Source organism: Mesoplodon densirostris, chromosome X (assembly GCF_025265405.1).
Source record: "Mesoplodon densirostris isolate mMesDen1 chromosome X, mMesDen1 primary haplotype, whole genome shotgun sequence".
In the NCBI taxonomy this organism is placed as follows: Eukaryota; Metazoa; Chordata; class Mammalia; order Artiodactyla; family Ziphiidae; genus Mesoplodon; species Mesoplodon densirostris.
Window position 1 is genome coordinate 33,917,280 of NC_082681.1, and position 251,285 is coordinate 34,168,564.

General features: G+C 38.5%; 1 protein-coding gene and 1 long non-coding RNA gene across 3 annotated transcripts; one reads left to right on the plus strand and one right to left on the minus strand.

The window, feature by feature from the left end:
- Positions 1–1,761: 1,761 nt before the first annotated feature.
- On the minus strand, positions 1,762–85,966 carry WDR44 (WD repeat domain 44). The gene is made up of 20 exons (XM_060087361.1): positions 85,523–85,966; positions 61,961–61,994; positions 56,786–56,860; positions 51,843–52,473; positions 51,224–51,354; positions 49,502–49,597; positions 47,744–47,880; positions 46,543–46,626; positions 40,341–40,447; positions 39,433–39,584; positions 36,253–36,391; positions 34,917–34,981; positions 23,624–23,737; positions 15,039–15,161; positions 12,038–12,229; positions 11,735–11,836; positions 11,403–11,518; positions 10,419–10,546; positions 6,082–6,216; positions 1,762–2,868 (listed from the first exon to the last, which is right to left on the minus strand). Exons 1-20 carry the CDS (start codon positions 85,597–85,599, stop codon positions 2,774–2,776), a joined length of 2,733 nt encoding a protein of 910 aa, XP_059943344.1. The 5' UTR covers positions 85,600–85,966; the 3' UTR covers positions 1,762–2,773.
- Positions 85,967–88,162: 2,196 nt separating this feature from the next.
- Positions 88,163–166,309, plus strand: LOC132482699 (uncharacterized). 2 transcript variants are annotated; one of them, XR_009530939.1, is made up of 4 exons: positions 88,163–88,291; positions 91,164–91,326; positions 130,015–130,100; positions 165,981–166,309. It is a non-coding gene; the product is annotated as an uncharacterized LOC132482699 (long non-coding RNA). The 2 variants fall into 2 exon arrangements; XR_009530938.1 differs by lacking the exon at positions 130,015–130,100.
- Positions 166,310–251,285: the final 84,976 nt, after the last annotated feature.

Sequence of the window (251,285 nt, forward strand, 5' to 3'; positions counted from 1 at the left end):
AAGGTAATATGGTTACTTTTTTCAAAAGCTAGGTTTATTCACTTTAGACTGTTTGTTGCTCTAAGATAAGATTGTGCTTGACTTTTCTTAGTGACTTTTTTAGTATTAAAATGTTCTCTCTTTTATGATGAGGTGATAGTAGATGGTGGCAGTTTTTAAAAGTGTTGAGTTGGCAGAAAAAGGCTGGTGCCCTATGTCAATCCCTAAAATACTATTTGTCCATGAAATCTCAATATCTAGAAAGCACTTCCACATCTTTTTTTTTTTGGTCTAGGAGGGTACTCAGGGATTCGGGAGAGGCAGTGAGAAATGTGTGTTTGTTGAGTACACCTACTGGCTAGGTACCAAGCTTTATACATACATGATTTCTCAGTAAATCTTTACAATTTCCATTAGATATTCTTGTATTACAGATAAGGACATGGAAATTAATACAGAATAACTTGCTCAAGGAAGGTGCTAACAGAGGAAACCAAATCTAAGTTTATCTAATTCTAGAATCTGTGCTCCTTCCTATAACACCACACAACTTATTACAGTGAGTTTCTAATATTCATTTTAGGGAAAAATATTGTTCAATTTTTCTTTGTATACATCTTCATCTACCTTTTCAAACTCACTTTCTGACTTGTAACTTTGCAGTGTATTTATATAGTGATAGCCAACAATTTTTAAAACGAAATTTAGAAGTGTCAGTATTGTTCTCTTAAGCTTGCATCCCAACTATTTTTGCCTTTTTGTTCAAGAAACCACATAAAACCTATCAGGAAATATTCACATGGCAACACCCTGATTATCTGCAGTTGAAACATCCAGCACCACAGCAGACTACAAGGCCTCAGGCAGAAGTCAGTGAAAGCCAAGAGGGTTGAAGACACTGAATTCTTTGACACACCAGACCAATCACACTGCCATCCAGACCCTGAGACTATGAAAGTGACTGGTTAAAAAGCCAATGGCATAAAAACTCGGTCTGTCAGGTAGAGTACAGAAAAGTGAGCAGAAGTGGGGAGAGAAGTGTGAGGAAGGTGAGAGGAGGGGAAGGAGAAAGCAAAGCACTGGCAAGAGGAAGAAAGCAGCATAGGGGTAAAACCAAGGCAAATCATATGCAATGAACTAGAAAATCCACGACACCTCAAGACCATGCTGATGGGCTTCCCTGGTGGCTCAGTGGTTAAGAATCCGCCTGCCAATGCAGGGGACACGGGTTCGAGCCCTGGTCCGGGAAGATCCCACATGCCGCGGAGCAACTAAGCCCATGCGCCACAACTACTGAGCCTGTGCTCTAGAGCCTGTGAGCCACAACTACTGAAGCCTGTGCACCTAGAGCCCATGCTCTGCAATAAGAGAAGCCACCACAACGAGAAGCCCACACACCACAGCCAAAAGTAGCCCCCACTCACCGCAACTAGAGAAAGCCCATGTGCAGTAACGAAGACCCAACGCAGCCAAAAATAAATAAATAAATTTTAAACAAAGACCATGCTGATTAATAAGGATGTGATCACGGCTCCCCAGCTTCTCACCTATATACTGAAAACAAATGCAGTAAAGAACATATAAGCATACAGATGAACTGTTAGCAGTGTTCATTTTAGAACTAGAAGTAAAAACTTTTTTCTTAAAGGTATGTAGCTAATGCATTATAATTTAGGGGTCCAAAATTTGATCTCTGCTTGCTAAAAATCAAATTATGAAACAAGATTTTGGTTTTTTTACATTTCTCAATTTACCGAAGTCATCTGAAAATAAAGTCATATGTTTAACAAGTTTTGGCCACCAACTTTTAATAATACATATTTAATTTTCAGAAACATATGCTAACCATCAACAACATTATCAGGGTTCCATCACCCCAGATGTTATTTCATTGGTACATTATATCAATATTTACAAAGGCTTTCAAATTCAACAACACAAAACAAAACAGCTTAATTTTTAAAACTACAATGCTTTAAAAAATGTAAACTGTCCATTTTTACATTATTGTAAAAAAGAAGACTCACTCCTTAATGTGGCTTAATTTTTTTAAGTGAGCAAAGCCTGGTGCTCATGGATAAAGAATGAAAAGAATTCTTTACATAGGAAACATTGTGCTCCAGTGTGGCAAAAAAAAAAAATAATATATATATGTATATATATATATATATATATATATATACACACACACACATACAAAGAAAAGAATCTTAAGTCCACAATTTAGACCACACACAAAAAAAGTCCCCAAATTGAGAAATTTATAAAAACCATTTACACATGGTTGTTGACCTATTGAAAACCTATATAACATTTTAAAAATAGTAACTCAGTCAAAAGATACTACTTCTCTTAAAAATGAAATTTTGTGCAAAAGAAATTATTTAAGCTAGAAACAAGACACTCCTCCTCAGTAAGAGGCCAAAAGAGCCACTGAAATAATTTAACTCTGTTAGATTTAGTGCATGTAACCAAAAGGCACACACATGTGATTAATATATTAATATATTTTCATGCAGAAACCTGTGCATGTTCACAATTATATAACAAAAACACAAACATAACAAAACGTAAAGCCTAATGTTTGGCAATGCTATCCTAGCTACATTCCTTTCTACTCTATCAGTCCCGGGTTTACTAGATCATTAACGTTGCCTCTCAAAAAATATATTATATTTGAACAACTTCCAATAAAAATTAAAAAAAGGATATTGGCCTGAAACACTATAACTTTTTTTCAGTTCTGATACATATAGAAACTTACTGATATGTTTATTTTAAATGTCATTTCAAATTAAGATACATTTTTCCTTTTGTTAATAAACACTTTGATTGCTCCAGTGAAGTCAGCAGAGAGAAGAACTTCTGTGTTATCTGTCTTCATAATACCTTAAGAGCATAAAAGAAAGTTTTTAGTTGATTTCAAAGGAATATGAAGCCTGCTGCCACAATTGTCACATGCCCATGACCCTCTACCTCTGGGGCGGAAGAACCTCTTCCAGCCTTTTCAGTCTCTCTTTTCTGGCTTGCTCCTGTGATCCTTTCATCCTCCTGTACCTCTCCTCTCTGAGGCTCACTTCCACTTACCTTGTCTTAGCTGCTCTTTTCCTGGCAGCTAAGGAGAGATTATGGTCCCTTGGGGCCAGGATGCCTGGATTTACTCCCAGGCAGCCAAGGCCTCTAAGTTGTCTAATTCTTCATTTTGCGACAAGAGGCTAGCGTGTTATTCAGCCCCAGGACTGGAATGTTGGCAGGATGGGATCAGCTGGGCAAGTCTTTTGCCAACAGGGTTCACTAATGAGGTTGACAGTAAGGTTTACTGTACAGTAGACATACTGGAACTGCCATGAAATAAAGTACACATGATCACTCTGTGAATGCTGAGAGAACCTTTTGCCTTTCCAGTCCATACTGAAGAACCATGTAGCTCCTACGCTGAATGGCAAAAACGCTTACCACTTACATTTGTTGGTAAAAACATTTAACAAACAAAATTCAGTGTTAACTATTATGCATAGGCAAAAATTGTGGATTTAAGAAGGACTGATTAGTAAGGAAGAAAATGATCCAAACTGGGAAGTTGTGTACAGGATGAGTTAGACAAAATGGTTTCAGTTAGATTTGCTAAAAACATATCCTAAGCTGCTGAACATTCCTAACCACACTTTTGGTATATCTCAAAGTAGTGCTATGCAGCAGAAGCAGCAGCAAACAACTGAGGGATACCAGAAAGGCTAGAGAAGAAAATAATTCATCATATATATATATATATATATATATATATATATATATGCCTTATAAGATACAATATAATGAAGATGATAATGTCTATTACATGCCAAGCATTTTGCTAGACACCTTACATGTGTTATCTTTAATTCTTCTCACAACCTTGTTTTGTCTTTTTTTTCTTTAGTTTTCAGCTGTATCTTTTTTTTAATTGAAGTATAGTTGATTTAAAATATTGTGTTAATTTCAGGTGTACAGCAAAGTGATTCGGAGATACTCCTAATTTATCCCTCCCCGCTTCCTCACTGGTAGCCATAAGTTTGTTTTCTATGTCTGTGAGTCTGTTTCTGTTTTGTAAATAAGTTCATGTGTACTATTTTTTAGATTCCACATATAAGTGATATATTTGTCTTTCTCTGACTTACTTCACTTAATATGATAATCGCTAGGTCCATCCACATTGCTGCAAATGACATTATTTCATTCGTTTTTATGGTTGAGTAATATTCCAGTGTGTGTGTGTGTGTGTGTGTACACTGTAGTTTTGATTTGCATTTCTCTAATAATTAGCGATGTGGAGCATCTTTTCATGTGCCTGTTGGCCATCTGTAGGTCTTCTTTGGAGAAATGTCTATTGAGGTCTTCTGCCCATATCACAACCTTTTAAATGAGGTATTATCACCATTTTAAACATGAGGAAAACTGAAGCTTAAGTTGCCAAATACGTTAGAATAAAGAGGAGGGCAATCAGATATATTTTATGATCTCATACCCCGAGTTTAAGAGTTTATTCTTAGAGTATACCTACACAGGTACAAAACAGCAAACACAAATCTAAGTATGATCCAAAGCTGTGCCTCTTTAAAAAGGACCCAGTGAAGTAATAACTGAACCATGTTAATATGGTGCAGTTTTGAGAAGTTTAAAAAAGGTACTTTTCATTTTTCCTCAAATGGTTTAAAAAGCTAGAATTTTCTGTTCAATGTGTAGGGGAAATGTGCGGAGTGTAAAAAGGTATTGGGGAAAAAGAAAAGGAAAAAAACCCAACCAAATGACCTAATTTAGAAGAGAGAAGTAGGATTTGACTGTGAGAAAAAAAGAAAAAGAAAATGAAAAGAAATATTTCCAAACAGGCATTTAGTAAAGGTGTAATAATTCTGAATTGGCTGATTTTTAAGTCTGGTAATTGAAAGAAGTGCTAGGGACTTCCCTGGTGGCACAGTGGATAAGACTCCACGCTCCCAATGCAGGTGGTCTGGGTTCGATCCCTGGTCAGGGAACTAGATCCCACATGCCACAACTAAGGAGCCTGCCTGCCACAAGTAAGATCCAGTGTAACCAAATGAATAAATAAATAAATATTTAAATAAAAAAAAGAAAGAAGTGCTAGACTGAAGTTCATCTTTGCTATCAAAATTTTTCTTCACAGACAGAAGAAATAGTGTATTTAGTATAGTGTATAGTGCAAATAATACCACAAGGGAAATTACTTGATATTAAATGAGATAAAAATGCTTGAGAACTTTTTAGTATTCAAATACTTTTAGAAGCACTCTTACTACATTGTATCTATTGTTGTGACTTTATAACTCTCTACAAGGCCTGGGTATAGTCTCTAAAGTGAGAAAACACATTTAATAAAATATTCTGCAATAGATTTTAACAATACAAACTTGTTTTCATTAACAACTGGTCCAAGTTTACATGGTTTTATCTTACTCTTAAGAATTAACAGGGAACATTTTTATATAATTGGCACTCAATACTACTTGATGGTTTCTTTTCACTTCCTAATCTGAGCATTTTATATAATTGAAAGTACTATTCATTCTCAAAGTATTTGCTGCAAAGGACAAGAATTACTGGCTTGTAAATAGCTACCTATTAGAAGCTGTAAATTTGTGGCAATTAGAAAAGAACACTGCTTTAATTTTGGTTTAATTCACTTATTTCGTAAATGTTTATTAAGCACCTACTATATGCAGGCAAGCACTGTGCTAGGCACTGGCCCTACAACAATAAATAAAACACATAAAGTCTTTGCCCTCACAGAGATTATAGTGCAGTAGAGACAGATAATTTATCTCATATATATTTATGTCTGGTTTGCATTTCTCTAAAGACAATAGTTGTCCATAAAAAAAATTACCAACTTTCAAAATTTTCAGTTTTAATTCCCAGGTGAATTTAAAAGAAATAAAACTTGCAAGAACTATATTACCAAAATGTTCAGAAATGAATATCTGACAACCATTATGTTGCATAAAAGAAATATTCTTCATACTCATGAAGACCTCATAATACTCACAGGTCAATGAGCCTACTAAAGGCTGACTAGAGAAAATGAAGGACAAATAAAATATGAATACCTACCAGAGGGCATGTTATCCAAAACTTCAGCATCTTCACCTTTATCGTTCCCTTCTGATTTTTCAGATGGCACATCCAAAGACAACATCAAACTTGGGTTTGGAGCAAAGATGGCTGATGTAACAACTGCATTATGTGCTAGGAAAAAAAATTTACTTCAAGACAACTAATAAACTTGATTCTAAACATCAAGACAAAAAGTATAATAGTGTATGTTAAAACATACATAATAGTGTATGTTATACACTAGCATAATAGTGTATGTTATATGCAAGTACCTTTAAAAACTAACATATAAGTAAGTAAGAACTATTTAAAACCCCAAAATATTTTCTTAAAAAAACCCAAATCCATCATAGTAGGGGACTTTAACCCCCCACTTTCACCAGTGGACAAATCATCCAAAATGAAAATAAATAAGGAAACACAAGCTTTACATGATACATTAAGCAAGATGGACTTGATTGATATTTATAGGACATTCCATCCAAAAACAACAGAATACACTTTCTTCTCAAGTGCTCATGGAACATTTTCCAGGATAGACCATATCTTGGGTCACAAATCAAACCATGGTAAATTTAAGAAAACTGAAATCGTATTAAGTATCTTTTCCGACCACGACGCTATGAGACTACATATCAATTACAGGAAAAAATCTGTAAAAAATACAAACCCATGGAAGCTAAACAATACACTACTAAATAACCAAGAGGTCACTGAAGAAACCAAAGAGGAAATAAAAAAATAACTAGAAACAAATGACAATGAAAACACCACGACCCAAAACCTATGGGATGCAGCAAAAGCAGTTCTAAGAGGGAAGTTTATAACAATACAATCCTACCAAAAGAAACAAGAAACATCTCAAATAAACAACCTAATCTTACACCTAAAGCAATTAGAGAAAGAAGAGCAAAAACCCCCAAAGTTAGCAGAAGGAAAGAAATCATAAAGATCAGAGCAGAAATAAATGAAAAAGAAATGAAGGAAACAATAGCTAAGATCAATAAAACTAAACGCTGGTTCTCTAAGAAGACAAACAAAACTGATAAACCCTTAGCCAGACTCATCAAGAAAGAAAAGAAGACTCAAATCAACAGAATTAGAAATGAAAAAGGAGAAGTAACAACTGACACTGCAGAAATACAAAGGATCATGAGGGATTACTACAAGCAACTCTATGCCAATAAAATGGACAACCTGGAAGAAATGGACAAATTCGTAGAAAAGAACAACCTTCCGAGACTGAACCAGGAAGAAACAGAAAATATAAACAGACCAATCACAAGCACTGAAATTGAGACTGTGATTAAAAATCTTCCAACAAACAAAAGCCCAGGACCAGATGGCTTCACAGGCGAATTCTATCAAACATTTAAAGAAGAGCTAACACATAAACTTCTCAAGCTCTTCCAAAATATAGCAGAGGGAGGAACACTCCCAAACTCATTCTACGAGGCCACCATCACCTTGATACCAAAACCAGACAAGGATGTCACAAAGAAAGAAAACTACAGGCCAATATCACTGATGAACATAGATGCAAAAATCCTCAACAAAATACTAGCAAACAGAATCTAATAGCACATTAAAAGGATCATATACCATGATCAAGTGGGGTTTATCCCAGGAATGCAAGGATTCTTCAATATACACAAATCAATCAATGTGATACACCATATTAACAAACTGAAGGAGAAAAGCCATATGATCATCTCAATAGATGCAGAAAAATCTGTCGACAAAATTCAACACCCACTTATGATAAAAATCCTCCAGAAAGTAGGCATAGAGGGAACTTACCTCAACAAAATAAAGGCCATATGTGACAAACCCACGGGCAATATCGTTCTCAATGGTGAAAAACTGAAACCATTTCCTCTAAGATCAGGAACAAGACAAGGTTGTCCACTCTCACCACTATTATTCAACATAGTTTTGGAAGTTTTAGCCACAGCAATCAGAGAAGAAAAAGAAAGAAAAGGAATCCAAATCGGAAAAGAAGAAGTAAAGCTGTCACTGTCTGCAGATGACATGATACTATACATAGAGAATCCTAAAGACTCTACCAGAAAACTACTAGAGCTAATCAATGAATTTGGTAAAGTAGCAGGATAAAAAATTAATGCACAGAAATCTCTTGCACTCCTATACACTAATGAAGAGAAATCTGAAAGAGAAATTAAGGAAACACTCCCATTTACCACTGCAACAAAAAGAATAAAATACCTAGGAATAAACCTACCTAAGGAGACAAAGACCTGTATGCAGAAAACTATAAGACACTGATGAAAGAAATTAAAGATGATACAAAACAGATGGAGAGATATAGCATGTTCTTGGTTGGAAGAATCAACATTGTGAAAATGACTATACTACCCAAAGCAATCTGCAGATTCAGTGCAATCCCTGTCAAACTACCAGTGGCATTTTTCACAGAACTAGAACAAAAAAGTTCACAATTTGTATGGAAACACAAAAGTCCCCGAACGGCCAAAGCACTCTTGAGAAAGAAAAACAGAGCTGGAGGAATCAGGCTCCCAGACTTCAGACTATACTACAAAACTACAATCATCAAGACAGTATGGTACTGGCACAAAAACAGAAATATAGATCAATGGAACAGGATAGAAAGCCTAGAGATAAACCCACACACATATTGTCACCTTACTTTTGATAAAGGAGGCAAAAATATACAATGGAGAAAAGACAGCCTCTTCAATATGTGGTGCTGGGAAAACTGGACAGCTACATGTAAAAGAATGAAATTAGAACACTCCCTAATACCATACACAAAAATAAACTCAAAATGGATTAAAGACCTAAATGTAAGGCCAGACACTATCAAACTCTTAGAGGAAAACATAGGCAGAATGCTTTATGACATAAATCACAGCAAGATCCTTTTTGACCCACCTCCTAGAGAAATGGAAATAAAAACAAAAATAAACAAATGGGACCTAATGAAGCTTCAAAGCTTTTGCACAGCAAAGGAAACCATAAACAAGACGAAAAGACAACCCTCAGAATGGGAGAAAATATTTGCAAATGAAGCAACTGACAAAGGACTATTCTCCAAAATTCACAAGCAGCTCATGTAGCTCAATATCAAAAAAACAAAAAACCCAATCCAAAATTGGGCAGAAGACCTAAATAGGCATTTCTCCAAAGAAGATATACAGATTGCCAACAAACACGTGAAAGGATGCTCAACATCACTAATCATTAGAGAAATGCAAATCAAAACTACAGTGAGGTATCACCTCACACCAGTCAGAATGGCCATCATCAAAAAGTCTACAAACAATAAATGCTGGAGAGGGTGTGAAGAAAAGGGAACCCTCTTTCACTGTTGATGGGAATGTAAATTGATACAGCTACTATGGAGAACAGTATGGAGGTTTCTTAAAAAACTAAAAATAGAACTACCATATGACCCAGCAATCCCACTACTGGGCATATACCCTGAGAAAACCATAATTCAAAAAGTGTCATGTACCACAATGTTCATTGCAGCTCTATTTACAATAGCCAGGACATGGAAGCAACCTAAGTGTCCATCGACAGATGAATGGATAAAGAAGACGTGGCACGTATATACAATGGAATATTACTCAGCCATAGAAAGGAATGAAATTGAGTTATTTGTAGTGAGGAGGATGGACCCAGAGTCTGTCATACAGAGTGAAGTAAGTCAGAAAGAGAAAAACAAATACCGTATGCTAACACATATATATGGAATCTAAAAACTTTAAAAAATGGTTCTGAAGAGCCTAGGGAAAGGACAGGAATCAAGATGCAGACGTAGAGAATGGGCTTGAGGACACGGAGACGGGGAAGGGTAAGCTGGGACGAAGTGAGAGAGCGGCATGGACATATATACTCCACCAAATGTAAAACAGATAGCTAGTGGGAAGCAGCCGCATAGCACAGGGAGATCAGCTTGGTGCTCTGTGACCACCTAGAGGGGTGGGACAGGGAGGGTGGGAGGGAGACACAAGAGGGAGGAGATATGGGGATATATGTATATGTATAGCTGATTCACTTTGTTATAAAGCAACAAGTAACACACCATTGTAAAGCAATTATACTCCAATAAAGAGGTTAAAAAAAATACCAAAACCACATATAAGTTCTGAGATTCCATGACTTCTCAAATTTTAGACAAGTATAAGTTCTTCCTTGGTATAGGAAAATCAAACAAAGCCAATACAACGCGAAAGCAGTTAAAACTGCCAAACTGTCTCTGAAATAAAGCCTATACAAATTTACTTATAATACATCTCCATTTTAACTTTATTCACTTACAAGACACATAAAAGTAGGCATTTACTTACCTTTAATACCTTCCCAAAAGTCATTACGATCTCTCCTCACTGAAGTAAACTTGCTTAAGTCATGGTAAGTACTCCAGATATAAACATACTTATCTTCTGAGCCACTAACGAGGTAACTAAAATCATGGCTACATTTAGGGAAGAAAGAAAAAAAATCAAAGTTGTGGGTTTTTTGAGGTTTCCCTCTATCAGAGCTTCCTAGTTTGGAATACCTAAGAAAACAGCCAAGAGAACTTGTTGAAATACAGACTCCTACTCTCACTCCAGAGGTTCTGAACGTGTAGGTTTGACATGGGTGGCCAGTGGCATTAGTATTTTCATCGAAGCTCTAGGTAACTGCTGCTGGGTTAACCCACACTGGGATGAGTGCCTACTTAAGAGATAAAAGAGAGAAGCAGAATACTTTACCAAATAAATTACTGGGTAATTCAAGAAGAAAGGAGAACTGGTAAGAAAAGAGCTGAAATAAGGAGGGCTATAAAGGAAGAAAAGGTAGGTATTTCAGGAGAGCCTGCAGATCCCAAACTAACAGTTCAAATAATAATGATATGCAAAGGTGTAAGTACAGGACACTGTACTTTAGGGTCTCAAAATGCTTTATTAGCTTCTGTATCTAAAAGGATCAAGACCATGGGTGGGGTGGGCGGTGGTGGGGTAAATTTCCTCTTAGAAAGCATACATGAAAGTACAAAAGCACAAATTCTGGAGCTGGGTCTTCTAATCCTGGTTCTGCAACTACCAGTGTGACTTTAGGCAAATTACTTAATTTTCTGGGTGTTGGTTTCTTCATCCGCAGAGCAGGGGCAATTCGAACTCTACCAAACAGCTGGATAATGTAAGTATGCCTGATAATATGAGACACCAGTTGTAAAACTGCAAAGTAACTAACAGAACCATATAAACATAAGCCATAGATCAATGGAAAAATGGGAGTAGGAGAGAAATGTTCTGATCTCTTCTGGGAATTCCTCATTGCCAATTTACCTGAAACTTGCTTTGATCTGGCTGCTGCTGTTGACATAACCCTTATACTTCATGGACAGTGACAAATCTCTAAGATCATATAGTCTGATTCTGGAGTCATTTGAAGTTACCAGTATCTAAAAACAAATCAAAGGAAAAGTTAAAAATACCATCTTTTAATCTGTGCTAAGGTACAACGAAAAAAAGGTGTTAGACACATACAGAATATATCTCAAAACTAGAAAAAGCAATATTCCATAGGAAAGGAAATATATTCTTAGCTGAGATATGAAGGACTTACTTTCAGGAGTCTATATATAGTGTGGAGACAGATGGTTTTGAATACCTAGTACCTTATTTTCTCCAGGTAAAGGCTCAATGCCAGTAATTTTTCTTCCAACCTTGTTGCGCCCTCTGGTAGATCGGACATGTATCTGTGTGTGGTATTTCAAATGCTAAAAAAAAAAATCACAATTTAAAAAGATCAGAATTAGAAAGAAACTCAAAGATCATCTGAGCCAACTCACAGACAAACATGGTATTATTTGTCCCAATTTACAGATAAGGCAGTTAAAGCCCAGAGAGGATACACCAACTTATTCCAAACCACAAAAGTATCTAAGTATTCAAGTATGTAATTTATACAAGTCATTTACCTCTGTATCATAGAAAATACACCTGCCATCATATGTCCCAATCACTGCATATTTGCCATTCTGACAGAAATTTGCAGCTGTGATCAATTTTGTTTGACCATCTACTTCATTCCACAAAGCCACTTTTTTGTCAGGTATGTTCCAAAGGCGGAGCTTTCCATCCAATGACCCACTTAGAAAATACCTGTCATCCTAAAAATGTGACGAAAGAGGAAGCTTTCATTTTATCACATGAAGAAAAACTCATTAGCAAATCAATACATTAAGTCTATTAGAAATAATGTTAAAATATATAGATTTCATTTTAAAAGTATTAAAGTAAGCATTACTTCAGTCACTAAAAATAACAACAATTAGAAACCTCAGTATTCATTTTGGAGAAATGACATTCTAATCACTTTATCATATCCTTAAACTGCTTTTCCCAAGGTATAGATGTTAATAGATAATGTGTTTGAGTATACATTGTGTAGGAGAAGGGTTCTGTGGTCAAATAAGTTTGAGAAATTCTGGGTTACAGAAAGTTAAACAGGATTCTCAGTTAACACGCACTCTGAATCTTTAACGGGCGACTTTTTTGGGGGTCAGGTAGGGACATCTAGCAGGGCTAGCAATTCAAGGAACATGCTTTGGGAAACACTAACATAAAATGGTATATTTGCCCATACCTTCCTTGGGATACATGTAACAGACGGATAAAAGAGTAATTAATGCCAGTTAGCCCACAGAACCAGTCAATTTTTGGACCTCTGACACCCTGTCAGCAGAGAATTGCTTCACTATTTAAATTCTCAATCTCAAACCAGGGGTTCTCAGCTGGGGGCAACCTGGCCCCACAGGAGACATCTAGCAATGTCTGGAGACAGTTTGGATTGTCACAATTTAGAGGGTGGGGCGCTACTGACATCTAGTGGGTAGAGGCCAGGAATGCTGCTAAACAGCCTACAATGCACAGGACAGCCTTTCCTCTCTCTACGAAAAAGAATTATCCAACCCCAAATGCCATTAGTGCCAAGGTTTAGAAACCCTGTTCTAAACTAAACCAAGCCTACCATGAAGCTGCTCTAATTTTTGGTAACATAAGAATTAAAAATAAAATAAAATAATTGGGATGCCAAAACAAGAAACAGATTTTCTTCTCCACTCAAGCTTATTATTCTTACCGACTTCTCAAGCCCGTCAAGGATAACCTTCATAGAATAGGCATTTTTATGGCTATGGTACAGTAGGCTCAACTCAATGTCTACCAGCAGAAGTGCTGAACAAATAAAAATACTTCATCTTGGTCTTACAATTCAGAATTTTATTTACATACATATATACACGTGTGTATGTATCTCCATTTTGCTATTTCTTTTATAACTCTGCTTGCTTTCTTCTAGGTAACATTATTTGATAGAGTCATATTTCCTAGGAAAATGTCAACACCACCCCATTCTTCCCTAGCCCCTCTCATAAATTCTCCAGGTCAGTAGAATTTTTAGAAATAAGGCTTTTCAGTTTCCAAAAGAAAACCAAATAAAAGTATAGGAAAATTACTGACTAAACAGAAACCTTAATAATAAAGTACTACATAGATAACTATTACCGCCTAATACCCCTCTCCTTCCATCTTGATACATTATAGTTAAAATAGAGGTGGGAGGATTTTGCTCACAGGTGCTGACAGGGGTAAAATCTATCCTTTTGTTGCACCCTTAGGTGACAGGATGGGGGTATTATTTAGAAAGAAGCCTCGAAAGCTTGATGGTCAAAACTTATACAGTATTAACATAGATTAAGCATTTTTCTTTTTGCAGTACGTGGGCCTCTCACTGTTGTGGCCTCTCCCGCTGCGGAGCACAGGCTCCAGATGCGCAGGCTCAGTGGCCATGGCTCAGGGGCCCAGCCGCTCCGCGGCATGTGGGATCTTCCCAGACCGGGGCACGAACCCGTGTCCCCTGCATTGGCAGGCGGACCCCCAACCACTGCGCCACCAGGGAAGCCCAGATTAAGCATTTTTAATTTTCAAAAGTTCTTAATAAAATCTTCTCTAAGGGTTCAGAATTATTACTGCCCATGTTATAAGCCTGCCCAGGGAGGGAAATTATATTGAGAAAAAAAAAGTCATTCTTCTCCCTTAATTTGGGGAAGGAGAGAAAGAAATGTCAATATAATTGAAAGGTTGCATTAAAAAGACAATGGGTACTAAACACATAGAGATGAGGACATGATTGGAAATGTAAATACACAAATGTAGTGGAGGGAAAGTCAACGAGGGTCAGCTCAAGCCCTCCACTTATTTCAACCTAGCTAGTGAAGCAGCGCCAACACGTGACATCCCTTGTGCTTACAGCTGCAAAGAACTAAAACTATTCTAGCCTCATGCATTTGGTGGCTCTATCCTATAAGGGCATAAGATAGGTCTGGAGTCCATGACGGTAGATTTTTCTCATTTAGTTGAAATCATATGAAATTCTTTCTAGAGGAAAGATATTAAAGGATTTTCTACATTGAAAATGAGTATGAAGGGATCTCAAGTTTAACAATGTTTTCAGACCTGAAATAGGAATTCAGTCTATCTTGTAATGAATTTTGGTCTTTGCCTGAATTTCAACCTTTTCCTCTTTGTCTCTTCCCTTCCTGACCCTCCTACAACTATTCCTGCCTATATGCTTCCCTTTCTCATTTATTTACCTGCCGTCTTTTCTTCTTCCACTGTCTCCAACCTCTCTCCTCTTTAATAGGATATGTTATTTCTTTATTTATACCCTGCAGGTCTTATTAAAGATTTCGGATGACTTTTCACTGTCATATTTAGACTATAATATTTCCAGCTCTTCAAATGAAGATTAGCACAATATTTCCTTTCTTATTTTTAAAGCAGAATGAAACACTAAATTAAGTTGCTCTTAACTATGTGGATATTAATAATTTTTCTCCTGTAGTCCAATTACCCTCCAGAGAAACCTGGTTCCCTCACCTTCCTCGTAGTGTAACAGAAAAACATGTAAATACTTACTCTTGGATGGAAAGCTATGGCAGTGACAAAATCTATATGCTGAAAACAGCAAAGGCATTCTCTTCTGGAAATGTGCCATAACCTGACTGTTTTATCCATTGAAGAAGAAAGCAGAAAGTAGTTCTACGGAGAAATTGACATTGATTATTTTATCACCATATGAAAAAAAGTACTTACACCATAAAAGTGAACTTTTAGTTTTAGGTATCTCAATAGTTTTGTCATTAATATTGTTACATGCAGCATCAGAAAGCACAAAGATATCCAATTCACTTGGACAATCCCATTTTTTTCCAAATAGTTAAATACCATATTTCTTTGATTCTAAGACTTTTTCACATTACCTATTCTGAAATGAGGATGAATCTTATGACTTTTGTTGAAAGAAATCTGCCAGATGCCAACAGAGGACTAAGGTGTGCCTTGGTTGTTGGAGCCTGCATATACTAGAAGTTAGTTATGAATGTAACTCATCTGTTCACTTAATCGTCACTTCAGTTATTTTCACATTGATAACACTGGTGAATTTTAACTCACATGAATTCCCTAACTGTCATTTAAAATGCCTTCAAAAAGATTATGCTATAATGCAGCATGGAAATGAAAAGCTATTGTGCACCTGTCACACCTTAGGCAAGAAAATTAGAGAATAGAAATTGTCAAATGTCTCAGAATAGATCATAGAATTTTCAAAGCTAGAAGAGGGTAGTGTAACTGATTTAGGCATTATGATGGCCCATCACCCATAAACCAAACATCTATCTGTCAAAAGCTTCCAGATTGATACATAAGGGGATAGGATGACCAGGCGCTCGGCCCTGCCGGGTACCAAACGTGCCATTGCGCAGGGGTGCGAGACCAGATTTTGTAGGTCACTCCCTCTTGCGAGAACACCGGAATCACAACTAACTGCTGAACAATCATCGAAAGGAAGACGCTGGAACTCACCAAAAAAGATATCCCACATCCAAAGACAAAGGAGAAGTCACAATGAGACAGTAGGAGGGGTGCAATCACAATAAAATCAGGGGCTTCCCTGGTGGCGCAGTGGTTGGTAGTCTGCCTGCTGATGCGGGGGACGCGGGTTTGTGCCCCGGTCCAGGAGGATCCCACATGCCGCGGAGCGGCTGGGCCTGTGAGCCATGGCCGCTGAGCCTGTGCGTCCGGAGCCTGTGCTCCGCAGCGGGGTGGGCCGCAGCAGTGAGAGGCCCATGTACCGCAAAAAAAAAAAAAAAAAAACCAATAAAATCAAATCCCATAACTACTGGGTGGGTGACTCACAAACTGGAGAAATCTTATACCACAGAAGTCCACCCACTGGAGTGAAGGCTCTGAGCCCCATGTCAGGCTTCTGAAGCTGGGGGTCCAGCAACGGGAGGTGGATTTCCTAGAGAATCAGACTTTGAAAGCTAGCGGGATTTGATTGCAGGACTTTGACAGGACTGGGACAAACAGAGACTCCACTCTTGGAGGGCCCCCACAAAATACTGTGCACATCAGGACCAAGGGGAAGGAGCAGTGATCCCATAGCAGACTAAACCAGACCTACCTGCTAGTGTTGGAGGGTCACCTGCAAAGGCAGGGGGTGGCTGTGTCTCACCGTGAGGACAATGACACTGGCAGCAGAAGTTCTGGGGAGACCTCCTTGGCGTGAGCCCTCCCAGAGTCTGCCATTAGCCCCACCAAAGACCCCAGTGTTGGGTGGCCTCAGGCCAAACAACCAACAGGGAGGGAACCCAGCCCCACCCATCAGCAGACAAGCCGATTAAAGTTTTACTGAGCTCTGCCCACCAGAGAAACAGCCAGCTCTACCCACCACCAGTCCCTCCCATCAGGAAACTTACACAAGCCTCTCAGATAACCTAATCCACCAGAGGGCAGACAGCAGAAGCAAGAACTACAATCGTGCAGCCTGTGGAACAAAAACCACATTCATAGAAAGTTAGACAAGATGAAAAGGCAGAGGGCTATGTACCAGATGAAGGAACAAGATAAAACCCCAGAAAAACAACTAAATGAAGTGGAGATAGGCAATCTTCCAGAAAAAGAATTCAGAATAATGATAGTGAAGATGATCCAGGACCTCAGAAAAAGAATGGAGGCAAAGATTGAGAAGATGCAAGAAATGTTTAAGAAAGACCTAGAAAAATTAAAGAACAAACAAACAGAGAGGAACAATACAATAACTGAAATGAAAAGTACACTAGAAGGAATCAATAGCAGAATAACTGAGGCAGAAGAACGGGTAAGTGACCTGGAAGACAGAATGGTGGAATTCACTGCTGCGGAACAGAATAAAGAAAAAAGAATGAAAAGAAATGGAAACAGCCTAAGAGACATCTGGGACAACATTAAATGCAACAACATTTGTATTATACGGGTCCCAGAAGGAGAAGAGAGAGAGAAAGGACCAGAGATAATATTTGAAGAGATTATAGTCGAAAACTTCTCTAACAGGCAAAGGAAATAGCCACCCAAGTCCAGGAAGTGCAGAGAGTCCCATATAGGATAAACCCAAGGAGAAACACGCCAAGACACATAGTAATCAAATAGGCAAAAATTAAAGACAAAGAAAAATTATTGAAAGCAGCAAGGGAAAAATGACAAATAACATACAAGGGAAGTCCCATAAGGTAAACAGCTGATTTTTCAGCAGAAACTCTACAAGCCAGAAGGGGGTGGCATGACATATTTAAAGTGATGAAAGGGAAGAAACTACAGCCAAGATTACTCTAACCAGCAAGGATCTCATTCAGACTCGATGGAGAAATCAAAAGCTTTACAGATAAGCAAAAGCTAAGAGAATTCAGCACCACCAAATCAGCCCTACAACAAATGCTAAAGGAACTTCTCTAAGTGGGAAACACAAGAGAAGAAAAGGACCTACAAAAACAAACCCAAAACAATTAAGAAAATGGTAATAGAAACATACATATCGATAATCACCTTAAACGTGAATGGATTAAATGCTCCAACCAAAAGACACAGGCTCACTGAATGGATACAAAAACAAGACCCATATATATGCTGTCTACAAGAGACCCACTTCAGACCTAGGGACACATACAGACTGAAAGTCAGGGGATGGAAAAAGATATTCCATGCAAATGGAAATCAAAAGAAAGCTGGAGTAGCTATCCTCATATCAGATAAAATAGACTTTAAAATAAAGAACGTTACAAAAGACAGGGGAGGACACTACATAATGATCAAGGGATCAATCCAAGAAGAAGATATAACAATTATAAATATACATGGGGCTTCCCTGGTGGCGCAGTGGTTGAGAGTCTGCCTGCTGATGCAGGGGACACGGATTCGTGCACCGGTCCAGGAAGATCCCACACGCCGCGGAGCGGCTAGGCCCGTGAGCCGTGGCTGCTGAGCCTGCGCGTCCGGAGCCTGTGTTCTGCAACGGGAGAGGCCACAACAGTGAGAGGCCTGCGTGCCACACACACAAAAAAATACATGCACCCAACATAGGAGCACCTCAATACATAAAGCAACCGCTAACAGCTATAAAAGAAGAAATCGACAGTAACACAGTAATAGTGGGGGACTGTAACACCACACTTACACCAATCGACAGATCATCCAAACATTCCATCCAAAAACAGCAGATTACACTTTCTTCTCAAGTGTGCATGGAACATTCTCCAGGATTGATCACATCGTGGGTCACAAATCAAGCCTCACTAAATTTAAGAAAACTGAAATCATATCAAGCATCTTCTCTCGCCACCACGATATGAGACTAGAAATCAATTACAGGGAAAAAAGCGTAAAAAAGACAAACACATGGAGGCTAAACAACACGTTACTAAATAACCAAGAGATCACTGAAGAAATCAAAGAGGATATAAAAAAATACCTAGAGACAAATGACAGTGAAAACACGACTATCCAATACCTATGGCATGCAGCAAAAGCAGTTCTAAGAGGGAATTTATAGCAATACAATCCTACCTAAAGAAACAACAAACATCTCAAATGAACAATCTAACCTTACCCTAAACAAACTAGAGAAAGAAGAACAAACAAAACCCAAAGTTAGTAGAAGGAAAGAAATCATAAAGATCATAGCAGAAATAGATGAAATAGAAACGAAGAAAACAATAGGAAAGATCAATAAAATGAAAAGCTGGTTCTTTGAGAAGATAAACAAAATTGATAAACCATTAGCCAGACTCATCAAGAAAAAGAGAGAGAGGACTCAAATCATTAAAATTAGAAATGAAAAAGGAGAAGTTACAACAGACACTGCATAAATACAAAGCATCCTAAGAGACTACTACAAGCAACTCTATGCCAATAAAATGGACAACCTGGAAGAAATGGACAAATTCTTAGAAAGGTATAACCTTCCAAGATTGAACCAGGAAGAAATAGAAAATATGAACAGACCAATCACAAGTAATGAAATTGAAACTGTGATAAAAAAATCTTCCAACAAACAAAAGTCCAGGACCAGATGGCTTCACAGGTGAATTCTATCAAACATTTAGAGAAGAGCTAACAGCCATCCTTCTCAAACTCTTCCAAAAAGTTGCAGAGGAAGGAACACTCCCAAACTCATTCTATGAGGCCATCATCACCCTGATAACAAAACCAGGCAAAGATACTACAAAAAAAGAAAATGACAGACCAATATCACTGATGAATATAGATGCAAAAATCCTCAACAAAATACTAGCAAACAGAATCCAACAACACATTAAAAGGATCATATACCATGACCAAGTGCGATTTATCCCAGGGATGCAAGGATTCTTCAATATATGCAAAGCAATCAATGTGATACACCATATTAACAAATTGAAGAATAAAAACCATACGATCATTTCAATAGATGCAGAAAAAGCTTTTGACAAAATTCAACACCCATTTATGATAAAAACTCCAGAAAGTGGGCATAGAGGGAACCTACCTCAACATAATAAAGGCCATATACGATAAACCCACAGCAAACATCATTCTCAATGGTGAAAAACTGAAACCATTTCCTCTATGATCGGGAACAAGACAAGGATATCCACTCTCCCCACTATTATTGAACATAGTTTTGGAAGTCCTAGCCATGGCAATCAGAGAAGAAAAAGAAACAAAAGGAATACAAATTGGAAAAGAAGAAGTAAAACTGTCACTGTCTACAGATGACATGATACTATACATAGAGAATCCTAAAGATGCCACCAGAAAACTACTAGAGCTAATCAATGAATTTGGTAAAGTAGCAGGATACAAAATTAATGCACAGAAATCTCTGGCATTCCTATACACTAATGATGAAAAATCTAAAAGAGAAATTAAGGCAATACTCCCATTTACCATTGCAACAAAAAGAATAAAATACCTAGGAATAAACCTACCTAGGGAGACAAAAGACCTATATGCAGAAAAGTATAAGACACTGATGAAAGAAATTAAAGATGTTAACAACAGATGGAGAGATATTCCATGTTCTTGGATTGGAAGAATCAATATTGTGAAAATGACTATACTACCCAAAGCAATCTACAGATTCAGTGCAATCCCTATCAAATTACCAATGGCATTTTTCACAGAACTAAAAAAAAAAAAAATTTCACCATTTGTGTGGAAACACAAAAGACCCCAAATAGCCAAAGCAATCTTGAGAAAGAAAACGGAGCTGGATGAATCAGGCTCCCAGACTTCAGACTATACTACAAAGCTACAGTCATCAAGACAGTATGGTACTGGCACAAAAAAAAGAAACATAGATCAATGCAACAGGATAGAAAGCCCAGAGAGAAACCCACACACATATGGTCACCTTATCTTGGATAAAGGATGCAAGAATACACAGTGGAGAAAAGACAGCCTCTTCAATAAGTGGTGCTGGGAAAACTGGACATCTACATGTAAAAGAATGAAATTAGAACACTCCCTAACACCATACACAAGAATAAACTCAAAATGGATTAAAGACCTAAATGTAAGGCCAGACACTATAAAACTCTTAGAGGAAAACATAGGAAGAACACTCTTTGACATAAATCACAGCAAGATCTTTTTTGATCTACCTCCTAGAGAAATGAAAATAAAAACTAAACTAAACAAATGGGACCTAATGAAACTTAAAAGATTTTGCACAGCAAAGGCAAGTACAAGCAAGATGAAAAGACGACCCTCAGAATCGGAGGAAATATTTGCAAATGAATCAACAGATGAAGGATTAATCTCCAAAATATATAAACAGCTCATGCAGCTCAATATTAAAAAAACAAACAACCCAATCCAAAAATAAATATTTATTAAATAATTGAAATTAAATAGCTTTTTTGAACCAAGCATGATCTTACAAGTCAAAAAAATTAGATTCAGATCTAAGTTCTACCCATAACTAGTTTTTTGATCTTGGATGGGTCAGAGGCCCAGTCTTCTAATCCACAGTATGGAATATCAACTACCTCACAGCATTGTTATTTTCAGTATTAACAAGGTAATTCTTATTACGTGGCACAAAACAAGTCTTCAACAAACAGAAAACCCACTATAAACATCAACTGTGCTAGATACTCAAGAGAAACAACAGTGAAGTAAGAGCTGATCCCTACTCTTGAGGGGCTTAGAATCTTGTTGCCAATAAGACGTAGAAATGTACATAGATAAACAGTTATGTAAAAAAGAAAGTTTAAGAAAAGAGTACACAGACAGATGAAGGCGTTAAGAACAAAAACTGAGGTTTCCTGGAGAAGAAATTCTGCCTTAAGAGTCCAGCATGAATGTACAACAAGGTGACTAGAGTTAACAATGCTGTATTATATACTTGCAAGTTGCTAAGAGAGTAGATCTCAAATGTTCTCACCACAAAAAAAAAGGTAACTATTTTTGGTGATGAATGTGTTAATTACCCTTATTGTAGTAATCATTTCCCAATATGTAAGTATATCAAATCATCACTGTGTACACCTTAAACTTATACAATGTTTTAATTACATCTCGATAAAGCTGGGAAAAAAAAACAAAAAAAACCTTCAGCATGACTCCGGCTGAGTTTTCAATGCCTGCCCTACAAATTTCAAATTTGCCTGCCCCCACAACTGTGTGAGCCAATTCCTTAAAATAAACCTCCTATGTATGTATTTCCTCTTGGTTCTGTTACTCTGGAGAACACTGACCGATACAGTCATCAATGGAGAATTAATATCTTCAGTTGGTGTTACATTTCACAAAAAAGATTGGTTTGCTTTAAGAAAGTAAAATGAGTGCAGGGTTCCCAATAACGTGCTTTGTACTTTTTATTTGAGATGAATACGATTATCAGATTAAGGACACTTTAAATTTCCATCTTCCGACAACTCAGATTTCACACAGGGTGGGGAGAGAGTACAAAGATACAACTGGGGCTCAATTTAAAACCAGACTACCAGGTGAGGCCCAAGCTTGTTCCAGGAGGTTAGAGAAAAATGTTATGAAATGCATCCATAACACATCTAAACAAATATGATAGGAGCATAATTCATAAATGGAGTGATTCAAAGCTGGAGCTCAGGGAAAGGCTGACTTGCCAATATATACCAGTGATATCTTTGTGATATAGTTAAAATATATGGGCATCACCAGTATCCTTGCTAGTATTTTGTTAACTCAGATGACTTTTCTCAATTTAAAGCTTTTAAATATTACTTTCCCCCACAAATTCTTAATATATTTTAGATTTTGATTACTGACAAATTTTAATACAAAGAAAGTGTAAGGAATCATGCAAAAATTCTAAAAACTACTTTATGCTTCAAACACCTTAAATAAAATTTAAAATATCTCTTAAAAATTTTGCAAACTGCTAAGATATTTGATCGGTGGCAAAATAGCCCCTCTACTTCTAAAATTTTGCTCTAAGGAAAAAAAATTACAAAATGAAGACTTACCATTGATCTGCAGAATATAATTATTAAACCTAAATTAATAATTTCATGAATGTAGCAGATTATCCCCAAAACAGTCTTGATTAGATAGGTCAGACTTCACCTTTGTAGCTGAAGTCATATCCATTTTGCTGAGGATAGTTACTTTGCAAAACTATTTTATAAAAGAAGCAAATACAAGTGTATAGACAGATCCAGATAGAAGCTGTTAAGTAATATAAACATTTTCTTAGTAGCCTAATCTGACATTTCTCTTTTTTAACTTTGATTAATTTGTAACTACCACAAAGTATATACAAACATTCAAACACCTGACTGTGACAATCATACAAATAAAACATTTGCTTTTATCCTAAAATAGTTACATAGAATACAAAATTCAAATAAGAATTTCCTACTTTAGGACTTCTATGATGGCGCAGTGGTTAAGAATCCACCTGCCAATGCAGGGGACATGTGTTCGATCCCTGGTCCGGGAAGATCCCACATGCCGTCGAGCAACTAAGCCTGTGTGCCACAACTACTAAGCCCACATGCTGCAACTACTGAAGCCTGTGCACCTAGAGCCTGTGCTCTGCAACAAGAGAGGCCCATGCACCGCAACAAAGAGTAGCCCCTGCTCGCCGCAACTAGAGAAAGCCCGTGCACAGAAACGAAGACCCAACGCAGCCAAAAAAAAAAAAAAAAAGAATTTCTTACTTTAGACCATGAAAGATCAAGGAGATCAGCAGTATGTCCTTTATATTTGCAAAATGGCCGTTGTCGAAATGGTGCATTTTTATCATCTGGGTCTTCATCAGCTCCACTGCATACCTATTTAGACATGAAAACAAATGTTAAAACTAGAAAAACAAAAGCTTCATACTCTTCCCACCCCATTTGTTCTCTTATTTTATATGATGCCTGATTGAAATCGTGATCCACTAAAAGCTGACTCCCCTTTATGCTGAATCTACTACTTATTACTTCCTCACCTCCTTGTCTTAATAAACCAGGATCATCCCTGAAGACATCATGCTATCACAATCTTTCCCTCCCTAACAGAGCCCCTACTTTGTCCTTTTTTGAGCATCTCTTCCTTTAGGAGAGGTGGGAGCCAGCACCAGGGGGTGATCATGATTGGTCTAAGCTAATTAAGATGAGCTCACTCCGCTTTCCAGTGATGACTGGTTTAGGCATGGGCATATGTTATAATTTTCATCAAGCGACATGAGGGCAAGTACATCTGGGGGATGAGGTGATAGGGGAGGCTTCTAGAAAGATTTCCTCACTCTTAAAAAGGGGTATACTAAAGGGACCTTCCTCTTTCCTGCTTCTGAACATTGTTGTCTGCATGTGACACCTAAGACAGCAGTAGTCATCTTACTACCATGAGGGGACCAAGCCCAGGAGAACAACAGAGGAAGAACAGCAAAGCAAGAGGATGGAAGGACCTTGTGTTCCTGATGACACTACTGAGCTGCTGAATTAACCAACCCTAGAGCCGCCTTACCTCCAGACTGGCTTCCTCATTGTTAAGCCATTTTCAGTTGGATTTCTATTATTTGAAGTCAAAAGCATCCTGACAGGTAGAGGTAGGTAGAAAATAATGCCATACACGTGTGCCGTGCATTTAGTTTACAACATGCTTTTGTACTCATTATCTGAATGAATCCTAACAACCCTGTGAGGTAGGTATTACCATTATGAGGATGAAGAAATTAAGCAAAAAACCTGAGAATCAAAGAGGTCAAAATAACATATTAAAAGTCAAGCAGCCACCTGTAAACAGCAGAACCAAAGCAAAGGTACAAGTCATCTAACTGTAAGTCCAGAGGTTGTTCCTCAAATGTTTTAAGGGATGTCACTTGAGCAGAAATATGGAATGTTAGCTAAGCCTTGCATATTTAGGGAAGGGTAGGTAAGATGATGAGGATGGAGAAAAACGTATATGGAGATAAAGCAGGGGATTAGGGTAGAAAGGTACTTTGAGACCAGATCATAAAGAGCCTTGGATTTGTGGCTTAAAAATTCAGACATTCTAAGGTGATGGAGAGCCAACACAGGTTTCTGAAAAGCAAAAATAACACAATCTGACTGGGGCTTTAGAAAGAGAATGCTGGGCAATAATGTAAAAGATGGTTTGGAAAGAGAGTCGGGGCAGGAAAAGCAGTCAGTAAGTTTAAGTAAGAATAACGAGGGCTTAAATAGGACAGTGGCCATGGGGATAGATAAAAACTACCACTGCTATCTGTTAACAACTTTACAGTTTATAAAAACATCTTCACATTCACTGTGGAGGTAGACCAGCAACACAGATGCCCTGACCCTTTGCCAAACACTCCTAATCCTAAAATGATTACAGCTACTTCCCCTAATTTTACTGCTAGATTAGTGAGTACTGCTGGAAGACAAAACTAAACAGGCTTCTTTCCCTGTTACATAAAATTCAACTTTTTGTTTAATAATCATTTTCATTTTATTAACTACTCAGCATATTTCCCCTATCTGTGATCCCAGATCTTTTTTTTTCCTCCTTAATCATCCATTTTCTTTTCATTGTACTCTACATATTTTCAAAATACTTAAATAATGTATTTTTGATTATAAAGTAATATACATGCTCAGTATAGACAATTCAGAAAACATAGAAAGTAGAAAAACTAAAATTAAAACCACCTATAATCTGCTAAAATTTTGGCCATCTTCAATCTTTCATTTTTTAAAAACATAATTGAAATCACATTGTACACATGATTCAGTATCTTCCTTTTTATTTTACATGAGCACTTTCTGTATTTCACTCTTTGGAAACATTTACTAGCTGCATATGGATGCACCATAATTTAATCATTTCCAATTTGTTGGTAATTTAGACATTTCCAATTTTTTGCTAAATAGCAATTCAACAAACATCCTGGAGCATGAACTTTTATCCCTATTTTATTATTTGTTTATCCTAATAGAAGGGTCAAAGGCTTAAACCATAGACTTTTATAGTATCTTCTGTTGTTTGTCTTAATAAAATCAGGTAAATTTATTAAAGAAAATTTTAGAAATACAGAGAAGTATAAAGAGTCAAATAAAAAAATGAGCTAAAACCCTACCAGCTAGTGACAACTACTAGCTATAATTTAGTGTATTTCTTTAAAATTTTAAAATCTATATTTATAGATATTTTTAGTCAAGATTAGGATAATATTATATCTACTTTTTCATTCTGCTATTTTCACTTTACAATTTATTTAGAATATTTTAAATGTCATCAAGTAGCCTTTGAAAAGAATTTAAGGACTGCATAGTATTATACTGTATGGATTATACCATAGTTTTTATTTTCCAACTATTAAAAATTTAGTTTGTTTAAATTTTAGCTACTGTGAGAATATTAATATGAAAATCCTCTTAACATCTTCGGGCATACATGATCATTTCTTTATGATAGATTTTTAAAGGTAGAATTACCAAGTGAAATGTTATATATTTTATCTATATCTCTCTGGATATCTATATGTAGAGAGATATTTATATCTCTATGTAAATATAATGTATATATAAAACTTTATTATGAACATTTCAAATATACACAGAAGTAGACAGTATAATGAAACCCATGCATCCATCACCTGTTTTAATGATTATCAACATTTTATTCACCTTGTTTTTTCAATCCTCCCACTTTTATGTATTTGCTTATTTTTGCTGGAGCAGTTAAAGCAAAATCTAAACATCATTCATTTTATCAGTAAATATTCTATATGTATCTCTAACTAGTAATCTTTTAAATTTAACTACCATTACATTACCATACCTAAAAAAATACCATCTGTATCATCAAATATCAAATCCATATCCAAATATCCAGATTATCTAAAAATGTCATTTAAAGTTGGATTGCTTTGAAAACTTGTAAGCCTTTTGATATTTATTAACACTTACTATATACCAGATATGGTACGCTACTTGAAATACCGAAATAAATATTTCTTATCTGTTTATAATCTATTCTCAGTATTTAAAAGCCAGAATAAAATATGTCAGATTGTCATCCTCTGTTCAAAAACCCTCCATTGGCTTCTTTCTCAGAGCAAAAGCCAAAGTCCTTGCAGTGTCCTACATCTTATGACTGGCCCATCTACACCTCCGTGACTTCATTTTCTACTACTCATCTCCTTGCTCACTGGCTCCAGCTACCCAGGCCTCAGTGCTATTTCCTGAACATACCAGGACTCCTGCCTTATCAGTTTCACCTGCCTCCACCTGGAATGTTATTCTCCTCCAGATAGCCAGATGATCCCTCTCTCACCTCCTTCAGATTCTCCTCAAATGACTTCTCAGTGAAGCTTTGCTTGTCCACCATATTTAGCTCCTGTCACCCCGCTTTATCTGCTTTTTCTCCACGAAATTTATCACCTTCTAATATATTACAAAATTTACTTGTTTTGTTTCTCTGTCTCCCACCACTAGAATAAGCTTCATAACAATATATTTTTGTTTCTTCTGTTCACTACTATATCCCCAACTCTTAGAACAATGATAAGTACACAGTAGACACTCAATAAATATTTGTGGACTAAATGAAGACATAGTGCCAGACCTTCAGATGCCAACTAGCGGAGCATAATAGTTAAGAGCATAAGCTCTAAAGACAGATCAGAGCTGGGTTCTAATTCTCTTGCTGTATCTACCAACTGTGTGAAACTGGTGTGTTACTCAGTATCTCTAAGCATTTTCTTCATCTGTAAAATAGGGTTTCTTAATAGTACTTCACAACACTACCAGGGCTGTTGTGAGGTGAAGACATAAAATGTACTTAGCAAAGTACATGGCACATCGTAAGGGCTCATAAAATGTTAGCTGTTGTTACATAAATTGATATAGTATACAGTAAGTGCTTTTAACAGAACTATGGGCAAAGTACCATGGGAACAGTGAGGGAGCACATGAGTAAATTACTAGGTGAAGCAAGGAATGCTTCAGTGAGGGGACGAGTCTTAAATGAATTTGCCAGGCAAAGGGGAACTGCACATGTATTGTTAAGTACAGGCATCAACAAAGGGTCTGACATTTTTGTTGGGGCATGAACAACCAAGTGGCTCAGAACATAAGGTCTGAGAGAGGGAAGGGTGGGAAATAACAATGAGAGCTGAGGTCAGGCTGATCTCTGAAAGACTGAGTCATCTAAGGAATTTAGACTTAATTCTATAGGAAAAAAGAGAGCCAAAAGGAGTGCTTAAAACAGGAGAGTAACATGATGAGATTTGTTTTACAGAAAAGTAATTCTGCTGGCATAATTTTATCCATAATTCTGTGGATAAAAGACTGGAATCTGAGAGAACAGCTATAGTGGTCCAGGTAGGAGATAAAGGCCTGGATTGTAATAGTGGAAATGAAAGAAATGGCCAGATTCCAAAGACATTTCTGAGATCAAGCGGGCAGGATCTGGTAAATGAACAGACACTGAAGGGAGAGGAGAGAGTGAAAAGTGATCACAGTTTCTAACTCAGGAGATGGTATGGGTGCTAAATAATGAACTGATATCAAGTATGCATACCATCAAAAGAGTGGTTTTCTCAGGAAAATGATACTTAATTCTGTTTTGGGCATATATTATCAGGTTGGCCAGAAGGTTCATTTGCTTTTTTCCATAAGATGGCTCTAGTAGCACTTAATTGTCTTTAACTTCATTTGAAACAATTTTATTAGATTGTATGTGACAGCTGTCATATCAGCGTGCATTTAAAAAAAGACTTATCAAAATTGGTGAATTTTTGTGTAGCCATTTTAATATTGAAGGTGGAAGAAAAAAGTAACATTTTTGGCATATTATGTTTTATTATTTCAAGAAAGGTAAAAACACAACTGAAACGCCAAAAAGGATTTGTGCAGTGTATGGAGAAGGTGCTGTGACTGATCGAATGTGTCAAGAGTGGTTTGCAAAGTTTTGTGCTAGAGATTTCTCGCTGGTCGATGCTCCAAGGTTGGCTAGACCAGTTGAAGTTGATAGCGATCAAATCAAGACATTTATTGAGAACACTCAACGTTATACCACGCGGGAGATAGCTGACATACTCAAAATATCCAAATCAAGCGTTGAAAATCATTTGCACCAGTTTGATTATGTTCATCGCTTTGACGTTTGGGTTCCACGTAAGTTAAGCAGAAAAAAAACCTCTTGACAGTATTTCTGCATGCAATTCTCTAGTTAAACGTAATGAAAACGTTTTGTTTTTAAAACAAGTTGTGACAGGCGATGAAAAGTGGATACTGTACAATAATGTGGAATGGAAGAGATGGTGGGGCAAGTGAAATGAACCACCACCAACCACACTAAAGGCCAGTCTTCATCCAAACAAGGTGATATTGTGTATATGGTGGGATTGGAAGGGAGTCCTCTATTATGAGCTCCTTCTGGAAAACCAAACGATTAATTCCAACAAGTACTGCTCCCAATTAGACCAACTGAAAGCAGCACTCGACGAAAAGCGTCCAGAATTAGTCAACAGAAAACACATAATCTTCCATCAGGATAACGCAAGACTGTATGTTTCTTTGATGACCAAGCAAAAACTGTTACGGCTTGGCTGGGAAGTTCTGATTCATCCACCATATTCACCAGACATTGTGCCTTTGGATTTCCTTTTATTTAGGTCTTTACAAAATTCTGTTAAATTAAAAAATTTCAATTTCCTGGAAGACTGTAAAAGGCACCTGGAACAGTTCTTTGCTCAAAAAGATAAAAAGTTTTGGGAAGACAGAATTATGAAGTTGCCTGAAAAATGGCAGAAGGTAGTGGAACAAAAGGGTGAATACGTTGTTCAATAAAGTCCTTGGTAAAAATGAAAAGTGTCTTTTATTTTTACTTAAAAACTGAAGGCACTTTTTGGCCAGTGCAATATCATTGTTGATGTCTGTCTTCTCCCATGCATTGCTCATTGGTATGAATTATCCACTGCATCTTTATATTTTCAGTGCCTAACACACTGTAGATGTTTAAAAATTGCTTGTTGATTGAACCAAATCTAAATCAGTGCATATTTTTAATAAATACCGTATATGTACAATTTCATAAAAATTCCCTCTCATTCCCTTACAGTTAAGGCCTTTCATCCATTTTAGACTCTAATGATTTTGAAGGGGATCAGAATATGTCACCCCCAAATATGCCCCTTTGCCTAAGGATTATTTTGAGCTGAATGCAACTAAGAGGAAACAGACACAAGAAAAAGTCTCTGCCCTCCCCCTTTCTACCTGAAAGCAGAGCATAAAATGCCCTTTGTAAAGGTGTCTCCCCCTCACCTCTCCCTTACCAGGAAGGAGAGAATCAATCTTAACTGCCTAAACAGAACCTTACTAAATTACCCTTATCTTCCATTAGTTTCCCCCAGTAGATTTACCTTCCCACAATTTACCACCCCTAAAAGCCTAAACTTCTTTTTCTTTATCTTGTCACTTTTCCACAAATTTCTTGCTCTTTGTTAAAATGATATATAAGCGCCTAAGTCTAACAGCTTCTTTGGGTCTTCACTATTCCTCTAGGAAGGGCTCCATATGCATACGTAATAAACCGTTTCTCCTCTTAATCTGTCTTTTGTTAGGTTATTTCGTAGTTCCCAGCCACAGAACCTAAGAGGGTAGAGGAAATTTTTTTCCTCCCCTACAATCTACTCTCAAAAATTCTAAGCAGAAGTTAAATGCTGTAACACCCATATTGATATTCCACTAATCAGGTGTACCAAACAGATTTATCCAAGGAAAACATTAAGTTTTAGGTAGATAGCATATTTACGACTTCTAGTGTCAAGAAGAAATGTTACAAGTCTGTAGCATAATGGAGCAAACTAAATACGCTGCTCTTCCTTACATTTACTGAGCTACTTTTGGAAATCAATAGAAACAGAGGGCATAAGAGCCAGAATTCTAGGCTTGGCCTGACCAACGAGTAGGTGAGTGGTCTTGGGTGTGTCACTTTGTATGCCCAACTGTACAATAGGTACTTTTATGTATTCTATTTTTCATGGATGCTAAGAAGGCAAGAGTAAAAACATATCAAAAGATATATATATATATATATATATATATATATATATATATATATATAAGATATCACTATCATGAGAAAAAAGGAAAAAAGAACACACATATCAGGGAAATAAACTCCACTGTGCTTACTGTGCCTCACTGCAGCGAGTACTAGGTTAAAGACAAAGGCATATGAAACAGAGGCTTCTTTTAACTGTCCCCATATAGAATGACAGAAGTGAAAGGAACCCCAAAGTATCTTTTCCTGAAAACAATAGATATAAATGATACTCAACTACTCCAGAAAAAAGCCTCAGTACTCCAGGGGCTCAGTACTTTTTGGGTCAAAGAACTACTACACACATTTTTTTTTTTTTGTGGCCGCACCACGGGGCATGGGGGATCTCAGTTGCCCGACCAGGGATAGAAGCCATGCCCTCTGCGTTGGAAGCACGGAGTCTTAACCCACTGGACCTCCAGGGAAGTCCCTATGCTCCTAATTTAAAGGTCTTCTAATGGACATATATACACTACCAAACGTAAGGGAGATAGATAGTGGGAAGCAGCTGCAGAGCACAGGGAGATCAGCTCGGTGCTTTGTGACCGCCTGGAGGGGTGGGATGGGGAGGGTGGGAGGGAGGGAGATGCATGAGGGAAGGGATGTGGGAACAGATGTATATGTATGACTGATTCACTTTGTTATAAAGCAGAAACTAATAAAAAAAATAAAGGTCTTCTATTCAAACAAGATTGGGAGTTACTTAGGGTTTTGGGGGGGGGGCGAGGATGGAAGTAGTTAAGAATCTGTAAGTAGGATTGTTAAAATAAGCATAATATAAGATAGTACAAATAGTCTCTGTTTCTAATAGTAATCAAGGCCTGGAAACTTTATGGTAAATTAAACTAATAAAAGCAAATCCTTTTCCCCTAAAGCAAAGTGGTTAAAATTTTCACTGCTACATTAGTCAGTGAAGGCTTTATGGAGGAAGTGGGCCTTCGAGAATGGGCAAGTTTTAAGTAGAAAAAAAGGGAGACCGCAGGCATCCAGATAAGGGGAATAGGAATGAATGAAAGGCACAGAAGCAGGAATTCAACACTGATTTAGGTCTACCACAGTCAGGCATGGGGTTAGGTTCCAAGGATATTAAGATCTGTGAAGTACAGTTCTTTGCCTTAAATCAGCCCTGAGCCTAGCCAGAGGGACAAACTGCCAAGGAAGGCATGGTAAATAATATCAATGTCAAAGTACATATGATGTACTGTCAGAACACAAGTGAGGAACAACTCTGTCTGCTTGATTCAGGGAAAATAATAAGAGAAGATAAGATATTTGAGCTGAATCTTGAAGGATGAGTAGGGCTTTGCCCTGGAAGAAAAGGGGACAAGGAGGGAATTCCTGACAAAGCAAACAACATGAACAAAGACATGAAAGTGAAAGAGTGTTTAGGATACAGACCTATATCTGGCATGGCAAGTTAGGATGCACAGGTACTAGGGAATTAGAACTGAGTTAAAAAGGTAAGATGACGTAATATCAGGAAGAATGGTGACAAGGAGCCACCATAAGACTTTAAATCACAAAATGACACAGATTTGTATTTTTTTATTTTTATTTTTTGCTGTACGTGGGCCTCTCACTGTTGTGGCCTCTCCCGTTGTGGAGCACAGGCTCCGGACGCGCAGGCTCAGCGGCCATGGCTCACGGGCCCAGCCGCTCCGCGGCATGCGGGATCCTCCCGGACTGGGGCACGAACCCGTGTCCCCTGCATCGGCAGGTGGACTCTCAACCACTGCGCCACCAGGGAAGCCCCCAGATCTGTATTTTGACAAAAAAAAGGGGGAATCCCCTGGAGGTCCAGTGGTTAGGACTCCATGCTTTCACTGCAGGGGGCACAGGTTTGATCCCGCAAGCCATGTGGTGTAGCCAAAAAAAAAAAAAAAAAGCTGGTGGCAGTAGAGACCAGCGACAGAAAAACCAACTAGGAGGCTACAGCAAGCATTTAAATGAGTGTCAAAGACCTAGACGAGGTGAGTAATGAGGGGTCAGATTCCATGGGCATTTGTAGGAGGAGGTAGAGTGGATAGAATTTTTAACTAATTTGGTATGTGGGTAAGGAAGAAAAAGTAATAGAGTGTTTCTGAGTTAAAAAGGTAACTTATGGATGTTGATGCCATTAAAGAAGGCTCAAAACAGGAGAAGCAGGGCTGTGGGTAGATAATAATAAAACTATTTCCGTGAATGACCATTAATTTCTAGCCAGTTGCTCAAGCTGGACACCTGGGAATCATCCTAGGCTACTCACTTACTACCCCAGGTAGTCCAGTCATCAAGTCCTTCTTTTATATTTCTCAAATTCAGCTCCTCTTTATGGTTTCTAGACTCACTGCTATCATAATCTACCATAATTGAAGTACCCATTTCTCTCTGGGGTTGAGAGCCTCTTAAGTGGTTTCCCTGTCTCTAGCCAGGAGCCCCCATCCAATCTATCTTTTACACTGCTATGAGAATGCTCATTCCAAAACAAAAATCTGAACATTTTAATTCAGCTTCTGACCCAAACCCCTCAAAGCCCATCTTCCCCTAGTACCTTGAGGATAAAGTTCATATGTTTTGGTTTAACACAAAAAGCCACTGAAAATACCAATCCTGCCTACCTTTCCTACAACTCTCACACACGCACCCTTTGCTCCAGCCAGGCAGTACCTTTAACATGCCATGTCGTTTCAGCCTCCATGCCTTTGCACTTACTATTTGCTCTGATACGCCCCTTCCGTCCCTCACATAGTTGATTCCTCGTTCAAAGCCTCCAGGGAGCTTTTCCTGACACCCTGATTCATAAAGCTAACTTGTATACTTGTGTAGTATCTTCTATAGAGTATTACTATACTATACTATACTATACTACTATAATTGCAGATATATCTATTTCACTAGTTAGCAAGGTCCCTGAGGCCAGAAAATAAGTCTCATTTGATTCTGCAGAATCTAGCAGTGTCTGGCACATGTAACAGGCACTCAGAAAACATTTGTTGAGGGAGTTTAGTTTCAGACCTATTAATTGATGTGCTTAAAGAACGTGTAGGTGGAGAGAGCCTATATATATTATTATGTGAAAAGGGCAGCATGCACAATAAGATTTCATTGTTGTTTAAAAAACATAAAGCTATTGAAAGGAAACAAGAATTATGGAGCTAAAGCCAGTTCAGGATTGGAGGTAGCGAGTGAATATGTCAACTGAGAATAGCCAAAGGACAAAACCCAGAGAAACAGCAACATTTTAGGGGGTGGAAGAGGAAGAGACAGCAGGGATATAGGAAGAAAACAAGGAAAAACAGAACCATGGAAAGCTGAGAGGAGTATGTTTAGAGTAGGGAAAAATTAGTGTCAAATACTATAGAGCCAATGAAATCCCAGGAAAATACTGTTGAGCAGGTGGACATTTTAGGTTCTCTTTGTTTACATCACCCTTGCCTTGCTAAATATACAAGAAGCACAGGGACAGCTTACAATAATATTTTGCATTCCACTTTTTAGGTTTAAAACTAGTTATATTTAACCTTCCAGCTCTGAAACCAAATGAAAATCATTAAGATATTTTAAACTACCTGACACTGGGATAAAACATTTATTAAACCAAGAAGATGAAAAAATGAAAATATTTCAATATCTTTTTTCTTTCCTTAATTATCTTTAATTCAGGTGTCCGTTACTATTATTATTTTTTAAATATCTAACATGGATTTGAGGGGAGGGAATTTTTTAATTTAAGTTTACATTAGTATAGTACCTTGAGTAACATTAGTTACTGTCTGACACTCTTTAAACATCACAATTTTTCACTTACCAATTCTAATAGAAAAAAACTCTCATTTCTAATGCATCTCAATTTTAAATGTTTTCATGTACCTGTAATATCTGATAAACAATAAGGTACTTTATGGTAAAAAATCATAGTATGTAACAATAGTAACCATAAAATAATAAACATACCCCTGTATCTGTATCAGATTTTGATGAATTTAGACTTTCCTGAGAAGGTGATGGGGACACACGTCCTAAAACAACATAATAATTGTAAAAAGGCACGTATATATACAAGTGTACACACACACACACACACACACATCAATCAGAAATAATAATACAGTAACACCTAATTAAAAGTCATAGAATACATCATTCTGGAAAAATACATTTTTCTAAACAAGCGAAGTGTTAACTCTTAGGTACCAAAATATTTATTTTTATCATTTTTATATAAAATATTTATAAAATGGCTTAACCATTTCCCCAATTAAAAAAATACTGTCAAGTCCTCATCATTCATCGTGAAGACATTCTTGCCAATCGTAACAGTTAGGAAGATGAATACAGGGACAGGAAGGGTCTGGGCTGGGGTAAGTCTCAATGGCCACTGAAAATAGTCTTTCTGCTCCAGGCAGGGCAATAAATGTATAATAAACATAGTTTTACTTTTTGTCAACTCATCATCATCTTGAATTATGTATTATAACATACTGCAAACAACCCCAAGGGGCTACTAGAGTGTATGGGCCTCGCTGGCCAGTTTAGTGGCTCTCCCTAGATTTCTATGTTCCTCAAACTGCTGCTTCAACTACACTCTATACTCCTGCCCATACTACCTCTATTCTCCTTTCTCCCATCCCTTAACTTCTTGTGTTCAGCCTTGGATGACTGGGTGGTGAGGGGTTTGTGGAGAAAATGTACTGCAGTTAAATAATGACAATAATTACAAGAAAAGAATCCCATAAACTTAAAGCTCCTATTTACATCAATTTTACACACTTTGCTGATAATAGGATACAGAAATATCTTACATAGTTGTAATCGTTGCGTATACACATCATGTTCTGGGGTTTCTCTTTTCCATTTAACCTAGTTTCATATACCCTTTGATGTACTGACAAGTCACATTTACTTTCCATGGCTATGTTTCCTTAATCATTCTTTACTTACTGGATGTAAACATTATTCTCATTCTTTTTCTAGATTAATCAGATATTTCATTTTAACCTAAGATAGAACTGAAAGTTACCAGGGGAAACCAAATAACTTTGTTCTCAGTAGCTGATGAATTTAACTCTGAAGTACACCTAAAAAGAGATAAAGTCAAAAACTTTGTGGTAGCTTTTTTTACTGGGTTTAGATGCTTTTTGCTGTTGACTTCTGTTTTAAGTTTGCGGCTTTTATGGAAAGTAGTGCTTGCTGCAAATGATTGCCAGATAAGAGGGTATAATTATACCTAAAATGTAAAAATGCCAGATGTCTCCAGATTTTTTAAAACCCACCAATAAATGAAAAGTACCTTCAGTATTGTATTTCATCCGCATATTGTTGAAATAGTCGAAAGCATTTTTTAAAGCCCATATTCTTACTACATTGTCTTGTCCAGCTGAGGCAAGTAATCTGCCACAGTGAGAAAATTTCATGGTCCAAACAGCTCCCTGTGAAAACAAAGGAAGGTTCAAAGTTATTACTTTAAAAGTTGAGACACTGTTTTTAAGCCAAAGAAAAAAATTATGCCAAATTACACATACAGTAAATCCCCTACATATATGAACAAGTTCCATTCCGAGAGTGCGTTTGTAAAATGTCAGCCTAGGTACCCAACTAACACAATCAACCATACAGTACTGTACTGTAATAGGTTTATAATACTTTTCACACAAATAATACAAAAACAATAAACACAAAAAATAAAGAAAACACTTAAAATCTTACAGTACAGTACACCTTGAAAAGCATAGTACAGTACCAGCTACATCACAGCTACTTTTACGCCTGTTTCCGGACATCATGGGCTTGAAATAAAGATACTGTACTACTGTACTCTATACAGTACTGTACAGTAAAGTACACAAAAACACAACCACTTGTAGAGGATGCACACACGTGACAATGTACGCCAGACAGGTGAACTAACTTATGTGACTAGACATGTGAACGCACGTTTGCATCTTTGAAAGTTCGCAACTTCAAGGGTTGTATGTAGGGGACTTACTATACACTAAGATAATGCTCACATAACTAACACCACTTAAGGCCAATAGTCCAATGATGCTATAATACCACAAAAAGGGACTTTTAGAAGAGAGGGAAGACAGTTGCAGTTTGCATAATCTAAACTAACAACTTCAGGCTTCCCTGGTGGCACAGTGGTTAGGAATCCACCTGCCAATGCAAGGGACATGGGTTCGAGCCCTGGTCCAGGAGGACCCCGCATGCCACGGAGCAGCTAAGCCCGTGCACCACAACTACTGAGCCTGCACTCTAGAGCCGGTGAGCCACAACTACTGAAGCCTGTGTGCCTAGAGCCTGGGCACCGCAACAGGAGAAGCCACTGCAATGAGAAGCCCGTGCACTCAACGAAGAGTAGTCCCCGCTTGCTGCAACTGGAGAGGGCACATGCGCAGCAGCGAAGGCCGAATGCAGCCAAAAATAAAACAAAAAAATAAATAAATTTATAAAAAAATAAAAATTAACTACTTCAAGACCCAAAACCTTGTCCACATATTAATGGAAATGGGAGATCTAAGGTGGCCAGAAACGTTCATTGCAAAAGAACAAATCCTAGTCTGGGGTCTCAGTCTCCTAGCTGAACATGAGGGCGAGTGGGATAGGAGGGGGCACAGACCTCAGAATAGCAATAACAACTCCTGACCAGGGCTGAGGGAAGAATAAGGCCCAGCTTAGCAGTGACCCTCACAGCACTGGTCATTTAGAAGTGTTGGGATGGTGTGGTCTCATTCTATTTTCCTCCCCAGAAAAAAGGTTTTGCAGCATATGGCTAAAATTCCCAGATAGACAGTGCTAAAAACAGTGTGTGTGTGTGTGTGTGTGTGTGTGGGGGTGGGTGTGTGTGTGTGTGTGTGTGTGTGTGTGTGTGGGTGGAGGGGGGTCGGCAGGCATGGTAAAGAATGTGAACGCTTAAATTGGAAAGGCCAAATCCTATTACAATAAATATTGTTATAACCACTATTATAACACACATCTATGCAGGTCAAAAAGATCATCCAAGTTAGAGGTAACAGTTTATTTACTGGAATAGCATTCATTTCTACAAAATTCAAGTATGTTAAGAAACTTGTCATTTGGAGCCTACTGCAATGAGATTTACTTAAAACTGGAAATAATAGGGCTTCCCTGGTGGCGCAGTGGTTGAGAGTCCACCTGCCGATGCAGGGGACGCGGGTTCGTGCCCCAGTCCGGGAAGATCCCACATGCTGTGGAGCGGCTGGGCCCGTGAGCCATGGCCGCTGAGCCTGCGCGTCCGGAGCCTGTGCTCCGCAACGGGAGAGGCCACAACAGTGAGAGGCCCGCGTACCACAAAAAAAAAAAAAAAAAAAAACAAAAAAACTGGAAATAATGAAAAAGAATCAATACAGTACAAGGAAATTCATCAGATTCCTTAAGGAAGTTACTATAATCAATTGAAACTTTTTTTTTTTTTTTTTTGCAGTACGCGGGACTCTCACTGTTGTGCCTTCTCCCATTGCGGAGCACAGGCTCTGGACACGCAGGCTCAGCGGCCATGGCTCACGGGCCCAGCCGCTCTGCGGCATGTAGGATCTTCCTAGACTGGGGCACAAACCCGCGTCCCCTGCATCGGCAGGCGGACTCTCAACCACTGTGCCACCAGGGAAGCCCTCAATTGAAACTTTTTAAAAAATTTATTTTATTGAAGTATAGTTGATTTACAATGTTGTGTTAATTTCTGCTGTACAGCACAGTGATTCAGTTATACATATACATTCTTTTTCATATTCTTTCCCATTATAGTTTATCACAGGATATTGAATATAGTTCCCTGTGCTATACAACTCAAACGTTTTATGTGTAGATTATAAGCACCAAAGTAAATTCAAATCTGGCTGCCAACTGATATGTGTAAGCCAACTTTTAGATTTAAAATCTAAATAGATAAGTAGATTCCCTGATCAAAGACCAACAGTATCACTTACCCAGTTCTGAGTTTATTACTGCCTTCCCTGCGTTCCTAGCATTTTCAGAGGGTAACTGTAATGTATTTGTGAAATTTATATCTACTTTGGTACATTTTAACTCTGATAGACAACTTGTACCTCTACCTCTCTCCTTGTTCTAACTGTCACTTTACAAAATATATTGAGCTTCTGAAATATTTGTATAAATTATTTAAAATATACTAGGGAGCATTTTAAACATTGTTCAAAGTGACAGATCACCATTAACTGCTTTAAAGTTTGGTACCTTTCTCTGGTAAAAGAAAGTTTGCATAGCTTTCTTAATAATACAGGCCTAGAGTTTACTTATTCAATAAGTCACTTCTTGAACAATGATTCGAGACACTTTTCATTGCCTATTCATTAAATCATATTATTATCAATTCACTTTTCATGGCTCAGGCTAGTGAAATTATATACATAAGACATCAGCTTTATAGAAACCAAAGTATTTCTCTCAATGAAAACAGAATCAATCCTGAAAAATAAAAAAGGTTGCTTACCATATGTTCACCACTAAGATCTTGTACCACTTTGATCTGATCAAAATCATAAGGTCCTTTGAAGCCATGTGCTGCTTTGAATTTAACTGGTCTTGTGTATGGCATTCCTTCATCATCACTTGATGAAGGATCATCTTGATCAGTATGAAACACTGAATAGAAAAGCAATAGAAATCATCACTAGCTAATATAGATATTGCTACTGTCATATTTTCATATCTACTGCTTACCAAGAAAATTCATTAATTGGAAAAGCAAAATCTGTCTATTACTAAATAGCATGTTGGTTAGCAGCATGGAGTCTGGTACCAGATTGCCTGGGTCCAAATCCAGCTCTGCCATTTATTATCTGTGTGACTATGGGCAAGGTATTTGACCTTTCTGTGCCTCAGTTTTCTCACCTATAAAATGGGGATAATAATGGTACTTACCTCATAGAGTTTTTAAGAGGATTAAATGAGTTAACACAGGTGAAAGTGCTTGGAACAGTGTCTGGCACAGAATAAATACTATATAAGTGTTTATTAAATAAAACAAATGAGCACAATTATAACAAAGGCATAGGAAGTTAAGGGGTGGAAATTCTGAAAATTTACCTAATTTTGAGAATATTTATAAACACTAAATAGCCTTACAAAACGAATTTACAACTGATTACTGAACACTCAACTCTTCCAGGTTCCTAGTCACAAAGTATGTACAAATTCATGTTTAAGATGCATAAATTCATTTTTCTTCCCACTCATAAAATTGATAGTGAGAGTAACATGATTTATTGAAATGCTAAGATATTAGCTATTAAGGTTTATTACTTTCAATAAAATAGAATGCTTCTTACAAACTACAGGCTAAATTTAAATGATTACAAATCAATTAAGTATTCAGTTGAAATGTTCTATTTCACTTACCTTCGTCTCTAACACTTTTAACTTTATTTACAGCACGTTCGCCGTATTCCTCAGCAAGGTGCTTTGCTCTCTTTACTGATTTTCCTAGGAACTTCTTTAGTTGAGTCCTTAACAAAAATACCAAAAAAAAAAACCCAAAAAACCCAACCCAAATTACTTCTTATTAACTCAACTAATTGTAAAAGTTCAACAATTCACAGATAATCTCATGAGCTGTGACTGGTAAAGTGTATCATTTTGAAATAACTCCTTTTTTATATACATAGTAGGTCTTTGAGTTCCCAAATCCCTTGTTCTATGGAATCAATATACTCAAATCAATATGGCTACAAAGGAAATATAGGCAGTTCCCCCCAATGTACAGTATCATATCCTCTAGAGCACTAGTTTTCAGTGGTGGATAATAATCACTTGGTGGGAATGGAGTGGGAGGGGAGTGTTTTAAAGTGCAGATACCTGGGCCCCATCCCCAGACCATGTGATTTAGAGGGTCTGGGGGTGAGGCCATGAATCTGCAAGAGAATTGCTTTGAGAAGACTGCTCTAGGGAGTCATGCTTAAGAACATATTTTACCAATACAAAGAAACTGTAAAGAGGTATTTACTTATAAAATAAAATGCTTTGGTAGCCTAAGATGCCCCTTGTCCCTTCCCTTTCCATTTGGGTATTAGCATGCAATATAGTTAGGCTGAGTTTTCCAGTAGGTATTCCCAAACACAATGTAATGCAAGTATGCATCTCAGGCTTCCATAAATAGGACTTATTTATTGCTTTTTCAATTATCTAAGTCTCAAATTTCATATATTAAAATTATAAAAAACAAAGCACCACACATGATATTTAAAACCGAACAAAATTTACAAACCAGGGGTAAATTTTTTACCAATTCACGGGAGCTCATGAAATTTAGGATAGTATTAGAAAAAGTTGCCAAGCATATATACAAAGATGTTCACTGCAATATTGTTTAGAATAGATAAAAAGTAGAGATAAACTGAATTGTCATTAACAGAGGAATGGATAAATAAGTTATGGTATATCCTTACAATGGAACGCAGTAAAATAAATGAGACTAACCTCAGTTCTTTTTTTAAAAAATTATTTATTTATTTATTTATTTATTTTTGGCTGTTTTGGTTCTTCGTTGCTGGGCGCGGCTTTCTCTAGTTGCGGCGAGCGGGGTCTCCTCTTTGTTGCGGTGCACAGGCTTCTCATTGTGGTGGTTTATCTTGTTGTGGAGCACGGGTTCTAGGCGTGCGGGTTTCAGTAGTTGTGACACGTGGGCTCAGTAGTTGTGGCTCGCGGGCTCTAGAGTGCAGGCTCAGTCGTTGTGGCGCACGGGCTTAGTTGCTCCGCGGCATGTGGGATCTTCCCAGACCAGGGCTCGAACCCATGTCCCCTGCATTGGCAGGCGGATTCTTAACCACTGTGCCACCAGGGAAGCCCTAACCTCAGTTCTTGAAATGTACCAAGGTTTTAGTCACCTCAAGGCCTTTGAATGGGTGGTTATTTCTGTCTGGAACACTTCTGCCTTGGCTAATTTCTACTCACCTTTTAGGTCTCAGAACAAATAGCTCTCTTTTAAAAAAGCCCTCCTTGACTCTTTAGAACACATTTTCCTGTTATACACTCCCATAGCACCCCATATATTCTTTTATAGTAATTACTACAAACATAGTTAGATTTACCTGTGTAATTACATGTTTAGTGTCTGTTTCTCTTATTTAACTGGAAGCTCTGTGAGGGCAGAGGCTACAATTGTCTTCCTAACTATTTTATCTGCAGCACCAAACTCCCATGTCTAACTGAAAGACTATACAATATGTTACAACTGGTACTGATATGAAGAAATGTCCATTACATAATAGGTATTTTTTTAAAAAAGTCAATAAACTATAGACACAGTATAACTTCACTTTTGTGAGAAAAAAATTCTATGGTGGGGACTTCCCTGGTGGCACAGTGGTTAAGAATCCACGTGCCAATGCAGGGGACACGGGTTTGATCCCTGGTCCGCGAAGATCCCACATGCCATGGAGCAACTAAGCCCATGCGCCACAACGACTGAGCCTGCACTCTAGAGCCCACGAGCCACAACTACTGAGCCCGCGTGCCACAACTAGTAAAGTCCACGCGCCTAGAGCCTGTGCTCCGCAACAAGAGAAGCCACCGCAATGAGAAGCCCATGCACGGCAAAGAAGAGTAGCCCCCGCTCGCCGCAACTAGAGAAAGCCTGCGCACAGCAATGAAGACCCAATGCAGCCCAAAATAAGTAAGTTAAAAAAAAATCTATGGTGAACATACCTAAAGATTATTTCTGGGGGTGAGAGTATGAGAGACTTTCATTTTCTTTTTTACCCATTTCTGTATTACTTTTGATAATCATAAAACACAGATGATAAACCTTTTTCTTTTGGCCACACCACGCAGCTTGTGGGATCTTAGTTCCCTAACCAGGGATCGAACCTGGGCCCTCGGCAGTGAAAGTGTGGAGTGCTAACCACTGGACCGCCAGGGAATTCCCAGGTAAACCTTTTTTTTGAGGTATAGTTGATTTATAATATTATATTAGTTTCAGGTGTATAATGTAGTGATTCAAACTTTTTATAGATTATACTCCACCTACGGTCAATTAATCTATGACAAAGGAGGCAAGAATATACACTGGAGAAACGACAGTCTCTTCAATAAGTGGTGCTGGGAAAACTGGACAGCTACATGTAAAAGAATGAAATTAGAACATTTTCTAACACCATACACAAAAATAAACTCAGAATGGATTAAAGACCTCAATGTAAGACCAGATACTACAAAACTCTTAGAGGAAAACATAGGCAGAACACTCTGACATAAATCGCAGCAAGATCTTTTTGGATCCACCTCCTGCAGTAATGAAAATAAAAACAAAAATAAACAAATGGGACCCAATTAAACTTAAAAGCTTTTGCACAGCAAAGGAAACCATAAACAAAGAAAGCCCACAGAATGGGAGAAAATATTTGCAAACAAAGTGACCGACAAGGGATTCATTTCCAGAATATACAAAACAGCTCATGCAGCTCAATATCAAAAAAACCAAACAACCCAATCAAAAAATGGGCAGAAGATCTAAATAGACATTTCTCCAAAGAAGACATATAGATGGCCAAAAAGCACTCGAAAAGATGCTCAACATCACTAATTATTAGAGAAATACAAATCAAAACTACAATGAGGTATCACCTCACACCAGTCAGAATGGCCATCATCAGAAAGTCTACAAACAATAAATGCTGGAGAGGGTGTGGAAAAAAGGGAACCCTCCTGCACTGTTGGTGGGAATGTAAATTGGTACAGCCACTATGGACAACAGTATGGAGGTTCCTTAAAAAACTAAAAGAACTACCATATGATCCAGCAATCCCACTTCTCTGGGCATACATCTGGAGAAAACCATACTTTGAAAAGATACATGCACCCCAATGTTCATACCAGCACTACTCACAATAGCCAAGACACGGAAGCAACCTAAATGTCCATCAACAGAGGAATGGATAAAGAAGATGTGGTACATATATACAATGGAATATTACTCAGTCATAAAAAAGGAATGAAATACTGCCATTTGCAGCGACATGGATGGACCTAGAGGTTATCATACTAAGTGAAGTAAGTCAGACAGGGAAAGACAAATATCACATGATATCACTTACATGTGGAATCTAAAAACAAGGATACAAATGAACTTATTTACAAAAGAGAAACATACTCACAGACTTCGAAAACAAACCTATGGTTACCAAAGGGGAAAGGTGGTCGCGGGGAGGGATAAATTAGGAGTTTGGCATTATCATATACACACTACTATATATAAAATAGAGAATCAACAAGGACCTACTGTGTAGCACAGGGAACTCTACTCAATATTGAGTAATAACCTATATGGGAAAAGAATCTGAAAAAGAATGGATATATGTATAACTGAATCACTTTGCTGTACACCTGTAAAACTAACATGCTATTGTAAATCAACTATACTCCAATATAAAATAAAAATTAAATTAAAGTTATTATAAAATAGTTGCTATATTCCCTATGCTGTACAATATATCCTTGTAGCTTATTTATTTTACACATTGTAGTTTGTACCTCTTAATTCCTTACCCCTATCTTGCCTCTCCCCCCTTCCCTCTCCCCACTGGTAACCATTAATTTGTTCTCTATATCTGTGCTACAGAGATTAAATACAGATATAGAGATTAAAAACAGATAAACCATTTTTAAAATCACAATAAGGTCTCTGCTACCTATAACTCTGAAGTTATATTTTCTGGTTAACTATAGGGTTAGTACTACTTTAAGCAAGAAAACAGATATTTTAATCATTTTGGATGAGAACATTTCTAAAATACATACTTTTGTGCCTTCTTTAATGGCACTTAATGCTCGATAAGTTTCTTTCTTTAATAAATAGGGTCAGTTACCATCTTTACTATTCTTTAATACATTCAAGGCTTTTCAAATAGTTTGCAAGTGAGCCATAATATTGGTTTCCCTCTCAGCCTTCAAGGCAACAGGGTAGGGCCCAGAGAAACCAGAACCCTGGGCCAGTCTCTTTTGGCTATCAGCTGCCTCATCAGTTTGCCCACCCCAGGGTTCAGTGCAAATAATACCATGTTCTGTATGTCACAACATGAGAAGAAGTTGAAAGCACTGCCATGTGAAATGGTTGTGCAATGTGTGAGTCCTTTTTTATCATTTTCCTGATTCCTCTCTTGCAATCAGAGTATTATCTGACATTCTTATGTGCTGATTTACATGTCAGTTTGCTGCTTCTATTTTGCTCTGAGATCAGATACCAGATGACCAGATTTTTAGAAATTATGTAAGAAGTAAGTATAAAGGCTTTGAATAAACCTGAGGAGCTTTTCTTTTAAAAAAATAATGAGCTTTAGTTCATGGAGCAAGTGACATCTTTCCTGGATGTCTGTATGTCTCCTGAATAATTCTAATTCTCCGGTTCCCGATAGTTGCCATTGCTAGAAGGCCGAGGTCCAAATAGCTAAGGTGTTATCATATACCTCCACTGTGGGCATACCTGCTCTAAAAAATCTCAATGCTTTCTTTGCTATACTTGCCACACTAGGAAAAGATCAGACGAGTGGAGAACTCATTTTAGGCCTTAGACTGAATTATTGCCAATTAAGTGACTTGTGTATAATCAAGCAAAACATACATGTCCGCTACTGTGCTAGATTTTTATAGGGGAAAAAGAAGAATGGTGTGATCAAAATCCTTTTGCAACATATGGTCTAGTTGTTTAACATGTATTTATCTTATTTTTTAAAATCAGAAAACAGTTTAAGATAATATAAAATATAACAGCAAATGTAAGTTATGTAGACAATAGGTGTCATTGAAATTGAGAACAGGAAAAACTTTACTATGTACTGGAGTAGTCAGGAAGAATCTCACGTAGTTGGGTTTAGAAGGACAAATAGAATTTGGAGAGATGAGAAATGGAAAAAAACAACTTCAAGGACAATCATGTTCTTCTACCAGCACTTCTGGCGCCTACCATCAGAAAAATACAAGCATGATGCAAAATGTATTGATCATTTACTGTAATGTCAGATGCTATAAAAATGACCAAGAAAGCCTCAAGGAACTCATAATCCATTGCCCGAGGGCAGGGAGTGGTAGTGGCGGATGGACATATAAACTGGACAGAGTATAGATTTAAAATATGGCAGCTCTCATATATATATATATATATATATATATATATATATATATATATTTTTTTTTGCTTATTATCACTTAGAATTTTTATTTCATCCTATTGAAAGAATTCTTGATTTAATTAAACATATAGATATTTAATATCACATATTCACATCATACCTATATAAAAGGATAAATATACATGAAATAAATTGGTTATGTATTCATAAAACTTCTTTGCATATTTACAATTCAACTTTTCTGAATCTCTTTTCAAATTAGAGTCATTGGCATTCATGTTTTTTCCCATAAAATAATGTCCTCTGGGCCATCAAGAAAGTCAGTGATGCAGCATTTCTTTAAAATGTGTACCACTATTACCTACATTCTGTGAGTTTTGATGCTGGCACTTCCTTGATCTTACCAGAAGTTTTCAACAGAATATATATATTTTTAAATAAAAGTCTAAAATGAAGAAAAGGGATGTATTGTAACTCACGTTTTCTGTTTTAACCTTCCACCATCAGTATCTGTTTGCTGAGACTGTAACTTCTCTTCATCATCTGACTGTGCTGCGTCATTACTACAAGAAGAAGTAGTCATTTTATAAGAAGCCATTTCCCCTACACTTCTCAAAAATCTCTGTGTGTACTTAGTATACAATTAGCTAATCAGTGTAAGAAAAAAATGTTAACATGCTTTATATAAGTTTAATTTAAATGATGACCCTGAGAATTTAAAGACTTGAAAGATCATAGAGTAGAATCTTTAAGCAAGGTGCAATGTACAAAATGCAAACGAATGCAATTTAGGAATTTATGAAAACCTAACACAAACAAGGCTTTTTGCTGGGCAAAACATGCTGCACAGAAATGACACATTAACTTATAAATATCTCCCTCCTTACTTACCAGGCACATCATGTGAAAGCTTTGCTTTCACAGAAATTACTTCTTAGTTCTACATACATCTCACAGTAAAGTCAATCACCTCACTCTAAAGACACTTTCTGACCCTAAAAAGACAATACAATTATTTATAAAATTTCTGATCCTTAAAGCAAGGTTTCAGAAGACCAGGTGTTTATCCCACATGGCTTTTTAGCTTCATGTGTTCTAATATTGTCTCTAGTATAATATTGGGTTGGCTGAAAAGTTTGTTCGGGTTTTCTGTAAGATGTCATAGCAAAACCCAAACAAACTTTTTGGCCAACCCAATATAAATCATTTTAAAAGAAGACAAACTAAATACTATGAGATTTAAGATATATATATTTTTTTTCCCCAAGTAATTGTACAATCTTGAAGAACAAAGCTGAATAAAGAAAATGTCACACACACACACACACACACACACTCACAGAAGAATATTATTCAGCCATAAAAAGGAAGGAAATCCAGCCATTTGTGACAACATGGATGGACCTTGGGAGCATTAAGCTAAATGAAATAAATCAGACAGAGAAAGACAAATACTTTATGATATCACTTATATGTGGAATCTTAAAAAAAAAGCTCATTTTAAAAAAGAGAGAGAAAAAAGTTTAAGAATACATACATTAACTCTAATTTTAATTCTAACTTTAAAAAAAAGAAGACTGAATGAAACCAAATTAGGGACTCTCATAGTTCATAAACAGAGAACTTTTCACCACTCTGAATGAAATACTACAAATGATAAGTAATAACATTAGGCCATACCTTACATATTCCTTAGTCCTTCTCATGATGTGTAGAGTGAGAGGATTAATACCTGTTGGCAGTTTCTCTTCTGCAAGACTCAAAGGTATTTCTTCTCCAGTATCCAGATTCTTAATCATTACACTGGCTAAAATTTCCTGAAGTGAAAAATAACACCGAGAGTACCTATAATTTAATTATCTTTTTGAATCTACAAAATCCTCAAAAATTCAAGCTAAGAACTTTCTAGATACATTCAGTACAATGTACAATAATTTTTTTAACATTTTTAGTGAGATACAATTTCCACACCACAAAATGCACTCATTTAAAGCATATAATTCAATGGTTCTGAGTACATTCACAGAGTCGTGCAATTATCACCATTATCTAAGTTTAGAACTTTTCTACCTCCCCCAAAAGAAACCATATACCCATTAGCTGTCATGCCATATTCCCCTCTCCTTCCAGTCCCTGGCAACCACGAATCTACTTTTTTTCTCTATGGATTTGCCTATTCTGGACATTTCATATAAATTAAATCATATAGTATGTAGTCTTTTGTGAATGGCTTCTTTCACTTAGCATCATGCTGTCAAGGTTCATCCATATTGCAGCATGTATCTCTTTCCTTTTAATTGCCAAAAAATAGTCCACATGGATGGATATACTACATTTTATTTATCCATTCATCAGTGTTGGACATTTGTGTCGTTTCCACACTTTCGCTAGTATGAACACCTATGTATATTTTTTGTGTGGATGTATGTTTTCCTTTCTCTTTGGTGTATACATAGGATTGGTATTGCTGGGTCATGGTAACTCGATGCTTAATATTTTGAGGAACTATCAAACCATTTTCCAAAGTACAATAATTTTTTTAATGTACTGTTTAAAAGAAACAAAGATTAAGATTTTGCTTCAAAACTTCATTCTGAATAAATTGGCCAATAGATGTATACTAAATTTTAAGGTAAGAATTAAACATTGAGTCTGTATACACTGTACATAATCTAATATGTATAAAAACATATACCTATAATATCAAGTTTTTTTTAAGCCCACTTTCTATAAAACATAGGCCTTGCTTTCAATACACTTATTCCACCATATAATTATGTGAAAGGGCAAGTGTAAGTCAGAGGTCAAACTCCAGCATATTAAAAAAAAAAAACTAAGACAATCTTCAATTTTCATTTTTTCCTCTACATTATGATTTTTTTGCCTAATAGCAATAAAGCTAATTTTTTTTAAATCATTGTGGGGCTTCCCTGGTGGTGCAGTGGTTGGGAATCCGCCTGCCAAGGCAGGGGGCACGGGTTCGAGCCCTGGTCCGGGGGGATCCCACATGCCGTGGAGCAACTGGGCCCATAAGCCACGACTACTGAGCCTGCGCTCTGGAGCCTGTGAGCCATAACTGCTGGGCCCGTGTGCCACAACTACTGAGGCTTGTGTGCCTGGAGCCCGTGCTCCGCAGCGGGAGAGGCCACCTCAGTGAGAAGCCCACGCCCTGCAACCAAGAGTAGCCCCTGCTCGCAGTAACTAGAGAAAGCCCACGTGCAGCAACGAGGACCCAATGCAGCCAAAAAAAAAAAAATTGTAAAATATATATAATACAAAATTTACCATTTTAACCGCTTTTAATTGTATAGTTCAGTGGCATCAAGTACATTTACACTGTCGTGCAACCATCATCACCATTCATCTCTAGAATTTTTTCATCTTCTCATCATGACCTTTATATTTTATGTTTTCAAGAACAAAAAAATCTAATTATACCTCATCAGTAAGCTCTCTCCCAGAGTTGGATCTAGGTCTCTGAGGACCCATCACTTCACCTGCTATTGTCTGCCCATCAGGTGCTTTTCCATTTTCCTGAAATTATAATTTTATAAACAGAAAGTAGACTGAATCAATTTCTATAAATATTCAATTATTCATTACCACACACAGTTCTAAAGAATTCCAGAATACAGATAATGGAGCCTACTGAAAATTTAAATGGAGCACTCCATTTCAGTCTTTTATTATTCCCAGCATGCTGAAAAACATTAGGTACCAAAAGTGTTGCTGCTCATGAAATAATGTCTGAATGGTCTTGAAAGCAAATAAATGTTCTATTTGAACCTGGCCCAAAAGCAGTTCTCTACCAGTAAAATGCCAGCACTAATATTGCCATTAATCAGAACTATACACATGGATATCTTGAGGGTAGGGGTTGGCAAACTTTTTCTGTAGAGCCAGATAGTAAATATTTTAAGCCTTTTGCTTCATATATAGTGTCTGTTGCATATTCTTTTTTTAAAAAACAACCCTTTAAAAATATAAAGACCATTTTTAGCTTGGGGACCCTACAAAATCAGGCCACTGTTGACCTCTGCTCTAAGGTTCTGAAAAGACTATAGTGTCTTTTTGTGTGTGTATGTGCTTTGAATTTTATTCCAAGTTCCATTGGCCACAGAATCCTTGATTTTTTTAAAAAAATTTATTTTATATTGAAGTATAGTTGATTAACAATGTTGTATTAGTTTCAGGTGTACAGCAAAGTGATTCAGTTATACATATACATGTATCAATTCTTTTTCAAGTTCTTTTCCCTTTTAGGTTATTACAGTATATTGAGCAGAGTTCCCTGTGCTGTACAGTAGGTCCTTGTTGATTATCTATTTTATATATAGTAGTGTGTATATGTTAATCCCAACCTCCTAATTTATCCCTCCCCCCACCTTTCCCCTTTGGTAACCATAAGTTTGTTTTCCAAGTCTGTATATTTCTGTTTTGTAAATAAGTTCATTTGTATCTTTTTTTTAGATATCATATGATATCCGATATCATATGATATTTGTCTTTCTCTGTCTGACTTACTTCACTTAGTATGATAGTATCTCCCAGTCGGCTAACCTGCCCTAACCACAGCTACCACATAAGTAACCCCCTTGAATCCCAGAATTTGATGGTGGTAGAAATTCATGTAATCAAGTCCTTTCTATTGCCTCATATATGGATACATAGCCTAGTGTATGAAGGTTTTTTTTCATGATTAGGAAAAGGAAATTATAAAAAATAAAAGTCCCCAATTTTGACCACTATAGGTCAGACAAATGAAGATTATAGTTGGTATTTATTAATAAATATTACATATAGCAGCATCTATCACTTTTTGAATACCTACTACATGCCAGGTACTTGGCATACTCTAGCTCATTTCAACCTTGCAAGAAACCTTCAAGGAAGGTTTTCCCCTCATTTCATCAATGAGCCATCTCAGACTCAGATGTTAAATAGCTTGCCAGAATCAGTCAGCTACTTAAGTAGCAGAGCTAGACAAGGGATGTAAGGTAGCCAGGTTTTGGGGACAAGGAAATATTTGGCCTGGAGAAGAAAGAAGGTTCAACAATCAACAAACCAAAACCAAAACCAAAACCAAAACCAAAATCAACAAACCAGCCAGTTGCAGAAAGTTGAGAAAGTCTGTATCAAATATAACACAAATTCACCAACCTGGGCAGTAACTATTTTATCTCCACTGGTAGCACTTGCCAAATCAAGAGAAGGCTGAGAATCTTTGACTGTATTCTCTGAAGCCATGTTTGTAGTTAGGAGAGTATCAGATGTAATATTCTCTTTGGGAACTGCAATAACAACAACAACAACAACAACTAATATTTATATAAGACCTTATACATAGCTTGAAAAGTGCTTTAACCTTTATCTGGCTGATGCTTAGAACAATCCTCTGAGAAAAGTGGTTTTATTACTCTCGTTTTATATATGGGAAAACCAGGGTTCAAATATGTTGAATTCTTCAAGGCTACACAACTTACACATGAAGAGAACTAGGACTTGAATTCAAATCTTAAGTCTCCAAATCCTATGCTCTTTTCACTATGCCACACTGGCTCTCCAATGGTAACAGATTTGAAAGTCTCCTGAAATGTTTAATTACAGTAATGTAACAACACCAATGTAAACATTTTGACTTTCTATTACTAAAGTAAGTTTTATAACTTGGTCATCAATGTGGTTGTCTACAGCATAAACTGAAAAAAAAAATCAGAAAGTTCAAGTTTCAACTCCAAGAACTCCCCACAAAAATAGCTATTTCTCAATTAATACTTGCCATCTAGATCAGGTGTCTTAAGAGCCTCAAACTCCAATTCGCTTTTCTTTTTTCTTGGTGGTGGAGCAGGTCGAGATGGAGGTGGGGGTCTAGGAGGTGGGAAATTAGTTGGAGGAGGTGGGCGTGCTGGAACAGGCTTCTTTGTACTAGCTACTATATCAGGTTCTGGAGTAAGCTGTCTTGGTGGTTTGGCAGGAGCAACTTCTTCCACAACAGCAAAATCTTTAGTAGATAAGGAGTGTGAGGATGCAGGTTCTAGAACATCACTTTCTTTGACTTCCACTGCTTCCTTGTTCAACACTTCTGTTTCAGTTTCAGGCACATTAAGCTGTTGTTCAGTTAAACTTATTTCAGTTAACTTAGTGGTTTCATCTACTGGCTTGTCACATGTGTCATCAGAAGGAAAACATTTTTTTGATTCTAATTTAGTTTCTTCAGATACATCCTGACTTTCTGCCTTTTGGGAATCTTCCTGCAGTACTTGATCTACGGCTAACAATCCAGGTATATCTGTTCCAGCCATGATAGGACTGGCAGTAGCCTGATCAGACTGTCCTTTTCCTTTGGAATCCAAAGAGTCATCTTCAAGCTGTAGTACTTTCTGACTCTCTTCAATAATACTTTCAATAATCTGATGAAAGGTTAAAAAGCAGTTGAAAAAAAAACAATGAAGCTATTTACAAGAACAAAATAACAGCTAATCATTTATGTAGTACTTACTATGTGCCAGGCAATGTTCTTAACACTTTACATATTTTAATCTTTACAACAACTTTGTAAGATAGCACTCTTACTATCATCATTATACAAATGGGGGAACTAAGGCACAGAGGGACCAAGTGATTTGTCCAAGGTCACAAAGCTAGTAAGTGATGAAGCTGGCATAAACGTAGGGAGTTTGGTTCCAGACACTGTACGCTTAACCATTATATAGGGAATCTGTGTTAGTATGTGTAATCACAAAAATTCAATCAACCCTGTAAAAGAAAGTTTAAACCTAAATTTACATTCAGATGCTTCATGTCATAGTTCATTTACATATTTATGCCAAGTTAGTTGCCTGCTGGTTTGAGCCTAGTTAACAAAACTATGAGAATCAAAACCACCTTGTACAAGATTTTAAGTTGTTCAGCTCTGAACTCAAGCCTGACATGGAAAGCCAGCAGATGCAGGGAGATTAATGTTCTTAAACAGGCTACATCTAATCCCCTGCTCTGCAGAGAGATGGCAGGACCATGAAAAGAGTTCAAATACCCAGCTCATCTTGCCTTTTTTCCCTTTTATTTCTTATCTACAGTTGAAAACTACAGGCAGGCTTTCTGCGTCTCCTACCAACATTTAGAAGAAAATATATTTTCTACCCAGTCCTGTCATTATTAACACAATAAATCTCCCAGCCCACTCACTTATCTTCCCACCACGGAGACATGGATGACTTCTGCTTTCTCAATTCTTTGGCTCCAGAAAGTTAACAGAATGTGCTATGGAACTATCTTGATGTGGTTTACTACAAATTCATGCCAAGTTGAACTGGATATTAAGCCGTTCAATAATATTCATCCCTGATTTCCCAGCATATTCTACATATTAATTTTTCTCAATCTTCTAATTTTTATCCTAGACCTACCTTACTTTTACCAGAGAAATATTAACTAGAGTCCACCTAATTTGTCAATTAGGTAGTTTCTGAGCTCTGAGTACTTTAGCAATAACAGAAGCCAGATTACAGTAAATTTACGAATGAATAAGAGGTGAAGACATAGGAACAGCCAGCACACTCTATGTTCTCAAAAAGCTTGGCTATACATGGAAGAGGGTGCAAGAAAATGATCCAGCATTTTTATAAGCAGAGGGGAAGGAGCCAATGGGAAGGAAGATAAAAAGTTCTGGAGAAGAAAGGAAAGAGGGTCTGCTGTGTATTAGACCCAGTACACACATTTGCCATTTAATCTTTACACAGGACTTGTGAGGGAGCTAGATTATCTCCCTTCTACCAAAGCAGGAATCTGAGGTAAAGGCATTAAGTATTTCGCCTAAGGTCCCACAGCTAGTAAACTACAAAGTCAAAACTGAAATCCGGGTTTTTCTCCAAAAAATCCAGTGTTCTTTATATTATATCATTCTACTTTGGACAGAAAAAAAAAGAATACTAAATTCTCAGGAATGGCATGAAAAAGAGGTAAAAGATGAAAACAAGTTTGCAGGTGAGGGAAGTGAGAGATGATGAAAAGGACTGAATTCAGGCTTCTAAGCCTCTAACACCTACATGCAGTGTGGGAAGCAAGGTTATTTGATGAAAGTAAGCAGATGCAGGTGGGCACAGTGAGCATGAGGTGAATGTAAAGGTTTCAAATAATCACTATGCAGAGTGAAAAGGCCTATGCCATCAGAGGGGTTAAAACAAGGTTGAAAATCTTAAACCTTCTTTAATCCCTTAACTGAGGACAATCTCTTCCTCTTCTGAACTCCTAACACTCTTACTGTTCATTATAATATGAACTAGAATATAAATACAGCGTAGTACATGAGCTAGCTCTATATAAATATTTTCTCCACACCTGGAAAACAAGGCCCATGTTTTCTACCTCTTGATATGCCCCCATAGCACCTATTTACAGTACCTAGACCTGTTTCCCCACCCCCGTTCCCTGCCGGGTTTCAGGAGGTAGCAAATGGGGAAAGAACAAGAGAACAGTGAGAATCAAGACTAACATAGAAATGATCATGCTAAAGCAACTGTTTCCTATCACCTCCCTGCTTCAAAAAAATCATTGCTTTCACAGCGACTGTAAAATAAAAACCAGATGTTTTAGTATGACATAAGAGGCATTCCCATAATCTGGCCCTAACTTTGGTCTCTAGACTCATCGACAAACATTCTGCACATTCCTCATCTCCACGCCTTTGGTTATGCCTTTCCTCTTCCACCTCTGCCTGCCCAAATCTTTTTTTTTTTTTTTTTTTTTTTGCGGTACGTGGGCCTCTCACTGTTGTGGCCTCTCCCGTTGCGGAGCACAGGCTCAGCGGTCATGGCTCATGGGCCTAGCCGCTCCGCGGCATGTGGGATCTTCCCGGACTGGGGCACGAACCCGTGTCCCCTGCATCAGCAGGCGGACTCTCAACCACTGTGCCACCAGGGAAGCCCCCTGCCCAAATCTTATCCATTCATGAAGAACCAGTTCAGATGCTACTTCCTCCTTCCCCATTCCTATCCTCAAAGAGAAAGTAAAGCCTCCCTTTGTGCTCTTATAAAGTTTGCAAGTCTATTTGAACACTTATTACACTCAGTTTTGTGTTTATCCAATTTTCTCTACTAAAATGTAAGTTACTGGGAACAGGGATTGTGTTCTGATCCAGGGTATAACTCCACAGCCTTTATAATTAATGTTGGATACTTAATTCACTTGAAAAGGCTAGAACTTAAAAAGTAATACCTAGAGTCTTAAGACTCACTCTATGGCTCCATAGTGTTTACTATTTTTTCAGCTTCTAAACTCTCCTTAAAAATCACTTTTTTTTGGCTACTAACTATACTTACCCATTTGTAATTTATCCCAAGAAAAAAAATCTTTAAAAGGGAAAGAAAAGCTCTAGTGGAAAAACAGAAACTTTTCAAGTTTTCAACAATAAAAATGGCTAGATACATAATAATCCATTTGCTTGATGGAAGCTAATAGACCAAATGAAAACTGAGTATTAAAATCATGTAGAAATATGATAAAAATCAAAAAATGTTAAGAGGAAAAGGTAGAATATAAAATTCTGTCAGAAACAAAACAACACCATCACCAACAAAATTCTATCTACACTACAAATAGGCCAAAAAAAAAAAAAAAAGCAAATGAGTGAGAACCAGAAGGGAATGCCAAAAAAATCAAGACAGCTGTTTGTTTGTGTAGAATTGTGGGAAATTTCTGATTAAAAAAAAAAAGGTACCACTCTTGTTATCTCATTCATGCTGATACACAAAACCATTTTTCCCAAAAAGGAAATTTTTCTTTTTAAAGGAAAAAGTATTATCAATATTAAAATATGTAGTCCATTAATTTCTAAATTCCATAAGGGTAGAACAATGAATCTACATTGGTGGTGATTTTGCCCAGTGTCATTCCCCCAGACATTCAGTGATGTCTGGAGACATTTTTGGTTGTCAAGATGGGGTAGGGGTTGGTGGGGGGGGGAGGCGGACGTTGACATCTAGTGAGTCAAAGCCAGGAATGCTGCTAAACATTTTACCATGTACAAAACAGTCTCTCCTTCCCCCCACAACAAAGAATTATTCACCCCAAAGGTGTTGCTGTTGAGAAACTCTGGGATAGAGGATGTGTCGTTGCATTGGTCTCTGGAAATCCACTCTCTAAACAGTGCCTGGGGCACAGAAAACACTCCAAACTGGTATAAATGAACAGACACACCATTCTTTCTCCTTGGGTTTTATCCTGATACTGTGAACAACCCATTGCCAAAATTTTTATCTTACGCTCAGTCTCTTCCAGTAAACCAAACCCTGAAGCTTCATATGATCAATTCCTTAAAAGTTATCAAAGGTACTAGAAGAGTAATGACTTCTTGTAACCTCTAACTCCTCAAGACATTAGAATTTGCTGCACTGAGTTTTTCAGTACCTTTACCTCTTGGTACTAACCTCAAGAGTAGCTATAGCTTACTCTAATAAAAATACAAGTATAAAAAGTAAAAACACATTACAAAACATTTTTCAAAATACTGATTCAAGGATAAATTACCAATTAGTTCGATTACAAAATGCCTTCTAAAAAGCCTGATGCGCCTTCAATCACAAATTCAACAGATTCAGGAACATTTACTGAACATCCACCACGTACAGGGCACTATACTAAAAGAATATAAAAATTTTTCCACTTTAAATATACCATAAAAATATGACAACTGCTAAACTAATATTGACATTTTATCTTACAAACCTTTTTAGACACATCTTGCTTCAATTCTTGTACAGGGGACTCATTTCCAACTTTGTATGCAGAGTTCTCTGCTTCCTATTTTAAAAAGAAAAGAAACAAAGACCAAATATCTTTTCTTTAAAACTTTGTTTAAAATGGGTATAAATTAGAAATTATAGCATTAATAAATCAAAGGCCCATAAAGAGCTTAGATGTTTATATACTGATAGATGCCCAGAGATTTTTATGCCAATTGGGACAATTTAATTTGCATAGGAAGGTTACCAATCAGCAATTTTCGATTTTTCTATTGTAATAGGATATTTTCCTTTACATGTACCCAACTTTTTAACATTAAAAAACTGTGCAGGAAGATAAGAACTACTAAGTACCTTTGTAGCTTAAAAAGATTAAGGACTTAAGCAAAGGGTTGAATTAGAATTGTTATTTTTCCCAAAGTATCCCTTCATAAATATGAATAAACACAAAAGTACATAATGAGGAAGACCATATTCAGAGAATCATTGCCTTAAAAACTTTATACACTTTAGATAAAAGGAATCAAGATTTAACCAGTATTAAATGAAGTCCCCAAAACAGTAACAGATGAAAAAAATTAAACCCACCAAAAATACATATATATCTACGTATACATTCATATACACATACGTACATATATATATATATTTGGGAGGTTAGAGAAGGTAAAATGGATGCTGCATTTCTGTTGGAAAAAAAATTCGGGTAAATTAAGATAATCATACATTTGCAAATCTTAACACAATATTCTTTTCCACTTAAGTTTTCTTTACATTTATAGAAGTACAGTAATTTGAATGCTACTACTAATACTGAGAAAAAAACTTTTCATAATTCTTAGTGTACATCACAGAGCTTGTCAGAAAGTCACTATAACCATTTTTGACAGATAAGTGACCTAAGATACATAAGGATGTATGTATGTATTAAGGTAGCAATTATACAAGCATCAGGATAGGCTCCAATAATCTCTCTACTCCAGAGATTATTATAATGCTAAAGACTTAATGTGCTAGAGAAATTTCTGCAGGACTTCCAATATCTTCAAGCTGAAAAGTCGTTTCATTGAGTTCCTCCCAGCATTTGGGAAATACTACCAATTCTTATATAGATTCTTCTAGAGAAAAGTTGTTTCATGGAATTTGAAGTATTAGATAAAATCTAAACTCTACCACAGCCCATGAGCACCTAACATGATATGGCTCCTGCCTACATCTTTGACATCTATATTTCTCACCTCCCTCTCCCATCACAACCACACAATTATACTTTGGCCAACTGGATGGTTCCTTACCATCCTTAGGGTCATAGCTCAGGCATTATTACATCAGAAAAGCCTTCCCTGACCACCCTGAAATAGCCATCTTGACAAGATGAGAGAGAATTCTTGAAAGCTGATGATAATTAAGAACGGTTAATGCATATTAAAGAAACGCCTTCAACTGTCCTACAAATTAACTGTATTTACCCAATTACCCTCCAATAACTGTTCATTAGTAGGGAAATCAGAAGCACTGTACAACCTTAATTCCATGGATATTTTCCCCAAGTTAACCTAAGAAAAATACATACTAATAATTCCTGTACCTCAATTTAATTTGTTTTAATACTTACAAAGATCACAGACCAAAACTGCCAAGCAATGATTAGGCTTCTATTTTATTTGGCTTTAACAAAACTCTCTTAGACTTTGAACTTTTGAAAGATATCAACTCCTATAAGGTAAACTGCTGTTAAGTCCTAGTTTTAAGGAGTGATATGGCACCTACCAGAGGATCTGATCTCTAGAGAGGTTAATTGGAAGATTTCTTAGTAAAACCTGATTTAGTATATATAGTCATCTATGATTCTCTCCTTAGTGAGGTTTAAGGTCCAGGTCCTTCCCCTAGCACCTCTAACAGGCTTTGAGGACAAAGCAATGGAAGCCAAGCATGTACCTACAGACAACCAACACCAACTTAGCTAGACTTGAGACAGTCCTCAATTATTACCTTTTTCTGGAGATGGGCTGCCCCATTACTGTAGCACAGTACCTACTAAATCCCAGCTTCCCACCATTAGGCCATTTCTCTAACTCCTACCTATCACAACCTCAGATACATGCTTTCTTAAAAGGTATGATAGAGCGTTCAATTTCTAGCAATTCACACCACTGTTTCCCTCCATCTGTATTGGATATTGGAGAGCTGTTTGTACCCACCTCATAGTATTCAGTTATAAGAATTGAGCTTTTTAATTTTAATAAGCACATCCAACAAAAGACCCAGTTTCACAAATCATTTGTACAAAAGTGATCTACACTCAAAGAAATCTTCATTATTATCTACTAAAGAACATTAAGCTAAAAATGTTAGTTATTAAAAAATTCAGGTCACTTCTGGTTTTTAGTAATGAGGAAGTAACTGTGTAATGAGTAATTAACTGTGACGAAAGTGAAATTTTTAAAAATGTTTGAGATGTGACCGCCACTCTTTTTTGCTGAGGAGAGAAAAAAAACAATAAACAAAAACCAGGAAACAACTCTTAAATAGTTGTCATATGCATCCATCCATTCCTATCAACACCATCCCTCTGTTGGAGTCTCATGTCTTGACATTCTAATCTCTTAGTATCTCTCTCTGCACTTAGTCTCTTCCCCCCGAACTTTCTTCCACCCTTCTACCACTTATCTTTTGTTAATTCCCCAGCAAAAAATCTTGTAAGACATATAAAAATTGACTTTAAATATCTTGCTTCAAAATTTTAAAGCCCAGATTTCTTAACCTGACATTCAAGGCTCATGGAAATCTGGCCCCAATTTACTTTACCAACATTCCACCACTGAAATGTTTACATTAGTAAGACACCAGTCTTTCAATGCGCCCAGCAAATTCTCTGCCGTTGCATATTAATTAGTTCATACTATTACCTAACATACAATGCTTTCCCAATTTTTCTCTATCCACCTATGCAAATCTCTCCCAATTTTCAAAGCTTAACACAAGTTCTACCTCCTCCCGAAAAATTTTCTCTCCTATTCCAGGCAACAGAGCTCTCACGATTGCTCTATGTCCCCTTTCCTCCTCCAAACTCCCTGTAGTTCTTAAGGTCTATTCTAGTCTACAAACATCAATACCACATGTATCATCCCTTCTTATATATATGTATCTTTTCTGTGAGGTTGTAAAGTCATCAAAAATAGGAACTATATCAAACTTTTCTTTGGATTGCTTAAGGTATCAATAGATATGCTGTTATATACAATAAGCACTCAATAACCCATGTACATCCACATCATAGAATATTACTTAACAACAAAAAGGAATAAACCATTGACACATGCAACAACTTGGATGGATCTCAATCATTTGAGCCAATCTCAAAAGGTCACACACTATATGATTCCATTTATAGGACATTCTCAAGTGACAAAATTATTGAGATGGAAAACAGATTAGTGGCTGGCTGCCTAGGGTTAGGGATGATGTGGGGAGGTGGCGGGTGTGACTTTATAAAGGAAGCTCTCTGTGGTGATAAACTAGATCTCATCTGGATTGTGGTGGTGGTTATACAAATATACACATGTAATAAAATGACACAGAACTATATACTCACACTGTACCACCATCAAATTCTTGGTTTTGACATTGTACTATAATTAAGACATAACCACTGGGGAAAGTGGGTGAAGGATAACAGGACTTCTCTGTACTATCTTTGCAGCTTTCTGTGACTCTGTAATTATTTCAAAATAAAAAGTAAAAAAGAACTATATCCAACTTCATATTTATTTACTAAATATGTATATTTTCTATCTAATTTTATTCAAGTTAAGGACAATCTATAATTACTGGGATAAAATAAATTCCCCAAACCTATTTGTTATAACCTAAAAATATCTTAAGACCTAAGTGGCTTTTAAAATCTACAAGCATAAACAGCAATAGTCTCTGGATAGGAGGACTGGGAAGTGGAAGGTGAAGAATGGGAGGGAAGCTACATTTTCAACCATCTACTTTTCACACTGAGTGAATTTTAACCATGTCCATGAGTTGTTTTTTAAAATGGTTTTATTAAATAGTTAATATAAAAGAATTTTCATAAAATATAAGGAATAAAGAATTATGATATAACCTTTCTTAAGTACTCAGTTTAAGAAAAAGAACAGTATTACTATTAGCTTTCAAGTCTCTTGTATGTCCTTCTCCATTTCCATTCCATTCTTTCCCCCTCAGAGATGACTGATATCCTAAACTTTGTGTTTATCATTCCCTTGCTGTCCTTTATAGCTTTACTATGCTTGTATCTCTGAACAATATATTCTCTAGTTTTGCATGCTTTTGGACTTAATATAAATGGAATCTTACTACATGTATTTTCCTGTGACTTGTTTTATTTCCCCCACTCAACACCATGGTGCTGAAATTCATCCATGTTATTACGTATAACTAATTCATTCATAGCCACTGCTACAGAATATTCCATATGAATACACCACAATTTATCAAACAGATCAATATCCAATGTGTATAAGTAGAAGGTAGGGACACTGAAACTGAAAAAAAAAATACAGCATGTTTGAGATTATACATACATATGTACAGACGTACACACAAACACAACCATACACAAACATACACATATAGTATATATTCTATTTGATGTAAATAGTTGTTTCGTGATATTCTTGTATTTAAGATGGTTCTCATTGGCATAATGTCTCAATATCAAACTTCTTTGCTTGAATATAAGGCTAGGATTGATTTTTACATATAATTATGATACCAATACATGTGCCCATAAGAAGTATACAAGTGTTTTGGTTACTCCATATTTCTGTCATGCAAGTATTACTTTTTCAATTAAACACACACACACACACACACAAATACAAGTATTTTATAGTGTTCTTTTATTCTAAAAATTGTAAACCAAATAAAAATTAGCAGAAATCTAAAAAATACTTATAGTCCCTTCCTTACAGTACAATATTTAATTAGGTATTTCTAGAGTACCTAATCACACCTAGAGTAAGATACAATGATAATATTACTTAGCAAAAAATAAGAAATAGAAAGCCAAAGCAGAGAATGAAGAATTACATAAAAGAGAAAAATGAATGAAAATTGTATACAATTTGTAGAAATATACTTATCACTTTCAGAAAGCACAACTCACCTTTAATGTTGAAATCACCACCTTTCCTGGAGACCTGTTCAGAAATAAAAGCAAGAAAGTGTCGAATAGTGGAGATGAGAAGGGAAATACTTCTACACACTCATTAAAGACAAGCCCATATTTTATTTTATTTATTTTATTTTATTTTTTTTGCGGTATGCGGGCCTCTCACTGTTGTGGCCTCCCCCGTTGCGGAGCACAGGCTCCGGACGCGCAGGCTCCGGACGCGCAGGCTCAGCGGCCATGGCTCACGGGCCCAGCCGCTCCGCGGCATATGGGATCCTCCCAGACCGGGGCACGAACCCGTATCCCCTGCATCGGCAGGCGGACTCTCAACCACTTGCGCCACCAGGGAGGCCCGACAAGCCCATATTTTAAAAAACATTTACAGAAGATGTAGAAACCATAAAAAAAGTAAAGAAGAAAATTAAAGTGACCCATAGTCTTACAACCAAGAGATTTGAGTTTGTATCTTTTGTCTTCCTAGATATATAACACTATAATTAGCATTAATGTGAATAAAATTTTGTATTCTTCCATGATAAATTTCTTTAAAATAAATTTCTCTAGAAGTGGAATTGCAGGTCAAAAGTATACACACTTCTCAGCATTTTGAGAAACTCTCAAATTGCCCTCCAGAACAGTTGTACCAATTTAAATACACTCCCATTGCTCTGAGTCCCTGTTTTTTTAATACCCTTGCCAAAAATGAGTGTTATTTTTAAATGTTTACAAGTTTGATAGGAAAATATATATTATTGCTGTCTTAATTTGTGCTTCTTTGATTTACAGTATGGATGAAAAGTTTCATATGCATAGACATTTACGTTACTTTTAAAGAGAGATAACCTATTTTTGTTTGCAGCTCTTTTTTTTTTTTAACTGGAGCAAAACTCTATTCTTAAATACAGAGTGCTCTAGATATAATAATTTTAAAAAGTAACTTTTCACCAATTATTTTCACACCCCCCCTTACATTTTTCTTCAAATAGGAACAATTTCATATCTGCTTCAAAGCACAAAGGAGAGACATACCCTTACAGCCGCTTATCAGGGTTATGCAGTAAGAAGCTTTTAAATGATTCATATGCCATTCCTAAATTTTTTAAATGCAGTGATCACAGATGATACAACTTTGTGTTGAAAGGCGCCTTCAAGATCATCTAGTCATAGCGCCTCTTTTTACAGATAAAGAAACCAAGGTGCTGAGAGGTTAAGTGACTTTCCCCAAAGTCACAAATTAAGTTAGGGGCAGAACCAAGAGAAGCATCGAGTCCTACTACCATGTTCTTCATGTGCCAAATTGAGTAATCCTTGACCTCTAATCAAAACAGTGTGATAAAAAAATTACTTTTGGGCTTCCCTGGTGGTGCAGTGGTTGGGGGTCCGCCTGCCGATGGAGGGGACGCTGGTTCGTGCCCCGGTTTGGGAAGATCCCACATGCCGCAGAGCGGCTGGGCCCGTGGGCCATGGCCACTGAGCCTGCGCGTCCGGAGCCTGTGCTCCGCAGCGGGAGAGGCCACAGCAGTGAGAGGCCCGCGTACCGCAAAAAAAAAAAAAAAAATTACTTTTGCCATTCAACAGAAAATCAACCCCTTTGTTAAACAAACATTTATGGAACATCTACTATGTACCAGGGACTAGAGATAGGAAGATGATTAAGACACAACCCCAGTTTAGGGTTTTTTTAAAGCTTGTTTAAAAAACAAAAAAGATAGCTGTATAAAATAGTGCCTGCCCACTTAATTGCAGTGCCTGGACGATATAATTTCATGTTAATAAAGGACAATTTCCAGGAATGAAAATTTTTATATCCCCAATTACTTGGTTTCCCTGGCAAACATATACTGCTCTGTAACAAAATCCTGTTTATCCGGAGGTGATTAGGACCAAGGTTATTCCAATTTTTAAAAAAGGAATAAATATTTCACAAAAAGGATGTGTAAAATAATACAAGTGCAATCAAAACAATAACAAAAATTTAATAAACAAAAACAAAAAAGCCTTGAAGAGGCTCAAATTTCCGTGTGGCACATATTCTGAATGTCAATCAAGAAAAAAAAATCACCTGCCACAGAGGTGTACTGACAAGAGGAAATAAGATTTTTTTCAAAAAACTTAAGCCCCATATGAGGTAGAGAAGGCAAGAAAAAGAAAATCTGCCTTCCCCATGACTCCCACTTTGAGAAATCTGATCAGGTTTTTTAGCTGTCCAAGAAACAGAATAGGGCGCCACATTTATCTCTTGTATGTAACTGGTTTCATAAAGAGCTGATTATTCACAGGATCTAAGTTATAGACCAACTGTTGACACACATGGAAATAGTCCAGATTGGTTCTGGTGGGGCTTTACATACAGCTGTGTACAAACTATAAAGAGTAATTTATTACTTCCTTTTGAGAGCCAAGGGAATGCAGTGAAAAGAATATGTGCAGATAGACCTTGCTTGAATACCGTTTCTGCCATTTACCATGTGTGTGATCTTGATCAATTCATTTAATTTACCCAAGCCTCAATCTCCTCCTTTGGAAAAGGGGTAAAAACATCTACACTTCATAGGACTACTATAAGGATTAAGTGAGAGAGCACATGGGGCATACACAATAAGCTGTAGTTTCCTCAGCAGCTTTGAACTGCTCCATTGAAACTCACAAATAATGAGTGCACCAAGTTTCTCCAAGGGACTTAGTCAGTAGTGGGAAGCCTGAGACCAATTTCTGGATACAGGAAAGATACCCTACAGCCTGTAAAGCTCCAGGCTATTTAACAACAGGGAACAAGAAAAACACCAGATTATACTGAGCTGGTGATTAAAATGGGATCCTGCTTGCATTTTGTGATATCATTAAACAAAAAACTAATAACAAAAGCCACTCATGTTCAAAACATAATTTAAATGTTACAAAGTTGTTAAGGTCTTGGTAGGCAGTAAAACATTTCATAGCTTCCTCCAGTCTGATTAAGCCTAAAATTGTCTTTAACAGGGTAGTCTGTAAGACTGGAATTTTTTGTGATACATTTTTTCATCCATTTATAGGACATTAGCATCTAGTAAAAAGTGAAAGCATATTTATAATTTGCAAAGTTGGCTAAAACGATTTGTATCATGTGCCAAAATGAGAAAACAACAATTCATTTCACTATAATAAACAGTAAATCATTATTTAGTATTCCCACAGGAAATGTTCTTAAGAGGGGCCTTGTAATAATAATTATACAATGGCCATCATTTATTAATAAACATGTGCCAAAAATGTGCTAAGACTTGACTTGCTTTTGCTTCTTTAGTCCTCACAACTTTCCAATGAGGTAGTTATATTACCTTCCCTATTTTACACACAAAAAAACTTGAGGCTTGGGTCAGATGAGGTAATTTAAATTGCACTGCTAGTGAATAACTGGGCCAGAATTTGACCCTAGGCAGTCTGGCTCTAGGGTCCACTCTCTCAACTACATTGCAATATTGCCTCTTTTCTGTGTAAGGTCTTAAAAGATGACGGTTATGAGAATATTCTAAGCGGTGCTATGAATGAACACCAAAGTAAAGGTAATTAGCGCTGCTTCTTGGGTTGTACTAAACTAATTAAGTCAAAGGCTTGAATCCTGATCTGCCTTTAACAACTACAATTAATGCCTAATTGATTTGGCACTGCTAGGAAATAAAATAATGAAATGTTCCATATATAAAACTGCCAGAGAGATGAAGCTTCTCTTTGAGTGCCAAACTTCTGAAAGTGTTCTAAGTACTTTTGAATTTCAAATTTCAAAAGCAGCTTGTAAATAAGTACATTATAGGCTAAGCCTTGCCGTTTCAGTAATCTTTCCCTTGAAAATACCTTCTTAAACAAAGGATATACAATTTTCCCTTTCTTACTCAGAGTAATTATCATGCTCAAATACTACACTATATTTTAATACAGTAATGCCCTCCACGGACCCTAAGGTACAGGGGATTTATTTGCCTTCACACTACCGGACCCTAGGCTACTATGCTTGGAATGTCTGTGTTTTATAGTTTTGCATCTCCCTCCTCAATAGAAGTGGTCACTTCTTACAGCTGGCCATGTGCCTGCCTTTAAAAGCTTTCTTCCCCCTTCCCTTCTAATTTTTGCTTCTAGTCTGCACCAAGCTGGGAAATCCGGTTTTTAAAACTGGAATTGTATGGTAAAGGAAGAATCCAGAGCTTCTGAGGGTCTCCCCAGACAACCACTCAACTCTTCTCCGTAACTCAGTCTCTAACTTCATAGTAGAGATAATAACATACTATTTCAGTGATTATGTGCCTAAAGAAAATAGCTATTCATGTTGGAGTTTGGGGACAGGAGAAATAGGGGACTAGGTCAAGAAAATTAAGTTCTACTCTTGGCTTTCCCAACCAACTAGGGGCAAGACCTTTAAGCAAGGGTTTTCAGAGTTTCTGTAATTTTAGGAAAGTTTATTTTAAGACCCTTCATTAGTTTGGGAGTGAAGATGTAATTTTTCTACCATGATTAATGATCTAAATTTTATACCTCTGACTTCCCTTAAATTTGAGATATATTATAGGAAACATGGACATAATCCAGTACACACACACACATCCAGAAATGTCCGGTAATACTCTGATACATCTAGTTTACTAGAAAAATATTCTTTCAAAATTTTCTGTAGATACTAAATACTAGATTCCTCCTGTTCAAAGGTTAAGGTCAGTAATTTTTCCCATAAAAAGCCCAAATTTTTCCCATAAAAAGCACATAAAATAACTTTTATCACACCCCACACAAGTGAGAGATCTATAAGAAAACTGAAGTTAACAGGTAGATATATTTAAGTATTGGTAGTTTATCTCACTTTAACAAAACCTTTACAAACCAAAATGAGAACTTCAAAAGTTCAATTTTCATTTCAAAAGTTTTTATTATAGGATATTTTTAAATCAAATATTTTTGACACATTTAAATATATGATTAACAAAGCTTCATTGAAATAAGAAATGTGCTTCTTACAAAGCTGAACAAAAATATAATTTTAATGGGAGAAACTTCCTTCATCACCTAATAGCATAAAAAAAGTTTCAACATTATTCATACTAATTAAAAATGCAGTAAATCTTTGATTTTGCAGCATAGTTTCTGAAATTGAAGACAATGTCTATCAACGGTATTATTAAACTTAAACATGAAAAACAATTTCTGAAACAGCTCCATAAAGTCTAAGTTAAACAAGTATTGGTATTCTACTAACAAACAAACAAACAAACAAACAAATAAAAACCCACATGGCTTATAGATCAAATATTTATCTTTAGTGTGGCACTCAGGTTTTGAATATAAAAGCGATTTTAAGGTTAGTATTTCAGCAACTTATACAGATAGAATATTTTAATTCATTATATCCTGTTTTCTGTAAGAAAGTTATTTTCATGCACTCGCTATGTTGAGTTTATACTAAGGAACCTCATCGTTGAGTATAAAATAATGTGTGGCTGAAGCTTTCTCTGGTCCCTGTCCATTTAGCATTTTAATTATAGTAGTTTTCCTTTTGCATCTAGGGTATTTGTGTTCAGTACCAATGCACTTTAGTATCTACACAACATTCATTATTTTTAAAATGTTACATGGCATCAAAACATTGCTCTGGTCACTTTGCAGGGCAGTATAGGAATTATTTTTTCTTTTATAAACTCTGACCTGATCCAGTGTGATAACTTTCATACACCTAAGGTAAAATTTCATTAGAATAATAAGGTCATTACTTCCAAAGGTAGGTGCTAATCACTGGGATTTGGATCTGATGACAATAATTACAGCTTATCCAAAAGTTGCTCACTAAGTTTCTGGAGTAAGCAAAATGTCAAATCCTTTATAATCTCTGACATAATAATACTGCATTCAATACAATTTCAGTGAAAGGTAAAAATATGCAAGCGATGCAACATTTTATTAATAACCCTCTTAGCTTGAGTTTGGAACTTGCTAAACCTGACTCTCTAATTTAGTAATGTTGAGAACAGTATTCATTTACTTAATAGAAATAAAATCAATCCAAAAGAAGATGCATAGCAGTAGGCTATTTTTAAGAGGTTTTTTTTTTTTTTTTTTTTTTTTTGCGGTATGCGGGCCTCTCACTGTTGTGGCCTCCCCCGTTGCGGAGCACAGGCTCCGGACGCGCAGGCTCCGGACGCGCAGGCTCAGCGGCCATGGCTCACGGGCCCAGCCGCTCCGCGGCATATGGGATCCTCCCAGACCGGGGCACGAACCCGTATCCCCTGCATCGGCAGGCGGACTCTCAACCACTTGCGCCACCAGGGAGGCCCTTAAGAGGTTTTGATGCAACATAACTGTGGGTTTTCTGTCACGGGTGTTAGAAGTGAGCATTCCACATAATGATGTTACCTAGTGTTAAAAAGAAATTTACAGTAATTCTTTACAAAGTCCTAAAAGGATTTTTAAAAACTCAGTAGGAAGGGAATATGTATTTTTTTCATGTTTGAAGGAAGTAAGAATCATTTAGACCAACTATCTCATTTTACATGTGAGGAAAATAAGGCCAAAGAAGGTTAAATTAATCCATTCATTCAACATTTACTTACTGCTTACCTCGTACCAGCACCGCGCTAGGCACTGGGTGTAAAGTAGTGAACAAAGCAGACATGGGCACTGATCTCCTAGAGCTTATGTGAAGATCAAGGGCCTAATAATAATTAGGCATAGGACCCAAGTCTCTTTGCTGATTCTAACACATGCAGCCTGTCAATTTACCCTAATAAGTCTAATATTCTTTCCTGGTTTCACATGGGTAGGTAGCCGGTCAAATGAAACTGGCCATTTATTAAAGCCTTACTTATCTAGGAGTGCCACCACAAATTCCCCAGGGAAGGCTTGGGGAGGGGGTCCCAAAGACTGAAAGGGCACCATGACACCAATCTCGAAGTAGAAGGGCTGTAAGTTTAGCTACATAGTAAAAGAACATGAGCTGGAATCAGGAGACCTGAGTTTTAGTTCTGAATCTGCTAGTAACAATGTATGTGACCATAAAAAATATTTTGGGGGACTTTTTCCAACTTTTAATTATGGCTATTTCAAACATGTACAAAATTGGGAGAATAATATTATGAACCCACATGCATAACATGTTGACCATGGTCAATAGTGATCAATATCAATATCCCTCCCTCCACTCCCCTGCCAGATTATTTTGAAGCAAATCTCAGGAACTATTTCATTTTTACCCATAAAAATTTCAGTACATATCTAAAACATAACCACAACACTATTATCAAATTTAACAATTCCCTATTATACACAGTCAACATTAATATTTCCCAGATTGTCTCAATTTTTTTTTACAGTTGGTCCATTTCAATCAATATCCAAATAAGGTCCATGTGCTATAATCAGTTGATATGTCTCTTTCAATCAGTAGGTTTCCTTTCATTTTTTTTTATTTCTTGCAGCTCATGTATTGAGGAACTAGGCTGTTCATTCTGAAGAGGATTTTTTAGGGCAGTGAAACTACTGTGTATGATACTATAATGATGGATACATGCCATTAGGCAGTTGTCCAAAACCATAGAATCTACAACACCAAAAGTGAACCCTAAGGTAAACTATGGACTTTGGGTGATTATGGATGTGTCAATGTAGGTTCATCAATTGTAACAAATGTATCACTCTGGTGGGGGATGTTGATAATGGGGGAGGCTATACATGTGTGTGGGGAAGGGGTATATGGGAAATCTCTGTACCTTCCTCTCAATTTTGCTGTGAACCTAAAACTGCTCTTTAAAAAAAGTCTTAAACAAAGACACTAGGTTGTTCATCCCGTAGAATTTCTCATTGTCTGAATTTCGTTGATTGCATCTCCATGGTGACATGTCAAAAGAAGTATTTTAAAGGAGAACATGCAGAAGAGATTGGAGGGATGGAATGGGCACACATCCAAGGAAAAGTACAAAAACCTATAGGAACAGTATCAGAAAAGACTGGTGCTCAAAATGTGCGAGGATTTAAAAAAATACCAGAGACAGAGTTTTTCATTATTTTAATTTATATTCAGAACAACAAAAAGAAACTGCAGTCGGCCTATATGTGGATGAATATAAAGTAAAAGCCTGCATCAATTCTTTTTTTTTCCAATTACGATTACTGATAGTTAAACCAGAAAGGGAAAAACAAATTACAGAATGAGGAAATTGAATCCCAGAGCATTCAAGGAGATAAAAGTACCTAGCTACTGTAAATGATTTCAGTTCTCCTGTCCCAAATTATATCCCAGCATACTCTGAGAACTTATAGAGTTCAATCTCTAAAACCTCTGAAGAATCAGAGATGGAAGAGGATGTTAAGGAAAACTCTGGTAGTCAACACTGGAAAGTAGTAGATGCTACAAACTATAAACAGATTCACTTGATGTCAATGTCAAGCAAAATTCTTAAACACATTGTGAAATGGTTTAAGGGCCCTAGGCGTGGGGAAAAGATACTCATTTAAGAATCAGTAAGCACTCACAGAAAGCCAAACATGCAAGATTAACCTAATTTCCTTTTTTGATAGGGTTACTGGCCTAGAATATAAAGGGAATACTGTACACACAGAGAAAAATCTGGATTTAAGCACTAAATTTTATAATTCTCTTGTGATGTCCTTTTAGACAACAAAGAAATGTAGGCTAGAATACACTTAGGTGGGTTTGTAACTGGCTGAACATTACTCAAGGTGTGATTAATGGATCAATGAAAAACCATAAGGAAATATTAAATAATTTTTATTGTACTCTATCCTACGTGATGTTCTGTCCCACTTGACATTCGAATGTCTTGAATAAGGAAACTGATGGTATATCTACCAAATTTACAGTTGGCACAAAATTGGAGGGATAAGGAATATACTGGCTGACAGTATCCAAAAATATTTCAACAAGTTAGAAGGATGGGCCAAATCTTAACAGAATGTAATGTAATAGGGATAAATATAAAATGCATGATTGGGGAGATACGACTTAACAAATCATGTGAAAACATTTAGGTATTTTTGTTGATTGCTCAGACAGAGTAAAGGCTGTGATATGACTACTGAAAGAGCTAGTGTGATCTTAGGCTGAATTAACAGAACCATTATGTCCAGGGCAAGGGGAGTGGTAAATTCTACTCTACTTCCCACTGATAGATAAGAGCACGCTTTATCGTGTATCATTGGGATACATTTTAAAAGAAACACTGAAAAAACAGAACATATCCAAAAGACAGAAACCAATTTGGTGAATGTTCCAGAAACTGAGTAGAATGATATAAAGAACTAAGGATGGCTAACCCAGAGAAGAGAGAAATGAACGTCTCTTTACCTTTTGGATTTATTTTGGAAAGTACAAGCAGTGAAACTTTGCATATAGGCTAATATTCTTACTGAAGCCTATGTTTTAACTTTTAAACTGTTATTGTATATTTGATATGTACAAGAGTATAATGTAGCATATACATGTAATTATGAAGCACAACAAATAAAATGAACTGTGACTCACTAGGTCACCTGAGAATGAGAAGAGCATCAAGACCAGGGCAGTTACTGTCTGCCCTATTCTGCTGCTTTTGCCTTAGAGGGAACCACTAGCCCAGATTTGACTTATTGTTCCCTTACTTTTTTATTTTTAAAATGCCATGTATCTCTAAACAACATATCATTAAGTTTTGTTATTTCTGAACTTTGTTTTCAGGAATGCACTTACAAAGAAAAAAAGAGTTGGGCTCTTAAAATTAACATTGCACTCAAAAATCTCAGTATTCCCGTCAGAGTAAAAGGCGATCCTTGTCACTGCATACTCAGTTGTATTTAAGTCTCACAACTGTGCCCATACCTACTAGTCTTCTTTTGCTTCTCCCCCACCTAGGGTTGCCAGATTTAGCAAACATAAATATAGGCTGCTCAGTTAAATTCCAATTTCAGATAAACAACAAATCTATTTTTAGTATGTTTATCTGAAATTGGGATTTAACTGGGAGTCCTGTATTTTATCTGGCAACTCTACCCTACCCCTAAAATAATTAGGTGGACAATTAATTCTATGATCTGTTCGTGTGTGATAAAGGGACAAAGTGGGAGGAATTGTATGGCCAATGTCATTGTATAAATATTAATCTAAGTATTCAACAGCATTCACTGACTGGGGAAAAAAACTGCACATGTGTGAATTTAGTCAAAGCTTTTCCAGGCAATGCATTCAGTGGATATGCCCAAATGCAAATACTGTATATATGCTATTATGTATACTTTTCAAAAACACTCAGTGAAACAGAGTAGTAAGGTCTATTAACAGCTTCATTATTTTGGCTTAGATTGAACCCCTCAAAAAAACAAAAAGAAGATGGCTACTGTAACAAACTGATAAATCTCTAGATATGTAAACTGACTTATAACCATTATTTATAAAGACGTTTACTTCATTTGTCTTCGTGTTAAAAATGAAGTTAACCTATATAGGTCAAATAAAGATCAATAGCCAACTTTCTGGATAAATATCAATTAAAATTACGTTGTCATTAAAAATGGATTTGGTTACTGTATTTACAAAGTCATTTTAGGACACTTCACTTTATAAAAGGGATATCAGAAATATTTCAGATACATTATTTCTTTTTCAATCAAAAAAACTGATGAGCTTTCTACAATATGAGGTAGAACTTGCTTTTCAATTGTCTCAACATCCTCCCACAACCTGAAGCACTAATGGCTCCTCAATTTGAATGGCAGTCAATACAAGTGTGTATTAAGAACCCGTACAGATTAGATTCCCCAAATAGAAGCCAGGTGCATTCCCTTGCCTGTCTTACTGCAAAACCCACATTTTGAAATCAGGTATAAACATGGCTGACTACCGTAATAGTATAACTTGGTTTTTCAGAGTTTCAGCGAGTGGTTTCTCTCCAGGCAATCATTGAATCATCTTTTCCATCTTCATCACTCATGCACTATGGCTTTAGGGTAATCAGTGCTTAAGTCTACTTTAAAAAAGAACACTGAATTTCTGTAGTTTCAAAGAGTCAGATCCCATAAGCCATCCTACCTCTAGTTTCTCACCCTTTAGCTATAGACAGATACTTCTGTCTTTTGGGTTTGGTGTTTCTCTTACCTCTTACCTGAGGGTTATCTGAAAAACAAACAAACACAATCTGTAAGCCTTCTGAGAACAGGGTGGAAGGAATGTGCAGACTAAACCTACATTTGCCACCTGCTTCACAGTCAACTAAACAACTAGGAACGCAAAGATCCACTACACAAAATATAAGAGTGATCTCACATTTAACATTTCCATTTCCAGACTACTCATTATACTGGGCGAAAAGAATATACCAAAACAATTGGGCAACACACAGAAAAATGGACTAACAAGGTCTTCTTTTCTTTTTTTTTGTCAGTAAGAGGACTCACATTTTAGGTTCTGAGGAAAAAAAGATGGTTGGCTCTGAAGAAGCCTCTTGTCAGGTTGCAAAATTCCTGACAGACTCCTAAGGAGGTAAAAAAGAGTAATGACATGGAAGGAGGAAGTATAGAGTGAGTCAGCTGGAATAAAGCTGGTGGCTTGGCAATCATTTTTCTTATAAAAGATGACTACCAAGGGTTTAACAGAGAATTGTCCTATAGCTTGATTTTGTTTTTATCCACCTCTTTTTGCCTTTGCCATCAGGAAACTATAAAAGTAAGATAAGTTTAAGCAGTACATCAACAAACTAAATCAAGCAGAGCAAAGAACAGCTTGCCTGTACAAAGGTTTGGGATTCTAAGGTCCTTGAGGTGAACAGGAGGTGAGCGCAGATAAGGCCCTAGATAGTCATTAAAATAAGCAGGTAATTAAAGGGTTTTGATTTCTAAAGCCCAGCAAACTGAAATAGGAAGATCTGATGGCAAACTAAGACCAACACAAAAGTGCTAAGTCTAAACTAGTAATCAGAAAGGTTCTGGTGCTCACAAAACACTGACATGAGGATTTCTTCCCTCACTTAGGCCAGGCAGGAAAACAACAAAAACAAAGCAAAAATCAAAAACAGAACCAAACCTCAGGTTGAAGAAAAATTAAGAACAGTTCAAATTTAGAGAATAAGATACTGTTTTATTTTTTAAATCTTGCTCTAAGTGCATAATATTTAAAAATTTGGTATGCAGCATTGTTCACTGGAATTAAAATGTATATACTGATGCATATATATCATTAATGAATGTATTTATTAATTAATTACGTTGTTACGGCAAGTTTTACTAGATTACATGCTAAGCATAAAACCCCCCACAGAAGGGGGTTTCCCTTGATACATGGCAATACTGGTTTATTAACAAGATTAACAAAAAATGGAGAATATAGTTATGACAGTTATCTAATAGGGAATTAACTGAATCCTCAAGATGTGAATTACTACTTTTATTATCCTTTGAAAGGCCATTTTAGGTTTTAAATACTATGAAAGCCAAGAAGCAGAATATGTCTAAAATACCTAATGACTATTTTACCATTGATATTAATAGAAATAGATGGAGAGAAAATTTGGCACAATGGCTCTATGTTTTCTGAATATAGGTTTTGTGACAACCTTTTTAAGTGATCTATAATGAAATCAAAGGAAACTTTATAATGAAATATAATTCTATTCATATAGAAAGTAATTACAAACTTAAAGTAGAACTTAAGCAGCTTTATCTTGTCTAAAATGACAAGCTGATATTTCCAAACTGATTTATGTAATTCATGTAGTTTTATGCCATATTCCTGAAAGAATAGCTTGATAATCTATTTATTGACAAAATAAACAGAAAAATATATCAGCTCCCTGGGCCTACTCAAGAATTCTAAACTAAAAACATTCTACCCTGCACGTTTACAATCATTCAATAAATACCCACATTCAAGCAGTAACTCCAGGGTAGGGCAGCTATATCACAATGTCCCAATTTGTCAAAGTGGGTTAGATGAAAGTCACATCTATTAATGATTTAAAATAATTTCTAGTAAAATCGCAACAGAAACAGATAACTAAATTTATGACTGTCTGGAAAAGTCAATACTAATGCAATTACGCTAAATCACTTTGTAACTTACTTTTTAAAAAGTAAACAAGATGTTGGGCTACAGGCCACTTTACAGAAGCTTTATCAAGTTAACGTGCTAATATGATTTTGTAAGTTATCTAAAACATCCAATGGTGTACTAACCTTTTTTTTAATTTTTATTTATTTATTTTTGGCTGCGTTGGATCTTTGTTGCTGCCTGTGGATGGACTCTCTCTAGTTGTGGCGAGCAGGGGCTACTCTTCGTTGTGGTACACGGGCTTCTCATTGCAGTGGCTTCTCTTGATGCGGAGCATGGGCTCTAGGCACGTGGGCTTCAGTAGTTGCAGCACACGGGCCCTAGAGCGTGCGGGATTCAGCAGTTGCAGCGTGTGGGCTCAGTAGTTGCAGCGCCCGCGCCGGCTTCAGTAGTTGTGACTCAGGGGCTCTAGAGTGCAGGCGCAGTAGTTGTGGCGCACGGGCTTAGCTGCTCCACGGCATGTGGGATCTTTCTGGACCAGGGGTTGAACCCGTGTCCCATGTGTAGGCAGGTAGGTTCTTAACCACTGTGCCACCAAGGGAGAACCTGTCACAGCCCCCCTTTCTAAAAAATTTAAATAAATCAATTCTATTATCAATGAACTGATTATTCAGACTTTGAGATTCTTTGCTTTTCTCCTTTTGAGTTCACTACTTATCACCAAAGATGGGCAGAGGAACAAAAATTCAAACTAAACCATTTATTTTGTTTTTTAAATTACAGAAAAAAAATTACTGTTATCTCTGATAAAAGGTTTGATGGGAAAGGAAGTTGTAAACTAATGACTGAACTGAGGTTTTGGTGTAACTGGTAACATTTAATTATTCATGTTCTCCCTCAATATCATGAATAATAGTAAACTGGACATATTTCAGTAATTAAGCACTTTAGGTTATAAATTCTACTTCTATGCTTTATGTATCTGAATTTCTACTTCTGCATTCTTTTTTTTTTTCTTTTTGCGGTATGTGGGCCTCTCACTGTTGTGGCCTCTCCCGTTGCGGAGCACAGGCTCCTGACGCGCAGGCCCAGCGGCCATGGCTCACGGGCCCAGCCGCTCCGCGGCATATGGGATCCTCCCAGACCGGGGCACGAACCCGCATCCCCTGCATCGGCAGGCGGACTCTTAACCACTGCGCCACCAGGGAGGCCCCCTACTTCTGCATTCTTTAACATATATTAAAAACTTCATAAATATTCTAGAAAAATCTCAGATTACCCAGAATGCTTACCTACATAAAACAATCTGTAGGCCAAGTTTATTATTAAAGAGATTATTCATCCTTATTTACATCTTAAATAGTAATAACTGAGAATGTAATTTTTCTAATTAGCTACTAGGAATGTATTTTTCCCATTAATTTGATAGCCAAAAGAGATCTGATTAGCTGGAAAATATTAAAAACTACCACATGCATTCATTGTGAATGCTAGAAAATACCTTTGAAGGGGAAGGGAAAAAAAATAAAGAAACATTGTGTTTCCAATTAGTGGCTTGTAGCCAAAAATATGAATCAGAGTTATACAGCAAAAAAAAAAGAAAGGAAAAAAAATGTGGCGTAACTAAACAACTGACAACAATCTACAAAACAATTACAGAAAAAGAAAAATCTGTGCTCAAGACTTTTTGATGAGGCACAGAAGCCCAAATCAGCAGTGTCTCACATCTTGAGGGGTTTTCCCTTAGGAACAAAGAACATACCCTTTGAAATGGAGTTAGCAGTGTCTGGGATTCCAGCTCTTTCAGTAGCAAGGTCATTTTCTGACCTAGCTACCGTACCATAATCAATTCCATCAAAGCTTAAAAAGAAAAGCATAAAAAATACTGCTTTTTGTTGTTTTCAACAGTGAATTATACATACCCAAATGGCAGGAGAGTCAGCCTCATCATTCTAATAATTCACATTTAAAATATAACATCGAAAAATGTTTATAGTTTAGAAAAGTAAAGTGGGAGGAACCTAATGTTTTACATCTCCATTCAAAACCATCATCTAATTACCACAAATTAGTGGAATTCCACTTTTGCTGGCTGACCCCCATTTATGCTGAGCTGTTTTTTAATTTGCAAAATTAGCCTAACTGCCCTACCTAGCTCAAAAAAATTCTTATCTTACAGAATTGCAGGATAAATCAGAAGAGATAATGTAAATAAAAGTACTTTGAAAATGAATGCCCAACATTAATTGAGAGTATGGCATTACCATTCTTTGCATGTTTAACAACATGCAGTACTATATTATTTCTTTCTTATTGGGAATACATTCATTCCTGGAAAAAAGAAAGTTGGTAACAAGGAATTGATATGACTGCAGGATAACTGGCAACACCTCCCAAAGCTTCACTGTTAACACTTAATATTTACTGAGTACAGGATGTCTCCAAGTGATAAAGGTCCCATAAATCCAAACCACTGTCCTTGTCTCAGCCCCCTCCATTTCTTCCCTTCACTTTTATAGGAACTGTATAGGGATGGGGGAAGGGAGTGAAGATTTGAGAGAACCAGGAAGTTCAAAAGTAGAAGAAATTGTGAAGAGAAGTGGAACACCATAGAGCATCCTATCGCCACGTAAACCTTTTGTAGCTGCTACACATCGACTGCAGACATCTCGTCTACGCTGGGAAGTAAGGCAAAGGTTAAAAGTCAACAACCAGGAGCTATGACCTGGGATAAAAATAGGCATAGTAAAGTTTTTCACTTAAAGGAAAAAAGACTGATTTCAGTCATTAGCCTTAATCTCTAAAGCCAGTCCAATAAAGATAAAATACCAATTGCAAAATATTGACAAACCCACTCACTTTCACTCACAAAGGTACTAGTTTTATCAAACTACCTATTCATTCCGCTCACCTATCTTCTGCTAATCCAATGACCTACCCCACCTGTGACACTAACCAATCCCACTTACCAATGCATCCGCTATATCCAATTTAACCTCCCACTTACCAATGCATCCACTATATCCAATTTAACCAATCTTTCCCTTATTCCTTCCCAAAGACCCACCCATTCATTATATTTCATCCATCACTGTTCCTTCTCAGTTGTAAGGAACAGCAAGTCATCATGCTGGGGAATCTCTGTACTAATGTCCTTGAGGTAAGCTAGGAAGGAGAAAGCTGGGGGTGAATGGGGTGGAATTGGGGTCAGGAGGAAACCTTCAAACCACCTGCCATTTGGGTAGATAGGTATATTTTAAAATAATGATTTTTTTAAAAACCACACAAATTGTTAATAGTACTGCTAATAACTAGAAAGATAATTTCCTCAGTCTCCCAATTTAAATAAAGACTTGCAGAAACAAATTTAAAAGAGGAATATGGATATTAAGTTCATCCATGGCTAGTCTTTCCAGTTCAAGAGCAATGCCAGAAAGAACACTCCTACCTCTTCTCTTGAGCCTACTTAGTAACCAGGATGCCTGCTTCTGAGAAAGTGGGTTTGAATACAGCTCTATATTCTATTTATTGGTCCTCTAGAGAGCTTGACCTGTGGTTCATAAGAATGCCCATGGTTCAATGAGTCTGTACTGGAATAGTCTATTACAACTAGTAGTGAGTGGTCAAGTAGGTTTTAAACAGGTATGGCTTGCTCTGTACAGGCTGCCTACTGGAAAACATTGTTAAAGTTTTCTGTCAGTAGTTTCCAAAACTTTTATGCTTCATCCTTGGCCCTTTGTGAAAAAAATTTTATCCTCCCCTCCCCCTTCTTTTTTAAAATTTTAAGGATTAGGATCCTGTGGATAAAGTAAAACCTTTTCTGCTCTTAAGCCTATTTATGCAATGAAAATAAAGTTCTCCTTGGGGCATCATCAGAATTTGGTAACCAGAGTTCCGAATAGGATAAACTAATATTAAAATGAAACCGTTCGAATATGATTTAAATAAAAATTCAAGCCAGGAAATTTTAATTTAATCATTTCACAAACTTACAAGCTCACTACATAATATTCTAATTCAGAAAGACAAACACTTTTTGAAAAGTACACACAATATCTTAAGAGAATTCTACTTTGATATTTATTTTTTTAAATGCTTAACCAAATGTGGTTTCATTTTTTATGTCTTTTAAGACTTCTATAAATCAATTTACAAATATGTAAGAACTATCCTTGCCCGAACCATGTGCTCCAGCTCGAGGTCTGGTAAAACAAAACAGACTGAGTTCCTGGCGAAACATGGCATAAAATGCAGAGAGCGGTTCCAATATCTTTTTGCCTGCCTTTTAGACTAGGATAGCCCACATAGCCCAACCCGCATCTCTCCAGCCGCCCCCACCAGGAGGCATCAGCAGCACTCCCCAAGAGAACGTCCTGTGGTGACAGAACATTCTAGATCTGTGCTGCCCAAAGCAGTAGCTGTAAAAATTACTTACGTTATAGTTGTGTACAGAAACAGATACCAATATTGGCTAAATCACTAAAAGATTAACCACCTCAGTTAAACTGAGATTAATTATGCATATTTAGAAGTTATTACTATACCATACAATTTAACAAGCATGAGCACCAAAAACAAACATTAACACAAACATTAATATATAAACTACCAGTTTATATATCCTAAATATTTCTTCAACATCCTTATTTTTAGCAAAACAAACATATTTATAACTTAAAACTATTTTAGTTGTTTGAATTCTGAGGTTTTTAAGAGATAAAAAAATAGAAGGACATAATAAAGACCCATACAACTATGCAGTCTTTACCTTTCGTTTCCCATTTATTCAAAGGCTGCAAAAGAAAGATAACCTTTCCTATTAAATTTCTAAACTGTTTTCTCAAATTAGAATGAAAGGTCCAAACATTCTTTCTACAACCTACAGAAATCATTTTTGCTAGAGGCCAGATTATTTATTTGGTAGTTGCTGATGAATCAAGGTACTTTTAAGTCACTTCACATTTGCATATATTTCTTAAATGGTCACTCTTGATCTTGAAGTTTATTCTAGCTGATATGACAAATGGATGGCCACTGGATGCCAGTGATGTAATGCATTCAATCTTCAAGACAATGACTAACAATGGAACTGAGAAAATTAGTATGAGAAAAATGTTGCCTAAACATGTTCCTGTTAAATTCTGTATGTTTAAAATGTTTGGAGGCAAAAAGGTTTTGTGGACTTAAAACCGACTGACACTAATGGAATGCCAAGCTGTAAACTGCCAGACAGCTGCGGCTGGTAATAAAATGCTAAGACCTGAAGAGCTTTAGCAGAACCTGATTATATGGTAATCCTAGTATCTGAGAAGGCAAAAGAGCTAGAAGAATAACTGATAGGTTGGTTGCTATAGTAACCAAGATAAATTTGTATACTGACTGGGGACAAACATTGGGGTTGCCATCAGGTATGAGGCCCACATTACGTCTTATGTGCTTTTTCCACAATCTTGAATCCCGAGATGACAGACTAACACAAAGACTGCTCAGTTTGAAATAAGAGAATAGATAAGGTTCCGCTCCGAAGAGTAAGAAAAGCACCCAATTAAAGGTTTAGCCTGTTAGCAGAATAATATCTGACAGCTAGGGAGGAATAAACCTTGTGAAAGTTTGTAGAAATTAGCTTAGCTCTGGGTAGAAAACAAATGTAGGTTAATTATCAATTCAGGTTAAATACCTACAATTTTTATTACTTTAAATTTTGTTTGAGGGAATTCTTGTAGGCTATTAATCTCTTACAGAAAGGGTTGTTTAATTCACTGTGTAGGCATGTACCTAAAACAATGCTAAATAGTATGATTTGTCTGGTCTCAGTTACCCATGCCCCAGAAGCAGCCTTAGAACCTGGTCTCTCTATCTTGGCTGCTGGGGCTACTTTCACCACCTACTCCATCTCCATCACCTCCTCCACCACCACCACCTCCTCCTCCTCCTCCTCCTCCTCCTCCTCCTCCTCCTCCTCCTCCTCCTCCTCCTCCACCACCACCACCACTACTCCTTTCCTCCATACCCCAGGAAGTAATTACCAGAACTGCAGGCAGAGCGTGAGGGGGAAACAAACAGCCTCTTCAAGGTGCTTGCCCGGCAAATTCACCTGACTTTGTCAAAATCAAAACAATGAACTAAAGAGAACACATGGATTGTCATGTAATGTAAAGGTTACACAAGTCTCAAATATCAACAATTAGAAGTTATTTTTTGTTCTGTAGGATCACCACTGAATGGTCAACATCCTAAAACTATTAGGTTTTTAACATTTTTAAAGATCAAATTTTATCTACCCTATTTTATGAAGTAGGTGATCAAAAGAACAGAATAAAGTTTTCAGTTTACAGGAGTTTGTACAGATTCAAATTGAGCCCCCAAATTGCAGTACTGGTTTGGACTGTCCCACCTCAATGGGTCACCAAACTGACAGTTTGAGGCCACTAAATTTAGAGCTTGAATTTACTAATCAATATGCAGAAGGTTTTTCCCCCACTTCTATATGATGCTACATGGATGTGATAAAACAGCATATGGAAATATATTTCTATCATCCACAAAGCCAATAGCAATCAAATATAATCCATGATTAAATACAATTTATGCTTAAATGCTAACCCATGAACAGCCATTTTTAAGGACTCTTTCCTTAAGTAACCCATAGCACACAAATACCTTTTTAATTGAAACTTGAATCAATTTTCAATTCAGAGAGAAATGTTTCTGATGCCTAAGTGAGAAGCTGAGTTTTCAACAAAGGCAGCTATGCAAGTTTTTATTTTTCAGACCAAACAATTCTTTGGGGCAGTTTGATCTCAGTTCTCATAACTTAAAAATCAAGATTTTGTCATTACTCCAATCTAAAATAATATACTGTGACTCCAGGGAGATCAGCTCGGTGCTCTGTGACCACCTAGAGGGGTGGGATAGGGAGGGTGGGAGGGAGGGAGACGCAAGAGGGAAGAGATATGGGGATATATGTATATGTATAGCTGATTACAAGTATAGCCAAAATACAAATATTTTGGTTGCCAACACAAAAATAAAGAATGCTCAAAATGTCACATTTAATTTTATAACATGTTTCAATGCCAGCCTTTAGTATGTGTATGTATAATCCACACAAATTAGCAGGAACATTCATTTCATATATAATTTACCCAGTAAATATTTAATTTCAAATCTATGGGTCTTGAATCATGTACCAAATACCATCCAGTCTGTTAAACTCTCCTCGAATTAAAGATGAGGAAATGAAATGACTCATAGTCCAGGGCTTTTTTCTACTATACTAAACTTCCTCCTCCCTTTCCTGCTTTATCAAAAGACAGCACGATAGCAGAAAAGAACTCTAGACTGTGAAACTGATCTGGATTCTAGTCCTAACTTTGCCATTAGTTTGCTGTGGCACCTTGGACAAGTCACTTTACTTTTTCCAGGCTTTGGCTTTCACAACATTTTACGTGAAGGAGTTTAACTAGATGTCCCTTCCAGCTGTAACATGCTATGATCTTATAACATTCCTATCTGACAAAACAAGATACACATTCTTGAAAGAAAAAGTGGGAATTTCTAGCCAAGAGAACTGAAAAGTTTGTGCTGCTAGTTCTAAATATATGCATCAGTTCAATTTAGCAAGTTAGTCCTAAAGCATTTTACTCCAGCATCTCTTGCAGGAGGTTACCCTGTATAAACACACACACACACACACACACACACACACACACACACACAGCACACACCCAGTATGGGGCAGCTATGATGTACTAGAAAAAATACTGGAGTAGGAGTCTGAAGAACTGGTTTCAAATCCCAGCTTTCACTTATAAGCTGTGTCTCCTAGGCCAATTCATTAACCTCTCTGAGTCTAAGGTTCCTCATTAAAATGGAGATAAGAATAAGGAAACCTGACTTAAAATACCAATCAAAATAAAGCATTATAAGTGACGTACACTGCAAAGCTGTACAAGTGGAGATGATCTGCCACTGTGTTATAGTAGGGTGCATTCGAATCAAGCCTTTCTATAAACAACTGGGCTTATTTTTAACTTATTAAATTTGCTTTCAAAGAGTAGAATAACAAAGCTGAAGACACCACCGGAGGGGGAAAAGAAGAAATAAATCAATTTTAGGAAATGGATTGTTTATCTGGATTCTGCTGATTAACAAAACACGAGATAACTCTCAACAGTCTGCTCAGTTTACTACAATTTGGTGAAATGGTCTGTGTACTCTAGAACGCGCAATGCAAGGAACATTTCTTAAAGTGCCCAAACTCAGTCTGTTAACCTCTTAGAGTTTGTACGGTGTGCTACTCCAAGTGTATCTCAAGGCAGAGAGGATATTTCTAATGACCAGATATCTAGTGATACCATGTGTTTCCACAAATCAAGATTTCTCACTGCATTTCTAGGTTGTTAGTTACCCAGCCAAGTCTCCTCACAGCACCTTATGCAAAATGACAAAAACCGTCACAGAGGACAGAGGAAATGCTAATGATGCCAACCTTGTGCAGTCCTCCCAGTACTGCTAGTTCTTTTCAGATGCAATTCTCCAGATGAGTCTAATTCTCTTCCAAATCCCCTCACTAACCCAGGATGGAGCTGTAAAATTCACAGACTAACAGCAGTTTTATCCACAGAGCTCAACACTCTCAATATATGGGCAGGTTAGAGTTAAAATCAGAAGGCTGGGTCCCAAGAGATGTTTTTACTTTTAACCTAGCATATCAAAGGATCAAAGTGCTTGAGAAACTATATTATCCCATGAGGGAAGAAGTGACTCTATCAATTCTATCAAAATGACTCATTCGGTTTGGATACGTTAAATAACTCCAAGTTCTGCATACTTCCTCCCAAAGTAAGCACTGTGTGAAGTTAAGTTTGCTAATTCCAAGAAAGTAAGGAGAAGGGAATGAACATTGCAGTTCTTTCTCTGTGCCAGGTACTGGACTACTAGGCAATTTACACAGGTCCTGATGTAGCTGTCCTTCAAACTTAAATTTGTTATATTCATTGAAAAGGAACAATATTCACATAGCTCTAAATTGATTAAATCATACATGTCGACGGTTATTTCCCTTCCCCCTCCACACACACACACACACACACACACACACACACACACACACACACACACACACCAACTAAAGGATTAGGTCTCTTATTTAACCTGAATTGACAGTTCATTACTTTAAAGGGAATACCACAAAGACAAAATTTAATTTCAGGGGGCTCCAATGTACTTGGAAATCCAAGTGAATTTTCTATCCTCTAACATCTAGCTATGAACTTGTTTCATATACTGAACTTGAAGGAGATACAATGCCATCTCAAGATTGGCCATTGCAGCCCCCAAATCCCATAACAGTGATTTGAAGGTTGGTGGAAACACACTCATCAGCGATCTACCAACGTAGAAAGTTCTCTTGGATTTTGTTGCTGTAACTTTTGAGGTATATATTATATATAATACATATTAGGTTTTAGAACGACTTCTAGAATGTACAGATAACATTATTTGCATTAAGATATTTCTTCCACGGGTAAGCTTGCAAATTGAAGGCAGCTGACTCCTGGAACCATATTAGTGACTTACATTAACATACAAATTTTACCGATTTTCAAGTTCTTATAGCATGAAAATGTATTTCACTGCCTCTAGTTCCACAAAAGCCCAGTAGAAGAGTTCGGTGAAATCGCTTTAAACATATTCCAACTTTGAAAAGTGGAGGAGTGGGTAAGTAGAAGTCCCAGGCAAGCGAAGCATTCCAACTACTCTACTTCCTACTCAGAATCTCCCATATTAATCACCACTAAAACATCTTGCAGAATTAGATAAAGAGCACAAAGCTGAGGCTCTCCTTCTAACCACAGATTACTCAGCATTTGTTTGTATCTCTGTAGTCCGTTGTGCACATTTATGTCCGGCTACCCTTTTAAGACCGCATTCTCCCTAATGGCAAAGGACCTTGTCTTCAATTTCCTTTGCCTCACGGCAAGGTGCTATTTTAATAAAACACCGTGGATCTAGAGTACATCACGTAGAGGACTTTCCTACGTAAACACCCAATCTTCCCCCCCCCACCCCGCGCTCCGCTCCTTTTCTTTTTGTGCAACGAAGAGAAGAAGGCAAAATAGGGAGAGGTACAGCCACCTCTGAAACGAATAGGTAAGTTAGCGGCAAAAGAAAAAAAAAACTGGGCACTGCAATTTCTCCTGTTGCTGCTCCTTTAAACTATGGCCCCCAAGGCTAAAACGGATGTTTCAAAAGTAAGCTCTGAACCCCACAAATACAAATCTCCGGCTCTCAGGTTCGTAAACTGTCCCACCTCGCAGAAAGCTGGACAAGACAAGAAAGGAACCCCTGGGGCCGTTCACCAGGTAAAAGAGGAGGGTTTGCCCGAAGTGGCCAATCGCCCTCCCCCGACTCTCTCTTAAGTGCCCGAGGGAGGCGGAGAGGAGCAGCGGTGGCAGACACAGCGGGCCCTGGGAGGGGTGTAGGGGGGAAGGCACGGGGGAAGGCACAGGGGAAGCCGGGGGACAGGGACGCCCGGCTTGTGGGCCATGGCTCCCGTTACTTACCCTACAGGGTAGCCGCCCCCTAGGTGCACATCTTCAGGGGCATCAAAGAATTCCTCGGTGTCGCTTTCCGACGCCATTTATAGGACACACCCGCGGGTGAGGCCGGCGCCGCCTGGAGGGAGGGTGACTCTCGTCTCCTCCTCGTCGTCCTCCACCCCGGCGAGGCCGTGGGGAGGTGGGTCCCGGGGGAGGATGAGGAGGGAGCAGACGATCTGAAGTGAGGAGCCGGACAGTGGCAGGGGGCCGCCGGCAGCTGCCGGACTGAGGGAATGACCAGCAGTGCGGCCCCTTGAGGAGGCGCCGGTGGGTTCAGGGACTGTTGCTGCCGCCGCTCCCGGCGATAGGTGTATGAGGAGAGCGAGAGAAGAGGCGGTTGCTCTCCTCAGTGGGGAAGGGGGGGCGCGCCGACGACAGCAGCTCCAATTTCTCCCGCAGCTGCAATTACAGCAGCTGGGAAAGCTAGTTGCCTGCAAAATACGGACGCTCACCAACCCTCGCGAGATTTCAGGAGGGACAAGTAAAGCGTAGGCGGGGCGAAGAGGAGGCGGGGGCGGTTCCTGGGAAGCAGCGCTCAGATTTCTTGTACTCGAGAAGCCTATCAAAACGGCGCAAGCGCGTTGAGGGCGTTCGGTGAGAGCCGGAAGTAGCGGGGAAGGGTGGGGATGAGCGTCCTGAGGGGAGGAGTCTAGAACCCGCGCAGGAGCGGCGAGGTGCCCCGGCATTGTGAGAGCGCGCACGACGTAGGTGGGGTCCGGCAGAGTGTCCTACCCACTAACTCTGTAGTTCCAAAGAGGCATTTTTAGAGGGGTGATTTGGGGGTCTGCTTTTTTTCTTACACGGAAATGCTGTCGGGAAAAGTTGGCATTGTGGTTTGAATTTACGTCGTTTTAATTTATCCAAGCGCGGAATATCCCACCCTAGGGAGTAGGCAGGTCCACCTCCTCTAGCGTTACGGGCATAACCCGTCCTATTTACTACAAGCTCTCTAATTGAGATCCCTAGATACGATCCTGCCGGCCAGAGGGTGGGGTCCAAGAGAGATACGTGGGGAGCGTGCCAGTTGTGTGGAGTAATGATGGATTTGTTGCTGGAGCTGAGCCACTGTAGGGCCTCCGGTTACTTTCTCCCTACAAATATGCATTTTTGCCCACACTTAATGCGAGAGAAATTCTTACATACTGGCCAAGATGTGCGTCAGTCAAATGGTAAATATATATTGAGCAGGTTCCGTTGCAAGGCTAAGAGCTAGTAACTTAATTCTAATCCTCGACTGCCCAATGTCCAGTGATGAAAATAGAAAGGTGCTTTTTAAAAGACCAAGATGTTCTTTCTTAACGCATCATGGACCATCAAAGTGATAATACTGACTTTCTATGTGATTGGGAAGCACATTTACTTTTCCCACTGCCATGACAGGAAGGTACTCTGATCCGTTTGCAGCCTCAATTGTTGCTTAAGATGGTCGCAGAAAAGACAAGTGGGACCAGGGGCATGGCCTCAGGCTGGAATGGGGCTCTAGATTCCTCCGGAAAGCAACCAGGAAAATATCTGGAGTTGTGTAAAACCAAATGTCATATATTGTGTATTCTTTAACACCCTAGAAGTTCAGGGAAAATGCTGCATAATGAAATAGGGTAATATTTTTTGCAGTAAACCATATGATTATTCATACGTGGTAAACAAATACCAGTAAATAGCCTCCTTCAGTTCAGATCAGCTACTACTGTCAAGTAAGTTTAGGTTAGAGTAATTTGACTGTCAATAAGTTACTAAAAGTACAAAACAAAAATGTTTGGTTTCCAGAGCTTTTGGGATTTAAGGATTGCACATGAGGGGTTTGTGGATCCTTGTGATGACATGACTTTTGGCACTGTCCAATAATTATTAGCTTTTTTTTTGTTTAAAAATATTTATTTAGGGCTTCCCTGGTGGCACAGTGGTTAAGAACCTGCCTGCCAACGCAGGGGACACGGGTTTGAGCCCTGGTCCGGGAAGATCCCACATGCCGCGGAGCAACTAAGCCCATGCGCCACAACTACTGAGCCTGCACTCTAGAGCTTGTGAGCCACAGCTACTGAAGCCTGTTCTCCGCAACAAGAGAAGCCACCGCAATGAGAAGCCTGCACACCTCAACCAAGAGTAGCCCCCGCTTGCCACAACTAGAGAAAGCCCAGGAGCAGCAACGAACACAGCCAAAAATAAAAATAAATAAAATAAATTTATTTAAAAAATATATTTATTTGGCTGCATCGGGTCCTAGTTGTGGCACGGGGGATCTTTTAGTTGTGGCATGTGAGCTCTTTGTTGCGGCATCCAGGATCTAGTTCCCTGACCAGGGATCGAACCCTGGCCCCCTACATTGGGAGCATGGAGTCTTAGCCACTGGACCACCAGGGAAGTCCCTAGCTTTTATGTGTTTTAAACATGTTAATTTCCTAGGTATGGAAATATATCTCAAAGTACTAACTTTTTATTTTGTTGCTCACTAGGAGAGATATGCTATTTTCCTTATGGATTATGGAAAGATACAAGTAAATAAACTACCTGAATTTATTTTCTTCCTAGCTTTGTGATAGTGAATTTACATTTGCCTTAAAAATTAAAGTTTGGTGTCATGTATTATTCTAGGTGCTGAGGATAATTCAAAGATGAAAAAGACAACTTAGTTCCTCTCTTCCAGAAGCTCACAATCTAGCAATGGAGGAAAACAGAGTCCTAATTTGGTGCTTTTTTTCACTATACCATATGACCTCTCTTGGACCTTTTAAGGTACCTTAAACATTATACTTAGAAAAAATTTAAAATGAAATAGGAAAGATTAAGCTGATAACATTTTTAGAGCTGTTAAAATTATGTAAATGCTTTTATCAATTTTATGAGAAAGTGAATTTCTGGGAACATCAAAACACATGTGTACCACCTATGATCATTTTTAAAGATGTCAGAAGATGTGTTTGTTTTGCCTGAAACATCTGTTCTTGAGTTTTAAAGCAGCAGGTTTTAGGCTTAGTCCAAGGCAGTGGTTTTGAAGCCTTTCTCCTTATTAGAAATGGAACCCTTTAATCAAACCTAATTTCATGCAAAAGTCCACATATCATAAAAATAAAAACTATTTTAGTTGAAGCAGGGATAGTTCAGGTTCCTGCCTGCTTGGCCTTCCTTGAGTCTCAAGAGACTGCTGCAAGGCTCTGTCAAAAAAAAAAAAAAAAAAGAAAGCTATTGGTCCAAAGCAGGGGTTGGCAAATTATGGTACTGGTACACTGGACAAATCTGTCCTGCTGTCTCTTTTTGTAAATATAGTTTTACTGGAACACAACCAGCCCTATTTGTTTATATATTGTGTATGTTTGCTTTCAGAGCAGAGTTGAAAAGTGGGGACAGAGACTTTATGGCCCTCAAAGCCTAAAATATTTACCCTCAGGCTCTTTGCAGAAAAATTTTGCCATCCCCTGATCCAGAGGATACTATTTTCTAGGGTAACTGAGAACTGAGATTACACTCAAATTAAATGGTTGTTTGAATTAGTTTCACAACAGAATTGTATAATGGCACAAAATTATACGTATAGATAAAAATGAGAATAAAACATTTTACCACCTGGCTCATTTCCAATGACTATAAAAACTGTACAGGTCTAAGGCCAAGGTGGGTTTAAGGAAACTTTTTATGCCTCCTTATCTGCACAGCATAAACTCTACTTAGGAGTTTCAAAGGCTAGGGTCACGGCCAGTGTATAGAACAGCTTGTCTGTGGGATACTCGCTCTCTCCTCTTGTCAAGAATAATACAAAATGGCGGTATCCTTGGAGCCAGTTTTGCTCCAACCCCAAGGATAATCACTCAAAACATCAGTAACAAAACTGTAATGCATGTAGGCTTTTGTTATAAACAAGAGCTAACATGATAACTCAGGGGAAAACTTTTTATGTACAGGGTTAGGTGATTTGAGATACAATATTGACATGAAAAGATTTAATATTGTAATCTCTGTGAGAGTTTTTGTGGATTTTGAAGTATCAGAATCCATGAAAAAAATCATTCTGAAACTGGCCACAGTTTGTCAGGGCCAAGACTAAATTCTGTAATCATCAACTTTCAATTATCTGTTTGAGAAGTCAGTTGTGTTACAGATTATAATAGTACAAATTCAAAAAATCTATTTGGCTTTGGAATTTTTATATCTTTTTCAGGTCTACTCCACCTTCTTAATGATGGTTTATGTTCATATTAAAATGAATTTTCAATCTCTGAGCACACAAGAACTGAAAGTGGAGAATGGTAGTCTAGAATGTGTCAAGAGACACAGAAAAGCCAACCTGACACTTAAAATGTGTTAGTATTGTGCAATGGAATGTTTTGTAGCCATGTATTACTATTCAGGACCCCGGAAGAAAGCTAACTGGAATGATCTTAAACAAAAAAAGGGAATTTATTCGCTAACATAGTCGAGTACAGACTGCTCTAACACTTGTCTATTCCTTTGTGACTAATATATTAGAGACAATTTAAGTGGAAGGTGAATTTTGCATTTGCTTATGTGCAGTTTTGTCAGCCAGAAACAGGTGAAAACAAAACTACACCCAGATGAATCAAGTTGCGTAGGAATACACAAAATACATGCACTCAGACCTCAGACGTCTACCAGTTACCTCACTTCATTGTGTGTTTTGAGTCACACCCATCCACATCGAGTGTTACAGCTTTCCATCTGATTTCAGATAACCCTCCTTCCACCACTTCACAATAATTCACAAGTTGCAACCCTTCTGATAACCCATTTCCACAAGCAAACTTTAGTTCTTTTTCAAAATAAAGCACCATATTTATTGTAGTATTTATGTATTTCTTAACCATTTAACATGTAAAACTGCTACCATTTTCATTAGGTTTGTATCTTTTTGTGTATGTGTCACTGACAGTTCTTGAATGTTGCACTCATAGCCCCATTTCCCCCATAAGCCCTGTGGTTTTTATTGAACAACTTTGCATAGCGCAGTAATTTTGTGGAAAAGCATATGTTGTCTTTTTAAAAAAATTATTTATTTATTTTTGGCTGCATTGGGTCTTCGTTGCTGCGCGTGGGCTTTCTCTAGTTGTGGCGGCCGGGGCTACTCTTCGTTGTGGTGCGCGGGCTTCTCATTGTGGTGGCTTCTCTTGTTGCAGAGCATGGGCTCTAGGCATGCGGGCTTAGTAGTTGTGGCGCATGGGCTTAGTAGTTGTGGCGCACGGGCTTAGTTGCTCCACGGTGTGTGGGATCTTCCTGACCAGGGCTCGAACCCATGCCCCCCGCATTGGCAGGTGGATTCTTAACCACTGTGCAACCAGGGAAGTCCCCATATGTTGTCTTATAGCAGCACAGACTATAGTCCAGATGAAGTAGCTTTAGGCGTGGCTGGATCCAGGGTCTAAGATATATCAAAACTTTCTCTTTCTGTCTGCCTCTCTTCTTTGCTTATCTCCGCTTCTTTTTGTGCTTTGGCTTCAATTTTCCTATCACAGACAGCTTCCTTTTTGTACTCAGCAAAGATGGCTGCAAGCAACTTCAGTTTATAATGTCTTAATAATTCTCAATCCCAAAGGAAGTAAAACTTTCTCTTTGTGTTGATATATTAAATCTCAGGGTCTATGTTGATTGGTCTTAGGAAACCTCTCTGGGTCAACTGATTCCCTACCACACACCATGTGGGGAGAGACTACTGTGATCATCTTCCTCACTAGGACCACATGGAGTATGCAATGGATGTTTTTTTCAAGAAAGGGTCACTGGCAGACAGGAACAATGTGCTAACCACCAGCTGTTAAGGGGTAAGTCTCTATATTCATTGACATGACAGGAGCTCATGATGCATTAAATGAAAACAGATGTCATGAAATAACTGCATGAGGAATAATCCTATTTATATAAAATTATTTATCTGTGTCTCTATATGTGTATGTAAGCATAGGGAATTCTGGAAGAATATTCATAAATGCTTGATGGTGTTTGTCTTTGGTTGCTGATTAAAATAATAATGAGGGCTTCCCTGGTGGCACAGTGTTTGAGAATCCGCCTGCCAATGCAGGGGACATGGGTTCGTGCCCCAGTCTGGGAAGATCCCACATGCCGCAGAGCGGCTAGGCCTGTGAGCCATGGCTGCTGAGCCTGCGCGTCCGGAGCCTGTGCTCCGCAACGGGAGAGGCCACAACAGTGAGAGGCCCGCGTACTGCAAAAAAAAAAAAATAATAATAATAATGAAAGTTTTGGTTATTTGTACCTTTATATAATGACTCAGTTTTCTACGGTGAATATGTATTACTTTGTAAACAAGAGGAAAATGTTAAAAGAAAATATATAAGCAATCATATACAAGGTAGACTTACACACAAAATGAAGATCTGAGATTCATTCCCAATATAGTGCATGACTGTGAGTCCTGGGCCTATTACAGGTGTCACACTTAACTTCTGGAACAGTTTAATAAGGGCCACTGAGAAAATGAACTTGGAAAAAAAAGTCATATTTTCTGCACTGCAGACTTGACACACAAAGAGAATGGTAACGGTAATTTCCAAAGCAACTGTGAAATGATGCACTGATATGGAGCTTCTAGAAGCAAAGTATAATATTAGAGGTTCACTTATAAATAATATGGACTAAGCATAATTTTGTTTTTCAAAACAATAAGCAGTATATATGACCTGATCTAAAGAGAGAAAAAGTAAGACATATGAAATTTATGCTTCAAAATTTCACTCCAGGTCAAAATCTGAGGAAGAGATCTTTTATTTTTCTTTCCGGGAAGAAAAGGAATATATACATCCATACATATATATACACATACACATATGTATTTTTTAATTGGTGAAACAATCTAGTGGCAAACATTTATATAGAAATATCAATCAGGCTAATGCATGTGTGTGTGCTGTTACCATTGGAAGGGACTTTAAAGGTCACTAATGTAAGCCTCATATCTAATGCATGAATTCTTTTTACAAACTTCCCCGATAAGTGGTCACTCAGGGACATGGAACTTACTATTTACCCAATCCATTTTTTGATAAATGTTAACAAATCTCTTCATTGTATTTAGCCCAAATCTGCATTTCTGTATTTTCCTTCCACTGGTTATAATTCTGGCTACTAAATCCATACAAAACCTTTGATCTATTTAAAGATGATTATCAGTCCTCTTTATGTTCTTCATCTTGGGAGCATACAGTTGACCCTTGAACAATGTGGGGGTTAGAGGTCAAAAAATCCACTTACAACTTTACAGTTGGCCCTCCGTATCTGTGGTTACACATCTTCGGATTCAGCCAACTTCGGTTCATGTAGTACTGTAGTACATATTTAAAAAGATCCACATATAAGTGCACCTGCACAGTTCAAATCCGTGTTGTTCAAGGGTCAACTGTATGCTGATTTGTTTATGCTGAATGTGTTCAGAGACAAAGATAAGTGGGAATTTCAACTGCACAGTTAAAGTGCTACATTAAATAAGTATGTGATAATATGTGTACATACTAAACATATTCATCTTATGTACAGGATACCTGTCTAATGGTGTGCCCTCTGTGTACCTAGTGATAATATGTTACATCAGAATCATTCTTTTTTTTTTTTTTTTTTTTTTTTTTTTTTTTTTTTTGCGGTACGCGGGCCTCTCACTGTTGTGGCCTCTCCCGTTGTGGAGCACAGGCTCCGGACGCGCAGGCTCAGCGGCCATGGCTCGCGGGCCTAGCTGCTCTGCGGCATGTGGGATCTTCCCGGACTGGGGCACGAACCCGTGTCCCCTGCATCGGCAGGCGGACTCTCAACCACTGCGCCACCAGGGAAGCCCCAGAATCATTCTTTATGCTTTCTGAGACAGTTTTACATGTCTTATGCCATTCAATGATAAAATAATAATTGCTATCATTAAATTAGTGCTAGATACTGTATTAAGTGCTTTGCACATATTATTTAACTTAATCCGTCATGCACTATATGAGGAATATACTACTATTCTCCCCGTTTTATAGGTAGGGAAACTGAAGTTTAGAAGAATTAAGTAACTTACCCAGAGTTTTACAGCTAGCATTTAGTGGTGAAGATTTAAGCCCAAGGTCACACTTTTTTTATTTTATTCTATTTAATTTTATTTAATTTTTGTTATCTTCCCAGAGTTTCCTCTAGTTTGACTAACTTATAGCAAATGAGCCATATTAATGAGTGAAGTGTCTGAAATAATAATATTATAACAAAAAAAATTAAAGCAGTTGGTTGATATTTCTTTTTTTCCCACCTTTTATGGTATTTATCTAAATAAGAACATCTCAACATTGGCGTTTATGGTAGGCAGAATTTTAAGATAGACCCTTAAGATTTCCTAGCTTCTTCTATACACACATCTCCCAGTTATTCAATTCAATGCTAATCTAGGTGCTGCTATGAAGGGATTTTGCAGATGTAATTAAAGTCCCAAATCAGTTGACTTTAAGATAGGGAGATTATACCTGTGGATCTGACCTAATCACATGAGCCCTTTAAAAGCAGAATTTTCTCTGACTGGTGGAAAAAGGAAGTCAGAGAAATACACTCTGGCAGGCTTGGAAGAAAGCAAACGTCTAAAAAAAAAAAAGAAAGCAAACATCTAAAAAGAAGAAAGCAAACATCTATGCTGTATACTGCCTTTGGGGGACAAGGGGTGTGGAATGTGGCCTCTAGGAACCAAGAGTAGCTTCCTGCTGATAGTAAGGAAAGGGGGACCTCAGTCTTCTGGCTGCAGGGATCTGAGTTCTGCCGACAACCTGAATGGGGTGGGAAGAGGATCCCAAGCTCCATATGAGAAAGCAGCCTAGCTGACATCTTGATTTCAGCCTTGTTAGACCCTGAGCAGAGAGCTCAGCCATACTACCCAGCCTTCTGATTTACAGAACTGTGAGCTAACAAATTCGTATTTTTTAGCCCACTAAAAAAGTGGTAATTTGTATGAAACAATAGAAAACGACTCCAGGGGTACATATCCTTATCTTCCCTCTGCTAGTTAAGAACCGTGAATCTAGGTAGGTCATGGCAAAACAAGTGTGATACATCAGCAGGTGCTGTTTGCTTTCTGAAGTCCTTGAGTGCACTTGGGAATAAATGTAACACTGGGAGTGAACATTAAGGTGTAATATAACAGAAGAAAAAACAGTGAGATCAGAAAAAATTACCTAACATACATTTAAGATATGAGAGAAGTATCTTGCTTCACATACACACTCACACACAGTGCACCCAAAATTCAACCCCGTTTGCAAAACATTCTCCAGAACCGCAGCAATCCTGCTACCCGTGTGGTGTTAGGGACTCTCTGGTTCCCTTGCTTCTGTGGTCTTTAACCATTGAGTGAACCTGCCTGCCTTTAGAATTTAGACTTAGTTTCACTGTTAATCTTACTACTGACCTTCCGGTATTTTTATATAGCTTCACAGTGGTTGCTTGATCATTCATTCATTCTTTCATTCATTCAACAAAGGGCTTGCTATATGCTAGGCATTGTACTAGTAGTGGGTTAACAGTGGTATAACTTAGTCCTTCTGGGCTGGGCTTTTCATCCCTGTCACCTAAACTCTTAATTTGAGCTCTGACTTGTAGCTTCAGTACTCTGTGCCTGGCATCTGACACATGTAATCCAGATCACCCTGAATAGCTAAATGCCTAGCTTTTCATTTATGGCTTTTGCCTATGTTCCTCATCTTTGAAGCCTAAACTTCTGGTCACCAGCCTTCACCAGCTTACCTTGACATCAGTCTTCCAATGTTCCCTGGCTAGTGCTAAGTTATGGACTTGAAATCTAGCTAGTCATGCCAAATATTTTCTCCTAATTCAGTCATCCTATCCATCTGGGTCACACTGGCTGGCCATTCTCGTTGGTCAGTATCTCTTCAATCTTTAGACCCAGCTTGACCATATACATCTTGAAGTTGAGAAATAGTAGACATAATTTTAGTTTTTCAAAATTTTAGCAAAGTTTTATACCTAAAATGGCCATTTTGTCAAAAGTAGACAATTTGTTTAAAAACTAATCAGGGATCTGACCTCAGTCTTGGACAAAAGTCTGAAAGTCATGACCTAAGAAGAGGGATGGGGGGATGAAAAGGGAATAATCACTTGTGCTGTACCAGTGATCTGGCTGGCTTTTTACATGTTATCTCAGTCATTCAGTTCTCAAACCTTCCCCCACTGTGTTTATTAAAAAATTTTTATATGTAGGGACCTGAAGCACAGTAGCAGGGTCAGAATTTGAACTTAGGTGCACCTGGCCCTTAAATGCGCACTTTTCCCAGTATACTGCATCAAAATGCATACTTTTCTCTCTGTTTTTCCTTTTGGAGATTGCAGAATGGTCAAGCTAGGAGTTAGAATTAATAGAGCTCACCTACCAGATACCACTTCAGACTCTGAAGGAAATGTCTGTGTTGATTATACAGAATCGCATTTCTAGTATTCTGAAAAAAACCATAAGGCTTATTCAAGCAACTGTGCTCATTGCCCTTTGCTCCTTTTGAAGATGACATGAATGGACACCCTGATTGTGGTCAATCCAGGATTCTCATGTGGGCAAATGAAAGGTTGATATTCGCCTAATAAGCTTAGTAGACAAAGTGAGCAAGCTCGCTAAATGTGGCCTGAATCTGAGGATTTGTATTTCGCTAACTGTGGAAACTTCATAGCCATTCTCTCTTATTCTCTTTGATATTTCCTTCTAGAACTTCCACTAGATGCATGTTGATCCCTCTCATTATATCCTCCATATGTATTCACCTGTCTTTCATATTTTCCCTCGTGTGTATTTTGGTATTTATTTGTGAGCACACATTTCATTGGAACTTTCTCTCTGGAGATTGAAATCTGGGTTTAAAGTGAACACTTCTAGGGGCTTCCCTGGTGGCGCAGTGCTTGAGAGTCCGCCTGCCAATGAGGGGGACACGGGTTCGTGCCCCGGTCCGGGAAGATCCCACATGCCGCGGAGCGGCTGGGCCCGTGAGTCATGGCCGCTAAGCCTGCGCGTCCGGAGCCTGTGCTCTGCAGCGGGAGAGGCCACAGCAGTGAGAGGCCCGCGTACCGCAAAAAAAAAAAAAAAAAAAAAAAAAAGTGAACACTTCTAGGGGAGAGTTGCTCCTACTACTCACCTGGGAATACTGCCAGTCCAGGACTATTTTAAGCTAAATTTCTGGTATGCGGTGTTTTGGCCATAGAGGTAATGTGATTTCTGGACCCAGACCTGCCTGGGGTTATGATGTCTAAAGGAAATTTCTCTCTCTCTCTCCTACCCAGAGCCAAAACCAGGACAAGCACCTATCTCTACCATGCGCCTCTGGGTGGTAGTTTTGCCCCCATTCATCCATGAAGAGCATCACACTTTGGGGGTCTGACTTTAAGCAGAGAAAGAAAGGGATGGTGTGTGCCTGATCGAACTTCTAACCTTGCCTGGGCCCCAGGATTTGTCTTTTTGCTCCCTTGCACTCAACTAGCCCATTAAAACTACTAGGATTTTTTTTAACTCCAGGGTTATTAGGAACCAGTAGCTATCCAAAGGTAGTTGCCACCTCCAGAGCTTCCTCTTTATTCTGGATTACTGCTGACATGTCCTTACTGGTTCTTATTTTCCCACTATCTCAACTATCAACGCTGCATTTAAAAGGATATATTCTATCTATCATACCTATCTATCATATCTATCTATCTACCTATCATTTTAAGATGTACTAAACTGGAGGTATTTCTTTGGCTGTCTCTTCTGCCATATTTCCTCAATTCAATTCTTTTTAAAAAAAATTTTAATCTGGGCTTCCCTGGTGGCGCAGTGGTTGAGAGTCCGCCTGCCGATGCAGGGGACACGGGTTCGTGCCCCGGTCTGGGAGGATCCCACATGCCGCAGAGCGGCTGGGCCCATGAGCCATGGCCACTGGGCCTGCGCGTCAGGAGCCTGTGCTCCGCAACGGGAGAGACCACAACAGTGAGAGGCCCGCGTACCGCAAAAAAAAAAAAAAAAAAATTTAATCTACTTTTTATTTCTTTTAATTTATTTTTGAATTTTTGAATTTTATTTTATTTTTTTATAAAGCAGGTTCTTATTAGTTATCCATTTTATACATATTAGTGTATACATATCAATCCCAGTCTCCCAATTCATCCCCCCACCCCCCCTCCACCCCCCACCACTTTCCCCCCTTGGTGTCCATACGTTTTTTCTCTACATTTGTCTCTCTATTTCTGCCCTGCAAACCAGTTCATTTGTACCATTTTTCTAGGTTCCACATATATGTGTTAATATATGATATTTGTCTTTCTCTTTCTGACTTACTTCACTCCGTATGACAGTCTCTAGATCCATCCACGTCTACAACTGACCCAATTTCATTCCTTTTTATGGCTGAGTAATATGCCATTGTATATATGTACCACTTCTTCTTTATCCATTCGTCTGTCGATGGGCATTTAGGTTGCTACCATGACCTGGCTATTGTAAATAGTGCTGCAGTGAACATTGGGGTGCATGTGTCTTTTTGAATTATGGTTTTCTCTGGGTATATGCCCAGTACTGGGATTGCTGGGTTGTATGGTAATTCTATTTTTAGTTTTTTAAGGAACCTGCATACTTTTCTCCATAGTGGCTGTATCAATTTACATTCCCACCATCAGTGCAAGAGGGTTCCCTTTTCTCCACACCCTCTCCAGCATTTGGTGTTTGTAGATTTTCTGATGATGTCCATGCTAACTGGTGTGAGGTGATACCTCATTGCAGTTTTGATTTGCATTTCTCTAATGATTAGTGATGTTGAGCAGGTTTTCATGTGCTTCTTGGTCATCTGTATGTCTTCTTTGGAGAAATGTCTATTTAGGTCTTCTGCCCACTTTTTGATTGGCTTCTTTGTTTTTTTTAATATTGAGCTGCATGAGCTGTTCATATATTTTGGAGATTAATCCTTTGTCCGTTGATTCGTTTGCAAATATTTTCTCCCATTCTGAGGGTTGTCTTATCGTCTTGTTTGTAGTTTCCTTTGCTGTGCAAAAGCTTTTAAGTTTCATTACGTCCCATTTGTTTATTTTTGTTTTTATTTCCATTTCTCTAGGAGGTGGGTCAAAAAGGATCTTTCTGTGATTTATGTCATAGAGTGTTCTTCCTCTGTTTTCCTCTAAGAGTTTCATACTGTCTGGCTTTACATTTAGGTCTTTAATCCATTTTGAGTTTATTTTTGTGTATGGTGTTAGGGAGTGTTCTAATTTCATTCTTTTACATATAGCTGTCCAGTTTTCCCAGCACCACTTATTGAAGAGGCTGTCTTTTCTCCATTGTATACCCTTGCCTCCTTTGTCATAGATTAGTTGACCATAGGTGCATGGGTCTATCTCTGGGCTTTCTATCCTGTTCCATTGATCTATATTTCTGTTTTTGTGCCAGTACCACATTGTCTTGATTACTGTAGTTTTGTAGTATAGTCTGAAGTCAGGGAATCTGGTTCCTCCAACTCCTTTTTTTTCCCTCAACACTGCTTTGGCTCTTCGGGGTCTCTTGTGTCTCCATGCAAATTTTAAGATTTTTGTTCTAGTTCTGTAAAAAATGCCATTGGCAATTTGATAGGGATTGCATTGTATCTGTAGATTGCTTTGGGTAGTATAGTGATTTTCACAGTATTGATTCTTCCAATCCAAGAGCATGGTATATCTCTCCATCCATTTGTATCATCTTTAATTTCTTTCATCAGTGTCTTATAGTTTTCTGCATACAGGTCTTTTGTCTCCTTAGGTAAGTTTATTCCTAGGTATTTTATTCTTTTTGTTGCAATGGTAAATAGGAGTGTTTCCTTAATTTCTCTTTCAGATTTTTCATCATTAGTGTATAGGAATGCAAGAGATTTCCGTGCATTAATTTTGTATCCTGCAACTTTACCAGATTCATTGATTAGCTCTAGTAGTTTTCTGGTGGCATGTTTAGGATTCTTTGTGTATAGTATCATGTCATCTGCAAGCAGTGACAGTTTTACTTTTTCTTTTCCAATATGGATTCCTTTTATTTCTTTTTCTTCTCTGATTGCCGTAGCTAGGACTTCCAAAATTATGTGGAATGATAGTGGCGAGAGTGGACATCCTTGTCTTGATCCTGATCTTAAAGGAAATGCTTTCAGTTTTCACCATTGAGAACGATGTTTGCTGTGGGTTTGTCATATATGTCCTTTATTATGTTGAGGTAGGTTCCTTCTATGCCCACTTTCTGGAGAGTTTTTATCATAATTGGGTGTTGAATTTTGTCAAAAGCTTTTTCTGCATCTATTGAGATGATCATATGGTTTTTCTTCTTCAGTTTGTTAATATGGTGTATCACATTGATTGATTTGCGTATACTGGAGAATCCTTGCATCCCTGGGATAAATCCCACTTGATCATGGTATATGATCCTTTTAATGTGTTGTTGGATTCTGTTTGCTAGTAGTTTGTTGAGGATTTTTGCATCTATATTCATCAGTGATATTGGTCTATAATTTTCTTTTTTTTGTAGTATCTTTGTTTGGTTTTGGTATCAGGGTGATGGTGGCCTCATAGAATGAGTTTGGGAGTGTTCCTTCCTCTGCAATTGTTTGGAAGAGTTTGAGAAGGATGGGTGTTAGCTCTTCTCTAAATGTTTGATAGAATTAACCTGTGAAGCCATCTGGTCCTGGAATTTTGTTTGTTAGAAGATTTTTGATCTCAGTTTCAATTTCAATACTTGTGATTGGTCTGTTCATGTTTTCTACTTCTTCCTGGTTCTGTCTTGGAAGGTTATACCTTTCTAAGAATTTGTCCATTTCTTCCAGGTTGTCCATTTTATTGGCATAGAGTTGCTTGTAGTAATCTCTCATGATCCTTTGTATTTCTGCAGTGTCTGTTGTAACTTCTCCTTTTTCATTTCTAATTTTAATGATTTGAGTCCTCTCCCTCTTTTTCTTGATGAGTCTGGCTAATGGTTTATCAATTTTGTTTATCTTCTCAAAGAACCAGCTTTTAGTTTTATTGATCTTTGCTGTTGTTTTCTTTGTTTCTATTTCATTTATTTCTGCTATGATATTTATGATTTCTTTCCTTCTACTAACTTTGGGTTTTGTTTGTTCTTCTTTCTCTAGTTCGTTTAGGTGTAAGTTTAGATTGTTTGTTTGAGATGTTTCTTGTTTCTTGAGGTAGGCTTGTATTACTATAAGCTTCCCTCTTAGAACTGCTTTTGCTGCATCCCATAGGTTTTGGGTTGTCGTGTTTTTGTTGTAATTTGTCTCCAGGTATTTTTTGAATTCCTCTTGGATTTCTTCCATTATCTCTTGGTTATTTATTAATGTACTGTTTAGCCTCAATGTGTCTGTGATTTTACGTTTTTTTCCCTGTAATTGATTTCTAATCTCATATCGTTGTGGTCAGAAAAGATGCTTGATATGATTTCAATTTTCTTAAATTTACTGAGGCTTGATTTGTGACCCAAGATGTGATCTATACTGGAGAATGTTCCATGTGCACTTGAGAAGAAAGTGTAATCTGCTGTTTTGGGATTGAATGTCCTATAAATATCAATTAAATCTATCTGGTCTGTTGTGTCATTTAAAGCTTGTGTTTCTTATTAATTTTCTGTTTGGATGATCTGTCCATTGTTGTAAGTTAGGTGTTACAGTCCCCCACTATTATTGTGTTACTGTCGATTTCCTCATTTATAGCTGTTAGCAGTTGGCTTATGTATTGAGGTGCTCCTATGTTGGGTGCATATATATTTATAATTGTTACATCTTCTTCTTGGATTGATCCCTGGCTCATTATGTGATGTCCTTCTTTTTCTTTTGTAATAGTATTTGTTTTAAAGTCTATTTCGTCTGATATGAGAATTGCTACTCCAGCTTTCTTTTGATTTCCATTTGCATGGAATATCTTTTTCCATCCCTGCACTTTCAGTCTGTATGTGTCCCTGGGTCTGAAGTGGGTCTCTTGTAGACAGCATATATATGGGTCTTGTTTCTGTATCCATTCAGCGAGCCTGTGTCTTTTGGTTGGAGCATTTAATCCATTTACATTTAAGGTGATTATCGATATGTATGTTCCTATTACCATTTTCTTAATTGTTATGGGTTTGATTTTGTAGGTCCTTTTCTTCTCTTGTGTTTCTCACTTAGAGAAGTTTCTTTAAGCATTTGTTGTAGAGCTGGTTTGGTGGTGCTGAATTTTCTTAGCTTTTGCTTATCTGTAAAGCTTTTGATTTCTCCATTGAATCTGAATGAGATCCTTGCTGGGTAGAGTTATCTTGGTTGTAGGTTCTTCCCTTTTGTCACTTTAAATATATCATGGCAATCCCTTCTGGCTTGTAGAATTTCTGCTGAGAAATCAGCTGTTAACCTTATGGGAGTTCCCTTGTATGTTTTTTGTCATTTTTCCCTTGCTGCTTTTGATAATTTTTCTTTGTCTTTAGTTTTTGTCAATTTTATTACTCTGTGTCTCGGCATGTTTCTTCTTGAGTTTATCCTGCCTGGGACTCTCTGTGCTTCCTGGATTTTGGTGGCTATTTCCTTTCCCATGTTAGGGAAGTTTTTGACTATAATCTCTTCAAATAGTTTCTCAGGTCCTTTGTCTCTCTCTTCTCCTCCTGGGACCCCTATAATGAGAATGTTGTTGGGTTAAATGTTGTCCCAGAGGTCTCTTAGGCTGTCTTCATTCCTTTGAATTCTTCTTTATTTATTCTGTTCCGCAGCAGTGAATTCCACCATTGTGTCTTCCAGGTCACTTATCTGTTCTTCTGCCTCAGTTATTGTGCTGTTGATTCCTTCTAGTGTATTTTTTATTTCAGTTATTGTATTTTTCATCTGTTCGTTTGTTCTTTAATTCTTGTAGGTCTTTGTTAAACATTTCTTGCATCTTCTCGATCTTTGCCTCCATTCTTTTTCCGAGGTCCTGGATCATCTTCACTATCATTATTCTGAATCCTTTTTCTGGAAGGTTGCCTATCTCCACTTCATTTAGTTGTTTTTCTGGGATTTTATCTTGTTCCTTCATCTGGTACATAGCTCTCTGCCTTTTTATCTTGTCTATCTTTCTGTGAATGTCCCTCAATTCAGTTCTATTCCACAGAAAGATGTTTGGCTAGGTGGATTAATATGTGTACAATTGTCATGGAGGCAGTCTTTTTGGCAGAAAGTAAAACTGATTATACAGAAGCTCTGCCTTTAGGTTTATATTGATTAGGCCATTGCATAGTTGTTGTGGTGGATATGTTTTACCAGATTTATCGTGTCTTTGAAAAACTAAGGATGTTTGAGGTCCTGGATCAGGTAGTGTGATATAACTACTTCTACCAGCAGCAGGTCCTGAAGCAGACACTTTCTGGCCTAGAGAATTGCAGAAAGTAGATCAAGCACTGCTTGGGTAGAAGGTGAGAATCCTTTCTTTCCATAATAGCATAAAGATATCTGGTCTGCCTAGGACATGTGGAGATTCAGTTTATTTGAAACTGAGCTACTTTCTTACTGAGGAGCCATAACCTTTTTGTGTAAGAAGGGTTCAATGATTTTTTTGAGTGGAATCTAAGTATTCCTCCTTTGGGTATACATTGGTTAGTGGACAGCTATTCGATGTCCATTATTTTGGTTGAGGGATGAAGGTCAATGGAGCTAGTGACAGAAACACATTCCCTCTGGCCATATACCGTATGTGGGAAACTCAAAATCTAAGCTGTATCTCATACCAGCCCTGGGAAAGACTGTAGATACTGTCAGTCTCTGAGGATGCCCATTGTAAATGTAAAAGTCATTCTGTAGATCAATGGATAGAAGGCAAGAAGTGATTAGGTAGTAATACCCTGAGCTGATGCTGCCCCAGGAGTAAGGGTTGGGATGGTTGTGGAGGATGTTTATGGTGTATAGAGGAATAGTTGTCTTATGGACTTGTGTAGTGAGAGAAACAGGAGAATTTGTTTTCAGCTTAGATTCAAAACCACGAGTGGCTTTTCCCAGCAAAATGTATTTAAAATGCACCTCCCATTGTCTCACCTTGAAAAATGCTGATTTAGAAAAAATAAGAGACTCCACCTGTTCCAGAGAACATAGATGCAGAATTCTGGTCAGAGCGTAATTCTCAAGCTGAATTTCCTACCCCATCCACGAGCATGAATCTTGCCAAAATCTCAGGCATCCTGGACAGAGGGCACATGTCACTTGAAAAAGCTCCTCAGTTGATTTTCATATATTACCTTCCCTCCCCACTGGCTCTCTTTTGGAACAATTCCAATTAACTAGTACAATAGGTAGTCAGCTGTTTGCAGAACATATTGGAAGGATGTAAAGCTTAACATAGAAATCATTTAATTCTCGATACTTAGAGCAAGTGCATGGTATTCCTAATAAGCACTCTGAAGCAGGAATTGGATCTCCCAGCTCAGTCAGCACGGGTTAATAACAACTTGGCAGACAGATAGTGATCCTCAGATCCTGGAAGGAAAATGTACACAGGTCACTTCCTTAGAAAGGAGGATATGGAGATTGATAACAAAACCCACCATAGACCCTTATAGTTGGTTTTATCTAAATATACGAAGTAGGTAAATAAGCAGTATGTGTGTATGTGTGTGTGTGTGTGTGTGTGTGTGTGTGTATGAGTAGGTATATGGTTCTTGTTATTAGAGTTCAGTTCAGGTTCAGTTATTTTTGCTGTCTTCATAAAGTCCCAAGTTAAAGAACTCTCCACATACTGTTATGGATGTATAATCTGATGACCACAGCCAAGAACCTAACACCTAAAGTTAGGAAAGCTATGTCAGCAACATGTCTTACTGCAGTGATTTTCAAACTATACACTCTTCTAGGGAGCCGGTTAAAATACAGATTCTAGAACTTCACCCTAGACCTATTGAATTCTTATTTCTGGGAAGCCCCTAAAATTAGCATTTTGAGAAGCTTCCCCCAAGTGACTGTGATGCAGGTGGTCCTTAGATAACACTTTAAGCAAGGTTTACTTGAGGGAGTTTCACATGATATTTTCATGCTGCCATTTGGCCATCAGATTGAGGATTCCAGCCATAAATACTCAGAGACATCTATAGAAAAAAAATGCCTTCCTTCTTCAAAGTGACTGTGAAATTGGGAAGAGGAGGTCTAAAAGTGGGACTCTTAAAATCTAAATGTAAGAATCTTAAGTATATGTAAATGTTTAATGGCAATTAGTGTGTGTGTGTGTTGGGGGGTACTTTTGAAGATGTGTATTGTTCAAGCCTGAATGGCGGAAAGATTGAACTACAGGGAGGTAAGGAAATGGAGCCCTACATAGTGGGTGGGTGATACCTAGGGGTAAACTTGTGAAAAAGAAATCCAAAATCCAAAAGTGTTTCTTTGGAAAAAAAGAGAAGAGACAGAAAACATGGGATGACCAGAGTCAGGGACGGAAAGAAGCTCAAGAGCACTGGGTGTGGAATATATGATGGAAGCCGGAAAGTACAGCAGCCAGGGAGAGTCTGGAGAGAGGCAATAGAGACAAATGGCAGACCACTCAGGATACTATAATCCTGGGGGCAGGGACCAGGAACAGCGCGGGAGCAGGGCCTCTGTCACAAGCAGGGAGGAAGAGATAGAAACAGGACATCCTGGGAGCAGCCAGAGGGAAACTAACCAAGTGGGTGATGTGAGGTGGTCAGGAAGTTAATGCCGTTTCAAGCTGAAGCCAAAACCCATGTCTGTTGAAGGCCAGATAACAAAGGACTTTATTCCTCTAAAGACCAAAAAGGAAATTAAAGCTTATATTGTAATCTGGGTCTGGAAGGTGGAAGTAGGGAAAACTAATTAGAAAAAATGGACTTCAAGGTCGGGGTCTAGTGACTGTTGTCACTCCTCTGTGTTATAGGGAATATTAGCAATGAGTACTGCAAGGACCTACTTAGTGGTTCAACCTTTGCAAAGTTGAGCAATACTTTGCCATTACCACAAATGTAAATAGCTTTTCTCCAAATTTTCCTCTCAGCGCTTTAAGTTTACTCATGTCTGGAATAGACCAAGGGAGCTGGTCAGTAGCGAAAAAATGAGGAGCCCAGCTAGAGGGTGTCCAGGTGCATTTCATCCCATCTGCAATGCTAATCGAGCTTTCAGTTAAAGGACGAAATGCTCACCCTTTAAGTCCTGAAAATAGGAAGAATGTTTGCCACTTTTATCGTTGAACAGTCCTCCTTAGACTAGAGCTGAGGCGACAGCCAGCCTCCTGGCTGCCTGTAGCTTTAGACTATGCTCCTACATGAGAGTTTGTGAATACGTGCTCCAACTAATTTCAAACCCTGGTTTTCTTGATCTGACTACCTATGTACGAAGGTACTTTTTTGCTGCCAGCCCATGGCCTATTCAGGTCCCTGTTCTTTTGGATAAGAGTAATGGTTCCGGCCCTTAAATACCCTGTATGTGTCTAGATAAATGACGTGAAAGGAGTTGAAAGAGCCTTTGACAGGACACCCCTGCCAAAGCAGGGTGCAGGTTAGAAGAATGCATGTCCCAGACCCAACTCAGGTTAGGCCTTCGTATTTCCTCATGGGCCAGAAACCTCCAAACTGTGGTTAGGCACTCCTACCTAGGACGAAGGCCCAAGTTGTCTGGTGTCTTCTTTGTTGTGGAATGACAACAGCAGCTGTCCTCTATTTCCATGGTCTCTCAACTATCTCTCTTCTAATCCCAGAAATATCTTCAAGTCTTTTGGGCTGGGCTGGATGAGCTGTCCTCAGGACTTTTTAGCTAAGCAGCTGTTGATAAGAATGTGATGGTGTAATGGAGGCATCTAGGGAAGCTGCTGTGGGGATAAATTGTCCTTGGGCATAGGATCGAGTTCTATCTAAAAAAGAAAATTTTAGGTGGCTTCATTGTACTCTGTGTCTCCTAGCGGGCCCTGGAATGCTGCTGCATGCCAATAGTAAATTTATCCCCACAAAATAGGACTAGCTAAAATTATAAACAACTTCTAAATGGTTTTATAATAAATTATTTCAGGAAGCTAAAATTATTATAGGTGTATCTTTGAGCAGGTTAAGGTAGTTGTCAATGAGGACAATCATGTTCTTTTACACTATTGGTGACAATATTTAGTCTAAATCAGCAAGACAATTCTTACGTTCCTATAAGATAATGCTCCATCATATTTTTACAGAAGAGACTTACATGTGGTTATGATATGACAAAAATATTAGTGGAAACTTGTATTTTTTATATCATTGGGAGGGTTTATTCACTCATTCATTCATTGCTTCTCCCCAGGTGCTAGGACTGTAAAATTGAATAAGACATAGTTTCTTCCCTCAAAGACCTTAGAGTTTAGAAAGGAGGACAGATATGCCTAAAACTAGTTGAAATACATTGCAGTTTTAGAGATATATGGCAGCAGTGGTTCTCAGCCTTGGTACACATCAGAATCACCTGGAGAGCTTTGAAAAATCCTGATGCCCAGGCAGCACCAGAATGGCCACCTTTGCCTGGAAAAAGAAGGAAACTCCATAGCTGAATTTTGAGAGATGAGTAGCTTAAAAAGGTTAAAAAGAGGAGGAAGGGCATTGTAGACAGAGGAAGTAACACTTGCAAAGGCACACATGGGGGAACTGCAAGTTTGTAGACATCAGATCTTAGCATGCAAGAGAAGGGGCTGTGAAACATTTTTGGAGAAGTAGGCAGGAGCCAGATCTTAAAGAGCCCTAAAGAGATATTTGTACTTTATTATGTGTAGAGCCACTGAAGGGTTTTAAGCAGGGGGCTGCCATGATCACGGTCAGCTTTTTGGTTTTGAAAGCTCATTCTGGTGGCAGTGTTAAGGAAGGAGTAGACAACCCCAAACTGGGTCAGAGATACTCTTTCGGAGGTTATTACAAAAATCCAAGTGAGAAGTTCTATGGGTCTGGACTAAGGCCATGGAAATAGGGATAAAGTGGAAGAAATAGATGTGAGAAATATTTAGGAGGCAAATCAGTGTAGAGCATGGAGGGAGGGGACATATGGGAAAAGGAAGCATGGGACTGTGGAGTTTCTTGTTAGGTGCCTGGGAAAATTAAAACGTCATGCACAGAAACAGAAGTCAGAAAGAAAAGTCAGTTTGGGGAGGCATGTGTTTGATTTTAGTGTTTAGTTAAATGTGAGGTGGCGGACAATCAGGAAGAAATCGCTAGGATCCACTTGAATATACAGGACTGGACATTTGAAAAGTGATCAGAGCAAGTGATAGAAAGCTTAGCTTTGTACTCCTCAAAATGATAGGAACTGTGGGAGTAAATGGATTCTCTGAAGTTTGACAATTTTTCTTCCTCTTTTCTTCTTTTGCTTACCTTACCTGACAGCCCTCTAGTGACAACAAGCACATACTACATTTCTCAACAGTGCCTCAACTCAGTTAATGTGATCATGAAATGTGTCTTCAGAACCCTGATTTGGTCAAAATATTATTGTATTACTATTTCAGTATCAGTATGTGGCAGCACGTCCATGTAGCAAGGGCCTCAGGGGTGTCAGATTGAGCCTAAAGTTGTCATTCGTTGTAATTCTGGGAGACTCAAGAGGACTTGAAATTGACCTACCAGGAATCTAATTTATATGAGGAATCAAGGAGGCCCCTGTGAAAGAATTTATTCCAAAGCAGCAGTTATCACATCAGAATCACCTGGGGAGCTTAAAAAAAATCCCAATGCCCTTGATGCATCTCAGACCAATTAATCAGAACCTCTGAGGGTGGGACCTGGCCAGGCATCAAACTTCCTCAGGTAATTCTTTGTGCAGCCAAAATCAAGAACTGCAGCTCCAGAGGATGAGAGCCTAGAGATACACAGGGTTGAGTCAAGAATACTGACCAGTGCAGCGGGGGAAGAGTGGTTCTGGGTGCAGCATGTTTCTATCAATCAAGTTGCCACTGGGTTCAGCCCCCAGGGAGTCATACCTGTGGTCATACCTGGATTGCCATACTTGAGACTAGGTGTAAGGAGCTGCAAAAGAGTAAAAGCTAAAATAATGGTGTCCTCTAAAACTCAGTAGGATAGTAAGAGCACAAGGGGTTAACAGCTTTGGTACTGGCAACAACACTGGCAGTATTGGTGATGGTGATTCCTTCATTCAGCAAAATTTTATTGAGAGCCTGTATTATGTGCCAGGCACTAGACTAGGTACTAAGGAAACAGTGCAAACAGGATTGACAAAGTCCTTTCTCTCTTGGATCATGGATTCTAGTACTTTTGTTGGTGAAAACGGACTAACAAAACAACATCAGGTAGTGAGAAGTGCTGTGCAGAATATTAAATGAAGTCATATGGTATAGAATGAGTGGCTTTTATTTGGATTGGTAGGTCAGGGAAGTTTGCTCTCTGCAGAGGAGACATCTAAGGTAAGGTATGAATGACAAGGAGGAGGCAAGCCATATGAAATGCTGGGAGATGAATATTCTAGGCAAGGAGAACAGCAGATATAATGACCCGAAGGCAGGAGAAGCTTGGCATGTTTGAGGAACAGAAAGGAGGCCAGTTTGATTGAGACAGTAGGACAAGATGAGATTCTAGGACTTCCCTGGTGGCACAGTGGTTAAGAATCGGCCTGCCAATGCAGGGGACACGGGTTCGAGCCCTGGTCCGGGAAGATCCCACATGCCACGGAGCCACTAAGCCTGTGTGCCACAACTACTGAGCTTGCGCTCTAGAGCCCACAAGCCACAACTACTGAAGCCCACACGCCTAGAGCCCGTGCTCCACAATAAGGGAAGCCATCGTAATGAGAAGCCCGCGCACCGTAATGAGAAGCCCATGCACCCAACGAAGAGTAGCCCCTGCTCGCTGCAACTAGAGAAAGCCCACTTGCAGCAATGAAGACCTGACACAGCCAAAAATAAATAAATAAAATAAATAAATTTTTTAAAAAAAGATGAGATTCTAGAGGTAGTCAGGGGCCAGATCATGTATTATACAATCTAGTGAGTCATGGTGAAGACTCTGAATTTTAATCTAAGTGTGATGAAGAGTCATTGAATGATTTTGAGCAGGGAAATGATAAGACCTAATTTATATTTTAAAGGATCATTCTTACTACTGTCATGGAAAATGGGTAGGATTGGTGTAAGAATGGAAACAGGGAGAGCATTTAGGGTATTTGCAATAGTGCAAGTAAATATGGTGGTAGCTTGGGCCAGGGTGTTAATAGTGGACTTGGAAGGAAGTTGGCATATTGGCGATATGCTTTAGAACTTGAATCCACTGGACTTATAGATAAATAGGACGTGGGGTTGAGGGAAAGAGTGGTATCAAGGTGATGGTGATGGTAGCAGCAACATTAGCAGTGGCATTGTTGAAGGCAGTAGTTCTGTCGGCAGTGGTACCTTCAGTGCCTCTGACAAACAGCATTGGCACCTTCAGCTCAGACATCAGCTCATGTGGCCTTCATGGACAATGTTGGCATACTAGCCACTCTTGGTGGTGAAAGGAATGGAGACATCATTACTGGAGAAAAATGGCAGGCACCACATGGCAGCAAAGCAGAATCATTTACAGAGCATATGTGAGATAGCCTCTGGGGACTTAATGCCAGAAATATTTGGGAAAATTTTAAGAAGAGTTATTTTTAACTTCTGCAGAGCAGATGGGAGTGAAGTCAGAGATATACCATTTTGTTATTATGCTTGTGAGCCCATATTATCCATAAGCTGCTTTGACAGAAGTAATCGGGATTATTTTAAAAGAAGTCCCAATCAAAGCTATACAAAATTAAACATTATCAAATATATTTTTTGTAAAAATTTCCACACCAACTATGTAAACATTAACATTTTTATATTATAATTGTGTAAAAAATCTTCAGATACATGCTTATAAAGATTCAAACAATACAGAAGTTAAATGTTATAATTGTTAGTCTTCCTCCAGCTGCTTCCCAGGTACATGACCTGACAAGAGGTAACCATAATGAATAGATTAGTAAGTTTCTTTCAATATATTTTCTATGCTTTTGCATATATATATATATATATATATATATATATATATATATATATGCTTTTATATATTATAGTTAAATTATTAAAAAGCATATAGAAAAAATATATAAGCATATAAAATATATAAGAATATATAAGAAAAAAGCATATATATGACATTTTATATGTTATTTATTTATATATAAATACACATAATATTTTTTTAATAAATAATATCATATCAGTCAATCGTATTTATCTGAATATTGCTTTTTTTTAATGTAACAATAAACCAGAGGCATCTTTCCGTGTCAGTGAATCTTGTTATTTCAGCAGATGCATATATTCGATTATATCAATATCTTGTGATGTATTTAATCAGTCCCTATTGATGGGCATTTCTTTTTATTTTTACATTTGTACTTTGTACACCTATGAAAGTATGTCTGAAGACTAGTACTCTAGAAGAGGAATTGCAAGGTTGAAAAATGCGTTTAATATTTTGTTAGATATACAACCAAATTGTCCTCTAAGAAGAATGTACTCATTTACACTCTCACGAGTAGTATTTGAGAGGCTTTCTTTCCCTACACCCTCACCAACACTGGGTATCATCAATCTTTTTTATCTTTGCCAACAAGATGGGTGAGAATTGGCATTTCATTATTGTTTAATTTGTTTTCCCCCAATACTAGTGATATCAGAAAATTTTTATATGTTTAATATTTGCCTTTTTTCTATGAATTGTCTGTTGATATTCTTTACTCAATTTTCTGATGGGTTATTTGTCTTTTTCTCATTGATTTGTAGGGACCCTTCATACATTTTAAGTATTAATCCTTTCCTCACATACTAGAAAATTTTCCTTCCTACTCTGTTACTTGTCTTTTAACTTTGTTTATGTTATCTTTTGTTGTACAGGAATTTAAAATTTTGATGTAATCAAACTTGTCAATCTTTTGAACTTGGGGTTTGGAGTCTTGCTAAAGAAGGCCCTCCCAATTGAAGATTATTTAAAAATATTCTACTGTATTTTATTTTAGTACATAATTTTTCTTTTGTGTTTTCTTTCTTTTTTCTATTTTATTATTACTTAAACATTTTAAACTATTAAATATATATTACATTAAAAAATAGCATAAGCATAGTAATAAAATAAACACCTGGATACATGTCATCTGACTTAAGAAGCAGAACATCATCAATACCTTAGAAGGCCCCTGTGTGGATCCTCCTCACTTGTGTACCCTTCCCTCACCACCAGATGTAATCCCTATCTTGCCTTTTGTTTTAAACATTTCTTTGGTTTTTTCTTACATATTAACCACCTTTGTGTAATGTATTTGGTTTAATTTTGAAAAATTGAGTAGTAAGCACTAATTTCACTGTATTAGGAAAGGGTAATATTGCCATTATTAAATAAAGGCTTTCATAGGAAGTCTCTGGGGCATAGCCTGTGTTCAGCTTTCCTGAGAGTTTATAGGAATCCTTTCTGTGGGAATTCTTGGGCAAAGTGTAAAGTGAGTACTGCTGCATTACATAGTGGTGTGCTGGAGTCGGCTTGTACTGGCTGATGATTACCTTTTCAGGAAATTGATCTCATGTTGGCAGCTTGAAATTGGCCCTAAGGGAAATATTTGTGTCATGAAAATTGACAAAAATCTAAACTCAGGGCTTTTTCTTTTGATGAAAAAATATTTTGGAAAGCCAGAAAACCAGCAAACCACTTGTCCTGAGAAACATAGGGCTCAGAACAGTCAGGGTATTTGGCAAGGCTGTTGTAGTGTGGACCAGGTTTTGAACATTCTGCAGAAAGATGACCAGAGGGAATGGGCTGCACTATATTTTAAAAGCTCACCATGGCCAAACTTCAGTATTCAAGAATAGGTCAAAGCATTCAGACTATAATACAAAGCTACAGTAATCAAAACAGTGTGGTACTGGCACAATAACAAAGATGAATGGAACAGGATAGAGAGCCCAGAAATAAACCCACACACCTGCGGTCAATTAATCTTCAACAAAGGGGGCAAGAATATACAATGGAGAAAAGACAGTCTCTTCAGCAAGTGGTGTTGGGAAAGCTGGACAGCTACATGTAAACCAATGAAGTTAGAACACTCCCTTGCACCATAAACAAAAATAAATTCAAAATGGCTTAAAGACTTAAATATAAGACATGACACCATAAAACTCCTAGAAGAGAACACACGCAAAACATTCTCTGACATAAATCATAACAATGTTTCCTTAGACAGTCACTAGCCCAAGGCAATAGAAATAAAAGCAAAAATAAACAAATGAGGGCTTCCCTGGTGGTGCAGTGGTTGGGAGTCTGCCTGCCGATGCGGAGGGCTTGGGTTCGTGCCCCGGTCCGGGAGGATCCCGGAGTGGCTGGGCCTGTGGGCCATGGCCGCTGGGCCTGCGCGTCTGGAGCCTGTGCTCCGTGGTGGAGGGGGCCGCGGCAGTGAGAGGCCCGCGTACCACAAAAAAATAAAAAAATAAACAAATGAGACCTAATCAAACTTATAAGCTTTTGCACAGCAAAGGCAGTCATGAACAAAATGAAAAGACAACCTATGGCTGGGAGAAAACACTTGCAAATGATGTAACCAACAAGGGATTAATTTCCAAAATATACAAATGGCTCATATAACTCAATAAGAGAAAAACAAACAACCTGATCAAAAACTGGGCAGAGGACCTAAATAGACATTTCTCCAAAGAAGATATACAGATGGCCAATAGGCACATGAAAAGATGCTCAACACTGTAATTTTTAGAGAAGTGCAAAACAAAACTATAATGAAGTATCATCTCACACTGGTCAGAATGGCCATCATTAAAAAGTCTATAAATAATAAATGCTGAAGAGGGTGTGGAGAAAAGGGAACCTTCCTACACTGTTGGTAGGGATGTAAATTGGTGCAGCCACTATGGAACACAGTAAGGAGGTTCCTTAACTAAAAATAGAGTTGCCATATGATCCAGCTATCCCACTCCTGAGCATATATCTGGAAAAGACAAAAGCTCTAATTTGAAAAGATACATGCACCTCAGTGTTCATAGCAGCACTATTGACAAGAGCCAAGACATGGAAGCAACGTAAGTGTCTGTCAACAGATGAATGGATAAAGAAGATGTGGTACATGGAATATTACTCAGCCATAAAAAGAATGAAATAATGCCATTTGCAGCAACATGGATGGGCCTGGAGATTATCACATGAAGTGAAGTAAGTCAGAGAAAGACAAATATTATATGATATCACTTATATGTGGAATCTAAAAAATAGTACAAATGAACTTATTTACAAAGCAGAAACAGACTCACAGACATAGAAAAAAAACTTATTATTACCAAAGGGAAAGGGGAGGGGTAGGGATAAATTGGGAGTATGGGATTAACAGATGTACATTACCATATATAAAATAGATAAACAGAGAAAACCATAATTCAAAAAGAGACATGTACCAAAATGTTCATTGCAGCTCTATTCACAATAGCCCGGAGATGGAAACAACCTAAGTGTCCATCATCGGATGAATGGATAAAGAAGATGTGGCACATATATACAATGGAATATTACTCAGCCATAAAAAGAAACGAAACTGAGCTATTTGTAATGAGGTGGATAGACCTAGAGTCTGTCATACAGAGTGAAGTAAGTCAGAAAGAGAAAGACAAATACCGTATGCTAACACATATATATGGAATTTAAGGAAAAAAATGTCATGAAGAACCTAGGGGTAAAACGGGAATAAAGACACAGACCTACTGAGAATGGACTTGAGGATATGGGGAGGGGGAAGGGTAAGCTGTGACAAAGCGAAAGAGAGTCCTGGACATATATACAGTACCAAACATAAGGTAGATAGATAGTGGGAAGCAGCCGCATAGCACAGGGAGATCAGCTCGGTGCTTTGTGACCACCTGGAGGGGTGGGATAGGGAGGGTGGGAGGGAGGGAGACGCAAGAGAGAAGGGATGTGGGAACAGATGTATATATATGACTAATTCACTTTGTTATAAAGCAGAAACTAATAAAAAAATAGATAAACAACAAGGATTTACTGTATAGCACAGGGAAATATATTCAATATCTTGTAATAAACTCTAATGGAAAAGAATAAAAAAGAATATATATATGCATATATATGTATAATGGAATCACTTTGCTGTACACATGAAATGAACACAATATTGTCAATCAACTATATTTCAAAAAAAGAATAGGTCAGAGCATAACATTGCGTGTGTGTGTTTGTGTGTGTGTTGGGGATGGGGGATGAGAATCTCGAGCATTATTTGAGATCTTACCTGTTTGAAATGTCTTTAATCTACTCTGTCACTTGATTTTTGGCTGAATGTAGAATTTTAGTTTGAAAATAATTTTCCATCACAGTTTTGAAGGCATTGCTCTATTGTCTTTGAATTGCCACTGTTACATTGAAAGGCGATCCAGTGATAGTGATTACGGGTTTAGGTTATGGCAGTGAAGTGAGAAGCTGAGGCAGCCTGGAGAAAAATATCATTGGATGTGATGGAGGTCAAGGAACTGATTGACCAGAGGGGGTTCAGTGATCATCCACATGGATATCAAAGTCACCAAGAATGACAGCAGTAGTTTTAGAGAGCAAAGTGTAAGACTGATGGCAAAATCATCAGTCTTGGGGCTAGATGACAGCAATTATTTTTAAGGAGGAATGAATTAGAAATGGCTGTGAGGACAGGGGCAACAGGAGGCCACTTTACATCCAAGTCTAGTGGTGTGACTTGTGTGGAAGAGATACAACCTCCACTTGAGAGGGCTACAGGGAAAGCAGTGTGCTCAGGGAAGTGTGAGGTTTTGGTGAGAACAAGAAGGTGAAGGGAACATTTAGGGAAGAGGTTGAGGATATGACAGACTTTAATACTGATACAAATGGAGTTCCAGAGGACACAGTTGAAGAATTAGGGAGGGTAAAGAGAGTGAGAGATTTGGTTATCTTAGAAGAGGAAGAGAGCTGTATGAGAAATAACATATAGATTATGATAAAGGAGAGGTTTGTATTGGTGTGACAGAAGGAAATAGGGTATGTAAGGCACACTATGCAATTACTGGTTGATGGAGTATATACCTGTAAAATTGTAATAGATACTTAAATATATAATTAGCATTTTTATAGATTTTAATGTAGAGCTTTAATAGACAATAACAATTTGCCTTCTGAAAAGCTTGAAGCAATTTACAATCACTCTCACCAATAGGATTTAAGAGAGTCCATTTTTCCATACCCTTATCCGTAGCATTGGATATGCATTAACAAGTATTTGATTGTTTTCCTTTTTGCCAACCTGAGTAAAAAGAAAAGATCTCATTGTTTTTATTTGCATGTTTTGATTACTAGTGAGGCTGAACATTAAAAATGTTTTATTGGAAATTTGTACTTATCTTTGAATTACCTATTTGCCTATTTTTTCCTTTGGATTCTCTTTTTCTGTTGATTTGAGGGAACTCTTTATTCTTTATGTATATTAATCCTTTAATTTATTAGTATATTTTATCCCAGTTGTACTTATTATATTTAAATAAAAACACTTGATTTTTATTTATACTTTCATTTGTTTTACAATTTTAAATTTGTATGCAGTCAGATCTATCATTTTTTCACTTTATAGCTTCTGTGTTTTGTGAGTTGCTTAGAAAGCTTTTCCTATTTCAGTATTGTCACATGAGTCTTTTGTATTTTCTTCTATTCCTCTATATTTTCTTTTTTACATTTAGATCTTCAATCCATCTGGAATTTATTTTTGTATATGGTATAAAGTAGAGATTCTGATTTTTTTTCCCAAATGAATAGAAAACTGTACTAACTTCATTTATGGAATAATCATTTTCCTCCCCACTGATTTGAAATGCCACTGTTATCACATACTGAATCCCCAGATGTATATAAATATGCTCCTAGACTGCATTCATTGTTCCTTTATGTAAATTTTGGTTTCCGGTAGAGCAAGTCCATTTTCATTATTCTTTTTCAAAAATTTCTAGGATATGTTCTTACAGAGGAATTTTAGAATTAACTTTTAACATTTCCAAAAATTTCTTTAGGTTTTTGATTAAAATTGCATTAGATTTATATATTAATTTAAAAAGAATTGTTTTATTTAGAATACTGCATCATCCCACCCAGGAACTTGGTATACTTTTCTGTTTTTAAAGATTTTCTTTTATGTGCATCAGTGAAGTTTTATGATTTTCTTCATATAGGTTTTACACATTTTTTTCTAAGTATTTTATAGCTTTGCTATTATCATGAATAGGTTTTTAAAATTGCTTTTTTTTTGTGGGGGCTGTATTGGGCCTTTGTTACTGTGCGCACGCTTTCTCTAGTTGCGGCGAGTGGAGGCGACTCTTTGTTGTGGTGCGCGGGCTTCTCACTGCGGTGGCTTCTCTTGTTGTGGAGCACAGGCTCTAGGTGCGTGGGCTCAGTAGTTGTGGCTCGTGGGCTCTAGAGTGTAGGCTCAGTAGTTGTGGTGCATGGGCTTAGCTGCTCTGTGGCATGTGGGATCTTCCTGGACCAGTGATCGAACCCGTGTCCCCTGCATTGGCAGGTGGATTCTTAACCATTGAGCCACCAGGGAAGTCCTAAAATTGCATTTTCTAATTAGTTATTTTCATTATATTGAAAGTAATTGAATTTTGTGTATTCATCTTTTATCCTGACTTCTATAACTTTATTGGCTTCTATTTTATACTTTTCCAGTTAGACCGTCATATCATAAGCAAATAATTCCAGTATTTAGCACTCACTTGTTTTTCTTTTTATTTTTTTTTTTACTAAGACCAATGTGGGGAAATAGATACCTTTTTCTTGTTACTTAATCCTGATAGCTCCAATGATAGATGAATGCTAAGCCTGTATCTTCTGCAACTTAAATTCAGATTTGGGTTTTCAATGTTGACTGGATGTTTCCTGGAACCTTGAACTCAGCATGTCTAAAATTAAATAAAGTCCTAATTGCCCACACCTGCCCAAACCTGTGCCTAGTATTCATTTCTTTATTTCTGTTATTCAGGTTTAAATGACTCAGTTATTCTAGTCACTCAGGTTCAAAACCTTAATCATCCTTGATTTTTCTCCCTACATCTTTCCTTTCTCTCACTATTTTGTTCAGAAAATTCTCTTGATTTGGTCTCTACCCCTTGTTATAACACACATCTTCTCCTCTCTATTCTTATTGTTACCCCCTTCAATCTAATTTACAGACTGTTATTTAGGGCCTTCAATTTTTAGGTACAGTACAGAGAGATGCAAATGTAAATAACACAAAGTTCCTGCTCTTGAGTTCATGAGGAGTGGATGATGGTTCTTAAATTTAACTAACTACAGTACAACATAGTAGATGCTACAAGAACTACATATATAATAGCTATGATAGCCCAGAGGAGGAAGTGATTATTTCTGCTTTATGCTGAATCAGAAAGGGTTGACATTTGAGCTGAACCCTGAAGGACAAGTGTAATTTTTTCAGGTGCAAAAGGAGCGGGAGAAGAGGCAATTTTGGTAGAGGAAATAGCATGAATATATGTCTTATATATTATTCAACTAGCATTTATTGAGTGTTGACTACGTGTCAAGCGTTGTACTGGGTGTGGAGCTTTAAGAAGCTCTTAGTCTTGTGGGAGATATGTATACCTAAACAGATAATCACAATAAGAAATTATGTAGAATATAGGTTATTCTTTATTAGAATAGTCAGTTCACTCAATGAAGATTTCCCTTTGGCCAAATACTTTGATATAGAAGCAATATATACACAATGCTAAACAGCCTTAGCCAAATTTGATAAATTTCTCAAAATGTATGTATGACTGGGTTGTACCAGATTTTTTCTTCTTCAGGGCACTACTTCATTTCTGGATTGGGGCAGGGAGATTGTTTAGCAATCAGATGATAGGACACGGTTCATTTATTTGTTAATTTAACCAGCAAGAATTTATTGAGGGCCTGTTGTGTACCACATATTGTTGGACCTTGGGGATACACAGAGAGATAAGACAGAGTCCTTCCCTAAGAGAGTGCTGCGATCAGAGGGTTCACTGGCACACAGAAATATAATTAAAATACAATGAGTGAAAAACTGTGGTAAACTTTATATTCTGTATTATAGGAGGATGTATGAAAGATGCTTAATCCAGCCTCTGGGGAGAATGTCCCAGGGAAGATTTCCTGGAGGTGATGATACCTGAGCTGCGGTTGGTTTTAATAACTTAGGAGCATGTTGGTGTAGGGTAGGCAAGGATAAAGGCAGAGGAGCTACAGCCAGGGACTAGGTAAAAGCCTGCCTTCTTCTTGAGAAGGCCTGTTAGTAGGGTTACTAGGGTGGGGGTGGAAAACTGGGGGAACTCCAGTAATTGGTTGATGTCCTTAATAACAATTCAGGGGGTTTTCCACTCCAAGATAACTGATACTTTGTCCAGCATCCTGAAGATGTCTCAGCCAAAGAGAACTTGTCCTTTGTGCTTCTAAGTTTTCTAAAATAAACATCTCTGGGTTGGCTCAGGAATGTTATGGTGACAGCTAAGATGCAGGGAGTTCTCTATCACTAGTGAAACTCTGGGTGGAAAGTTGTGAGGGATCCCAGTGATTGGTCTTAGAAAATGGTCAGGGTGTGTGACAGAGGCAGAGGGCATTATCAGATAATCTACCTCTCCTAAATACATATGGACGGTACCTTTCTATTTACCACCAACACAAGTTCAGATGAGTATTTGCCTAGGAGGTTAGAACTTTGGTTAGACCTAGGTTCCTCAGAGTTGCTGTAATGTCAGAAAATAAAGTTTATGGTGGTTACTTACAGTTACTACATTGAAGCCACAGTGTTGTGGAAAATCAAGAGCACGATATTTTTCTTCTTTACCAAGATCACCAGGACATGATGACAACTTGTTAATCATTTGGGAAATAAAGAGCCTTACCTCACATCTTGCACCAACATAAATTTCAAATATATTACATACTTAAATGAAAACAATAACACATAAAATATAGAATAAAATGTAGATATGTATTCATATAATCAGTGTGTAGAAGGTCCTTCTAAGCATGAAGGTAAAAACAGAAAACAAAAAAGGAAAAAAAAGGTAGATTTGACTTCATAAAAATTTTAAAAATTCTGAAGAGCAAAAAGTACCATAAATTAAGTGACAAATGGCAAACTTGGGTTAATATTCTTATTATATAACGATCTCTCATGAATCAATAAGAAAAATATAAAAAAATGTGTAGAATAATGGGCAAAGATCAGGAATGAGAAATTCACAAAAGAACAAATAAACATCAAAAACTGTCAATTTCACTAATACTCAAAAAAATGCAAACTAAAGGATTAGGATAACAAGATTTTGCACAGTTGGCCAAGTTTAGTGCCTACTATTGAAGGATTATGGGAAAGGACATCTCATATACTGCTATTTGGAGTTTAGATGGGTACTGTATTTTGTAGGGTAATTTGGTAGCATGTATTAAGGCCTTAAAATGTATGTGACATGGATATTTTTTGAAATACCTCTCAGTGTGTTTCCTTTTTGATAATCTGATAGCTTTCCATCGTTAAGTTCCTAGGGAATGGAGAGAGTAAATGCCACCTTGAGAAGGAAGGGACATTTTGTCTCGTCCAGATAGGAAGAAGTAAAATATAGCCCTTTCTGATTCCTAGAGGGGACTGCCTAGGAAGGAGAAGGGTGTGGTCCCAAATAAGTTTGAGAGATTATTAGAGCAGTAGAGACAGCTCTTTGTGTCCCCAGGTTCAGACTGGAAAATGGTAAATTCCCCTAGAGAAGTATTGTGTCCATTATGATGCTACCCAGATAAGAAGTTTAAAATGGCATGATGGCATAGTAAGTTGGAAAAAGGAAAAAGGCATTCCCTTGTTTCCCATGGCACTAAGATTGGCATAGCTGGGACCTGGAGAAGGCTCTGAAAAATTACTGGGATATGGGCCAGCTTGCTTCCCAAATGAAACTAGGATGAGATGACACCAAGCAGAGGCTGTGGGTGACCAACCTCTAGAGATGAGTTGTAGGGACAATAGTCATGCCTGTCATACCAATGTCCTATACCAATAACCTCTGATGGGGGTGCCACATGGTAGAACCAAGAAGGTAGACATCATTAGTTTCAAAAACCAGACCAGGTAAAGATATCAGCACCAACCCCCATGAGCTTCGCAAGGTACCCACAGACAACATGGAATAAAGGACCAGCTGAGACTCAAAGGACAGCCAGCGGCCAAGGTCCCACACTCAATTGCCATGAAGACATCTTGGGAAGGAGAAGGGAGAGAAACCTTGAAAGTCTGGGCATTTAACCAAAGGAGATTATTTGAAATAGAAAAATATTATTTTTAAAACTTGAAGAGTTAAGGATATCTTTAATTGGCAAGTTTATGTCTGTATGCCTCCTGTATCATCCAGAGGGATAGGGGTTTAAAGAAACTTTAGAAAGAAAAAAAGAAAGAAAAAAAAAGAAAAAGAAAACAATAAAGAGGCTACACATAGTTGCTCAATATGAACTGTAAAGTGTAAATTTTATGTTTATATCCTTTAATCCAGCCATTACAAATCTAGTAGTTTATTCTAAAGAAATAATTGGACAGGTCCAAACATACACACTCATATACACACATATATGTAACCGAATGTTCATCATAGTATTGTTTTAAAAATTGAAAAACTGGAAACAAGCTGAATGTTTAATCACCTGAGGAATGGTTACATTATAATAAATGTGCACAATGAGTGTTAACAACTCTTAGTTTAATAACTCTTCAGTCATTACAAATAAGAGAAGTCCGTATGTATTGGAATGGGAAAGACATCTAATTCATATTGTTAGGAGATAAAATCAGGATGAAAAGTATTATATATAGGATAATCTCATTTATGTAAAAGTATGTAGTGATCTCTATTCACATAGAAATATATCCATATTCTATAGGAAAATAAAAAAGACTATATGACTGTACACAGTGTGATCCCATATTTGTTTAAATATGTGTATATCATATAAAACGTATATGTGTGTATTTACTCACACACATGTGTGCATGCGCACACACACACACACACACACACACACAGAAGGAAGTCTCAAAGTATCTGCAGCAAATTGTTAGCAGTGATTACTTATGGATGGTGAGATTAAGTAGAAATTTCACTCTTATTTATACATTTCTCTGTTGCCTGATGTTTTCCCCCAATAAGCTAATATTATTTTTATGATTAGAAAAATTAAAATTTATTTCCTTTTGAAAATAAATATGTATATATTTAGTGGCATAAAAATGTTTTTAATATATTAATATTGTAAAAAAGCAGATTACTAAAAACTTGTGACTTAACATTTGTTTTTATAAAAATGAGTACATGTGCATATAAACAGGATATATACCAAAATATTGAGAGTGGTTATCTCTGGATCTTGGGATTAGCAATGATTTTTATGTATTTTTCTTTTTGATTAACATATTTTCTAATTTTCCTCTAATAAATATATTTTGTGAATTTAAGGGGGAAAAAAGCACAAAGTACCATAAAGTTCCAGGTTCCTTGAAGGAGAGCTAGAGTGTCTAGTTGGCAGATTTGAGGCAGTTGATGTGTCTTGCAGGGAAAATGTGGTCATGGAGGACTGGCTGCCTGATTGGCTAGGCCCATTGCAGAATGAAAATGCTTTTTTCAAAAGCAAGGAAAAAATTGCTGTTAAAGGTACTAAAATATAAAGCTGTTTTTCTTTATCCCACATACCTACTCCGCTTATGAGCATGATCTATTGTCCCATTGAACTACACTTACAAAACATAAATTCAAAGATAAAATTATTAAGGATTTCAAGATGGCAGTAGTGTAGCATTAAATCAAGCCCCTTCTGAGTGGGGGCCCTGTGTGACCGCACAAGTTGTACTCCCTTGAAGCTGGCCTTGTGATCACAAAGAGATGGGGAGCTGGTTCTGGATGTAATTGGCTAGGGACACCCATGAAACTATGGCTGTGTCTTTTCCTACCAGCTGCAGAACAATTTGGAGTGAAATGCTTTGATGGGATTCAGATCAGGCTTCTCTGGTCCAGCCTCTGCTTTGTAAAGCTAATAGTTATCTAAGTGTATATTTGGAATCCATTTCTATCTATCCTGACCTCTACTAAGGACTCATGTTTATTAGGGGTACAGCATTGACCCAACCAATTGTCCCTTTATTTGCGGGCTATGTGGTTTCCTAACAGTGACTGTGATTCTGTTTCGGACAAAGGGACCTGTCCCACCAATGTTTACTGAGAGCTTTAGCCAACTCTATCATCAACTTTTTCCTCCTCACTTTGGAGGTAGTTCCTAAGCTTTGACTTCAGCCTCATACAAAAGTCTGTTCTGAGTCTTGCTACCTTCTAACTCAGCACTCCTTACCCCAGTTCTAGAGCATTCCATGCCAGTTCCTGACAAGCAGGACTGGAAATTCCCCAGGTCCAAGCAGCTAGTGGCTTCCCTGGTCTTCAGTTCTGGCTCAATCAGATGAATGCAGGCTGAGTAGGGATGGGAGACAGAAATGACAGGGTCCTGAGTTGAGGATCCCTAGGGTGAGGATTCTATACAAAGAAGTGGGATGGGGGCAATAGACAGGTGAAGAATCAGAACATAGTTATTAGAACATAGTTTGGGGAAAGGGAAAGGTGGTTGAAAAAGAGGTGTTTGAAGAGGAGAAACATGGCCAGTTTTAATCTTCAGGATATATTAGAAAATAAATGCCAAGCAAGGGTTAAAAATTGTGGTATATTTAAAGTGTATACATTTAACAAAATGCTTTTTCTTAACATGGACAATATTGTGCAATATTATTGTTCAGAATAATTGCTGGGTTTGTACAAAATAAGGATTTGTAGTATATTAGGTAGGCAGGTATTGGAAATGAGACACAAGTTTAAAGTTATATGATGTAAGTCTTTTTAAAATTTTTAATTGTGGTAAAATATACATAACAAAAATTTACCACCTTAACCAGTGTTGTGTACAAGTTCAGCCTTGTTAAGTACATTCACATTGTGCAACCAATCTCCAGAACTCTTTTTGTCTTGCAAAACTGAAACTCTATACCCATTAAACGACAACTCCCCATTTCCCCCTCCCTACAAGCCCCTGGTTAACCACTGTCCTACTTTCTGTTTCAGTGAATTTGACTACTTTAGATACTTCATATAAGTGGAGTTGTAGAGTATTTGTCTTTTGTAACTGGCTAATTTTACTTATCATAATGTCCTTAAGGTTCTTCCATGTTGTAGCATGTGCCACAATTTCCTCCCTTTTTTTTAAAGGCTGAATAATATGCCCTTGTATGTATATATCACATTTTGTTTATTCATTTGTCCATCGATGGACATTTGGGTTGCTTCCATCTGCTGCTATGAATGTGGGTGTGAAAATATCTCTTTGAGACCCTGCTTTCAATTCTTTTGGATATATATCCAAAGTGAGATTGCTAGATCATTTGGTAGTTCTAGTTTTAAATTTTTGAGGAACTTCCATATTGTTCTCCATAGCGGTTGCACCATTTTACAATACCATAAACATTGTACTATGGTTCCAATTTCTCCACATCCTCACCAACACTTCTGTTTTTTTTTTTTTTATAGTAGCCATCCTAATGGATGTGAGGTGACGTTCGTTCCATTTTGCTGCTGAGTATTATTCCATAGTATGAATGTAACACAGTTTAACTATCCACCTATTGAAGGACGTCTGGGTTATTTCCAGTTTTTTACTATTATGAATAAAACTGCTATAAACATTCTTGTATAGGTTTTTGTGTGAACATCAGTTTTCATTTCTCTGGGATAGATGCCCAGGAGTGCAACTGCTGAGTTATATAATGGTTGCATTTTTAGTTTTTTAAGAAATTACCAAAGTGTTTTACAGAGTGGCTATACCATTTTACATCCCCACCAGCAATGTCCGAATGATAGTTTCTTTACATCCTTGCTGGTATTTGGGTGTTGTCATTATTTTTTTATTTTTGCCCTTCTGATAGCAGTAATATTTCACCATATTGATTTCCATCTCCCTAGTGGCTAATGAGTTTAAACACATTTTCATGTACTTCTTTGGCATAGGTATATCCTCTATGGTGAAATGTCTCTTCAATGTCTTTTGCCCATTTTTCTAACGGATTTTGTGTGTGTGTGTGTGTGTGTGTTTTCAGAGTTTTTTTTTTTTTAAATACATTCTGAATATTAGTCCTTTGGCATATTTGTGGTTTGCAAATATTTTCTCCCATTCTGTAGCTTGTCTTTTCATGTTCTTAATTGTATCTTTCACAGAGCAAAAGTTTTTCGTTTTCGTGAAGCCCAACTTATCAATTTTTCCTTTTATGAATCCTGCTTTTAGTGTCAAATCTCTTTGCCTACTCCAGATCCCAAAGATTTTCTCCTGTGTTTTTTCTAAAAGTTTTATAGTTTTACATTTAAATCCCTGATCCATTTTGAGTTAATATTTGTATAAATCATGAGACTTAGATTGAGTTTCATTTTTGCTGATGGATGACCAATTGCTCCAGTGTCATTTGTTGAAAAGGCTGTCTTTCTTTTATTGGATTGCTTTTGTACCTTTGTCAAAAATCAGTTGGGCGTATTTGAGTGAGTCTAATTCTGGGTTCTCTACTTTATTTCATTGATCTATGTGTCTGTCCCTCCACCAATATCACACAGTCCTGATTACTGTAGCTTTATAATAAGTTTTGAAATCACGTAGACTGATTCTTCCCACTTTATTCTTGTTCAGAATTGTTTTAGCTATTCTAGTTACTTTGTTTTTCTATATAATTTATGGAATAATCTTGTTTATATCTATAAGAAATCCTGCTTAGATTTTGATAGGAATTGCATTAAATCTGTATATCAATTTGGAAGAGAATTGACTTCTTTACTATGTTGAGTCTTCCAATCCATGAAGTTTTGTTTAGATCTTTTTTTTTTTTTTTTTTTTTTTGCAGTACGCGGGCCTCTCACTGTTGTGGCCTCTCCCGTTGTGGAGCACAGGCTCCGGATGCGCAGGCTCAGCGGCCATGGCTCACGGGCCCAGCCGCTCCGCGGCATATGGGATCCTCCCGGACCGGGGCACGAACCCGTATTCCCTGCATCGGCAGGCGGACTCTCAACCACTGCGCCACCAGGGAGGCCCTTGTTTAGATCTTTGATTTATTTTATCAGCATTTTGTAATTTTCAGCATGCAAGTCCTGTACGTGTTTTGTTAGAATTATACCTAATCATTTAATTATTTTTTGAGCGATTGTAAATGGTATTGTATTTGAATTTTGGTGTCCATGTGTTCATTACTATTATATAGAAATTCAGTAGATTTCTATGTATTTATCTTGTATACTGAAACTTTGCTGAGCTCATTTATTTGTCCTAAGAGTTCTTTGGTAGATTCCTTGGGATTTCTATGTAGACAGTCGTGTCTACAAATAGGGACAGTTTTATTTCCCCGTTTCCTAACTGTATGCCTTTTATTTCCATTTTTGCCTTATTTCACTGGCTAGAATTTCCAGCACCATGATGAATAAGAGTGGTTAAGAGCAGATATCCTTGCCTTGTTCCTAATCTTAGGAGGAAAACATCTAGTTTCTCACCATTAAGTATGATATCAGCCATAGGGTTTTTGTAGATTTCTTTATCAAGTTGAGGAAGTCCCCCTATATTCTTATTTTTTCTGAGATTTTTTTTTCATGAATGGGTGTTGGATTTTGTCAAATTCTTTTTCTGCATCTATTGATATGACCATGTGATTTTTCTTCTTTAACTTGTTTGTACGGAAGATTACATTGCTTGATTTTCAAATACTGAGTCAGCATTGCATCCCTGGAATAAATTCTGCTTGTTCACACTGTATAATTCTTTCTGTATATTATTGAATTCTATAATTCTTTCTGTATATTATTGAATTCTATATTCTTTCTGTATATTATTGAATTCTATTTGCTAACATTTTTTAGAATTTTTACATCTATAGTAATAAGAATATTGGCCTATAGTTTTCTCTTTTTGTACTATATATAGTTTTTGTATTAGGGCAATATGATTTGGGCAATGCCCCTTTCTCTTTTTTCTGGAAGAGATTCTGTAGAATTGGTGTTAATTCTTCCTTAAGTGTTTGGTAGAATAGTCTAGTGAAACCATCTGGACCTGGAGATTTCTTTTTTTGTTAATTGAAGTCTTCTAATTGCCAATGAAATTTCCTTATAGTAATAGGGTTATTCAAATGATCTACTTCATATTGGAAGAATGGTGTTAATTTTTGTTTTTCGAGGAATTGGTTCATTTCACCTAAATTAACAAATTTGTGTGTAGAATGGTTCATAATATTTCCTTGTTATCCATTTGATGTCTGTAGGGTATGTAATATAATATGTGTCTTCTCTTTTTTTGTCAGTCTTACTAGAGGTTTGCCAATTATTTTGATCTTTCTAAAAAACCAGCTCTTTGTTTCATTGATTTTTTTCTATTGTTTTCCTGTTTTCATTTCATTGCTTTCTGCTCTTATCTTTATTATTTCTTTCCTTCTACTTGCTTTGGATTTATTTTGTCCTTCTTTTGCTAGGTCCTTGAGGTGGGAACTTGGGTTACTGATTTCAGACTTTTCATTTTCTATTATTATGTGCAATTAGTGCTACAAATTTCCCTCTCAGCACTGCTTTAGCTGTGTCCCACAGATTTTGATATGTTGTGTTTTCATTTTCATTCATTTCAACATATATATATGTATATATATATATTTACAACAATCCTTTATTTTTAAAAAAATATTTATTTATTTATTTGGCTGCGCTGGGTCTTAGTCATGGCATGCATGATCTTTGATCTTCACTGTGGCATGCAGGATCTTTATTTGCGGCATGTGGGATCTAGTTCCCTGACCAGAGATCGAACCCAGGCCCCCTGCACTGAGAGCATGGAGTCTTAACCACTGGACCACAAGGGAAGTCCCTCAACATCAATATATTTTTAAATTTCCCTTGAAACTTCCCCTCTGATCCATGAATTGTTTAGAAGTATGTTGCTTAGTTTCCAAGTGTTTGGAGATTTTCTTGTTATTGTTCTGTTACTTATTTCTGGTTTGATTCCACTGCAGTTGGATAACATACTCTGTGATTTCAGTTCTTTTAAATTTGTGAAGGTTTGTTTCATGGCCTGGGATAGAGCCTATCTTGATATATGTTCCATGGGTATATGAAGAAATTGTGCATCCTGCTGTTGGGTGGAATGTTCTATGGATGTTGATTAGATCCGATTGGTTGACGGTGTTGTTGAGTTCTTCTATATCCTTGCTGATTTTCTGTCTAGTTGTTCTATCAATCACTGAGAGAGGGGTGTTGAAATTTCCAACTATAATTGTAGATTTGTCTATTTCTGCTTTTAGTTTAATAAGTTTTTGCTTCACATGTTTTGCAGCTCTATTGTTTGGTGCATCCACATTTAGGAATGCTGTATCTTGATGGATTGGCCCTTTTATCATTATATAATATCCTCTGTTTCAGTTAAATCTTTTGGATCTATTTTATATTTCACTCTGTCTATATATGTATTATTATTATTTATTTATTTATTGGTATATATTTAATTTAATATATAATATGTAAATAATAAAATTGTCTATTATATGTAATGTGTATATTGCTAATGTATATTAGCATACATATTTTCTTTATATATATTCTGATATTAATATAGCCACTCTTTCTTTCTTTTGATTAATGTTTTTGTATGATACAACTTTTTCCATCCTTCTACTTTCAACCTAATTATTATAGCTAACATGAGTTTCTTGTAAATAGCATATAGTTGGGTCATGTTTCTTTTTTTTTTTTTTTTTTTTTTTGCTGTACGCGGGCCTCTCACTGCTGTGGCCTCTCCCGTTGCGGAGCACAGGCTCCGGACACACAGGCCCCGCGGCCATGGCTCGCGGGCCCAGCCGCTCCGCGGCATGTGGGATCCTCCGGGATCAGGGCACGAACCCGTGTCCCCTGCATCGGCAGGCGGACTCTCAACCACTGCGCCACCAGGGAGGCCCTGGGTCATGTTTCTTAACTCACTCTGCCAGTTTCCCTGTTTTTTTAAATTGAGATATAATTGACATACAGCACTGTATAAATTTAAGGTGTACAGTATAATGATTTGACTTACATACATCATGAAATGATTACCAAAATAAGTTTAGTGAACATCCATTGTTTCATATAGATACAAAATAAAAGAGAAAAAAAATTTTTTCCTTGTGATGAGAACTCTTGGAATTTACTCTCTTAACAACTTACATATATAACACACAGCAGTGCTAATTATATTTATCATGTTATATGTTGCATCCCTAGTACTTATTTATCATGTAACTGGAAGTTTGTACCCCTTGACCACCTTCATCCAGTTCTCCTTCCCTCAACCTCCTGCCTCTGGTAACCACAAATTTGATCTCTTTTTCTATGAGTTTGTTGTTTGTTTGTTTTTAAAGTATAGTTAACTTGCAACACAATGTTATTTCCTGGTGTGCAACATAGTGACTTGATATTTCTGTAGATTACAAAATAATCACCGTGATAAGTTTAGTTACAATCTGTCACCATACAAAGGTCTCTGTTTTTTAATTGGTTTTTTTTTTTTTTTTTTTTCTTTTTGCGGTATGCGGGCCTCTCACTGTTGTGGCCTCTCCCGTTGCGGAGCACAGGCTCCGGACGCGCAGGCCCAGCGGCCATGGCTCACGGGCCCAGCCGCTCCGCGGCATATGGGATCCTTCCAGACCGGGGCACGAACCCGTATCCCCTGCATCAGCAGGCGGACTCTCAACCACTGCGCCACCAGGGAGGCCCCTAATTGGTATATTTATACCATTTAACTTTAATGTAATTATTGCTATTTTGGAATTAATTCTGCAATTTTAGTTTTTGTTTTCTTTCTCTCTTTTTTATTTCTTCTGATTTCTTATTTCCTGCCTTCTTGTGGGTTACTTGAACATTTTTAGAATTCCATCTTAATTTATGTATGGCTATTTTGAGTGTATCTCTTTGTGTAGCTTTTTTAGTCATTGTTCTAGGTATTATATTATATACATATAACTTATTACAGACTGTTGGTGTCTTCATTTTACCAATTCAAGTGAAGTATACAGACTTTATCTCCCTTTATGTCCTTTTACACTTCCCCATTTACACTATATTTGTCTTAGGTATTTACATATATTTAAAACTACATCACACAGGGTAATAATTTTGCTTCCACCATCCAACATAATTCAGAAGGCTCCAAAGGAGAAGTAAATTCTATTTATCCATAGTTTTCCTTACCATATTCTTTCTGATGTTCCAAGATTTCTTTAAAAAAAATCATTTCCTATTCATTTAGAGAACTTCCTTAAGCCATTCTTTAGCGAAGGGCAGCTGGGGACAAATTCTCTTAGTGTCTGTCCTTCATCTGAGAATGCCTTGATTTCCCCTTCATTTCTGGAGGATATTTTTGTTGGATATAGGATTCAGGTTGACAGTTGTTGTTTTTTTTTTTTTTCTTTCAGCCTATGAAATATATCATGCAACTTCCTTTGGCCTGCATGGCTTCAGATGAGAAATCTACTGTCATTCAAATTGTGTTTCCTTATAGGTAAGGTGTTGTTTCGCTTGCTGCTTTTAAGAACTTTGTGTTTGTTGTTAGTTTTCAGAAGTTTGACTATGATGTGTTCTGGTGTGAAATTCTTTAGAGTTTATTCTGTTTGGAGTTCACTTCTTGAATCTGTAGGTTTATATCTTTTGCCAAATTTGAGAAGTTTTCAGCCATTATTTCTTCAAGTACTTCAAGGACAAGCCTTGTCCTCTTTTTCCTCTCCTGGGATTCTCATGACATGAATGTTATAGCTTTTGTTATAGTCCTAGGAAGCTCTGTTAATTTTTCTTTCCATTTATGTTCAATTTGGGTAATTTTCATTGTTCTATCTTTGAGTTCACTGATATTTTTTCCTCTGTCTCCTTCATTCTGCTGTATAGCGCATTCATCGAATTTTTAATCTTAATTATTGTATTTTTCAGTTCCAAATATTCCATTTGGTTCTTTTTTTTAAAATTTATTTTGGCTGAGTTGGGTCTTCGTTGCTGTGTGCGGGCTTTCTCTAGTTGTGGTGAGCAGGAGCTACTCTTTGTTGCAGTGCGCGGGCTTCTCATTGCGGTGGCTTCTCTTGTGGCAGAGCACGGGCTCTAGGCACATGGGCTTCAGTAGCTGTGGCACATGGGCTCAGTGGTTGTGGCACATGGGCCCTAGAGCACAGACTCAGTAGTTGCGGTGCACGGGCTTAGTTGCTCCGCAGCATGTGGGATCTTCCCGGACCAGGGCTCAAACCCGTGTCCCCTGCATTGGCAGGCAGATTCTCAACCACTGCGCCACCAGGTAAGCCGTTCCATTTGGTTCTTTTTTATTCTTCTATTTCTTTGCTAAGGTTTTCTTTTTTTTTCATTTGTTTCAAGTCTGTTTATATTTGCTTGTAGAATCATTTTTATAATAGCTGCTTTAAACTTTTTGTTACATAAATCTAATATCTCTGTCATCTTGTTATTGGCATCTATTGATTCTGTTTTTAATTCAGCTTGATAGCTTTCTGGTTCTTGGTATGTGGAGAGATTATTTATTTATTTATTTATTTATTGAAACCTAGACATTGTTGGTATTATGTTATGAGATACTGTATCTTATTTAAACTTCCTCTTTTAGGTGGCTTTCTCTGACACCACTCTGGCAAGGGAAGAGGGGCACTGCTTTGTTACTGCCAGGTGGGTTGTAGGAGTCCAGGCTCCCCACTTGGCCTCTGTTGACAATCATGGGAGGGGAGTTTGCTCCTTGCTAGTGCTAGGTGGGTGTGGGAATTCTGGCTCCCCACTAGGTCTCTACTCATACCACATTAGCTGCTCACCACATGGTCTCCAATGACACTGTGGTAGGGGTAATGAGTGGCTTCATTACCGCTGGGCAGTGGTGAAAGTCCTGTCCCTCTGCCAAGCCTCTTGACACTACCCCAGCAAGGAGGAGGAGACATGCTTTGTTATTACCAGGCTCCCCCTATGGTCTCTACTTATACCTTTTGGGGGCTTTCTCTCATTATCACCTACCAGAAATGAAAGTCCTGCCATACTACTCAGCCTTCTCTGGTACCACCCTGGAGAGAGTATTGTGAAACTTTGTTACAGCCTGGCAAGAGGATAGAAGTCTAGGCTTGCCATTTTCCCTTTGCCAATGGGGGTGGTGATAGGGCCAGTTTTTTCTATGATGTTTGGCTGCTGCAGAGTAGTTACTGTTTAAAAGTTTTTCTGTCTTACTAGCCTGCTCCTTTCCTGGTCCTTTAGATAGAGAGAGCAATCTTTTCTTAGGGCTTTTTTGTGTTTGCACCCATTGTAGTTTTGGGGATGCTCATTTATTCAGATTTAAGCATTTTTTTCTTTTACTGTTACTCTTGAATTTTTAACATGCATCTTGACTAAACAAAATATCTTTACTAGTAAAATGAACATTTCTACCCTCTTCCAAATTGAAACAAGAACTTTAGAACGCTTTAACTCCTCTGAAACCCCATACCCCTGCAGTTGTACTTGTCCAGTATTATACCTCCACCTTATCCAAATTATATATTGTTATTATTGTTTCATACAGCCATTGCTTGTTTGGCTTTGACCACATATTTTCTAATTTCCTAACAAGTAATTTCTTCTTTAATATCAGCCCTTTCTTTTGGGTTCAGTTTTCTTCTTAAGTTTATTCATTAGAAATTTCCTTTAGTGAAGGTCTTTTGGTAAAACTTGTAATTTTCATTTGTCTGAAAATGTTTTTATTTTGCTCTTTTAAAAAATATTTATTTGTTTATTTGGTTGCACTGGGTGGTAGTTGCGGCAGGCAGGCTCCCCAGTTGCGACATGTGAACTCCCAGTTGCAGCATGCATGCGGGATCCAGCTCCCCCACCAGGGAATGAACCTGGGCCCCCTGCATCAGGAGCATGGATCCCTAACCACTGCGCCACCAGGGAAGTCCCTGCTCTTATTTTTGATAGATAGTTTTGCTGGTTACACAATTCCAAGTTGACAATGATTTTCTCTCAGCACTCTGAAGATATTATTTATTTTCTTCTGGCTTTTACTGTTGCTTTTGAGATGCCTGCTGTCAGTTTGTTATTCTTTTATAATAATCTATCTTTTCTCTCTGGCCGCTTTAAGATTTTTTTTGTTTTTGATACTTGACAGCAATATGTTTACATTTATGTGAGATAATAGAAAATATATATTGGTCTCTGTTCCGGTTCCTGTCACAGATCTCCTAAAACCCTTGCAATTTTCTAAGTGATAAAAACACTAGGAGCACCTCTTCCTCTGTCTATCTTCGACCCCATCCCTGACACAGGGCTTATAAAACCCTTGTAAATTCCTAAGTGATAAGAGCAATGAAGAACGTCTTTTGTTCTACTGAGGTGATTCTGGGTGGGCTTTTGGATGGCTCCTGGATGGGGGCTGGTCACCAGAAAGACCAAGCCATGATTAAAATCTTGGGATTTTCAGCTCCCCCCACATTCTCCAGAGAGGGGAGAGGGCCTGGAAATGGAGTTAATCATGGATCATGCCCATAATATTTATGGAAGCCTTCATAAAATCCCAATAGTAGGGGGTTCGGGGAACTTCCAGGTTGGTGAACACATCCATACCGGGAGGATGACACATTCCAATTCCACAGGGACAGAAACTCCTGCACTTGGGACCCTCCCAAACCTTGCCCTATGTATCTCTTTATCTGGCTGTTCATCTGTAGCCTTTATATTCTTTAATAAACTGGTAAATGTAAGTCAGTGTTTCCCTAAGTTCTGTGAATTGTTATAGCAAATTAATCAAGCCTGAGGAGGGGGGTCATGGGAACCTCTGATTTTAGCTAAATTGGACGGAAGTTGTGGGTAACATGGAGACTTACTACTTATAATTGGCATCTGAAGTGTGGTGAGAGCAGTCTTGTGGGACTGAGCCCTTAACCTATGGGACCTGACACTATCTCCAGGTAGATAGTGTTAGATTCAAATTAAATTATAGGACACCCAGCTGGTTTTACAGACAATTGCTTAGTGTGGGGAAAAACCTCCACATATTTGGTAACTGGAGGTGTCAGAAGTGAAGTGTTCTTTGTGAGTAAGGTGTCTGTGTAAAGGAAAGGAGAAGCAGGAGGGAAGAACTGTGTTTTTTCCCACATGGGAGGTAGACTGAACTGAGGTTTTTATCCCTACATAGGAAGGAAAAATCTTGAATTTTTCCTTTACAATTTGGAATTTCTTTATTTTATTTTATTTATTTATTTTGGCTGCATTGGGTCTTCGTTGCTGCGTGTGGGCTTCCTCTAGTTGTGGTGAGTGGGGGCTACTCTTTGTTGCAGCGCGCGGGCTTCTCATTGCAGTGGCTTCTCTTGTTGCGGACCATGGGCTCTAGGTGCGCAGGCTTCAGTGGTTGTGGCTCACAGGCTTAGTTGCTCCGTGGCATGTGGGATCTACCCGGACCAGGGCTCGAACCCGTGTCCCCTGCATTGGCAGGCGGATTCTTGTTTGTTTGTTTTTTTTTTTTTGTGGTATGCGGGCCTCTCACTGTTGTGGCCTCTCCCGTTGTGGAGCACAGGCTCCGGACGCGCAGGCTCAGCGGCCATGGCTCACGGGCCTAGCCGCTCCGCGGCATGTGGGATCTTCCCGGACCAGGGCACGAACCCATGTCCCCTGCATCGGCAGGCAGACTCTCAACCACTGCGCCACCAGGGAAGCCCGGCAGGCGGATTCTTAACCACTGTGCTACCAAGGAAGCCCTGGAATTTCTTTTTTTAAAAATTCTGTTTATGGTTTATGGTTTCAGAATTTGAGGATTATTAACTTTCATAAATTATGAAAATTTGTCTGCTAATATCTCTTTGAATGTTGGTTACCTACGAGTGCAAACACACCCAGGGCTGTTGAAGCATTAACATCTGATTACTGTTCTGCTATCAACTTCTTTGTTTTTGACCTCTGGAGATTTACTCTTTTCTCTTGCAGGATGTTTTGTTACGCATCAAAAAGATTAAAGATAAACCTACAGAATTTCTAGTTATTTTGTAGCAGGAGATTTTTAAAAGAGAGCTAGTTCTCCATATTCCTGGAAATGGAAGTTCACAAAGATCTTTCTATCCCTTTATTTGTCTCTAAAACTATATGTCTGACTTTATTGTAGGTAACATTTAAGAGTTAAACTTAAGGTAACGTTGAGAGTTACAGTTGAAGGCTACTGAGAATATTGAGCTGGAGGCCACTGGCATGCATGGTCCCGTGGAGCTGAGCTGTAGGGTTGAGGGCTTGAGAGAGGTGGTAAGGAGTAAGGTGAGCAGAGTTTGCCTTCTCTTAAGTTTTTTGATTTCCGTTGTTTTTTTTCTGACCTTTGTTAGCTGCATAAGTATTGGGCACATTTTTAAAAGGTCTTTTAGCCTCAATTTCATCATCTTCCATTGAGAATAATAGGTCCAATTTTATAGGCCTGTTGTAGAATTGAGTGAGATGCCACGTGTAAAATGTTTGGTTCAGTGCGTGGCACAAAAAAGGTGTTCAACTCCCTTTCTCTTCAGTAGCATCACTTTGTTTTTCCCATCTCCATTTGCCAACCAGCACTTAGGCAAAATGGGACTAGGACTGGGTGGAAGAGGAGATACTAGGTAGTGTTTGTCAAAGTAGCAGTGGAGGAAGGATAACCAGAAGAGGAAAGCCCTAGTGATATGGGAAAGAAAATGGAAATGTTGACTTCCACCCCGATGGGGCAGCCATTCTTACATAATTTGGGGACAGAATCAAAGAGCACCTCCCTCTGCATCACCTGCAGTAGATTTTTCATTCTTCTGTTTATAAACAATACTTCAATCTCATGCAATTGTAGCTTATCCATGATTCTTAGAAAACAGGCGTCAAAGGGAAAAAAGGAGAGGATGGGAAAGAAGAGAGTATAGACTTAAATCACAACTAAGAGAAAATAGGATATAATTCCTATTACTTAGAATAAATGGATTGTAGATTTTGATGACATAAAAGTGCTGTCTGGAATTTCATTAATTGGAAAAATATGTTTTCAAAGGTATAACTTGTCATCTGCAAATGACTGGCTTTTAGTTTAGATCAAAAGGCAGTAACCTAAGTAACAGGCAAAATAAATGAAAACAAAATATACATCTATTTAACATGGTATGTGCTGTAGTTTTAAGGTATAATACTAAGGATTCAAAGCAGAGTTTCAATCTCAATTCTTAATTTATGAGTTTTTGGGTGAGATTTTATGGTAATTTATATAGGCTTGCTTCATGGTTTAATTTTAACCATATATTACTGATCCTAATTCAAATATCAGAGTCTTAGATTAAGAACCCAAAGAGGATTTAAATTATGTGCTTCTGCTGTTTTTCACTTGCCTGATTTACCAATTGCAGTAAAGCATGGATTTTAGCCTTGCTATTCTCTGGAAGACCATGACTAATGCTAGAAGTAATAGTAATTGTTACCACCCCTAAATCAAGAGAAACAGCATAAAGGCAGTAACTGTTTGGGGATGTGGACAGGAAATTTATTTCTTTTGGAGTGAGTGTGAAAAATAGGTAATTTGCATATAGTTTAGGGGAAAAGATATAGGAATGGTTTTGTGATAATCAGTCAATTGTTATTCAAGGGAGACTTTGAGAAAAGAGAGATTATTTTGGAAACTGACAGGGTGAGGTGGGGAGCTGTGTGTAAATTCAGAGGAGGTCAGGATGCAGCTCATTTGGCTAGTTTATATCTTTTTAGTACATCACTCAAAAAAGTCAGGATCATTGTTTTAGAATCTATATTTACTATTATGACTTCTTAACTGTAAAACAATAATCTGAAATATCAGTATTAGGAGTATTAACATATTTAGTTAGAGTAGTGATCTATTGAGTATAGTATAGAATGAGGATTGTTATTCTTAGCTGTGTGAGAACTTTTAATAATTTATTATGCAAAAGAGAGTTGAATCTTAAGAGCACTGGACTAATGTGCTGCTAGTAAGTATACCTCCAGGCCTTTCCTGCCATACCCCTCAGTCAAGCCTCAGGAAAAAAAATCTTTCCCATTTCTCTTCCTAGCCCTTCTCTTAGCAATGCACTCTGTCACTTATCCTAAAGGCATCAAAGCTGCAGTATTAGGGGGGAAGGGTGGAATTCCTTTGCAATCTAATTAAAAGCCATTTATGGATACATAGACTATTGACAGAGTCCAGCCTAAGTGGGTAGGTGTCTCTCATTCATCGGTGATTGATTTAGAGAAACTCTGAAGTCAAGAAATTCATTTAGTAAGATACAAACATCAACCTCAGTTTTTAAAAAAACCAAGTTGCTTCTATTATATCTACTCCCCCCATCTATCGTCAACAGAAATGCCAAATTCCTTTCCCAGTAGTGGTTGAGTTCAGGCTCTGAAATTAGTCTGACTTCATATCACGTTCTACCATTGTTGGTTATACCATCTTTGTCAAATTACTTAGCTCCTCTGTGCCTCAGTTTCTTCTATAAAATGTGAATAACAATGCTTTGTACCTTAGGGTTGTCGTCAGCCTTAAATGTGATAATAAATGTCAAACACTTATCACAGTATCTGGTATATAGTGAATATCTGTAAAAGTTAGCTATTATTGCTCTATCCTGGAATGATAAATGACAGCAAAGAGTTAATATCTATGATCTGCATTTTGTCGATCTCAACAAATACTATTTTGATAAAATAACATAGGAGAGCAGTACCACCACTTTAACGATTAGGTTGGGAATAGTATAGTCATAATTTAAGTTACCTATCATTTTGTGGACATTAACCAGCTGCCAGTCAACTGCATATATCTAAACAGACCTACTTTGTGCATTGTTCTTCTCCTATCGAAACAATTCCTTTAACGAGCCATATAGACTTTATCTGATGAAGAGAGGTCTGAAAAGGGGATGGTACATCTAAAACAGGAAAACACTAGTAATGGTTCACAACTGAGCTTTCATAGTGGAACAATATGTGAGGCAATATTAGCTAAGTAATCCTATTACCAGAATCTCTGACATTCTACTATGTTTTTGCTTTTAATCATTCTATTCTGTGACATTTCGAGTTAAACATGTTATCTATTATTTTAGTGTTAATCACAGTTTCCTCTAAAATATAATTGAAAATTCTGTAGCATTTGTAAGTTATAATTGTTTTTTTATTTTTATTTTTTATTTATTTATTTATTTATTTATTTATTTATTTTTTTGCGGTATGCGGGCCTCTCACTGTTGTGGCCTCCCCCGTTGCGGAGCACAGGCTCCGGACGCACAGGCTCCGGACGCGCAGGCTCAGCGGCCATGGCTCACGGGCCCAGCCGCTCCGCGGCATATGGGATCCTCCCAGACCGGGGCACGAACCCGTGTCCCCTGCATCGGCAGGCGGACTCTCAACCACTTGCGCCACCAGGGAGGCCCTATAATTGTTTTTTTAAATAACCAGAGAACAAAATTTTTTTCAGGGCACTGTGGCTCCCAATTTGCTAGGGCAAGTCAATGAAAAAATGAATTCTTTGTTTATTGCTTTACAGTAAACTTTTCAGAAACTTAGCAATTGTGTTCAGTTAGGGTTACCTATGTAAACATTCAATGCCACTGTGTGATTATAGGGGAAACCAGAAAATATGTTCTTCTTCCAACACTTAGACTATATAGCTTGTGTGTTGTAGCTAGAAAAGTAAGGGGTTGTTACAGAGAGTGCTTCTTGGGAAATTCCCTGTGGTGTGCGTTTAGCTTCCTTCTCCCCAGGGCTAGAGACGTCTGTCCTTTTGCCAGCTGCTCTGTTCAGTTGTCTGGGCTATTTTGGGCAGCAGTGGGTTGATTCCATTGGGGAAACGGCTGCATATCTCTGCTTTTTAAAATGTTCTGTTCAATTGCATTATGAAAACATTGGGGGCTAGAAATCCTAGTCTTTCTGAAACAGTTTTTGTTTGAATTCTGGGGAATTGGCCAGGTTGTAAACTTTAGAAACCTGCAGAACGTAGTCAAGAAACCAATTATTTATTAATTTTAAATACCTTCTGTGCAAGTGGTTTCAGAGCAGCTTAGCAAACAAGGGAATGCTATGGACAATTTGCAGAAAACATTGGGATCTTCAGTTATCCTTATGGGCAAGGGGAAATTAGGGGGTGTGAGTGGAATGATAGTACAATCAATTGGATTGGTAGCTCATTACCCAAAGAGATCGATTAATGTGATCCTGGAGGGATCCCTAGTCTCATCAGCAGGGTTCTACTTAAGCCCTATCATGTGTTAAACATTTTCATCGACAACCTGGATGGAAACAGAAAGCATGCTTGCCAGATTTAAGTACGTCATAAAGATGAATGCAGTGGATCCAGAATCATGATACAAAAAGAGCTTGGCCGACTGGGTTAAGATGATGAAATTTGACAGGAATACATTGACAGGTCTATACTTAGGAATGGTGACGTACTATTAATTGACAGAATAGTTGTTCATATTTATATGTTATTGGTTTCTTTACTACCTATATAACTTTGGGTAAGTTACTTAACCCTGTTTTAGTCTCAGTTTCCTCATCTGTAAATATATGCTCATGGTAAAAAAACAAACAAACAAAAAATCCAGTAGCGCAAAGAGAAATACAATGAAAAGGAAGTCCTCCAGACCTCCAGACCTCCAGTTCCCCAGTCCCTTTCTCCAGATATTAAAAAAAATTCTTCCAGAAATAGCATGTGTATGTGTGTATAAAACTTCCTTTTTTTAAAAATGCATAATATGTACAGTATTTTCTCCCATGATTTTCACACTTAATTTATCTTGTAGGTAGCTCCATGTCAGCACATATATAACTACATAATTTTCTCCCTGTGATTTGCTTTATTTATCTAGCATACAGATTAAAAGCATAGACTCTGAAGCCACACTACCTGGGTTCAATTCCCAGCTCTAATACTTACTGGCTGTGTGACCTTGGGCAAGTTACATAACCTCTCTGTGCCTGCAGGAGACACAGTGCCTAGGACCTATTATACTTTTAAGAGTTTATGAAAATGTTTTAAGTTTACTTTCATTTAAAATCAGAAGAAAATAAATATAAAACTAATGAATATATAATAATGAATCCAGGCTGGATTTTATTTGTCTTTATATACCAAAGCAGTTGTAAAATATAATTGGCAACATTTTCTTATGGTGGAAGTGTCCCACAACAACCAAAGTGCTCAGGGCCCACGGAAGTCATAATGTGACCCTGTGTGCCTGGGTTTCATCATTTCTTGAAATACAGATAAAAATAGTGCCTATTGGGCCTCCCTGGTGGCGCAAGTGGTTGAGAGTCCGCCTGCCGATGCAGGGGATGCGGGTTCGTGACCCGGTCTGGGAGGATCCCATATGCCGCGGAGCGGCTGGGCCCGTGAGCCATGGCCGCTGAGCCTGCGCGTCCGGAGCCTGCGCGTCCGGAGCCTGTGCTCCGCAACGGGAGAGGCCACAACAGTGAGAGGCCCGCATACCGCAAAAAAAAAAAAAAAAAAAAAAAAAAAAAATAGTGCCTATTGCATAGGGTTGTTAATGAAAAACACCTAAGTTAATATTTGGAAAGCTGATAGTGTTTAGCACATACTGATTTCTACATGTTCACTAAAAAATAGGTAAATTATGGACATGGTAAAAAAACTCAAGGGATATTTTTAAAAGTATGATGGGGGCTTCCCTGGTGGCGCAGTGGTTGAGAGTCCGCCTGCCAATTCAGGGGACACGGGTTCGTGCCCCGGTCCGGGAAGATCCCACATGCCGCGGAGCAGCTGGGCCCGTGAGCCATGGCCGCTGGGCCTGCGTGTCCGGAGCCTGTGCTCTGCAACGGGAGAGGCCACAACAGTGAGAGGCCCGCGTACCACAAAAAAAAATAAAATAAATAAATAAATAAATAAAAGTATGATGAAAAGTAAATCTCTTTCTAATCACTGATCCCCAGTCCCTCAGTTTGCTTCCTCAGAAATAGCCACTTTTACCATTTTTCATGTATCCTATAGAGATTACTTGTATAATCATATAGATATTTTATTTATTTAAACTGTCCCCTATTTGATGGACATTTGGTTGTTTCCAACCGTTGCTATTGCGATCAGTGCTGCAATAAGTACCCCTGTACCTATGTCATTTTGCAAATGTGGGAGTATAACAGGATAAATTCTCTGAAATAAAATTGCTGTGAATTACTTTAAATTTTGATAGATATTGCTAAATTGATCTCTATGCTGATTGTACCAATTTACACTCCCATCAGAAATGTAGAGTGCATATTTTCCTGTACCTGAATCAAAAATAATGTTATCAAACTCTTGGGTCTTTGATAATTTAATAGGAGAAAATGTTATCTCATTGTAAGTGTGCATCTCTTTAATTATGAGTGAACCTCGGTAATTCTGACATTCTAAAAACTATTTCTTTTTTGTTGTTGTTGTTAACTCTTAGTCCATATCCTTTGCCTATTTTTCTATTGGTTTTTTTCCTTTCTGAGTTGTAGGAGCTCTTTATCAAGGAAACTAGGGCTGGGTCTGTGATATGAATTGCCAATAATTGTCCAGCTTGTCTTTTGACTTTGGTTGTAGTGTTTCTTCCATGCAGACCTTTTAAATTTTTATGTATTCAAGTTTGTCCATATCTTCTTTATGGCTTCTGGATTTTATGCCTTGTTTGGAAAGGCTTTTCTCTGCTTTGAGATTATTTTTTTTTTTAACTCCCACGTTATTTATTTATTTATTTATTTATTTGGTTGCCCTGGGTCTTAGTTGTGGCACGCAGGATCTTCGTTGTTGCGTGCGAGATCTATGTTGCGGCATGCAGAATCTTTTTTTTTTTTTAAGTTACTGCACACAGGACCTTTCAGTTGCAGCATGCAGGCTCTTAGTTGTGGCATGCAGAATCTAGTTCCCTGACCAGGGATGGAACCCAGGCCCCCTGCATTGGGAGCATGGAGTCTTAACCACTGGACCACCAGGGAAGTCTCACTCCTACGTTATTTTTTTATAACTTAAAAAAATGTTTAAATCTTTGATCCATTTAGAATTATTTTGAGGTAAGAAGTGTTTTTCCCTGTAGAAAATTTTAATTTTTAAATACAGTAAAATATATCAAAAATTTCTTATGGCTTTTGTTATTTTGTGTCTTGTTTAAATGGACCTTTCTTAACCCAAGGTCATAAATGTATCCAACTAATTTGTTTTCTAATATGTTTTTGTTTCTTAAAAACTAATTCTATCTGCAATTTAATTTGGTACAAGGAATGTGGTAGGGATCTAGAGTATGTCTAGCCAGTTGTTGCTACACCATTTGTTAAATACAGCCATTTCCTCTACTGATTTGAAATGTGTGTTTTATTCCTAAAGTCCTGTATATATTTGGCTCTACTTCTGGACTATATTCTGTTTTACTGCTATGTCTGTCTGTTTATGCATCAGTATCAAACTGTTTTAAATACCATAATGTTAAGCAAATATTTATCCCTAGTTTATTAAGAGTATTTTAAATCAGCAATGGATGTTGAATTTTGTCAAATACATTTTCAGCATCTATGAAAATGATCATATTATTTTTCTCCCTTGATCTGTTAATATAGTGAATTATATTGATGGAATTCCTAACATTAAAAAAAATTTCCTCCTAGAAATAAACCCACTTGGTCACTGGTGTGTTATTCTTTCAATGGGCTAATTTTATTTGTTTCTATTTTGTATAGTATTTTTGCATTGATATTCATAAGTGAGATTGAGCTCAAGCTTTCTTTGAAATTCAAAGAAGATAATTTGGATTCTTTTCTGTGCTATTAAACAGGTGAAATAACATTGGAGTTATTCAGTACTTGAAGATTTGGTAGAATTTATCTGAAATTTCTGGGCTTCATAAAACGTGGGGGTAGTGTTTAACAACATTTTCATTTTCTTTCATAGTTATTGGTTTGTTTTCATTCTCTTCGAAGAGTTAATTTTGGTGATTCAGATTTTCCTAGGAAATAGGCCATTGACCCAAGTTTTCAAATTTATCTGTATAGAGCTGAGTAAACCACTGTACAATAATTCTTTTTACTTCAACTGTCTATGGTTACTTCTGTATTTTCAATTTTGTGATTTTCCTCTTTATTTGTATAAAATGAGTTTTTAAAAATGGCTTTCATGACATAATTCATATTACAATTCATCCATTTAAAGTGTACACTTAAGTAGGTTTAGTATGTTCACAGAGATCTACACCCAGCACCACAATCCATTTTAGGACATATTCTACACTCTCAGAAGAAACCCTGTGGCCATTAGTGGTTATTTCTAATTTCACTCCAAGACCCTCAGGCCTAGGCAACCACTAAGCTCTTTCTGTCTCTATAGGTTTTCCTAATCTGGACATTTTGTATAAATGGAATCATATAGTATGTGGTCTCTCGTGACTGACTTCTTTCACTTAGCATGTTTTCAAGGGTCATCCTTGTTGTTATAAAGTAAATTTTAAAATGTAGATCTGTAGTGGTTTTTACAGTTTCTTTGTTTACCATCTGTATTAATCAGCTGGGGCTGCCATAATAAAATACAACAGATGGGGTGATATTTTATTTTATTTTATTTTTTATTTTTTTTATTTTTATTTTTTTTGTGGTATGCAGGCCTCTCACTGTTGTGGCCTCTCCCGTTGCGGAGCACAGGCTCCGGATGTGCAGGCTCAGCGGCCATGGCTCACGGGCCCAGCCGCTCCGCGGCATGTGGGATCTTCCCAGACCCGGGCATGAGCCCGTGTCCCCTGCATCGGCAGGCAGACTCTCAACCACTGCGCCACCAGGGAAGCCCTGGGTGATATTTTAAACAACAGAAATTTATTTTCTCACAAATCTGGAAGATCAAGTGTCATCAGGATTGGTTTCTTCTGAGCATCTCTTCTTGGCTTGTACATAGCACCTTCTTGCTGCATCTTAATACGGTCATTGTTCTGTGTCTATGTCCTAATCTCTTCTTATAAAGACACCAGTTATAAAGATTATGGCCCACCCTAATGACCTCATTTTAACTTAATTAGCTCTTTAAAGGACCTATCTCAAAATACAGTCACATTCTGAATTATTGGGGATTAGGGCTTCAAAATGTGAATTTTGTCGGTATACAGTTTAGTCCATAATACCATCTTAAAGAAAAAAGTCAAGCCTGTATAGCCTAGTCTGTTTCTACATCTATTTTTAATCAATTTGACCTAAGTCAGTCAAAATGCTCAGTTTGTGTGTGTGTGTATTTGTGTGTACAAAATCTGTCTCTTAAAAAATAATTTTAGGGCTTCCCTGGTGGCGCAGTGGTTGAGAGTCCACCTGCCGATGCAGGGGATGCGGGTTCGTGCCCCAGTCTGGGAAGATCCCACATGCCGTGGAGCGGCTAGGCCCGTGAGCCATGGCGGCTGAGCCTGCACGTCCGGAGCCTGTGCTCCACAACAGGAGAGGCCACAACAGTGAGAGGCCCACGTACCAAAAAAAAAAAAAAGAAAAAAAATTTAAAATCATTTTTTCTGATTATAAAATTAATGCATGTACATTATACAAGATTCAAATGCTACAGTAATGCATAAACCGAAAAGTGAAAGTCTTCTTTAGCCTCCACTATCAATAGTTTACAGCTTATTCCTCTAGTTTTTTTTCCTGACACACTGATACCAACTATGATAATGGATCATATTTAACATGGCATTTTTTACAATTTTTATTGGAGTATAGTTGCTTTACAATGTTGTGTTAGTTTCAGGTGTACAGCAAAGTGAATCAGTTATACATATACGTATATACACTGTTCTTTAGATTCTTTTCCCATGTGGGTCATCACAGTGTATTGAGCAGTTTCCTGTGCTATACAGTAGGTCCTTATTTGTTACCTATTTTATATATAGCAGGGTGCAACATAGCATTTTACAGCATACTTTTTTCACTTAGTATAGCATGTACATCTTCCCATGGTGGTACTAATGAATCTGTCATTAAAATATATATATATGTATGTTGCATTTTGTTGTGTGCATATACATGATTTATTTAAATACCTCCCTATTGATGAACATTTGGATTGGTACCAACTTTTGGCTATTGCAAAAAACCATGAACAATACTGCAATGAATATCCTTGTGCATTAATCTTTGTACTCTTATGGGATTCTGCAGAATAATTTTCTAGAAGCTGAAAAACTATATTTAAAGATTATGAATGTTTTTTCATAGCACTTTTTGACTTAGAGGCATTTACTATAGGAGGTGAAGGATGTTGTTAGAGACTACTTTTCCTCCCGGTGAATCAAAGAGGTGTTTAGAGGTCCATGGTGGACCCTCTTCTGTCCTGTCTTTTTGAGGGGCCCATTTTGGGTAATTTCCATATCCATTTTTGGGAAATTCTGATATAAAATTATGTTTTAAACTTTGGCCATTAGGCTTAAACATTTTTTAGTGAGAAGTGTACTACCCATGTTGGAAGAACCTATGTATTTAACATTGCATTGTTTGATGTAAATTCTTTTTTTTTCCTTTTGGTCTTCCCTTCTAACAACTAGCATATGACTCATTTCCATCTCAGCCATAGGATTCTGAATTATGATTATGGTAATTCTCCTTTTCCATTAAAGATAATGAACCCACTCCTGGGTACATTTTATAAAACATGTTCACAATGATGTTGCCCCATAATGCTGAAGGAGTATAATTATTCTCTATCTCTGTTATGTATGATATATTTCTGTTCAAAATATGTTCACATAGCACAAAGTTTACATCTCAGAACTATGATTTCTGTTTAAAATTAGCCTTCACACACAATATGCATGTAATCATATATTCATTCATGATCTATGCTAAGATTTTTATATTTGCAAACATACAGTATTTATATTAAATATAAACATAGTTGCAACCCAATGTACAATAAATGATACCTGCCACTGGCATAAGACACAGGCAAGAGGACTGTTCCAGTCTCTCATTACATTTTCTTTTCCTGTTACCATGCCAGCAATCTAACAGTTTTGTTGTCACTGTAAACTGCCTAGATTAGCCTTCTACTTCAAATCAACCAAGCCAGCATTATCCAATTACAGCCTAAGAATGGCCTAATCTTCCAGACCAGCTGCCGCAGGATGGCAAAGGCATATCTTTAATCAAAATTATAACATCTTATTCTTTCGTTTTTACCCATTGCAGTGATGGAAATGCTGAGCAAGAATACAAAAAAATATGTACATTTTGCATTGATTTGTTCATCGATTCTCCCAGCCTTTGGCATAGTGTAGCATAACAGTAAATTTAGAGGCGTCTTGCTTGAAAACAGCATTTTCTGCTATATTCTTTTTCTTTTAACTGTTGTTGCATTGAGTTTTCCTAGTGAAGGCTAAAATTGTGTTCAGATTCCCTTGATTACTTTTTTATTGTCCCTACTTTTAAAAAATATTTTTACTGCTTACAGTAGTAATACTTGCTCATTGTAAAACAAAACAAAATAAACAATTGCAATATATAACAGATAGTGGAAGTAGGTTTCAATCCTCTCCTCTAGAGACACTCTGAAGAGTTAGGTGTATATTTTCTGCATGTTTCTTCCAACATATATGTTATTTTAATTATTCATATAAATATATACATATACATGGGTTTTTTTTTTTTTTTTTTTTTTTGCTGTACGCGGGCCTCTCACTGCTGTGGCCTCTCCCGTTGCGGAGCACAGGCTCCGGACACACAGGCTCCGCGGCCATGGCTCGCGGGCCCAGCCGCTCCGCGGCATGTGGGATCTTCCGGGATCGGGGCACGAACCCGTGTCCCCTGCATCGGCAGGCGGACTCTCAACCACTGCGCCACCAGGGAAGCCCTACATGGGTTTTTTAATGATTTTAAAAAATTGAAGTACAGTTGATTTACAATGTTGTGTTAGCTTTAGGTGTACAGCAAAGTGATCCAGATATGTGTGTGTGTGTGTGTGTGTGTGTGTGTATACACACACACACATATATATATATATAGTGGGTTGGCCAAAAGGTTTGTTCAGTTTTTTCTGTAGGATGGCTCTAGTAGCTCTTATCTTTAACTTCATTTGAAACAACTTTGTTAGATTGTATTGTGACAGCTGTCATATCAGCATGCATTTAAAAAAAACATCAAATTTGGTGAATTTTTATACAGCCATCTTAATATTGAAGATGGAAGAAAAAAGCAACATTTTTGGCATATTATGCTTTATTATTTCAAGAAAGGTAAAAACACAACTGAAACACACACACAAAAAAAGATTTGTGCAGTGTATGGAGAAGGTGCTGCGACTGATCAAACGTGTCAAGTGGTTTGCGAAGTTTCACGCTGGAGATTGCTCGCTGGACGATGTTCCATGGTCAAGTAGACCAGTTGAAGTTGATAGCGATCAAATAGAGACATTTATTGAGAACAATCAACGTTATACCACGCGGGAGATAGCCAACATACTCAAAATATCCAAATCAAGCGTTGAAAATCATTTACACCAGCTTGGTTATGTTAACCGCTTTGATGTTTGGGTTCCACATAAATTAAGTGAAAAAAAAACTTCTTGACCGTATTTCTGCATGTGATTCTCTACTGAAACGTAATGAAAACGTTCTGCTTTTAAAACAAATTGTGACAGGTGATGAAAAGTGGACACTGTACAATAATGTGGAACAGAAGAGATCGTTGGGCAAGTGAAATGAACCACCACCAATCACACCAAAGGCCGGTCTTCATCCAAAGAAGGTAATGTGTATATGGTGGGATTGGAAGGGAGTCCTCTATTATGAGATCCTTCTGGAAAACCAAACGATTAATTCCAACAAGTACTGCTTCCAATTAGACCAAATGAAAGCAGCACTCAACGAAACTGTCCAGAATTAGTCAACAGAAAATGCATAGTCTTCTATCAGGACAACGCACGACTGCATGTTTCTTTGATGACCAGGCAAAAACTGTTACGGTTTGGCTGGGAAGTTCTGATTCATCCGCCATATTCACCAGACGTTGCACCTTCGGATTTCCATTTATTTAGGTCTTTACAAAATTGTCTTAATGGAAAAACTTTAAATTCCCTGGAATACTGTAAAAGGCGCCTGGAACAGTTCCTTGCTCAAAAAGATAAAAAGTTTGGGGAAGATGGAATTATGAAATTGCCTGAAAAATGGCAGAAGTTAGTGGAACAAAAGAGTGAATACATTGTTTAATAAAGTTCTTGGTGAAAATGAAAAATGTTTCTTTTATTTTTACTTAAAAACCTAAGACACTTTTTGGCCAACCCAATATATATACATATATATATATATATACACATATATATTTATATATATATATGTGTATATATATATATTCTTTTTCAGATCCTTTTTCATTACAGGTTACTACAAGGTACTGAATATAGTTCCCTGTGCTATACAGTAAGGTCCTTGTTGTTTATCTATTTTATATATAGTTGTGTGTATATGTTAATCCCAAACTCCTAATTTATCTCTCCCCTCCCCTTTGGTGACCATAAGTTCGTTTCCTATATACATGATTTTTTTATGCCTTGCTCTTCTTTCTTGTTAAACCTATTTTATTTTGCCTGGGTATTACCTTTAATTTTCAAAAATAAAATCTTCTGGGAGATATTTTCCATTCAAAATAGAATCCCAAGTGGTTTTACTTTTCTTTTTTAACATCTTTATTGGAGTATAATTTCTCAACAATGATGTGTTAGTTTCTGTTGTATCACAAAGTGAATCAGCTATACATATACATATCCCCATATCCCCTCCCTCTTGCGTCTCCCTCCCACCCTCCCTATCCCACCCCTCTAGGTGGTCACAGAACACCGAGCTGATCTCCCTGTGCTATGCGGCTGCTTCCCACTAGCTATCTATTTTACATTTGGTAGTGTATATATGTCCATGCCACTCTCTCACTTCGTCCCAGCTTACCCTTCCCCCTCCACGTGTCCTCAAGTCCATTCTCTATGTCTGCATCTTGATTCCTGTCCTTCCCCTAGGTTCTTCAGAACCTTTTTTTTTTTTTAGATTCCATATATATGTGTTAGCATACAGTATTTGTTTTTTCTCTTTTGGACTTACTTCACTGTGTATGACAGACTCTGAGTCCATCCACCTCACTACAAATAACTCAATTTCATTTCTTTTTATGGCTGAGTAATATTCTATTGTATGTATGTGCCACATCTTCTTTATCCATTCATCAGTCGATGGACACTTAGGTTGCTTCCATGTCCTGGCTATTGTAAATAGTGCTGCAGTGAACATTATGGTACATGACGCTTTTTGAATTACGGCTTTCTCCGGTATATGCCCAGTAGTGGGATTGCTGGGTCGTATGGTAGTTCTATTTTTAGTTTTTTAAGGAACCTCCATACTTTTCTCCATAGTGGCTGTATCAATTTACATTCCCACCAACAGTGCAAGAGGGTTCCCTTTTCTCCACACCCTCTCCAGCATTTATTGTTTGTAGATTTTTTGATGATGGCCATTCTGACTGGTGTGAGGTGATACCTCATTGTAGTTTTGATTTGCATTTCTCTAATGATTAGTGATGTTGAGCAGCTTTTCATGTGTTTGTTGGCAATCTGTATATCTTCTTCAGAGAAATGTCTCTTTAGGTCTTCTGCCCATTTTTGGATTGGGTTGTTTGTTTCTTTAATATTGAGCTGCATGAGCTGTTTGTATATTTTGGAGATTAATCCTTTGTCCGTTGATTCGTTTGCAAATATTTTCTCCCATTCTGAGAGTTGTCTTTTCATCTTGTTTATGGTTTCCTTTGCTGTGCAAGAGCTTTTAAGTTTCATTAGGTCCCATTTGTTTATTTTTGTTTTTACTTCCATTTCTCTAGGAGGTGGGTCAAAAAGGATCTTGCTGTGATTTGTGTCATAGAGTGTTCTGCTTATGTTTTCCTCTAAGAGTTTGATAGTGTCTGGCCTTACATTTAGGTCTTTAATCCATTTTGAGTTTATTTTTGTGTATGGTGTTAGGGAGTGTTCTAATTTCATTATTTTACATGTAGGTGTCCAGTTTTCCCAGTACCACTTATTGAGGAAGCTGTCTTTTCTCCATTGTATATTCTTGCCTCCTTTATCAAAGATAAGGTGACCATATATGCGAGGGTTTATCTCTAGGCTGTGTATCCTGTTCCATTGATCTATATTTCTGTTTTTGTTCCAGTACCATACTGTCTTGGTTACTGTAACTTTGCAGTGTAGTCTGAAGTCAGGGATCCTGATTCCTCCAGCTCTGTTTTCTCTCTCAATATTGCTTTGGCTATTCAGGGTCTTTTGTGTTTTTTGTTCTAGTTTTGTAAAAAATGCCATTGGTAATGTGATAGGGATTGCATTGAATCTCTACATTGCTTTGAGTAGTATAGTCATTTTCACAATGTTGATTCTTCCAATCCAAGAACATGGTATATCTCTCCATCTGTTTGTATTATCTTTAGTTTCTTTAATCAGTGTCTTATAGTTTTCTGCATACAGGTCTTTTGTCTCCCTAGGTAGGTTTCTTCTTAGGTATATTATTCTATTTATTGTGGTAGTAAATGGGAGTGTTTCCTTAATTTCTCTTTCAGATTTTTCATCCTTAGTGTATAGGAATACAAGAGATTTCTGTGCATTAGTTTTGTATCCTGCAACTTTACCAAATTCATTGATTAGCTCTAATAGTTTTCTGGTGGCATCTTTAGGATTCTCTATGTATAGTGTCATGTCATCTGTAAACAGTGACAGTTTTACTTCTTCTTTTCCAATTTGTATTCCTTTTATTTCTTTTTCTTCTCTGATTGCCATGGCTAGGACTTCCAAAACTGTTGAATAATAGTGATGAGAGTGGACATCCTTGTCTTGTTCCTGATCTTAGAGGACATGCTTTCAGTTTTTCACCATTGAGAATGATGTTTGCTGTGGGTTTGTTGTATATGGCCTTCATTATGTTGAGGTAGGTTCCCTCTATGCCCACTTTCTGGAGAATTTTTATCATAAATGGGTGTTGAATTTTGTCAAAAGCTTTTTCTGCATCTATTTAGATGATCATATGGTTTTTCTTCTTCAATTTGTTAATATGGTGTATCACATTGATTGATTTGAGTATATTGAAGAATCCTTGCATCCCTGGGATAAATCCCACTTGATCATGGTGTATGATCCTTTTAATGTGCTGTTGGATTCTGTTTGCTAATATTTTGTCGAGGATTTTTGCATCTATGTTCATCAGTGATATTGGCCTGTAGTTTTCTTTTTTGTGACATCTTTGTCTGGTTTTGGTATCAGGGTGATGCTGGCCTCGTAGAATGAGTCTGGGATTGTTCCTTCCTCTGCAATTGTTTGGAAGAGTTTGAGAAGGATGGGTGTTAGCTCTTCTCTGTATGTTTGATAGAATTCACCTGTGAAGCCATCTGGTCCTGGACTTTTGTTTGTTGGAAGATTTTTAATCCCAGTTTCAATTTCATTACTTGTGATTGGTCTGTTCATGTTTTCTATTTCTTCCTGGTTCAGTCTGGGAAGGTTATACCTTTCTAAGAATTTGTCCATTTCTTCCAGGTTGTCCATTTTATTGGCATAGAGTTGCTTGTAGTAGTCTCTTAGGATGCTTTGTATTTCTGCGGTGTCTGTTGTAACTTCTCCTTTTTCATTTCTAATTTTATTGATTTGAGTCCTCTCCCTCTTTTTCTTGATGAGTCTGGTTAATGGTTTATCAATTTTGTTTATCTTCTCAAAGAACCAGCTTTTAGTTTTATTGATCTTTGCTGTTGTTTTCTTTGTTTCTATTTCATTTATTTCTGCTATGATATTTATGATTTCTTTCCTTCTACTAACTTTGGGTTTTGTTTGTTCTTCTTTCTCTAGTTCGTTTAGGTGTAAGGTTAGATTGTTTATTTGAGATTTTTCTTGTTTCTTGTGGTAGGCTTGTATTGCTATAAACTTCCGTCTTAGAACTGCTTTTGCTGCATCCCATAGGTTTTGGTTTGTCGTGTTTTCTTTGTAATTTGTCTCTAGGTATTTTTTGATTTCCTCTTTGATTTCTTCAGTGATCCCTTGGTTATTTAGTAACGTATTTTTTAGCCTCCATGTGTTTGTGTTTTTACGTTTTTTACCCTGTAATTGATTTCTAATCTCATAGCGTTGTTATCAGAAAAGATACTTGTTATGATTTCAGTTTTATTAAATTTACCAGGGCTTAACTTGTGACCCAAGATGTGATCTATCCTGGAGAATGTTCCATGTGCCCTTGAGAAGAAAATGTAGTCTGCTGTTTTTAGATGGAATGTCCTATAAATATCAAATCTATCTGGTCTATTGTATCATTTAAAGCTTCTGTTTCCTTATTTATTTTCATTTTGGATGATCTGTCCATTGTTGTAAGTGTGGTGTTACAGTCCCACACTATTACTGTGTTACTGTTGATTTCCTCTTTTAGAGCTGTTAGCAGTTGCCTTATGTATTGAGGTGCTCCTATGTTGGGTGAATATATGTTTATAATTGTTATATCTTCTTTTTGGATTGATCCCTTGACCATTATGTAGTGTCCTTCCTTGTCTCTTGTAACATTCTTTATTTTAAAGTCTATTTTATCTGATATGAGGATAGCTACTCCAGCTTTCTTTTGATTTCCATTTGCATGGAATATCTTTTTCCATCCCCTCACTTTCAGTCTGTATGTGTCCCTAGGTCTGAAGTGGGTCTCTTGTAGACAACATATATATGGGTCTTGTTTTTGTATCCATTCAGCGAGCCTGTGTCTGTTGGTTGGAGCATTTAATCCATTCACATTTAAGGTGATTATCGATATGTATGTTTCTATTACCATTTTCTTAATTGTTATGGGTTTGTTTTTGTAGGTCCTTTTCTTCTCTTGTGTTTCCCACTTAGAGACGTTCCTTTAGCATTTGTTGTAGAGCTGATTTGGTGGTGCTGAATTCTTTAGCTTTTGCTTGTCTGTAAAGCTTTTGATTTCTCCATTGAATCTGAATGAGATCCTTGCCGGTTAGAGTAATCTTTGTTGTAGGTTCTTCCCTTACATCACTTTAAATATGTCCTGCCACTCCCTTCTGGCTTGTAGAGTTTCTGCTGAGAAATCAGCTGTTAACCTTATGGAAGTTCCCTTGTATGTTATTTGTCATTTTTCCCTTGCTGCTTTCAATAATTTTTCTTTGTCTTTAATTTTTGCCAATTTGATTACTATGTGTCTCGGCACGTTTCTCCTTGGGTTTATCCTGTATGGGACTCTCTGCGCTTCCTGGACTTGGGTGGCTATTTCCTTTCCCATGTTAGGGAAGTTTTCTACTATAATCTCTTCAAATAATTTCTCGGGTCCTTTCTCTCTCTCTTCTCCTTCTGGGACCCCTATAATGAGAATGTTGTTGCGTTTAATGTTGTCCCAGAGGTCTCTTAGGCTGTCTTCATTCCTTTTCATTCTTTTTTCTTTATTCTGTTCCACAGCAGTGAATTCCACCATTGTGTCTTCCAGGTCACTTATCCGTTCTTCTACCTCAGTTATTCTGCTGTTGATTCCTTCTAGTGTATTTTTTATTTCAGTTATTGTATTTTTCATATCTGTTTGTTTCTTCTTTAATTCTTCTAGATCTTTTAAAATATTTCTTGCATCTTCTTGATCTTTGCCTCCATTTTTTTCCCAAATTCCTGGATCATCTTCACTATTATTATTCTGAATTCTTTTTCTGGAAGGTTGCCTATCTGCCGTTCATTTAGTTGTTTTTCTGGGGTTTTATATTGTTCCTTCATCTGGTACATAGCCGTCTGCCTTTTCATCTTGTCTGTCTTGCTGTGAATGTGGTTTTTGTTCCACAAGCTGCACGATTGTAGTTCTTCTTGATTCTGCTGTCTGCCCTCTGGTGGATTAGGTTATCTAAGATGCTTGTGCAAGTGTCCCAATGGGAGGGACTGGTGTTGCGTAGAGCTGGCTGTTGCTCTGGTGCAGAGCTCCATAAAAGTTTAATCTGCTTGTCTGCTGATGGGTGGGGCTGGGTTCCCTCCCTGTGGGTTGTTTGGCCTGAGGCAACCCAACACTGGAGCCTACCCGGGCTCTTTGGTGGGCCGAATGGCGGACTCTGGGAGGGCTCATGCCAAGGAGTACTTCCCAGGACTTTTGCTGCCAGTGTCCTTGTCCTCACCGTGAGACACAGCCACCCCCCGCCTCCACAGGAGACCCCCCCAACACCAGCAGGTAGGTCTGGTTCAGTCTCCTCTGGCGTCACTGTTCCTTCCCTGGGTCCTGATGCGCACACTACTTTGTGTGTGCCCTCCAAGAGTGGAGTCTCTGTTTACCCACAGTCCTGTCAAAGTCCTGTATCAAATTGCACTAGCCTTCAAAGTCTGATTCTGTAGGAATTCCTCCTCTCGTTGCCGGACCCCCAGGTTGGGAAGCCTGACCTGGGGCTCAGAACCTTCACTCCTGTGTGTGGACTTCTGTGGTATAAATGTTCTCTAGTTTGTGAGTCACCCACCCAGCAGTTATGGGATTTGATTTTATTGTGATTGCGCCCCTCCTACCATCTCATTCTGGCTTCTCCTTTGTCTTTGGATGTGGGGTATCTTTTTTGGTGAGTTCCAGTGTCTTCTTGTCAATGATTGTTCAGCAGTGAGTTGTGATTCCAGTGCTCTCGCAAGAGGGAGTGAGAGCATGTCCTTCTACTCTGCCATCTTGAACCCTTGTATCATTGCTTGTCATGTATTTTATTTATATATAAGTACATAAGCTTTATATAATTGAATATATTGTTGCTATTATTATTTTGAACAAACTGTTATCTGTTAGATCAATTAAGAATAAGAAAATTAACGTTTTTATTTTACTTTCACTTATTCCTTCTTCAGTGCTCTTCTTTTCTTTATGTAGATCTAAGTTCTGACCTATCTTATTTTACTTATCTCTGAAGAACTTCTTTTAACATTTCTTGCAAGGCAGGTCTACTGGCAAAAAATTCCCTCCATATCTGTTTCTCTGAGTAAGTCTTTATTTCTCCTTTACTTTTGAAGGATAAGTTCACAGAGTACAAAATTTTAGGTTGGTGTTTTTGTTTCTCCCGATACTATACATATTTAACTCAACTCTTCTTGCTTGCATGGTTTCTGTGAAGTTGGATATAATTCCTATCTTTGTCCCTCTGTAGATAAGGATTTTTCCCCCTCTTGGCTTATTTCAAGATTTTTTTTCTTTATCTTTGATTTTCTGCAATTTGAATATGATAGGCCTAGGTGTAGTTTTTTGATATTTATCCTATTTGGTGTTTCAGAGGTTCCTGGATATGTAGTTTGGTGTCTGACATTAATTTGGGGAAATTCTCAGTCATTATTATTGCTTCAAATATTTCTGCTGTTCCTTTCTCTCTTTCTTCTTCTGATAGTCCCATTACACATATATTACGCCTTTTGTAGTTGTCCGACAGTTATTGGATATTCTGTTCTTTTTTTCAGCCTTTTTTCCCTTTGCTTTTCAGTTTTAGAAGTTTTTGTTGAGATATCCTCAAATTCAGAGATTCTTTCTTCATCCTTGTCCAATATAATGATGAGTCCATAAAAAAAGCATTCTTCATTTGTGTTACAATGTTTTTGATCTCTAGAATTTCCTTTTGATTCTTTCTTAAAATTTTCATCTCTCTGCTTATATTATTCACCTGTTCTTGAATGTTGTCTACTTTTTCCATTAGGGCCGTTACCATATTAATCATAGTTGTTTTAAATTCCTGATCTATTAATTCTAACATCCTTGCCATATCTGAGTCTGGTTCTGATGCTTGCTCTGCCTCTTCAAATTGTGTTTTTTTGTTTTTTGCCAGTTAGTATGCCTTATAATTTTTTTGCTGAAAGCTGGACATGATGTTTTAGGTAAAAGGATCTCTAATTAATAGGCTTTTAGTGGTGTGGTGGTAAAGTGTAGGGGGAGGGGAAGTGTTCTTTGGAACTATGATTAGGTCTCAGGCTTTTAGTGAGCCTATGTTCTGGGCTGTGAACTTCACAAGTGCTTCTCAGTTTTGTTCTCCCTTAAGTGGTACAGGATGTCTAGAGTAGGCTGGAGTTGGGTTTTTCCCTTCCCCTGGTTTGGTTAGACTCTTATTATCAAAGACTCCAATAGGTTTTGCGATGGCAAAATAGTTTATTTTGAAGGCAGACCTTGTTAAGAAGAATAGAGTTATCTGGTATATTTCAAAATGGTTACTTTTCTCCTCCTGCTGGAAGCATGAGAAGATTTTTCTCTGATATTCACTGAGAGAACCTGCTAGAGCTTCTGGAAGTAAAACTCACAAAGTGTGGGGGCTCCCCTATGCCTGGGCCCCTCTGGAGTTTTTAACTCTTAGACTAGCCTCCAGCAATTTGTCAGTTATAGTACAGGTTTTCATACCCTGGTAATGGTTCCCATGGAGGTTTCTGCTTATGGGTTCCTGCTCCAGTAAGTTGTGATTATCTGTATTTGCCTGTTAGTCTCTCTAATTCTGGGGCAGCAGTTTGGCTGCCTGTGACCTCATTTCTCTGATGGATCTAAAAGAGTCGTTGACGTTTTGGTTTAGTCAGCATTTTACTTATTAGGAGGGAGTGATGCCTTCCAAGCTCCTTATGTGCCTGACTGGAAGTGTCTCTACCCATTTTAAAATTGGGTTTTTGTCTTTTGATTATTGAGTTGGAAGAGTTATCCATATATTCTGGCTTTAAGTTCTAGTTTATTTTTTATTTTGTGGTTGTTTTAGTCCTGTAAATTTGTTTCTTTATTTTGGGGTGGTCAAATTGATTAGTCTTTTATGTAATGACTTCGTGTTTTGTGCCATGTTTAGAAAGACCTTTCCCACTCAAAAATATGAAAAATATTCACCCACATTTTCTTCTAGTACACATATGATTTCATTGTTTTTAACACTTAAATCCTGCCTGATGTTGCTGAGCTAAAGATATAAATGATTCCAATACCGAGAACATCTTTAGGAAACGTGTGTAGAATTGTTATAATTAGGCAGTAATTTGTCTGTTTTGTTTGTCTGGAAGCAGGCTGGCCTTTGGCAAAATTGTGAAGCTAGTGTGTGGCCTCCTCTCCTGCCATTAGATGCCCTTTGGTCCAATCGCCCAGTACTCTTATGCCATCATCTAGCTTTCTTAAGAGCTCTGCACAGTTGAAAACTCTCTCCCATATCTGTGTCAAGTATTCATTCTCACCCAGCTGCCTATCATGTTCAAAAAAAGCTAATTTCTATTGATAACAGCTAGTGTATTACTCCTCTAAGAGGTATTTGCTTTTTGCTTCCTAGAAATGCAGTGCCTTAAACCAGAGTAAAGATCTCTGAAGAGTCTTGGAGGTTGGTCTCCAGGGAGAATTTTTTTACATTGAGTGACCTTTCTGGTGACCCTGAAAGTACTCCGTGTCAAGTGGTCACCTACTCTCTAGGATGGCCCAATCTGAAAGATTTTGCTCCTAATGAGGGACTGATGTTGAAGTCATACTCATCCTCCTCCCAGTGACTAATCTTTCATCCTCCCTTAATGGAATGTTAATGACCTGGGTTTGTTCCTCTAATAGAGGATATTGATGTTCTCAAAGGTTTTTGTATTTTCTTTTCTTTTTTTTTCTTTTTTTTTGCGGTACGCGGGCCTCTCACTGTTGTGGCCTCTCCCGTTGCGGAGCACAGGCTCCGGATGCGCAGGCTCAGCGGCCATGGCTCACAGGCCCAGCTGCTCCGCGGCATGTGGGATCCTCCCGGACCGGGACACGAACCCACGTCCCCTGCATTGGCAGGCGGACTCTCAACCACTGCGCCACCAGGGAAGCCCGATTTTTGTATTTTCAATGGTGTGTCATGTTATTCTTCAAATGGCAGCCATCCACTTCCATCCCCGAAATCTAATGAGACTCCATACTTGTTATGACACTTATTTTGTATTGTAGTCGAAAATGGGAGAAGGGACTATGTCTTGTCCCCCTCAACTTCCTTCCAGCACTAAGCATAGTCTGACCCCTCAATACATTTTTAATTGATGAAAAATAAAGGTCAAATAATTATTAAGAAACCTCTGATCTCACTTTGTCCATGCTGACATCACCTATTCTTTTGACTTCATTTTAGTCATCCCAAAATGAAAAAGTCAAAGTCCTGAGTTTCTTTTATACAAGTATGGACACAAGCTACATGAAGAAGAAAGTTGCTTACCATGAGACACAGATATATGGTTTATCCACCACTCATATCACTTGTTATATCAGTTGGTTGACCTAAATATTTCAAGCATTAGAAACAGTGTCAACAACCTCAGATCAAAATACACCACTGACATCTTAGAGGCAGGTCAAATTTATATGCAGCTAATCTTGAAGAAATCTCAGAAAACTGATAGGAAACAGGCACTGATAAGAAACAGGCTCAATGTTCAGAGATGTGTCTTCCCTTACATTCAAGAAGAATGAAGTTTAAAATAGTTAATAGTATGCATTAGCATGGACAGAAAAATCATAGATTATGCTTTGGATTTTGATTTGCTCTTCAATTTTGTAATAATTTAATGGTTTTATGACCATCCAAGATTCCGTTTGCATAACTCTTTATTTTAAATGGCATTTGATTACAAAATTATGTTGTTGGATTGGGCACAGCCTTACTCTGTTCTGCAGTGTAGTGATCAAGGGAAATGTGCTAGCTGATCTTATTTTTTAAAATTTGAAGTGAAATTATTTCTATCCATATCCAGTTGTTATTAAACTGAATCTCATACTAATTTATTGTAGATAATGTAAAGTATCTCTGAGACTTTTAGATATCATGTATAGTATATACATCACAGCTGAAGTAAAAAAATATGTTCCATTGTCTCACAAGTACAAGACATTTTATTTTGGTGAATTATGGGTATTTCTTTCCTAATTCTAATCATCTTCTTAGTCTTAGTTTATTGAATTGGTTTTCCTGTAACTATTAAAATAAAAGCTCATAATCTTTGACTATGAGATTGTCTACCACTCTTTCTTTGCACCACTACATTTTATATTTTTATTACAGTTGCTTTGGTGGTAGGATTCAAATGAGAAGTCAGTTATATATAGGGACAAATGAGTACAATTTCTCTCCTTAATTGAGTAAGTAAAGCTAGAGTTGATCGGCCAAAGATCATTACACACAGTTTTCATATTAGTTTTTGTCAGATCTAGAGGTATCGCTAATTAACACCCTCTTTCCAGGGCTACACCTGTAAAAGCTGTGTGAGCCTTTAAAGAGAGTTTTAAAAAATAAATCTTGTAATTTGATTCTAAAATGAAAGCCTAATGAAGGGCAATTTGCAAAACAAGGAATGGGCAATCTAGGAGATAGTCATCCTTTATTATTGGCACTGCCTTAGTAAATAACCCCAAATTTTAGTGCTCAAAGCAAAGGGGACACTTCAGACACTTATGTTGAAGTGGCAAAGGACCTCTCTTTAAAAATTTAAACCATCAAAAGAGTGTCCTGTAGTGATATCAGTTTCACTACTGGTTATTGTGATGTTCTGAAATTATTCCAAATACAGCCATCTGTCCTCCAGTGTTGGCTGAGGCTTCCCCGTTTAGATTTGATCTGACAAGGGATTAAGTGTGAAGGGCTGAGGCAGGTGTGGTTGACTGGCCTGGGCTGATTACCTCATTTATGGATTCCTGAAACATACTTCTAATAGATTTCCATGCTTCCAGTTTTCCTTCTCAGTCCATTTTCACTACTACTACTCTCACTCTACCAGAATCTAAAACATGGCTTTTGTTTTCAGCCTCTTGCTTTCCTGCTTAGAAACTTCACAGACTCCCCACTTCCTACAAGTTTAAGTCCATAGTTCATAATCTGATATTCATCATCCTTCTTAATCTTGCCTAAACTCCCATTTCATCCACTTGTTTTTGAGTGTCCACCATTGGGCCAGGACAGCTAGGTCAGAATATTGCTGGACCAGAGCTGAGTTTTAACTGGAAAGTTCCAAAACCATGACCTGGGATTCAACTATGTGTATCCAGTTCCAAAACATAATACAAAGAAAGACTATTTGAAGTCTCTGTATGGAAGACTTAAGAGAGATAGAATGGGGTGGAAGGTGTGTGTCAGCCTGGGAAGGGAAGTTCAGGAATTAGTAATTGAACTAAAAATATGATAGTAATTATTGGCAACACATTTTATGCAGTGCCTAGTACCTATTGGTAGGAATAGTAGAGCACGTTAAAGGAGCCACACTGAGCAAGTCAGTATTCCTTGTCATCCTCATCTGTATCCCCCATGCCCTGTGCTGGAGAGTGTGCAGGATGTGCTCCTTTGGACTGTAGCTCTACTCTGGTCCAGATACTTCAGCTGACCTTAGTAGTGCCAGGAGGAGTTTAAGAGCTTTTTATGAACAATTGTGCTTTGGTTGATATATCCAGCTGTTTGGCAGGCATTTCCGAGATGAGTGTGGAGGGAGAGGTCTGACTGGAGATGAATTTGGTAGTTACCAGCACATAGTAATAGTTGAAATCCAGGAAATGGATGATATCCTCCATGGAGAGTGTGTGGGGGAATAGGAGAAGGGAAAAACTCTGGGGAACACCAACACTTAAGGACTGGATAGAGGCTGAGAGAAAAAGAGGCCAGCAAAAGCAGTTGGAGAAGTGGCAAATAACGGTGGTGTGGTAACTGAACTTAGAAGGAGTTTCAGTAAGGAGGGAGGGGTCCACAGGACCAAATGCTGCAGAGAAACCAAGATAGATGGGGCTAGAATTATGTCTACCAGATATGGCCATACAGAGGTCAGTGGTGGCCTCGGTGAAGGTATTTGGGTAGAACGGTGAGATCAGTCCATGTGGTGAGCAAGTAGACAGAGTAAATCTGGATTACTCATTTCAGGTATTTTGCTGAGAAGAAAAGGAAGTGGCTAGAAGCCTGTGCAAAGTAAAGAAGGATATTTAAAGGAAAGGAAAGCCCCAAGCAGGTATATTAGTAGAGGGGGAGGGATCAGAGGAGTGAGAGAGCTGAAGGTAAAAAAATCCAGGGTGGGTGGGCTGGAGGAGGTAGGAGGGATGGAAATAGGAGCACAGGGTGAGTCGGGAGGATGGGGGAGCTGGAGGGGTGGGTAATAGCCCTGAATAGGAGGAGCCACGTCCCTTCCTCTGACCAAAAGAGTGGATTACAGTTACAGGAAAGTTTGCAAAGTGAAAGGAAATCGAGGCACATTTTCTATCAGCCACCTCTTACTCACCAGTTCAGATCCTCTGGGCCTTATTGTCTCAGGGGCCTTTGGCTATTGCTTTGTCTCAACCCGTCCTCTCAACGGGCTCGGACAGACTGACAAGGTGCAAACCCCACAGCTTCTCAGTGCTGGGCTCTGCCGTTTTCCCGCGGACATTGAGGCTTGAGACAGCGTGGGACGGCCTGGGGCACCTATGCACAGCAAGCGTAGCCTGGAATAGCCTGGAAATGCAGAGGAGTTAACGCAGCCCAGGGCTGCAAACCTTTGACGAAGAAAACCTTCATATTGACTCTCTCATTCCTTCATTTCCCTCTTTTCCCTCCCTCCTGCTTCCCTGGGAGTGCACTCTAATAACATATTTAGGCTGAATCTTATGGTTTTTGTATGTCAAATGGCCGAATTTCAGCACTTTCATATGATTCAACCAAATAGCACATAAACCATTGCTCTGCCTTCTGGGGAACTCAGGCTAAGAAACACTTAATGGTCTTATCGCAGTAGGAGGTATAGTCACCTACTGAACATGAGCTATTATTAATAGCTATCATTTATTCAGCAACTGCTGGGTGTCAGGCACTGTGTTAATTGTTTTGCATACATAATCTTATTTAACATATAAAGTAGGTATTATTTTTCCCATTTTACTCATGAGGAAACTGAGGCTAAAAGAAGTTAAATAACTTGCTCAAGACCATACAGCTAGTAAATGGTGGAACCAGATATCAAACCTGAGTCTGTCTGGTTTACAAGCCTGCAATCTCTTTACAGCACTATGTTGTCTTGCCTAATATAAATGTGATAGGGAGTTAAAGGAAGACTGTTAAAAAGGATAGACTTGAAGTAGTGAGGGCCCAGCTAGATTTAAAATTATGAGTTTATAGTGGCTCAGATTTATACCAGTGGTACAGATTTCTCCAGCTGTGTTCAGCCATTTGGCTATAGGATCAGAGAAGTCTGGTAATTGAATTGATTCAGGAGTGGGTATGTGGTTTTTTTTAATATCTTTATTGGAGTATAATTGCTTTACAATGGTGTGTTAATTTCTGCTGTATAACAGAGTGAATCAGCTGTACCTATACATATATCCCCATATCCCCTCCCTCTTCCGTCTCCCTCCCACCTTCTCTATCCCACCTCTCTAGGTGGTCACAGAGCACTGAGCTGATCTCCCTGTGCTATGTGGCTGCTTCCCACTAGCTATCTGTTTTACATTTGGTAGTGTATATGTGTCAATGCCACTCTCTCACTTCGTCCCACCTTACCCTTCCCCCTCCGCGTATCCTCAAGTCCATTCTCTATGTCTGCCTCTTTATTCCTGTCCTGCCCCTAGGTTCTTCAGAACCTTTTTTTTGTTGTTAGATCCCATATATATGTGTTAGCATACAATATTTGTTTTTCTCTTTCTGACTTACTTCACTCTGTATGACAGACTCTAGGTCCATAGTGGGTATAGTTTTGATAGTCACAGATGTACAATGGAAAGAAAAGGGAGCAAGGGGATTGAGGATACAAGAGAGTACAGTGATTTACCCTGGCGTGCAGACTGGGTAGGGGAAAGTGACGCCAGGTGGAGGCAAACTAATAGGGAGAAAATGGAGGGGTTCTGAGGTCAAAGATCAGATTTATTGGGAGAGAAGAATTGGAAAGTCTGTAGGATAACAGTTGTAGTGAGAGTGGGAAATTGGTTTGAAGGTATTAAAGGTGTAATATTTCCCAAAGGAGTGGGTTGTCAAAATGCAATGGAGGTGAAAATCACTGGAACTGAGGAAGTCAAGGCACTGTGAAGCCATGGCAGTATATTGATCACCCTTATGGATTTGGAAATCATCCAGGATGATGATGGGACTAGAGGTGGACTGTGAACCAGATGCCAGAGTTCTCAATAAACGCAGCTGAACTAGGAGTTGGGTACATGACAGGAGCAAGGAGAGGTAGGATGCTGTATATATAGTTAGTGTGATTTTCAAATAAGAAGGGATTTATCTTTTTTCACACAGTGTGAAATATTAATAGTTTAGAGATTGGCAAACTACCCATGGGTCAAATCTGGTCTTGTTGCCTGTTTTCGTAAATAAAGTTTTATTGGAACACAACCATGCCCATTTGTTTGCATATTGTCAATGGTTGCTTTCAAGCTACAACAGTAGAGTCAGGTGGTTGCAAAAAAACCAGTATATCCCCACAAAGCCTAAAATATTTACTATCTGGTACTTAAAAAAAAAAGTTTGGTAACCCTGGTTTAGAAAATGCGGTGGGGGAGTAAGGTGAATGGTGACATAGCTCTCCCTAACCCTCACCTCAGCCCAACATGTAGGCTGTGGAAGAAAATACAGCCTTGGGATGGCTTTATGGCATATGGTCTTGTAGGTAGAGAACTGCCTTTCAATTAGCAACAGGAGATGGAGTGAGTATTCAGGGAAGAAGTGGACACATAGGAGTGGACTGTGTTTTCCAAGGAATATGAGTTCCAGACTGTGCAGTGGAAGTGTTGGAAGAGAGACAAGGAGTTAAGAAACTGGATAGAGAAGAGAAGAAGAGAGGATTGGCATTGAGAAAATTGTTGGATTGTTGCTGTCCAGCCAGAGTTTGCAATTTGGGTGGTGCCCAAGGATCACAGGCATAAAAAGGCAAGGAGGAATTTACCCAAGGTTCTCATTTGGGTCAGGCTGAGCTACTTCCAGATTGCCTCTAGTTTAGCAAGTAGTTCCAAATTCCAAAGGCAAGCTGCCCATGGCAGGGTGGCTTCCAGGGCAGCCCTAGGCCTCTCTAATTTCCTTGTTTTGGCAGTCTGAGAAAAATGTCATCTGGTAATTTTTGAATATAGAATACAATCCTGTTTTTCCCCCGTTGGAATATTCATGGGTTTTACTTTCTGTCAGTGAAATTATAAAGACTGTAAATTTACTTTTTGGTCACATGTGCATGCTGGTAACTCTTGTTTGAAGGTAGTACATTATTTTTAAAATATATCTTAAAAAAGTTTTAAAAATATATCTAGAAGGTATCCCTGGGTCAGAGTCATCTTCTTCTTTCTTTCTATCTTGAATAATATTCAGATCCATAAGTTCCAGCAGGGCTGGGACCATATTTGGCTTTTTCATTGTTGCGTCCTTAGAGCCTAGGAGTAGTAAAAGCTCAATAAATTTTTGGTAGATGAATAAGAAATGGTTTTTCCCTTAATGGAATATGACTTAGGTATTAATGCTGAAAGTACTGGAAAATACTATTTCAGATTTTCCAAGAAAACTAGAGCTTGCTCAAACTGGGGTGGGGGGGACCTATAGATTTTACCAACTTTTTAAAAAGTACCACAGGAGACCATTTTTTTAAAGAAATAAATGCTTTAGGAAAAATTGTGATTTGAGTTGTATTAACATTGGTGAATTTTTAGAAATATGTCATTTTTTAAAGTGTTACTGAAGTATAGTTGATTTACAATGTTGTGTTAACTTCTGCTGTACAGCAAAGTGACTCAGTTATACATATACATATTCTTTTTCATATTCTTTTCCATTATGGTTTATCACAGGATACTGAATATAGTTCCCTGTGCTCTCTGGTAGGACCTTGTTTTTTATAGAAATGTGTCATTTTCAACATGATTTTAAATAAATGATGTATGAGGGGCCTGGGGTTAAACAGGGGGAAGAGACAGCAGAAAATAAATGGTAAAGGAACACAAAATCTAAGCTCTCAGTGTTTCAGTCCTTTTGGGCTGCTATAATAGAAAAACCATAGACTGGGTGGCTTAAACAACAAACATTTATTTCTCACAGTTCTGGGGGTTGGAAAGTCCAAGATCGAGGTGCTGGCAGATTCAGTATCTGATGGGGGCTTGCTTCCTGGCCCACAGATGGCCAGCTTCTGGCTGTGTCCTCACATGGTGGAAGGGGCAAAGGTGCTCTCAAGGGTCTCTTTTATAAGTACACTAATCTGATTCATGAGGGCTCCACCCCCATGACCTAAGTACCTCACAAAGTCCCCACTTCCTAATACCATCACATGGGAGATCAGGTTTCAACATGTGAATTTTAGAGGGATGCAAACATTCAGCGTATAGCACTCCACTGCAATACTTATCCTCAAAATTACAAAGAGAATCATTGCCAAAGTAGGGAAGGAACATAGGAGGTAATCCAAAGAGTTACAAATCTGGACAGCCATGAGAGGAAAAGAAGTTGAACCAGAGAGCTTGTCTTGCGTTCATCTATTTTGAGAAAGACTGGATAAGACCATGGCTTCAAGTTGTTTATTTTGAGAGGGACCATATTGAATTTGAGCTTTAGAAAGAGGCAGTATGGCACGGTGGTTTAGAGTCTGGGCTAGTGAGTCCTGGCTCTACCACTTATTAGCTGTGTGGGCTTGAGCAATTTCTGTAACTTCTAGGCCTAGGCCTCAGTTTCTTCATCTGTAAAATGGAGTTCATAATAGTACCTACCTTATAGAGTTGTGTATTAAATTATTATATATATCTATATATGTATATATATGGACCATAATCTGGTTCATAATAAGAACTCAAGAATCAGTAGTTATGATGATGATGTTTGGTATTAAGTAAAAAAGTCTCCAGTTTTACTGATTTAGGTGTAGCTTCTTACCAGTACCCAGTCCAATAACCAAGTGAAAGGTTTTGCTTAATTTTAACTTATCCTTGGCCATTTTGGCACTTTGGGCATATCATGGAAGAGGATTTACAGTTTTTTGGAGGAGGTGGTCTGTATTTTTTAATCCTTTTTCCCCGTGAGTTTCTAGGACAATTCTAAAAATCGTGGCATTTTCTTTGGTGTACTTCAAAACAGTACCATAAGGTGGAGCTCTTCCCTTACTCTAGAATCACAAGTGGCTTGAACTTTAAGACTTGGATAGAGTAATGAAAGCAACTTAAAATTGTGGTTTTGCTACACTAAAAGTAGTCCTGTTTTTTAAAAGAATAAAGCAAAAAGTTTGAACTTTAAATATCTCGCAATAGACAAACACTTGCTTCTAGAAAAATCAAAACATCTATTTGAAGATTTTAGATTCAAATCAAAAACATGAGAAATTCTAAAAAATCAGGCAATCTAAAATGAGTTGCATAATATAAAGCACTTTACATAATGAAGCCTAGTATGTATGTATGTGTGTGTGTGTTACACATCTCAATCTCCTAAAGACTGTTAAAGGGTCTCAAATTGATGTCTGAACGTGCTTGCTCTTGGGAGGACTGGGTAAATCTAGGTCAGTTGTCTGATGTCATTTGCTTACATATTGCAGGTGTCTTCCCCAGGTGTCAAACATGGCTGTAGGCCTTCAATGCTGATGAGGATGATGGACCCACCTATACACCTTGTGACCAGCACATAATGAGAGACAGAATGCCAAATATTTTCACCCTGTTCATGACCAAGGTTCTGGATCCTCATTCTGTGCCTAGTGGACCAAATCTAATTGCAGGGAGTATCAGAGGCTGGTACAACTTGGATGGGTGGGGTTCCTCATGGCTTAATCAGGAAATCCTTAGCCGAGTCTGAAGAGGGCATCACCTGGGTGGTGGGATCATGAATAATTTTGTGTGTGTGTATATATATATATTTTATATATATTCTGATGTGAATCAAAAATCTTTTACAACCATTCTCTATTGGCTGATCTTTTTTAAAAAATTATTTACAATGAATATATAGTATTTTTGTAATCAAATTAAAATAACCCAGTCTCAGTTTTGGAAGAACAAACAAACAAAATATGCGAAGTCAAAAACTAGATGAGATCCAAACCTCTGGTCTTGGAGGGGAGCCCAGAGTATCACCAAAACTAAAATATGGGCTAAATATGGGTGTTGACATTGGGGTACGGAGCCAAGAGCCCAGGTGCTGAGTGATGAGAACAAACATAAGTTGACCGGAGAACAATGTGGATGGTGGTGGTGGGTAATTCTGAACAAGTGCTTAGAGAGAAAGGAATCCACCCCTTCAGGATGAGCAAGGCCAAGCCTTCCCAGGGTCATCTGAGTGCCTGACAATTTCTGTGGTGTGCATGAGGCGAGAAGTAAGCTCCCTGACTTGGGTTCTGGTCCACAGCCCCTGAATTGTGTATGGGAGGCCAGTAGAGTTGGCCCTCCATATCTGCAGGTTCTGCATCCTAACTGCATATTGAAAATGTTTGGGGGAAAAGTTCCAGAAAGTAGAACTTGAATTTACCGTGCACCGGCAAGTATTTACATAGCATTGACATTGTATTATACATCATAATTAACCTAGAGATGATTTAAAGTACACAGGAGGATGTATATAGGTTATATGCAAATACTGAGCCATTTTGTTTAAGGGACTTGAGCATCCATTAGGTGGTGGTGGGGTTGCTCTGGACCCAGTCTCCACACATACTGAGGGACAGCTGTACTCAGTTTCCTGGTCTAAGGTGTTGGGGTGGTTCAGGGCTGGGTCTTGTGGGCCAGATGCAGGCCCTTCCCTTTTCTTGGATTACTGGGCCATTCTTAACAGGTGACACTCTAGAGTTATACATTTATCAGCAGCATTCCTGTCCTGGCATGCAATGATGTTACATTCATGATATACAACAGATGGGAATGCTGCATAGTACTCCAGAGGGAATCTCTGGTTGGTGAAGAAGAATCACTTTGGTTAAAGGAGAATCTGAGAATATTCATCTGACACCCCAACCCCAGACAAGCTGTGAGTCCTGTTAGTCAGTTTTGCCTTAAGTAAAGCTACGTGGTCCCATCACTGCATTTTTTTCTCACAGTACTTTTGCCCCAGGAATAAGGAAAATTGTGCCTCTTCCATATTCCCCAGGTGCTTGATGGAAAGCACTGGAAAGCTGCCTAACTTGCTGGAGTTCCCCTTTGCTCTGTGTGTGTGTGTGTGTGTGTGTGAGTGTGTGTGTGTGTGTGAGAGAGAGAGAGAGAGAGAGAGAGACAGACAGAGGGAAAGAATGAGGGAAAAAACACAAAAGTCAAAGGAGCCAGCAAAATTGATATCTGGGGGACTTTCCTGGCGGTCCGGTGGTTAAGAATCTGTCCTTCCACAGCAGGGGGCACAGGTTTGATCCCTGGTTGGGGAACTAAGATCCCACATACGCTCCAGATTTGATATCTGGACCAGAAAGCCAAGATTCAAAAAATTACTATGAATGGGGCACTATGATTTATGGGATTAGAGGCAGCTATCAAGTCTGGAGTGCACATTTAGGAATCTAAAGTTAAAGAAACAAAGAAAATTGGTGGAAAACAATTTAGATGACCAGGAATCTAAAGGACAGATACTAGCAACTGATATTTTATTTTTAACTATTTCTTTATTTATTTATTTAGGTTGCGCTGGGTCTTAGTTGTAGCACACAGGATCTTTGTTGCGGATACTGACTCTTAGTTGTGGCATGCATGCGGGATCTAGTTCCCCGACCAGGGATCAAAGCTGGGACTCCTGCATTGGGAGCACGGAGTCTTACCCACTGGACCACCAGGGAAGTCCCACGACTGATATTTTAAATGTCTGTCTTTGGTGTTAGGTATGTTTTGGTCAGCATATACACCTTTTTTACTTAGGTGGATCTTTATAGCTGTGTTGTATTAGCCAATTACTTGACTTATTTGTTTCCCTAACTCTACTAAAATTTTACAAGAAATAGAGTTTCATCAGATAAAAGAATTGACAGTGACGGTAGATCCATCATTTTGCCTTTCTCACCATTGAAAAGTGCCTCTGTGTACCCATTGGAAAAGAAAGATATTAAGGTCCCAACTTGTTTTTCTGTTTAGATGAGAAATGTCATGTCTTTGTGTAATTGGCTTTATTTTGAAACACAAATTTTTTTCAGGCCAACTTTGTTTCTCTGACCCAGTTTTTCCCTCTCTTCTGTCACTTGGCTTATTTAAAATATGAAAGTGGGAATCAGGCACTTGAGGCCTCATGATGACTGTGTCACTGATTTGGTATGTGATCTTGGCCAATATGCTTAACAGATGAGGCACAGAAAGGTTAAATGGGGTTCGAAGGACTGTAAATACTGACCTGCCTCGTTAAGATATTGTTTAGGTCCAGTACATTTTTTTTTTTACCAAAAACTAAAGCAAAGCACAAAATAAACCCATTATTTTTACTCCCTGTCCCTTTCTTACTCCCTGTTCCCCTCCCTTCCCATATCTGCTGATCAAGTCCAGCCAGAGTTGAGATGGTCCCTTTTCAAGATGTCTCTCATCCCTCTTTGGGTTCTTAAACAGTCCAGCAGCATCTTTTTGCGTGTACTTTTGGGTACTTGGTCTTTGCAAATGGGGAGTTCTATTTGGGAAAACATAAAAATTTGTTTTGAATCATCTTATATGGCCCATGCAGATCAATACTGGGTATGTTGAAGGATCTAGGCCTAATCTCAGTTCCATCCATTGTTAACAGTGTGCACTCAAGCCCCTTTTGAGGGGTGACAGAAGGGAAGGCTGGGGTCACCAATCTGCTTGGGAGAAACAAGCTTGCTTGCTAGAAAGCCCAGAAGAGGACTTGGTGCTTGAAGCCGTCTGAGAAACCCTATGACCATAAACATCAATTTATTTCTGACCCTATCAATAAAATGAGTATTAAATTACTTGCCATACGTATATCATGCATATTAGATTAAAAATTGTAAGAACAGGGCTTCCCTGGTGGCGCAGTGGTTGAAAGTCCGCCTGCCAGTGCAGGGGACATGGGTTCGTGCCCCAGTCCGGGAAGATCCCACATGCCGCGGAGCGGCTGGGCCCGTGAGCCATGGCTGCTGAGCCTGCGCGTCTGGAGCCTGTGCTCCGCAACGGGAGAGGCCACAACAGTGAGAGGGCCGCGTACCACAAAAAAAAAAAAAAAAAAATTATAAGAACAGTAATATATTTGAACTTCTTGGAAATATAATTTCAAGGCATAATCATAATAAAACAGGGTTACTGTATTATAACATCTATTTGAAGGTCTGGTGATATAGATGGTGATTCCTGCTAATGCAGTCTATAATAGTCAGGACTCCAAATGGCTCTTTTCTAGTTCTAATTTATATGCATAGCTATAACCAAATCTGCTAGTAGAACTATATTAGTGTCTTCTGAGTTGTACCAAATGGGGAAACTATTTTAAAGCTCTTCCTTAAAATACACAAATCTACACTAGAGTATATTGGTTCAGTTGCAAATAAGAGAACAGTTCCTCTCCCAACCATGCAGACTAGAAAACTTGCCCTCCTTGACACCCTCTCCTTTCCTTTGCTCTCCTTCTCAATCTTATAGGTTTAGATTTCACCTTCTGTGGTGGACCCTGCCAGTTACCTCCCCAAATCCGTTCTTCCTTTTTTTTCTAAATAAGAGAAACTGGACTTTTAGCTGGGCATATTTTCACTCAGCTTTCCTTGTACGTGTCCATGTGACTAAGTTCTTGCTGATGAGATAAAAGTGGGTATATTATGTGATAATGTCAGGAAGTCTCCTTGAAAAGGTAGCGATCACACATTTCTTGTCTTCTTCCTCCAGCACATAGTCTGGAACAAGGATGCGATGGTTGGAATTCCAGCATTCATCTTCATGCCCTAAAAATGGCAGAGTATACACCTAGGAATCTGGATTCCTGAAGATTTCATGGTGCTGCCATACTAGTCCTGGCCTACCTAGTTCTGAAATTCTTATTTAAGCCACCCTTATTTTGTGGTGGTACCCACAGAAGAAATAGTTTTGAGGAGAAAGATAATAGGTTTGATTTGGGGCATGTGAAGTATGAAGCACTGGCAGGTCACTCTGGGAGGAATGTACAGAGTCTGTACAGGGCTGTGGAGAGATGGTAGGGCTGAATTAAACCACGCAACTTTCTCTGCTTCTCTTCTCCTGCTGTCTGGTGTTGTTATTAAAATCCAGAGGAAATAGAGTTAGTTTCACAGAGCTACTTTGGGAAATGTTGGCCTACAGTAGAAGGCCAGTAACCATCTAACTGGTTTTCCAGTCACTTCTAGTCCTTGCCTTTTGAAAGTATTTTATACATTGTTCCCAAGGTAACTTCTTGAAACCATTTCGATCTATGCCTACTGACTAGAGTCTGATTTTCTTATGGTGACACTCAAGGCCCTCCACAATCTGGACTGAATCTACGTTTCCAGTTTGTTTTTATTGTGTCTTCCCATGCACCCCATGCTTTAGTCAGACTGATGTAGTCTCTCTGTCCTATTTATGCTCCGCAATTTTCTCTTTTATGCCTTTGCACACACTCAGGGTCATCTCTAGCCCATTTTGGTGTGAAGTAGAAAAAGATCTCTTCCTCAAGAGATACATTACTTCCATCTGTCAGGAAATCGTTGTAATATACTGAGTGGGAGAAAATGGCATTTTCCTGCTATCTACTAGAAAATTTTTATAATAAATGTACAAGTCACTCATCTTTGGAATAACAAGAAAGTTATTAATAATGAACATTTTCAACTAATGGGGATGTCAACAATGTGGACAGTCCACCCTTAGATATGGCACTCTTTTGTAGCATACAGACTGAAGAACCATGAGTGGGGCCCTGCTCATACTGTTCCCTCTACCTGAAATTCCACCCACCACCATCTTCATATGTCCAAGGGCTACTCGAATGCCACTGTCACAAAGTTTTTCCTGATTCTTCAAGGTGAAAATAAATCTCCTCTCACCCTGAAAACTCAGTATATTTTATCTGGACCTCTCTTGGGGTATGTATCACTTTCTAATCATATTCTGTTTACAGTCGTGTCTGATCACTCTACTAGACTTAATGCTCTTCAGGGGCAGATGCATTTATGATTTACTTCTATAGCTTCATAATACTTGGCAGAGTACCTTATCCTTGGGGTTACCATATGTTTCAGTTTGCCTAGGCCAATCTGGGTTGTGCCTATTGCTCTGACATAAGTATTAATAGTGACCCCTTTCACACTCAAAATGTCCCAGTTAGAATGATAAATTGTATAGTCACTCTACCTATGTAATATTCATTCAGTAAGTAATTAATGGATGAATACATGAATAAATGATGGGGATTAAGGAGCCATCCACATAGAGAACGTAATTGAATGTGTGCAACTGGTAAGTTCATCAAAAGAGAGAATACAGAAGATGAGGGCCAAGGACCTGGCCTATGGGGAATGCTTACATTGAAGGCGTAGAGGAAAAGTGTCAGCCAAGGAGACAAATCAAAAGGAGTCAAAAAGAGAGGAGAAAAATCGGGGTCATGTCACAGAAGCCAGGGAGAGAGTTTTAAGAGGGATGAAGTGGTCAGCATTGGTAAAAGCTGCGGCTAGGTCAAGCAAGGTGATTTCTAAGAAAAAGCCAGCAAATCTGCCAATTATTAGGTCATTGCTGACTTTCAAGACAGAAGTTTCAATAAAGTGTAGTCGAGTGGTGGGGTGAAAGCTAGGTTGTGAGGAGTTAGTGGTGAGAAAGGCGTCAGTGAGCATTGACTACGTTTGTGAGAAGTTTGACTTGTGAAAGGAAGGTGACAAATAGGATGGTAATCAAAGTCAGAGGAGCCCTGAATGGGTTTATAGACCATGGGGAAGGAGCCATTAAAATAGCTGATGGAACAGTTTCTCTCCCAAGCGGAGAGGGGATGGGATCAAGTGTCCCAGTAGAGGACATAGCCTAGACAAGAAGAAGAGAGACTTGGCTTTCTTTGAGACTCAAGCATTGTGGTACAGGCAAAAGCGCCATGCGTCATGCAGTTCGAAGAAAAGGGGAACGAGGGAGCCTACATGGCCAGTCTTTGCAATGAAGTAGGAGGTGAGGTCATCTGTGAGAGGACAGACAGCTGGAGTAGGACTGAGGCCTTGAGAGCAGTGGAAACAGTTTGGATTTAGAACAACTGTTCTAAGAAATTCTCGAGGGAGTCAACAAGAGGCCTGCCAAGCTGCAGTGCAAGCCCAGCTGAGTTTCAACTTCCCATAGCGAGTGAGATAGTTATTTCCACAGAATCCAGAGAAAATGTATTTCTCAAGCTTATTATCAAAATAGTCTTTTTTTTCTTTCCACCAGGAAGAGAATAAAGGAAAACACACTGGCAATTTACAATGTGGCAGAGTTATGAGCATTTAGTCTTTCCCAAAAGTCTGTTGTTGCTCAGTCACCCGGAAGCCTTACAGCACCCTGAGTGAAAATGAACGCTCCTACAGTTTGTTTGTGGGCAGTTAAGAACAGAGACCTAAAGCCAACCATATTCTATTTTCAGAGCTACTCAGGGACAAACCTTGAGTTGCTACGCCCAGTTCCGAGCAAAGGCAAACACTGACATTTCTGTGAGATGGAGCATGAAGTTACAAATAGCCTCTGTGATAAAACCTGATTTAACCAGGCAAAACCTTTAAGCTTGCTAGTGGCCTGTTAAATCTACCAAAGACCAAATGTCAGGGGTTGCCCTTTAAAGCCCAAGTAAATGACCACAGTACTACTGGTGGCTTAAAATGAGAAAAGTTAAACAACTCACATGCCCACAGGTAATCTTTCCAAATGTTGTTTAATCATATATTCATAATTATTACAGTGTTCTTGAAGGAGGGTAACATTTGGAGACAACTGTTTAGCCAAAGTGTTAGGCGTTATTTTCTTGAAAACAGTTTGCTTCCTTTGTTTCAGTGGGGAATCAGGGTGGCATTGGTCCAACAGCACAGCTGCCCAAGTGCATAAACAAGTGACTCTAATTCTTTTTCATCCACCTCTCTAAGCAAAGTGCAGGATCTACACATATGCACTTGATTAAGGATATTTTCATGTTTGTGTTGCCAGGCTCTTCCAGTGACACACATCTGAGAGGTGAGCAGTAAAACAGAATACAGGTCTTAACACATACATGCATAAGGCACCATAAGCAATTTCGCTTAGATGCCTGTAAATTACTCATAGTTTCCCTCTTTTGTTTACTCAGTGAAAGGATTGTTTATTAAGCACCACCTGCATTAAATTATATGCGTATTCATTTCCTTTGGAAATAATAAGCTTGTTTATGCCCCATTTTCTTTAACCTCATCAATGGCTGTACCATTTCAGGGGCATTATAGAGAGGGGTAAAAAGCGCATCATTTGGGAATAGCCTTTCTCCATCTCAAGAGGAGTATGGCTCTCTCACTTCAACCTGAAAGAGTTCCCTTTACTAGCTCTGCCATGTAATTCTAATTAGCAATTGGATGGAGCTGAGAGGGGATATAGGCAACGGAATCACCCTTTTCTCCTAGAGAGCTCAGAAAACCTACTTACCTCAATAATAGGAATTATTATTATTATTACCAAGCATTTATTAAATGCCATTACTGTACAAAAGGTGGGTCTAAATGTTCTTTCTGTAACTCATGTGATTTTCACAACAGCCATGTGGGATGAATGGAAAGTTATTATTATTTTTTTAATGAGAAACCTGATAATCACAGAGATTCAATGATTTCCCTTAACATCATGCAGCCAGAAAATAAGTGAAAGAGTTGGGATTTGAACCCAGGTTTTCTGATATCTATCCCTCACCTAATATTGTCAGTGGTTAACTGGAGGAACACATTTTAAAGTTTTGGTGTTCCAAAATTGGAAGTCCCCCTAAAGGCCTATCTTTCTTCCTCATGAAAGGTTATTGGGCAAGTGTGTACCTTCTCTTGATAGAGTCTCATTTTTCCTGCCTGTGGCTAGCTGTCTTCATTTTGCACATTTTAAAATTCACTGACAAATTTGCTTTTCCTTAACTATTACTTGTTCATCTCTGAGTTCTCATAGAAGTGTAAAAGGACAAGTTTACAGTCTAAAAATATTGAGGCAGTTTACACAAAAGGCTGCTAAATTCCAGAAGAGCTCTGATTTAACCAGCTAGTAATTATAGACTTAGCTATGCCCTGGGCCCAATCACAGCCGCTGAAACATAACTTCCTACTGCATCAGCCTGATCAAAGATAATTAGATGAGAGCACAGGTGGTAAGTCTGTCGCCTGGGAGAAGAATTAGAGCTAGTTTCCACCATACAGTACCCAGAAAAATTATAAGCTGTCATGCTCCAGGCCAGATCCACAAGGGTCCCGATTCTCTTCTCTAGCTTCTAGCTGCTGCTGCCCCCGCCTTACTTTTTAATTTTAGTCCTGCCATTAACTATGCAGTGGAGGGCAGTGCTCCTCAGTGGGTTAGGGTGAGCCAGCAGGCAAAGACTCGAGGGGTACGTGACACATCCCCATCAGCTTGCTCTGTTCTCCCAGTGGCTGGCTCAGTGCCTCCAGCATGCTCCGGGTTGTTTCCAGACCCCTGGCCATGTTACTGATACAGAGGATGTATTGACGTGATCATTCCCTGTGTGCTCCTGCTGAATTGTATTTGCCCATATAGGTTATTAAGCTTTTAGATCGCTGCAGCCATTTTGTAGCTCCAAATCCTAATAGGTTTCCAATGGAATATGGACCAAATATGTAGTCCGACGTATGAAAAAAAACTTTAATGAAGGCATGAATTCTAATACCAATTCCGTGAACTCTAGACCTACATGTGATTGGCATGCATAGACCTTAAAGGGATGCAAGACCAAGAATAACAAACCAGTGCCATTTCTAGAATTATACTATTACTTACAATTTGTAGAAAATTAACAAATGTGGAGCCAAGTCATTTAAACAAAGGGCAGCCTTGAAAAACTCGCCATGGAAACAAATATTCGCAATTCTGAAGCATACATCTGGTCCTCAACTATTGAAACACAGAGCACAGGTTTCTCTTCCATCTGATTTCCCATTCACCCACTAATGATTGTTTCATTTTTTATTTTCCTCCATTGTAATGCATTAAATGAAAAGAATAACCATATTTCAAACCTATAACTAAATACCTATTTTATGTTAATTATACTGACATAAAGCCAGGCAAAGTGCAAAGACTAAAAGGGCCACTTCAAGTCTAATAATCACAATTACCTTGAAACTGAAAAGTGTCTGAATTTACATCCTTACAAATATTGAGACAACACAAATGCTGGGGCTAAGTGTAAGCATCTTAATTACAATTCAGAGTTCACAATCAAGAGAAACATTAGGAGTCCAATTCAAGTGTTTGTTCCTTTACACATAATAGAGAATACAAACATGTGCTTGGAAATGAATATGGGAGAAATTTTTTCTTTTTAAAAAAATTTTAAATTTTATTTTATTTATTTATTTTTGGCTGCGTTGGGTCTTCATTGCTGTGCGTGGGCTTTCTCTAGTTGCGTTGAGCTGGGGCTGATCTTTGTTGCGGTGCGCGGACTTCTCATTGCGGTGGCTTCTCTTCTTTGCGGAGCACGGGCTCTAGGCGCGTGGGCTTCAGTTGTTGTGGCATGTGGGCTCAGTAGTTGTGCCTCGCAGGCTCTAGAGCACAGGCTCAGTACTTGTGGTGCACGGGCTTAGTTGCTCCCCGGCATGTGGGATCTTCCTGGACTAGGGATCGAATCCATGTCCCCTGCATTGGCAGGCAGATTCTCAACCACTGCCACCACCAGGGAAGTCCAAGAGGATTTTTTTCATTCATTGATTTATGTGCTAGAGTGCAAAATTGCTATTTGACACCTGTACATCAGTTACACTTATTTTGCAAAAAGCAATGTTCACCTAGAAAATCTCATTTAGTTCTAGTTCCTTCTGTTTCTAGTTAATATGGATACTTAATTGTTGAGAAGATTGACTATTTAAACATTGGATTTAAATATTTATGGAAATACCATGTGTAACAATTTGGTTATGCTTTTCATGTATTTTATTCCCTGAGTTATAGCCCTTTTCCTATTTCTTTACATATTTTTAAAAGTTTTATTATTGGAATATTAAAGCATGTACAAAAGGAAAAATTCAAAGCAGGATTTCAAACAGATATTTGCACATCCATGTTCATTACAGTATTATTGACAATAGCCAAGAGGTGGAAGCAACCCAATGTCCATGGGTGGATGAATGGGTAAACAAAATATGGTAATACATGCAAGGGAATATTATTCAGCCTTAAAAAAGAAAGAAATCCTGTCCCATGCTACAACATGGATGGACCCTTAGGACATTATGCCAAGTGAAATGAGCCATCCTCAAAAAGGCAAGTACTGTATGAGTCCACTCACAAGATATCAAAAGTAGTCAAACTAATAGAAACAGAAGGTAGAATGATAGTTTCCAAGGGCTGAGGGGAAGGGAAAATGGGTATAGAGTTTCAGTTTTGCAAGATGGAAAGTTCTAGAGATCTGTTGCACAACAAGGTGGGTATACTTAACACTACTGAAGAGTACACTTAAAAGTGGTTAAGATGCTAAACTTTATGTTTTGTGGGGTTTTTTTTACCACAATTAAAAATTTTTTTTAATTTTTTAAATGAAGTTTTACTAGAGTAGGGTGGGCCCCTAATCCAATATGACTGTTGTCCTTACGAGAAGACGGCCATGTGGAGACACACGCACCAAGAGTCTGTGTGATGATGGATGCAGAGGCTGGGAGTTAATGCAGCTACAAGCCAAGGAACACCGGATTGCCATGCAACCACCACCAGAAGCTAGGAAGAGGCAAGAAAGGATTCCCCTATGGGTTTCAGAAGGAGCATGGCTCTGCCAACACCTTGGTTTCAGGCTTCTAGGCTTTGGAACTGTGAAAGTATAAATCTCTATTGTTTCAAGCCACCCAGTTTATGGTAGCTTGTTGCAGAAGCTCTAGGAAATTAATACAAACAGGATGATGTATTTTTGTTCACTGCTGTATGCTCAGCATCTAACCCAGGGTCTGGCACATAGTAGGTGCTCAATAAATATATTTGTTGAATTAAAAAAAAACATGTACAAAAGTAGTATAACAGTGGTGTGCTCATAAACATTTTAACATTCAGCTCTTGGGGAGGGAGCTGATTTGTAGCATGTGCTCATTTTCATGATGTAAATACTTCTACCATGGCCAGTTTCAAGATACCAGTGTGATGTCAGAATTCCTGAAGATTCAAAAATGGGCTCTCCTGAGCAGGTCCTAGCCAGTTCCAGCACACCACTGCTAGTATAATGAGCCCTCGTGTACTCATTATCTGCTTCAACAATTATCAACTCAAGGCCAATCTTGTTTCATTTCTACCCTCACCTATTTCTCCCCACCTATGTTATTTCAAGGCAAGTAATATTTTGATGAAAGAAATTTCATTATGTATCTCTAAATGATAAGGCCACGAAATCACCACAGTACTGTTATTGCACCTACAAGGTTATAGTTTCTTAATATAATCAAATATCAGATCAGTGTTCATATATCCAATTGTCTTGTAAGTACCCTTTTTCTGCATTGCTTGTTTGACTCAGGATTCAAAAAAGGACCATACAATGTGATTATTTTCTAGGTGTCTTCATTGATTTAATTTATAGGTTTCCTCTCCATCTCTTAGCTTATTGTAATTTATTTGTTGAAGAAACTGGATCCTGTGTTCTGAAGAGTTTCCCACTGTGTGATTTTGTCGATTTTTTTTTATCAGAAAGCACATAAGATCTGGTTGTCTCTTTTAGAATATTAGCCACCCACCATTGATGATCAATACCTAGGTATATTAACTCATTAAGAGTTGCAAAATGATGATGGTCTAACATCCCTTCTTCATTTATTAGCTGGAATATTTTTACAGAGAATACAAGTGCCTCATATTTCCTATTTGGTTACCCTGAGATCCAGTATATGTGGGAAAAGCAAGATAAAATATTTGATTTCTTCCCCTTATTTACCATCTTTCAAAATAATGAACTGGTTTACTAGCATCCTTCAACAATGACCAGGTTTTTTTCCCTTAGCGTAATAATGAACCCCTGGATTTAAATATATTTGATGGATTTCCATCTACTGCAGCTAATATTTTCACTGACTATAATTATCCCATCTTTGGCCATTGGGACCTTTCAGCCTGACAGGATCCTTGTAGTCTTAGCTGCCTTCCTGTCTAGTATAAGTTGTTCCATTCTCAAACTTCTATCTTGTATCTTTTTACTTTGCTTATGGGTTTTTTTTTGACATGCAAAAGTTTTAAAAAGTTTCTGTGTAATTAAATTTATCTTCCTTTTTTGCTTTTGGATTTTGAGTCATAGAAGAGATTAATAGAAGAGGAAATCGAGAGATTTCCTCGAGGAATTCACCAATATTTTCTAGTACTGATAAATGTTTGCTTGCTTGCTTGCTTGCTTTATTTAAATTTCTGATCCTGTTGGAATTTATCTTGTTTATGGCATGAAGAATAGATCCAATTTACCTTTTTTTCCTTATGGTTATCTAGTTATTCAAATACGATTTATTAGCAAGCCCATATTTTCCTCTCTGATTTGAGTTGCTACTTTTATTTTAAACTAAGTTTGCATGTGTAATTGGGTCTATCACTGGATTTTCTATTCTGTTATTGATTAGACAGATTGGTCTGTCTAATCATTCTGTTTTATTTATAGAGGCCTTATGGTATATTTTATTATCAGATGAGGCTAGTGTCCCCTCCCATGAGCTCTTATATTTCAGGGGTTTTTGCATATTTTTACTTGCTTGTTCTTCCAGATGAACTTTGTAATTACTAATTACAGTTTTTTTTTAAATAAAGTATGTTTAACCATCTTACAAGCAACCTAATGTTAGTTTTCTTTATTAGAAAAAGAAAGTAAAGTTATAACACACTTTCATCTAAGGGGGTGAGAAAGAATTAATTTTTAATAAATGCTTTTAATTTTTACATTGAAATTTCTCATCCATTTGGAATTTATCCTGGTTTGTGGTATGAGGAATGAATCCAATTTTATCTTCTGTTTGGAAGATTGAAAGGCAAGGTAAGTTATAGGAATGAGCCTTCAAACAACTGCTGGAGATATGAGTCAACAGAATCATTGTGAAATTTCATTCACAGAAAACACAATTAGACTTACCACCCCTGTACCATCCTTACACCACTGCTATTTACACTCTGTACTTCACCCTCGTTGATAGGAAACACTGCTCGACAGAAAGCCCTATATCTAGTCACTTCTCGAGGTTAAGCTGAATGTATATTACTAAGGCAGGGAATGTTGACCCAAAGACTCTCCTAGTTTATCTACTTGGAGTCAAGGTGTTGATAGTACTTTTACTGTGTGGTAATACATTGGAATCTGCTTTCTGGAGATACTGATTAATAGTTATCTGTTTGAATCTTTATTGAACAACTAAGACTATTTATACAGGATAACTGTTAATAAGCAGAATTGCACTAACAGAAATAGAACAGTTCTGGAGAACGGAGTCCTGGGGTACATACAGTTTTGACCTGGGAGGTTCCAGCTTCTCTTAACATTTTGAGCAGAATCGTCGCTCTTGCTATACAAGAAATATACATACATGCACACAAGTTGGCCCTTCCAACCAGCAGCATCAAGTGATAAGATGCATATCATGTTCCTTAATCTTCACCATCCTGGCCCCCACCTTTCTGTTAGATAAAGCACACCATCCTCCCCAAGCCCGCACGTGTTTGAGGCCCTTGCCAGAGACCTCCATCTTGAAATGGCTTCTAGTCAGCTTACGTCAAAAAATAGTTGAAGGTATTTGAGAGCTAGTCACTAAAATGTTAAGCATACACTCCCTCAGGTTCTCTAAATACACTTATTTTTAATTTAATTTAATTTTTTTATACAGCAGGTTCTTATTAGTTATCCATTTTATACATATTGGTGTATATATGTCAATCCCAATCATTTAAATGTCTAAATACATTTAGACACAGTACCTGTGACCTTTTTCTGAGAGATAGTATTAAGAAGTGGTCACATGAAGCAATTCTGCATCTTTCAGAGAATGATTTGTTGAAAATGATTGCAGTATCCATTGTCTTTTAACTAAGAACGCTTAAGAAAAATGCCATCTAGAATATAGTACCAGGCAAAAGCTTGGTACTTTGGAAGAAGTGAAGTTGAGATAGTAGGAGCTATACATTTTTTTTTTTTGGCTTGGCTTGGCTGTTCTTGGTTCTCAGGATGCTCAGAAGTCAACTGAATGCTCAATTATGGTCATTATTTCACCCCTGGTTCCTAGTAAATTCTCTTTTCCTATCTCTATTAGAGTTTTAATTTATATAATTTATATCTTTATTTTCACCATCCGTGGTGCATAAATCCTCACATTTATTTATTTAGTTTTACTATATATTATATCAAATTCTTTAGAAGCAAGTAGGCTATAACTAGTAAATAAATAAATGTAAAACAGACAAACAAACCAGACCTTTTCTAGTGTAAAGTGACGTTTACTTAACCATTTATCACATGTATTTGATACTTGGCTGTACTGCTGCTCTTAAACTCTTGACTTGGGCATCTCAATCTGCAGAAGGATATTTTTATTTTACTCAACTTTTAAAGGCTTCTAAGTCTAAAATGAAGCAAAGATTTTTCTTTTTTTTTGCGGGGGGGGGTGGTAGTTTGTTGTTGCATCTTTAAACTTGGACTCTTTCATTATCAACTCACCTTCAGTTACAGAAAATTTGTCTGATGGAAGAAGACCAGGATCGTGTCAGAGGGAATTGTTGAGTGTTGATATAAGCAGCTTGCATTATGTGTCATTCTAATGTGCCAAAGAGTTAGTGTTGCAACAGGTGATTTTAAGCATCAAGAAAAAGATAGGAAAGGTGTGAGGGAGGTGAGAGTCAGGGACGCTGGCAGTAATAGCAGATGGGAACAGATTAAGAGGAGGAGAATTGAAGGCTCTAAGCAGAATGCATAGCAGAGTGGCCCAGGTATTGGGACTGGCTCAGAGGTACATTCACCAAAGTAATCAAGTAAAATAACAAAAGAGAATTAATAAACCCTATTCACACAGAGTACTCCCACCTTTCAATGTTCCAGCTCCAAATAACCTCCTCCTGAGTTAAGCATCTCTTCCTCTCCTTCCAAAGGCAGAAATAAATTCTTCTTTGTCTGACATTGTGTAGTACCTCATTCATACTGCTTTTATGGCACTTAACACTTTTTACTGTGTTTGTGGGTTTCTGTCCTTTAGTCCTTGAGGGCAGTTTGTTCATCTTTACCACCTAGAAGCCTGGCTCTGCTCCTGGACTGTATGTAGAGTCGTTAGCAGTTTGTTGAATAATGAATGTCATGATGAATAATAGTGAAGACTGAATCCATACTACCCGTTCAGTGTTGATTGGTTTCTTACACTGATGGGCCTGACTGTTGGCCTATAAAAAAGTTGGATACTCTGAAATTACAATTCTCCCATTTAAATTGTCCCAGAACTCCAGTCCGGATAGGTCTTAAAGCCTTTTAGACTGTGTATGAACTTCAAGACTCATCAGTAGGAGATACTTAGTTTTGCTTTTCACCTTGAAATATGATCAGAAGCTTATATCATCTTTAGAAAGTATAAGAGAGAGAAAGAGAGATTCACTTTACCCAAAACTGATGCTTTGGAAAAAGTACAGTTACTGTGGTATCTGGTATCCATCCACTAGATGTCAGGAGAGACAATGTCAAGGCTCGTACTGATTGCTTCAACCTTCTATAGGGGTAGCATTCCTGATGAAACTGAAAAGCAAACAATTGCAGAAACTATGTAGTAATTGACATGTAAAATGCAGACAGGATACAATAAATATTCTAAATTATTTTTTGGAATATGTACAACAACATAGACACAGAATCTGTGTTCTCATGGTGCAAATGAGATATTGCCAGCTCTTTTAAATAGTTTGTGGTAGCTCACAGAGGGTTTTCTGGGCATTTCCCACTGGCCTGAGGCTTAACCTGTACTTTTTGCCCTTTCAAACATCACTTCACCTAGAAGGCTTCTCAGCAGCCTAGCACAAGGAAATTTTATTTATTGGTTTTGTGTAAGTTAGATCATTTTGTGGCTCTCAGTGTTCCTGTGAGAGAAGCCACTGTGTCTTCAGTAAAACTTAATTTGCTTTCTCAGAAGATTTAAGCAACTTGTCCTATATCCTGTCTGCTCTCTGTTCTCAAACTGACTAGCTTGGTTCTGACTGACTACAATTTTCTCTTTAAGTTCCACTTCTTTTGGTTTGCTCCTGGGTCGGACTGGGTGGATATAGTAGCAGAGCACAGAGGGGTTAGACTCTAATAAAGATCGTAAATAGCAGAGGTTAAAGGCACTGATGTCAGATGACTCATCAGCATGGCAATTGGGGTCAAGAGAGCAGAAGCAAAAACACCAAAAAAAGTAGAGCACTTCTTGCTAACTGTGAGGTGTGTGTATGTGTGTGTGTGCGCGCACGCGCGCGTGTGCGCATGCGCACGCGTGCACATGGGTTGGGTTGATTCCCAGGGCAAAAAAGAAGAAGTCACAGATTCTTCCATGGCCTACCTGATCACAAATCACCGAAGAACTGCCCATTGGTTATAGAAACAGCCTGGATCAATAAATTGGACCAGAGCTCCTAAGTGGATTATGTCTATGCCAAATACAAATGCTGACATTTTAAATTCCTGTTACTATATCTCAGTGTCATTAGTATCATGTGGTCTTTTCAGATAACATACCATACTTTTAGGCCTTCTTACGATATATTGACAGTATAATTTGCTAAGTTTTTTTTTCTATTCATGAATCTTGCTGAATATTTCTTACCTTGTATCTGTAAAGCTTTCTGGATTTTCTTTCTTCTTAACTTACACATGCTCTCAGATCATCTATGATAGCTTAACATTCTCTTCCTATATTCTAAAGAATCAGTGACCCTGCCCTCCATCAGCATGCTTAAGTTTTCATCCATTCATCCAAAGCTTGTCGAGACGTGGATATTTTGAGCTATTATCCTCCCCTATATCTACATTTTTTAGTTAACTTTTATTTTTATTCATTGTAAAATAATTAATTTTTGAATAAGTAGTACATGCATATGGTGAAAACTCAAACACTAAAAATACATAAATAAATACGTTTTTGAACAAACCACAAGAAGTGAAAAGTTGTCCTCCCATCATAACCCCAGCCATTCCATACCCTTTCCCAGAAGCAATAACTACTACCAATTTCTTGTCTATTCTCCAAAGGTATTCTAAGCATTTATACAATATACACAGTAACATACTTTATATACTCTTCTACACCCAACTTTTTTCATTTAACGTTATTTTGGAGGTAGTTAATATCAGTGCATATAGAAATGCTTGATTCATTGTTTGAATGAATCATAATCTGTTGATGGACATCTACATGGTCTTCAATCTTTTGCTGTTACAAACACTGTTCTAATACATATCTTTGTAAAGCCTTTTTCTTGCATATGTTGGAGTATATCTGTAACATAAATCCCAAGAAAGGGAATTGCTGGGTCAAAGGGTAGGTACACTTTTAGTTTTGACAGAAATTACTAAATTGTTTTCATTGGGATAAAAATATTAAGCCTATAAGCAATGTATGGGAGTGCCTATTTCCTCACATTCTTGCAACAGACTGTGTTATCAAAATTTTTTACCTTTCTTTATATGATATATATATATCATAGATCTATATATTCTAGATTTAGTGTGCATTTCCTTCATGTATGAGGTTAAACATATTTCATATGTTTAAGAGAAATTTGTATTACCTTTTTGTGTGAATTATCTGTTGCCCAATTGAATTGGACAATGATCAAGGTTGTTAACCTTAGTCTTATTGATTTGCAGGAACACTTTATATATTAAGAAAAGTAGCCCTTTTTTTAGTTTGTGTTGCTTTTTTCCAGTTTGTCTTTTGATTTCCTGTTAATGATTTTGTGTGTGTGTGATGCAGTATTTTTAGATTATATAGTCAAATTAATCTTTCCTTTTATGGCTTCTGCGTTATATGGCATCTTGTCTTTCCCTCCCTGGAATTATTAAAGATTTCACTCATACTTTCTTCTAGTATTTTTATGGTTCTATCATTTCAGATTTAAAAATTTAATTCATTTGGTATAAGGAATGACATAGTGATTTAATTTTCCAAATATACTTTTTAACCATAATTTCCCCCGATTATGTTAATAATAGCTGCTCATTGTAAAAAAGTTACAGATACAGAAAAGAAAAGAGAAATCACCTATCATTCCATTACCTAGAGATAACTACTGTTGACATATTTCCTTTTTCTTTTTTTCTATGTATATATAGAAATGTAGGTTTTTTTTCTTACAAAATCAGGATAATACTATATATACAGTTCAATATCTTGCTCTTTTTTTAACTTAATATTATATCATGAGAAAATTTCCCATGTCAAATATGCTCACTCTTGAAATATGAGTACTTCTGTTGTCTATCTGAGTCTGTCCCATCTACATCTATTTTGAGGCTTAGTTTTTTTTTTTTTTTTTTTTCTTTTTTTTTTTTTTCTTTTTTTTGCGGTATGTGGGCCTCTCACTGTTGTGGCCTCTCCCGTTGCGGAGCACAGGCTCCGGATGCGCAGGCCCAGCGGCCATGGCTCACGGGCCCAGCCGCTCCGCGGCATATGGGATCCTCCCAGACCGGGGCACGAACCCGCATCCCCTGCATTGGCAGGCGGACTCTTAACCACTTGCGCCACCAGGGAGGCCCGAGGCTTAGTTTAAAAGCTCTAGAGTGATAGAAACCAATTCTGTACAAACGGACGTCTCAGTTTTTTTTTTTTTTTTTTTTTTTTTTGCGGTAGGCGGGCCTCTCACTGTTGTGGCCTCTCCCCTTGCGGAGCACAGGCTCCGGACGCGCAGGCTCAGCGCCATGGCTCACGGGCCTAGCCGCTCTGCGGCATGTGGGATCTTCCCAGACCGGGGCACGAACCCGTGTCCCCTGCATCGGCAGGCGGACTCTTAACCACTGCGCCACCAGGGAAGCCCCCCGTCTCAGTTTTTGATGGATATCATTGACAATATCATGCTTTTCCTTTCATTATTCTAATTCTTGATTAAAAGCTAAGTACATAGTTAATATGGGACCAACTTCTATTCTCTGTACAGTGCTCCAAGAATGAATCACAGTGCTGTATGTCAGGTAGCTATTCAATAATATTTTGATATAATACCATTTTGATACTGAACCACACCAAGAGTTTATTTTCTGTGAACAATTTACTATTAAGTTTATGTATCACTTAATGGGGTAATCATTTAATAATTACTTCAACCAACGATGTGAAGGGAATACAGTGGGGAGAGATTTGATTTCTAATGGGTGAGTAATCAAAGTCTTTGTGGAACAAGTAGTATTTATGGGACTGGATGGAATTTGACAGGTGGAGATAGAGGTGGGAAGGGCAAGACTTTTGTGGCAGAGGAGATAAAATGTGCTAAAATCCAAAAGTGGTAATGTACCAGGTATATTCATTGAATTGTCAGTCCAGTTTGGTTGGTGCGTGGGTTACATGAGTAGGAATAGGGAGAGATTAGGTTTAAAAGTTAACTTTGCAAATGCAAAGCTTAATGGAGGCTTTGAAAGACAGACTGAGGAGTTGCTACTTCTCTAGGCATTAGAGTGATGAAAGGTTTTTGACTTTTTACTATGAAAAATGTTAATCATATACAAAAGTAAACAGAGCAATATGCTGACTCCTCATGTAGCCATCACCCTGCTGCAGCACTTGTGATCTTATAACCACTCTTGTTTCATCTACATGCCCCATTTCCACCATATTATTTTGAAGGAAATCACAGACATCCTATCATTTCATACATAAATATTTCAGTATGTGTCTCTAAAATATAAGGATTCTCTACAAAAACATAATCATGATACCAAAACATAACCACACCTAAGAGAACTGACAGTACATATATCCTTAAAATGATTTAAGAAAGGCATGCCATGACCAGCGCAGTGCTCGACCCAGAAAAAAATATGGCTGCTCCCCAAGTATAAAATATTGTGTTATTTAATTGAATGAACTTGATGTTGCGTAGAGAGTTACCTAAATGCAGATAACAGAAATGAACCATTTTTTATGAGTGGTGAATACAATAAGTCACTTCACTGACACAGAGTCATTTAGAGATTTTTTTTAAAAGCGTGCAATTATGTCAGAAGCAGAGCTTGGAAATGATGTTTCTCAGAAAGGAAAATGGCATAGTCAATTTTCATTAAAATAAAACTGACAAAATAATTTTCTCAACCTTTTAAATTCTTTCACAGAAATAATAGGGCTTTATTTCTTTCCACCTTTGGCACCTTTGCCTGGAACTGCCCAAGAAAGAGAGCGATTTTTTAAAGACTAAGGCTAAAGAGAGATAATTAAAGGAAAGGAAGAAATTAAATAGCTCAGTATCCCAATAAATTGTGTCCTCCTAAGGAAACTGCATTATATTAGAATAGATTATTATCTGGGGGGTTGGTTAGAAAAGTGCTACTATAGTGGTGGAAATGCAATTACATTGTGTTGGATGTTGATGAAGAGAAGGCCACTGAAACCCAGAAGCCTCCTTATTCCCCTGTGTGTCTTCATCCCTGTGACATTAGCCACCTGGAGCCCTGTTTGTTCAGTTGCCCATCTGATAGAATATCCAATCTCCTCATTTCCTGTGCTGTGGAAAATTATTTTATTCAGCAAGTGACTGAACCCTTCTTTGGAATGGAAATCACTGATGTATTTGAGACAATGTATTTGGCACAAAGCAAAGATGAGTCTTATATTCCTTTTTATAACAGACCTTGCCCAAAGCCTGTTGTTTTTGTTTTTTGTTTTTTTAAGACAACGGGAGGTCTGAATGGGTTTGGTAGAGCAGAGTTTGCTTTAGAAGGTAAATGGTTTCTTTATTTTAACTTTATTTTCTGAAGACTTACTCTTCTGTAACAGGATGGGAGAGGGAAAAAAAGCATTTCTTAAAACTGTTTCTACTGCTAAATTTTAGGTGTATTTCAGACCCTCTGTGAGGTCACAAAGCCATTCTAAGCTAAGGGGACAATTGGACATTATAGTGAGATGCTGATGCTTTTGCTGAATGACTTTGAATTCAAGACGGTTAGAAGTGGGATATGCGTACTTTAAAAAAATTACCCTTTCTTTGAAATACTGTAGTCCCAATGAGAAATAGAGACTTCTGAGCGTAGGAGGCAGAACTTGGCATATATTTTACTTTCCTCATTTTCTTGTTCTAACAGGGTTTGCTTTTGCTCTTTGGCTTACGGCTTGTTCTCTATTATTCTGTTGCTAACTCCATTAAGTTTATGCAAACCTAGTTCCTTTAGCTGATAAGGCTCACTTGTCCTTCTGTCTAGCATGGAGATGAGCAAAATTTCACCAGATTAGACTAGATAGATGTAAACTGTGGTAACATCCCCTTTATCTATAGTTTGGAGTTCTAGCAATCTTAACTGGCCTCTCTGGAAGATGGCCAGAACCTGGAAGGAAACAAAGAAGGCCTTTGAGAGTTGGAAAGAACTATCACAAAGGCCACGGACTTTACCCTGTAGGAGAAGAATCAGGAGAGGCAGTCAGATCCTTACTTTAATCAGTAACCTTATTTTGTACACAATTCTAATAGACTTCATTATCTGGCTTGCTGGCCCACAGCAAATTAGATGAGAGGCTATTAGCAGCAGGTCCATTGAGAGCCAGGAGAAATAATAGCCAAAAGTTTGAATGCAAGGGGGGAGTAGAATTTTAAAAGACATATACAAAAACTGAGAAAAGCTCAGCAGTCTGAGGCCATTGAATGGAGAGGCAAACAGCCATGAAGGGCCACCATAGCCTAGAGTACGTCTCCACCTTTAAGAGTAGGAACTATTTTTCCTCTCTATATGTATTCCCAGCATTTAGCCCATAAGATAGTATAAAATAGATTATATTCACTCTACTCTGATTAAGAAGGCAGGAAAAAAAAATTCCATCCTAAAAAAATGTAATTAAAAACACGTGGGTAAATACCTGAGCACAGGATTACTGGATCTTATGGTTGGTTTATGTTTAACTTTATAAGAAACTGCTAAACTTTTCCAAAGTGACTGTACCACTTTGCATTTCCATCAGCAATGTTTCAGAGTTTCTGTTGGTCTGCAGCCTCATCAGCAGTTGGTATTGTTAGGTTTTAAGCATTTTAATATTCTAATAGATACATAGTGGTATATTATTTTGGTTTTAATTTATATTTCTCTAAACTTATGAGTATCTTTTCATGCACTTATTTGCTATCTTCTTTGGTGAAGTGTCTGGTCAAATATTTTGCCTTTTTAAAAATTGGGTTACTTTTTTCTCCGTTATTGAGTTTTCAGAGTTCTTTATACATTCTGGGTACAAGCCTTTTATCAGATCAGTATTTACCTTAGTAAAGTGAAAACTTATACTCACATAAAAACCTGTATACAAATGTTTATAGTGGTTTCACTCATAATTGCTGAAAACTGGAAACAATCCAAATATCTTGCAACTGGTGAATAGTTTAAAAATGTAGTACATCTGTAAAATGGACTACTATGCAGCAATGAAAATGAACAAACACCTGATTCACACAACAATATGGATGAAACTCCAATGCCTTATGCAAAGTGAAAGAAGCCAGGTTCAAATTGCTATATACCGTATGATTCCACTTACATGATATTCTGGAAGAGGCCAAACTATAATGACAGAAAACAGATCAGTGGTTGCCAGGAGCTGGGGGATGGGGGCAGGGGTTGACCACAAAGAGGGCAGCAGGAAGGTCATTTGAAGGGTGATGAAACTATTCTTTATATTGATTTTGTTGGTGGTTTGTCAACACTCATAGACCTAACATGACAAAGGTGACTTTTACTCTATATAAATTATACCTCAGATTTTAAAAAGGAAAAAGGAAGAGTTGGGGTATCAAAAGGAAGTAAACTTCAAAGCTGTGGAAGATACACTACTATGGCTACATTTCAGGGGCTGTTCAGTAAGCTAGAGTATTCAGTTAGTCATTAGAATTCTATAAGAAGTTTAATCCTGTTTTTAGGGGAATACAAACAATTTTAATTAGTTGAACTTGAACTTGCAGGCATTATAAATGCAGCAACATCAGGCCTTTGCTTAGCAGTGAATTATTCATGTGATGGACACATAATCATGGTGGAAGAAGGGAGGAGAGAAAACCAATCGTGAAAAATGATCATCAGTTTCTCTGATTTTTCCTTAAGTTCACATGCACACACACACACACACACATGAATTACACTCCACTTTTTCCTTTTATTCCTCTCCCTCCTCATCATCGTAGGCCAGTCTATCAGTCCATCTTTCACATTGGAGACAAATCTCTTTGTGATCCAGGCACACAACCTATAGCTCAGTCTCACAGCTTTACTTATTTTGCATGAATATTCCTACCAGTGTGAATTTGGTCATATTGGTCCCTTTGCTTGATATACCCACTTTGACTCCCCTAATCTCTGATAGGCAAAATATATCTTTCAAGATCCAACTCAAAACGTGCCTCCTGTGTGATCAATCACTCCCTTTATGAGTGAATTTTCCCTCCTCGTATTTAGTAGAGTTGCAGAAAATGCTTATTGCATTAACTCCAAAGGCAGGAAGTAGAATATAAGAGCAAATATGTGCATATTACAGATGCTGGAGAAACGTTGATTGATGAGCCTTGACCATTAGCTTTGTTTGAGGCCGTATAGTGTAGCGGTTAATAGCATGGAGGCGCCACTTTACTTAGTTTTGAATACCAGCTCTGCGGTGTACTGGCTGTTAAATTGGGCAAATTATTTAACCTCGAAGCCTCAGTTTCCTTATCTGTGAAATGGCAATATTGATAGCACCTACCCGGAATTGTGGATTAATCTGTATTAAGTACCTGGCACATAGGGAGCCCCATGTAAGTGTTGGCTGTCATTATTTTGAAAGCAGCCTTAGTACTTACAGCTAATTCTAATCAGATGGGCTAAATATGTTAATTCAAAGGATATGTCGGTTTCAAGGGAATATTACCATTAGGAGACGTAGAAATATAAGATGGCATTTACATTCATCCCATCCAGGCATGTCAGAAAGATCATCAACACGGGTTCTATTATGGATTCTAACCTAACTCTGTGAAAATAAATCATTGCAGCCTTCACAATAGGACTTTAAAGGGGGCTGCATTGACGGAGGCGGGAGGAGGGGAAGTCAGCTGCTGTACTGACCTCTCTGAAGAGAGCCCTTATAGCTGGCCTGTTCCACTAGAAGCCATTTGATATTCTAGGCAGCTGCCTGACACTGAACTTTGGTGCCCCACAGTGTAATTAACAGGCACACACACAGCTGCCTTGTCAAACAATTGGCCAGACTTGGCAGTGCACGCTGCAGAGGCCGGGTGGTTGGTGGCAGGGAGCACCCAGGATATGTTCACCACCTTGGGCACTGAGCTTTCCCATCAGCTCCGTAATCACATTGCAGCTGTGCCCTGAGCACTTCTCAAAGCACTGAGCCTGCTAATTTCTTAGAGGGGACCATTCAAATTCCTCGATTCATAATGAGTTTCCATTCTCTAGCTTATACAACAACAATCCCACTAGCTTGAACTCCTCCTTGATGCTATCAGTGTCAGCTGTGACTGGTCCATTAGCTTTTTTTTTTTTTTTAATTCCCCTCTAAACCACACAAAGACTTTTCATCCCTGTTGCCACTGGCCAGATAAATCTTGCTCGGGGAAGGAAGCGTAAGAGGAAGCGTGATGTCAGGAAAAAAGCACGGGACTTAGAATCAGGAGACCTCCCTTTTTGTTCTAGCTCATTAGTTGCGTGACCTTGAGAAAGTTGTTTGTTCTCTCCAGAACTTTGCATCTTAATGTGTGCAATTAAGAAGGTTAGGTTAGAGAGGGCCTTTCTGGGCTATTTGTGGCTTTGGGTTTCTACTACTTTTAAACCATTTCAGCAACTCTGGACTTGGGTCCTGGATGCAATGGAACCCTGTGTAAGAATCTCAGAACTGTCCTTACCCTGAAATGGCTCCTTGCCAAATAAACTCTTATGCAAAATAGGATCCCTGTCTTTGAAACTTCCAGCCTACCTTGCTTTCCAGCCTTTCTTGAGGGTGCTGCATAGTCCTAACATGGGGCTGTATTCAGAATGCTCTGGCAGCTTTTGGTGAAAAGCTTAAGAATGGCAAGATCAATTCTAAGCCCAGTTTTGCTACTCCATATAGGGTATACTCCTACCTTGGTCTTGCCCATCTAGGTTATGTTTTTCACCTCTTATCTGTGTCAGCCATCAGGCTGCTAGTTTGAGAGACACTCTGTTGATTTAAGCTGGGCTCATTTAGCTCCTTTCCCCCATGGGGAAATGTTGTCTCACACCTAGGGGCCTCCCCTAGAGCCAGAGGAACTGGCCCCTGGCAGTCTCACTGAATGCCCTCTGCACATCCTTATCTATTTGAAATCAGGTTGAGGAGAACACCAGGGACAGCTCAGATGGGGTGGGGAGTGCCTAAAAGGAAGATCAACAGCCTTAGGGTGTGTGTGGTCAGAAGGCTGAGATTCCGTAGACTCCAGTACTGCTGTGCTGTTTTTGCCCTGGGGGATGAGAGATGTTTGTGCATAAGAGCCAGTTATGTGCATCTCTCCCCAACTCTGCATTCAGTGATATCGAGTTGATACCTGGACATTGGCCAGGGTGGAATTATTTTCACTATGGAAATCTGCAAACATTACAAATCAGGGATGTTTATTTTTTTATTTTTTTTTTTTTTGCGGTATGCGGGCCTCTCACTGTTGTGGCCTCCCCCGTTGCGGAGCACAGGCTCCGGACGCGCAGGCTCCGGACGCGCAGGCTCAGCGGCCATGGCTCACGGGCCCAGCCGCTCCGCGGCATATGGGATCCTCCCAGACCGGGGCACGAACCCGCATCCCCTGCATCGGCAGGCGGACTCTCAACCACTTGCGCCACCAGGGAGGCCCGGGATGTTTATTTTTTTAGTTTTTTCTTTCTTTTGTTCAGATTGGATAATTTCTGTTGATCTATCTTTAAGTTCATCGGTTCTTTCCTCTGTCATCTCCAATCTGCTATTGATCCCATGGAGTTTTTAATTTTGGTTATCGTATTTTTCAATTCTAAACTTTACATTTAGTTCTTTATATCTTCTATTTCTTTTCTGAGACTTTCCCTTTTTTCAGTTGTCCCAAGAATGTTCATGATTGCTTCCAGGAGCATCTTTATAGTAGCTGTTTTGAAGTTACTGTCAGATAATTACATCTGTGTTACTTTGACGCTGGCATCTGTTGATTGTCTATTCTCATGTGAATTGATATTTTCCTGGTTCTTTGTATGTCTAGGATTTTTGGATTGTATACTAGACATTTTGACTATTATGTTATAAGACCCTGTGTCTTGTTTAAATCCTTTGAAAGATGCTAATATTTTAGCAGACAATCAACCTGGTTAGGTTTGGGATGCAATTTCTAATCCACCTCTGTGGGCTAGTAGTTCCAATTTCAGATTGATTTTCAAAGCCTTCATATTGCTATTTGGATCTGTCCCAATTGTGTGCCACCCAGTGGTCAGTGTAGGACCTGGACAGTAATCTCTCTTGTGGTTCAGTTCTCAAAATTTTTGGCATGGTCCTTGGGTTCAGGGTGATTAGGATCAGATCCACACATGCTCAGCTTGGGGGTGAGTCCAGGAGCTTATAAACAACTTCATGGGGTCACTTTCCTGTGGTCCACCCTCTCTGTAATCTCCTCAATACTTTCTGTCTCCCAGGACTCCTTTTTTTGGTTTTCAAGCCAGAAATTAGGGACTTTACTTCCCCTGCTCTGCTACGCACTTCTGTACCTATGTCCACTTCCCAGGCCAAGCAGTGGGAGGAGAGAAGAACAACAACAAAAGAGGAATGGGGGTTTGCCCATTGGGGTCACAGCTATACTGATCAAAAAGTAAGATTTTGGGGCTTCCTTGGTGGCGCAGTGGTTGAGAGTCTGCCTGCCGAAGCAGGGGACACGGGTTCGTGCCCCGGTCCAGGAAGATCCCACATGCTGCATAGCGGCTAGGCCTGTGAGCCATGGCCGCTGAGCCTGCGTGTCCAGGGCCTGTGCTCCGCAACTGGAGAGGCCACAACAGTGAGAGGCCCGCGTACCACAAAAAAAAAAAAAAGTAAGATTTTGGCCCATGCAGGTTTGCTCTGCTACCACTGCCTCTGGGCTGCTTGGGCTCTGGGCCATGAGAGAATGGAGAGAGAGAAAAGAAAACTTCTTTGATCATTAGGAGTTTCTTTTCCCAGTCTTTGAGCCAGGACTAGAGTTTCTCCTGCAATTTTCTATGTTTATGCTGATGCCTACTTTTGGATTTTAGGCTATGTTGTGCTTAGCGTGGGGGATACCACAGGGGGAAAATGGTAAACTCACCATCAGTGGCATGATACTTCAGATTCTGGTTTTCTTCCTCAATCTGCCTGCTACTACTGACTTTTCAGTGTCTTCAGATAGCTGCTTCATGAATCTGTCCGGGTTTTATAGCTTCATTAAGTGGGAGAGACAGGGTGGATTGTGCTTAGTCTGTCTTGCCTTCCTGGAGCTGAGGGCCCGTTGTTTTTCCCCTGAGATCCAGCTGTTAAACATTAGTCAGCACACTACTGGCTGATTGTACCTTACGCAATCTCTCACATTACTTTCAGGCAGGCCTACCATTTTCTCTGTGACTCTGAACAATTAGTTACTCTGCCACTCTAGGCCTCAGTATTCTCATTTGTAACTTGAGGATAATAATAGTACATACTTCATCGGGTTGTCATAAGGCTTAAATGAAATAATGTAATACCTAGAACAGTGCCTGGCATATAGTACATGCTCAATAAATGGAAGTGATACTATTAAAAAATTAAGAAAAACTTATTGTGTTTCTGTCTCTTTCAGAAGTAGAGAGGTATGTATTTGGCCAGAAGTAAAACCTAGAGATGGAGAGGCCTTCTAGCATTGAGGTTTAGAGCTTCAGCTTTGGAGCCAGTGGACAAGTCTCCAACCAAGGTACTTATTAGCTATGTGACACTGGGCAAGTCATTTCACCTTTCTGTGCCATCAGTAAAATGAGTACAATGATAGTGTATACTTCACAGAGTTATTGGGAGGATTAAAGGAGATAATACATAAAAATGCTCATTAAATATTGACCTTATTAATATTGTATCAACTGAATTTAGTGTCTACTGTGAACTAGGCCCTGCAGGGCTATTTAATGGATAATTTATAGATAAAATGCCTGTAGATGATTTTATAAATATATATGTGTGTGTGTCTCTGTACACACATACATATATACACACAATATATCAATATTGTATTGTGTATATATACACACGAGTATACCTTATGTCATATAGTGTGTATATATGTATATATATACACACACAATCGTCTACAGACATATCCATAAAATATCCATTAAATAGCCCTGTAGGGCCTAGCTCACAGTAGACACTGCACACACACACACACACGTTCTGGGGTTGTTTTGGAACTTGCTGTCAGCCCTACCTTCTGTTCCTGACACACTGCCTAGTCACCTGGTCTCTGCAGCATTGCAGGGCCCAGAGCCACTGTCATAATCCACTTTAAAACATTTGACAGTGCTTACTGGACTATAACGAAGAGAAATTAATGAGGACACAGTTAATCTTTCCAGATTTACTAAGGGCTCTGTCACTTCCTGCTTAGATTTGTAGTCCTTAGTTCCCTTCAAGTTAAGAGCTTGTGACTCCTTGGCCTGCCCTTTCCGTGAGCTAGGCTGACTGCTCACCCGGGCTCTCCACGGGAGCAGCATGTGCATTGTTTCTGCTGCAAATGATTGCCGGAGCTAGAATTAAGAGAAGTGGTTTTGCTGATACATTATTTTGTGGTTTGTCTAACACCCTCTTTCCAGAGCATCACAGTGCCTCTAATTTGGTTTTTTGAGTGTGTGGTTGTATTTAAATTTTTCTTTTTATACAATCCTTTTGATTTTAAAATTTCTCCATGCTCTAAGGATGTTGAGATTCCATTTTACAGCTTGACAAAGGGTGATGTATTTGAGTATTTGATATTCAAAGCAGCAGCAGCAAAAGCTCTTAATGTGATAAGATACTGTTCTCTGTGTCCCCAGCATCTGCCACCTTTTGGGAGAGCATGGCATAGTAGACAGAATTCTGCACTGGCAGTCCAAAAACTGATGTCAAGTCCTGGATCTGACCTTCGCTTCCTTAGAGTCATAGGGAAAGTCACGTCACTGCTCTGGGTGTCACTTTCTGTCATCTGAATACATGCATGCTCGAGGCCGCAGCAGCAGAGCTCTGTTAAGGCCACGCGAGTGGAGCAGATGGAAACCAGCAAGAGTACATGGTGCCCCTGGGGCCCCCGCTGGGGAAAGCAAATAATTTAAGGAGCTGGTCTCTAGCCAATCCCCTCTGCTTTTCTTCCCTCAAGCTGATAAAAGTTCTGGAAAGATGAGTTCTCTTTGAAACACAGCGACTTGAGCCAGATAATTTCTGATGCCTTTTAGCTCCCAAATTTGGGGATTATCATGGGAGAGACTGGGTTAAAGGATGTGCCGGAATATTGCTGACACTGCTGCTGTTATGCTTGGGGGTCCCAAGCAGGAGGGGAAAAAACCTAGTCATTTGACCTTGCGGTTCTTGTTTCCTCATTTCTGAAATGGGGATAATAATATCTACTCTGCTTAGTGCTCAGGGCAGCTGTGAAGAGCAAAATGCTGTAAATGTGGTCCTGGTAGCACTCCTAAGCAGAAATAAGCCACGCTCAGGCTCCATGCACGAAAATCTGTTCCTTCCCTGGCCTTCCCACACTGGGCACCAAAATCTTAACTGCGTCTGCCAGGTGGCATCCGCGCAGTCCAGCCAACAGTACTTGAAGACAACAGAAAGACTTAACTGAAAAACCTCAATGTAGGCAAGGATTATATAGAATTTAGTGTAATTTAAACTGAAGCATAATTATCTATATCAAACTACAGATCCTATACTGTTGAGTTCTAATGTCAGTTTCCAGTTTCCCCTTCACTAAGGAATTGGGGGAAACATTTAGCTCAGTGTTATTTAGAAATTGTTGCTGTTCTGGGTTTCTGTACTTTTCTCTTTGTCTAAGTCGTACAGATCCTCTTCTTTGTGTGCCATGCTGTTTTTGTCTCATACTGAGCTGCTCTGGGAAAAGTGCTTTCTTTGTATTAGGACCTTCATTAATCGATGCAGGAAATTCACAGTCACTCAGCAAATATTTATTAAGTGTTGGCTCTGTGTCATGCAGTGCACTAAACTGGAGAGTGAGGATACAGAGTTTTAAAAATAGGTTACTATCCTTTAGGAACTCAGAGTTTAGCAGAGGAGCCAAACAAAGTAATGAGATAAGTGCTCGATAGTTTCATGGAGGGTGCCATGGGAGCTCCCAGCAGAGTTGGGGGTGCAAGTGGGGCTGGTTCAAGGAAGGCTGCCATCTGAACTGAGGGTGACAGGGGTAGTTGGAGCTTCCCTGGATTTTCCAGGCAGAGGAAGCAGTGCACCAAGGCACTGGGGCATAGGAGAGCACGACGTTTATAGAGAGCTGCAGTAGCTTTGTCGACTCAGGAATAGGGATTAAGGGGTGGAGTGAGGGGAGATGAGGCTGGAGAGATAAGCAGAGGCTGGATCACGAAGGACCTTGGACATCATGCTGGAAGAGAGCAGGAAACCAGTGAAGGGTTTTAAGTAGAGAATCAACCTGATCGGGTCTGTGTTTTTGAGAATACAGTATTGAAAGAGAATACAAGAGAATACTGTGGCAGAAACCCACAGTTTCCAACCAGGATATGGCAAGGCAGTTGAATATAAGGCAGTAGCAGTGGAGATAGCGATTCAAACTTGGCTCTGCTGAGGCAGTAGCAACTTGGGTCTAAGGGCGGTATTAGCTAAATGCTCTAGAGGTCAAGGCATATAAGGACTGGGAAAAGGCCCTGGATTTGTCTCAAAGGACGCCACTGGTACCAGGGTTAAGAATAAGGATAGCAGGAAGTGATGATGGCAGTGCTTACATATGCAGAGTCCAAGAAAGCTTTAGCAGGTGCGGTACATTGAGGTCAAGTGCAGGTCAGGTAATATTTTTGTGTCGCTTTGCCTGTATTAAGGAGCACAAACTGGTATGTGTGTTTTGTTTGGCCTATACAACATTCTAAGCATTTTTAAAAAAAAATATTTATTTATTTTTGGCTGTGTTGGGTCTTCGTTGCTGCACACGGGCTTTCTCTAGTTATGGTGAGCGGGGGCTACTCTTTGTTGCGGTGCACGGGCTTCTCATTGCAGTGGCTTCTCTTGTTGAGGAGCACGGGCTCTAGGTGTGTGGGCTTCAGTAGTTGTGGTGTGCAGGCTCAGTAGTTGTGGCTCGCAGGCTCTAGAGTGCAGGCTCAATAGTTGTGGTGCACTTAGTTGCACCGTGGCATGTGGGATCTTCCCGGACCAGGGCTCGAACCCATGTCCCCTGCATTGACAGGCGGATTCTTAGCCACTGCATCATCAGGGAAGTCCTGAGCCCTTTGTTCATGTGTACAGCTCTGTAGTAGGCACTGCAGGGATACCAGAGGTGAGATCCAGTTCCTTCCTCTTGCTCTTTGCCTGGTAGGGGGATTGGACACATAATCAAGGGGCTGAATATACACAAAGCAAACTATTCTGTGTTCCACAAAAGAGGATAGACAGACTGCTCCTACTATTTTTGAGGGAGGAGCACCAGGAGGTTGGAAGAATCAGAAAAGGCTTCCTGAAGGAGGTGACACCAAAGATGGCATTGAAAAGGATAAGATTTCGGTATGTAGAGATGGACAGCCTGCAGAGGCAGCTCTACTTCTGCATGAGATGTTTCCCTTGGAATTGTGCCTCGTTGTCAGAGGCCTTTTGCAAGTCTAAATAAAGTAGGCAGACTGGTTCCCCTTTTGCCAAGAGGTCTGTTTACCCTCTTTGAGAACTCTGTAGATGAATGATGCAAAAGCAAACTAAACCCCCAAAGTATGACATTAACTAGGTCATGATACCATCATATTTGAACTACTGAACCGATATTTCTTTGCTTATAGCTGAACACATCCTGCAAATACTTATTGAGCATCTGTTATACGCCAGGCACTGGCCCTGTTGCAAGATACTGGGGCATGTTAAAGTGAATATGATACAGGCTATGCCCTAAAAAAGCCTCTAATCTATTGAGTCAGATATGAAAACTATGCACTGTGGTAAGTAGTCTAAAACGGGTCTGATCAGAGTGCTATGAATGTGCAAAGGAGGGAGTAATTAACTAATTCTGTAGAGAAGGTGAGGGAAGGTGTCACAAAGGAGGTGATGTTTTTTGTGGGCCTTGAAGAATAAGTAGGATTTCTCAAGGCAGAGAAGGGGAAAGAGAATGAACTAACATTAATCAGAACCAAGAGCTTTGCACTTAACCCTCAGTGAAATTTGTGATTCAGGTATTACTGTTTCCATTTTGCAGATGAGGAAACTGAGGCCTAGACAGACTAAGTGACTCATCTGAGTCCACACAGCTAGTCAGCGTCTAGTCAGTGTCCGAGTTAGGCTTTGAATTCAAGCCTCTGTTGGCTCTACTATACCAAGCTGCCTTCATGAGGAAGAAGTAGGGGCCAGTGGGGATGTGGAAAGACATGCTAGGCAGAAGCAAAAGTTTTGCTGGAAATTGAGAGAATTTGGGTCAACAGGGTCTCACTTCAGCTGTGATGGTGATTGCCTGACTTTGGAGCAATTTAGGGATGATTATCTCCTTTTAGACCTGCTTTTGAAATGGGAGTTGTTGAGTGTCTGCTTACATCCACTATAACATTCAGTTCAGCAAGCATTTATTGACTGAATTGACTGAAGCACAAGGGATTTTGGGCTGTTTGACCATCTTCACAGTCATTCGTACAGTGATAGATTGGAACGATTCTCAGAAGACTTGCTGTAGCTCTTCAGTTAGCCAAGTCACCAGATTGATGATGCTGTTTCCTGGTCCTTACAGACAGAGAGACATGGCCTGAAAGTAAAAGCTGAAAGAACTTATTTTTCAAGAAGTAGCTCTCTTGAAAGTACAAAATGTTAGATATTTAATAGACATTTTAAATCCTTTCTTCAAAAAGAGATGGTTTAAATAAATAGGTAGGTATACAGGTAGAGGATAGAAAAAGCATATATCTATAAACTTATCTATCATGTATCATATATGTATACATGAGTAGTTAACTAATTAGAAATTTGTGTATTAGCTTAATTGATAAAAATGACCCCAAAACACAGTCTACTATAGTAGCTCCCCACCCTTCTTAACAAAAACAAAAATCCTTCCCCCTTTTCTCCTTTGGGCAAAGAAAATGTTTGACTAAGGACTGATGAGGTTCTTAGTGAAAAGAAAAATGACAGAACCCTGCCCACTTTGCTGATGGGAACAAACAGCAAATATTAGGAGGCAGAAACCTCAGTGCTACCAACAGACCACACAGCTAAAGAATTTCCCTATATCTCTCCATGGCGGGGATGTTGGCTAAAGAGTATGAAGTTTCAGTAATGCAAGATGAATGAGTTCTGGAGATTTAATGTACAGCATGGTGACTATAGTTAACAATACTGTTTGTGTAACTGATGTTTGCTAAGAAGGTAGATCTTAAGTGTTCTCACCACACATACACACACACACAAACCAATGAAAATAAAAAAGAAAATGGTTTAACTGTGAGGGGACAGGTATGTTAATTAGCTCGATTGTGGCCATGATTTCATAATGTATGAATATGTCAAAGCATCAAGTTGTACACCTTAAATGCATACAATTTTTGTCAATTATACCTCAATAAAGCTGAAAAAAAGTGAAAAAAAAAACCTCCCCATATGCCACTGGTTAAAAACTTTAAAATGGTGTGTGTGTGCACATGTATGGACCTCCAAATTGTCAAGCCTTCTCAGTCCTTTATCTGAAATAATTTTAAACTATATCCCATCCCATTATTCTCTGTTTCTAACTGGTTTCAAATCTATTCCTGCATAACTGTTCAAAAACTGAACACTGCTTTCTTCTTCCCAACTGTCTTTTATTCAATGAAAATAGATTTATTCTTTTTCTGATTAGATAACTAACACATGTTTATTATTAAAAGTACAAAAATAGAATACAGAAAAATACAAGGAACAAAGCAAAACATCACCTGAAATCTCACCACCCTGAGATAACTACCACTATATATTGGTTACCATCCCTTCATTCATCTCTTGTATGTATTTACACACAAATGCAATTTTACAATTTTGGTCGTTTGCTGGTCACCCTCCACTGTATAACCAGCGTTAACAACAGGGTGTGTACATCCTTCATCTCTTTCTTCAGGTTCATATAACTATGTTAAAAATAAATAGACATATATACATGTAGGGGTTTTAAAACCATTAATCATTTTTGAAGAAGCATTGTGTTATATACTTTCCTTTGCCTCTTGCTTTTCTTACTCAACAGTGGAATCTCCAAGTTTACTGAAACAGATCTAATTAATTCCTTTGAATGTCTGCACAGTATTCCATGGTATGGATATATAATTTATTCACTTATTTCTCTGTGGAAGGGCATTCGTTTTGCTACTAGTTTTTTTTTTTTTTTTTGCCATGATAGAAACAGTGCTATTGTAGACATCCTTGTGTATGGATTTGTGTAAGTCTCCTTATACTGGCATTTTTATTTCTTTGAGATAGATTCACACCAGTGGAATTGTTGGGATAAAGGGTATGTGGTTTTCATTTTTATAGATATTCCCAGATTGCTTTCCCAAAAGGCTGTGAATAGTCATATTAATATAAGCAGCTTGATGACTGTGCACACTTCCTTCCCATCCTGCCAGCAGTAGTTGTTACTGCTTAAATATTGGCCAATCTAATGGGTGAGAAAGACCTTAGGTATTTTTTTTTAATTTGCGTATTCTCAAACTGCTATTGTTAACGACCATTTGGATTTGCACTTCATAGTCTTCATTTTCCTACTGTGTTTTTTGTCTTATCAGTTTGAAGGAGGTATTTGAGTATTACACATTTTAACCTCTTATCTGGCATATGTATTTGTAAGTTGTATTGGGTTGGCCAAAAGTTTCATTCGTTTTTTTCTGTAAGATGGCTCTAGTAGCCCTTAGTTGTCTTTAACTTCATTCGAAATAATTTTGTTAAATTGTATTGTGACAGCTGTCATATCAGCGTGCATTTAAAAAAAAGACTTAAGGGCTTCCCTGGTGGCGCAGTGGTTGAGAGTCCGCCTGCCGATGCAGGGGACATGGGTTCGTGCCCCGGTCCGGGAAGATCCCACATGCCGTGGAGTGGCTGGGCCCGTGAGCCATGGCCATTGAGCCTGCGCATCCGGAGCCTGTGCTCCGCAACGGGAGAGGCCACAACAGTGAGAGGCCCACATACCGCAAAAAAAAAAAAAAAGACTTAAAATTGGTGAATTTTTGTGTAGCCATTTTAATATTGAAGATGGAAGAAAAAAAGCAACATTTTTGGCATATTATGCTTTATTATTTCAAGAAAGGTAAAAATGCAACTGAAATGCAAAAAAAAAAGATTTGTGCAGTGTATGGAGAAGGTGCTGTGACTGATTGAACATGTCAAAAGTGGTATGCGAAGTTTCGTGCTGGAGATTCCTCACTGGATGATGCTCCATGGTCGGGTAGACCAGTTGCAGTTGATAATGATCAAATCGAGACATTCATTGAGAACAATCAACTGTATACCACGCGGGAGATAGCCGACATACTCAAAATATCCAAATCAAGCGTTGAAAATCATTTCCACCAGCTTGGTTATGTTCATCGCTTTGATGTTTGGGTTCCACATAAGTTAAGTGAAAAAAAACTTCTTGACCGTATTTCTGCATGTGATTCTCTACTGAAACGTAATGAAAACGTTCTGTTTTTAAAACAAATTGTGACAGGCGATGAAAAGTGGATACTGTACAATAATGTGGAACGGAAGCGATCGTGGGGCAAGTGAAATGAACCACCACCAACCACAACAAAGGCCGATCTTCATCCAAAGAAGGTGATGTGTATATGGTGGGATTGGAAGGGAGTCCTCTATTATGAGCTCCTTCTGGAAAACCAAACGATTAATTCCAACAAGTACTGCTCCTAATTAGACCAACTGAAAGCAGCACTTGACGAAAAGCATCCAGAATTAGTCAACAGAAAACGCATAATCTTCCATCAGGATAACACAAGACCGCATGTTTCTTTCATGACCAGGCAAAAACTGTTACGGTTTGGCTGGAAAGTTCTGATTCATCCGTCATATTCACCAGACATTGCACCTTCGGATTTCCATTTATTTAGGTCTTTACAAAATTGTCTTAATGGAAAAACTTTCAATTCCCTAGAAGACTGTAAAAGGCACCTGGAACAGTTTTTTGCTCCAAAAGATAAAAAGTTTTGGGAAGATGGAATTATGAAGTTGCCTGAAAAATGGCAGAAGGTAGTAGAACAAAAAGGTGAATACTTTGTTCAATAAAGTTCTTGGTGAAAATGAAAAATGTGTCTTTTATTTTTATTTAAAAACTGAAGGCACTTTTTTGCCAGCCCAATATTTCTCAATGAATCATTTGTCTTTTGAACTTGTTTATGGAATTTTTCCATAGAAATGTTTAAAAAGAAAATTATTTAGTCAATATGTTTAAGTTTTCCTTTGTAGTTTCTGGGTGTTCTATCTCACATAAAAGATTTCCAAAACCACAATGTTACACATACATTTGTCTAAGCATTCTTGTAATTTTTCTTGTTTTATTATTGAAACTTAGGTTTTTAAGTTCAAATAAATCTACTTTTAACAGTGGGGTATTGTAGAGGGTTAAAATTAATTTTATTCTAGATGGGTAGCCAATTGTGCCAGACTTTTTGTTAAATAAATTGCCCCTTTCTTACTGAATTTAATTACCACGTTTGTCATATATCAAAGTCCCAAAGTCTCTGTAGTAGTTTCACTGATCTATTTGTCTATTCCTATGCCAGTATCATACTATTTTCTTTACAATGGCTTCATGATATATTTAAAATTTGGTATATGCAGATTCACAAACAATTTATTATAACTTTATTAGCTATTCTTAGACTTTTGTTTTTCCCTCTAAGCATTAAGCTCATGTACTCTGTTATAAAACAAAGTAATACAAAAATTGTGGGATTCTAATTGTAATTGCATTGAATTTATATATTCATTTTGGGAGAATTACAATTTTTATTATAGTTAGGCTTTCTATCCAAAAACATGGTATGCGTTTTAATTTATTCAAGAAAACTAAGTTTAACAGGGCTTACATTCTAGCCAATGTTATAAGCCAAGAGTCAGAATAAGAGATCTAGTTATTGAACAAAGTGAAGGCAAAAGTGGTCATTATTTGCCGACACTTTGATTTCTCTCTGTAAGCTATGAGAATGAACTGAGAATCAATTAGCACTAATTATAGATATTATAAATGTGGTAAGTACAAAATAAATATAGGTAGTCCTCACTCTCGCTATCCAGATAGTTGCTAGATTGACATGAAAAAATTATAACCAAACTTTACTATATGATTCTTAAACCTGCTGTAATGGACCCGTATGTGGCACCATTAAAAAACTTTATTGCTGGGCTTCCCTGGTGGCGCTGTGGTTGAGAGTCTGCCTGCCGATGCAGGGGACACGGGTTCGTGCCCCGGTCCGGGAAGATCCCACGTGTCGCGGAGCGGCTGGGCCCGTGAGCCATGGCTGCTGAGCCTGTGCGTCCGGAGCCTGTGCTCCGCAAAGGGAGAGGCCACAACAGTGAGAGGCCCACGTACCGCAAAAAAAAAAAAAAAAAAAAAAAATTTACTGCTAAGTTTACTTTATTCTGCTAAATGTCGTTTGTAACAATAACAAATCTTTAACATATTATTATTTACGTTAAAGTATGTGGTTGTTGCCCCATAGAAGGAAAATAATTGCATGTGATATTGTATAGTATCATTGTATATTACATGCAAACATATCTATTAATGAGGTCCTAAGGGTTAAGTTATTAAGTAATTACTGTTTTAAATGCTTTATATTATGTTGAAATCTTTGGTGGATGGTTACATAGATATCTAAGAGTGCTGTAGTGATATTTGTGGAAATTGATTGGAATTATTGGCAGGCCTGGGGACACATTTTTTTTTCTTTTAAAAAATCTGCTGTAGGCTCCTGCTTTTATAAAGTTTCTTAATCAGCATGTTTTTAGGTATTGAATAGATTCTGATAATGAATGATACCTATACCCTCCCAAAAGTAGATTTCCTCTACTCTACCGGCAAAACCAATTCGGGGATAAAATGGGAAGAGATGCACTCACAAAGGTCAGTGATTTGGGGGGAGCCAGTGATCCCAGCTTCCAGGTATTACTGCCCTTATGTAACCTCCTACCATTGCATGTGGCTCAACCTAGTGACTTGCTTCTAATGAACAGAATCTCACAAAAATGATGGATGTAACTTTTGTGATTAGGTTACAAAAAGACCGTGACTTCCTTCCTGCCTCTGAGCCCTCATTCTGGGGGAAGCCATCTGCCCACTTTTTAGTCACCCCATGGAGAGGTCTGTGTGGCGAGGGACTGTTGTCTCTGGCCATCAGCCAAGGAGGATCTGAAGCCTTGTTGGTAGCCACATGAGAGAGCTTGGAAGCCAATCCTTCCCTAGTCAAGCCCTGAGGTGACTGCAGCCCTGGCTGACAGCCTCACTGCAGCCTTAGGAGAGACTCGACACAGAGGCATCCAGCTAAGCCACAACCAGATTTCTGATCCACACAAGCTGTGAGATAATAAATGTTTGTTGTTTTAAGCCATTAAGTTTTGAGGTAATTTGTAATGCAGCACTAGATGAATAATACAAAACCAGAATGTAAGGGATGTGAAGAGAGGCACTGAGGGTATCTGGTTCTCACCACTCTCTCTCTTTCTAGCACGTAGCACAGAGCGCGGTGCAAAGCAGGCTTTCAATAAATGTTTTTTGAATGAATCAATCAATGAATGAAAAGGCCAAGAGAATTGTCGTTTCCTCAACTCTCTCACATTTTGTCATCTGGGTCCCAAAGCAGCTTGTCTTAAGCGTAGAATTTTACAAACCTTTTCTGAAAAAGTTGCAATACACTTCTGACCCACTCCTCTAATTACAAGACCTAAAATTAGTCCAGAGGACCAGGCAGGTAACCAAAACTGTGTCGTCTCTCCCTCTTCCTCCAGAGACACATTTTCTCCCAAAGTATCCTGGTCTACAGAGATGCAGCTCTGCTTCCAGTAGAGGGTCCCTTTAACATCATCACCCCTAAATGAGGAAATCAGATTCTCATCTCCATTTCAGAAGACTGTCTTAGTTTAATGTCTACATAAAGGGTCCATTTGGGTATTTTTCCCCCCCCAGAACAAAGGGAGAGTCTGCTTTAATTGGTGGAGCATTGGTATCTCTGCCAATTAATTACTAGAAAGAAACTGCTTGGAGCTCAGAAATGACATTTTGTTGTTGCTGTTTTTCTTTTTCCCCAGCTTTATCTACTAAGGTTTAAGAATATATCTTAAGGCTTTGGATGTTCACATGGACCTCTTTTTTTTTTTTTTTCCCGCGGTAGCGGGCCTCTCACTGTTGTGGCCTCTCCCGTTGTGGAGCACAGGCTCCAGACGCGCAGGTTCAGCGGCCATGGCTCACGGGCCCAGCCGCTCTGCGGCATGTGGGATCTTCCCGAACTGGGACATGAACCCAAGTCCCCTGAATCGGCAGGCAGACTCTCAACCACTGCGCCACCACGGAAACCCACATGGACCTCTTTGGAACACTGTAGCCCATAGACAGCCCCGCCCCGCCTGCCATGATACCTACCGACCAACTGCCCTGGCTCAGTTTCTCCCCTGGAGAAACTGTACCATTAGATCATAAAGACTTTTTTTGCTCTTAAAGCCCTATGAGAGGGAAGGTGCATTCACAATGCCAAATGTAAAAAAAGGTTGTTAAAAATGGAGGCTAATGGGGGCTTCCCTGGTGGCGCAGTGGTTGAGAGTCCGCCTGCCGATGCAGGGGACACGGGTTCGTGCCCCGATCCCGGAAGATCCCACATGCCGCGGAGCGGCTGGGCCCGCGAGCCATGGCCGCGGGGCCTGTGTGTCCGGAGCCTGTGCTCCGCAACGGGAGAGGCCACAGCAGTGAGAGGCCCGCGTACAGCAAAAAAAAAAAAAAAAAAAAAAAAGGAGGCTAATGCATGTTACCAGATCTGGCCACAGATCACCTGGAAAAGACTTCAAATTTCAAGTGATCATATTTTCTCCTAACTATGAAAAGGAAGCTCGAATAAAAGAACCCAGTGAATTGTTTATTCAATACTTTTCATTATTTTGTTAGTCTTTTCCATGAATAGCAAAAATGACCCTGAAAAATACCAACTCATTTTATTTGTTAGCTTAAACTTGTTTATATCTAAAAATTATACTTCTCTGTTCTAATTTCATACAGATGGAAATTTTGTTCAAGATAAATGTTGTAGATATAAGCATTTCAGGTTAGTTCACCTCAAAATTCAAAATTTTGTTCAACAAACTTTTATAGAGTCTACTATATTTCCTGTCTCAAGGACTTTATAATCTACTAAGAATTACAAGAAATGTGATGATAATGGCATCTTTTATTGAGTTCTCACTAGTGCCAAGCACCCTTTCCCCAGATGACTTCCTTTGGTCCTCACAGGAACCTATTAAGTCGTTGTATTATTATCTTAATTGTACATATAAGTAAAGTGAGCCCTAGAGAGGTCAAATAAAGTGGTCAGCCACAGAGCTTACAGCAGTGGCGTGGGGGATAAACCCCGGGTCTGTCTGATGCTGGAGTTCTTGACTGACAAAAGACTATAATGCAAAGTTTATTAAAGTGACTCTGGTATGAAAACCTGCTGGGTAGCCTCCAAGGAACCAAAGGCTGTGGGTGCCTTGGGATGGGGGGATAGAGAGTAGGGTTGCAGAGTTGACACTCAACAGAACTGATGGAAGGGCATCACCAGGTGTGGAGCCTGAGGCTGAATTTTACTCATGGGTGGAAACTTCACTTGGCCCAGATATAGTGACGACTGACAGATTGATAGCTCTCTTTTGATTCTGCAGGAGATGGTGAATGATTGTTTTAAGTCAATAGTAATTTAAATGAGTAATCCCACTAACAAACAAGATAAGACAGAATGTGGTAAGTGGCATAGAGGAGCTTTATATTAAATGCCATTGGGGTTCACAGAATACAAAATAAAAATAAAACTTACATTTCCAGAATGCTTTCTCTGTGCCAAGCATTGTGCTAAGTGCCTTACATGCATCATCTCGCTCAGTCCTCACAACACTTACCTTATGAAGTGGTATCTTTTCTCATGCCATGGATAACTCTGAGAAGTCCAGTGTTTTGTCAAGGCCACACAGCTAGTAAGCAGTGGAGCTAGATTCAAGCCCAGATTTGTCTGGCTGACCTCAGAGAATATCTAGGGGATGACTCAGGACAGTCATTATGAAGCAGGAGGCATTTGAGATGGACCCTAAAGGATAGGTAGGTGGTCACAGGCAGAGATTGTCCTAAGCAAGAGGGCAGAGCCTGAGCAGAGGTGTACATGTGGGAGGGCATGGAGCTGAGTGCAGGAACAGAAAGTAGTATAATTTGCCTGGAGCTTCGGTTGATTGAAGAGTTAGAGGGGAAGAGAAGATTGAAGAGAGGAGTTGGGACCATACTTTGAATGTCTCTGAATTGCAAGCTGAAGAATTTGTACTATGTAGTTGTATTAGTTTGCTAGGGCTGCCACCAAGTACCACAGACTGGATGGCTTAAAGAACAGAAATTTGGGCCTCCCTGGTGGCGCAGTGGTTGAGAGTCCGCCTGCCGATGCAGGGGACACGGGTTCGTGCCCCGATCCCGGAGGATCCCACATGCCGCGGAGCGGCTGGGCCCGCGAGCCATGGCCGCGGGGCCTGTGTGTCCGGAGCCTGTGCTCCGCAACGGGAGAGGCCACAGCAGTGAGAGGCCCGCGTACAGCAAAAAAAAAAAAAAAAAAGAACAGAAATTTATTGTTTCAAAGTTCAGGATGCCGGGAGTCCAAGATCAAGGTGTTCATGTCAGGGTTGTTTCCTTCTAACAGCTGTGAGAAGGATCTGAACCAGGCTTCTCTCTCTGACTTGTAGATGATCTTCTTTTCTCTGCGTCTTCACATTGTCTTTCTTTTGTCTGTGTCTTTGTCCAAATCTCTTCTTCTTATAAGGATACAAGTCAGATTGGATTAGAGCCCACCCTAATGACCTCTATAAATACCCTATCTCCAAAAGGGAACCCTCCTAAACTGTTGGTGAGAATGTAAATTGGTGCAGCCACTATGGAAAACAGTTTGGAGGTTCCTCAAAAAACTATAAGTAGAGTTACCATATGATCCAGCAATCCCAAGCCTGGGCATATATCCAGACAAAACTATAATTCAAAAAGATACATGCACCCCAATGTTCATAGCAGTACTATTTACAAGAGCCAAGACATGGAAGCAACCTAAATGTCCATCGACAGATGAATGGTTAAAGATGTGGTACATATATACAATAGAATACTACGCAGCCATAAAAAGAGTGAAATAATGCCATTTGCAGCAACGTGGATAGACCTAGAGATTATCATACTAAGTGAAGTAAGTCAGAAAGAGAAAGACAAGTACCATATGATATCACTTATATTTGGAATCTATAATATGACACAAATGAACTTATATACAAAACAAACAGATTCACAGACATAGAGAACAGACTTGTGGTTGCCAAGGGGGAGGAGGGTGGGGGAGGGATGGAGTGAGAGTTTGGGATTAGCAGATGCAAACTATTATATAGAGAATGGATAAGCAACAAAGTCCTACTGTATAGCACAGGGAACTATATTCAATATCCTGTAATAAACCATAATGGAAAAGAATATGAAAAAGAATGTATATACATATATATATGTATAACTGAATCACTGTGCTGTACAGTAGAAATTAACACAACATTGTAAATCAAGTATACTTCAATAAAATAAATTTTTTTAAAAAGACCATATCTCCAAATAACGTCACATCCTGAGGTACTAGGGGTTAAGACTTCAACATATGAATTGTAGTGGGTGGGGCACACAATTCAACCTATAACACTAGTCAGGCAGATGGTTCAGTGGTTTTAAGGAGTCTATTTTGAGAAAACTGTTGTTTAATGTCAGACTTTCAAATTGGGTACATAAAATCAAGTGATATAAATCATATGAAATAAAGAGGGTAATACATTTCAGAGGCATCAGGGTGGTGAGAAGATAAAGAAAATCTTTCTATTTAAAACAAGAACCGAACTCAGACATTTTTACGTCAAGAAAAAGGGCATTATTCATGTCCAGGGAGATGCCTCTTTGTTTAGGAAAATGTCTTGATGGCATATGTGAGTTTGAATGGTGAATCCCATATCCCTCACCACAGCCCTGGGCATTGTTGGAAATGGGAGAATAAAACAAAGGAAGGATTAAATTTCTCATTATACTAAAGGTTGACTTTGAAAAATGGGAATCCGGTGGTGATTATGTAAGGAGAAAGGAAAGTGGTGGGGGAGGGAAGAGGAAGGAGAAGTAAAACAGGACAGTAGGAAACATGAGGAATAAAGTTGGACAGTTCGATATGATGGGAGTGGACAGGGATGTATAATATTCAATTTTAAGTTGTTTATTATATTTGAGTAATGTGCTGCCCTACTTTCAAAAGGCTTCTACATGTAAGATCCTTTTGATAGTGATGTTTAGGGGAGATTAATGGAAAAAAGAGCTGAATGCTTCAGTTAGGTGTACATGGTAAAAAGAAAAGAATGACTACAGAAGACAAGATGTTCCTGAGACAAGAGCTTAGTGGAAACAAGAAATTGAAGTCGGGCTTCCCTGGTGGCGCAGTGGTTGAGAATCTGCCTGCTAATGCAGGGGACATGGGTTCGAGCCCTGGTCTGGGAAGATCCCACATGCCGCGGAGCAACTAGGCCCGTGAGCCACAACTACTGAGCCTGCGCGTCTGGAGCCTGTGCTCCACAATGAGAGGCTGCGATAGTGAGAGGCCCATGCACCGCGATGAAGAGTGGCCCCCGCTTGCCACAACTAGAGAAAGCCCTCGCACAGAAACGAAGACCCAACACAGCCAAAAATAAATTAATTAATTAAAAAAAAAGAAATTGAAGTCTCAGAGTTCTGGAATTAGGCCAAGTGGGGACCACTACTTATTAGCAGTGTAGCCTTGAGGAAGTCAACTAACCTCTTAAGCCTCAATTTCCTCATCGTGAAAGTGGGGACAAATATTGAACCTTTGTACTCCTCTCATAGTGTATATTATTTTCAATAAATATTTATTTTAAAAATGAAAAAAAATGGAACCCATCTCATAAGGTTGCTATGTGTGCAGATTAAATGAGACAATGTTTGTGAAATGTTTGGAACAATGCCAGACACATAATTAAGTGCGAGATAAATATTAGCTGTGGGAGGGACCAAGGGACTTCCAGCAGTACTTGGAATGGGGGCTCAAAACACTTTTTTTCTAACAATTGAAAGGAAGGACTAGGCCAGAAGGAGGGAGGTCTTGGGAACACCCGGGCTGGAAACATCTGGGTTGCTCTTGGGAGTAAGGGTAAGTCTGTAGGAAGAATGAAATGAACAAAGTTCCTGGAAGAAAATCAAGGGAAAATCATCTCTTTTAATTAATTCAATCAATGATGAGTGCTCCCATCTCACTGTTGCTCTTTCTTTCTGTGTGTCTCACAGTTTGGCTCTGTTTTTAGCAATTGTGCTGCTGAGTGAGTGCCTTCTCCATGCCCATTTATGTTTTGTTCTGACAAATTGCAAGAATGCAGAAAAGCATACAGAAAAACCTCATAAACACCTATGTGCCCACCACCCAGTTCTATCAAATCTTAACATTCTGCCTTGCTTTCTTCATTTCTTTTTATTTATTATTTTTAAGAAATTATACATTATAGGTACAACTGAAGCCCCCTGGATACTTCTTCCTCCTTTCCAGTCTATGAATGCCTCTCCGTGGAATACAATTCTCTGGCATATAATGTGGATTAGGCTCCCTGGAGTTGTGCAACAGCAGCCCAGGACCCTGAATTCAGTGTTTATCATCCTTATGTATGCTGTCATACTTTTAACACCTATGACTGTATCCATAAACAATATTCTTTTGCAGGTTTCAAACATTACCAGTGGTACCACCCTATATTTAACCTTCTGCAACTTGCTATTTTTTTATAAATCACCACACTGTTATTAAATTCATCCATGCAGATACATTGAGCTTTATTCATTCATGTCACTAGTGTTAAATGAAATTCCATTGTACGATATAATATGCCACAGTTGATCTTTTCTCCTGTTGATGGACATTTAGTTTTATTTATTTATTTTTTTTTACTATTTTTGGTGAGTTTCTTGTAGACAGCCAATAGCTGGGTTAAGTTTTTTTTAAACCACTCTGCCAATCCCAGTCTTTTATCATTTTTTCAGTTTTTATTAAGATACAGTTGATTTACATTATTGTATTAGTTTCAGGTGTACAGCATAATGATTCAAAAATTTTATATATTATACTCCATTTATAGTTATTATAAAATATTGGCTGTATTTCCTGTGCTGTACAGTATATCCTTGTAACTTACTTATTTTATACATAGTAGTTTGCACCTCTTAATCCCCTACCCTTATCTTGACCCTCCCCACTTCCCTCTCCCCAGTGATAACTACTAATTTGTTTTTTGTATCTGAGTCTGTTTCTTTTTTGTTATATTCATAGTTTGTTTTACTTTTTAGATCCCACATATAAGTGATTATATGCAGTATTTGTCTTCCTCTGTCTGACTTATTTCACTAAGCATATTACTCTCCAAGTCCATCCATGTTGTTGCAAATGGCGTTATTTCATTCATTTTATGGCTGAGTAATATTCCATTGTATATATATGTACCACATCTTCTTTATCCATTCATCTGTTGATGGACACTTAGGTTGTTTCCATATCTTGGCAATTGTAAATCATGCTGCTGTGAACATTGGGGTGTATGTATCTTTTCAAATTAGTGGGTTCTTTTCAGATATATACCCAGCAATGGAATTACAGGTTCATATGGCAGTTCTATTTTTATTTTTTTGAGGAACCTCCATACTGTTTTCCACAGTGGCTGCACCAATTTACATTACCACCAACAGTGTACATGGGTTCCTTTTTCTCCACATCCTAGCCAACATTTGTTATTTGTGATCTTTTTGATGATAATCATTCTGACTGATGTGAAGTGATATCTCATTGTGGTTTTGATTTGCATTTCTCTGATGATTAGCGATGTTGAGCATATTTTCATGTGCCTGTTGGCCATCTGTATGTCTTTTTTGGAAAAATGTCTATTCAGGTCTTCTGTCCATTTTTTAATTGGGTTGTTTTTTTTGATATTGAGTTGTATGAGTTATTTATATATGTTGGATATTAATCTCTTATTGGTCATGTCATTTGCAAATATTTTCTCCCATTCGTTAGCTTGTCTTTTCATTTTGTCAATGGTAGCCTTTGCTATGCAAAGGCTTTTAAGTTTAATTAGGTCCCATTTATTTATTTTTGCTTTTGTTTCCTTTGTCTTAGGAGACAGATCCAAAACAATATTGCTGCGATTTATGTCAAAGAGTGTTCTGCTTATGTTTTCTTCTAGGATTTTTATGGTTTCTGGTCTTACATTTAGGTCTTTAATCCAATTTATTTTTGCATATGATGTTAGAGAATGTTCTAATTTCATTCTTTTACATGTAGCTGTCCAGTTTTCCCAGCACCACTTATTGAAGAGACTGTCTTTTCTCTGTTGTATAGTCTTGCCTCCTTTGTTGTAGATTAATTGACCATAAGTGTGTGGGTTTATTTCTGGGCTCTCTGTTCTCTTGCATTGATCTGTGTGTCTGTTATTGTGACAGTACCATACTGTTTTGATTGCTGTAGCTTTGTAGTATAGTCTGAAGTCAGAGAGTATGATACCTCCAGCTCTGTTCTTCTTTCTCAAGATTGTTTTGGCTATTTGGGGTCTTCTCTATTTCTACACAAATTTTAGAATTATTTGTTCTAGTTCTTTGAAAAATGCCATTGGTATTTTGATAAAGATTGCATTGACATCTTTATGACATTGAGTCATCTCATTCACAGACATGGTATAGTATTCTCTTTTTAAAGTTCTTCTTTTGTTTTTCAGTAAAGTTTTATTATTCCCCCCCCCCACCAAGGTCTTGTACATATTTTGTTTGATTTATTCCTAGATACTGTATTAGGGCTCTCCAAAGAAACAGAAATAATAGGATATATCTATATCTGTATCTATGTTGATATAGATATACATATGCATAAATATATGTAGATAAAAGGAGATTTGTTATAGGAATTGGCTCTCATGGTTATGGAGGCTGAGAAGTCACCCAGTCTGCTGTCTGCAAACTGAAGAGCCAGGACAGCCAGTGGTATAATTCAGTCTGAGTACAAAGGCCTGAGAACCAGGGGAACTGATGGTTTAACTCCCAATCTGAGGCCAAAGGCCTGAGAATGGGGTGGCTGCTGGTGTAAGTCCCAGAGTCTGAAGTCCCAAGGTCTAGGAGCTCTGAAGTCCAAGGGCAGGAAAAAAAATGGACATCCCAGCTCAAGAGGAAAGGTAATTTGTCTTTCTTTTCTTTTTTTATTCTGTTTGGGCCCTCAACAGATTGGAAAATTCCCACCCACATTGGGTGAGGGCAGATCTCTTTACTCAGTCTACTGATTCAAATGCTAATCTCTTCTGGCAGCACCCTCATACACTGATCCAGAAATAATGTTTTACCAGCTATCTGGTCATCCCTTGGACCAGTCAAGGTGACATATAAAATTAACCATATATTATAATTTTGTTGCTATTTTTAAAGTTTAAACTTCATTGTAATTCATATATTCTATCTGCTTTTTGTGTATAGGGATGCGACAGATATTTTTATTTTAAACTTTTTTCCAACAACTTGCTGATATCTCTTCTTAGCTCCTTATATGCAGACAATCCAATCATGTCATTTGAATATAATGACAATATTTTTTCCCTACCCTTATATATTTTAATTTCAGATACTATATTTTTCAATCTTATAATTGTCATTTAAAGGTGTGTGTGTGTTTTGACTCTGGTGAAATTCTCCTTCTTTTCATCTGTTTTCTCCATCTTTTCCCCTATCTTATTAAATGTATTCATGACAGATATTCTTGGGACACTCTCCTGGGCGGGTCCCAAACTAATCTTTATATAGTGAGTTTTATATTACCTTTCACAGGCTTAACAGATACCATAAAATGTCCTGAGGACAAAATCAGCTTGAGGAGGTCAAAGTTTCTGCCAAGTCTCTTCCTAAAGTTTATTAGTCTTTCCAGAGTATAAGCTTTTAGTTTTGTTGTATATCTTTACTATATTTAAATAAAAACTATTTTATTAACTTCTGCAATCTTTATTAATTTCTAATCTTTCTAACATTTTGAGTTGTACATGTTCACTAATTATTTTAAATCTTTCTTTCAGAGATTAGTATCTGAGGAATAAATTTACTTATAACTACTGCTTTAGCTATATCCCCCTGGTTTGTGATTCATAGTGCTTTCACTTTCAGTTTTGTGCATTGACTAATCTCCATTATGATTTCTTCCTTTTGGCCAATAAGTCATTTACAAGTGTTCTTCATTTCCATTGTACTATTTTTTTTTTTTTTTTGTGGTACGCGGGCCTCTCACTGTTGTGGCCTCTCCCGTTGCAGAGCACAGGCTCCGGACGCGCAGGCTCAGCGGCCATGGCTCACGGGCCCAGCCGCTCCGCGGCGTGTGGGATCTTCCCGGACCAGGGCACGAACCCGTGTCCCCTGCATCGGCAGGCAGACTCTCAACCACTGCACCACCAGGGAAGCCCTCCATTGTACTTTTAAAGTTATTTTTATTATTCTTTTCTAATGAGGTCAGTAGGACATTGATTCTTTGGTGTGTTCTGATACTTTCTTTATTACCTACTGCAGCATCAATTTTTAAATAATTCCATTTGTACTTGAAATAAGTGTGTATTTTTAATTATATGCAAAATTTGTAAATATCTATTAGAAAAACTGTATTTTTTTGTTCAACTTCTGTATAATTACTAAATTATAAAACTCTAGTTTTGAAGCCTTCTTTATATTTTGATATAAACATCATGTCACTTCTGTTGATCACAAAGTATGTAATTTATTTAAGTTACTAAATGTTTTTCTTTTAATGAATGCAAGAGATAATTAAGTACACATGCCAAGTGGTCTTTTAACTATCTACACTTTTGTATTATTTCTTATAATAACACACTAAGATAGGGAGAGCATAACATATTTATATTTCCATCCTAACATTTTCTCCTGGACTGTCTGGTATTTCCGTAGCAAATTTTGAATCTTCCTAGCTTTGCTAAAGTCTTTTGCTCCCTTCTCACATTACAAGAATATTAAACAGAGCTAGAACTTGAAGTGAAAATTTAGTAAGATAGAAACCTCCAGAACATCTCCTGGGTCTTATTAAAATAAGATAGCAGGTGCTATTGCTATAGTGCTCAAAGGCCATGCTGCTTTAAATTGCAGCTCTGTTACATGAGGCTCAAGCCTCTGTAGACCTCTGATTTAACCATTACTGCATTGTATGGAACATGTATTATCAAATCAGAGTGTCCTAGAAGTGTGAATATGAATGAGTCTTGGCTGAATACCCTTATTTGGCTTATTTGAAAGGCCTTAAAAAATGAGTTGGTGTTCTTGGACCCAATTTAATTTGTAACGAGTCTAAGAAACTAAAGAATTATTACCATGAGGCTCCAGAATGAAATCAATCTTTTTCTGTTATTATTACATTTTGCCTCTATCTTTGATGTGATGCTTTTAAAGTGGAACAGAGACTATTAACCGGATGCAAGCAAATGGAGACTATCACATTTCAAAATCTAAAAATTTCCCAGCTGCCACTGATTGACATTTAAGTCCTAAATAATTCCATGTAGTATTGCTCTGAAATTTAGAACGTTTGCAGGGAGGGGTTGTTTCCCCCAGAGAGCTGCTCGGTTTGTATAATAACAGTGCTGGCTTCTAGTTTTTAGGGAGTTGGTGAGTACTGTGACCTTCTCTGTGGTGGTCAAAATTTTGGACATTAGTTTCCTGAAGCAATAATCTTCTTGGCCTTCCTTTTACATCACAGAAAGAGAATCATTATTTTCTGTTATTTGGATATGGACAAAGAAATGATACTTTAAGTCATTTGAGGAGATGCTTAGGGATAAGACTATGTAAGCCTTCGTTAGGAAAAGACCTCAGGAAGATAATTTCAGGTTCCAGCTTTGCATCAACCGGAACCTAAAATGTTATAATTGACCATTCAGGCAACCTTCAAATTTATAAAAGGGATTTATTCCCACATTTTGTAAGTGGCATGTTTGGAATTTGGCATTTGGTTTCTCACACAAACAATGCTATATTTGATTAGGCATCAGGTGGGCCTACAAAACCCTAACTTAACTCAGAGTGTGACTGAAATACGGTTACATTTATGATTTTTTCTTTTAAGCTTTACAAAGTATATTTAAACATACAAAATACCTTTAAAAGATACCAAACACTCAGGATTCTAACCAGCCTAGCCCATATTTAGGAACTCAGCTGAGGCTTTGTACATTGCTTAATCCCCCAAATGCACCACTAGAAATTGGCCAGCAATGGGAGGGAATGGAGTTCCCTGAACCTTAAGGTGCAGTGAAACTCTGAATTCTTCAGTTTCTACTTTTCCATGTCTCAGGAGTCAAAATGTGCCTCCCATGAAAATTACCAGAAAGAACGAGGTGGACACTGGAGGCACATCGATGAGCTCCAGATATCAGCTAGCCACTTAAACAGCCAGATGGAGCCCTAGCTGGGAGCAGCTGGGAGCAGGGGAGCTGGCTTTTCAATCAGTCATGCTGGAGTGTGGACTGAGGAAAGCTCCCACAGAGCTCCTGCAGCTGCATACGAGCCCCAGCAAGATGGGAGGGAAGTGAGGAAGGCAAAGTTAAGTTCATTAAGATACCAACTGATTGGCACACCACCAGCAAAATCCAGACTGGGAAACACTATTAGTCAAATAGCCTGGATGTTTCAACAGATAAATGATAAGGAAAAGAGACGAATGGGGGGAGAACCTATAGGTTAAAAAGACTTAAAAGTATATCTAATTTTTAAAACAGGGAAGACTAAAATATAGGGATGCACATTTGGATGATAAAACTATTTTTTTTAAGACAAGGAAGTGATTACTATAAAAGTGAATAGTTACATATTATGGGTAAAGGGAGAGGCTTGTAATCTGGGCAGTGCACATGGAGGGGCTTCTGGGGTAACTGATAAAGATCTACATATTTCTTGATCTGATAATGTTTATAAGTGTTGCTTTATATGAATCTGTTAAGCCACACATCTGTGTAGCTTCCTTATTTGTTTTACTTTATAATAAAAATCATAAAAGTAAATAAAAGAAGGGCATACCCATGGAGTCAAAGCACTAAGCAACTGCTGGGAGACTGACATGGTTGCTGAAGCTTTTAAAGGCAGAAAGAGGAAAAAGCATTCCCATCAGAGCATGGGTAGAAGGGACTGGAGAAGCAAGAGATGGAAGGGAAGCTATAGCAGTGACAAAAGAAAAAGGGAAGGACTCAAGGTTTGGAGAGAATGGCAACATGTGCTAAGTAGCTTGCAGCAGAATTCTGGGATGAGGCTACTATTCCTCACCTAAGGAACATAGATTAAGGATGCCTGTGGCAGTGCTGCCCCACATATGATCTGGGGCCAAAACAAGTGTTTCACATATTGTTTTTGTTCCATTTCAAAACCAGAATAGAGGACCTTCAAGATGGTGGAGGAGTAAGACGCAGAGATCACCTTCCTCCCCACAGATACATCAGAAATACATCTACACGTGGAACAACTCCTACAGAACACCTACTGAACGCTGGCAGAAGACCTCAGACTTCCCAAAAGGCAAGAAATTCCCCCACGTACCTGGGTAGGGCAAAAGACAAAAGAGACAAAAGGATAGGGACGGGACCTGCACCTCTGGGAGGGAGTTGTGAAGGAGGAAAGGTTTCCACACACTAGGAAGCTCCTTCGCGGGCGGAGACTGCGGGTGGTGGAGGGGGAAGCTTCGGAGCCACGGAGGAGAGCACAGTGACAGGGGTGCGGAGGGCAAAGTGGAGAGATTCCTGCACAGAGGATCAGTGCCAACCAGCACTCACCAGCCCGAGAGGCTTGTCTGCTCACCCGCCGGGGCGGGCGGGGCTGGGAGCTGAGGCTTGGGCTTCGGAGGTCGGATGCCAGGGAGAGGACTGGGGTTGGCTGCGTGAACACAGCCTGAAGGGGGCTAGTGCGCCATGGCTAGCCGGTAGGGAGTCCGGGAAAAAGTCAGGAGCTGCCGAAGAGGCAAGAGACTTTTTCTTGCCTCTTTGTTTCCTGGTGCACGAGGAGAGGGGATTCAGAGCGCCACTTAAAGGAGCTCCAGAGACGGGCGTGAGCGGCGGCTATCAACGTGGACCCGAGAGACGGTCATGAGACGCTAAGGCTGCTGCTGCGCCATCAAGAAGCCTGTGTGCAAGCACAGGTCACTCTCCACACCTGCCCTCCTGGGAGCCTGTGCAGTCCACCACTGCTAGTGTCCTGTGATCCAGGGACAACTTCCCCGGGAGAACGCATGGCGCGCCTCAGGCTGGTGCAACATCACGCCGGCTTCTGCCGCTGCAGGCTTGCCCCACATCCGTACCCCTCCCTCCCCCCGGCCTGAGTGAGCCAGAGCCCCCGAATCAGCTGCTCCTTTAACCCCGTCCTCTCTGAGCGAAGAACAGACGCCTGCAGGCAACCTACATGCAAGGGCGGGGCCAAATCCAAAGCTGAACCCTACGAGCTGTAGGAACAAAGAAGAGAAAGGGAAATCTCTCCCAGCAGCCTCAGAAGCAGCGGATTAAATCTCCACAATCAATTTAATGTACCCTGCATCTGTGGAATACCTGAATAGACACCGAATCATCCCAAATTCAGGAGGTGGACTTTGGGAGCAACGATATATATATTTTGTTCCTTTTTCTCTTTTTGTGAGTGTGTATGTGTATGCTTCTTTGTATGATTTTGTCTGTATAGCTTTGCTTTTATAATTTCTCCTAGGGTTCTGTCTGCCCATTTTTAGTTTTGCTTTGTTTTGTTTTAGTATAGTTTTTAGCGCTTGTTATCATTCGTGGATTGCTCTCTTCTTTCTTTTTTCTTTTTTTATTACTTTTTAATTTTTAATAATTATTTTTTATTTTAATAACTTTATTTTATTTTCTTTCCTTCTTTCTTTCCTCCTTCCTTCCCTCCTTCCTTCCTTCCTTTCTTTCTTTCTTTCTTTCTTTCTTTCTTTCTTTCTTTCTTCTTTTTTTCTCACTTTTCTTCTGAGCCGTATGGCTAACAGGGTCTTGGTGCTCCAGCTGAGTGTCAGGCCTGTGCCTCTGAGGTAGAAGAGCCGAGTTCAGGATATATGTCCACCAGAGATCTCCCAGCCCCACGTAATATTAAATGGCAAATGCTTTCCCAGAGATCTCCATTTCAACGCTAAGACCCAGCTCCACTCAACGACCAGCAAGCTACAGTGTTGGACACCCTATGCCAAACAACTAACAAGACAGGAACACAAACACACCCATTAGCAGAGAGGTTACCTAAAATCATAATAAGGTCACAGACACCCCAAAACACACCACCAGACGCAGTCCTGCCCACCAGAAACACAATATCCAACCTCATCCATCAGAACACAGTCACCAGTCTGCTCCAACAGGAAGCCTACGCAACCCACTGAACCAACCTTAGCCACTGGGGGCAGACACCAAAAACAACGGGACCTATGAACCTGCAGCCTGCGAAAAGGAGACCCCAAACACAGTAAGTTAAGCAAAATGAGAAGACAGAGAAATACACAGCACATGAAGGAGCAAGGTAAAAACCCAACAGACCAAACACAAGAAAAGGAAATAGGCAGTCTACCTGAAAAAAAATTCAGAGTAATGATAGTAAAGATGATCCCAAATCTTGGAAATAGAATGGAGAAAATATAAGAAACATTTAATAAGGAACTAGAAGAACTAAAGAGCAAACAAACATTGATGAACAACACAGTAAATGAAATTAAAAATTCTCTAGAAGGAATCAGTAGCAGAATAACTGAGACAGAAGAACGGATAAGGGACCTGGAAGCTAAAATAGTGGAAATAACTACCACAGAGCAGAATAAAGAAAAAAGAATGAAAAGACTTGAGGACTGTCTCAGACGCCTCTGGGACAATGTTAAATGCACCAACATTTGAAATATAGGGGTCCCAGAAGAAGAAGAAAAAAAGAAAGGGACTGAAAATATTTGAAGAGATTATAGTTGTAAACTTCCCTAATATGGGAAAGGAAATACTCAGTCAAGTCCAGGAAGCACAGAGAGTCCCATACAGGATAAATCCAAGGAGAAACATGCCAAGACACATATTAATCAAACTATCAGAAATTAAATACACAGAAAAAATATTAACAGCAGCAAGGGAAAAGCAACAAATAACATACAAAGGAATCCCTGTAAGGTTAACAGCTGATCTTTCAGCAGAAACTCTGCAAGCCAGAAGGGAGTGGCAAGATATATTTAAAGTGATGAAAGGGAAAAACGTACAACCAAGATTACTCTACCCAGCAAGGATCTCATTCAGATTTGACGGAGAAATTAAAACCTTTACAGACATGAAAAGCTAAGAGAATTCAGCACCACCAAACCAGCTTTACAACAAATGCTAAAGTAACTTCTCTAGGCAGGAAACACAAGAAAAGGAAAAGACCTACAATAACAAACCCAAAACAATAAGAAAATGGTAATAGGAACATACATATCAATAATTACCTTAAATGTAAATGGATTAAATGCTCCCACCAAAACACAGACTGGCTGAATGGATACAAAAACAAGACCCATATATATGCTGTCTACAAGAGACCCACTTCAGACCTAGAGACACAGACTGAAAGTGAGGGGATGGAAAAAGATATTCCATGCAAATGGAAATCAAAAGAAAGCTGGAAAAACAATTCTCATATCAGACAAAATAGACTTTAAAATAAAGACTATTACAAGAGACAAAGAAGGACACTACATGATGATCAAGGGATCGATCCAAGAAGAAGATATAACAATTATAAATATTTATGCACCCAACATAGGAGCACCTCAATACATAAGGCAAATGCTAACAGCCATAAAAGGGGAAATCGACAGTAACACAGTAATAGGGGACTTTAACACCCCACGTTCACCAGTGGACAGATCATCCAAAATGAAAATAAATAAGGAAACACAAGCTTTAAATGAAACATTAAACAAGATGGATTTAATTGATATTTATAGGACATTCCATCCAAAACCAACAGAATACACTTTCTTCTCAAGTGCTCATGGGATATTCTCCAGGATAGACCATATCTTGGGGCACAAATCAAGCCTTGGTAAATTTAAGAAAACTGAAATTATATCAAGTATCTTTTCTGACAACAATGCTATGAAACTAGATATCAATTACAGGAAAAAAGCTGTAAAAAATACAAACACATGGAGGCTGAACAATACACTACTGAATAACCAAGAGATCACTGAAGAAATCAAACAGGAAATCAAAAAATACCTAGAAACAAATGACAATGAGAACACAATGACCCAAAACCTATGGGATGTGGCAAAAGCACTTCTAAGAGGGACGTTTATAGCAATACAATCCTACCTCAAGAAACAAGAAAAATCTCAATAAACAACCTAACTTATACCTAAAGCAATTAGAGAAAGAAGAACAAAAAACCCGCAAAGTTAGCAAACAGAAAGAAATCATAAAGATCAGATCAGAAATAAATGAAAAAGAAATGAAGGAAATGATAGCAAAGATCAATAAACTAAAAGCTGTTTTTTTGAGAAGATAAACAAAATTGATAAAACATTAGCCAGACTCATCAAGGAAAAAAGGGAGAAGACTCAAATCACTAGAATTAGAAATGAAAAAGAAGTAACAACTGACCCTGCAGAAATACAAATGTTCATGAGAGATTACTACAAGCAAATATATGCCAATAAAATGGACAACCTGGAAGAAATGGATAAATTCTTAGAAAAGCAAAACCTTCTGAGACTGAACCAGGAAGAAATAGAAAATATAAACAGACCAATCACAAGCACTGAAATTGAAACTGTGATTAAAAATCTTCCAACAAACAAAGCCCAGGACCAGATGGCTTCACAGGCAAATTCTATCAAACATTTAGAGAAGAGCTAACACCTATCCTTCTCAAACTCTTCCAAAATATAGCAGAGGGAGGAACACTCTCAAACTCATTCTACGAGGCCACCATCACCCTGATGCCAAAGCCAAAGATATTACAGAAAAAGAAAACTACAGGCCAATATCACTCATGAACATAGATGCAAAAATTCTCAACAAAATACTAGCAAATGGAATTCAGCAGCACATTAGAAGGATCATACACCATGATCAAGTGAGGTTTATCCCAGGAATGCAAGGATTCTTCAGTATATGCAAATCAATCAATGTGATGCACCATATTAACAAATTGAGGGAGAAAAACCATATGATCATCTCAATAGATGCAGAAAATGCTTTTGACAAAATTCAACACCCATTTATGATAAAAACTCTCCAAAAGGTAGGCATAGCGGGTACTTACCTCAACATAATGTAGCCCATATACAACAAACCCACAGCCAACATCATTCTCAGTGGTGAAAAACTGAAACCATTTCCTCTAATATCAGGAACAAGACCAGGTTGCCCACTCTCACCATTATTATTCAACATAGTTTTGGAAGTTTTCACCACAGCAATTAGAGAAGAAAAAGAAATAAAAGGAATCCAAATTGGAAAAGAAGAAGTAAAACTGTCACTGTTTGCAGATGACATGATTGATAGTACACATAGAGAATCCTAAAGATACTACCAGAAAACTAATAGAGCTAATCAATGAATTTGGTAAAGTACCAGGTTACAAAATTAATCCACAGAAATCTCTTGCATTCCTAAACACTAACGATGAAAAATCTGAAAGAGAAATTAAGGAAACTCTCCCATTTACCATTGCAACAAAAAGAATAAAATACCTAGGAATAAACCTACCTAAGGAGACAAAAGACCTGTATGCAGAAAACTATAAGACACTGATGAAAGTAATTAAAGATGATATAAACAGATGGAGAGATACACCATTTTCTTGGATTGGAAGAATCAACATTGTGGAAATGACTATACTACCCAAAGCAATCTACAGATTCAGTGCAATCCCTATCAAACTACCAGTGGCATTTTTCACAGAACTAGAACAAATAAGTTCACAATTTGTATGGAAACACAAAAAAAACCGAATAGCCAAAACAATCTTGAGAAAGAAAAACAGAGCTGGAGGAATCTGTCTCTTGGACTTCAGACTATACTACAAAGCTACAGTAATCAAGACAGTATGCTTCTGGCACAAAAACAGAAATATAGTGGAACAGGATAGAAAACCCAGAGATAAACCCGCGCACATACGGTCACCTTATCTTTGATAAAGGAGGGAAGAATATACAATGGAGAAAAGACAGCCTCTTCAATAAGTGGTACTGGGAAAACTGGACAGCTACCAGTAAAAGAATGAAATTAGAACACTCCCTAACACCATACACAAAAATAAACTCAAAATGGATTAAAGATCTAAATGTAAGGCCAGACAGCATAAAACTCTTAGAGGAAAACATAGGCAGAACAGTCTATGACATAAATCACAGCAAGATCCTTTTTTACCCACCTCCTAGAGAAATGGAAATTAAAAAAATAAATAAACAAATGGGACCTAATGAAACTTAAAAGCTTTTGCACAGCAAAGGAAACCATAAACAAGGCAAAAAGACAACCCTCAGAATGGGAGAAAAGATTTTCAAATGAAGCAACTGACAAAGGATTAATCTCCAAAATATACAAGCAGCTCATGCAGCTCAATATCAAAAAAACAACCCAATCCAAAAATGGGCAGAAGACCTAAATAGACATTTCTCCAAAGAAGATATACAGATTGCCAACAAACACATGAAAGGATGCGCATCATCACTAATCGTTAGAGAAATGCAAATCAGAACTGCAAGGCGGTATCACCTCACACCATTCAGAATGGCCATCATCAAAAAGTCTACAAGCAATAAATGCTGGAGAGGGTGTGGAGAAAAGGGAACCCTCTTGCACTGTTGGTGGGAATGTAAATTGATACAGCCCTATGGAGAACAGTATGGAGGTTCCTTAAAAAAGTAAAAATAGAACTAACGTACAACCCAGCAATCCCACTACTTGGCATATACCCTGAGAAATCCATAAGTCAAAAAGAGTCATGTACCACAGTGTTCATTGTAGCACTATTTACAATAACCAGGACATGGAAGCTACCTTAGTGTCCATTGACAGATGAACGGGTAAAGAAGATGTGGCACATATATACAATGGAATATTACTCAGGCATAAGAAGAAACAAAAATGAGTTATTTGTAGTGAGGTGGATGGACCTAGAGTCTGTCATACAGAGTGTAGTAAGTCAGAAAGAGAAAAAGAAATACCGTATGCTAACACATATATATGGAATAAAAAAATGTTTCTGAAGAACCTAAATGTAGGACAGGAATAAAGACACAGACGTAGAGCATGGACTTGGGGACATGGGGAGGGGGAAGTGTATGCTGGGACAAAGTGAGGGAGTGGCATGGACATATATACACTACCAAATGTAAAATAGATAGCTAGTGGGAAGCAGCCGCATAGCACAGGGAGATCAGCTTGGTCCTTTGTGAACACCTAAAGGGGTGAGCTAGGGAGTGTGGGAGGGAGATGCAAGAGGGAGGAGATATGGGGATGTATGTATATGTATAGCTGATTCACTTTGTCAAACAGCAGCAACTAACACAGCAATGTAAAGCAGTTATACTCCAATATAGATGTAAAAAAAAATTTTTTTAAATAAAAGCTAAGAGCTAAAAAGAAAAACAAAACAAAACAAAAACCAGAATAATATCACCAACTTCCCTCAAGATGTTTTGAGTTAACAATACATGGTGTAATATTTAATCTGAATTTTAACAGTATAGGTCAATTTTACACAAGATTTTTAAGTCAAGAAACACTTAGTAAGCTGGGAAGCAGTTCAAATCAGGCAGCCTGGGAGTGGGCAAGACAGAGGGTACTAGTAGGTGGTCAGCAACAGGGCGTGGGTTGGGATTCAAGGTCAAGGCTCTAGTCTTTAGTAATATTGGTAAGAGCAAAGCAGATCCCCTATTTCAAAGCAACTGAGGCAGAAGTAAAATTAACCAGTTAGAAACTTGGGCATAGCAACTAAGGCAAGCAGCCATAGTTCAATTTGGGGTACAAGGCATAATGTTATAGCAGGGTCAACAGCCAGATTGACTGCATGCAGTCATTTTGACTTATGGAACTCGGGCTCCTTAATTTCCCCTTAATGAGTAAACAGGATTTGTTCCAGAGCTTGGAGCAGACTGAGTCTACAGGAGTGGTGTTGGGGGCAGTGAAGTGTCCCCAGCTGTGAGAATTGTTTTGTTCTTTCACTCCTTAATCAAATACCAATAAAACTCTGTTTTCATGACTGTTATTTTCTTCCCCCTAAAGATTTGATTTGATTCGGGTTTACTTTTTAAGTTTAGAATCCCTCATGGGTGGTGTTGTTTATCCCTTATTGGAGCACATCAGGAGGCATATAGTGTCTGGTTATCTCACTTTTTATAATATTAAGATTGATCAGTTCGGGTCAGGTAGTGTCAGCCTGATTCCTGAATTATGAAGTGACCCATCAACCTTTAACCTAATGATTTCAGCATCCACTGATGCTCATTGCCTAGATCCATTATTTCATTAGAAGTAGGAGATTGGTGATTTTCCAATGCTGTCATTTCTTCTGCATTTTGTTTTGTTTTGTTTTTTTTGGCTGCACTGCACTGTGCAGCTTGTGGGATTTTAGTTCCCTGACCAGGGATTGAACATGGACGCTCGGCAGTGAAAGTGCAGAGTCCTAACCACTGGACCACCAGGGAGTTCCCTTCTGAATTTTTACACTAGAAATATACTAATGAAGAAATTTCCCTCATCAACTATGTAGCTACCCTGAAGTACAGTTCTTATAGGAAAGGTAGGACAGCTACCTGGCTCTTCCCTTTTACTTATCAATTTTCAGAATGATTTGGTGTCCTAGTAAGCTCCACTGGTGACTAATGTGTTTTTTATTATCTAATGTGTTTTTATTATGAATTCATGGATTTTTATGTATTTGTTGTGCTTCAATAAATCATAGTGATTTTTCACTTTGATACCCAAATTGTTCCATATTAAGCCAATGGGAGCCCCATTAAAGTTGGCTTCTGAGGCCTTTTGACGTGACCATAGTAGTTGCTGATAACTTACTTGCTTTCTAGCACAAGGAGACATCCCAAGCTCATTCTAGTACAGCTCCTGCCCCAGACCTGGAGCCAGCCATTTCTCTAAGGAATCTTGGTTTTATTTAGTGGGGAATGATATTCAGAGATTACAATTGTGTGCCAGGGTGCTTATTGCTATTAGATGGCCATTGCTTTCTAGGTCTTTTCAGTGGTCAGGCTAGAAATTACCTTTTTGTTTTAAAAAAAAAAAGTTATAGTGGTATTTCCAATTCAAATTTAAGATAACAATTTTTACTTCTTTGAATTTACACTTCAGTCTCCTTTCTCTTATTTTAAACATCTTGGTTCTTAGAATTGACATAGTTACCTATAATTGTTCCGAAATAAAAATAACAATATTACCTTTAACAATAAAACTACTGAATGCAGTTTAGCATTTGTTTGTAGTCCTGGGAATATATCCAGTTAGGGGTGTGCAGTCAAAATTCTGTATTTCAAAGTCAAGTTGAAATAATTATTTTCTCTATACAGGTTTGTTACCAATTTAGTATAAAATTAAGCTTGTCTCAATTTGCTTTCTACTTTTAAGGTTTGTGGGGTTTTTTTTTTTGATTATTTTTGTTCCAAAGTCAAAGTATATAACAAGGTATATTCAAGGAAGTCTCAAGGCCACCCTGCCTCTTCTACCCTGGCCCCTCCCTCCCCCTATAGATAAGCATCTTTATTAGTTACTGTTTTAGTCCAACCTTTGTTTCTCTTTGAAAATATAAGTGGATGTGTGGATGTGTGTTTCCCTTCAGAGTTGGCTACTCAAAAGGTGGCATATTACAAGCATTGTTTTACCCTTGATTTTTCTCATAATAATCACTTGTAGAGATAAGCCATGTCAGTATATAGAAGTCTTCCTCATTCTTTTATTTTCTTAAACAGCTGTATGGTACCCATTGTGTGGATGTACCATAGTTTATTCAAGCAGTCCCTGATTTATGGACATTTGTTTTGTTTCCAGTCCTTTGCAGTACAAATAACAACACTCCATTGAATCAATATGCTATTTTATATTTTGTCAGTGTATCTTTGTCGGTAATAGCATGGATATAATTTTTAATGTGAGCTTCAGTTGAGCAAGACTAGTTCCACATGCTAGTGGCTGGTCAATAGTAAGAGCTCCTTGCTTAATCTAGTTGATGTGTGCTATAAAAGGAGAAATCCTGAAGATGGCAGATGTATTCACAAGTCATTTCTAACTCACTGCCCCTCAACATTCCCCAAACACATCATACCCTCTCCAGTCTCTGGACCTTTGCTCTTCCACAACACACTAGCCCCAGAATACTATCTCTCCTTCAGGGATTCTAATTTGAACATTTACTATCTTTATGCCTGTTTCCTCTGATCTTTGAAACTATTGTAGAACTTTTAAGTTTTTAGTTTGAATATTCAAGAGGCCTTTGAAAGGATGCTTATCTTCCCCCTGCAGTTAGGGTGTATACTACTGCTAGGTGGCAGAAGTATCTTGGTTTTGTTCTCATGGTCCAACCCTGGGCAACTTGGGCGAGTTTCTCTGAGCCAGTTTCCTGATCTGTAAATAGAAGGGAATGGGTTGGGTGATTTCTAAAGTCTCTGTCTCTAACTACTATGAGTTTAAATAATTTCCTAAATGTTTTCAGTTTCCTCTGACCACCTCTTTTATTTCCTCTTGGCGAGAGAGAAAAATGAGATACAGGCCTTTCCTAGGCTGAGGGCATAATACTCAGGAATTACCACTAATTGAAGTGAAAAATTAAAAAGAAAATTTTCCATGTTGTTCTCACCAAAGAGTGAAAATCCTCCTCTTGCTTATCAGTCTTCTTTTTTTTTTCTCCCCAGTAGCTGCTGGCTAGGTATTGCTTGAAACTATGTTTGTTTCATTTGATACTTTATTTACTTATTCAACAAATATTTATTGAAGGTCTTCTATGTGCCAGGCACTATTTGGTCATTATTGGCTTTGCTCCTTTTATTGTTGTTTTGTTTTTAGCAGTAGCTTGAGCTCAAAATCTGTTTTCCTTTTTTGGAGCTTCTAACTATAAACACAAACAATTCCCAGAACAGCAACTTTTAAATAACAAATTTAAGCAATTTTCTTGACTAAACTGTAAACCGGATTAATCACATTCCTTAAGTAGGTGGTAAGCCTGGTTCTCATACATTTTGAGTTAATGGGCCAACAAAACTGAAAGAAAAAAACTGAATGAGCTAGAGTTGCCACTTTTTTGTTTTGCTAAGTGAGGGTGTTAAAAAGAGACAAGCTGGCACCATAAAATAAGGAACATTTCAGTGCCAAGAAAAAAAAAACTGGAACAGAAATATAAGAAATTTGTAGTAAAGGAAATTCTTTTAAATTGAATATAAATTTAGAGTCATGAAACTTTCTTTGGGCTTTTTTTTTTTAACATCTTGCCTTGTGGAAACATTGTCACAGACTAGTCAAAGTCTGTGGACTGGTGTTTGTGAATCACCATTTTAGGATGGGAATTTTATTCTGTATTTTATTCTGACTCGTGTTCCCACTGTGCTAGGTTCCAAGAAATAATCATCAAATTCAATTGAAGTCTACCCTTGGAGTTAATGCATTTGAACAAAAGCATTATTATTTTGACTGAGGAGGTGGTATATTATGCTGTGAATGACACTGATGAAGTAAAAATGGCTTTGTAAACAGTTAAATATTTGTAGCTCAGATTTTACCGATGATGAAAGAGACACAGAAAGGTTGAATTAGCGCCCTCAACTCAGTGAGTCAGTAAAATAGATAAGAATAGAACAAGACTCTGGACTTTTAGGACCATATAACCACTCAACTACAATCAAAAATTAGAGCAGATTAACTATGTGATTTTCAGTAGCTTTGGCTGACTCATTACCCTAATGATACAGCATGACTCTTCTAACAAATATAAATGAGTTTATACCTTAGTCCCAGATTGAAATTAGCTTTATCCCTGTTACACTGGCTGTGGAATAAATTCACATTTTGCTCTAGCTAGTGAGAAGACAGTGAATTCTAGCAATGGTCTTCCAATGTCCCACTTAATTCTGTGAGGAATCCCAGACACACAGGATCTTGACAATCAATGATTTTCCCCAGCTTTCTCACAGCTCACTAATGCAAACAGGACTAATCTTGAAGGACTCCCTCAGCTGAGAGATCCAAGAATTCTATGATTTTCTACATCCTCTGACATACAGGCCAATACTGAGTCAACTAGATCAGGGATTTTTAACAAGATTTTCTAAAGATTTTGTGTATATTGTGTATCCAAAGCCATTTTTCTTCAGCAGTGGAGTCATAGGGAAAATTTTGCTTGGTTTAAATTTAATTTTATATTTTGGTATAAAAATAATGAGAGTTTGTATGGAACCACATTAGACCCCATTACATATTATTATAAGTAATCTAATATTATTCTTTCTAATCCTAATCTACTCATCCTTCAAGATTAAATTTTATCCCCCTTTTTGAAAGGAAAAAGCCGAGGCTTAGAAAGGTAAAATTCCAAGTGGTCCTGGGCGACTGTAGGGCTGTCAACAGATGCAGTTGTTAGACAGTGACTAACACCACATAATCCCAGCCCTAGTCATCAGAGAAGATAGGCCCTCTAAGGCTAGGAGAGGCCACAAGGGAAGAACTGAGCTAAAAACCTGGCCAAGATCTACAGACTTTGTTGATACAACCTCAGTTCTCAGGAGAACTCCTCGAGGCTATTGTGTGTGACTGGGCTCCTGCCTTGCCATGGTTTCCGCTATCCTGGCTCTTTGTGTGTCTGCTACAGCCCCAATCCCACATTTCCTGGACCAGCCTATTTTATCAAGTAAGGGGGTGTTGTTCATTTGGTTTACATTCATGATCTGTCTCACCTCCCCCAAGCACATTCACTCTTTCTTTTTTACCTTAATTTACCTGACATGAGTCATGAGTCTCAGTTAGTTTGGCCTAGCAGGCACCAGCCACAGCTGGTATTTGCTTATGTCAACCTAAGAATCTTCTGTTACCATCCTCACCTTGAACCTACCTATTCACTCTCGCCATTTCAAGCTATGTTCCCTTTATCCTAGTCCTGGGCCTTATATAGTTTCCAGTAGGTTTGGGATTAGAATTGATTATATGACTCTTATCTATTCTTTGACATTTCTTCACTCACATCCATTCGTTCAAAATATATTCATTGAGTATCTACTGCTAGTCACTATGGTAGGTACTAAGGATAAAGCAGTGAACAAGGCAGTCATGGTCCCTGCTCTCATGGTGTTTAAAATTCAGCAAGAGAGATAGTCATTAATAATCATAGTAATGAATATATAAGTACAAACTGATCCAAGTTCTGTGAAGGAAACATATTTTTATGAGAGCGTATCAAAAAGTAAGTTTACCTCACCTAGGAGTGGGGTTGGAATCAGGAAAGGCTTCCCTTAAAAAAAGAAGTTGGAGCTGGGATTTGCAGGAGTACTTATGAATTGAGGAGGCAGGGGTTTTGTTGGGGGCCCATTAGAGTGTGCCTGGCAGACCATCTATAATAGGGAGCAAAATTGACTGAGGGCCTCAGCTGCTGTGTTCTGGCACTTTCCCTTGGGCTGTTCCCTCCCATGACTGAATACAGTGGGGTACTAAGGCAGACTTTGGTTCAAGGTCTTGCAGAAGCTTCCTTAGACTGCCTGATAGTCTTGACTGCTTCCATCCAACCTCTCCTATCTCCCTCCCTCAGGGTCAGGCTTCCCTCACAGCTCCCTCTCTATTTTCTTTCACACAGTCATTTCTCCTAATAAAAGCTTTCCACATTTAATCTTGTCTTGACACGTGCTTCTTGGAGACATGGAATAATGTAAGTAGAGTAGCTATTTGAGATGCAGGGAACAGTGTTTACTTCCTAGACCTAGATTTGACTCATGTGACTTGATAAGAAAACCAAAAGCTGTGAGGCTTCAAAAAACTGAATTGTTGGTAGCTGTATGTGCAAGACCAGATTATCAGGAATGAAGTCAAGAGGGGTGAGGAGGAAGATGTTGGGGGCTGGCAGCGGGCCCTGCCATTGCCTTCTGCCATCCAAAGGCTGGGGAAAGGTCTCTGAGCAAGGGGTCTTGGGGACACTAGTATCTTTACTTCCCACCATCTTGCATTGCTGCCTCTAGTTTGTCTACCTGGGTACAGTTGTCACTCTTTTGCTCCACACTGAGTTGCTACAATTACCAGGTGAGGAAATATGGGTAACACAGTAGAGAATTTGGAATCGAGGTTTTACCTCTTTCCTAAAGATTACCTCATTCAGTCAAGGTCTGTCTTCCAGCTTCCCAAAATCTCATTTTTCTGGGTTTGGGCCTTTCCACAAGTTCTTCACCATATCTTTTGTCTTTCTAAACCTGAAGCATTTTATTTTCCTCAGTCAATTAAAATGCCCTTGTATTTTCAGCTCTCTACTTGAAGAGGCAGTGAGTGTTCTAGAAAGAGTCAGAACAGAGATGGAACCTCGACTCCACCCCTTCCTACATGTGAGATTTTGTGGAAGTTACTTAATTTATGAGCCTTGATCTTCTAATTTATAAAATGGAGATAACATCACCTGCCTCCCAGGATAGTTGTGAGGATTAAATGAGTTATGGTATATAAAAAGACCCGGTACCTAGTAGATATAGAAAATGTTAGTTCCTTATTAGCTCCCATACTATGCTTCCTCTTTGTATTCTTCTTTCCCTAGATGCCTGGTCCCCACAGCAGATTTCTCCCTCCCAAGGCAATGAGGGCCTTGGGAGAGCTATTTCCTTTTTGGTTTTTCCACATTTCGTTTATCTAAGGACAAATAAGTCCTTTCTCTTATTCATTACCTTTTATTATTCAAATCTTTGGTGCATGCAAAACTCAAGTGCAAGGTTTCGACTCATCATAGAGACAGGGAGCTTACAGGGCCACAGAATGAAAAACCTGAAAACTACTGATTAGACTCCATTCATTCCTTCATCCATTTATTCACCTAATATTTCTTGACTTTAAGTCTCTACTGTGTGAGGCATAAGTGTCCCAAGACTTACTTTTTTCAGAATAGATCATAGCATAGAATGGGGAGCAGTGTAAAATTTGTCAATTAAATATCAGGATTCCAAAAGATTCTGAGCCACATCTCACTAGAGGGAGTGCCATACTGGTAATTCCATCTCTCCTTAGGCCCTGGAGTCCTACCACGCAGTAGGAGTCTGCTTTTACTCTCCAGCTTTTCTACTACCTAGCTATGTAAAACTGGGCAAGTTATTTAGCCTCGAAGATTTTGTTTTTTTAATTTGCACAGTGGAGTGAATATAAATATTTTCCCCAAAAAATTGTTATGAGGATTAAATGAACTGGCTGTATAAAGTGCTTAGCACAATGGGTGGCACATAATAAGTGCCCACTGTCTGTCACCTTTTGCCAGCATTATCACAATCATTATCACCATCATTATTATTCAGATTAAGTGAGCCTAACTGTTTGTAGGCCCAGATTTTAAATATTCACACCATTTTCCCTTTTCATTTGTAGGAGGACGTGGATGACAAATATGAACGCCAACTCTACCACTTAGTAGTTATGAGATCTTCGGTAAGTCATTTAATATTGTTAAACCACAATTTTCAGATCTGTAAAGTGAGGAGACTAATGGTCCCTATTTTATAAGACTGTTGGGAATATTCCATGAGATAATGGGGAAAGGCACTTAGCCCAGTGCCTGGAAGAACACAGTAAACACTCATTAGAAGTTAGCCATCAGAATTACAAAGTTAGTCTTCTACCATCTCTGACCTCTCTTCTTGTTCCCCCTTTCCATCTCTTTTTTCTGGGGTGGGGCTCTGTTCAGGGAAAGGATAAAATAATTGTGCCTAAGAACAATCTCTTTACCCCTAAAAGACCTACTTTTACTTTATAATGTAGGCAATTAGACCTCCTTTGGCTAAATATCCCCATTTCAGCCTGTGCCCTGGGGCTTTGTCTTTTATCCCCAAAGTGTCCATAATAGTGTTTTACTAAAGAGAAAAACAGCATCCCACCACACGCACACACTATCCAGGTAAATTGTCTCCTTCCCCATATGGATCCTATACTTTTTAAAAAGCAGCTTTCCCTTCGTGCAATACAGTGGGTCAGTAAATAAGAGATTTCAGGCATCAATCTCGGACCAAGAGGCCTCATTGACTACATTGTATGTCCTCGCCACCTTCACCAATTTCAATCTAGAAGCATCTCTGACCCATTAATGTCAAATGCAATGTGCTCAGCCTCCTACAATCTCCTCCAGTCTATCTGAGGATGCTTTGGCCCATAGGTGCATTAATGCTGCTCTGATCTGCAGAAACCTTCAAGTCTGCCTGTGTGGGGAGAGAGGAGAAAAGAACATATATGGTGGGGGGGGGGCGCAGTGCGGGGAAGAGCAGAAATCAACTGAATTATAAAGCACTTACTTGCCAGGTTATAAGAAACATTAAACTAAACAGCCTGAACAGTCCATTTGCTGAAAAGACATTTAATTATTTCAGTGAGAACTAGTTAGAGATGAGAGCCATAAAATAAACAAAGAAATACTAGCATTTGATTTTAATGTCTTTCTATTTTGCCACAGGCCACAATTTAATTAAAATTCTGAATAGAAATTTTAAGACGACACATTCTTCTTTCTAGCAGCCAGACAATAGAGACAAAACATCCCCAGCATCTTCCTGGAATTTTAGACGTTTCAGCTAAATGCCCAAAGCTAGGCGATCTTTGCCAAGTGTCTCCCACCCCCGCCCCGCCCCGCCCCATCCACTGACGAGAGATGCTTGCAATTGTTAAGCTCCATGTTTTAAATCTGGGCCAAGTGCCCATGGGTCATAGAAACTTTGCTGTTTATTTTAGAGAAAAATGCAGAACTGATCACCGAAAAACTGATCAAAAGAGATGGAGGCAAGTGGGGGTGTTGGGGGAGAGATGTGGTTTTATTGATTGATTTTCATTGGTAGAGCAAGCACTGAATCAGAATTGTGGTTCTGGGTTCTAGTCCTGGCTCTAAAAATTTATTTTAGACTTCTCAACCCTTCAAGTTTGCCATCTGTGAAATGGGATAGGATAGGCTGGTGATTCTTTAAGGTCCCTTCAGCTCTAATATTCCATGTCTTTAGTATAGTAAGGTAAATATGGCCTTAAAATAGACATGGCCACAAATCCAAATAGTTTGGAAATGGCAGCAGTTCTTCTAACCGTGTTGATCAGGTTCCAGAAGGAATTACACAAATCGACACATCTATTTTTTGTCAGTGTCCAGTGACTAGAGCAATGGCTGGCTCATAGTAGATGCTCAATAAACATTTATTGGCCAACCATATGACTGTTCCATGAGTGTTTTAGTTCTCAGTTTTAATTACCAAACTTCCCAACCCGCATTGTGCAGATGTTTGAGATGTTTTGATATACTTGGAGGCAAAATTTGCTTAATAAGTAATGTGTTAATTTATAGGCTATTACAATTGACTTGATTTTTCTCTGTTAGTAAATTACTACCACGAGGGATTTTTAAAATGTTATCTATATATCAATTAGGTAGAATCCTAGGGACAGCAATAATTTGTAACTTACCTTAGCATAGGTTGTGTGTTTTTGTTTAACTTTATGGATATATAAAACAAAGGCCTACACAAATGATTTCTGTAGCATTCTAACTTTCCATCCATTTCTCTACATTTATAACAAATGGTAAATGCATTATTTATATATTTACTTTTTCTCTTCCACCTAGAGAGTTCAGGGAGCTCCTTAGAACCTGAGAGAAACCTTTATGTTGATCTTGCTTTGTGGTTCATACATGGCTGTCTTCTCGCTGTGTCCTCACATGGCAGAAGGGTCAAGGGAGCTCTCTAGGGCCTCTTTTATAAGAAAGGCACTAATCCAATTCATGAGGGCTGCCCTCATGGATTAATCACCTACCAAAGGCCCCACCTCAAAATACCATCACCTTAGGGGTGAGGATTTCAACATAGGAATTTGCGAGGAGGCGCAAACATTTAGTCTGTAGCAAATTCACCCTCCAGTTATTCTATTTCTTTTCTTCCTAACTCTGGCTAAGCTTCTAAACTGGCTGCCTCTGCTTCCTTGCTCCCTATTCACTCCTCAGTGTGGTGTGATCTAGCACTGATACTGTTCTCATTGAGGTCACCGGTGACCTTCATATTGCCAGACCAATGTATACTTCTCTTGTCTTGCAACACTTTACAGCATATGAAATATCAACCACTCCCTCCTTGAAAATCTTCCCTCCTTTGACTACTGTGACAATCTTCTCTGTCCTTGTTTTTTTTCTTTTACCTCTTATCTCATTCTCTGGCTCCTCTTCTTTGGCTGGAATTTTCATTGTTGCTGTTTCCCAAGGCAACTTTGTACTTGACCATGTACTCTGTCCTGTATTCTCTTCCTAGGCAGTCTAAACCACTATCATTTATATACAGATGACCCCCCCTCCCAACCCTACCTTCAGCCAAGATCGCTCTTTTAAGTTCTAGTTCTACATTTTCAACTGCCTCTGTAATCTCTCTGCCTGGATATCCTATAGGTACCTCACCATGTCCCACATGGATCATTCCAGTAGTCCTCAATCTCACCCCTATCCTATTAAGTTTTCCATACTGCTGGCAGAATAATTTTTTTTAAAAATATAAATCTGATTGGGTCCCTCTCCAGCTCAAAAAGAGTTAGTGATTCTTCATTGCATATTGTATAAATCTAAACTTCTTTTAGAGCATATAAGTCCCTTCATGATCTTTACCTTCTTCTCTAGGTTCATCTCTCTGCCTGTCCATCCTTTTAATCAGCAGCACTGAGCTACATGAATGGCCTGATAATACCATGTCCTTTGATATATCCAAGCCTTTGCTGTGGCTGTTCCCTTTTTTAAGTCAACTTAAGCCTAGCTTCCTCTGGGAAGTCTTCCATAACTCCGATTCTCCTTCCTTTAGTTTCCCATTGTGCCATATATGGACCTTCATTATAGCAATGATTGCCTCTGTTGTGTATTGGGTTTGATTAAGTACTCACTTCCTAGTTTTAGAGATGAAGCAAGGAGAAGTCTTTCCTGTTAGGTGAGTGTACCTTTAGAGTAAGACACAGATTCCCAGCCTATGGATAGAGGACAAGCAGGCTCTGATGATACCTTCCATTTTCCTGAGTTCCAGCAGGGAAAACAAGGGTACATTCCCTAACCAAGATGGGGAGTAAGGGTGACATTTTATTTCTGCTCCAAGTAAGGCATGCTGTTAGCAGAGTAACAGATTAAGTGGAGTAGTCCTAATAATAGCCCATGGACTGTCAATGAAGATGCATCCTTTCGTGGCCATCTAGCAAAGTAATAACTCTTTGTCAGTGGGTTCCAATAATGGTACAGGCCCTATTTATGTTCTGTTGCTTGGGATGTTCCTCCTTTTGGTGAATACTGGATATTGTCCTAATGGTTATGGGGAGGAGGCATAACCAGAGAATTAGGGTCTGGGTAACCTAAGCACATCAAGGGTGACACAATATTGGGCTGACCAAAAAGTTCGTTCGGGTTTTCCCATAACAGCATATGAAAAACCCGAAAGAATTTTTGGGCCAACCCAATATTTAGTGACTGGGCTGTCGAAGTATACCAAGGGAGATCCAGGATTTAGAAGGTAGAGCTCTCCAAACAAATATAACTCACCAGTGCTTAAAGAAAGCCTACTACATGAAAATCAAAATAGTGGTTTACCTCATTGTGATAGAGTTGTGATTGATCTTGTGGCACAAGGGAAGCTTCTGGTGTGTTATTATATTTTATAACTTGATCTGGGTGGTAGTTACTTTGGTATACATATAAGGAAAAGTCTACTGAGCCATTCACTTAAGATTTGTGCACTTTACTGTATGCGTGCTATATCCCAATAAAAAAGTTTTTAAAAATGAGGGGAAAATGTACATAGCATAAAAAAAGTAGCCCATCACAATTTATATTTCCAACAAAGCATTGGCACATAAATTTAAACTGATATATTATAATCATGTTTTACTTAAGGCCTTTATAGGACAAACCAGTGACCAAAGAGAGATTTCTTTCAAAACAGTATTTCCTTAGAGGTGCTTGGGCCCCTGCGGAAACTCTTGTCTCTTTGCTTGCCCACCTCCCCCATTGTATTGCAAGCCTTTTGAGGTCAGGAAACATGCCTTTCATCTGTATATTCCAAGTGTGTAGCACAGAGTAGGTGCTTAATTAATAGTTACCTCTACAACAGTTATAGTGTTTTCTGAAAAAGAGTAAAGCAGACAAAGACTATCTTTTTTTTTTTTTTTTTTTGCGATATGTGGGCCTCTCACTGTTGTGGCCTCTCCTGTTGCGGAACACAGGCTCTGGACGCGCAGGCTCAGCGGCCATGGCTCACGGGCCCAGCCACTCCGTGGCATGTGGGATCTTCCCGGACCGGGGCACGAACCCGTGTCCCCTGCATCGGCAGGCGGACTCTCACCCACTGCGCCACCAGGGAAACCCCAAAGACTATCTTTTACTTTTTTTACTTGCTGTCATACTTTTCCATGTTCCTGTCCTCCATCTTGGTGCCCCTTTGCCCTACCTATCACTTCCAGCTCCCTGCTGTAGCTATAGGATCCACTTGCCTGGTAGAAAGGGCACTGTGCCTTTAAGATAGTAGGCACTTAATAGATTCTTATCGGTTGAGGCAGAGAAGCAAGCTTCGAGGGTCCTGGTGTAACTGCGGTCTCCTTGAGTTGAAGAAGTCAGTCAGCGGGAAGGCATGCTAGGTCACAGGTGCGGATGGAGTGGAGTACATCTGCTGTCAGGAGCAACACATGAGCAGAGAAAGTCAAGAAATAGCACTAGGGCCAGAGCTACAGCCAAGCCCGGGGGCCCCGGGGCCTGAAATACTGAGCCAAAGAGTGTCCAGTTACAGGAGTCAAAGACAAGAAGAGCCAAGGCCAAGGCAGTGGAGACTCATGGGAAGGTATGAGCATGCCTGAAAGAGACCCAGTCAGGTGGCAGTCATTTCTGCCCAGGTGGATAGTTTTGAATTGCCTGGGCCAGAATTCTTTTTGCACCATGCCTTTTCTGTCTGTCCATCTTAAACTGGCTGCATACATTTCTCTGGTTGTCAACTAATTTATCTAATCCTTCCAGAAGTTTAGCTGATCACATTAATACCTTACAGTTGTGTTGTCCTTTTGCATTCATTAAACTCTTTTGCATCCATTAAATTCCTGCAACAATCCTATGAGGGAGTTGTATCAGATGTTAGCATTGCCATTTAACAGATAAAGAAACCAAGACCCAGAGAATTTATGTGCCGTACCCAAGGTCACACAGGTAGAAATTGGCAGTCAGAACTAGAACCCAACACTTATGAGTGTAAGTTCAATGAACTTTTAAAAAATCATACTGTAGATGCCTGATAATGATTTAAGGGATACCTTGCCCAGTGATATTTACCTTTTCATAGGGGTTTCTTAAAAATGGAAAAGCCTTTAAGAAGTAGTGAAGTGACTTTCTAATGGTGGAAACTTGTGATATTTTTGCAAGAGTTGGGAGATACTTTGGGGCAGGAGATTCTGCCCAGTTCTTTTCAAATCATACCATGTAGTTGGTGTCCTGGTCTGTCTTCTCCTGAGAATAGCCCTGCTATCTGGGCTGTATATTCCACGCTACCTGGGGCAATGTGAGTGACACAGGTTAGTCCTTTGCCTCTTGCTGTACAGATTGGAGAGTATAGCATAGATATTAGAAGCAGAGACTCTGGAGCCAGATAGCTTGGGTTGGAATTTCAGCTTTGCCATGTACTAATTGTGAAACCCAGCGCAATTTGTTTATTTCTGTGCCTCAGCTTCCTCATCTATGAAATGGGCAATAATAGCAGTATTTACCTCATGTAAGGATTAAATGATTTAATGTATGTAAAGAGCTTAGACAGTTCTTGGCATATAGGAAGTGCTACAGAAGTGTTACTTTTTTTATTATTGGCAGTATTGTATTATGATATGTCTTTTTGGAGAGAACTGTGTTGGATACATGTGCTAGTGGTCTCAGGTAGGGTCACAGGTAGGGTGAGAAATGGTACCTTTAGGCGGATACATGGATTATGCAGGGAAACCAGCCTATGACTCCATATGCACTTCAGGACTCTTGAATATCAGTTCTGCCAAGACTCAGTGCACCTGAGCAAGTTACAGGTGTAGTTTACCTGGGCCACAGACAACAGTAGCTCCTTTTAGGAGCAGTTGATTCCCTCCCAGTGAACAACGTGTAATTCTAATCACTGAAGACATGATAGAGCAATGCTCCTCTGGACCCAAAAGGGCCAAATGTTTGCAATCTTCATGTGTAAAGATTTATATTTAATTTTCTGAAATTTTCATGACAGCGGATGTTCATTCATTTCCTGGGTGACTGGATGGGAAGCAGGCCTCCCTTTTGCAAAGGCTCTGGGAGGGTAAGCGTGATCACTAAGAGTGGTGGAAAATAAGTAAGAGAAGCTCTCCCTTCATTGTCAGAGGGCAACTGAGACTTGCAGAATCCCAGCCTCTTCTGTGGCTGCACCAGGAAACCCAGCTCCCTCTGATGGTTCTGCCTCTGATCACCTGCTAGCACTGACTGCCACTCAGTCTGGCACTTCATTATATACCGCCTAAGGGGAAATCTCCCCTCCCCAATTACAGGCCCAATCCAGAGTGCCCCTGTTCTCCAGGCAAAAGCCACAGGAGACAGTTGATATTTGAGAGGGAGAGTCCCAGCTATAAGTTAACCATTTATTCCCCAGGATCCTCTCAGCTACATCCCTGTACCCAGATCACCAGATAAGCTACATAACTGAATAACTATATAAGGATATATATAGTTATAACTGTAACTGTAGATAAGCTATATAAGGAGCCATATTGCTTTGGTCTCTTCCTCACCCCTTAAAATTGCCATTATAAAATTGTGTTTCATCACAAATGTTAGTTTGTGTTTATATTTTCCTTTTGTTGTATCGTGTTTTTAAAGTGAAAGTTATCCTAAATCCATGATGGAAGGAGGGAGCGTATACATAAATCCTGTTTAGAGTGGGCAAAATCATTCCCATAATTCGAGTTTTGTAGTATATGTTAATGAAGATGAGGAAATTGCAGTGTTTGATTATTGGGTAGGCTGGGAGCAGGCTGGGAGAGAGTTGTAGGGAAATAAGGGACTTTTGGATACCTGTGGCTTCTGAAGTGTCAAAAAGTACAAAGAAGTTGTGAGAAACAGAAAAGCTTAGGGCTGTGAATGTGGCAGGGTACTGGCTGCCTGGGAAAGCGGGGCAAAAACTCTCCCCCCATCTTACCCCTTCTAAATGCCCTCCAGCTCAGCAACCCTAAATTACCTTGCAGCTCTCTCCCTACTGGCTCTAGGACACCTCCTCTAGATACCTTGGCTGCAGTTTCCTGGGGACTCTGGTGTGTTTGCCTGCTCACACGTTGTTGATTACACTGGCACCTGAGTGTCCCGAAGCCATCTTGGATGCCACCTTTGGCGCAGGTGCCTGGCATTTTATCTCCTGGATTAGAATATATACCTTTATCTGGTATGTGATCTGTAATCTCTGTGCTCATAATTAGACATAAAAATATCTTTGTGGCCAGCTCGGTCATTTTTCATGATCTTGACCATGGGATGGAAGCTTATTTTGATACATCGCAGAGTGGGATTCTGATCTCCAAGGCCCTTTCAGACTCTCTGGCACTGTGAGTCAGTGACCAGGAACTGAGACAGATCTTTCAGCTGATTATAGTTACAATGTGGATATGGCAAAATTCTGGCATAATCTATTGGTCATGATCTTGTGCTTCTGGGAATCAGTAGAAAATATGTTACCATTTTTTCTCTTAAAGTGAAAGCAATGTGTGGACATCAGATTTCACAAATGAATTAATGGGTGGTTATTTGCTCTACAAAATGACTCACAGAAATTCCTTTAAATAGCAAGGTCCTCTGGTGTGCTTTAAATATGGGTCAATTTATTTTTAAAAAGACTTTTCACGTGCAGCACATTTAGAAACAAGTCTGTTATATAAAGAAAGATACATATGCATGACGGTTTGAGGTTTGGTTTCGAATTGAACAGACTTCACTTGTCCAAATGAATTCACTTCTGTCTTTGTCCAGGAAAGTCTTATTTTGACTTTGGAAGCTGAAGGTAATTGGATTAGGATTCTTTAAAAAAATCAACAGAGAAGTACCATTCATCCTGCCTCCTGTGGTGGGGTCTCAGACAAGCAGATTCTTGTTGCAGGGGAGTCATAATGGTCTCAATGGTCCTTTCTATGCACTTCTTCCCTGGGGGTGTTAGCAGAAAGTGTGGTATTTTAAATTTTTAGCTGGAATATCTAGACTTTCAAAAGGAGTCAGAAAATTCTGGTAATATGTGAATCATATGGAAAAGATCTGTGATTTTTTAGACAAAAGCTGATCTTCTTGAACATCCCAGGAAGATTAGTACATGATCTTAGATTCTTTTTGAAGTCGATTTTAAGACCCTTTGGAGTGTAAGTAGCTCTGAAAGTCATGAGACCATCCTTACCTTACTGTCTTGTTCTGCCTTTTAAGTCAAACCCATATGTACTCAGCTGTGAGGCATGCTGAGACTCAGCAGGAATGGGGAGGAGGCCAAGGCTGAGCTGAAGCAGGGTTAAGACTCTCATCCAAGGAGGGCGGCCAGCTATCTAAGTCCCAGCGTCCAAGAAGATGGGGCAAATTTCATCTTGAATTGGGCAGTTATTTATGTCCAGAGGGTCTCATCTGCTGGTTTGGGCTTAGTAGCACAGATAGAACTAAGAGGTAGGCACATGGCTATAGATGAGTGGGTAGAGATGTCTGTCCAGTTTCAGCAGGACTTCAGCTACTAACTAGGGAGAGAGGGACAGGTCTAGTCCAAGAGGAAAAGGAGTTGCTAGAGTTAGATGGGGACTGAGGGACCTAGCCAAGCTGGCTGGTGTTCCAGGTGGGATTCCAGGTCCAGCAGAAGACATCGAGTGGTATTTAGGACCTATTGAAGAAGCACAGACATGCAAGTAATAGTAAGAGCTGCTTTTTATTAATCACTCACTGTATGTCACAGACCATTTTATTTAATCCTCACAACGACTCTATGTGGTTTTTTCTTTTGACATCAAATATGTGGTATCTTTTCCAACACCAACCATTCTTCTAATCCTCTGACAGCAACTGGGTGTCCAACTATTGGATTCAATTTTGACAGTCACTACCCAGAATCAGCCCAGACTTCACTGGTTAAGGGCTCAGTTCCACAAGACTGCCTTCACTTCAGAAGCCAGCTGCACATGGGGTCCATAGGTGATCGGCCCTTTTGCCTGGTTGACTACCCAATTCAGGTGTTCCCACAACTTCCCCCTTCAGGTTTGATAGTTCACTAAAATGACTCACAGAACTCTTTACTTACCTTAAGCCCCTTACTTTACATAAGCACCTTACTTATGATTATGGTTTATCATAGTGGATGGAACTCAGGAAGAGCCAAATGGAAGAGATGCATAGGGCAAGGGCTGGATGGGGGAGCACAGAGCATCTATGTCCTCTCTGGGTGTGCCACTTTCCAAGCACATCAATGTGTTCACCAGTGTGGAAGCTCTCTGAGTTTCCTTTCCCAAGAGTTTTTTTTTTTTTCTATCAACACTTTATCTTTTAAAAATTTTACTGAAATATAGTTGATTTACAATGTTGTATTAGTTTCAGGTGTACAGCAAGGTCATTCAGTTTCATATATATATATGTGTGTGTGTATATATATATATTTTTCTTTTTTACATTCTCTTCCATTACAGGTTATTACATGGCATTGAGTATGGTTCCCTGTGCTACACAGTAGGTCCTTGTTGGTTATTCCAAGAGTTTTTATAGAACTCAATCTTCAGTCCCTCCTCCCATCTCTGGAGGCCAGGTAGTAGGGCTGGAAGTTCCAACCCTCCAATCACTTTGGTTTTTCTGGTGACCAGCCTCCATCCTGAAGCTATTCAGGGGCCCCCACCTGGAGTCAGTCATTTGCATAAACTCAGGTGTTGAAAAGGGCTCATTAGGAACAACAAAGACACTCCTGTCCCTCACAAAATTCCAAGGGTTTTAGGAGCTTTGTGACAGGAATCAGGGACAAAGTTCAAATATATTTTTTATTGTACCACTGGTAGGTATTTTTATTCTTATTTTACAGATTAGTAATCTTAGGCACAAAGAGGTGAAGTAACTTGCTTAAAGGCACAGAGCTGGGAAGTAAGGGATAGACCTAGGAGTTGAAACCACATCTTAGCTGCTGCCAAAGCCCTGCGCTTTACTAGCATCCTGCTTATAAACCACATAGTGCAAGTCAAGGCAGAGGTTGGAGGGAAGGATTGCTGAAACTCAGATGACTCCCTGCATGTACACTGCTTAGGACAGACAAGGCCTTAGGTATCAGGCAATGGAGAAAATAAAATTCCCAAGTCAACAAAACAAAAATTAAAGCTCAGCCCTGAAAAAAAAAATCTAGCGTAACAAAAAAGGTAGTAATGCTGAGGAACATTTTTATTATTTGTTTTCAAATTTAGGGGTGGGCTTCCCTGGTGGCGCGGTGGTTGAGAGTCTGCCTGCCAATGCAGGGGACACGGGTTCGGGCCCTGGTCTGGGAGGATCCCACAGTGCCACGGAGCAACTGGGCCCGTGCGCCACAACTGCTGAGCCTGCGCGTCTGGAGCCTGTGCTCCGCAACGAGAGAGGCCGCAACAGTGAGAGGCCCGTACACGGCGATGAGGAGTGGCCCCCGCTTGCCGCAGCTAGAGAAAGCCCTCGCACAGAAACGAAGACCCAACACAGCCCAAAATAAATAAATAAAATACTGAATACATAACTACTTTAAAAAAATTATTTGTAAAATTTAGGGGTAACTCTAATCCATATGACCTCAGTCACATGTTGGCAGGGAATGGGGTTTGAGGGAGGAGTTTGAAGAAGCAAGGGGAAGTTGAGTTCACAACTTTGTGGAGTGCATGCCTGCTATTTGCCAGGTGCTCTGCTAACAATGCCCAATGAAGAAAAGGTAGAATGTAAAAAGACTTTAGTCCGGAGATCACCAAGTCAAAATGTGTCAATCCCTTAAGATCAAAACAAGTGTCTTGGGAGCTCTATCACCCGCCACTGGTCTTCAGCTTGTGGAATCATCCTTGCCTGCTCTAAGCTCGCTGAGTCTCATCTCCCCAGTCCTCACAGTTGCCTAAGTGGTAGGAAGATCCTGATGACTGGGTCAGTCTAGACTGATTGTTACCCAGGGAGGCATGAGGCTTCATTTCCACTATGGAGACACAAACTTGTAGCTATTCATTTGGTCCCTTAGTCTGCAGTAATTCAATGAATACTTACTGAGGGCCAGACACTGTGCTAGGTACATTTGAGAGAAAACATGGGTTATTATCAAGAACAAAATAATATTGTGTAGGTGTAAAAGACTCGGAGGGTACAGAATGGGAGAAATAGCAGAACCAGTGGCCAGCATAGTTCAGAGCTGAATAGGATACGGTCCTGGTGTAAATGAGTCAAACAGTTGAAAATTTATCCTTTTAAGGAGGGCATGGCTGCTTAAAAGAGCCAACTCAAATTGTAAGGCCAGCCATAGTAAGCTTTTTTAACGGTCTTGAGCTCAACAGAGTCTATTCAAGTATAAGGATAGGACCCCCGGGGCAGCAAGGTGTATGGGGAAGAGCACTGGAGCACAGGATTGGGAGCCAGAAGATTTGGATGCTAATTCAAGCTCTGCCACTAACTTTTTGTATGATTTGGAGCAAATCACATAACCTCTCTGGCTCTTAGATTCCTCCTCTGTAATAGGAAAAAATTGGGCTTGATTGTTCTTTCCAAACATCCAAGTAAAGCAGAACTTTAAACTGACTCCTGACTTCTGCTTTGCCCTTCCCCCACCTGCTCTCTGGGCAAAGAATTTCAACACTATCCTGGACCACAGGACAATCTGAGTTGGGAAACCCAAAGGTCCCTTCCAGCTCTAAAATTCCATGATTTTTATGTCAGTGTAGATGTGGGCTTTGCATGCATTCATTTGATCCTGTAAAGATTGATGGGCAGTCAGCCAGAAGTTATGTTCTGGCCAGATATGAGGGATAGTGCTGGCCAAGTAAAAGACTCTACAGAGAAACCTGGAATTAGAGAGAGGGATGATTGTATCTAAGTTGATGGAAACACAGCAAGTGCGAGGATTTCATCTGCCCAATAGGAGAAAGTAATGGAGAAAACTCATGATTATTACTGTTTTGTTATTATTGTTACCTTAAAAATTTTCTTTTTACTGAAGTATAGTTGATTTACAATGTTGTGTTAGTTTCAGGTGTACAGCAAAGTGATTCAGTTATATATATACACACACACACACACACACACACACACACACATTCTTTTTCAGATACTTTTCCATTATAGGTTATTACAAGATATTGAATATAGTTCCCTGTGCTATACAGTAGGTCTTTGTTGTTTATCTAATGTCACCTTTTTATAATCACTCTCTGCGTGGCAGGCACTGAACCAAGTTCTCTGTAAAAGTTCCATCTTTCATTCTCACAATAAACCAATGAGATATTATTGTTTTCTGATCCCCATTTTTCAGGGTAGGAAATTGAGGCTTAGAGAGAATGTAGACTTTTCCCACACAGCAGGGGAAAGGGGGCTTTTTAAAGAAGTGCTGTCAGCTCCTGGAGCCATGATAGGGTTTGCAGTGATTCAAGAGAGTATATCTTGGGTTTGAAAAAAGGATGGGGCCTGGAACCCTCAAAGGAGGGATTAAGTGTCTCCAATTACTGGGTTAAGTGGTAGCTGGTTAACTTGGAGGAGAAGCAATAAGAATCTGAGTTTGGGAATCACATATATGTACGAAGGTACCAAATCTGGTTTTGTTTTGTTTGGAGGCCCCGTCACTTTCTTCAAAAGATTATTTTTTGTTTTCATTGTGAATTCTTTGTTAGTAATAGAATATATAAACTGGATTTCTACAGCTTGTCTGTAGAGAGGAATGCATCGTTTCTGTACGGACACGTCTGCCCACAGAGATAAAGTGTTGAGTCTGATGATAATTCCCCTTTAGGGAGGCAGTGTACTAAATTTTTTGGCTGATTTGATGTTCACTACAGTTGGCGCCATTTAAATTCATTGATCTTTCGAGCTTTGTAGCATATATCTGGGCAGCAATCAATAATTTTATACTTAGTGTGAATTTAACTGTAACCAAAAGGTAGAGAGCTTCTTTGTTATGGCTCTTTACTGTAAATAGAATTTATGCTTTCTATGTGGTAATCAGAATAAATGGAAAATGAGAGTTTTCTGTATTCCTACTATGTTCTTGGTAAAGTCACAACCATACTCATTCACAGCCAGGTTAGGAAGCATAGAATTCAATTTGTCATGAATATGAGATTTATGGTTTCTGCTTAAGTATGATGGAAATTATTTATGAATACGGTACTCACCATGCTACTGTATTTCAAAAGATCTTTTTAAAAATCTCTTATTAAATGTCATTAAGGGAAAATTGCATCTGTCTCGATAAGAATTTAATTTGATTCACTGTCCATGAATATGTCAATACCGCTATGTTTTATTTTATGTATGTTTCCTGCTGAAACATATCTATTTCCTTAGATCTGTAATGGTTGCTAATTGGATGCTAACTATTAATTTGATCACATATTGATTGTACTGCACTCTATATCCTACTTGTATAAAGCAATCTTCAGAATTCTCAACAAGAGTATACAATCCTGTTGATCAGCTCAGCCTTGGCCACTCTGGATCATCTTGAGAACTCCATTCGGGTCCACCTCTTCTCTATGTCGCTCCTATTGACCCTCTCTGCTTGATCTGCTCTTAAGTTTCCACTATTAAAGTAACTCTGGAAGGCCATGCCAAAATATCCAGATATCGTTTTGGATAAGAATGGAGTTCCTGATTACCATGCTCTAACCATTTTAAGATGGTTTATCAGATTAGTTAATTGTTACCTTGGAAGACACAGAGCTTAATCCTGAAAAGATTGTGTAGTGAGTAGTGGTTGGAAAGTCAAGAGGTATAGGGGCTAGGCTCTGCCCTGTTGCTAAATAGGTATGTGACCTGGGACAGGTCACTACCCCTTTCTGGGCCCCAATCTCCTTATCTATTGTTTTAGGCTGAATAATGCTCCCCTCCCCAATATGTCCATGCTACAAGCTGGGAATGTTACCTTATATGGCAAAGGAGACTTTGCAGGTGTGACTACGTTAAGGATCTCTTCTTTTTTTAAAAATTATTTTTCTTTTTCTTTCTTTTTTTTTTTTTTTTGCGGGATCTTAGTCCCCCAACCAGGGATTGAACCCACGCCCTCAGCAATGAAAGCATGGGGTCCTAACCACTGGACCACCAGGGGATTCCCTAAGTTAAGGATCTTGATATGCGGCAATCATCCAGGATTATCTGGGTGAGCCCAGTGTAATTACAATGTTCATTATAAGAAGATCTGGGATTCATTGATGTGCTCTAGTAGTTTTTTGGTGGCAAATAGATAAAGAAGATGTGGTGTGTATACACACACACACACACTCACACACACTCACACACACTGGAATACTACTCAGCTATAAAAAAGAATGAAAATTTGCCATTTGCAATAACATGGATGGACTTGGAGGGTATTATGTTTAGTGAAATAAGGCAGACAGAGAAAGACAAATACTGTATAATATCACTTATGTGTGGAATATAAAAAATAAAACAAGCTAGTGAATATAGCAAAAAAAGAAACAGACTCGCAGATGTAGAAAACAAACTAGTGGTTACCAGTGGGGAGAGGGAAGGAGGGAGGGACAAGATAGGGGTTGGGGATTAAGAGGTACAAACTACTATGTATAAAATAAGTTACAAGGATATATTGTGCAGCACAGGGAATATAGCCAACATTTTATATATTATATATATATATATATTTATGATATATGTATTACATCTTCTTTATCCATTCATCTGTTGATGGACATTTAGGTGGCCTCTATATCTTGGCTGTCGTAAATAATGCTGCTATGAACACTGAGGTGTATGTATCTTTTCGAATTAGTGTTTTCTTTCTTGGGGGATTTATACCCAGGAGTAGAATTGCTGGGCTATATGGTAGTTCTATTTTCAGTTTTTTGAGAAACCTCCATACTGTTTTACACAGTGGCTTCACCAATTTACATTCCTACCAAGAGTGTACAAGAGTTCCCTTTTCTTCCTATCCTCACCAACATTTGTTATTTGTGTTCTTTTTGGTGATAGTCATTCTGACAGGTGTGAAGTGATGCCTCATTGTGGTTTTAATTTGCATTTCTCGAGTGATTACTGATGTTGAGCATCTTTTCACGTGCCTGTTAGTCATCTGTATGTCTTCTTTGGGAAAATGTCTATTCAGGTCTTCTGCCCATTTTTTAATTGGGTTTTTTGCTTTTTTGATGTTGAGTTGTATGAGCTGTTTATATATTTTGGATATTAACCCCTAATCAGTCATATCATTTGCAAATATTTTCTCCCATTCAGTAGGTTATCTTTTCATTTTGTCAATGGTTTCCTTTGTTGTGCAAAAGCTTCTAAGTTTAATTAGGCTCCATTTGTTTATTTTTGCTTTTATTTCCTTTGCTTTAGGAGACAGATCCAAAAAATATTGCTATGATTTATGTCAAAGATTTTTGTGTATTAATTTTGTATCCTGCAGTTTTACTGAATTCATGGATGTGCTCTAGCAGTTTTTTGGATTTTCTATGTAGAGTATCATGTCATCTGCAAACACTGATAATTGTACTCCTTCCTTTCCAATTTGGATTCTTTTTATTTCTTTTTCTTGTCTGATTGCTATGGCTAGGACGTTCAATGGTATGTTGAATAAAAGTGGTAAGAGTGAGCATCCTTGTCTTATTCCTAATCTTAGAAGAAATACTTTCAGCTTTTCACAGTTGAGTATGATGTTAGCTGTAGGCTTACATATTTATTATATGGCATTTATTATATTGAGGTATGTCCCCTCTGTGCCCACTTTCTGGAGAATTTTTATTATAAATGGATGTTGGATTTTGTCCACAGCTTTTTCTGCATCTATTGAAATGAGCATATGATTTGTACTCTTCAATTTGTTGATGTGGTGTATCACATTGATTGATTTGTGGATATTGAAAAATACTTGCATCCCTGGGATAAATCCCACTTGATCATGGTGTATGATCCTTTCAGTGTTTTGTTGGATTTGGTTTGCGAATATTTTGTTGAGGATTTTTGCATCTATGTTCATCAGTGATAGTGGCCTGTAATTTCTTTTTTTGTGATATCTTTGTCTCATTTTTTTTTTTTTTTTTGCAGTATGCGGGCCTCTCACTTTTGTGGCCTCTCCCATTGCGGAGCACAGGCTCTGGATGCGCAGGCTCAGTGGCCATGGCTCACGGGCCCAGCCACTCCACGGCATGTGGGATCTTCCCGGACCGGGGCACGAACCCATGTCCCCTGCATCGGCAGGCGGACTCTCAACCACTGCGCCACCAGGAAAGCCCTCTTTGTCTCATTTTGATATCAGGGTGATGGTAGCCTTATTGAATGAGTTTGGAAGTGTTCCTTCCTCTGAAATTTTTTGAAATTGTTTGAGAAGCATAGGTGATAACTATTCTCTAAATATTTGGTAGAATTCACCTGTGAAGCCATCTGATCCTAAACTTTTGTTTGTTGGGAGTTTTTTTAAATTACTGATTCAATTTCATTACTGGTAATTGGTCTGTTCATATTTTCTATTTCTTCCTGGTTCAGTCTTGGGAGATCATACATTTCTAGGAGTTTGTCCATTTCTTCTAGGTTGTCCATTTTATTGGCATATGGTTGTTCATAGTAGTCTCTTATGATCCATTGCTATAATGAAAGGATTTATCACCTGATGAAGATAATGAAGATGATAGTAATAATGGCAGACATGGTGGTGTAGCCCTTTAGGCTCTGGATTGGGAAATGTTAAGGGCTATTCTCTGTAACACTAACTCGGACTGGTATCGACAATCACAATCATGATTCAGAGTGAGTACTTAACTCATCTTCCCATTCTTTTATTGGAAGGGGAACCAGGAGAGTTCCTTTGTATTTCTGTG

Coding starts and splice junctions, on each gene's coding strand:
- WDR44 (XM_060087361.1), bottom strand. CDS start 85,599: ATGGCGTCGGAAAGCGACACCGAGGAATTCTTTGATGCCCCTGAAGAT. Junction 52,474..56,785: donor AGCAAGATGTGTCTAAAAAG/GTTTGTAAGATA, acceptor ACCTTTCATCAG/ATTATTGAAAGTATTATTGA. Junction 39,585..40,340: donor TAAAAGTGTTAGAGACGAAG/GTAAGTGAAATA, acceptor TTTTCTATTCAG/TGTTTCATACTGATCAAGAT.